The sequence below is a fragment of the Anser anser genome (assembly GCF_964211835.1).
Source record: "Anser anser genome assembly, chromosome: Z".
NCBI lineage: Eukaryota > Metazoa > Chordata > Aves > Anseriformes > Anatidae > Anser > Anser anser.
Window position 1 is genome coordinate 69,649,702 of NC_139723.1, and position 252,098 is coordinate 69,901,799.

At 37.8% G+C, this 252,098-nt stretch overlaps 1 protein-coding gene and 1 long non-coding RNA gene across 14 annotated transcripts; one reads left to right on the plus strand and one right to left on the minus strand.

The window, feature by feature from the left end:
- Positions 1 to 11,164: 11,164 nt before the first annotated feature.
- On the plus strand, positions 11,165 to 228,151 carry ARL15 (ARF like GTPase 15). Of its 13 annotated transcripts, none has more exons than XM_083818307.1 (10): positions 11,165 to 11,459; positions 20,802 to 20,817; positions 22,628 to 22,715; positions 23,355 to 23,411; positions 58,538 to 58,708; positions 90,530 to 90,674; positions 93,372 to 93,431; positions 100,149 to 100,357; positions 201,609 to 201,697; positions 224,285 to 228,151. In XM_083818307.1, the coding sequence occupies exons 4-10, from the start codon at positions 23,358 to 23,360 to the stop codon at positions 224,370 to 224,372; spliced, it is 816 nt and encodes a 271-aa protein (XP_083674433.1). In that variant the 5' UTR covers positions 11,165 to 11,459; positions 20,802 to 20,817; positions 22,628 to 22,715; positions 23,355 to 23,357; the 3' UTR covers positions 224,373 to 228,151. The 13 variants fall into 13 exon arrangements, with proteins under 13 accessions (XP_083674433.1, XP_083674440.1, XP_083674434.1 ...); XM_083818314.1 differs by lacking the exon at positions 20,802 to 20,817 and adding an exon at positions 57,521 to 57,621; XM_083818308.1 differs by lacking the exon at positions 20,802 to 20,817 and having other exon boundaries at positions 22,602 to 22,715.
- Positions 108,618 to 196,475, minus strand: LOC310889975. The gene is made up of 2 exons (XR_014576954.1): positions 170,419 to 196,475; positions 108,618 to 170,321 (listed from the first exon to the last, which is right to left on the minus strand). It is a non-coding gene; the product is annotated as an uncharacterized lncRNA (long non-coding RNA).
- Positions 228,152 to 252,098: the final 23,947 nt, after the last annotated feature.

Consider the following 252,098-nt stretch of genomic DNA (forward strand, 5'->3'; position numbering starts at 1 on the left):
TATGTCTTTGGATCAAATGGTCAAAAATTTACTACCTTGTCAGATTGCAATCTCTCTGAGGAGTATGCATAAAAAACCAGGTTCCTTCATACCTTCTTGTAACTTTCCAGGTTGCCCTGATGTTTTTCTGGGTAACGTGCAAGGGAGTGAAAAGAGCCGACTGGTACTACAAAATTTCCACACTCATTGAAGTCAAAACTCATATAATGTTTGCTTTGGCAGGCAATGGTGGCTCTGTAGCATTAGCTCCTAGACAGACGTTTTTGTACTCATCAGCACCTAAAGAGATTTGTGTTATATGATATCAGACCAGGTAAAGATAACAAAAGTGTATGAAACATTGAGATCCAAAATTTTAATTATTTTTTCTTAAAAAATCAAAACGTAGGTATTTGTATTTAAGGGCAACTTGATACAGAAAAATAGCCCTGAAACCAACTGTTAGCAAAATGCTTTCTTTGGTCAGTTTCTAACCAACAAACAAGCAAACAAACAAAAAGCAGAAGCACAACCATGGTAATTAAGTACAATTTAATTTATATCTGGTTTATAAGGAACTTTTAAACTAGGAGAGACAGTGACCACAATATGAAAAGTGTACAATAAAGTGTGTTTTATCCAGGATTACAGCAGGTATAGCTGACATAGAATCATAGAATCATAGACGTGTTTGGTTTGGAAGAGACTTTAAAGATCATCTAATTCCACCCCCCCTGCCATGGGCAGGGACACCTCCCACCAGACCAGGCTGCCCAAAGCCCCATCCAGCCTGGCCTTGAGCACCTCCAGGGATGGGGCACCCACAGCTCCTCTGGGCAGCCTGTGCCAGTGCCTCACCACCCTCACAGTGAAGAATTTCCTCCTAACATCTCATCTAAATCTCCCTTCTATTAGTTTAAAGCCATTCCCCCTTGTCCTGTCATTATCTGCCTGAGTAAAAAGTTGCTCTCCATCTTTTTTATAAGCCCTCTTTAAGTACTGAGAAGTTGCAGTAAGGTCTCCCTGGAGCCTTCTCTTTTCCAGGCTGAACATCCCCAGCTCTCTCAGCCTTTTTTTGTAGCAGAGGTGCTCCAGCCCTCTGATCATCTCTGTGGCCCTCCTCTGGACCTGCTCTAACAGCCCCACATCCTTCTTGTGCTGGGGGCCCCAGACCAGGACGCAGCACTCCAGGTGGGGCCTCACAAGGGCAGAGCAGAGGGGCACCATCCCCTCCCTCCACCTGCTGCCCACCCCTCTGTTGGTGCAGCCCAGGACGCAGTTGGCCTTCTGGGCTGCAGGCACACACTGCTGGGTCGTGTCGAGCTTTTTGTCCATCAGAACCCCCAGGTCCTTCTCTGCAGGGCTGCTCTCAAGGGGTTCTTCTCCCAGTCTGTGCTCATGTTTTGGATTGCCCCAACACAGGTGCAGCACCTTGCACTTGGACTTGTTGAACCTCATTAGGTTCACATGGGCCCACTTCTCCAGCTTGTCCAGGTCCCTCCGGGTGGCATCCCTGGCATCCCTTCCTTCTGGTGTATCTACTGCACCACTCAGCTTGGTGTCATCTGCAAGCTTGCTGAGGATGCACTCGATCCCACTGCCTGTGTCGTTGATGAAGATATTAAACAGCACCGGTCCCAGGACAGACCCCTGAGGGACACCACTAGTCACCGGCCTCCACCTGGACACAGAACCATTGACCACCACTCTCTGGGTGTGGCCTTCAAGATAATTCCTTATCCACTGAATGGCCCACCCATCAAATCCACATCTGTCCAATTTGGAGACCAGGATGCCGTGTGGGACCATGTCAAAGGTCTTGCAGAAGTCCATGCAGATGACTTTGATCAGTCTTGCCTTGTCAACTGATGCAGTCACTCCATCACAGAAGGCCACCAGATTGGTCAGGCTCGATTTGCCCTTGGTGCAGCCGTGCTGGCTGTATGGTATCACCTCTTTGTCTTGCATGTGCCTTGACATTGCTTCCAGGAGGGTCTTTTCCATGATCTTCCTAGGGTCAGAGGTGAGGCTCAAAACCTGTGATTTTATCTGCTAACTATATACTTGCAATTTCCTCTAAATAATAATATAGAATAGTAGATAATCATTTATGGTTTGTATAAAATAAACAGATTATAAAACAGATGATCATTCTCTCTATTCTTTGTTTGTAATTACATTTTACTATGAAGTCTATAAAATTGGTTTCATGCCTGAGTGTCTGCAAGTGTAAATGCATACTTAATGGTACAGACATACTGCAGAAAGCCTGTCAGAAAGGAGCATTACCCTGACACAAAAAAAAAAATCCCTAGTGAAAAAACTAGTTCCATGTTTCTACATCTCAAGTCCCAGAGCAGGTTAACAGAGCCTGAAAAGTAAAAGGCAGTGATGAGGAATGCTAAGAGATGCCTTGATTCAAGACAACTTGCTTGTGACCTCCAACAGAACAGCTTTTTTAGGATCCCCTGCTGATATTTAAAATCAGCTATTTGGCATTCCCTTTGCCCGTTTGAATCCCTCTGGTTGGAAAACATTAAATTAACTTACCCTTTAAGGTAGTAAGACACCATGATTTTAAATATGGTGCCTAATTGTAATTATATCAGATACAAGCAGTTAACACAGATCTGCCCTTGCCCATAGTAAGGACAAATTCACCATTTAGTATAATAGTCTGTTAACTTCTGTATTGGTTTGGCATGTCTTCCCAATACAAACAAGCCACTGACAGCAGAGCACACACTGCTCTTCCCAGACCGAATGCTTCCCTGACAGTGAACTGTTCTTTGGGGCAAAGAAATTGTTGTCCCTTTGAAAAATGGCAATAAGCCTTTGATCATGATTTCATATGAGGAATTAATTATATATGTTTTTACACCCTTAAAAAATCTAGATGTCATAGTTAATAAGCTACAGGGTTACAACTGGCTTTGCCTCTAGCTGTTTTCTACACCCAATTTTGGGCAGCATGCATATGCAGAATGAAATTGTTTGAATAGCATAATGCTGCCCAGCTGGTTCAGTCAATAATGTCCTTAACTCTTGCTACACCAGATTTTTTCCCAAAGGTTTGTATGTGGTTTACCCTAATTATAATTATGTCTCGCTTGAGAGGGGAAGAAAAATTTCTCAAAGATGTTGTTCTGCAGGGAGCAATAAAGAAGAACATAAACAATGTATATTGCTGTATGTTCTAGCGGCTGATGGAGGCATCTTAAAACTGCTGTACAAATACCACCAACATCTAAATAGTTTTGCAAAAAAAATGTGGTAATGAATGCTTCCTTGACCTTCCTTTAAACGCCCAAGGAAAAGGGAGTTTGATAAGAAATTATTAGTTTTACTCATTGAAATCAGATTAAATCAGTGGAAGCTTTCTCACTAATACCAGTGGCAATAGGCAAGTTTAACTCCTAGGCACAGCCAAAGTAAACAACAGTATGTGACCTTGCTACCTGTTTTGCAAGATCTCAGGGAACTGAATTTGCTAGGGGAGGCAGATGGAGTGTGTGAAGTGTGGGCTGTTTGTGTGAGAACAGGCAACAAGCTGCATGTTTATTTCTGGCCATCCCTTCCCTACCTGGTCTGTGCAGAACCAGGTAAATGCTTCTTGCGAGGGTGAAAGCAGACAAGCATTGAATTGGAGAAAGCAGAAGGAAGTTGCAAAGAAGCCTCTAGATCTTTAGACAGTGCATTGAGTGGATTATGGAAGGACAAGAGGCCACTGGGAAGTAGGAGAAGGCTTCCAGTTCCTCTTTCTCTGCTTTCAATCAGTTCTAAATAACAAGACCCTCAAATACACTTGCCAAGCACTTCTTTTCTTCACCACTGCAGAACTGGACATTGATTTTTTCATTTATTAGTGATCAATCTTAAGCTTCTGAGACTTCAGAAAATTTTTTTCCTGACTCCCTCTGGGTGCCTACTCTGACCTGAGAACTAAAATATTATTTATATTACTCCTGAAGTATTCTGTCAGTCAATGTATTAAACCAAGCATATTTTCCCCAATACCTACTTGTTGCCATATTCCTATGTATAAAAGATACGGGGTACCCCACTTGGTACTGTTATAATCTTGTCTCACTCTTGGATATTGGCTTCCAGTCATTCTGGAATAATATTAGTGGAAGGATCTTCTAGGTAACGAACAAGATATAGTACAGAGAGCTGTCAGAGTGACTGTTTCAGAGTCATCTTGTAATGTTAACTTAGCCTAAATCCAAAGGTTAAAATATGTACTCCAAAAATATGTAGGCTATATGGTCAGTGCAAAACATGTTTTTTGATTGGTCTGTTAGCTATGTGACACATGAATATGTCACCTCGGTTCATTTTGGCTGTTTAGTTTTGATTGGACCAACATACCTAAGCTACTTCACTTGTTTGCTTTGCATTTCCCCATTGGCCATGGATAATCTCTGTAACTATCAAGTGGTGCACATGCATGACGGAGCATGGCTAAGAGTACATGAATTCTGGACAGTCAGGAATTCAGGAACAGCATTTCTCTTTGGTGACAGTCTGCCTAGCTGTAAAAATGAGCATGTACGGCCTATAGAAAATCCAGTTCAATTACTGGGAAGACCTCTGAAGGAAATACAAAGGTCAGGTAGCCAATGTTGCTCCTATTGGGGGTAGAAGCAACGAAGCCATTGTTTTTATTGGGAATATGATTTGGGTGTTCAAGTCAAGTACCTGGACCTTTGCAAACAGGGGGATAGGCTTTTCTGCCTTTCCTGAGACAGAGGTTCCAGCCTTGCAATAAGAAGGATAAATGGAATATGTTTGTTCTCACTATTGCTATAATATACAAAGGCTATGATACGGATGCAAATATTGTTCATATTTTTAAGTGGGTTTCTGCATGGGATTTCAGAATGGGCACCCATTCTCATTTATGAAGATCACCCATTTTGCATGGGGATCCTTTCCCACTTGCACTCACACTATCAGAATAATTTCTTAAAACACTGTGATCCAAAACAAATAGTGAGAATCTGACCTGTGGGTTTTCAAAAGGAAAATCAATTGAGAAAAAAAAAAAAAAAAGAGAACCAACTTAACATTCTAATTCTACAAGCATTTGAACCAAGTCTCTACTTATTGGTAACTGAAGCACTTAAACAGGCATCTCTTCAATCAACTTCTATTATGCAGTATGTTTAACAGCCTGCTGCATTCAACATTAGTTACTCATCATAACTTTAGAAAAGACAATAGGAAAACTTGCTTCAACATAAAACATTCTACCTTTTGTTGGGCCTATCTACATAAGTGCACCCAATACTGAAACCACTCTATATAAAACATAGCTTTTGTAGAGTAGCCAGCAGTCAACCAAACTGCTTTATGGAAAAAACCAATGTAATTTGAACTGAATATCTCCAGTGTTATATTCCACAGGTATTAACCTTGCATGAGCAGTTCATGTGAAGGCGGAGGTAGTTATACGGGTATTTAATTGGAAGCTCTCAAACCTAGAAGGCATGGTGCTTAAAAACATTTGCATGACCTTCAATTCACATTATTTCTACAATGCAGATGCCGTTCAGATTTCTGTATGTGAGCTGGAAGTCAAAGAGACAGATACGTAATTTATAAATGTGATTTTTAAAAAGGCTACTTTTTCAATATCCCCAGTACAGAGATAATAGTGAAGCTGAAAAGGAAACAACACTTTCTGTTACTCACATTTGCTCTCCTGTTTAGTGGCATATTTTCTGGTGTAGCACTATCTCCTCAGTTTTTCAGTTTAAAATTACATCTGCTGTCCTACTAGGGAAGCATGAAGTTGATTTATCAGGATTCTTTTGGACTGTCACCACTTCAGACTTTGGTTACCTCGGGTGTATAGAACCTTACGTACAAAAACATCCCCAAATACCTTAGGAATAGTTACAACTGAAACAAACAAACAAAAAAAATTTGAGAGATATGATTCATTTCCAAGACTTCCTAATTAACTTGTCGAGTTCAGTTCACAGTATCTTCTTGCTTGCTACATCTGTTTTTTCCTCAAGAATTTGTACGTTGGCCCATATTTCCTGCTTTTAAAATAAATGGGAATCCTTTCAGATGATCTGCAGTTGATATAATCTCTTCTATATTCCTTGTCTTCAAAAAGTGGCTAAACTACAATCATTTTCATAAACACATCTGACCAACACAAAATTCTCCTTTTGGACTGATATGGTTCAAGACGTTTTATTTATTGAGGGTCTGATATCACAGTATCACAGTATCACAGATTTCTAGGTTGAAAGAGACCTCAAGATCATCAAGTCCAACCTCCGACCTAACACTAAGTACTCCACTAAACCATATCGCTAAGCTCTACATCTAAACGTCTTTTAAAGACCTCCAGGGATGGTGACTCAACCACCTCCCTGGGCAGCCCGTTCCAATGCTTAATTACCCTTTCGGTAAAGAAGTACTTCCTAACATCCAACCTAAAACTCCCCTGTCGCAACTTTCGCCCATTCCCCCTCGTCCTGTCACCAGGCACGTAGGAGAACAGACCAACCCCCACCTCTTTACAGCCTCCTTTAAGGTACCTGTAGAGAGCGATAAGGTCGCCCCTGAGCCTCCTCTTCTCCAGGCTGAACAAGCCCAGCTCCCTCAGCCGCTCCTCGTAAGACTTGTTCTCCACACCCCTCACCAGCTTGGTCGCCCTTCTCTGGACTCGCTCGAGCACGTCCATGTCCTTCCTGTAGCGAGGGGCCCAAAACTGAACACAGTACTCGAGGTGCGGCCTCACCAGAGCCGAGTACAGGGGCACAATCACTTCCCTCGACCTGCTGGCCACACTGCTTCTTATACAGGCCAGGATGCTGTTGGCCTTCTTGGCCACCTGAGCACACTGCTGGCTCATATTCAGCCGACTATCCACCAATACTCCCAGGTCCTTCTCGGCCAGGCAGCTTTCCAGCTACTCATCTCCCAGCCTGTAGCTCTGCTTGGGGTTGTTGCAGCCCAGGTGCAGGACCCAGCACTTGGCCTTGTTGAACTTCATACAGTTGGCCTCAGCCCATCGCTCCAGCCTATCCAGATCCTCCTGCAGAGCCTTCCTGTCCTTGAGCAGATCGACACACGCACTTAGCTTGGTGTCATCTGCAAACTTACTGAGGGTGCACTGGACGCCCTCATCCAGATCATCAATAAAGATATTAAAGAGGACCGGCCCCAGTACCGAGCCCTGGGGGACACCACTAGTGACCGGCCTCCAACCGGATTTGACTCCATTCACCACAACTCTCTGGGCCCGGCCATCCAGCCAGTTTTTAACCCAGCGAAGCGTACGCCAGTCCAAGCCCCGAGCAGCCAGTTTCTCGAGGAGAATGTTGTGGGGTACTGTGTCAAAAGCCTTACTGACGTCAAGGTAAACCACATCCACACAAAATTCTCCTTTTGGACTGATATGGTTCAAGACGTTTTATTTATTGAGGGTCTGATATCTATATCTCAGATTTGCTTCTAGACTCTGCTTTTTAATCCTATTTCAGTTGTATGTTGATATGTGTGCCTTATCACTAATAGCATACTTTAATTCACCAGAAATATGCAGTAAAGTGTTTAAAAACTTTAAATCAGTGGGACGTTAGGATGTGCTTTAAAGGGAAAAAAAAAAAAAAAAAAGAGCTCCTAAGGATATGCTACATGGCAAAATGCAGGTTTAATTATAACTTGTGTTCACATGTCTGCATAGCTTAAATTAGCTAACATGAATAAAATAATGAAAGAATTACTTCTGTGTGAACTTGTTACTGGAGTTCAAACTCTAAGGCGTGTGTTACTAAGTCAACATTTCTCTTCTAGCATATGTTACCTAGAGTAGGCTAAAACACTGTTGTATCTTCCTTTCTTCCATAAAGATACATCTATACCAACAAATTATTTCTTACTTACTTGATTTGCATTTAAGGTTCCAAAAAGATTTCAACCACTTAGCTTTGTATCTGATGTTCATTATTTCCAGGCAGAGATGAAATGGTCATTCCCACTGATAGGCGCAATGCTTTGCTGAGCATATTCTCAATATATGTTATAATTTGACTACAGAGAAAATTCAGTTGTACAGGTTTGTATTCACACTGATTAATCTGGAAGATGCGACTGTTAAGGAACATATAAAGCTAGAATATATTCAATAAGTTTACCTACCTTATATAACTATGACATACAAGGTCATAAGCAAAGTGCAATTACTTTTGTTTCTGAATCAGCTGTTCTTTCAATTGCTTTGACACTCCATATTTCTTCTCACCAATTCATATGTGCCATTATTGAATCTTGTTCTTTTGCAGTGAAGGGCTCTGTTCCAAGTCATTGTACAGCTTAAGTCAAAGGATTGCACTGCTATCCTTCAGACAGGCAGACCTACAGGATGGTCACTGTTATTACATATTATTACACCCACAGGTATTATGTACATTATAAAATGTATTGTCTTTTACTATTGTAATGGCATTTCTTCACACCTTCACAAGACTATGGTTTGAGAAGTTCTGACAAATATGATTTTTCCAACACCAAATGGAAAGATGAAAGGCTTTAACAACTGGATCCCAAAACAGCCCCCGTCATAGTTTGAGACACATAGAATATTTTCTCTCTAGGTGTTTTCTTCTTAGGGGTAAATCTGGAACATAACTGTAGTTCTGGCCTAACAGAATTCTCATCCTGTGGTCAAAGCCAAGGGAAAAGGCCACTGATGAAAACGTGTGTTTGAATGTAAATACTACAGTAAAGACCATTGTGTCATTGTATTGCTTCCTTTTATTTATTCATTACAAAAGGCAGAAACAATCTCAACATAAAGACAGAAATATTTGAATGCTTTGTAAACACTACTCGTACTAGAAAGATGTATTGCAAACCTTAATCAGAATTGTAATCCTCATAACATGTACCGCGCAGATATCGCAAAAGTCCAAATACTTAGCTCATCCAAGAAAGTCAGGTGGAATGGGACTGGAATTCTTAGTGTTTGCCTCCTCGTTGTTTTTCAACTGGGATGTGAAAGTACAACTTCTAATCCATCTCTTGAAGGTATTTACACAGTGGCCCAAGCAGTATCAGGTTTGAACTGCTATAAACCATGATTTTTGTTTTTTAACTTCAGAAGACCTTGCTATTGGAAAATGCTATTTTCTTCATCTCACAAAAAAAAAAAAAAAAGAAAAAAAGTGCAGAAGAGTCATTTGATTTGTTGAGTGTGTGTGAGAAGAAACTGAACAAAGTAGTAACTCTAGGGCTCCAAATTTCCACAGTTTCTTAAAGACAGAACCCCTGCTACCAAAGGGAGATTCCCTGTCTATGCTCATTTGGTCCTCAAACTCTGTTAATAATTCATAGGATGGGTGTCAGTTTAAGACTGGGACACTTAGCTATTTTTCTTCCTTGCTGTTGGACTGTTTCATGACCTTCCCTTGAAGAGTCATGAAATGAAAAATGAGTCCACAACACTAACAGCATAGGTAGCAGTGACTTAGAAAGGTAAGTGCCCGTCTGCTTAGCAATGTAATCTATTGACTAATCTATTCAAAAATTTTCATGCAAATCTTCTTGCATTGCTTTACCAACAGTAACATTTTTGTGGTACAAGGAAGACTAAATAATAATCTATATAAAATCAGCTGTAATATTGCAATTACTTTATATCCCACGGGCTAAAATTCTTCAGCCTTCATTGAAATTATCATACATTTGCATCAGTGTAACTGTAGTCGGAACCTGTTTTCTCCTTTTGACCTTTTTTCACCATTAGCCTTTCCTTTTATACTTCTTGTTGTTATTTTGCTAGTAATATTACCTGAAGGACCTACAAATATTTCAGAAAACAAGAAATGGGAGGGGAACAAGTGGAAAACCCTTTCCAAAATCTGCTTGCTTGCTTTCATAACTATGCATTCTTTTGTAGGAAAAACATCTAGCCTTGACAGACAGAGCGACCCTACTGCCAGAACGTAACAAAGCATTAGAGCACAGAAAAAGGAAGGGAAGATTTTTGATTGAGAGGTCTTGCTTCTCCCGTTGCAGTCATTCATCTTTGTTTGTAGTATCTCTGCACGTTGACATTTGTCAATATTTCAGATAAAGAGCTGCAAATTGCTTCAAGTTTTATTTACTCAGAGCAGTTTCTCCCTGCCCCTGGTAACAGTTACACGAGTTTGCTCAACAGCAGGCTCCAAGTTACCCACTGAGATCAGAGCTGCAAATACAGCTGCTGACTGTTCTTGGCTCCCCGTGCTCAAATTCTCCTCATGAAAAATCCATTCTGCCTCCAGTCCTTTTTCCATTTCCATACCCTTCTGGATCTTTCTAGGAAATAATTTTGGTGACGGTTAATACGTGGCCACGGATATTTATGGTTCAAGTTTATACTTTGAAGTCTATTATCGTCAGACCTTTTGCATTTTCTGTCAGTTTTCAACCTGCTGAACCTCAGAATTCCTCTAACTGGTCTCACTTCTTAGTTCTAGCTTCTTGTGTGTACCGCCAGTGAAGCAGGAGGCTGTTTTATTGCAGGGCGGGTCCTTTTGAACTGACTAGAATTTGTGTCTTGTAGGGCCTCTGATTCCAAACTGTCTATCCCCAATGAAGACATGTGGTAGCATTTTCATTGCCTCGGGGTCTTCATGCCAGAAAGTGCTCCGTATTTTTATGGGAACTTTTTTTTTTTTTTTTCAGACCCTATTCCCGAGTAAGGGTACGGCATTAGCAGGAGGCTGCGGACGCTGTAACGCGTGAGTAAGGTCGGCTTTCGGTGCGCTCACAGGCACTGGATGCTTGAGCGGCGCTTCTCAGCTTTTATTAGAAGCGTGATGCCCACCCAGCGACATTTATTTTCGCTGAGATCCCTGGGCACTGCAGGCCGGCACCGCTGAGGGCTGGACCCCGCCTCCCCCCCCGAGGCGCCCAGCCCTCTCCCGCCCTTCCCTTCCCTTCCCCTTCCCTCCCCTCCCGCCGCCGCCCCCTCCGCGCCTTCCCCTTTAAGCGCCCCCCCCCGGCGCCCCACGTGTGCGATCAGCTGACGCTGACGCCGCGCGGGGGGGGGGCGGGGCGGCGCCGCTCGGTGCCGCGGGGCCGGGGTTGGCTGCGCCGCTCCCGCCCCTCCCTCCCCGCTCCCCCCTCCCCTCCCTCCCCTCCCTCCCCGCTTCGCTCCCCCCCCCCCCCCCGCCCCTCCCGCGCCGCCCGCGCGCAGGCAGGGCCGGGCCGGGCCGGGCCGGTGCGGCGCGAGCAGCGGCGGCAGCAGCGGGAGCGGCGGTGACAGCGCCCGCGCAGCCCCCGCCCCGCTGCACCTTGCGGCGCCGCCAGCCCCGCTCCGCTCCCTTCCCTCCCCCTCCCCGCACGGCGGCGGCAGGAAGCGGAGCCGCCGCTCACCCCCCCCCCACCCCCCCACCCCACACACACACACACACACGGGGCGGCCCCGCGGAGCGCGGCGCGGCGCGGCTCGGTACATGGATTACCTGGTAGGTGCCGCGAGGCGGGCGGGCGCGTCCGGGCGGCTAATGAGGGCGGCCCGCGCCGTGACCCTGAACGGCGGCGGCGCGGGGCACGCTCCCCGCGGGGGATTTATCGCTCCGTAATGACGGCCGGCGCGGCGATGCTATCGCGGCGGCGACCGGGCGGCACGCACCCGCCGCACCTGCTCGGCCGGGCGCGGCCGTTGGGGTCCGCCTGCCCGCCGCCCCCCCCCCCCAGCCCCGCGGAGCGGTCCGGGGGCACCCTCGGCGCTCCCTCACGCCCCCCTCGGGGTGCCCCGCCGGTGCCAGCGCCTCCCCGGGCTTCCCTCCCCTGCGTGGCCGGCGGGCTGCGCCCAGGACCCGGGTAACGAAAGTTGCCGGCTGGCTTCGTGCGAGCCCCGAGCTGCTCCTCGCGTCTCTCTCCCGTAGGGGCTCGCCCCCCGGTGAGGCTGGGCTGCTGCGCGGAAGGCCGGCCAGGGGGAAGGAGGGCGACAAATTTAACAAGCCCCGGTAGCTGTGAGCACGCTTCTGTGGGGACTAAATACCTCTGCATCGCTTCTCCTACGCTTTTTGTCCAGTTCATCCTTTTACTTTTTTTTTTTTCTTCTTCCCGTTTTGCAGGCTTACACTAAAAATAAAATAAAAAATCTTCAGCGTAGCGATAACCCGAGTGACCGTGCAGTTCTTGCGTACCGTTCCTGTGGTATCAGGAGTATCTTTGATGACAGAATTTCTCCAGGCCTAATCTATCTCACCGGGCATGGTATAGTCCCGCATGAAACCTAGAGGATTCCTTTGCTGTAGAAGTTGCTACAGATCACCCAGGCTATTTTTTGTAGGTGGTGAAAGCCAGGGTCTGGGAATAATAGCTTAAGCAGGATGCTGATCCACTGAAGCTCTGGGACGATCCAAGATGCCTTCATCCATCGCTGACCACCCCTTGTCGCTAGGGTTAGCACCGCTTCCTCTGCAGCAGAAGGAATCCTTTGGATCTTTGGGATACTTGTAGCAACTGGCATCAACCCTTTGAACCAAAGGAGCGAAAATGTAGAAGGCCTTAATTTTTTGAGTCTGTGTTTCACTTGGAAGGAAAACAAATTCTGCTTGGTGGTTCAAATATTTTATCACGCATTTGTGCAGAGCCCCTTCCAACCCTCATCTCTGTTGCATGCAGGAGATCGGTCCTCCTTCCTCTTCCTCTGCTGAGGGTGGTAAATGGAGAGGCTTTTTGGTGCTGTGCAGGAGGTTCAGGCACCTCGGGAAGTCTGCTTGGGCGGGAAGAATTCGTGGAAGAGAGTTAGGCAAGCACTTTTCTGCAGCGCACTGTCAGCCTGGAGGACCAAGCTGTTGCTGCAGACTGCCCCAGCGTACCGACAGGCCTACGCTTTATTTATGCAAGACCTGCAGTTACAGTAAGATATTAATCTGCAGGTGTAGAAGCGCCATCTTTTTGTTACGTTCATAAAAGCAAGAGCTGCATATGTTCAGAAAGTTTTACACTCTCAAGCGTTATGCATTTATGTTGGTGTCTTTCACCTTCAGCACTTAAGCAGAAGGTCCCTTACTGATTCCTCATGCTGAGCAACTGCGTGAAAGCCTGGAGGCACAGGGGTTTTCTCCTCGGCCTTTAGTGTGAAGCACCCAGCAGGGCCAAGGATGCAGCTGTTTCTGACTGCAGCAGCCCCCTGACGGAGCACTGCACAAAGTTTTGGTTGGAGGTGGGGCGGAATGAAGGAGCTCGGTGGAAGGAGGCTCCAATAGCTGAGGTCAGGTTTGCTGCAGCGTGGACTCAGGAGCAGTAATTTCTTGACGCGGGGTCTGCCTTCAGCCTTGTCTTCCCAGGCTTGCACAGGAAGCATCTTTTCCTGATGTTCCTTGATGAGGCTGCCTTTGACAGAGACTTTGATCTCCTTTAAGGAGCTGAACCCAAAAAATACCAGATAAAGTTAGTATTAGGCAGGTATCTTCTGTGGTGCTCTGGTCTGGTTTTGTGTTGTAAGAGAACAGTGGGACTAGTCTCTATCTTAATAGCTAGTAGAGCTGTTGCCTGTTTCATTTTTGTATTGATATAATTACAGTGTTAGGAGTGGTTTGTTTTTTTTTTTTCTGTGTGTTTTTATTTTAATCAGCATAACTGAGCAAGGTTCAACCTCTAAAAGAAAATCCATCCTCACTCAGTTAAGGGCACCTTTTATGCATATGGTTTATTGTGCTTATATTGCAGTGAACTCCTTTAAAACAGACTGTGCTAACAGAGCTGCATCGATACGGAGTAGTATGGTTTTTGGGGCTACGTAATCCTCTAGTGTATCTGCAACCATCTTCTTCTTCGTTCTTGCTGCGTTGTGTCTGGAAGGATTATAGTGCATACAGAGACTTGTGTTGGCTGGCCTACGTTCAGTAGACTGTGCTTAATTTAAGAAATTATGGCATGATGCATCTTGTGAAAAGTATGGCTTGTGACCAACCTTACAATATTTGCTTGGAGAACCTGTGGGGAAACAATGGCAGTGCTTCAGTTTTCATAAGTGAGATTTGGAATGCAAATTTTAAGCTGCTGAGTAGACTTTCACAATACGCTTCTTCAGTGGCATCCTCTGCACTAGATAATGATCTTGGACTAAACAAGTGCATGTATCAGCCTGATCTGTGTACAGCCTTTAGAAGCTACTTCAGAGCATGATACAGAAATTTGAATGTGACTGAAACAACAACAAAAGAACTAGCCTTAGTATTTTTAATGTGAAAACTGAAATTGAGTCCTATACTACATAGTATCTCAATCACATACGTGAGAGTTCCTTGGGCAGATCATGAAGAGTCTTTTTCAGCCTGAGACTAAAGAGAACACTTCTTGCATGAACAATTGCTTCGAGTTCAGTGGCTTCTTCATCCTTAAAGTTAAGCATGAGTATTGAAAAAGGTACACACATTACTTTTAGCACAGCGCAGTCTTGTTGCTTTGATTGGGACTGTTTTCTTTCTCTGTTCTAACAGAGAACCAAAAGGACTTTTTTGGTTCTTTGTACATTTGCTAGCTATACTGATCAATTTTAATTCTGTATGTGTGCACAGATGGTTTTGCATAAATAGAACTAAATTTTAGATGAATAGGCCTTGAAGTAACTTCAGAATTTTTATTATTTTTTTAATGACTGGGGAAAGCAGCATATAAAGAACTGGTGTTTTAAAAAATGCTAGCAGGTAGACAGATTTGATTTGGAAAGTGGGAATACAGGATGGATTGTGACCTCTTAACAGTTCTGGGCAACTTCGTATCAGGTCTGACCATTGCTGTTACATCGTTTAGTACTGGCAGGCCTTGAGAAACATTTTTGTCTTTACTACAAATGCCTTAATGGAACCATCTGTTTGAAGGTCAGAGTGTTCATCCACTGAAACATTGTCAGCCAGTAGCTGCTGTTCTTTGAATAGGCCAAGATGGGGAAAGGTCCATGCTGTGTGCTCTGGGCCTTTCCTCCGAGGTACGTACAGGTGTTTTACATGTCACCTGCAGCATGAGCAGCAAAGGTCAGCGTGGCCTTGCCGCAACTCTTACCGTATGCTGAACTTCCCTCTCGTGATATGAATCCTGTCTTTTGTCATGTAGTTTTAAAGATTCTTGGTCTGTCTTCTGACTCCTCTATCAGGTATATCATCCTTGAAATTTCTACCCTCTGTAGAGCACAATGACTTGTATCGTAAGATATTATCCCTCCTTCAGTGTGTAAGGCTGATTGGGCACGACTATGAGGGGTCTGACCGTTTTTTCAAGATTAAGAAATCGCTTAATGCAGAAAAGAAGCCAACTACCATATAGAAGATCAACTAGCATACAGGGTGTGTTCAGCTGTGTTAGTGTTTGGATCATGTTTGAACTTTTGAAGTGAACCTTAGTCATCCCAACTTGGTGTACACAGGTTTGCATTGCAGAGTGATCACCGGTACCTGATTTTTTTTCAGATGAAACCGGATTGGAAGATGCACTCAACTAATAAGTTTTCAGTCCACGGGACCAGGTCAGAACTAGTCTGAAGTAAAATACCTGAAGTACTCAGTACTTGTCTTCAGTACAAGCTCTCGCTCTGCTGCATTACTCGCTATTATATACATAGCCCAGGTCACTTAATCTGGAAGTGAGGTTGCTGCTGCTTCTGATTGTTTTCTGCATCAGCATAGCAATATAGAAAGAAACCTCAAACAAATTTGGAGACCCTAACTCAAAGCAGTTGTTTTGGCTAGGTTCCCATTGGCATTTCAGCTCTGTGAAGCATAGCATTCAAATCTAAATCAACTGGGAGTGGCAAATGGAATTAATTCTGGTAGACAACCTTCCCTGAATGAGCATGCTTCTGATTTAACTAAGCTTGGAAGTTCAAGAACCTGATTTGGCTGACGACTTGGAAGAGGTGCTCTGGAAAAGCAAATCTTCCTCCTTGGTAGACTCTACATAGCCAGTATCACGAGCACTTTCTGCTGAATGAAAGATGTTGTCAGCTATATAGAAAGGGCAACAAAAATACTGGTGACTTAACTCAGCTGGATCACCTGGCTGAACACAGGTGAGTGAGCAGAAGAGGTGCAGGATTTCTTTGTAGAAGATGATAAAAGTGAAATGTTGCATTGGTTCTTCCTGCAGGAGGAAGCATTCCTCAGGTAAAGTTTTGATTCAAAGGTGGCTGTTACAAAAACTGAAACTTGACACAGCTACCTAGGGAACCCAAAAGAATGCTTTAACGTGTTTATAATTTTGACGGCAAGATGCTGTGAATTAATGGAGGTATTGCAGCTCAGAAATTTCATTCTCCTTAGATAACACATGCTGAACAAACAAGTGAATTGGAATGTTTAAAATCAAATTACTTTACCATTTTGCCTTTTCTGTGATGAGGATTACGTTCGAGCAGTAGGTGCTATTACATCCAAAAGTGTGTCTCAGTTTCTGAGAATGTGCTGGTCCATTTAGTACAAATAGCCCTATCCTGTCCTTGTGAATTTTTCCCAAGGTTCAATATGGGCTGGGCCCCATATTGTACTGCAGAATGCTGCTCCTAAATTCTTCAGTCAGAGCTCCTAGTTTGAGGCAGAATGGTGACGAATTTCACAAAAGGTTAGAAACGCAAGCTTTTAATAAGTGAGAAAAATCTGCATTTTAGCAAGGACAGAATATTCTTCATAATACCTCATGCTGATTACCATTTTTGGCTTGCTGTCAGTATCGTCAGTTCATATTTTTTAATACTGACAGCCTGTGATGTTTCTTCTCTTAAGGCCTGAGTTCTGAAGTTTTGTGATTATGTGAGGGTATCAGCTTTCCATCAACAAAGGAAACAATGTTTCAAACTTAAAAGCTTGAATGTGGGCCCATTCAACTGTAAAGCTATAAGGAAAAAAATATATGCAGTACTGAATCTTGTGATTGTTTCATTTACCTTATAGTATTTTGGAGTATGTTGGTTTTGCCTTTTTTTTTTCCACTTTTTGTGCAGCAAAGCTTTCTGAAGGGCAAGCTGTCTTACTGTCCAAAAGTTCCTGGGGACATAAATAGGGTATTTGCAATTGAATGACTGGCTCGTCTCATACTGGAGCTCTTCAGAGCACAGAACTTTTCTTTTGGCTGTCTGGCAGCCTGGTAAGGTGACTATTAGTTGCCAACATGAGGATGTAAGTAGCTTCCTGCTAGCTGAGGAAGAGGCACAAGGCAGGAAACCTAGCTGACAAGTCCTCTTGTGTTCAGACACGGTCCTGCCCTGTGGCTTTGTTGCTTACAAGGACAAACAACAGGAAGAACACGAATCTTTGTGCAGTGTTTTGTATTTATGATGCATGTTTTGGTGGAGTAGTAGAAGAAAAACTTATTCACAGGACCAAGTTTGCTTTTGGCATGGAAGAGTCAGAAGAAGCAAGGTGGCATCCAAGAGCTAGTAGGAATTTTTCATGTGTGAGAAGTGAGTTTGCAGATCTTGTTTTTTTTTTCCTCCTGGTTATGACTTGGAGCTTTTTGATGGAAGAAGCATCTGTTTTCTACATTCTTATTAGCTTTTACAGTAACTATTGCCTAGTTTTCCATTATATGGTTTTGCACCTAACAGAGATACAAAACTTTGAAGCAATTAAATGAAGTAATCGTTCTGTGCACTGTCAGTAATAAGTTTCATAAAAGAGAGTTAATGACGCTGTCCTGGCAGTGAGTAAGAGGGAGAGGAGAATGCAGGGGTTATAAGGGAATTTCGTGTTCATGTTAAGTTGTATGAACTGCATGTGCTTTGAATGGGTTGATGCAGAGGCAAATATTAGGCGTGCATATTGTATCTGGGAAAGGAAAAAAAACATACTGCTCCTTTTGCTATTGGTAATAAATTGGCATGTGAAATTTGGTGTAGATAAATGCAAAGTTATATATATTTATAGTAGAGGGAATAAATCTGACAATACAGATGAATGGGTAGGCTCTGAAATACCATCAGTGCTCAGGATGGGGAAAGAGGATCTTTCTTTAAAATGTCATTTCAAACCCTGACAGCTGTCAACAAATTAGCTATAGAATTAAGAAAGAAAAAGAAAGGAAATGCCATTTTGACACTACTTAAATGCAAGGTTTGCCATTGTCTTAAATGCTACATTTCTGGTTGCATCATATCAGAATATTGTAAAACCAAAGAGGATATGGAGAAGGATGACAGGGTACTGAAAAGAAAACAATTGCTACCATACAAAGAGGGATTATGTACTTATAGGCTTTCAGCCTGAAGAAGAGGCAGCTGGATGGTGTGGGGAAGCAATGCTATAGATGTCTCTGAAAACATAAAAGAGAGTCAATAAGCAATAAGTCATTTCTCCCAGTACAAGAACTTGATGACAATTATAATCCAGGAATTGCTTTTTCCCATGAGTATAGTTGAATTCTGGACCTCGCTTTGCAGTAGCGATAAAGAGACCAAAAAAATATGACTTTGTACAGTTTCTTGGAAGATGGATCCATTGGGGAATATTAAGCTTGAGGTTCAGGTGTGATGGTAGGCTTGTGGAGATCCTGAAGGTGTGTTTGCTGGATCCTGAGAAGGACGTATGAATGAAAGATGGTTCCCTGCGTGCTTACACTACATGCTAAACATCTCCATGTCCCCTCTCTGAGGGGAGAGCTAGATCTAGTTCCAGAATAGGAAATTGCTCTCAGAAAATGGAAATGTTCTGGATCGTGTCCAGGAATGCTCCCCAGTGTGAGCAGAGTTGTGCACAGGAGGTGAGACTTTTTATTGAGCAGGATTTATGAAGATACTTAATCTGCTCCAGGGACGTATAGCTAAAGGATTCCTTCTGCTTGGAGGTGCTGCTTTGACATACGAGCAGAGGCTGTTGGACTTCCAACATTTGTATCCGAGCCAATTTATGACTTTATATATAAAGGCCCACAATGCTGAGTGAACCTGAAACTGCCTGACAGCTTGTACAGAGTGCAGAGTGATGATGAACGCTAATGAGTGATCTCTTCCCTCAGTGCTTTATTCTTGCCTAGAAACTTACATAATTTCAGGTTTCAGCAAGACTGGAAAAAAGGTCCAGGATTCTTGAGAAATGTTTGTGCTGTTCTTGCAGCTATTAATTGTGTGTTGGCTAATCTGCATCTTTCACTGTCTGAACCGTTGCAGTCCTGGAAACAGTCATGGAAAACTGTTCTAGTGAGAATATTGCCTAAAAGAGGGGGGAGCATTGTTCTCTAGTTCATCCATTTGATTACTTTTTATGATGACAAGAGAGTTCTTGGAACCAATCCTACTTCCTGTTCACATATCACTGGCTTTCCATCAGCATCAGGTTTCTTCTAGTCCCTAAACTCAGATTTATCTAACGATTATATGCAAAAAGGTTGGTATTCCAGAAATCTATTTATGCAGCATTAAAGGAGAAAGTGAAAATATTTGGTGTCTTTTTTCCCCTATGAACAGTATTAAAAAATTGGGAGTTTAATTTGGAAATGTTATTGATGGAATGTGCTGAAGGGCTGTGTCATCTTGTGCAGAAAGGGAAGCCTTCAGGTTACTGCTTGGAGTTCAGTGCACAAGCTTAGCAAACAGCAGTTCTGGTCAAAGTTCCTGCCACCTGTACTGTAGCGTAGTTGTGTGTGCTTTTTGGTGTATACAAATTCTTTAAGGCACGTGAGCTCTGAGAATTTGTTTCAGGCTGCCTCCAGAGAGGTACCTTAAATTCTGGGTGTTGTTTACAGTTGTGTTGCTGACTTTCATATATCTTATTAACTGAAAAAGATACAGAGAGGAGTGGAGGGGGAAGAGCCTTTTACCTGGAAGGTCCAGTAATTACACGTGATTACTGTGTTAGATCATTTATTTGCAAATGAGCAAGTAGACATAGCAATCTTCATTTTAATAAAGAAACATATCACCAGAAAAACAAACAAACAAAAAACCAATACAACAACGTCACATTGCTTTCTGGTTTTCTGACCTTGGAACTACACTTGGTGCTGTAATTTATTAAGGATTATGGCAAAGCAAGCTGATGTCAAGTATTTCTGTTCGTTGGCAGAATGAGGATGACAGCTCCTGCAGTTAGGTGTTGAGCCTTTTGCTTCTTTTCCAAGAAGCTGGTTAGGGTCCCCCCTTGGCCCACCAAAGCTGCCGAAACAAGTGTTATGAATGCTTTCAACCCGGTTATTTCAGCTTCAGGTGATCAACCGTAAAACATACTCTAATTAGTCTCTTTAAAATTTGATGTCCTGTTAATAGAAGTAGAAGCTTCATTTTGTTTTTGGTGAAGATGTAGATATGAAATCAATGAATTCATTCAGTTGCAGATTAATGTGTGCATGTATTAGACTTCTACAAGTTTTTTGGTTTTAAACAACAAATACAGAAATTATTTTGTACTGTTACTTATACTGGTAGCTGAGTGTTTGGAAAAAAAAATGGGCAGAACACATGCTTGTGGTGAATGAAAGGTTGTATAGTTGCAAGGCAGATGTCTTTCTAAGTCATTTTGAAGAGTGACGTTTTTAGAACACATGATTAAACTAGCAAAGCTTTGGGAAAACATGTATTTGTTCTCTTAGCCATAAGTTGAGTTGCCAGCTGGAGAAATAATTTAATGTTTGTGAGATGACCCTTTTTCTAAGCAAAAGGGTGCATGTTGACAGAAGTGTGTTTATTTTATTTGACATACTCAACCTGAAGACTCATGTTCTTGCTTTAGACATGTTAAATGACTTCTGTTAAGAGTAAGTCCTTTCAGAGTTGTATCAAATAAGGTATCTTTCTTTGCAATATTTGTAGTTATATTTTAAAATTATTTTTTTTCTTTTACTTTCATGCTTACCATGTAAAATCCTTTCAGAAAGCAACAATAAACTGTAAGTAAACAAAATGCAAATTATCCAACAATTGTTTTGTTGCTCAATTGTATGGTGCAAAATGAGTTGCAAAACCAAAGTAATGAAACATTACAAGTATCAAGAATAAATTCCCCATTGTAGCAGTAGATTATCATATATATTGCAATGTTGTGATCTGAGTGATAGTCTGTAGTTCAGTATCACTAGATATCTGATTTTTCAAATTCATTTGAGTTATCTGGTGATTAAATGGAAATAATATTTGGAGGAGAATGTTGCTTTTCTGGGAGGGGGGAGGGATGAATATAAAAGTCTAAAAACAGCATTGGAATTAATGATTTTTTTTAATGCTATATGTTGCAGATCAGAAGTGTTATCTTGGAGGCTTGGGGAAGGGATTTGATTAATATTTAATAGGGGAAAGGTTCACTGGTACTGTACATGACAGTAGGAAGAGGAGATAATTTTAGAGTTCATAGCCTCTAATAGCTCGTTGATTTCTAAACATTCACAATAGCAAGCCCCGTGATAGACAGGTAAGGTAACTGGGATGTAGCCTTGTCTCTTCTGCTGAAGCTAGGGTCCACAGGCACTTGTGGGATTTGAGCTGCACCTTAATTCACCTAACAGTGTGAAGTCTGGAAGTACTGAACAAAAATAAAAAAGGAAAATAATTTGTAATACGGCACTTCTTTAGAAAAGAGCAATCTATATACACTGACAAGCTGCAATGTTATGCTGCTGCTGCACGTTTAGTTCCTTTGCAAACAGAAGCACACTTTTACGTCATGTGTAACAATGGGACTGCCATCGACATAGAGTCTGTCATGATACTGAGAAGAGAAATCAATATATACATCATCCTGTGTAGCAGTTTAAATTGCAGCAGACTCAGGTTAAACATTAAGAAACTTTCTAGCAGTGAGGATAATGAAGCACTGGACTAGATTGCTTGGGGAAATCATCACTGGAACCTTTACAGCAAGGTAGGTGGATTTTGTCAGGAGCGACCTGGGTACAGTTCATTCCCCCCCACAGTGTGTAACATGGGATCTCTCAAAATCAGTTCTACTGTTTTTCTATTATTTTTTTTTTCTATGGGAAACTCAGAGTGTGAGTAATAGAACTTCGTTTGTTCTGAAAGCCGAAAACGACAACAAAAGAGCATCCTGGCAATTTAAATAACATGTGGAAGCAGCATCCCTTGTCAGCAATAATACTGTAGCTTGAAATATAGAAAACAAAATCAACCATGCTGTTGATGTTTGCTTTCAGGTTGTGCCGCATGTTTTGACTTTCAGACAGTTTAATGAAATATTACTTGTTTAAAATTTAAATATAACAGTTATAGCAAAAGAAAAATGATGCTATGTATTTTTTTCTCATAATTCATGAGATGTTTATTTATAAATTTCACTCATAAATCTGATTAAATTGCTTATTCAGTTGTAGTTTGAAGGTGAGTTGAAAGCAGAGGCTGAATTTTTTTTTCACTGAAAATGTTTGTAATCTGTAGCATCCAGCACTTCACCTTCTACATGTTAAAATAAATGCGGATGGTGTGCGAAATTCGGAAACATCGAGTAAAAATGTTCTATGTGGTTGCTTTAATTTTTGCCTGCAGTGAGAAAAGATTTCATACCTAATATAAAGGAATTCCTCAATTACTGTTTTGAACAGATCATTGTAAGCCTGGTTTATTGTGCTTGGCCATCTATCAAAATGGCAAACCAACAATAGATTTTTGCTTTGGTGAGGGGAGAAGATGCATGTATTTTCTGTCTTTGTTATGCTTTTTACAGAAGGTGTTTTTCATCTGTTTTATCAGAAATTCATAGCCCATCAGCATCTCTGGGTGACTGCAGATGACATAGAATTGTGGCATCACAACAGGCTGGAAGTTGAGCAAGTGGAGGGTAAAAACTTTTAATGTGATTATTGACAGCGGTGACAGATTACATAAAATATTTATTCAAAACAGTAGAGAGTTCTATTTTAAACATGAAAATGTCAGAAAATTAAAGGAGTATGACTTTAAAAATATAGAAACTTAAAGGTATATACACTACTTTGGCATATGGAAGAAGAGGGTTTGAATGATGATACATTATCATGATCGATGATATCATGATGATACACTCTTACATACCACTAAAAATCTATAAAATGCATTACGCTGTTAAAACGTCTCCTGTAGGATCTTTTTAAGCCAGAACAGATAAAAATAAATGGGACTGGAAGCTTGCATGAAAATGTTAATGCTGTGTTTGAGCATTTGGGGAGCATTGGGTAATTTGAGGCCTATAATGAAATACCGAGTTAGTAAATGCAATAGTGTTGGCAGTTGCTGCTTTGTGAAAGGTAATAAGTGTTTGAATAATCTGATTTTTTTTATGGCATTTTTCTCAGTCTGTCTAGTACAGTCTTAGAGGAGAAACATCATGTAGTATACCATCAGATATTTCTTTCGGGGAGAGGGGAGAGATGTCAGAGAAAAAAAGATTAATTTTTAATAAATGGAATTCTTAGTAATGTCTTTATTTTAATTTCTTTAGACTATGTCTGAATGTATCCAGCTCTCATTTGCTGTTTGTAGAATTGGCATTTACACGGTAAGGCAATGTTCTAACTAAATAAATAACTTTTGTTAGTGTTAATGCCATTTTTTCTGAAAAGAAGTTACACAGTATTTTGGGATCAGGATTAAGTAATGCAGTTAGCAAAAGGGATTTGTCATATTAGTTTACATAAGCAGAATACAGCATGGTTTATCCTATCCAGCTTTATTAATACCAGGACAGAAAGTGTTCTCCACTTTAATTAAAAAGTAATAAAAAATCCAGCCAACCTCTTAAGGTAAGAAAATTTGGAATTCTCATGTGTGAGTTACTGAGAATTCACGCATAATATAACGGCTGAAGGGTTTGTATACATTTGCTTTTAAGTATCCATTATGCTTGAGTAATGTGTTGTATTAAAACATATTAGGTAAATGTACTTGTTGTTGTAAGCTTTGCCTGGAGTGACTTAATATTTTCCAAATACTGTTAAGTCTCCTGAACCTTAATTGAAAGAAACTTGAAAGAAATACGAGGTTTATTTCAAACATGAATGTCCCAAAGATGCTAAGAATTCTTTAAAATTTCACCTTCCTCCTAATTGCTGCCTGTATTAATGATGAGAACAGATAGAAATTCATTAAGTAAGCATGTTTCAAATCTTGGAGCTTTCAGAGTGGGGTTGCTCCTCCCACTGTTAGTGCTTTTCAGCAGGAAACCTGGCACACACCACTTTCCATTTTATTAGGCTCTACAGTCAAAGGGTATGTGCCTTGTGAACAGCTGTAATGAGGCCTGTGTAGCACCAGTGACCCTTACCTGGGGGACCAAATCGCAAAGCTTAAGATTTTTTTATTCCTAGAATTTAGTTCCAGTTATGGCTTCATGTCCGGATGACTGTGCTCCCCCCACCTCTGACGTTTGCCTGTGTTCGGTTTTCATAATCTAAAAGACTCTTTTCTAAATGGTAGAACGTAACAGATTTGGGTAATATGTACAAAATCCTCATGGAGGAAACTGCCACTTGCAGTTAAAAGCATGCTTTCCTGTGGTATTTAAGATCCTTAGCAAGACCTTCTTTCTCCAAATTCCTGTGTGATAAGAGAATGCTTATCTTGAAGGATCGGAGTGGGCTACGGTATGAGGTTTTAATGGCTGTGAAGTATGCAGACCATCTGCCAGCTCTTTAGAAGGCTGTATTAAGCTGTCCAAATTAATTGGAGAAGATGTCCAAGTATAATTTTGTGTGTATTGCAGAGTTGGGTATAAGCAGTTGTAATGTATAGCAGAATACACCCTCTGGTAATAACTGATTCTGTTTAGGTTTAGAATAGGTAAGTGCAGTGGGTCTGCTGCAGTTCACTGCTAAGTCGTGGTAGCTGCAGTTATAGTAGTAGTTGGATAAATGGTATTTTATTGTGAAATTTGATCAGCATAATTTTTAATTTCATCAAGTATTTTAAATTACAAAGATAGCTTTATTTAGGAAAATGCTGAGAGAAACTGATTTCCCTGACTGCTGGGACCTCAAACAAGGAGTGTGGTGAGTAGGCTTGAGAGCATCCAGAGATGCACTGCTGTGGCCACAGTATAAGAGCAAAGGCATGTCACATATAAAGTGTATGTGAAGGCTAAAACAGCTGTTTTAGGAAACTGCCAGGTGCCTGGAGTACTTGCTTGTACAGAATGCCTGTCATTGAAAGGTGAGTTTCAGATGATCTGCTTGGTGAGTGGGTTTGAACTGTTTTTGTGTCAGAGTTAAGGGAGAGACCTGCTGAAGTGAATGCTATGCGGAAATGAAGTGTGGTTGTTCCTCTCTCCACTCTTTGCCTTGTTCTTGCTCAGTCATGTAACTCAGTCTCTGGATTTGTTGCTCAGGTATGCAAGCAATCTGGCAGCTAGCAAGTATAGCGCTCTGTACAGATGGTCAAGAAGCAAAACACAAAACTCCAGTTCATATTTCCCATTTAATCAATTCATTATAACTTGTATTGTATGCTTTCTACTGCATGCTGTTTTGCAGATTTAATAGATCTTTTTTTTTAAAAAAAACAAGATTGATTATTACCCAAAAGCTAAGCAGTCTGTGAAGTGCCAGTCCTTAGCAGTGGCATGTGTTCAGTTTGTCCCGTATTTGAACACTTCCTGTTCTGCATGTCCTCGTTGTACAGCGCCATAAGTGTCTCGCAAAGACTTGTAGTCCTTTGGACTGCAGACATCTCAATTGTTAGTCTGTTATCAAGCTGCTTATCAGTAACACTCTTTGAGTGCCCATTACTTCAGCTGTACTACTGCATTAAATAGGCTTCCTGTTTTTCAGGCCTGCACAGATTATGAGAAGGAGGAAGGGTTTATATAGATATCTATAGCAAAAGAGTCTGTTTTGCCTTCAGTTGACATGATTAGGAGGATAAAGCTTTGTTCTCTCAAGCTAGAAAGAACATAGGTCCTTGCAAGAAAGATGTGACACTCATTTTGGGAGATTAAACCAGATGAGATTTAGAGGTATGCACCTAGTCCCAAGGGGGAAGTACAAAAGCAGAGGTGGTTAATATGAAAACTGCATAGATATTTGTAAGGAACTGAAGGTGAAAGATGCGTATCCTGAAATGAAAACATTATCATGTGCTTAAATGAAAACTTTTGGAATAGAAACCAACCAAAGTAAAACTCCATATCTTCTGTGTGCCTTACACAGCTAGTACCTTCTGGCAGAAATTCCAGCCTTTTCAGACTTCTTGTTTCTGCTTCTTCCACTGTGCTACTGGCTGAGACAGATATGTCAGTGGCAGCGTGGGAACAGGTAGATAAGTTACTTCTTGACTCTGTGGTTGTGGAGATTGTACGCGTATGACAGCTTGTAGCAAAGCTTGACAGAAATTTGTGTCATCATTGTTAATGTCTTTTCTGCTTCTATTTTATTTTTCTTAAGCAGGTGAAAATAGTATTGAAATAACTGTGGAGACCTCAACCTACATAAACTTAAGAGGGAAAATACATTGAATTTTGTTGTCTTTCTTGTAAGATAGTTTTTATGATGGTATGTTTGCTACCTTTATAGCTACCTAGGTCTCCACATGAGAAAGTGTGGAAACATGATTGTATGCCTATACATGAGCTCCAGAAGGTTCTCTGATATGCTTTACTGGGCTTTGAGGCTTTGTTCCCCTAAACTGTTTGTATATAATAGTAATCTCTTTTGAACATGGGTTATAGGATATTCTTCTCCCCTCTTACCCAGGTGACCTCAGGAATAAACAAAAAGACTACTAACATTCCTATTGCTTGTTGTTCTGGATGACAGAACAAGGAAAGAAACCTCTGCAGGGATGAGAACCATGCAGAAAAAAACTAAGGAAGCTTCATGGAAGTGTGATTCTTGGCTGATATGCATTAGGAATAAAGAGTGTAGAAAATAACATTTTATGTTCTTGGAAAATCAGAGTGTAAGAGTTTTCCCTGACTGCAGAATATGGCATCAGCAGATAAACAATTAGAAAACACTCACTTAAAACCAAAACAATATGGATAACAACAAGGCCTCTGTAGAGCTTTCTGGATCTCAGATGCTGGGTATGGCAAAACCAGTGCACTTTAGCAGCATTGCATCAATACTGGCAACTTCCTGAAAATGGTGAGCCATGGATATTTTGGTATTAGTAGACTCTTGACTTGAATTTGCGCAGTGAGATGTGGAAATAAATGATGCATTTATAAAGCTGTGCTTACTATAGTTTATGTATGGTAAGTGTAGTAAATGATTCCAATGTTGTGCTTTTTGTTCTCTAGTTTACTTTGGATTAATTTACATTTGTCTTTGTTTATAATGATAAATTCATGTCCTGAAAACGGTTTGACTAGAAACAGCTGGTATGTTAAAGAATTTTTCTGATGTTAAGACAAAACAGAATTAACATTTATTCATGAAGTGGTGGAGGGGAAGCTCTTAAGAGAAGCCAACTGTGGTGGTAACTAAAGGCAGTGGTGGAGTAGGAGGTAATCATGGGAGTATGTTTGGAACGGTTCATGAGCCAGCCTGTGACTTACAGTATAGAAGGCTTCCTCTGAGACTCCTTCCCTCCCTGATGAGGTTTCCCATTGAAAATGCAAAGTTAAAGTAATAACAGAGCTTATATAGCATATCCTGTCTACTCCTCCCTTTCCCATGTTGCGTCCTTGACATGAGCAGCAAAACAAAGGCACAAAAAGGGAGCAGGAAAAAATCCTTTTATGTTCTACCCTTTGGGAAATGCAGACAATTCCATTCACGTTCACTATTGATATTCTATGGGTAGACTGCTGGAAGGGAAAGGTATAAATATTTTCAACTTCCAGCCTTAAATAAAAGGTATTTACTATGACCAGAGTATTTATTGGCAGTGATTTGTGTTTGATGAGATGGTGTTGTGTTTGAGAGTATGTCCAGTTTGTTGTTGCAAATGTATAGTCAAGCTGCTTTAATCATGTTTGTTTATCTTCTGATAATTTTTTTCTTTGCTACCAATATAAATAGTATAAAGGGAGAATGATACGATGCATGTGTTATTCTGTACGTGTAAATGTTAGCTATATTAAGGATTTTTATTTTTTTGATAAAAGCTGTTAGACTTTTCCTTCTACTTTTCTCAAGTGAAGACAGAATTTTGACCTTTTTTTTTTTTTTTTTTAAATCAGATGGGGAAAGCTCAGACAGGTTGAATGGGAAATTACCCATGCTGGGCCAGGGGTGAGGATAAGAACACAGTTCTCTCTCCTTCCCCTATGCAGAGTTCATTTGTTAAATTAAATTTATTTGAATTGCTGAGTAGCTGCTCCTTGAGACCAGAGCTCATGTTATCTGTTCAAAGAGCTCAGCAGCTTGGTCCAACCAATGCTCGTGTGACAGCATTGCTTCCCTGAGATATTAACTGACACAGTCTGTATTTACAGCACTTTGACAACCTCTGACAACTAGTAATTGATTTGATTGGGAAATGCATGGTTTACCAAATTAGCCTGTTAATTTTTGTTGGAATTAGATGTCTGTTTGACAAACTTGCAGACTGGAATGGAGTTTTGTTCTGAACTAGAGAAATGATGAACTCAGATTGAACAGTAAGGGTCCATAAAAAGCAGACCATCTAGATGAAACCGTCTCCTTGCTTTAGGAAAAAAAAACAGATGTAGCACAGACAATTAACTTGAAGGAGGACTAGAAAAAAAGCCTAGATCCTTATTACAAGAGTCTCATATCTTTGCTATTGAGTCAAGTTGCCATTCAGTTTGTATGTATCAAAGCTATGTGGTTAGTTATCCTGTACATAAACACTGTTTTGCCTTCCTTTTGGAAATCAGGATTCCTGATCTGCAATGTTGCGCTCTTTCCAGAAAACAGTTGTGTAATATACTGGCAAAATGTCATGTTTTGCCTTCAGTAGCTGGTCCACATGGAATATAAACTATTCCTTTAGGCTCAAGTGGTTCAGGGATTTATTGTGTGAGCATGGAAATTTCCTGATGACTTCTGCTGAGCATCCCTTTATGGTGCAGTATGGTGTAGAATAGTGTTCTTAATTACAAAAATGAAAAATAACTATTTGAAATGATTAATAGATTTAAAGTAGAAATTGCAAATACATAGCAAAGTACACGTATTCAATATCCTGACAGACTCTTATTATCAATATCACATGCTTGAAATTCGAGTTTCCCTATGACTGTGGACTTGGAAAGACAGTAGTGGGGCATGTTGAATTACTAAGTGGCAAGTGTACAAATCCAGAAGTTAGCTGTGTCCTTTGGATTATTAAGGGGATATAAAGACAAGAAATGGCTTTTCAGTGAAAGTGAAGCTTTCCTTTCATGTTCTGTAATCTAAAAATAGGGATTGTGCATAGCCATGATTTTTGCAACAAAGCAGATTAATTTTCAGGGTGTCTGGAGTCTGTCTGTCTGGGCAGTTTGAAATTGTGGCAAAAGATTGCCTTATGAATATGCTAAAAATTGCATGCACTGATCTGTGTTTGCAGTCACATCCTCTACTTTGTACAGTTGCATAAATAAGAATCAAACAGGTGATTTGTAAATGGAAATGGTATTAGCAATATATATTATTCTTAGTAATAGCATACAGCTGTTGTTACTCTCAGTATTATTTTCTTGAAAGTGATGTAGATTGTTTCTGGTTTGTCTGCAATTTGCCTTTACTAGCAGCTGGACATCTACGCTGTATTAGAAATTACATTTCTTTTTGCAGGATAATTATCTTTTTCACAAGATGACATGTTACAGCAGAAGGGGGATCAGTCTGTTCATCGGGTCTTAGACTTGTTTCATTAGTGTTAGGTCAAAAGCTTGTCTGCTTTTCTTAGACTGGTAGAATATTGCTTTTGCCTATGAACACGCTTGCACTGTAGCCTGAGGGTATTACAGATATAACAGTGTTACTATTATGATTGCTATTGTAAATAGTTCGAGTCTGTTTTCTAAAGACATCCTCCATTTGTTTAAGAATAGGTATATTATAAGGGAAGAGGTCATACAAGCAGGTAGCAGATCAAATAAATTCAAGGAAATGCATCAAATGCCACAAAACTTGATCTGTTATGAGTTAGCTTTATGAGGGTGAAGGACCTTTATAATTCTCTCCATGACTATGTGTCTGTCTTTGTTTTTATGTTTCTCCGCACTGTAAAGTTGAAAATTTTTGCTCAGGTATTGAAGTTAAAGTGGCTTGCTGAATTCCACGCTGCTACAGCTTCTGTATAATTATAGGCTAGTGTTTTCAACATGCTTTGAGATTCTTTATTGATCTGCATAAAACTGTAGATGTTGGGAAAAGTTGTTCTATAGCATCCTGTACATCCTTTTATATAAATAGCCCTTTTTAGATCATTTTTATTTTATTGCAATGTTTGTATTTGTATCACTTTGATTATATTCCACACAAATCTTGAAACTATTTATATTCTGTAATATGTAGGCCTTTAAAGAATGCCACTTCATTTTTATTAGCAAGGATTTCTATAGCACAAAACTGAACTACATTTTAATGGTCTTATATGGCTAGGTCTTATGTTATCAAAGAGGAGAAATAACTGTAGTGTTTAAAAGATACTGTAACTTAGCACAATGGTACATTGGTATTAATGTGTATAAATTCACATATTTCTAAAGGTAGCTTTCAAGTAACTACATACATTAGTATCTTAAAAGCCATTCTGGGACAATATCTTTTAGGGATCATTACGATGTGAGAAATGTCTCAGATGCCTTGCATCCTGGAAAGTAGAGGTTACTTATAGTGTGTTGTAACTAAGATTTTAAAATTCTATTTCTTGTATTGTTGCAGCTGCCTGTGTGAGTGTTGGCAAATCTCTTGTACCTCTCTTTGCAGCAGTATTTATTCCAAGGCTTCCCAAACTTGCAACTTCCATTTCTTAGCTAGATTTAATACTGTCAGTTAAAGCTGCTGGCCCACTTTGTTTCATTCAATCCTTTTAATGTCCTCTTTCAGAGCACACAAAAACTAATTCAAATCATCACAACTTACCATGTAATTATTTTACTAAATGTTGTATTTCAGGTCAAAACATGACCTACCCTTTTCTTGTTACCTTATCTCTCTGAGGAGCAGTACTCCTGTCTGCTTTCAGTATTGTGGCTTCTTGTTGAAGGCAAGCTTGTAGTTCAGTGCTTGGGTCTTCCTAAGTCTAAGCTATGTGAAATATATCTGCATGTCCTTTTTGCGATAACTAGACATGGCAGAAGAGAGGTGCTTCACAGAACTGATTTCATTTGCAGCTGTTTCAGCTAGCACAGGGAGACAGCTGAAGGACAATATGGCCATTGGTCATGGCCAGCACAGGTTCATGAGGGGAAGGTCCTGCTTAACGAATTTAATTTCCTTTTATGACAAGGTTACCCACCTAATTTACTAAGGGAAGCCAGCTGATCTAATCTTTTTGGATTCCCCAAGCTTTCAATACAGTTTCTCACAGTATCCTTCTGAACAGAATGTCCATCACACAGCTTGACAAATACATAATGCAATGGTTGAACAATTGGCTGACAGGTTGGCTTCAAAGGGTTGTAGTAAATGGGGTTACATCAGGCTGGTGGCCAGTCACTAATGGAGTTCCATAGGTCTCCATTGTAGGGCCAGTTCTCTTCAATGTTTTCATAAATGACTTGGATGTAGGACTAGAAGGTGTTTTGAGAAAGTTTGCAGGTGACACTAAATTGGGAGGAGCTGTTAAATCCCTTGGGAGTAGAGAGGCCTTGCAGAGAGATCTTGACGAATTAGGGAGCTGGGCAATTCCCAGTAATAAGAAATTTAACAAGAGCAAGTGATGGATTCTGCATCTGGAACAGGGCAACCCTGGATATTTGTACAGAATGGAGGAACCCTGCGGAAATGGATCTGGGGGTTTTGGTTGATAGCAAGCTGAACATGAGCCAGCAGTGTGCCCTAGCAGCCAGGAGGGCCAACAGTACCCTGGGATGCATCAAGCACGGCATTGCTAGTCGGTCAAGGGAAGTGATTGTCCTGCTCTGCTCTGCGCTGGTGTGGCCTCACCTCGAGTACTGTGTGCAGTTCTGGGCACCACAGTACAAAAAGGACATTAAACTGTTGGAGAGTGTACAGAGGAGGGCGACGAAGATGGTGAAAGGTCTAGAGCAGAAGCTGTCTGAGGAGCAGCTGAGGTCCCTTGGTTTGTTCAGCCCAGAGCAGAGCAGGCCGAGGGGAGGCCTCATGGCGGCCTGCAGCTCCCTCACGAGGGGAGCGGAGGGGCAGGCGCTGAGCTCTGCTCTCTGGGGACAGCGACAGGACCCGAGGGAACGGCATGGAGCTGGGACAGGGGAGGGTCAGGCTGGGGGTTAGGGAAAGGTTCTGCACCCAGAGGGTAGTTGGGCACTGGGGCAGGCTCCCCAAGGCAGTGGTCACAGCAACAAGCTGTTGGAGTTCAAGATGCTGTTTTGGACACAGCTGGTTTGATTTTTGGGTGGTCCTATGTGGAGCCAGGAGTTGGACTTGATGATCCTTGCGGGTCCCTTCCATTGCAAGTTATTCTGTTGTTCTGTGATTCTATACACTCTTGCTCTAGCCACTGTGTGGCAGCATGTCTGTTCCCTCATTTGGAAAATTTCCATATGACTCCTGGCACCTCTTCAAAACTCTTCAACATCAACCAATTAGCGTGGTTCTGCATGTTAAATTTTTCTTCAGTTCAGCCATTTTTGGAATTGCCTTAATGTAAACTGCTACTCTTTATCACTGTTTTTTTGTCACTTTCTTTTTTTTATTTCCTGCTACAAAAAGGACAGGGATCTCCTGGAAAGAATCCAGCAGAGGGCCACAAAGATGATATGGGGCCTGGAGCATCCTCTCTATGAGGAAAGGCTGAGAGGTCTGGGTCTGTTCAGCCTTGAGAAAAGAAGACTGAGAGGGGATCTTATCGATGTTTACAAATGTCTTAAGTGTGGGAGACAGAGGGATTTGGCCAACCTCTTCTCAGTGGTTTGTCGGCACAGGACAAGGGGCAATGGCCACAAAGTAGAGCACGGGAAGTTCCGCACCAACATGTGAAAGAACTTCTTCTCAGGGAGGGTGATGGAGCACTGGGACAGGCTGCCCAGGGAGGTTGTGGAGTCTCCTTCTCTGGAGATATTCAAGGCCTGTCTGGATGCCTACCTGGGCAGCCTGCTCTAGGGAACCTGCTTTGGCAGGGGGGTTAGACCCGATGATCTCTTGAGGTCCCTTCCAACTCCTACAATTCTGTCATTCTGTGATTTCAGGATTCATTATTTATTATAAAATATAACTTATTCATTATTTTACCTATTTTCTGTGCTCCCTTAACTGTCAGATATGGTTTCCTCACCTCTCTGATGTCATTCTGCTTCATCCTGGCCATCTTAGTCACTTATGTCATGACAAAAATAATACTTTTTATTCTCCTCAGTTCACTTTCCTTTTACCTTGTACTTGTTTCTTACTGTTGCTTTGTTCATTTCCTCCAGTTTTAGCACAGAGTATTTTAACTTCTGTAGTTGTTTGTTGGGGTGGGTGTGGTAGTGGAAAAGTGCATGTGCACAGATAAAATGTTTTGAGGTAAGTTGTATGCTAGAATCTCTTTCTCTCAAATTCCCTTAGTAACTACTTTTTAAAGTACTGTTCACGCTGTAGTGACTTTTTATGTCAGCAAACATACGCTTCAGCTTACAAGTGATGATTTGCTGTTCCCTGGTAACCTGGCTGTTGTAGACTTGAATTCTTTCTCATTTTGTCCTACTGTGAATTTTTGTGAAGTATGTTAGTCTTGTAGCTTAAAAGTGTAGAAGGTTGGTAGCATATCACCACTGTTGGTAGTTTAGGATAGTTTGCCTTTATGGAACTCAGTTGTTCAGAGCATGGATCTTTCCCAGAATCCAGGGTGGATTGCTGGCAGAATTTTTGCCTTTTTTTTTTCCTTCCTTTTTTATCCATTCCTACCCCAGTAACTACTGCTTAAGAAGCCTAGAACTTTTTCGATTATGGACAAAAGTCAGTCTTTATAACTGCATGCATTTTCCAAATGTGGGAGGTTTTGTTTTTTAGCCAGGCCTGTGTTTTGTTAGAGTTCTCTTGATGATCTGCTTACTTCATTTTGTTGTCATCTTGGGTTATATGGAAGATACGCCAGTGCATTTGTCTGGATTATATAATCTTAAATAACCTCCATGGCATATGGTTGTACCTAGAGGCCTGACAGAAGGTGATAGTTCGATTCCTAGCGTAGTCTCTGCTATGACAATCAGACTACGTGCAGAAGGGGAATGTGTCAAACACAGCAGTGTTGTGGGAATCATTAAAGTTCTTTGCCATGTTCACTTCTTGTCTGTATGTGGGAAAACAAGATGGGATTTGTTGTGAAGGTGAATCAACAGAGACAGACGATCATGGAACAATGAAAGGAGAGTGGAATGAGAATATATAGAGTAAAAGTTGGCAAAACCTTTTGATAATTGATATCAAGATTTGTGTTTTAGATGTTTTGCCTTGCTGTTGTATCACAATTTTTTTTTTCTTGGTTATTTTCTCAAATTTATTGGCTATGGAAGACAACAGATATAGTAAGAAAGAGGGTCCTAGGTGCAGGTTGGATCAGTGCTTTTTGTAAGATGCTAGATGGAGGTGAGTCTTGGTTTCAAAAGTTCTTAAAGTGCTTTTTTACTCTAACATCTCTGAAGTTTGAACAGGAAGGTAACTCTGAAAGGAACCAAATGGGAAAATCCACATCTCTACACACCAGATCAAAAAGCAGAGCCTACGGTAGGATGAGAATCCTAAATTTCTGGCAGTGGCTGTTACAGGCTAGAATACTGTGAAGGTCATGAAAGGGAGTTCTAAACTAAACACCTCAAGAAAAAGAAAGTTAAAATGTGTCCCCAAAAGAAAAAGTTGCTCTGGACTGAGCTATGCTGAGGTAGTGGAAATGTGAAGCTCTGAGACTATCGGATAATGAGCAAGAAAACCACAATAAAAAAACTGAGGTTTTAGGTGTGTGCTCTACTGAAGCTGTAATGTAATGTGAATTAATTTTATATAAGCTTCTACCCACTAATAATAATCTAGTGGATGGTAAATCAGCTTCAGGTAGAGAAAAGGAGTAAAGCCCCTAGTAAGTATGAAAACTGAATGTATTTGGAAATGTCTTTGAATCTATTCGTCATAATGCTTGTATTATTCTGTCTGCTTAAGTTCCTGAATCTTGCAGCTAGTGGCTTAGTTTTCAAACTTTGTATCAGATGCAAGCTAATTTTTTTTTTAGCAGGGTAAACTGAGGTGTAAGACATACACACAGACACACAACTAACATTCCCTAGCAAGTTCTAGACAAGTAATCTAGTAGTTCTGAATCACGATGCCTTGCGTTGTGACCTGCTACATGCTCTCAACTCATTGACGTGTGCGTTTTAGTTATGACATTTAATTAGCCTTCTGCTATCTTTACTGTTGAAATTCTCTTTTCAAATTCTGTACTCCAGTGCAGGAAACTGTTCCCCAAAAAGGGAAGATGTCAGCAATTTGCTCTATTTCTTGAATAACATTGCAAAGAATGCTGTTTGTTTTCATGTTGTGACTATGTCACTTTTCTGACCTTCAAGCTTTCCTTTCAAGGGTTCTTTAGGTAAAGGCAGGTATGCCAAGTGAGCTGACACCTGTCCTCTCTTACCACACAGTTGTAACCATGGGATTCTGTATTTTTAATCTCCCATTCTCTCTGTGCTAGAATATTTTTGATAAAAACCACTTTGGTTATATTTCAGTTTGTGTATTGCCTACTTACTGTAACAACTACTGCTGAGAGGGTCTTCTGCTCTGAATAAGGAAAAAGAATTCAGTGCAGAACTGAAAAGGGAGAGTGCATAGCAAATGCTGTGCCAAAACTTGTATTTATGTATGAAAGTTGTATGTATGTTTTTTAGTTTTGTATACTCAGTATGTTGAACTACTACAGGCCTTTGTGTTGCTGTGTAGGCACCGGACACTGTAGTCCATAGCTCTTAAATGGACTTCAGTTACTTTTTGATGGTTAAATCATTGTTTTGAACTGAAAACAGATTAGTTATTTGAAGAATTATCCTTTGATTCTTGGTGGAGCTTTTCAAAAATTGGAGCTTTTCAAAAATTATTTGGGATACAAAAAAGAAGCATGTCTGTTAGAGGGCTTTTCAGGGACTGCTTAGGGTTTGTCCGTGTTTAAATACTACCTTTTTAAAGAAGGCATTAATTGAGAAAAGTGCTTTATCGACAGATGAATCAATGGATTAATGTGTTGCTTATGCAAGATTTCATGGCTCAGATTGGTAAGGTGTAAGAAGCCTCAGAAACATTCTGCCTTTCTGCACAAATGATTGTGGTTTTCATGTTCACATGACAGAATCATAGCAAATAGGGCTGAAAGGAGTGGGAGTCATCTAATGCATCCCTGGCTCAGAAGACGCAGGATGGGCTATGGCCAAACCAGCTCTGACCAGACTGGTTCTCAGAAAAAGCCTTAGCAGATTCCATAATCTTCTCCTTTAATCTCTTCCCTAGCTCAACTAGCCTTACTCTTCTACATGCTGTTTTTCTAAGATGTAGCCTAAATCTCCTGTTAATCTCTCTTGCTGCAGTTTAAGCTCTTCTTTGTTGCAAACAAGGACAAAAGTCTGTTCCTTTGTTGTTTGAAAGTAATCACATACTTTTTCAGCTTTCTGAAAAGTTAACAGATTGGTCATGCTGTACAGAATCCCAAAGTTACAAATAGAGTGAGGAGTTATGTCTTGTGGCAGTTTACAATTGAAAGATGCAGCCATGTAGCTCCCATTTCTTCTTTTGCTTTATTTGCGTCACTAAAACAGGGATCAGAGGCAGCTTATTAATTTCATGCTGAACATACTGAATTACTTGCTGAGGATCATTTACTGGGTATGCATTCTGCAGTCAAGGACACCTGGAAAAGACTCTTAGAAGATGAGTTAACCAAGCTTTTGCTTGGTTAAGCTCTATCTTATTGAAAAATAGAAACAACGTAGGTATACCATTATGTTCCTAAAGCAGCAGGAGAAACTATGAAACAGATGCAATGTTTTTTTTTTTCTTTTATCTTACCAGTTATGACTCAGCAACTCTTTCTTGGAAGATGCAATTTTTTCATGACAGGATTCTCTCCCCTGAAGATTAGTGTGCTTTGAACAAAAGAGGATTGTACAGGTTTCCATCATATGGTCTTTGGTTGACAATGAGCCTGAATTGCCAAGAAATCCACAGACTGTGAGAGATCTGAGACTTTAACTTTTTGTATTACTTTTAGAACAGCTAACTCCAGTGCAGCTGTTAGCTGTCTTCTTTTGTGCCACTGTACAACCCCAATATACAGATTTCCAGGTTTTAATGTGATTTTTATGGAATATGATGCTGTTTCTGTATATAGGTTTTTAAAAAAAAGGTAAATTTAAACAAATTGTAACTTGATTCATGTTTTGTTTGCATGCCACTGAAGGACAGCAGCTGTTAGCTCTAGGACTCTTGTCAGTTGATTGAGGACAACCTAGCTAGCTGGAAAGGTAGTCTAGTAGAAGTATTTCTTACTTGGTTGAGCTTTTAGGAAGAGGCAAGAACTGCGGGGTTTTCAGTGAAAGTATGCTTTGTTACTTCTTTTAGAGAAGTTAATTCACTTTCTGTGCAGAAGCATTAATACAGTTATGGTGATTAGACTGTAATACTAAATAATTGGTGTTTGTTCAAGTGTTTGCTGCTTCATATAAAATAAATACTTATTCACCTTGCTGTATTCAAGGGAGTAAACAAAGTACAGATTTCAAACCAATTAAGGTGGCTGCTTTTCTACTTACTGTTATTTGCAAGGTTCTGTTTAGACTAATCTGCAAGCTAAGAAGTTTCTCTTCTGTCTCAGTTGTTTGCTTTGGAGTTTATCCAAAATGCACTTGCTGAAGTAGTTTCTCATAGCTTTCAGAAATCTACGTTCTAGTTGAAAAAAAAATATATTAATTTGTTTATATTAATCTAGGTACGTCATTTGTAATAGAATTCTGTGCTCTGTCAATCTAGGTTCATGTAATAAGTGATGAATAATGTCTATTTTAAATTTTCACAGATGCCTTCAGTAACCATGGAATGTACAGTCAGAAACAGACACTGCTGTCAGAACACCAAAAAATACTGAGAAAACATATATTTCCAAGACACGGATTTTTCTTAAAGAACAAGAAGCTGCATAGTTCAAAGGACACGCTGAGTTAGATCATCCTCGGAACTCTGAATTATGCTCAGCTTCAGCTTTCAGTACATCTGTGTTCTAATAAGCTCTAATAAAGTTGAGGGGTGGCAGTCAAAAAGTGTGTTAGATAGACCAGCTAATAAAATGGATGTTGTAACACCTGTTGAACAGATAGCTCTGGGATACTTACAAGTTCATCATATTTTAAGTGATCTTATTGAAAAATAAGAAGTTGATGTCACACACAGGTTCTGATGGTGCTAGTAAAACTTTCAGCCATACATCACGGGTATATGCAAATGTAAAAGGTTTTCTACTGGAAGATCAAGCATTAATATTTAGGGGTCATTTCTTGTTGTCTTTCATAACTGAATGTTGGCATAATGTTAATTTACAAAATTATTAGCAGTTTTCTAGGTTTCTCTTTAAGTAAGACTGTTAAACTACAAGTTACCATCTGTGTTTAAATTAGTAGTTCAATAATCTATTTGAAGTTTAAATAGTAATTTTTTTGGAGGGCAGTTTCTTAATGTCTCACTGATTTTTGAATTGCCCCTGTGAGCTGAAGAGAATCAGATACTAATACTCATCAGAGAATATGATTTTCAGTGCTTTCCATTATAATGGAAAATCTGACTGAACCATCTGGATTTGAGCTGGATAGCTGTGTTTAGGAGACAAGAGATTGTGCAGCTGGATTTAGAATCTCCTGAAGTGGAAATGCCTATGTACAGCCTCTGAACAGCAGTTCCAAAATATTTTATGTGGTGGAATTAATGTCTGATTGCTGTATTTTTGCAGAGAAGTTAATGTTAATTCCCTTGTTTAAAAAAAAATAAAAATCCCAAATAAACAAGCAGAAGTGGAATGAAGTTCAGAGCAAAGAGAAACAGCAGCAATATGTTCACAAAGGGGAAGAAAATAATTCTTTTTTTTGCCTGCATCATGGAATTGTAGAATGTTCAGAACAGGGTAAAACCAAACTCAGAAAACTGAAAACCACATCAATGAACGCTAATTTCCAAATAATAAATTTGTTGGCATCTTTTTTGAACAGGTTTAGTAAATAACTTTTTTGGGGGTAGGAGGTTGTGGCTTCCTATACAGTAGAATTAAAATAGAGATTGATTGTATTGCTATGGATTCAGCTGTCTTTTATATTTAATTTTGAATGGCATCTTTATTTAAAATTAATACAGAGTATACAAGAGTCAGCTTCTTTTGTGTGGTGCCAGGTGAGAGGATTATGCAATCTGAGCAGATTGCTATATGAAGTTTTAGGCAGAACTACATCAGTAAATGTGGAAAAAAGTTAAATTTTTAGAACTCAGTGTCATAGAAAAGCTTTTTCATAAAGCCTGAAAGCAGAATGCAAATTTCAGAATGGTAGTTAAATAAAATGAAATACATTTTACAGTGATTATGCCATTGAAGTAATTTAAGAAAAAAAAACATTCTGTGTGCGCTGAGGAGTTAACTGTTTTGATTGTGTGCTCTTCAGATGGTTGGTTTTTTTTTTTCATTTTTATGAGTTGATATTTTTTTTCTTTAATTCCTTTTGCCCTGCCAGATAAGGCTTGTTCTGGTCTTATATATATAGTATATAATATATACTTATATAATAATATATATCTTATATAGTATGTAAGTTGTACTTCAAGTCATATTTATTGTGGTGAAATACAGGATTATTCTAGTGTCTGACCTTGTACTTGGTCGGCCAACGGTACTGATTAATGAAATTAAAAGCAGTAATATATGAGACTATAAAGATACCATGCTAGTAGGTAAATACAGTCTCTGTATGTGGTGAGTATCTGTGCCTGTAGTACCTGCCTTCTGTGCAATAAAAGTGCTTTAGGACTTTTAGGACCTGGCTTCTTAGGCAGGGTTTTCAGAATGTAATACGAAACAAAACTGGTTAGCTTTAATAGTTTGTCCTCAGGTTTCAGAAAATAGGAGTAAATCTGTACTGTTCCTTTGCTGACTAATTTATTTAATTGCTGGCCATTGTCTCTTGTGCTCACTTAGTGTGGATGAGGGGTTTCCACTGGTTCTTCTATCTCCTGCTCTGCTTTGCATGAACTGTGGCTGTTTCATTTTTGACAGCAACCCAACTGCCCTTGCATGCAGAAGGATGCAGATAAAGGGGAAAGCATGCAGTCTCATTAAAGAATAACTTGAGTTATTAGCTTGCTTCAAGCTCTAAAATACCTAATACCTAGTTTAGGGACACCACACACGTGTATGCTGGGACATCCTTGTAAGGCAGTGCGAGAAGGTGTACTTTCCTTGCAACGCTGGTTTGATGATTATGAGCACATCAATGTAAGCCATAACTTCTTGAAGCAGCCTGACCCCTTTTGCCAGTGTGTATAGGTGTCCAAAGTGCAACTAAAGTTCAATTATATGGCAATGCACTGCTGCTATGATTAAGCCAGAAAAGAGCACGGTTGTCTCTGTTGCCCAGTCCTATCTCCTTCAGAAGTTGAGTCGTAGAAACACACAGAAAGCCCTAAAAAGCACTTTTGCAGAGCTGTTGCTTGATGAACATAGCCTTCTCTGGCAAAGCTTGTTTTTGGCTTAGTCAAAATATTTTGATGAAGTTATGTAGAACTCTAAACAATAACATGGCTATTTTTTTCTATAGTTCAACATCCCTTTTATATTTCTTTGTTTAAAGCTTGAAACCAACCACTTCATGAGGAAATGATAAGGATGGCTTTATTTTTGCCGTGGAAATCCAGGTTGAAGGTTCTGATTTGCTGTACAGTGTGAATTGGAGGATATAAGTACTGGGGCCCTCCCTCTTTCAGCAGAATCCTTTTTAAAGCTTTACACAAAGGGGTCTACAGAACATGAACTAAACTTTTTTTCCTAAATGGCTAAACAGGATGTAGATATAAATAATAATTCAATACAAACTTATTTTGCTGGAGTTTTCTCACACACAACTTCTTGTATGTTGAGAAATGTAGTTTCCTTTTAGAAATAGTTCTTTCATTAGTTTCCGGACAGTGCTTAAGATAAATTCATAAAATTAATAAAATAAAGAAAAATTAAAATAATGTTCCAAGGTGGTATAATTTCTCTATGTCAGCAGTAGCATTTCAAGTTTTTAATAACAGTGAAGTACATGCTATGTTACATAAAATTAGATTTTCACCTTTGCCTTATGTAGTTTTTCTGAGGCAGTAATAGGCCATACTTTTCTAAACATGAAAACCAAAATCATCCCATGTGTCTGGATTTATGCATGATTTTGTAATCTGATGTGTTGAAAATGCATTATTCTTAATCAAAAATTAAGATTTTTCTTAACTCTGTCTGGAATATTCAGAATGGTTGAGCAAAGAGGTGATAATGTGCTTGAGTAGTGACTTCTTGCATATGTAGATTTAATAAAACAACTCTGTAGATTCTCTTTTTAGATCACTCCTATTCAACAGTTGGACACAAAACCGCTGACTGTGGTGTCCCCAAAATGTCATGCGTGTCTGTTTTGACAAATACCACTTTTTTGACCTGAAATCTATTTATTTTTGTTTCATTTAAATGTACCTGTTTAGTTTTACAGTGATTACAGTGATTTACAGTGTTACATACAGCCAGTTTCTCTTGCTGACCTGCACGTTCAAGGTAGCAACGGGGAAATACTTTTTGTAGCTACCACTGACAGAGTTTCAAGGGCAGTGGCAGAACGTGAAACCACAAATAATTCTTGGTTATAAGCTTGGCTCTTTGTTTAATCTTTATCTTGGAGAGGCTGTCCTACCTTGAGGGCAAGCCATGGTTGATAAAACCTTCTGAAGGAAACAGTAAAACCCAAGATTGGCTGTCACAGGACAGTTGGGAAATACCTTCATATGAAGGCAGGAAAGAAATCCTTGTTAATCTTGTTGATACTAGGTTATTGTTACCTCTTGTTCAGGCAGGCTGGCTCTGAATCACTGGTGTGTCTTCAGACTTAAAATACACTGGAAATGAACTTGAACTTGTTTTTTTCTAAATAGCCTTTGTAGTTAAGAACCTGCCTTTAAGTGTGTTGGTATAGAAATTTCTTTGACAAGTGGCAGTCCCGTTCAGCTATTTTATTCATACTGTTTCAAGTGTGAGCCTGTGTAAATCCCTTTTGTCAGTGGAGTAGTTTGTACTGTTTCTTGTTTTGAGTGGTGTTACAACACAATACGCTTTGTTTATTTTTATTCTTTTATATTCTTCCATAAATTCGTGTTCTCAAATTCTGTAAAGGTAACTAACTGCCTTTCCTTTGAAATGTTTCTTTTGCCACTTGTTTGCCTTTCCCAGGTAAAATTGAGATCATTCGCACAGCATTAGTATGCTTGGCTAGCCATATAGGTGTGCTAATTTCCTGTCTAATTCTTTCACCTGTGGACCATGTTATCTCAGCAGAATTGATTTCTGCATCTAGTTTGGACTAGTTTTTAGCACCTGTTTCTTTCATGTGAATATCTGAATCAGTGAGTGGTGGCAGGATCACCTTTTTTGTCAGTGCTGATAAGGGCTTTGTGCTTTGCCCTCTGTTTGCTTTGCTTGGTATAATAGATTGATCTATCTATTTACTTTTGCATGTCAAAGCTTTTGCTTCACTCAGTCTTTTGGTTTGATATATTTCAGCCTTCTACTTGTTGGACTGTGTCTAAATGGCAGGTGTGTTGTGATACTCAAGCTAAAGTGTTTTGTTTGTGGACCAAAATCATTGTGCGTTACTTCACCTCTGGCCCCAAAGGATGTATGCATGCAACATGCACCCTCCTTCCCCCCCCCCCCTTTGCCTTTTCTCGGATGGCTTCTTTTTAATTTTTGTGACTCTTGTGCTTGCTTTTTTTTTTTTTTAAAGTGCTTACCTTTTTTTCTTCTTTGAAGTCAGTTTCTTGTCCAGGCTCTGAATTGTGAGGCTATACCTTCTGCAAGCTACTGACTGCTAGAAGTTCTCTGTGGCTCTCTACCTGTTTTTTTTTTTTTTTTTTTTTTTCCTTCCATGTTTCTTGACTGTTTTGAGAAAGAAGTTGTTCATCAAAGAGTTGTTCTGGTATTGGCAAGCTCAAAACATTGGCAATTACTTCTTTTTATTTTCTGGACAAATGCTGTTTTTCTGTCTTTGGAATTTTAATACTGGCAATCTTTATTCTGTGATGGGGAACTGGGAGATGATTTGTAGTGCAGTGTTTGCCAAGGGATGGGAGAACACGAAGTGAATGTTCAGTTGTCCATCTCAAATCTTTATGTGGATATCTGCTATTGCAGAAGGTGGAAATTAGTGACTCACTAACTTAGTCCTGTGTTCCCAACGGAAAGTGGGAAGTGTCAACATGATGCTTAATCTTGAATTTACAAACAGTGTTTTTTACCTTGTTCTTAAGTTGTGCAGAATGTCTCTGAAGTTTCTGTCCTTACTCACAGCCTTTCAAATGTGCAATGTTGTTAGGTTTTCTTCCGTTAATACTGAGTAAAAACTTCTCTGAAGGGCTATGGCTCTCAGAAATTGGTCACTGAAGTTGTCAAGGAATGAATGCTGATATGCCTCATATCCATGAATGCTGATAATTGTTGTAGTTTATATATATACACACAAAATTACACAAAAGTAATTTAAATATATATATGTTTTAAGTAACTTTTGTGTTTTGGCATTTTATCTTGTCATCTGTAGGGTTTGGGGAAGAACACTCTTCTAAGCAATTGTGTTTGTTTTTTTTTTTTGTTATCCTTTTCTGACGTGCTGGGAGAAGAACACTGAGAATGGTGGACAATGATCTCTGTATTCTTGGATGCTTGTCTGGACTCTAGTTCATGTGGCTGGAACTGACTTGACTGGTAGATTTGAAATCAAGATGTTTTTTCTGAGGTCAGACTGTCAGGTACTTGTTACTTCTTCCATTCCCAGTATGCTGGGAAGTAATTTGCTTACTGGGTAGCATATTTCACCTACTTGGCTCCCTGAACATAGAGCTCAGGCACTGATGACACCCTGCACATTTTCATTTTGTGGTATTTGATCTCGTCTCCTGATGACTGAAGTATATTAGTCCAACTGAAGCCCTGGGATCTGCTTTATAGCCATGTTTGGGTAAAATTAATGGCCTACAGGTTAATGCACTGAATATTCTGGTGATCATTTCCATCTTGCAGCTACAGCATAATTGTACTTTGTTTGGAAAATTAGTACCAGAAGCAGTGACGATACTTGTAAGCAAATTACTCGGCTGAACATGATTCGTTTTTCTGCTTGAGCTCCAGTCATTATTTTGCCTAATGCTTGTGCATTGCTAATTTGACTGTTTCATACTGTGTATTGTTAAACCACTGTCTGCTTCAGTTGTCTTGCTGCTCACTGTCTGTGCTGCATGACTGGTCACAAAAAATGCATCCTGCAGAGCTTTTCCATGAAGATTGCATGCTTCTTTAACATGAAGATGTTGACTGATGGCTGTGTGACGCACTACGGTGGCAAAGCAGTCTTTGTTAAACCTCAGAAGAGACCGGCACTGGCAGTATGTGTGGTTTCGTGTAAAATTACTAAGAAAAATCCCATGAAATTTGGGAGCGATTATAAAGCACTAATTTTGTGCATGAGGAATGCTGATGATTGTGCTATCCCTTCCAGGAGCACGGGTTCGATATTGAGATATTGTGTGGTCCTTCTCTGCATTTGGTTTTCAACTGCACGTATAGCTATTAAATATTGGTAGTTTCTTTTTCCTAAGCCCTCCAGGCCTTTTCAGAAATTTATAGAGAACTTAGAGAGAGAAAAAAAAAAAAAGCATTACTTTTTCTCCTTAAACTTAGACCAGTGGTTCTCAAATTAAATAAAATTTGGATTCATTTGGTGTTCTGTATGACTGTATCTTTAAATAGTCCTATCTGTTCCCCACCTCTGTCTAATGAGAACTTACATTAGTGAGAAACAGCTGCAATTTCTGGATGTAGGTGTAAAAGTTCACTACCTTGTCATGAAGTGGCTGAGCTATCACCAGCAAATGTATTTGGTTAATTATTCCCTGGATAATGTAAGTACTTCAGTAAGCGTGTTTTAAGTTTTAAACTGTGTGTTTTAAGTCTTGTTTAATATTTTTGTTTCTGCTGACTGACAGACTCTGGACATAAAAATTAATACTAAAATGCTATTTCAACTTTCATGAGTTTAAATGAGTGGGTATACGGAAATTTGAAAGACTGTGACATATGCTATGATACCAATATAGTAATTGGAAGGTGTAATTCAGTGCAGGAGTTGGGCTTTTATTGATGACATTGAATTGAGTGTTATACGGAATATGTCAGACCATGCTTTTATATACAGATAAGTTTAGTTATTTAAACAGATCACAAATAGATTTTCTAGATACCAGTTCAATGCAGAAGGTTAATGAAGCCCATAGGTTGGATATGTTGCTATTAAAAATAGATTATCTGTATTCTAAAGGAGAAACATGCACCCACTCAAAAATTAAATCCTTTGGGCTTTAGTAAATTTTAAATAAATGACCACTGCAGCATGAATGCATGCTAAATAAAATGCCTCCAAGTGCAGGTCAGAACCATACTAGAGGGTGTGTGTTTTGTTGAGTTACACAAATATTTCAAGGATGTTAGCTTGACATGCAAACTGAGAACCTGCAAAGCTGTGACTGTTCAGAAAAACAGTCTTCTATCATTGGGCAAAGCTTCCTAGCCCTGTTTTTTAGCAGAAACCAGAGATGGAGGCAAAAAATGTAATAATGATGAAGTTAGATAAATAAGTGCTGTTCCTTTGTGTACAACTACTGCAAAATCTGGGACCCTTGTCTTAGAAGGGTGACATGAGAGAGGAAAAATAATAATTAGCTCAGAAGTGATAAATCAGATGCTCCTGGATGACCTTCTTTAAAGCCAAGGAGACATAACATTTCAGTTTATATATATTTTTCCTTTTAAGAAATGTTGCTTTTTCATAGTATGTAACTAAATTATGGGACATTTTTCTACAAAATAGTTGTGGAGTTAAGAAGTTAATAGCATTTGAAGGATTAATTTTTTTTAAGAGTAATATTGGCACCGAACAGCAAACATTTTCAGAGAAGACATTAAACCTCAGGTTTTAAAAGTATAACCTAGAAACAGTATTTCATATTCCTGTACGTGTATGATCATGTATAATTTACCTCTACTTTGTACATTTTCTCTTAGCAGCCACCATCAAACATTAGAAACTTCTATATAAATTAGCTTTTTGTTGCTCCTGTTAAAACAAAATCCCTAAATGCTATCCCTAAAAGCAATCAACTTTTGTGAAGTTGTAATCTACGTGTACTTACTCAGCCCCATTTAACATTTGCTACTCTCTCCTGAAGGTTTTGTCTTACAAAAGACCCCAGGATTGAAAAACAAAACAAAACAAACAAACAAAAAAAAATATAAATACATGTATTTTAATACATATAACATGTGTTATATAACATTCAATATAATGTATATATTATATGTGTATATATATATATAACATACGTTTATATGACACTTGATTCCTTCTTCAATAATACCTCTGTGTAGGGTCATATGAACTTCGGATCTGTCTGAAATGGATGGAGCAATGTACGGATGCCCAGCTTAGCTGCTAGAATGCAGTTTGAATGCTCCTTAATCTACTTCATACAAGGTCAGCCATTTTAGCATAAAGCACCATCTTTGATAGTTTAGCCAGTAGTCTCTTTCCAGTGAAGCAGGTGAGATTCTTGGCATATTCCATTCCATTGATTCTGATATGTGAATAACATCCTTCATAAGAAGACTCATGTATCAAGCTGTTCCAGGCCAGTGGAAACTTATCTAAGCCATTTTAGAGGCACAGGACCTTTACACAGATGTTAGAACTGTGGTGGCAAAGCCAAGCTGTCATAGATTGGGAATGTTACAAGCAAGTTAATCCTGCCTAATTTGCCTTCTGTGTTTCATGTGTGTTTTGGTGTAGTCTTTAATTACTTACATTGCTTTGTTTTCCTTCTTCCTTTTCCCCATAGGACCCATGAGTCATTCACTACACAGGATGGGTGGTGGTAATTTAATTAGCTTCTGTTAAGTATGTTTTTTTCCACAATTGTTAGATGTGTTTGCTTCATGTTCTTTTCTGCTATCTGAACGCTATTCTGAAGACAGAATTAGAACACAGAAATGGACATATTGGGTCAGACCAAATACATCCCTTGAACAGTGACCTGTTTTTTTACAATAAGCATAAACAAGTGTCTGTGAAGGAGTAAGGACAGGAAAAGCATGTGTGCTACTGTTACCTGACCTCTGACAAGTTTCTGACTTGTTCAGTGCAGGCAATTTCAGAGTTAGATGTGGTTTATGCTCTTACATCTGTGGATGTCAATGCTCTGAATGTTATCTGTTATGATGTTCTAGGTCTGGCTATTTCTAGTTTCTTTGTGAAGTCAGGCAGAATCCACAGTCACATTTGGCAATGAACTGGTGGTTTTTCAGGTCAACAACCAATGACATGTAAAAATACTTCTTGTTCTTTTGAAGCTGCCTCTGATTAACTCAATTCAATGGCACTTAATTCTTTCACTTGAAGAGACAGTGTATAGTTATTTGATATCACCACCGTGTAGAACCTACTCGCAACTTTTAAAATTTGTCACGTTGCTCCAAAGTTGTCTTTCCAGTCTGGAAAATCTAAGATTGCATAGATTGTGTCTTGAAGAGAAAGCTGTTTCATACTTGGTCATCTTTTTTGTCCTTTCAAGGAACCTTTTCCAGTTGCTTTACCCTTTCAGAGATAAAATGAAAATAAAAAATACAGTGATACATTTAAAGTGGCAACATGGATGTATACAATTACTCCATGGCATTTCCTTTCCACATTTCTAACACTTTATTTATTTTTTTGAGAACTATCTAGAAACAAGCTCCTGTTTTTATGGGGCTCTCAGAACTCAAAATCTCATTCCTGAGTAATATAATGGGGAGCTCAGATGCCATCAGCTTTTTAGGACTGCAGGCTTTTTCCCTTACCATGTAGATCAGTTTTTTGATTGTCACCTGCCATTCTGCTGTCTATTCAGTGAAAGCAGAATGTGCTCACTCATTGTGAGTGTCCCTCCATGTATCCTTAGTCTATACTGTTTTGAATAGCTAGATATTACCAGCAATTTCTGTCATCTCACAGCTCACCTTTTTCACAGCAGATCCATCACAGGTCCCTGAGATATTTCACAGGTGGCCTCCTTCCATTGCAGGAATTGATAATTTACTCTCATCCTCTGTTTCCCATTTCTTAACCAATTACTTGTCCATGCAAGGCTTTTCCCTCTTATGTCACGACTACTTGGTTGAGCGTGTTTTTAAAGTGCTTGAAGAACTTTGTAGAAAGCTTTCTGAAAATTCATTTTGACTATTCTTTTATGGGTCTTTCTGTGATGGTCAAGGCTGCTGCTATCTGGGCAGATCACAAATGCTGGATTTTATTTTACCGTGTGAGGTAATAACATTTCTTCAGTTATAGAACAGTGTGAAGAACTAACTGAAGCCTGAACTGTGTTCTAACTTAGTATTTGCTTCGACTCATTCCTTTTTTTTTTTTCAGAATACATTTTTTTTCCCCCAGAATTCTCAACCTCATAGAACATGCCGTCCACGCACTGTATGGTTCTATAGCAATGAGTAATTTTTCTCTAAATCATACTCCAGCTTAGCATGTTGAGTATCAAAAATAGCATCCGTCTTTTAAATATGTAAGTGTTACAACAGAGCCACTCCGTGGCAGATGCAGTCATAGAATTATATTTACCAAGCTGGCATTCGTCTGTTACTGATGAGAAAATCCCTTGCCTTGTTCAAATTTCTGCAACAAATGATGTTGCAGAGTCTACAGATTTGTACGACAGATGAATTTGCTGTGATTTGCCCTGTGTGAGTCAAGGATTGTTGCACTACCATTGTCTTTGCTGTCAAAAAACTTTAAAAGGACAAGTTTACATCATTACCATAGATGTTTCCTTGTCGCTTCAAATTTGAGGTTAGTGTTTATGACACCAGCGGGTTGTTTGGCACCATCCAGCAGAGTATGTTGTGTGAAGAGTTCAGCAAAGGACAAATGCACATATTGATCTAAGTAATCAAATAGCTGAAGTGTAGCAGTGTGACACTGAAGTGTTTTAAAATTTTATGCACTGACTGTGCTCTTTTACTTTGGCCAGGATTTGCGTAAAAACATCGGTGTGCTGTAAATTATTTGTGCTCTTGTATTATGAACTACACATGCTCTTCTGAGAGAATTTGAGAAAAATAAAGTTGAAATATTATGTTGACATTGCTGGAGAACAGAAAATAAAATAGAATGTATAATGGGAAATAACATGGCCAATTCTCATTTTCCCACTGTTTTAGTACAGTGGAAAAATGGCTTGGAAAGAGAGGTGTGGTATGCACGTGTTTTTTTTTTTTGTTTGTTTTTTTTTTAGATGCATATCCGGAGTAGAACTGAATTTGATGGCTGTGTCCTGACATCCTGAAGTGAGGTCTTCTGGTCCCCAGTGGTCTTTGGTAGCCAGCAAATGCTGGAGTGTGCACAGAAGGTCATGGTAGCCCAGCCAGTCAAAAGGTTTCTGCCTGATTCAATCTTGCAGCTATAGGAGTGCAGTAAATTAAGGCTGAATATACAGTATATAACTGTCAATAGATAATAAAATACAGTAGATAGATAGATATCTGATTTACTGCTTCTGTGCTGCAGCAGGGAGTAGGCATGGAACAAGGGAAAAGGAATGGGCAGAAGGAAGGAAGTAGGGAAACTGAGATTTCATCCATCATCCCTCATGCTTCTGCTCAGCGTGGCATTTATCCAGGGGGCGTCTAAAACAATTTGTAATATTTCTTTTAACATTGTAGAGTGTATTAAGACTTGTACTGTTCCAGTATTACCTTATGTAAAGCTGTTTTACCACATGCAGTGATGGTGTTCTTCACTGATATGTTTTGAATACTTGAAAACTTACTGTAATTAGCAAAGAGAACAGAAAAGCAAGAAAAGTAGAGGAGGTTAGGAAAGGGAAGAACTGATAGGTAAAAATCTGGAGAGCAAATGTGAATAGCCTGATTTGTAGGAATGATCACATTCGACCATGTACATATTTTTGTACAAATCTTTTTTTTTTCCATGTCTGTGGCAATGATTTTTGCCTTGGCAAGGGAGAACTTCCTATTAAGGGTGGCTTTTTAGGATCTTTTTAGTATAGGACAAATAACTGGCAGTACAATAGGAGAAGCAGAGAAGCGTAGACTTCGTGCAGCTGTAGAGGAAAGACAACCTTTTTGTTTGGTCTTAATGTGTTGACTTGTTGCAATTTTTTTATATGTAGTCATTAATTTGTCTGAGTGGAATTTTAAGTTCATGTGTGGATAGACTACATCTAAGTAAAGAACAGGAAGGTCAAACACTAAATCTTCCTTCCTCCCGTGGTCGTTCTCATTTTCACGGTAACATCCGTTTTTGCCCAGGCTGCGATGGATATATGTCAGATACTGTACCTTAGCTTGGATGAAGCGCAAGATGATGACTCACAAGTAGGGCTGATAAATGCAGTTACTATTGCTCTGCTTCTGGATCTTGGACACTCTGGAGTCTGGAGGCAGATAACCAGCAATAATTGATGCAAATGTTTGGAATCTGATGACTTCTATTGTAGTTTGAAAACATAATGTCCAATAAAAGGTAAATCTAAAAAAAAAAAAAACCTCTAATTATCAGGAATTATATTGATTTTGTGTTATTTGTTCCCCTTCGTAAGCCAGCCTCAAACTGTTGAGGACTTGTATGTTGTGGTAATGCTGGGTTGGAGTTTTCAAGGTTACTCTTAAGGATTGGTATTTATGCAGTCCCTTTCACTTTTCTTTAAAATAAAAGACTCCTGTAAATTGCAGCTGTCTCAGAGTCCTGCGAACTGTTTCTTACATCTTTTCATCTGACTGCTGTAGAGCTTGTTAGCTGACTGCACTCTCTCAACCTTCCCTCCCTCCTGAGGAGATTGGAGGATTAATGGCTCTTTCATATGCCACTTTTCATCCAGAGAACTTCATACACGCTACCAGGTCTTAATCAGTTTACTTGTACAAGAATCAAGTCCTCCATTTCTGAAGTTCAGTAATCTCTGGCACGAGGACTACACACAGCAAACCTTTTTAAAAGCAAACGTCATGGTTCTACTAATGAGTTGGGTGGTTTGAGGAAACTCTCTCAGGCCTGCATTGTTATTTAAGAGTTGTGATGTACCTCTCGCTGCTGCTGCTTGACAATTTAATTTTCTAATACAGGGGCTCTGTTATCACTCTACATGCCAGCAGCACATCTGCTTCCTGTTTTCTGTGATCTAGATGAATGTAGGCCTTTTCATTTATACTCCACCTGTGTTAAAGGTTCTGTGATCTATGGACTTACTGTTATTATTTTTAATTTTTTTGGCCATATATTTAAGAGATTGAGTCTAGGTTTAGATCCAAAAAGCGAATGTGTTTTGTGTCCAGTACAGATTTTATTTGTATTTTACACTGCCTTCAGGTGAAACAGAACTGAGCTCTGGAAGATGAACTCTGTAACTGAGCTCTGGTTTGTCTCGTTGTTACTCTATTATCTGCTTGAAGAGTCATGCAGTTCTCATCATACTTGTGGTGAGGATAAGTAACAGGCAGTGTGATGCTACTTATGAAGGCCTCTCTTCCCTCGTCTCAAAAAGAATGGAAGGTGATAGCATTCAGGCTTGTGGATCCAAATTAATAGGCTGATCAAACTTTCCTGTGTTTTATTTTCATGCCAATGGCTTTGCAAAAATACTGTCAACTTAGAAATCGTATTTGTTGTAGAATTTTTGTCACATATTGAATTAACAAGTAAGACTTCTGTAAATGAAATGTTCAAGAGGAGTTTGCTAGATTTGCAGTTTTGTCTTGAAGCTTGGCAGGTAGACTCAGTCACAGAACAGTTAAAGTTGGAGAGAATCATGGGGTTCTCTAGGCTGTCTTCACACAAAAAGCAATGAGGAGACCAGAAAGTGCAGTTTCTTTATGCAGTCTATCTTGAGAACCTTCAAGAATAGAGACCATACAGATCTTTTAGGCATCCTGCACCACTGTTGCCATGTGTGGGGCAGAAGGCTTCCCTTTATGTCTGGTCTGGACTTCTCTTGTTTCAGCTTATGCCTCACGTCTGTCATCCAGCCATCATGCATGGCTGTGGAGAGTGTGGCTCCATCTTCTCTGTGACTGTCCCATAGGCAGGGGAAGGCTGCTTGGAGGTGCCTCCAAACTCTACTTTTCTGCAGGCAGAAGCAGCCTTATCCTTCAGGCTCCCCTCACAGGGTAGGTGCTCCAGCCCCTTAGCATCTGGTGGGCCTCTGCTGGGCTGTCTCTGCCTTGACAAAGTCTCTCCTGGACTGGGGAGCCCAAACCAGAGGACTCAGTATCTAGGTGTGGTCTAAGAAGTGCTGAGTTGAGGCAGGATCATCACATCCCTCCATCTCTTGGTTGTGCCACATGCTGCTGGCCTTTGCTGCTGCTGGCCCCAGGTGGTTCCTGTGCACTTCGCTGTCCCCCAGGGCTCTGGAGACTTCTCCACAAAGCTGCTGCCCAGGCCTGCAGTGCCCAGCCTGGAAAACTGCCCGGGGCTCTGCCTTCCCAGGGGCAGGGCTTGGTGTTTCTGTGGGCTGAGCTGCACGAGTGCTATTCCTCCAGCCTGCCAAGCTCCCTCTGTGCTTGAGTAAATTAGCTGGTTCCCCCAGCTTGGGGTCACCTGTAGACATGACAGGAGTGCCTCCTCCTAGGTCACTGATGTTAAGCAGAACAGGTCACAGGTGGGATCCCTTTGGTACTCCACATTGTCACTGGGGTGCAGATAGCGTACAACCAAAACTGATGCTTCCAAGCCCAGTTGTGTAACCAGTTTTGCCCATTTAAGTTGTCTACTTGCCTGGACTGTAATGTTTTTCCTCGTTCATAGATCTTGCCCCATGACTTTCCCAGGAACCAAAATTAGACTTAATCAGCTTGCAGACATCTGGACAATCCTTTTGGCTTTCTCTGAAGATGGGCATGGCATTTGCATTTTTTCACTTGTCGGGGACCTCTTCCACCTCAGTCACCATCAAGATGAGCCAGCACCACCTTCAGGTGCAGCCCATCTGGTCCTGGGGGCTTCTGTGGTTAGTTTTCCTCACCTAACCCCCTGACTATGGTCTCGCGTGATGCTGCAAGTTCTCATGTATAGTCTGTGGGTAGTCATTTTGGCAGAGCAGTTGTTTTAGAATCATAGAATATCCCGAGTTGGAAGGGACCCATAAGGATCATCAAATCCAACTCCTGGCACCGCACAGGTCTACCCAAAAGTTTAGACCACGTGACTCAGTGCACAGTCCAATCGCTTCTTAAATTCAGACAGGCTTGGTGCAGTGTCTACTTCCCTGGGGAGCCTGTTCCAGTGTGCAACCACCCTTTCTGTGAAGAACCTCTTCCTGATGTGCAGCCTAAACCTCCCCTGCCTCAGCTTGACACTGTTCCCATGGGTCCTATCACTGGTGATAACGGAGAATAGGTCACCTGCCTCTCCACTGCCTCTTGTGAGGAAGTTGTAGACTGCGATGAGGTCCCCCCTCAGCCTCCTCTTCTCCAGGCTGAACAGGCCTGGTGACCTCAGCTACTCCTCATATGTCTTCCCCTCTAGGCCCTTCACCATCTTCGTCGCCCTCCTCTGTACACTCTCCAACAGTTTCATGTCCTTTTTGTACTGTGGTGCCCAGAACTGCACACAGTACTCGAGGTGAGGCCGCACCAGCGCAGAGCAGAGCGGGACAATCACCTCCCTCGACCGACTAGCAATGCCGTGCTTGATGCACCCCAGGATACGGTTGGCCCTCCTGGCTGCCAGAGCACACTGCTGGCTCATATTCAGCTTACTGTCAACCACAACCCTCAGATCCCTCTCTGCAGGGCTGCTCTCCAGCATCTCGTTGCCCAGTCTGTACGTATAGCCAGGGTTCCCCGTCCCAGGTGCAGGAAGGGAAAAGGGATTAAGTTTCTTAAATGTGCAGGGCAGCAGAAGAAACTAAGGCATAGCAAAGATGTGAACTTCAAGTAACTTCTATAACATAAACATTTCAAGTTTGTTTTCTGACTGCTTATCATATTCCCTTAACATTGTTGTAGTCTTTAAATTAAATAACATTCCTGAAATTCTAGAACACTAAATATAACTAAAGTTTATAACAGGTACAGATACTTAGGATACCTCATTGCTGGGTTTAAATATGTGAAAGCCAAGGTACTTATTTGATCATCCAGACTGCTTTCACTTCTTATTGTGAAGAAATCTTTAATCTGTGTCTTAACTTTTCTGTTGTCTGATACTGACAGGTGAGACCCAAGAGTTCAGTCAAGAATTTTTAGAAGCCACGTTAGTAAAAACTGCCTACTTTCTTTTTGTGTGACTGGAGTGCGAAGTGCTTCCAGTGGTATATATAGTATATTGCTTTGCATGCTCGTCTTGAGTTCACCTGGACATCCCACTAGGTTGAACTGACTTTCTGTAGTTGGCTTTACAATTCACTGTTTTGTATGGGACTTCAGTTATGGATCTGTACTGTTAGGAAGTGCTTAGGAAACAACAGCACTAAGAAACCACTTCAGAACTTAATTAGCAAACTTTTATTTTGTAAATTAAAATGTTGTACACGGGCAAATGCAACGGTACAAACAGTATTCATCAAGCAAATCACCTAAGTAGGCTGTGCGAACACCAGCTGCGTCTTCTAAAATGCCAGTTGCTTATCATTAGTAGGCCACTGAGGCTGCAGTTTGTAAATTTTCTCGGTTCAGTGTGTTTCTGGGGAGCTTGTATGAACCTGCAAATAAACAAAGAAAGGTTTTGCCTCCGAGCCCGAATTCCCGTCGCGTACCGTGTCTCGCAGGAAGAGCGGAGCCCGTGCCCCGCCCCAGCGCTGTAGCGGTACCGGGGGGGGGGGGTGCCTGTGCCCGGGGGTGCCGTGCTGCCGGGGGGGTCCCCAGCTGCCGGAGGTGCCGCCGCCTGCGCTCCCTGCCGGCTGCTGCGGGCCGTGCAGGCCGGCGCCGTTCTGCGGTGCGCCGCCAGAGGGTGCGTGCAGCCCGGCGTGGGGAGCGTGCCGCGGGCGTTCGGTGCCTTGGCGCAGGCTGCTCAAACCTTACGGTGAGCAGCCTCTTCAGTTCATCGAGGGAACCCACCGGCCTACGCAGCACGTACGGGTCTCTTAATTTACCGTAGGGACTCTTCTGTATGCCTGTGAAATGTAATTACGTGTGTATAGCCCAGCTACAGCTACACAGTGGTTTGAAAACGTGTAAAGGTGCAGGTGATGAGGATTCACGTTTCAATATAGACCTTATATGCCATCTTATTAAGAAATCACTGCTTGCAGACTTGCCAGCATCCAGAGCAGCTGCTGGGAGACTGTATAGCTTGATGTAGAGGAAGCAGGAAGGAAAAAGGAGTAAAATCTAGAAGTAAGAGTGTTCTTAAGCTAAAGAGAGCAAAGATGACCAGCAACTGTATGTACAAAAGAGCATGGAGGTTGGGGATAGGTCAAAATTGCAGAAAGCAAGAACTAACTTGGGTTATTTTTTAGTTCAGTTGGCTTTTTTGAAATGGTTTAGTATACCATGGAGATCAGGTAGTTTCTGAGCAGTGCAAATTTTGGGTGTGTGGCTGCTGCAGTCAGACATCTGGGATACATGATAGTAATGAAAAATTAACAGTTCATTACTATCATGGCAGAGGGACATAGAATCTAGGAACAGCAAGGCAACCTTTCTACTTGCAGTCCACAAAATTCCTAAGTTTTTGTCGTGTGGTAAGCCAAGAGAGCTACCCTCTACTGTGCTGTTGCTTATGACATCCTGCAACAGTCTTCCCCACTGTCAAAAACAGGATGAAAAAGGAGGAAGGAGAGTGCTAGGGAGAGTCTGTCATTCCTCCCAAAGTGATCTGTTCATTTGCTGTTGCTTTGCAAATCTGTACAGCTGTTAAGCTCTGTATGCTTTGACTTGGTTTTATTGTTTGTTTTTTTTCTAATATGATTTTTACAGAACTAAACTGCCTGTGTCATGTGGGTAATGCATAGTAGAGCTGTAATTCCCTGTAGCACTTACACAGGTGATAAGAACATAAAAACTGCCATGCTCTGAATTTGTCCAGCTGGGAGCATTGTCTCCAGCATTCAGTAAAAACAAACCAAAAAAACAAACAAAACAAAACAACAACAAAAAACAACAACACCAAAACCAACTCCTGTAGCGAACAAACATTGGAATAATCTGCTTGTTTATGAAGGATTTTATGTAATGCCTAATGGTTAAAGGTTGGTTTTAAACATTTTGTTTTCTTTGCAATCTGTTTCAGAGAGCTGCAACACTAGAAAGAATGTGCTTGCTGGTATGTAAATGCCTACAACCTGATTGATTCTGTCAAATTACTGCCCTCTAAAGTATCTGACAACAGATACTTTTGCTGTCTTAGTTATATTTTGCTGGGGAGGGACAGGACATTTTGTTTATTTTTTGAAGTAGCTACCTTTTATACCTACTTCAGTAATTGGTACTTCTGACTGTTTTCAGAACAGCATAATTTTGGGTTCATTGTGCAATTTTACTTAGAGAGTAACCTTATGCATCTTTTATTCTCTGATTATAGAGCATTTACAGGAGAGAGCAAAGTGGTCACTGTGACTTTTCAGGATAGGATTGTACTATCACAAGCACATAGCTAATTATTTGAAATAGGTACAGGATTTTTGAGATGAGAAAATGTTGACCATGACACATTTACTCCTTTGTTTGCCTTTCTGCCATTTCCATTGCCTTGACTGAGCTATTAGGCACTCCAGAAAAAGACATGCCAGGAAAAGATAGATTTGTCTGGTTTGGAAACAGGAGCAATGTAAATCCCTTCTGGTTAGAGTTGTGTCCTTGGGGGGGCCCAGTTCTGAATTGTCTCACCTTAGGTCTTGTATTGTGCAGTTCATGAAGATATGGTGCTGATGACTGCCAAGGACTACACAGGAGAAAGATCCCAGATATATTTGAAAACAAACGGGAAACCTCAGGATGCAAGCAAACAAATTAGGCCAGCACTGAAATCCAGCAGTGGCTCCAAATGAGATAGAATGGGTTTTATCTGAAAAAAAAATAAACAACTGAAAACCAGGAGTACTTTACTCTTACATTAACACTTTGTTGTTCAACAGTAAACATGTTTTCACACTTGTGGGAATGAGAATTAAGGGAAAAACATCTAGGCAGTTCTGGATAGAGCTTGGAGAGCTTCCTGATTCACTGAAACACCTATTTACTTCATGCTGTTACTGACGGCTGTCTCATGACTTTTTTTTTCTCTAGATAAATGTTCAAACCTGTAAAATGAAGGTTTGAATGAGGTTTCATGGGACAGCTGAGCTGACAGAACTTGTTGGCTGCTGAAAGGGGAGCCTTGCTCCAAGGTTTGTGATATCTCTTTCCCCTTGCCTTGGCATCACAGATGAAGTGTGCATGTATGGTGGTCATTTTCTTCATCACCTGTCAAGTCATACAATCACAGAGTCAGAGAATATTTGAGTTGGAAGGGACTCACAAGGATCATCAAGTCCAATTCCTGGGTTCCCAAAGGACCAACCAAAAATCAGACCATATGTCTGATGGAAGCATTGTTGTCCAAACACTTCTTGAACTCCAGCATCTTGGTGCCATGACCACTGCCTTGGGGAGCCTGTCCCAGTGCCCGACCACCCTCTGGGTGCAGAGCCTTTCCCTAACCCCCAGCCTGACCCTCCCCTGTCCCAGCTCCATGCCGTTCCCTCGGGTCCTGTCGCTGTCCCCAGAGAGCAGAGCTCAGCGCCTGCCCCTCCGCTCCCCTCATGAGGGAGCTGCAGGCCGCCATGAGGCCTCCCCTCGGCCTGCTCTGCTCTGGGCTGAGCAAACCAAGGGACCTCAGTAGCTGTTCATGTGTCTTCCCCTCTAGCCCATCTACCATCTTTATAGCCGTCCTTTGGACACTCTAACAGCTTTATGTCTTTCTTATACTGTGGCACCCAAAACTGCACAAAGTGCTGGAGGTGAGGCTGCACCTCCAGAGCAGAGCAGAACAACCCCTTCCCTCAACCGACTAGCCTGATGCACCCCTGGGTACGGTTGGCCATTTTGGCTGCCAGGGCACACTGCTGGCTCATGTTCACCTTGCTTTCAATCAAAACCCCTAGATTCTTTCCTGTGGGGCTTCTCTCCAGCATCTCATCCCCCAGTCTGTACATATAACCAGGGCTGCCCTGTACCAGGTGCAGAATCCATCACTTGTTCTTGTTAAACTTCATATTGTTGGGGATTGCCCAACTCTCTAATTTGTCCACATCTCTCTGCAAGGTCTCACCGCCCTCGACAGAGTCAACAGCTCCACCCAGTTTGGTATCATCTGCGAACTTGCTCAAGAAACCTTCAAGTCCTTCATCTAGATCGTTTATGAAAACATTGAAGAGGACTGGTCCTAAAATGGAGCCCTGGGGAATCCCCCTAGTGACAGCTCATCAACTTGATGTAATGCCATTTACAAATATCTGACCAATGACTGCATTGTCCTTTAGGTGTTTTCAGTAACTTCTAGAATAATCTTCTATATAATTTTACCAGACACTGAAGTGAGACTTAAAGTGTCTTAAAGTGATTTAAAGAGTCCTCTTAAAACTATTTGTATATTACTTTTTTTATGAAAGTGGGTCAGTCTTCATAAGGCTTTCATGAATGCTTTTGTATTCTGGCATTTTCCAAATACTTGTTGCCTATGTGTTGAAAGATTTTTCCTTGTTTGTGTGAGGTTGCTTCACTGTTGATATTAAACCTACAAGCATCTGGTCCAAATCAGGATGTTAACCAAAGCAGCATTCCAGTGCCAACTTTGCATCACCTGTTTCAGTATAAATTGCTAAGAAATTCTCATGGGCTTTTCTTTCATTCTTTTTGGTTTCACACTTAAAGGAGAAGCCTTGTCTCAAACTGGGCTGTTGTGTCTAGGAATCCTTTATAATCAGTCATCAAGGCACACATTTGGTAAGGAATATATGCCAATGTATGTTCTCAGATGTCTTTTATCATCTGTCTGGGCATTACTGTTTGGGTTTTTCCAGATCATGAATTAGTCTAGGTCTTTTCAGAGTAGTAAGTGACAAATGCCATACTCCAAACTGGAATTGTTTGCTACATATGGGAACTGAAGATCATCCCATGGGATTAATGTGTGCTAAATAATCCGTAAATACTGAAATAAAACAGAGCAAGGTAGAAGCATGCGTCTTCTTGTCTGCAAACTATTTCAAGTATGATAACTTGTATTTCAGCCTGATGATAAATTGTTCTAGGTAGCATGTTTAAGCTTTATTATGGAAAAAGTGTGGCTTCCACATTTATATGCAAATTCTTAAATGTGAAATGAATTTTCAGAGGGCATTTCCTTAGGATACTATGTTGTCCATCTCTCTCATTTTTTTATTTTACTACATAGAGCACTGACAACATCTGTGGTGTGGATCGCTGAGAGTTTCATGCCAGAGAGTTTTGTTGCTTTCTGCATTTATTTTTTTTTAATCCACATTGGTTCAACCTATAGTAGCCTCTGTAACCTCAGATTAATCTCATATTTAAAATTCTCTTTTGTTTATGCCTGTTTGGCTCATGAGAACGTCCCCCAAACTCCTGTTGTTCAGGATCATTCGAGGATTTTCTAACTAAACTGTTCTGAATTTGACCTGATTATCTTTACAAATGACTTTGTGTATTTTTCACTATTTTTCTATTCCCACACTATGCTTGGTACAAACTTGATATTAAATAGCATAACAAACTAGAAAGCTGTTGACATCTTATGTTTTCGTTGTTAGCAAGTATTGTTTGCATAAGATTTATCTCCTGAGAGGAGAAGGGATTGCTTTATAGAAATATGCTTGCCTTCACTAGTCTAACAATTGGTAATCTGTTCCAATGTGGGTGTGTATATGCACTCTTCTCTGAAATGTTTTCTCAATTGTGAGGTTTCCCTGTAATAAGTTCCCAGCTGGGAAAAGGAAATGTGTTTTCAGCAGGAACTGATCTTGTCATATTTCTGAATGACAGTTTGGTGACTCTTCTTCCTTGCATACTTACTGCATTTAAGGTAAATTTACTCTGCTGTGTTGGTTTGAATAAAAGCTTTCTAAACTGCTACCTAATAATGGTCACCTACAAACAGCTTTTCGTTTCAATTCCTGAGTTAGTGCAGGCCCTCTAGACCTGTTTGTGTGTGTGCATAGGCTATTTTTGGATCTAAACTACAAATTTATAGTTTAGTGCTTCTCTTCTGAGAATGGACTAGGTAAAAGCTTTTACTGTTTAAGACAAACTGCCTGCTCTCTATGTGTTTGTAGTTGGTTCTGCTTGCTTCCTGGACTAAAGTACTGCAATTGTTGGAGCTCTGTGCATTTCTGGGTGCTCCCAGGGCAGTTTACTGAACTCCAGTATAAGTTGGCCAAATCCATTAAAATCACAGGGATTTCATGCATGTGACCAGCAGGATAAGTTAGCCTGGAGAACCTTTTACTATTTGACATAAGAGGGGTGAACAGCACATCTTTACTCTTGGATCTGAAGTCCTTTGGAGTGATGCCTGCAAGTAATGCTGAATTTCTTCCACAGAAATCTGTATGCATTTTCTGTGTATTTGGTGAGATGTGGAAAATTTGGACAAAGAATTTCATTTTTATAAAAAGGTCTCTGCAGTGGACAGCTAGATGAAATACACTGAAGTCAGCGTGGTCTAGGCAGGCCTTTTCTGTCCTACAGGTTTATCCTATGTCCCACAGGAACAGAAGAACAAAATGCTTCCTCGCTTGTATTCAGCGGTGGGGATAAAGGAGCATGCTGTGGCTTCTAAGCAGCAGCAGGAGTAGCAAGCAAACATCTCACTCAAGACACCTGGAGATCTCTTTCCTTTCCTTAAACAGCTCCTGCTGCTGGCTTCATGGCTGGAGAAGGGAAAGAGAGGGAAAATTAAAAGCCAGTGTTCCTAACCCTCCCCCCCTTCTTTCTTGCTTCTTCCTCTTGCAGTAGTGATTACTGCTTCTGCATGTTTCGCAGTCCCTGTCACAGACCAGGTAAGCAGGAAGCTTTCTCTGCTGCTGTGTCCCTGAGGAAATCCCATCGCCTCTGTGGAAGATTTGTGTATCCTCATGGCAGACATGCATTGGTGTCCCGAAAGAGGTATTTCTCTCAGCGTTGAAAAGACTGGGCTGCTGTGTTGTAAATAGGAAATAGCGTATATTCTGTGCTGTTTGCTGTGTCTGAACGGCCTTAAGCACAAGGAGCCAAATGCAGTCTATAGTAGCTGCAATGTAGTGAACTCTGTATTATTTGAGTTAGAGTTACTTCTGCTCTGAATGTAAGTTGATCTCACGTCTGGGATGCTTCAGCATAATACAGAGCCACACCATGAGATGTTGAGCAGCATGCAGTGGCACTTGTGGAACCAAGCACAGGAAATACACATCTCGGGGACATCCTCTGACTTCTGTCAAATTTAGTAAAGCTGCATTTGTTGGTTACTCAGTATAAGTGAGTATATGTAAATCCAGAAGGTTTTGTTTTGATTACCTTGTCTGTCTTCATTCATGATAAAATTTAGAGGTATCTTCTAAGCTGTTTCAGAGGAGGGATCAGAACATCTATTTATGATCTGAATATTTTCAGTAGTAGAGACTCCACTACAATCTGGGAAGATGTTCTAATGTTTAATTCCATCCAATTTAATGGATGGCTATAGCATTTTTTATCCCATTCTGTATACTTCAAGGGAGTTTTTTGTTGCCTTTTTTTTTTTTTAATAAGATAAATATTAAAATTTTCTCAAGCCTTGGCATTATCAGAGTTTTTTTCTTCTGGTCCTTCACTCAATCTACTGACTCTTCGCTGATCTCTTTGATTCTATTTTTCTACACATTTGAACACTCTTCTTTGGGGACATCAGGACAGACAACAGTAGTGTAATGGGAATTATTCTTGTGTCAACTACAGACATCATAAAATCTTTCTTGTCCAACTTGGTAATTCCCTAATCTCCAAAGCAGACATCAGTCCTTTGAGGCTATGACTGATCCTCACAGATGCACCATGAAAATTTACCAACCATGCCCCAAAGCATTTTCACAGGCATTTTTTTTCCCTTGGGGTAGAAACCACCACCTTCTCTTTTGTAGCTAGGTGCAAATATGTATACCCTTGGGTGTCTTGTAATCACCACCATTACCTATGCTCAGTTTATTAAATCAAACCTCATGCCTGAATAGTCAACGTGGCCTCTAATTTGCTTTCTGCTCCCTTCTTTCCAGGAAACACTTTGCACATCCAGTCACTTGAAACAGTACTATTTTTCTGTAGATTTGAACAAGAATTTTTTCTTGTTCAGGGAGCATCTATTCCAAATTACATGGCTTTACTGGCAGTCACCCAGTAATATATCAGTGACTTTTTTCATTACTTATCAGTATTCTTTCACTGTTATTGATAATTTTGGGTTTCTTTGGGACAGGTACTGTTAAATGACAAATATCATGGGCAGTTCCCATGGGATGGTACTAGAAATGTATCACTGGATGAAAACTCCATATTTACATGTATATCCTGGAGCCCATAAATCAAATACATTTATACAGTCTTGGAATTACTTTACTGATACTGGATCGTTTTTATGGATTAAGCCAAGTATCCTACGCTGCAAAACAGTATCTTGCAGAAGACTGAGAATATTACATAAAATCGTACTTCTAAAACCCAGATTGAAAACTGTAAGTCTGTTGTATACAGATCTGTTGATTGGCATTCATTGTATAACTTAGATTAATTGTTCATAATCAAATCCCTCATCAGTTTTTCTACTACATAAAAATTATTTTTGCTTCGCAAAATCTATTTCAGGCTGACAGGCCTACAATTCTTTAGGGCATCTAATTTGCCTTTTGTAAATATTGACATAGCATTTGTGTTCTTTCTGTTCTTTTGAACTTTTCCAGTTCCATTTTTCCAAACCATAATGACGATAAGCATTACCAATCCAGCCGGTACCTATGCCATCTCTTTCAACATACTTGGATAGAAGTTATCCAACTTTGCTGATGTAAAAATGTCCAATTAGTAGCTGCTGTTTAACATCTTCTTAAGTTACTGTTGGAATGGAAACTATTTCATCATCATAATATGAATGTTATTTGCTTTTTCTCAGACAGATGTGTGTATTAAACTCCTCCTGCTTTTCTTTGTTACTCTCGCCAATCCTACAATTTCCATCCAATACTGGACATCTTTTTTAAAAATGACCTTTTTAGAGGTGTGGGGGATTTTGTCTAACAGCTCAAGCCACTCACTTGTGTCCAGGTCTGGGTTCCCCAGCACAAGAGGGACATGGAGCTACTGGGGCGAGTTCAGAGGAGGGCTACGAAGATGATGAGAGGACTGGAGCACTTGTCGTATGAGGACAGGCTGAGAGAGCTGGGCCTGTTTAGCCTGGAAAAGAGAAGACTGAGGGGAGACCTCATCAATGTGTATAAATATCTGAGGGGAGGGTGTTGAGAGGATGGAGCCAGTCTCTTTTCAGTTGTGCCCAGCAACAGGACGAGAGGCAACGGACACAAACTGAAGCACAGGAGGTTCTGGCTGAATATGAGGGGGCACTTCTTTACTGTGGGGGTGACAGGGCACTGGGACAGGTTGCTCAGAGAGGTTGTGGAGTCTCCTTCTCTGGAGATACTCAAAACCCACCTGGATGCCATCCTGTGCAATGTGCTCTAGGTGATCCCGCATGGCAGGGGGGTTGGACTTTGATGATCTTCAGAGGTCCCCTCCAACCTCAGCCATTCTGTGATTCGCTACCTGTTGTTTTGTAAGTTTTTTCTTTTCTTTTTTTTTTTTTTTATCCCCCCCCCCCCCCCCAGTAGTTCTCAATCAGAAATCGTAACCTGTTGAGGGGGCAACTGATAGCCTGCTAATGAAGAGAGATTTCTGTCAGGCTGCCATGGATGAATTCACATCTTTTGCCAAAGAAAAATGAAATACCCTATCTCACCTCATATAAGTATCCTGCTGACAACTGTTTCTGTACTGTAGTGGCTATATAGGTGGGATTGATTTCCACTAAATCTAAACATAGAAGAGGTAGAGCTGTGTCTTTAGCTGTCCATTGTAGAATGAGGGGAGTCTTGCTTTCATGCTGCCTGCCTATATTTACTGGCTCTAAAGGGCACCTAGGCAACCAGATTTCTGGTTCTTAGATGAGTTAGGGTAGGTGTACAGCTGATCAGCTGTCTGTAGACATTAAACCCCAAAAAGGGGGGTGGGAGGAGGGAACAATCAAGAGAAACATCATCAAGATTTCAGTTCCCAAATTTTGCTTTCTTTAAATCAAAATTCAAAAAGTACCTCCTTCCAGATAGTGTTTGCCTTGGCTATTGTTTATTGGTGATTACAAGTCAAAAACTGAATGTGTCATTTAAGAAGGCCACTAATTTATATATACCAACCTGACATCTGAAGTTAATTTCTTTGTTCCTGATGGATTCTGAAGGCTGAATTTGATAGTCTAGCTGCTTGCAAATTAAAACCTGTTCCTAGATCTGTTGTTCATGAGAGAGACTGATTAATGTGGTCAGCACTTTCTGATCAGAACTGTATAAAAATTGGTTCTTTTTTATTTTCCAATTCAGCTGTATTTTCATTTAACAGGTATAGAATATAGATAGAAAACTATAACTTTTGTGGGTTATACAAAGTAAGTTTTTACAAGTAAGAGGAATAGAGTGACTGCAGAGGTCTTCTTATCTTCTTATCTTCTTCTGTTAATCGCTGAAAGAGAAATATGCAAAAGAAGCTACAGGTTCAACAATAAAGGAAAAGAGAGGGAAAGATCTTAAGGTGATCTTTGCATTGTTTCACAAAGCCAGAATTAATGTTGATATTTTAGCTGTGTTTTGATAACAGATAGTTTTGTTTAAAAAGTTTCAAGACCACCATACCTATAACATCTCTGCAGATCTCTAGGTGAAAGCTGCACCTGTGCTTTCTGAAAGGTCATTCACATTTTGATAGTGTTTTTAAAAAAAAGACATAACAGAAACAAACAACCAAGAAAATCCTCTCAGTATGTAGCTTTACAATATTGCAATTATAGATTTCACACAGTCATTCTGACCTTATTAAAATTGTCTTCAACATCTGCCAGCTGTCACTGTCAACTGCAAATTACTACATATGGTAACAGGTAACCTGTTTTTATTGCCATGTAATCTGTGAGACGTAAATAGCTTTGTACTGTAATTACATGGCACTTACCTTATGGTTGAAGTAATTACATGGCTGCTTGTACCCTGTAAAATAGCGATAACTTTTTTGTTTTTCGTGTTGGAGTTGTTCAATTTGTCCTCTGCGCATTTACATATAAAGTTTCAGTAGTCTCAGCATTATGAATATAATGTACAATCCATTAACGAGACACTCATCCCTCTCTTTTTTTTAAAGTTGGTGCATGAATGGTTTCTAGGGGATCCAAGTTTGTTGTTAATTGTCAGAACACTTTTGGAGTGGAATTCTGAAATATAACCCTTAAAGCAAACAATCTTCTTTTATTTCTATGAGAAAGTCAGCAGCACAAATAAATACTTGTGCTTTTTTAAAAAACTAAATTCGTTCTCATATCAAAATTGTGATTGAAATGAATTAGGCATATCAGTAACTTGCTGGCAGCTCTTTGAGGCAGCAGAATGATGTATCTTTTTATTAGCTGACACATGGTTCTATCTGCCAGCTATATTTTAAATGGAGGTACAATTTCAGTCTGTAGCATTTGGTAGAAATAAATTTGCTATGCTAAAATCGGAAACATTAATGATTGTGCTTACAGCAGTGGGTATGTAATTTGGGTGGCCATGTAATGTTTGTATGTGGGGAAATGGATAGCTTCTCAGGATACAAACATTTATTGTTGACATACTTCAATGTCTATACCCTGAAAAGGACAGAAAAAATGGAAATGCTGCAAAGGACTGAAGCATGGAAGACTGCGTATCCAGACGGGGTACAGCAATGTTGTGGGAAAGCAGAAGAGGGCACTCTACAGCTGTCTGGTGACCCGGAGTGCTATGTGCCACTGGAAGAGCTGCTCGTGGGAGCAGTTACAGCTCTTTTAGCCCTGCTCTTCACTTCTGTTCTTCTGTGCATTACATTAAAAAACCCTTCCCTTTTATTCCTTTTTTTTTTTTTTTTGGTAGAATTATAGAATTACCCGAAGAGTTTACTGATGCGGGTGCATCTCTTGATATTGTCTTTTCAAGGTTCAGTCTTCGATCCTTCCCTGTCTCTTGTACTGGTTAGGAGAGGTGGTGTTTTCAAGACAGAGTACTTTGTAGGGTAGGTCAGATTGTGAAAGGCTTCTGGTGTGGCAGTGAACGGTAGATGGCAGTACTGTGCTGTTGCACCGCTTGAGTGTGTATCATCAGAAATGTTAAATCCTGTGTAACATACCCTTCACTACACGTCTGCTGTTGAAATATGAATAGTTAGGTTAAATATCACTCTATCTAGAAGTAGGTCAGTTCCCTAAAGACTATTATCCGTGTTGAAATTTGGAGCGAGGGGATGATGGTATAGGTATTTTATAAATAGATGCTAAGTGCATTTCTATTCTTTGGTTACCTGTTCTGGATGTAATTCATAGATGAAAAAAACTAATGTTAGTGTAACACCACTTAATGCCATTTCAAATGTAATCAGAAGCCACTGCAGTATATATGTTCCTAGCTTTTATTTTTTTTTCCTCTAGGGGAATTTGCTTTTTGCAGAAATAACTTGGTTAGTGATACATGGTGCATTCCCGTAAATTTCCCATTTCCCCATACTGAAACATCTCTACAGTCTGAAAACTTGATGACTCATAGTTTATCAGTCTTTTGAGTCTTAAATCGGAGCCAGTCCCTCTTGACTTTTCTAGTACCGGAAACTGGAGATTTTTTTGCTGTCTGCCCATGAGCACACTTTGAAGGGAAAGGCTAATTGATCAAATTTTTTGCCCTAAAGTCATCTGATTGAAAAAAATAAATAAATATAAATTCTTCCTGGAGTTAGTCCACTAGAGAAAAAAAAAAGTAGTATTTAATCCACATCATTAAAAAAAAAAAGTTATTAGAATTGGCCGTTCTGATAGCACATTAGCAGAAAGATCCTCAGTGTGTGTAATCTCTGTAAAAGTCCAAACTTATTTCTCTCCTGAAGTTTTTATTAAGAATCGTGTAGAGAACTTAGACCTTTAAATTTTAATTAATTTAATTTAATTTTTAATTTCCATGGAAGTACTGAATCAGAATATGTGAGGAATGTAGAGTGTACTTCTGCATAATTGTATTTGTGATGCACCAGAGTAGAACCGTTATTACTTAATAACTGTACTCAAAAAAGTATGTTTTTCAAGTTAGACTGAGTGTTTTATTAAATAATTTGTTTAGATGTTGTTTCTTTAACTTTTTTTTCTTCGTGCATGCGTGTGTAGACTTACAGGATCTTTGCAGGTTCTGTGAAGCAACTGGGGAGCTTATTTTTCTAGATTCATTTTATGAAACACTAGGAATGCAGTATTTTATAGCAAGCTGTTCTTGCTAATGTGTAACTTCTGTTTCTGCGAATATGGAAGTTGCTGGCATTAGACTGTAAACACTTAAAATGGAGTTTTAATAGTTTTTTAACTCGTATTGAACTGCTTATGATGGCAGAAATAAATTTTGCCAGTTGTTATTTTAAAATTTACAAATAAAAGTATTTGAGGAGGTACAATTGTGGTCTTGCCCTAATGTTTTCTATATGAAATACTTGCATATTAATATTTCGATTGCTTTGAAAAGATTAGAGAAAAGGGCTTTCAAATCATAGGTTGCAAATTTTTAAAGCTTGTATCAAACTTTTACCATAACCTGCCTTTGCTGATAGTGAAGATGATTAGGACGGAAAGCAAAACTAGCTTCATAATACAGTTTTTCCAAAATTCTTAAAGACTGCTTGCCATAAACTTTTACAAATTGATTTGTGAAAAAAAAAACGTGACAAAGTTAAATGAGAGATAGCACATACAGTTTCAATGGTCAAAAGGCTGCGAAGAAATTTTTACAGGAAGTTTAGTATTAGCAGATACTTTACGGGGTGGGGGGGGAGATGAAAAGGTGGATATTATTACAAAGCCAAATGTCTTGTGGGTTGTTTAATTTGTTACACAATGCATTACATTAAACAAAAATTAAAAGATCTCTTGACTGGCAGTACTTTAAAAGCACCCTGCAGAAATTCTTGGTTAGCTATAGAGGAAAAAAAAAATCGGTAGCTTTTTTTTCTTTTTGGAGTGGATGAAGTTTTGTCAATCTAAGTTTGCAGTATAGCTATATAGTACTTTCTCTACAGTTCTTAAGCTGTATCATGGGAAGCCATGTTTTATTTTTTGGAGGCAGAATTAAAATTGGCTTTACATTTAGTTTCTGCATAGCCAGACTTGCTCTTATTTTTGTAATATTTAGAGAAGTTCAATAGGGGGCCCTTGGTGCTTTGATCTAGTGCCACAGTGCAGTTTAATGAGAGGGGTTCTCAATATTGTCTGCAATATTAAAAATTCTGCTAGTTCTGTCTTCAATAATAAAATGCGAGATTTACACCTTGGAAACCTTCTTGTATTTCTGGGCACTCTTTCTGTTTGAAACAGGTAATTACAAAAACCTCCGGATCAATTTTTGTAAAGGGGCACCCTGATGGGTGCCATGACTGAAGTGTGACATGAGCCTTTTCCAATACAATGGGTGGCCTAACATTCCTCGGGAAGGCCAAGCTCATTAAATATTCTCTTCTTTTTTTCTACCCTCTCCCCCTCTTCATGCACTTAGCTTGAGTTGTGCTAAGTCTGAGGTTTCCTCACTGAGGACTTAGGAAAATTGCATAGAGTTCTCAGATTGAATTTTTTATGTGTATGACTTCATGATGGCATTAGCATGTGCTTTGATCCATGTGTGAATGGCACTGGGTCGGCTCTTATTGCCATATCCAGATGGTGTTACAGGGAACAAACAGTTGTGTTTTAGGATTTCTCAATAGACTGTCTAGACTGGTCTTGCAGCAGACAGATACAGCCACCCATCAAATTAGCGTTTGTCAGATTTATGGTAATGGTTCACCAAAGCCTTCCTGTCATTGACATTAAGATTTACGCCTCCGAAGTTATTTTGCCTTCCGCAGAGTGTAAAGTCTGATCGTGTGTATGTGTGTGATTATCTACATGTAGATGTATATTTGCATAAATAAATTTTTAACTAAAAGGAAAAAAAAAAGTAATTACTATGGTAAGAGGCAGAATTTTTAAAGTATTTTTTTAAGAGTCTGGTTCCTACAGCTGGATTGATTAAGGAAACTTTCCCTTTCCTGTCCATCCCCTCCCTTCAAATGATAATACGGATGTTCTGTTCCAGTCAGTGTCTCCCATATGCCCCTTTTGGAAAGAAAAACATGTATGTGGATCACTATGGCTAGATTTTGCACTTTCATGTTACACTGCAGTAATATGAGCTGCTCCCCGTACACAGTGGGAATAACCTTTTGACAGGCAGTATGTCCATTCTCAGTGGAAATGTTTTTCCAAGTCTGGCCAGGGCTCCTTTGATCATGCCACCTCAAATGTAGGGGTCATAGCTACTATGCAATGTAAGAACCACTGATGGTTGACCAGGGGAGAGATAATTTTGAGAAGAGCGTATTTAAAATAAGCCAAATGTGGTGTATTTTTTGTTTGCTTGTTTTGTTTTTTAATTATTTTTAAGGGCATTAAGAATTTGTGTTGTGGTGGCGAGGCTAAGCAGGAGTGTTGTGGAAGTTTGTAGAGGTAGCTGAACATGCATATACACTTGATGGTGGAAATGAGATTGTGGAAATTTCAAACAGCTGAACTGCAGTGGTGATCTGTGGGCTTGAACATGCCAGAGCATGTTCTGAAAATGTTTGCTTGTTATAAGGATATTTCAGAAATAGCAAAGGGAGTAATGGGCTGATGAAACAATCCAGATGTTATAGTAAACTGTATATTTGGGGAATGCTACCGCTTAATGAACAACCAATTTTACAAAACACTTGTATTGATTTGCAAGTCTCTCTATGGTACGTGCTTTGGAAAGTCTCTCCCCTATTTGCTATAAATGAGAATAATTACCACTGATCATGAATAAGAACAAGAATTTGATCAAATATAAAGCCGTTTTCTAGACAGCTTAATTCTCTGCTCTTGCTGTTTCCCTTGTTTGAAGGGAGCTTTGTGACAATGGAAGAAAGTAAATATGTCTGATACATTCATTGACAAGAGGCAGCTCCAGGAAGTCAGAGCCGGTTCTCCAGAAGGCAGTTCACGATCCTTGAGAAGCACACACGTGCTCCCTGTGCCATCTTTTTTAGGGGCTCACAACCTCCCTGTTACACAGCAGCAGCATTCCCCTGTATCTTGCAAAAATCAGCTAGTTTGTTCTTCACAAATCTGTGATCAGATTGTGATGGTGTAATCTTTGTTTATTGGATAGATTTCTGTGATTTATGTGTGCTGAACGTCTTTCGCTGTTACACAACTTTCCTCTGTGCAAGTATTTCAGTGAAAGGAACTCAAGATATCAGAGAAGTAAATCTTGAACAGCAGAATAAGAACTCATTTCCTTTATGAGGAGAGTGTGGAGAGCTGTTCTTGTTTTTTCTCTTTTTAAAAAATAAAAAATAAAAATCTTAGGGATGTTATCTGTGACTGCTGGGAAGAACAGTTTGTCAAACTTTGTCTCCACACAGTATCTTTTCTTACCTCAGCGGAGGGAGGATGCAGCATTGTTTTCTTTCTTTAGGTAGAGCAAGACAGACTTCTTTGGTTTTGATTTTTCTTCTTGTAGTTTGATTTTATCAGAATAAGCATATGATACACTGAGATATTTTAGTTGGTAAATTTTCTGTATACAGTTAAAATTAGCACAATACAGCATTTTAACAGTTGAGTAGGCATTTTAACTTCACTATAGTGCTGTTCTGGTTTTAACCAGACATTGTGAAATGTGTACCTATATACACTAGATACAGATGGTATTTCTTTCAAGACTGTTATACTTGGTTACTTTTTATTTCTTACTCAAGCAGCGTTAGAAAACCTTACCTGGCCTTGGAGGCTTTACATGAGATATTTTTCTTTGAAGTTTGAGAATTGAGACTTTCCTTTTAGCATACTTCTGGTTTTAGTTTGATACGGTGAAAACCTGGGATGAAGTCTTTCTTTCTTTATGCTATCTTAACTTGTCTCAATCAACTAAAAGATACTATATGGCCAGTTTTAAGTTTTTGAGAATCATTACTCCTCCAGGAGGACAATAGATTATTTATAGAAATATTACTACTTCAGTGGATATGACTTACTGATATGAACAAAACTTTCTTGCTTATTAGAAATGAATTTATAAGAGATGAGCTAAAAGGTGCATGTTTTATTTTCCTTATTTTCCTAAAGTACGTTTTTAGGGTAGCCTAAACTTACGGAAGGTAGTAGAGGGGCTAATAACACAGTTGGCCTAGCTAAGACCCAGATGAGGACTGTATGTTGCACTGTCTGCACCCATGTAAGTGCTGTAGGTTGGTGCGTTACAAAATATCATTAGTTCTGCGAGTGAAAGACCCATGGTGCCATGGTGGCAGAGGATCTGCACCATGAGCACGCAGCTGAAGCAGAGAGGAAAAGCTGAGGAGCTGCTGGCTGTGTGTTGTTGTAATGGCCAGAGGCGTGCAGCAGGATGAGGCTCTGTTGGGCATCTCCCTTACCGTGTGTTCTTTGGGACGGAGATGGCCACCAGCGTGGCCTGCCGCAGGAGGTGTGCAAGTAGCACACATTAGGATGGGCTTTGTGTCTGGGGGAGTCACTATCATCTGTTTGTCTTTTTGGGGGGAGATTTTGATGACAGGTGATGAGCTAAGAATGAACACGGTGTCATCTCCCCTTTCTTCCCAAAGCAAAGAGTGTAAGTCGTGACTTGGGAGGGGAAAACAATCTGTGGAAACTGCGTGAGGAATGGAGGCAGAGGAGTGTGGTAAGTGGTGAACTTACCACAGCTGAGGCAGGCAGCTGAGAGACGGATCTGATTTTTAAAAATCAGAACAGCCTGACCCTGCCAGCGCAAAGATGCTCACAGGACCTTGCCCTCTCTGGTCCTAGCAGGGAGCATGGAGCTGGGGCATCCCAGCCTTGGGCACTTCCACCACCACCTCTCTCGGCAGGCTGGCACTGCTGCCCCAGCCCCTTGCTGCTCTTCTCTGCCCTCACTCAGGGGAAAACAGGGTGAGAGGGACAGTGGAGCTGCCTGAGTGGATGCTGAATTGAAAGAAGAGTTCTCTAGTACCATGGCCTAATTCCCTTGTCAACGCACACAGCCCTCACACCCAAATTTACAAGTGTTTTAAATCCTAGCTAGCTGGCCCAGCTGGGAATATAAACTAGACCTCAGGTATTGTTTTAACTTGGGCTGGCAACCTGCCTACCCTGCAAACGAGGATACAGAATAAATCTGGCAATCCTTCAGAGCTGTCCCACAGCTCCCCCAGAAGCACAGACAGATGCTTGATGATTCCTTTCCAGTTAGTGTGGGAGGCTTCTCTTTCCCCCTTACCGTAAAAACAAAGAAGAAAAAAAAAAAAAAAAAAACACCATTGTGATACATCTCTAGAAATGCTTTCACTGGTAAAGGAACAGTAACTTGGGCAGTGGCTACTCACCCTGTGACTAAGCTGATGTGGGTGCTTAGGTTTGAGCACCTGGGCAAAACTGGCAGTGAATAAACATGCCTACACTGGAGCCAGTAGACTGTGGGAGTCTGCCCAAATCAATAAGCTGCTCAACCTTCTTTGATTTTATTTTATATTTTATTTTTCTCCAGCAATGGTAGCTTTGTAAGGACACTATCAATTACAAACTGTATTTGTTGGAAAATGTCACATAGATGTCTTGCATAGACGAAAGATCAGAGAAGAGAGCTCTGTAGAATTTGTACTGTGTTCACAGGACAGCTGAGGTTGGGAAGGGATCTTGGAAGATCTATAGCCCAGCCTCATGGTCAAAACAGTGGGGGTGTGTGTGTGTCAGCTTGAGGTCTGACCAGGTTGCTCAAGGTTTTATCCAGTTCAGTTCTGGTTTTGAAAACCGAGGGGAAGAAACCTCAAAAGATAAGGACTGCAGAGCCTCTGGGCAACATGTTCCACTGCTGGACTGTTTTTCCCTCGGGGAAGAAGTATTTTCTTATATTCAGTCTGAACCTCTCGGGTTTCAATTTGTCCATTGTTTCTTGTCCTCGCTGCATTTACAGCTGCAAGTATCTCTTCTGAAAGTTCCCACTACATTTATCCGGATATCTCAATAGCTTTAGATTGTCTGGAAGATTATTCTGTGTTTGTACTGCTGTGGTCTTGTTAGATTTTATAAATGAGATTTCTCTTAGCAGAGGGTGCAGCTTAGGCTGCAATATGATTTTTGAGAGTTGGCACTTTCTTTATGCCACATGCAGTATAAGTACAAAATACGTTTGAACAAACAGAAATATGTACTTTTGGCAATATTGTAGTCTGAAACATAAGGCGAAAGTGTGATGCCTGATGCATTTGCATTAACAAATGCCTGTTCTGAAAGCGGGGAATGGTAGTGCTTTTGTAAGTAACAAAGGGAAATCAAGATTATTTATTTTTTTTAATATGCTGCTGCACTTAGGGCTCTGAGTTGTGAGACTGACTGATCTTAATTTCACATTTCAAATAGGAAACTTCAGGGCATCAACAAAGACACTAAAAAGCCTACAGAACCAGAAGACAGCAACATGTTAGTATGCTGCTATCTTCACATAGCCGGGCAGCCTCAATTTCATGGTAAAATAATCAACTGTATGAAAATAGATGTCTTAATTCCTTCTGCTCTCCAGGTAGATTTTTCTCTAATTGCTATCAAGTGGATAAGTGGTGTTTTCAAGATCTTCATAGATTTCTGTTTTGTTTCCTTATGCTTTTTTTTTTTTTGGTAGTAAGTACGTGCTGATCTACAGCCTAGTCTGAGCACATGTTACAGCTTAATTAAAATTGATTTAAAAGCAGTTTAGGTAAATAAGCACTCAGTGAATTTTCAAACATAGGTTAGTTAATTTAGGCTGACTTGCATCACGCATTTGTGTAATGTATGGGAGTAGTAAGAATCCACTTCCTAATTCATATTTGCTTCTTTTTGTATGTTATTGAAAGGGCTCAAGTATCACTTGTTGTTAGTGTGTAGCTTGGCATTTTCAGTTAAGCTGTCTAGGCCCACTGTGGCTGTGTAATGTACATGACTTGTTTTATTTCTAAGACAGTAAAATCCAGCTTTTGAAAACGTACAACATTGCATTCTCTTCCTGTGCCTGGTCCAGATGCACTCGAGTTTTTGAAATATTGCACAGGATCTACGATGACTGTTTTCTAAAACCTGTGCAAGGTAATTGTTTTTCTGCAGTGGTACAACAGCGTTCTTCGTGCCTAGAGTTGCATATGAATTGCAAGTATTACAAATCTGGTATCAAGGCTGAAAAATAAATCTTAATACAAGACTTGATTAACAAAAGTGCAGATTAGTGAAGTGAGTAGCTTCTCTAATAAAGCAGAAAACTAGAACCAGCTGGAGTTGGGGGAGGTGAAGAGGGGTGAGGGGACATGGGGAATGTAAATTGTGGAATGGTCTCTGCTTTGATTTTTTTTTTTTTAACCTGTGTTGTATTAGCTACTTTCCAACCGGCAAATTGTAGAAATGGGCAAAAGAAATCTGTTACGGTTTTTTTGGCCCCTCCATGCTCTTCTATACAAGGAAGCATTTTTTGTGTGTTTCATAAGCTTTCTATACAACTTCTTAAATACCATTTTTCATTCAGACAAAAATGTTGCAGGCATACATGCTCAAAATATGCAGTAATGTGATACGAGTGCCTAGCGAAACTGGGTATAGTACTCTGAGATGGTGATTTCCATTCTTCTCTTTGTAGGCATTGAAACTATTCCTATAATCACAATGCTATCTCAAATGAAATTTTGCTGAACTAATAATTGTTTTGTGGTTGAGAGAACACCACAAGAATTTCATTGCTGAAGTCAGCTGCTGTGGAAATGAGACTCACTCCCCTGACTTGGCCCATACCAGTGATCTCTCAACTGCCATCATCACAGAAATTCATGGAGAAATGGATCCACTCCCATTCATTAGCATGAAATCAAGAAGCAGATCTTGGAAAGAATCTGGTAGTAGACCAGAAGCCAGCCTGGCGCGGATGAGCAATCTCCACGCGCTGTTTAGCCGAGTGCTCTGCCTGTTGATTCAGTTGAAACGTCTCATCCCCGGGGTGTAGCGCGTGGTGATACTCGGCCTGGAGGTGATGAATACATGGATAACTATGCTTCAATCCACATTCCTTGAGAAGGGGTGCAGTCTCTAGGACAGCCAAAGATGGCAAGGGTTTTTAGCTACTGTTACTATGTAAGCATCCAGGAGTACTACAAATAGTTCCCAATTAAACAAAACAAAACAAAAAAACCCTCCTCCGCTTTTCAGGGTGTGGCAGTCCTTTCAGTAGTCTGATCTGGAAGCCTCAGCGTACTGGTGTCTAAAATTGGCTATTGCGAAATAAAATTAAAAAAAAAGACCCTGGCAACAGCAAAGCAACACCACCACCACCGGCCCCCTGCCTGCCCAAAGGAATGAGGCTTCACCATAGGTAAGGGTTTCCTCTGCCTCACACGTACATTTGGTTTTGGTGGGCCCCATTTACGTGTAGGTGCTGAAAAGGAACACTTGGTCCTTACCATGCAGTACAGCTTAAAATGGCATAATGTGACTGCAGGATAACCACAACAGGGAAATAGCAGTCTTGCAATAGTGAAACATTTTTCTCGGGGTATTCAGATTGAAGCTTTGACTCAGGTGAAGGAAGCACAATTTCCCATGTTATTAGGCTATATATAAGTTTAGAAAAAATGGTGGGGACTTGCTGCAGTGTTTTAAATTTTTTTTTTTTTTTTTAAACAGAAATTAAAATTCTGTAATTGCCTCAGCTGGTAGAGAGAAAAGTATAATTTCTAGATTATGTTTTGAAAGCCCCTGAAGTAGTGTAGACCTCACCCTCATGATACTGAGTATTTCCTAAGCTTGCTCAGTTTTCCGAGTGAAACTTTACATCGTTCAACAGGTCCCTAGTTCCATGTGTTGAGGATGGGCAAAGTTACATGTCAAAGACTAAGATTCATGATGTGGAGAATGCCTAACCCAATGAGTACGAAATGCTAAAGGGTATGTCCAAAGCTTCTGCCACGTGATAAACAACGTAAAATAGCCCAAACCTGCAGGATTTTTCATGTTTTTAAAAGTTTCGACTTTTAATGGCAAAAACTAACTCAAGAAATTCTTTAAAAAGAAACCCATGCAGTCTGTATTTTGTTTTAACTGTCCTAAGATATCAGTAATGAAGACATTTTAATGAGCAGCTAATGAGTCTCTGAAATAGTTGCATTTGCTGAGATTCTTTCTGGGAAGATTGACTAAATCCCTCTATATTCTACAGTATCAAAGTAGATCTATAGTACATCCAACACAGGAAACGTTACAAGACAATCAGTCTTTTGCTTATGATGCTTCTTACAATGGAACTAATGAATATTGCAGAAATTTAAAATACAGAGTGAGACTACTATTAGTTTTTAAATCTGGTTAGCATTTGTGGAATTTTAAGTGTTGGAGATCTTGCTTGTTTTTTTGCTCTATTGTCACTGGCAAAGAATTTCTTTTAAAATTTTCTGGAGCTCTTACTGTGCTGACCAGAGATACAAAGCACACAAACCAAGCATATGGAGACAGTCTTACTCTGCTTTAGAAGGATTAATAGTTTCAAATTAAGATCAAAAGAATGTCCAGTATGTGTAACATGTAATGCATATTAATTTACCTTAAGCAAATACCACATTGTCCTTCACTTGGCATGCTAGCAATGCACAAAAAAAAAAAAAAAGGTGAAAGTTTAGATTGTGTCTGAGCTACAAGGTAGCGTTAATTCCAGTTAAAATAAGTCTTCTATAATAAGCACTTAGGGGAAATTCAAAGCTATTACCGAGGATGGCCTGCCAAAAATCTTAACTCATTGATGACAGTCAAATAATGTTAAATTCTTTGAACATGTGTAAAAATGGGAAAACGGGCAGGTCTAATTCCTGAAAATATGGGCAACACAGAATGAGCACGCTGATAAATGAGTTGCTCTGAAATTTTTAATTTAAATGGAGTGTTTAATTGTTGATGGATGGAAGTATAGTAGCTTCTCAAAGAAAGAATATGTCTTTATTTACCCTGAACAGAATTGTGTGTGTCACTTGCACGGTAAAGTTTTTGTCACTGCTTTTTTCTGGTCAGGTACCACTGAATGATTTTAACTAGAAAATAAAGAAAAGGACTCCACTCTTCTACAATTTCACTTATAAGTTGGCTTTTTTTTTTCAATTGAAACATACGTGATCATGTAGTAGTGCAATTCCATACTGCTTTTTGTGTATAGAGTTTTTCAGTTTATTTTATTACAGTCGGCCTTTCACACAGCATGACTTTTCTGCTCCTTCTGAATCAATTATTTAAAATTATGGAGTGAAATTCAAGTTGCATGCTTGGTAGAATTGAGTTTTGCTGAAATGCGTATGGTTTTACCCCGTCTTTTGTGCTGATGGGTTTACTAAGGAAATTCTTAATTTCTTGTTTCAGTATTATTTCAACTGGAATCTGTGGTATATCAAGCTGTCCCTGAAGGATTTTCTTCTCTATTTATCTGACAGAAGAAAATTTTTTCTAGGAAATACCACTGAATAGTATGGTTGATTGGAGTAGAAAATATGTTGCTATTAGGCTGGAATGTAAGTCTAAGCAGAAGAGAAAAGTGGTAGACAGCAGGAAGAAGACTCATGATACATTTGTCATTAAAATACTTAAGTTCGCCTGGAAGTCCAAGTAGCTTTTAGTGTTTATACTATGGACTTCATATGGATGCTTAGTGAAAAAATATTTACCTGGTTTCATACTGTTTAACACTTTGCTTGGTGCTGTCAATATGTTTTTTTCAGTGAATGTTTTCAAGTCAATTTACGGTCTCGTAGAACTTTATTTTCATTTTATTTGTAAAGGTTATTTTTCTAGGATTTTTAATGGGAGATGGCTTAACTGCTTTTACTGTTTAAGGGTGCAAAATGTCCCCAGCTGAAAAATCTTCAAATATTTAAACTGCAGCTAAATAGTACATTTTGATTCCTGCTTATGGATAAGAGTCAAATATGAGACTTCTCAGCTTAGTTGTGTACTTGAACAATAAGCTATTTTAAATGACTGTAGTTTATTTGTTCTAGATGAGACATCTCAGTCATGCTAGAAAACTAGCACTGAAATTATTATTATTAGACCATGTTGCTTTGCCAAGGAACTTCTTTTCTTTTGAACAAAGAAGGTTGAATCTGTACCAAAACCAAATTCCAGGTCTGAACAAAAAAATAATGATAAAAATGCTGTGTAGTTGTTACTTCTCTGTAGCTTATGGGACTTGGTCTTTGCTGCTTTGCTCACAGTGTGGTGTGGTTTGGATCACACTGCACTTCAGTGGTATTTCACTAGAAGTAATACATTAATAACAACTGTGTTTTTCCCTTTCCTGCACCTACTCCTATTATTTTTTTTCAGCTTTTGGCTGACATTTACATCCTATTCAGAATTACATTATCCTCAGCTTTGTGAGGATAGCTAGATGTAAAAATAGGTTTAATAAAATTTGCTGGCTTGTTTCTAAGAATAAAGTTTTTTTTTTTGTTTTTTTTTTGTTTTGTTTTGTTTTTTTTTGTTTTTTTTGTTTTGTTTTGTTTTTTAAAGCCAATTCATTGTAGTTTCTCAATTTAAAGAGCTGGGTAATGGCTCATTAATTTTGGAATGCACAGTTTGCGACATAATAATCAAAGGCCTTTCACGTTTTTTTAGGAAAATGTATTTAGATTTGTGAACTTCAGTAAACATATGCTCCCATGAATTACGTATGTTTTGCTGGATGTTGAAATGTCTGCCTGAGTATTCTGTTCTTTTCCATCAAAATATCAAAATGTTTAGAGAGTACACTTGATTGCTTAAAGGATCTGAGCTTTTTTAATTTCCTTTACTAAGGATCTTAGGAAGTTCAACAGGAAAACAGAAGCTGTTGAGGTAGAGTTTAAGATTTAAGCAGCATAGTTGGGAGTGGGAGGAGAATTTCTGCTTCAGCATTGTGCCTGACTGGATGAGGTTTGTGCAGTGGTCAGGCTTGCACTTTTTAAATGTATATATATATATTTTGCTCTATGTTTTTTAGTTTGATTTCCATGGCATTTTAAAGGTGAAGGTAGTGTTATGTAATAAGTTGCACGTACATCAGTTCTTCTGTTTCGGGAGACAGAAGTGACCAAGGCTCATACTTTACATCAGGCACCAGAAATTTTCTCTCTTGCCAGAGAACAGTGAACAGCATGCTTTTTCTTGTTTATTTCAGCTTTATAACTAACTGCAGAAAATGAGTAGGAAACAAGAACAAGTGAAGGTTCACCTGTGTGCACAATGATGCTACCTAGGTGTCAGGTGAGGATCTTGTACAGCCCACTAGGAAACAACGGTTAATGTCTCTTAATTTTATGAATGCTTTTGATAAGACATTTTTCCTGAAATATTTTTTTTTATGTCTTTCCCTACTTTTATAGCTTGTCATTTCGTCCTGATTAAGCACTGATCTCTATAGGGTGTAATTTGTGATTGTATGCTTTTGTAGCAATAAACTCAATGATGCAAGCTTAAAAATTTGTTGCAAGGATGAAAAAACGTAACTACTCAAATATTGATTCAAATAAAGAAGACTGTGTTATTATTATTTAGGAAGGTAAAATACTTCCGGTGTTTTTTATCAGTATTAGGATCTGTGTTTGATGTTTTACTGCAGTTTGTTTCTTTTTAAATCTTACACTTCTATATTTTATTACTGAATAACATAATCAGACTGTTCTGCACTCCTTGTGTAAAGTTGAATGATATGTTCTGTACCTTATCGTCTTTCTTGATTGTTATAAATTGCTTTGGAGAAATACTTCTGAGCTATAAATGCTTCCTCTTAAGTGAAAAATCCCTATGGCATGAGAAGAACTATGTGCATCTCTTCTCATACTCTGTATGCAATCCTTACATTTCAAAAATACTGATCTTATGATATGTAGGTGACTGGCCATTACCTAAGCCTCGCTGTAAAAGCTGTTGTATGTCATATGTTTGATATATGTGTATATCAAACTTCCTTTTAAAACAAACAAACAAACAAACAAAAATCACAAACCTCTTTAATTAGGGAAGCGAGTGTAAAAGAAAGGAAAAAAAAACAACTAACTTTAAACAAAAAAAGATAGAGTTAAATTCTGCTTTTACAACTGATCATATGTCTTAGTCTTAAAACCAACCATCTTCCATTTCTTAAGCCTGTTTTTATTCATTGTCTTAATCTGAATTATGCCACCAACTCCAGATTGTTTATGTTTCACTGATAGAATCTCATCATTATTGCAGTTCTCCCTGGTTGTTGGTGAAATTTTCTCTCTAGCCAGTGGAAGGAGGAGTTTCCCATCTTGGCAAGATTTACACTGATCTAGATTAAATGGTAAAATTTTTGTTCCAGTAAGCAGCAGTGAGTCAGTTTTTACTGAGGTGTCTGCAGGCTCCTTAAAATAAATATTAAATCTCTTACAGCTGTGCATTAAAGCAGACAAGGGACTGAGCACCCCAGAGCTGTGCTCAGTTATCTGAATTACATGTTGAGTTTATTTCTGGTTGGATTTATGATTATATTTCACCAACATGAGATATTCTTAAGCAGCAACCTGTTGCCTTTTTAACTTAAGAGAATTTTTACAGAAGTACTGTGTAATTGTTACCTGAAAAACAGACACCCAACAACTTGTCAGTAAAAGCAATAGCATTGCGAAAGTGGTGGCACAGGAATGTTTCAGGCTGGGGACATTTGCTGCTCCCTGTGAAAGTGCTTGCTATAATGCAAAGTACTTGCACCTACGCAAAGATGAAAGATTCTGAATCACCTCAGGAGATCTGCAGTAGCTCTGAGACTAAAAGCAGATTTTTTTCCACAAAAATAAAAATAAAAATCTGGCACAGTAATACGTTTGTGTGGCTTGAAGTATCTCATGCCTCTTAACTGATAAGGAGTGGATATAGTTACACTAGCAGAAACTTGTTGGTTTGGGTTGTCTGTGCTGCAAAGAGGGTATGCTGACGTACCTGTGAGTAGGCATAGATGTGTGGCAGGCTGTCTCGTGAGTAAGGCCTTGATAGTCTGTTTTTTGATGAAAAATAAACCTTTTTCTTGCCAGCTCCCATTTTTCTCCCCTGCAAAAGTTAAAATCTAGTTGTGGCCTCTGAGAGGCAGCTTAACCTTTAAAAGTGTCCAGAATTTATCTACAAAATATTCTTTACCCTTTTCTTTCTTTTCCTTTTTTTTTTTTTTTTAACCTGACTTAAATAGTTGAAGAGGTTTTGGTCAATATTTATTAAACAAATTCTTGTTTGAACAAGAATGGTATTTTTTGTTTGTTTTGTTTTTGTTTTAATGGTGCAAGCCTGTGAACACAGCATATATTTACGGTTGTCTTGCCTCCATATGGTCCATTCTCCTTCCTGTCAACTGAGAATCCCCATCTCAAATTATGTTCCCCAGATATTCAAGGACTACAAGCAGAGCTCCTGTTTGGTTTCTGTTTGAGGCAGTTTAAAGGCTGTAGTCCTTGATCCATGTATGATCAGGAGTGACAAATTGGACAGTTCTGATTTTACAGTACTAGAAGTACAAAACAACCAATAAATAGAGAGGTCTTCATTAGAAAACAGATTGGTGACAATTGAGAAACTTAGTGGGAGATAGAGATACTTAACCAAGAAAACAAAATAAAACAAAAACCAAAACCAACCAAGCAAAAACAACCCCAAAACCTTGCAGCTGGAGAGATTAAAAATGCAAAATGCCTGTGTAGGAGCATGAGATGTTCGAAATAGCTGAAGTTTTTCAAATCCAACTTCCTCAGAGTTTGGTCAAGGCAAAAACTTTTACATTCAAAGAAGCTGTCATTGATTAAAATTTGAAGAATTTTTAATGGTACTTCAGATTTGTATGCCTTCCTCCAATTGTATATTTTGGATTAATGGTTTTTGTTTAGGTTTGTCTTCTGTTTCCTCCCACAGTAGTAATGTGCTGTGCTAGCCAAGTAAAACTTCTGCTATAGAGGGGAGGAAGAGAGGTTCCTGTATATGTTACTACATATTTCCTATTCCCTAGGTCTTTTGGTCAAAATACATATCTTCTTAGAGGTTCTTATTTTTGTAAATATAGTATGCTGTGATAGTTGTATATTGCGACAGTAAATTGAAAAATGCATGTAAGAATGAAAGCATTCAAAGAGAGCCTAAAGAATAAGAGATACCCATTGCCTGTGACTATGTAGTACTTCAAATCCAAGTATGCCATGAATTGATAGTCGAGCATATCCCTTAGATCTCCCATTTGTGCCTCTGCCAACATCAGTGTAATTTTTACTTCATTTCGTAGAGTTGGAAGGCAGTCTGGTTTTAAATGTTCCAGGCAGCAGAATTCTTTGTTTGTAAAACTTGCGCCGCCTGCAAAATCAAGCTATCGTTATTCTCTGGTCCACTTCTTCCTTTTATCTAAATCCTCCCATTAATTCCTGTTAGACTGTATATACATTCGTAAAGCGTACTCCTTATATTTCAATGTTAACTGCATAGACTGTTTCTAATTTAGTAACTTTTTTTTTTTTTTTTACATCAGTCTTTACTAGTATCTTCCTTCCTTTGCCTTCTGTTAATTTTTAGAGCAACCAAACATTCATCAGTTTGCTAACTTCTTGATTGGTCAGTACCTAAATTTGTGTCCTGGTTTTGGCTGGTATAGTTACACTATATTTCTTTTATGATATGAGCAAAGAGAGAATTATTATCTGAGCAAATAGATTTAAAAATGACAGTAGAAACTATACTTTTATTTTTAACGTACTGTCACACTATCCCAATTCTGTTTAATTTTGCCCTCTGGTAGTTTCCTAAGTAATTATAGTATTCCTTATCAATGGGATATTTGGGTCCTTCTCCACTATTTTGTTCTGTACAGTTTTTCTTTGACTAGTATCCACAATCTCCTTTTACTTGCCTTTCTACCCAGCTATGTACATGTTCAGTAGGACTGGACTTCAGAGGAAATAGTCTGGTCTCTTGTCTCTAGAGATTTGTCCTCTTTGCTTTCAGATTTGATAGCAAATGTTAGTTTTGAATTCTTTCATAAGAAAGAACAAGACATATCCTGGGGATAAATCTCAGAGGAAACATTGCCTCAAGTAAACATGAAATATTTCTTCTTTTTCCCTCAAAACTCATTTGGAATTTCTTGAGGTTTTCTTTTTTAAAATTATGTATATATATATATTTATATATATACACTCAGAGACTCACACACAACCTGCGAGTTGTTTATTTTTAATTTTTGCTTATGATGCCCAACAATTCTGGAAGCGTGGGCTGAAGCTTGATAGAAAAAAAAATCTCTGGAGTTTGTCTATTTCTGTAATGTTACTGAAATTTCATATATTGTATTCTTTCGTATACCTCAGTATATGAAAATTCAGATCTTGTTACTTTTCTCAGGCATGTATTAAATGGTATCACCTATGCCTTCACTGAGACACTTCTCACTTGTCATCCTGGGTCATTTCTTGGCCATCTCCTTTTCTGCTTTTTCCAACTACATTTCAAATGAATTTATTTGTGTTTATTTTACCATACTTGAAATTTCTTCAGACCCTCTTGCTGCATAAATCCCAGTGTGATCCCATAAATCTCACTTCATGTATAATGAGGGAGCTCTTACCATGAGGACTGAGACTCCTATTGCAGTTTGAATTAGGGCAGCAGCAGGTTTGTTTTTTTTCTTTTGAATAAGTAATACAATGCAAGTTTTAATTTTTTGCACCTGAAGTATTTCTCTGATTTTTGTTTCTTTTAGGTTCCTATACCCATTTGGAAATGCGATTTGAATTGTACTATTACCATAAATTCTTTCTTATAGTATTACAGAAGTAATACCATGTCTAGTGTGTGTATAAAGTAAGGCCGTCTAGGGTCTTGGGTACCAAATATTTTTTCTGGGCGAAGAAAGAAAAAACAGTGTGCAGTTGACATTTAGTCAGCGTTAATTAGAGAAATTAAAAAATACCAGGTGGTCAATAAGATTTTTTCTGGATTTTGTGATCCAGTGTGGAACACAAATAATTCCTACTTTGCTGAACAAAAGAAAACACAGTTCTGTAACGCACCTTATAACATAAGTGAATCATGGAAAAGCTTTTTTTTTTTTTTCTTCCTGGGAACCTGTAAAGAGATGGCTTTTAGCAAGCCTGATACCTCTAGGCTAATTTTTTTTTTTTGGGGGTGGGGTGGGGTGTCTATGTATTTTTTATCTTTACTAGAAATTAGAAATGACGGATAGTGTTACATTCTTAACTTTGTCCATTTTTGTGGTGTTGCTACTGCCTTTTGTGCAATGATTTTTAGGGCTTTTTCAATATTTCCTTAGGTTGTGAAACTGTTTGCAAAGGCTTTTGTTCATCAGGCTTCTGTTCATCTTTTTTGTTACCTTTGTCTCTTGCTGTTAGATTTGAATGGACTGAAGGGTTGAAATGTGAGTTATTCCTGTGCAGGGAAATAAATGGAAAGCAAACTGTCAGAAAGGAGGAAACAACTTGAGCAATAGTTCTACACTTGATGAAACTTAGAAGTGTTGGAGAACCCCCTTGGAGCTTGATCTGTCACTGCCGTGAAGTCTCCTGTTCAGAGTAGCACCTGTGCCTATGTTCAGCTCTTTTGTTGACTCAGCATGACCTGTGCATATGCTGTTTTATTTTGGTAGGCTTTTACATCATACTTCTACAGTGAATATCTAAGCACATACAGAACCTGATGTTTGTTTTTCTCAGTGCTTTCTTAGAGGACAGTATGAATGGAGTGGAGAGTCGTAATTTTGTTCCTGCTCTTCTGTTATTTATGGGGAAGTGCCTGAGAGGTTAAGGTCAGAGAGTTACATTTTCCACTTTGAGCACGAGGTTTAGTGATTTGTTTTGGCTTATAGTTTCAAGGAGAAGGACTACCATTGCCTTACAGTTTTTTTTCCAGGATTATTATGTTTTTGTAGCACACAAACTTGACCGCATTCGAAGAATTTTCCTTGTAGCTAGAGCCCTGAACTTCTAGATGAAGCCTTTATCACGGAGCAGTCACTCTCACTGGAAGATAAGGGCAAAAGATCCTGTACCTTCTGCCCAAATGCAAAGATACTATCCTTCATGCTCGTGCAATGTGGCATTGAGGATCTTGATCGTAAAAAATAACTGACTTGAAACCTTTATTTTATCCTTAAGCAAGTGAGAACTTTATTTGCTTGAGAAATCAGTAAGTTCTATGTTTTGGACAGAATTCTACCATGATAGATGATTGTATCATCTTCACCCAAAGGAAGACTGCATCATGACCAGGAAGTCTTTGAAATGATGTACTCTGAATAGCACTGTCATATCTGGCTTCTCAGAAGCCATCCAGTTCATTTTTCTTGATCTTATTTGCTACAAGCCTCCTCTGCTGGTAGCAGAGTTGTCAAACATTTTGTAGAGCTACATCATTTGTTTGGTTTTGGTACTTAAGCCTTATGTCTAGTTCAGCAGGTGACTACATATAGATATTGAAAGTGTTTTGAAATGTGGTTGCTTTTTTTGAGAATCTAGGATTGTAGTTCCTCTGAAATACTGAGACGTGTTGGACAGTGGATGTTGAATAATTTCAGTGAATGAACCCAAATGTATTTCTTTCCTATTGGTCTGAGGGAAGAATTCGAGCTTCTCCTCCAAACAGTATGTTGCTATGTTATGGTCCTGCAACATTTCTGTAAGGTCGGATGTTACCAGGACTATGTTTGTTCTATAAAATTGCTGTCCTTTTTTGTTGAGAATTTGTCCTGGTTTATGGTAGCTCGTCCTTATTGCCATATATCTGTCCATCTTTCTGTGGCATAAGCCAATATAAAATTGAAATTGTGTTTAGGCCCTGAAGAGGGAGAGTGCCTTTGGGTTCAACCAGTGAGCTTACCACGTGCACATGAAGATTAGGCAGGTTAAACAAGAAGACTACTTTGTCAGTAGGCTTTGAGCTGAGGTCCCTCTACTGGATTTGGATCATTAGTCCATACTGTGATGGAGGAGCCTGAGCATAGTGGTCATTGTTAAGTCAGGTTGTGGTCTGTCAAAGAAGGCTACTGATTACAGTTTTAGTATTTTTATCTGTGCTGAAGGTCGCTTCTGGATGGCAGTGCCTATGTGAGCATTAATTTCTGCTGGTAGCCACAAATGAGTAGTGACCTGGTCGGTTTTGCCGTCATCATTGCTATGTAGATGAAGATGGGCCTTATCATCCTGTTGATTAGAAAACACAAAAGCATTTTCACTGTTTGCGTGCCTTAAAGGAGGTAGCTTTTTCCTCTTCCCATCATTTTTTTTCCAGTAGTTAATACCACCTGTGCAGCAGTATGGAAACTGAAGTGTGTACGGCTGTAACTGACACAGTCAAATGCACAGATCCCAGTGTACTGTTTTAACACCAAGGCATTCATAGAACCATTGAAGCAGTTAGGTTGGAAAAGGCCTCTAAGATCACTGAGTCCAATCTTTAACCTAGCACTGGTTAACTATGCATATATTCACACAGTGTAAATGTAGTTTATTATATATCCCTTTTTCCTCTCTCCTAGCTGTGCATAGCTTCATTCAAGTGCCTTGAATGTTTCATTATTTGCATTCAATTACTCTGCTGCTTTCTCCAGTTGTTTCCTATCTTTGGTATTGTAATTGTCCACTTTTTTTCTCCCTATCTTTTATATCATCTCTTGGTTTGAGATTCCTTTGTGCTTATGTGATCTTGTACAATACCAGAATTATGGAGCCTAATATGTGTAAGCTTTACTTTTTTTTTCTCCTTGGTATTTTGGTAGCAACTTCAGATGATTAACCAGTCCTCTGGATAGAAATGCATGCTGGGTACTAGAAGTCTATTTGTTCAACAACGTCTTAATTGAAAAATAAAAAGAGAAGGGAGGCTATATTCATAAATATAGGCAAGAGGAGGAGGGGAGCAGAGCAGAATTATGGTTGAGCTTTACAGCCTTAATTCTGGATTTCAAGAACCCTGGACGCTTGGTTTGTTAGCATTAGATGTTGCACTAACTTAGGGTATTTTTGCGTGAATGTGAGTGTGTTTAACCAACTAAGCATGAAATCCCTTGCTTCTGTTTGTCCCTATTAAATAGTGGCAACAAAAGAAACAGACAGGAGATGGGTCCAGAACAAAACAGAAATAATAGAGTATTTCACCCCAAAATGGAGAGTGAAACGAGAAGTACAATGAGTAGGCGAAGATAGACTCAATGACCGGAGGCAGTGTAATGTGTTGGAAAGAGTAGTAATTCAGGAATGTTCGCTGCCCAAAGCTTCAATCTCTGAGCGGCACATATGTCAGAAGGGTTTGGCCACCCCTGCTATAGATGCAATATTTAATGCTTTTCTCAGAAGAAACCTCTGTGGGGCTTTAAAGGGCCACAGTCTAGGATTGTCAGCTCAAATGCTGATGGACCTAAAACTGGAATAATCCGGTTGGGATAGAAATCCCTAAGCAAGAGGAAGACGGCTGACTTCTTCCCTTACCTCTTACATATCATTAAACTTGCGCGCGCAGCATGTGCACACACGCTAGTAAAATGAAAGTAACAGTGGGACTGAATATTGTACATTTTCCTGCAGACTGCAGCACCTAATTGCTCCCAGTTTCCTGGGTTAATAGATGCTTTTTTCCAAAACTGGCTAAACACATACATTTTTGCAAGATACTGTATTGTTCTATTTTAAGTACTTTCAAATCCACTCTTTCTTTTTTTTTCTTTTTTTTTTTTTCTCAAGAAACAATTAACTCTTACCTCTCTTTTCTTGTTTCTTCTCCCGTCCAGTAGCTATAGTTGTTGAACATATCAGGTTTGGGTATTTATGAAAGAGAACTGCAGTTCCTATACGAGAATTATCTGAAGACCAGTTAGGCTATTAATACGCGTTTCTCTTACATCCTTTGTATTGTTCAAATGGAGCACCGTGGTTTTGGAAACAACTGAGAGCTAATAGTGGATTGAACAACTCTAAATATTTTTTATATGTTTGTGCTTTGGGTTTTAGGAATGGCTTCTTTACACCTTACACGTTACTTGAAACTCTGTACCTTTCTGACTGTACTGTAATATATGATGACATCTTAAATAATAGTGTAGCTTTAGTCCATGCTTCATGAAATATCTCAGGATGCACTTTCTGTACATAAGCAAAAGTAGAATATAGGATGTAATTTTATTTCTTGGTCTGTGACCACTGAATTTTCTCCTCTTCCACAGTTCTTGTGGAAATGCTGGATGCACCTGCCAAAGTGCTTAAATATCCCTCGTTTGGGGCCATGCAACTTTAAGCTGCTGAGAAAACAGGACTGCAGTTACCGCTCTGTTTGTATAGTGATGTTTTGATGGTAGAGTTGTTCATTGAGCTTGAGCAGGAGGACTGTGAAACAAGTTTATAAAATTAAAATATATTATTAAAAGTATCCATTAAAATGTGACACGTTGCACATTAAGAATTCTCTTGAAAAAAAGCCTCAGTCATGCTGCTGATATAGCTACAATACATATATAATAATTTAACATCTGTGCAGAAGAAAACCAATAAAACTTCTGTAATCATAACGAACTATCTTTTCATAATCACGTTATCTTTAGATGACCTGCTTATGGTCCCAGAACCTGCTATTTGCTGCAGTGTCTTACTAATTTCTCTTCAGTTTCTTGTTTCCTGCAGTTGTCATCAGTGAAAGGGGATGGATAGTCACATAGACAAGTACTAGAATGTGTTTGTAAAGACTGGGCTTCTTTACCCAGTGCTGTGATTAGTTGTGGTTAAGATCATAAAAATGAATTAAATCTAGTAATCAGCTGCACCCTCAGCATAGTTGTGGAGACTCAGATATCTGTTGCTGGAGGTTCAAAAGCTAGGACTATGTAAAGACAAAAGGCATGAGAGAGAGGGGGAACGGCTCCACAAACACATTTTCTGGTACGTGTTATAGCAGATGTATTCTTACGTGAAGATAGCAGATATTGGGGAAAAGTACTTACGTATTTTGGGGTGGACAGGATATATTTTGGGCTTACACCTTAAATACAGAATTGCTAGCTATCCCACAATGGTATGATTTTAGTTTTTTATGTAGAAGTTTTCCATATAATGTATAAAGAAGTATATAATGAGCCTTACTAAGGGCTTAAGAGACCTGTTGGATGGGTCTGGCCTATTTTGGCAATATTATTTAAGAGACGTGAGCAGAACTCTAAAGTAGGCTTTGTGTAAGTGATTTATATTCTTTGTTCTGATTAATTCACTTCTCCAGGGAACAGTGAGAGATCTGCATTTTTATGGCCAGAACTATGTCCAGCAAAATATATTTCTCTCAAGCTATACTCTTTAACGGCTTAAATTGTTAGGTAGGACAAGTACTTTCCTCCTTCTACACACATGACAATGCAAGCCCAGGAAGGAAATCAGTAGAGCAATGCTCTCTGATTCTTTCTTGTGACAACAGGGTAAGCCTGGTCAGCAGTTGTTCAGAAGCTGCTTTGATGTTCACAGCAGGTACTGCATTAAGTTAGCACAGGAGTTTTCTACCAGTTTTCCTTCTGGAAGCAAACTCTTGAATACCCAACTGCAGAGTAAAGTAGAGCCCATACATTTCACTGTATGTGCACTGTTCATGCTATTCAAGAAATTCAAGTCACTTTCTTCAATCCAGCTCCATGAGGTTTAGGTGAAAAGTTAACAGGTATATTTAAATTTTGTTGTAAAGCTGTTCTAGATTTTACTTGAGCTGATCTCACTCTATTAACTGCTGATTTTGCCAATACAGTAAGTTAGAATAATATTTTGCTTCTGTCTAGCACCTTTCAACTTATAAATCTGATTTTAAAATCTTGTTGAATAAATATTTGCAAAAAAAAAGTAACTTCTTCCTCTTGTGTTTCCTCCTGGCAGTGTTTTAGAGCACTTTGCTGCAAGGGACCACCACCACCACGACCTGAATATGACTTGGTTTGCATAGGCCTTACTGGTTCCGGCAAGACAAGTCTTCTGTCACAGCTTTGCAGCGAAAGCCCAGAGAATATAGTGTCTACCACAGGTAGGATGCTGCCTTTATTCCATGGTGTGTACGTTTGGTGTTGCCAAAAGTTAACTTCTGAAACACAAGCAATGGCAGTAGAGAACTTCAGCTTAATCTTGCTTTTGAAGATAAATAATGTATTGTTTTGAAGCTAACCCAACTTTACTCTCCGTGTTTGGCTGTACATTGGGGAATATCCATGAAAGCATACAACTTGGAATATGTCAAAAGTCAGAGCAGACATTGTGGTCTAATAAAATAGAACCTTATGAAACAGACAATAGCAGTTTACTGGAGACAGACATTAAAAGGTTTCTTTCTTCTCTTTAGTTTTGGCTTTTGAGCAGTCTTGTTATACAATCAGAATAGAGAACATAATATAAATTAGAATGGGGTAGTGAAGCTCTGAAAATTACATCATACTTAATTTCTTATAATTGGTCAGTTCTTCTTTGTGGTATATGCTAGCATACAAAAGACTAACATAATGGGAATTATTTCTGGTGATAATCCTTCCTTTTAGATCAGCCAAGAGAGTTGTTTATGTAGTAAGAGCAGATTATTTACAAAAAGTTTGAGTGGTATTGAAAAGATGCATAGAAACAGGCACAACAACAGCTAAAAGGCATCTTAGCTGCAAAAATTTGAATATGAATGCTGATGTAAAAGAACCAGAAGGACTTAATATTGCAAAGGCAAAAAAAAAAGCCTAAGACAAAACAAACAAATAAAAACCCTTGTAGAATAGGAAAAAGGAATAAAAGGAATACCTGCCTGCCAAGTTCAGAAAGAAGACAGATTAGGACCACTGAGATGGAAGAAATCTGGATGTGTGGCTACAGGAGTTTATTAAGGTTGAATTGCAGAGGGAACAGATAGTGAGTGTTGTGCGAGTAACTTGTGTGTATAGTTAGTTTTATGGCTTTATACTGAAGCTGTGCTTCATGGACTTGAATTTTACATGACCATCCCTTAGCAACCCTAACTGGTTTTCAGTGTGTTTTTGCTTAAATTACAAGAACATAAGGTTATTTAATAAAACAGTAAGTAAACAAAGTAAAACAGGTACAAGAAAATACCTTTTTTTTTTTTCTTTGATGCATAATTAACCCATTATCTCGGTGTAATTAGAAATGCTGAAAAGATCTGACACCTCATTGTGTGGAGAAGATGTCAATGCCTAATTCAAAAGGTTAGAAGGAAATTGTTGAGCAATTTAGTCTTTTTTTCTCTTTATCTTTGGAGTTCACCTGAAATTAGTGCAAATTAAACTTTAACACTTTGGACCCTGAAAGAAATAGTCATAGCAATGTAAACAGCAATATAGATCTATCAAAGGAAATAATGAAAATACAACTCATTTTAAAATTAAGTTTCTTACATGTTTCTAGATAGTAGCATCAAAATTCTATCGTGTAGTTAGGCAACTTGAGAAATGCAAATGGACTCCAGAGAAAACTGGGTAGCATCCAAATCAAAATGATAATTAGCTAGGATACTCAGCTTATAATAAATGTATCTATTTGTAACCTTTGCTATATTAGAAAATATGATTGAGAATCAGTAAATAAGTGAGAGCTTCTCCATTTGGTTTTCAAACTATACCCTGTATTTTTGATTTTCTCATCAAGTCCACTCACGTCCATTCCAGCTTTTAGTTTTCTAGGAAGAGTTTAGGAATTATTTTAAGACAACAAACCATTACAAAATTATTCCCTTCAGAATTTCTTGCACTTTCCTGTACTGCACCTTACACTGATCAGGATTGGAGTTAGGGTACGAGAATAGCTTATTGGTCTGATCTGGGAGAACAAATTCCTTGTGTCTGTTAAATGATAGCTAATGAACCCAGGGTGACACACATTCTTCAAAACTGGTTAACTTAGTTCGTAGGTATGTAATCATCTTGAAACTGCTTGTGATAGATGGAAATAAATTCAATGTCTACCAATAGTTCATGCTGAAAGAACAGATATAGTTTTTCTTATATACACGTACATGTCCGTATGTATCTACAGTTTAGGATGTAGTACATTGATGGTTTGCCGCAAGCCTTGCTAATTCCCTTTCTTTTGGCTGTCTTCATTTCCAGGTAGAAGAAAACATCAATTACTATTTATTTTTTTAAGCATTTAACAGGCTAATAGAAGATTCATAGACACTAGAGTGTGCTTGGAACCACTTTAGTAAATACCACTCAGGTCTGCAAAAGGATCTTTCTGTTAATAATATTTATAGACAGGATTAATACTCTAAGTGTAACTAAAACCTGTGAAGTTCAAATGTAAGACAAAGTGATTTAAATAACACATTGTCTTCCAAGTTTCCTAATAAATTGTACAAGAGTCACTTCATATTATTGGTAATTTGAAATCTAAGCTTCAGTTACAGATGCATTAAAAGATTATTTTATAAAAATGTATTTCATTCCATCTACCTACCAAATGGTAGATGACCTGGGTGGAAATTTTGTGCTGTATTTAATGTATGCCAGCTATTAAATTGTATCTCTGTAAATGTCTTAGCTCTTGCTGATTTGTCTCCCTGCACCCTGCAACTGATATTTTTAAAACATCATATTTAAACAGAATTTCATATGCAAAATATTGTGGTTTTTATTTTTTTGGTGAAAAATGTAGTCTTTTCTAAATGTATGGAATTGATTTCAAATGGCCTCATTGATAAATCACATTTTAATCTCTTTTCTGTTTTCAGGTTTTAGCATAAAAGCAGTGCCATTCCAGAATGCCATTTTGAATGTAAAAGAACTTGGAGGTATAGCATTTATTCTTTTGATTATAAAAAGATACAGTGTCTAAATCTCATCATACCAAAATATTAGCTGTTTTAAATTTAAAAATGATAAATCATTGGGGCTGGAATTTAAAATCCGTTTTTCACAACAGTACATAAAGTTGAGAAAGATTGAAAAGAAAGTAAAAAGTAGTAGTTTCTGCCTTTGGTGTTATCAAAGAGAAATTTTTTTCTTATTCATTTGTTAAGGCATTGTTATCTAAGTTCCCTTTAGTTTAAAGGTCTAGTCCAGGCATTTGATCTTGGAAACCTGGAGGAAGACAGAGGGGCATCTGTTTCTAACAATCACTGTCCATTCTTGCATACTATTCAAAGTGTGAAATTCAATATAGTTTTAATTTTTGATACTCTATTTTAAAATTACCTTTTAGGTTTAGGTAACTGAAAATTGAAAGCTTCATATATGTTTGTACAGCAAAGTAGTAACAGCTAATATTTAAGGAACTTAGAGCAAAAGTCATACTGTTTAAGGTTCTTGTATTCAGCAGCCAAGAAGTTATGTGAAACAGATGGTGACTGTGTAGTATCCTTTTTGTTTGGCTGAACCAATATCCTTCCTCGAGGTCGAAAATGGTGCTAGTTTTGAGTGTGCTGGTTGACTGCTGGAGCTGCTAATGAAGCCAGATTTTGTTTCTTCATTTCTGTAGGGATTGTAAAACTTCATGCAAAGCATATAGAAAACAGTTGTCTTCTTTCATCTGTTATGGTTTGATTATTTCTTCATCGGTCTTCAAGGTTTGGGACATGGAACAAAGTTTGCTGTACTTTTTGCATTTTTTTTAAGAACATGGTACTAGAATATTAAAACAAAACAAAAATCCTAGTTTTGCTTTCTATTTATTTATTATTTATTTTTTTTAAGCTAGACTGCCTCCCTACCAGAAATCAGTGTTTTTATCCCATTCCATAAATATTAAATGCTTAATTTATAAACATTTGATTCCAATTTTCAAATCAAACTTAGGCCTGCTTGAATTACTTGAAAAAGAACTCTTCTTTTATTTGCTTGAATTATTTGAAAAAAATATCTTCCTTTAGTTACTGACCAAGCTGAACTTTCCATTCTGTAACTTTTTATTTTGATACACCACAATTCCTTCCTGCTTTTTGTGAAATTAAAGTACCACTTTCTTCCAAAAACTTTGTCCATAAAATACTGTCTGTAGTTTGAATTGCTGTGAAGATGTGGTATGCCCCAAACCATGTTCTTTCAGAATGCACTCTTACCGTGGTAACTTGAAACATCTCTCTGAATTACACAACTTAACTGAGTAATGGTGCAAAAAGAAATTACAGATGTGATGATTTTCTGCTATGGTGCAGTAATCTCTGGTGAAAACTCTGAATGAAATCGTGTTTGATGAACATAAGGAAGAATGGGGAAAGAATGGAAAAATAAAGCGTGCTAATGTATTGTTTGAAATTTTTTAACACTGTTTTAATAAAAGAAATTTGGGATACTGAATGCTGAAGTTTATTCTCAAGACAGATAATGAAGGTGCAAAGGCACTATGAAGCTTTTTTTTTTTTGGCTCTAAGGAGTTTGTTTCCAGCCTTAAGACCCAGCACCTGCAGCCACCATTTATTCAGTATGTTTATTCAGTCATTCACTGCTGTAATGCTGTCAGAGCAGAATATAAAATTAGGGCAGTTGTCATGACATGGATACTTAGGCCTATGTCAAGATTACAGGCCCAAACTGTAGGCCACCTAATAATTTACAGTTGTGGGTGTTTTTTTTTTGTTTGGTTGGTTTTGTTTGTTTGGTTTTGTTTGGTTTTGTTTTTTGAATAAGCCTATTTGAACCTGGTCAAATTTAAATGAATAATTTTGGACGAGAATAGCTCTTTTTATTCTTACTAATTCCAAAAAATACTAACAACATGTTATAGGATTTATTAACTTTCTCTGTTTTATGTACTAAGATGCATTGTCACGTGTTTGTGTTAGATTTTTGTAAGCTACCTAAAGGCTTTTTGCATGAGCATAGATAACCAACATGTTGTGTAATCATCTTTTAAATTCCATTTAAGACAAAACGTATTAACCAGTTAGCAAAAGTGGAGTGCTTAGTATCAGGGATGCTTGAAGTTCCATGCAGTTGAGCAAGCCCAGGATAAGAGAACTGTCCTCCCCACTGCTGTTTCTCCTTAAGCTTCATGACCAAAGTAATAAATTCACACCCTTAAACCAGCCAAATTAATTGTGTAGGTGAGAGCTCGAGAACCAATAACTTTTAAACAGGATTGGTTAAACAAAGCATGCGTATTTTGTCCTAATTTGGAAATAAAGAGCCAGAGAGAGAAGAGAGTAGGAGGGGTAGTCATACTGTCATGCAAACCATGTTGAATGGAAAATGTAAACACCTGGAGAAGATGGCAGTAGCTGTCAGGTAGTAAAGAAAAAGATGAGGTAGGAGGGGAGTATGTTGACCTGTTAATTAGCATTTAATTTTTAAATAGGTATGGGCAAACCACCTTCCTTTGTTCTGTGGAGAAAGGGGGGAAGGCTGAACGCTCTTTTAACATAGGCTGGTAGAGCAGCTAAATTTCATCTATTTAGTCATCAGAAAACTGATCCCACAAGTAAATGCCAGCCTAAGTAATCCTAACAGGGACATATTAAAACAAAGCAATAAAATCTCATTACTGTATTTGACTAAAAGGCAGTTGACACCTCTACAAAATCTGGTCATGGAGTGTATGTAATGCCATCTGTGACATATCTGCATCTAACAGTTTACAGAACATCTTAGCAGATGACATTTTTAGATGACCCTGATGAGCTGTCCAAGCTGTGAGTTGCACAGAGATGTTCAGCTTCTGAAAGCATTAAAGATGGATCTGTTTGCTATCAATCATACTCAAGACTTCTGTTCAAATGGTGCCTAAGCTCTTCCACATAGTTTCCTCATTTCATAGATAAGAATCATTTACACCTGTTTACTGACTTTGTTAACTTGAGTCCTGATGCAATTCAGACAAGGATTGAGCAGTAGTGATCTTTCCACTGTTCTGGGAAAATATTCTTCTACAATTAGCTTTTTACAGTGTGAATAGAAATTTACTATTTAACTCAAAGCAAATTGGAGTCATGTAAGCACTGCCTGCCTATCTACAATAGGATAAGCAAAAAAACCCCACAAATTTTCTAGTTTCACTTTCTGCAGAGTAGGGGCTGTTTATTATTGAGTAGGATTTTTGTGAAAAGTAGAAATTTCTTGGTTTGCTTAAAAACAAAACAAACAAACAAAAAACCTCTGTCTCCTGATGGATTTGCTACTTGGTTTTCTTCAGGCTGAATCAAAGGGTGGAGTACAGATAGCATCCTAGTTTATCACCATAAACTACACCTACATTTTACGAACAGTGCCCGCCCACCCCTTCAACCCCCCCCCCAAAAAAAAAAAAAATTTGAGTTTTTGATTCTAGCCAGAAACAGCTTTGAAAGGCTAAAGCTGATTCAAAGTTTTGTGAGCCAGTCAGCAGAAGGGCTAGACAGACAGAAATAACACAGCTGTGGTAGACTTCCTGCATTCTTTATATGCTTGCTGGTGTCAAGTGCCGTAGAGACAGATGCATAAAGAGCTTTCCGTAGGAGATTGTCTGTGCTGTAGCTGAAGGTGTGACTCCAGTTAAGATGAGGTTGCATCTGAGACGCTGGGCACTGGTAGCACTCTTCAGTCTGGGAAGTTGTGTTGCTTCATCTGTGATCCCAGCTGCTGTGGGCGTCTACAGGACAGCTGGAGGGAGAGTAGATACGGCATAGTGGGTAGAGAAGAAACTGGTGGATGCTTTTCTAGTTGCCAACCATTCTTTCCTTGCTCTAGAGGACTTACTGTGTGTTTAGATAGAGGGGAAAAAAGGGGGGGGGGGGAGAGGGAAGGCTGTGAACAATTGTCATCTATAAAGTCCAGTTTACTGTGGTGTGTCACCTACTGCAGGCTATTAAAGCTTAAGGCTTTAATAAATGTTAGAGCATATTGCAGGACACATGTTTTCTTTTCGTCCTTTCCTCTGACTAGAGCGGGAAATTTTTATTTTAAATTCCACATTTTAAGATGGCAGTATAACATACCTAAGGAGATGCTTAAGGAGATCGAACTGCCTCTTCACAGACAAGTGTATATATGGTGTTTTTAAAACTTGCACGTGCTTGCAACCTAAATGTTGTTCTAACAGTTTTAAATATCAGAATAGCTGGAAATTCAAAGCTGGAGACGGCACCTGTGTTAGCTAATAGGGAAAATACTGAAGGCCTGACTTCTCAGTGGGGAAGCATGGAAGGCAGAGAAGAGGTGAGAGAGATGTTTTTCATAAACTTGAGTTTAACAGAAGCATTCATGCACAGGCTAGATTATCTTGATGCAAAGGCTGTGTGGCATTTATGCTATCAATGCAGACTTGCTGCAAGTTTGACAGCTAACAAATTTGACACCTTCAAGTTCTTTTCAGTGAAATTCTTCTGTGATACTATGTTCTGTTCTCTTACAAGCACTGAAAAGGAGGGAAATAAAGGTAGCCTCATATTGCCATGAATGAAGCACAGCGTTTTTTTTTCCTTAGAAATAGTCAGTAATCTTACTAAGATAATACTCTGGGTTTGGCAGCAACATGTGGTTGAAAAGAAGCTGGCTGAATCTTAGGGTAGGTGAGAGTTGTTATATTATTATGACAAAAAAAAAAAAGGCACAAAAAACACTTTCGAAGAACTGGTCATGTTGTTGGCCTTTTAGTTCCCTGAAAATTATAATCTTTTTTTTTTTTTTTTTTTCAAGTAATGTGATACTCAAATGACTGTGGCTGACACTGCTGTGCATTGCTGTGTTAAGTAGAGTCTCTCAGGCTGAAAACTCCTGTGGCCGCTAGTTCTCCTTGGTTCTGTTACAGTGAGTTGTTTGGAAGGACTGGTGTGTATATAATAGGTGCTATGAAATTCTTTCATTTCTGTACAAATACAATTGATAGATATTACAGTGGTAAGGAAACACAATTAACTTCCAGTGCAATCCCTCTCCTGTATAAGTAATGTTGATCTTCAGAAGTTGACAATAAAGTAAAAGAAATACATGTCCTGTTTGTACATCATTACTTCATGAGCCTGGTTAAATTAGTAAAGAAATTAAGCAAGGTCTTGACTAAATCCCATGACTGTCAAGTAACCAATCCTTTAGGTCTTTTGCATAAAACCAGCGTTCAGATCTGAATCCAGTATTCTCTGTAGGAAAAAGTGTGTATTCACGATGTTAATTAGCTACCTAGATTGTGCTGGGTGCAAGACAGAGACTGAGTGCTTCAGGTTCCAGTGTCATCAGAACAGTGAAGGGAGTAACTCCATGGAGTGAGATTTGAATACTCAGTGTTGGATGCGTAAAGCAAAATGGTGCGAATTCCTTCTTAAATTTTGATTTCTTCACCTGTTTTTTAGTGTCTCTTTTCAGTTGTACAATGCACAAATTAAGTTAATATTTTAAGTGTCATAGCAAAGTTATAGTAATAGTATTGCATTAAATTCTCATTTTATGACTACATGTTGGTCAAAAACTTCGTAGTCAGTTGTTTTGTTCCATCGGAAAATGGAGTTTTCTTATTATCAGAACTTGGTATCCATCTCAACATTAAAGTTCACTTTTCCCTATATCAACGTAAGAATAGTGTATGTAAAGTGTATGTATCCAAAAAAATTCAGCACATTTCTTCAAATCACTGTCTTGCAGACATGTCAAGTTTTCTCCTACCGTATTGCTGTTGCTGTTCACTTTTTAATGATAGTCCCCATGAGTGTAGTGCCAGATTCAGACATTCAAAGAATAGCCCGTGTCCAAATTGTTGTTTAGATAGTTTGACAGCTGTCAAATAATTTTTTTTTCCTACCTCAGTGTTACAACATATGCTGCTCTCCAGGGGAGACAAAGGCTTTCTATAGATAACCTTATTGCTTGGCTTCTGTTGAGTTGGCTGAGTGCCACTGAACTGTGTCCTAAAATTTACTGTGGCACATAAGCCTGTACAGTCAGTCACGTACGTGTCTAGTGTTGGGCTCTTCCAGAATCTGTCATGTGGCTGAGATAGTAAAAGTAGTTGAAATTAATACCTTTGCAAACTGTCACCCTATCGCCTCATTCCCTGTTCAACTCACTATTGTATCACGATTTTCCTCATTAAATGTGTAATTGCAACTTTAGTACGTTTTCCTGACACCTCTTTTCACTGATTATGAAATATATGATGGTTTGGAGGTAAACTGAAAGACCTTACCATACTTAATAATGAACAACTGACATAACAGGAACCACAGGTTAAGCTACATGGCTAAGGAAAAAAGAATGGGCAAAGGATGTCCTGTCTACTTGTTATTATCAGGATATTTCAGTGAGAAAGTATGGGATTAGCCTAGCCAACATTGAAAGTGTAGTAGTTCTGCCAGTAATTGTTTATGGAGCAGAAACTTTCAATGCCTTGAGTCACATTCTTTCCTTATTTAAACGATGTTAGTTTCTATGTTTGTGTTTGTGTACGTGTGTCCCGGATTTATGGTTGCTTTTTTTAATGTGCGTTTATGAGAGAAAATTTAGTAGATTGCTTTGATTGTTCTAAGTAGAAGGATTATTTTTGGTTATAAGTGTTAAGACTGTTCAATTATATTTATTTTAATTAGCTCTTATTATTGTCTTGAAAGGGGCTGACAATATCAGGAAATACTGGAGTCGTTACTACCAAGGATCCCAAGGGGTAATATTTGTATTAGACAGTGCCTCCTCTGAAGATGACCTAGAAACTGCTAGGAATGAACTGCATTCAGCTCTCCAGCACCCCCAGTTATGTACTTTGCCGTTTTTAATACTGGCCAATCATCAAGACAAGCCAGCAGCTCGCTCCGTACAAGAGGTATGTTAACGTGGCAGCATCTTGCCTGTTTGTATTTACTGTCTGCACACCACTGACCCATTATTACTTATTACCCAGACATCCTAGTTATGAACTGGCCTCAGTTAGCCTTTGTTGTAAGTACACAGACCAAGAACAGCCCCTGCCCCTAAGAATTTAGTCCAATGCACTCTATACAGGCTTAGTTGCTCTGGAAAACAAACAAGTGATACTTGGATACAAACACAGTTCTGCTTTTTCGCTGTATTTTGCTGAAGGGAGAAAAGACATTTTAACTACTCTTATCAAAAGCTGCTGGGACGGTGTTTTTTGTTGTTGTTTTGCTTTTTTTTTTTTCTATTACTTTTAATCTTCTAGTATCCCATTATTCTATGCAACTGCTTAAAGCAATAGATTGTTTGCAGCCATGGGTAGCCTTTATATAAAAGCTTTTTTTCTGAAGTTTTATGTAATGAAGTGAGGGCAGAGTTGCAATTCCTGTTGTGAAGTTCTTGAGCTGTTCTGATTTTCTTCTTTTAAGCAGTAATGTTTTTGTCTAATTTCTAGCTATCACATGGTAAATTACATAATTCTTCTTTTCAGTGTACTGAAACGTGCTCTTAAGTTTCTTAAGTTTACAGTGCTCTTAAGTTTCTGAAAAATTCTTTTCTCACACATTCTAATGAAATTGAGGAAATGCTGAAAGTTACTTACTCTTCTTGAAAAACTTTTCTTCTGAAGTTGTAGGAAGAAATTAAAATCCTGTTGTGTCATTCTGTTCATAACTGTCATTTAAAGAACTCTTCATATTAAAGATTATACGTGAAATCTTGTTTGTTCTGTGAGTGGTGTTTTTCATACATCAGAGTCAAAACTGTTTCAGCACTTTACTGTGTTGCTGATTGGTATTTGAAATTCTTCCTTTCTTAGGTGTATATCTTTGTCTAAAATATGATATTTATGAAGAATGCATATTTGATTCAATGCAAAACTTAATCATCTGTAGGATAACTGCTATTTGTGCAGTATATTTGCATGTACTTTCTCTGCTGCTTTATGCTTTCTATGCCAAAAGAGACAATATAGTTAAGTTTATTATGTGTTAAGTAGGAGAAATGTAAATAGTGATGTTTTTAATATGAGGAAGAAAGTAAGTGAAAATTGTGTAAATTGAAATGTAAAAATCTGTATTAAATCGCTGATCCTTTCCTCCAAGATTCTGTGTTTAAAAGAGAAAAAGAAAAAAAAAATTGGATTTGGATTTTAAGTTGCATAAAAAAGTAAGCTGAAATGATGCAGGGATTGAATCTACAATTCTAGGTCTTGTTCACCTAAAAATGGATGTAGGAAGAAGTAATGAATATTTGGAGGAAATGTAATGTGTATTTTAATATATCAAGCTATTAATTTATTCTAGTTTATTGTGCAAGGTAAAAACAAACCATATATTCCTCAGCCTTTCACTTGAAAACTGACATTATCCGAATACATGACTGGTTTCATTTAGTTCTTCAAATATGCCCAAGGTATTTTGATTTTACCCTTTTTTTTCATAGAGTAATACAGATTAGTTTCCATCAATGGATTTTTTTTTCATGATTTAACTATTTTCAAGCATTTATTGTTTTACTATTTTTTTCCTTTTTGAAATGGCCATATTGGGTTTAACGTTAATTGAAAGTTTAGTTATAAGTCTTGTTTAAGAAATGTTCTTTCTCTGGTTTCATATGAAAAGTGAATATAGGAGAGGAATGATGTCTTTGTGCCATGTGCTATATGCCAGTTGGTTTGCTCCATGGCAAGTTATAGATGTAACTCTTCATTTTGCAGTTGAGCCCATTTGGGTAGACTTCTGGGCATATACCAAATCCTTTGTGTATTTAGAGGTAATGTTTCTTCTCTTTTATTGACAGTACCCTCTTTCTCTCTTTATCCCTCCACATCATTACCAATTGTTTGATATCTCAGTGGAGTAACAGATCTTTATATGCTTACAGCAGTATTTAAATACATTTCTACTGAATGCTTTTAAAAAAATCTTGGTTTATACTTGTAGCAAACAAGTCTTGATTGCTACTTTGAGTCTGTATGAAATGCTGAATACAATAATTTTGTTGAATGCACACAGCTAATGCATATCTTCAGAACAAAAATTCTGTATCGTGGGGTGTATGTCTGTGAATTTTTTACTTAAGAATAGTCGAGAAAAAAAAAAAGTATTTTGAACTGAAGGGGGCTGTCACAAAGTTATTCCTGGTATTTCATCCCTGAAAAAAGTGATGTCATGTGCTTGCTGTGAATGCAAAGTGGGAGTCTTACTCAATTTTCCAGATGTTGAAATAGAAATTTCTTGGTTTCTTAGAGGTTTTGCTGTGCTTTTGTCCTCATTAGTGAGGTCTGACATGAAAGGAAAATGCTGACTCATCACATCACCATTTCTTATTCCTAAAAAGAGCATTTTTAAAAATTTAATAAAGAAAATCTGTTAAGCATTGGCAGTTTTGTTAGACTTTTTTTGCAGAACTACATGAAGTTTAGATAGTTCCATGCTTTTTTTTGTGTCATAAGATAAATGAAACACAGTTGAAATTTAAAATTATGTATGTCTTCTTTTAGACAACAAGTTGCCTTTCTTTAATGGATATGATAGGACCCCTTGGAGTATAATTAAAGAAAATGTCTGAGTTGAGTTGTGTGTAATAGGAATTGTAGAAAAATATTTATCTACAACAAAAATCCTTCACAAAACTGTAAAACTGCCAAGCACTTTCTGCAACAGATGTTAGTTATATTTATTGTTGGGAAGTGCAGTTGCTTTAGCTTTTCAGAATTTTATATTTTATTTTAAGTCTTTTTTTCTATGCATTGCATAGGTTAAAACAATATCATAGAAGCTATATACTTTAAGTATTAAACAATATCATGAATAGCTCAATTCAAAATTACAATAGCTTTTTTGGAGAATATCCAGTCAGTTTGTTTAATCATGAAATGTAATTGAACATTTTCAGGCATGATTGGAGAATATACTTCATGTTACTGAAGTGATCAGGAAAACTTACAGGAGAAACTAAACTGAAATACTGATCAGAAATGTGATCTTATCTTCCTCTATTCAGTTGCTGGTTGGGTTTCCTTTATTTATTTATTTTTTTATTTTTTAAATCATAGAATCACAGAATAGTTTGGGTTGGAAGGAACCTTAAAGATCATCCAGTTTCAATCCCTTGCCATGGGCAGGGACACTTCCCACTAGAAGGACAGTAAACCAAAAAAGGTACATTTGACATTTTATTCTAGAAGCTGGGAATGAAGATGTACCTCTTAATTCTGTTATATCAACTTGCATGGTATTTATTTCATCTTCCCGTATTAAAGATATTTGTAAGTTGTTTTGATGTTTGTTGTAGCACTAGCGCATACTTAAATGATTTCAAATAGCTGCTAAGTGCATTAACTGGAGCATAAAACTGAGGCAATAATATTTAAGTTAATAGGTATATTGCAAAATAACCTTATTTTAGTTTAAAATTACAGTAATGAAGAATTAATCATGTGGAAGTCTGTTCTTACTGCTATATTGGAACCCTCCTGTATTAAAAAATTTAGAGTTGCAAACAAAACAAAAATTAGTTACTCAACAGATGGGGAAGATCGTGTGAGAGTGGCATAGCAGTTTGGCCACTGTTTCCAAAATACTGGGTGCAATTCTAGAACAGTGTACCTAATTATATATGTGTATATTACATAAATGCATAAAATTAAATAAATTATATATATATAAACCATAATATATAGATAGATAGATATTTTTCTGATGGAGTGTATTTCTGGTGTTCCATCAAAAGTTGCTTTTGGTTATAGACAAGTGTTTTTGATTAGTCAAATTTCTTTAAAGGCTTAAAATATAACAGGAGGTTTTTGGTGTTAAGAGTATTGTAAATTGCTTTGCAAGTGAACCTGTTCACTTGTTGATTTTTATTTTGGAATCTGTGTTGCTTTGTGTGCTAATACTGGAAGCTGGATTTTTCAGTACATTCCTATGATTTGAACCAGTATGCAAACTGTGAGTCACTTACCTCCAAAGTCGCAAAAATATTTAGGAGTGACAGGTAGGATGAGTTGGAAGCTGTTCGCGGCCATTGTGCTTCAGGAACAGGCAAACACTTACCTGAATGTATTGAAGAATTGTAGAAGCCCCATCAGGCTGATGAAAGCAGAAACTGAATTGGACTGTGAAGCTTTGCCAGTTCAGTAGTGAAGCTACATATTTGGTGGTGGAATGTTGATTTTGGGGAGTTTCTGGTTTTCGGTTTCGTGGTGTTTTATTTGTTTTGTTTTGTTTGTTTGTTTTAAGATACAAGGCTGCTTGCAAGATCACATATGTGAAGACATCCATAGAGTTTAATTTTTGTTGTGTTTTCTTTTGCTTATCCAAAAGTGCAAATAATTAACACATTTCTTTCATATCTTTAGATTTTTGACCACTTGTTCCAGTGGAAATCATTGAAGAAGTCTTCTAAATTTCCTTTTTTAGACGTGCCAGCACATTTAATATGCAATGAGACTAGCAGACAGTCTTCTCAGTCTGTTTTAAGATTATCTTTCTTTGTTATCTTTCTAAATATTGTCAGGAAAAAAGGTGAAAAAATATTATGTGAGCTGATCACACGTGCTTTTTTCTCTTGTGTAGGAGGTCTTGCTTTAAAGTTGAAGTACTGATGGGTGTGTGAAACTCCTGAGGAAAGTCTTCCCAATTTTCTTTTTTCTTCATTAGAGCATGATTAAAAATGTCATTGAATTACAAACAGTATTTTCAAAATCAAATGTGAAAGATTGGTCCCTTGATTGCATGAATTGTGGTGTTTTTATTTATTTGACAGTATTTTAAGGTGTTTGGGTTTTCAGTTGTGGATGGTGTCCAGTTTGGTTTTCTGCTAGCGGAAAAGCAGAGGGTGGCTCTCCTTGCTAAGTGAACCACTACAGTGATGTAGGGACTGTTACACCACAAGCTTTTCCTCTCTTGTTTAAGTCTGGAATTAATTGTGTAGATAAACAATGTTGTCTTGATGCCTTAAGTTTCTTGAAACTAAATTGTTGCAGTACAATGGCCAGGTTTATCAGGGGCTGTGCAGGGGATCTGGAGAGCTATGGAAACTGTTCTTTCTGGGCCTGACGCTTTATAGTCCAAGCTGGCTGCACATGACATGCTTAATTCCAGGACTTAATTACTTCTTCTTATTGTGTGTAAGGTAGATCAGTGTCCTTGTGCTATTTTGCCATAGTTTGTCTTGTATTTTCTGTTGGTTAGGTAAAAATAATTTCTTTTTGGAAAACCTTTCAACTTTCCAATGTGTGAATATTATTATAGATGTCACTACTAACAATCTGAAAAATGGCATTGATAAGTTGGTAAGAGGTTAAGTTTCAGAGAGAGTTCAGTATCTCAGCTAAAAGCTTTGAAAAGATTGTACCTCCAGAAGCAGAAAATAATAATAAAATAAAAAAAAACAAACAAAAAAACCAGCCTGAAGCCAAGAGCAAAAATGGAAGTATACTGGCTGCACTCAGTCCCATTCTTGCCCTGCTCAAACCTTGCAAATCAGTTCACCTACCCGAACTCTTAAAGACCAGCTGTTGCAAATCTGTGTACTTTGACCGGGACGACATCTATACCAAAGTTAAATTGCGGGCAGATTTTTAGTTCCTCAAAAAGCTATTTGCGAAATAATTTATCTTCAAATTACTGCAGCAAATAGCCAAAATATGGATTCCTACCCTGTTTTGAGATCATAGTGACCTAAATGACCTTAATATTTGCAATCCCTTCACAGCAAATACTTCTCGTCCAAGGTGTATCCCCTGATATTTGAAGATTGTTTTGGAACTGGACTCTGCTATTTTAAGTATTGGCTGTTTCCTTCACAACTGTGGCCTCTGCAAGAACTGTGGAGTTATTTGTCAGGCTTCAGTTATGAATACATTTACAGGAGAGGACAACATTTATAAACTGATGTTTAGGAAATACTGATTTTGCCATGCTTAGAACAATGTTGAAATGATTCCTATTTACACATCTCATAGGAAATCTCCCTTTCTGATAAAAGAATTTCTTCAGAACAGTTAGAGCACTTACGTATAAAAAGATCCTAAAATAAAGTAATATAAACAAAATATAATACAGGAATATAAAAATCAGTATAAAATAATCTGTAAGTAGATCCATGCCCTAGTTGGATGTGAACAACAAAACAGGTTTATAGGGTTGCAAGTCTGTGTCCAATGTAAATATTTAGGAGGTAGAGTATGCTTTAATCATTGCATTGTTAGAATAATTATACTAATAGCAAGTTGGGTAGTAAATATTTACTGCTGCAAAATGCAAGTGACCTTTTAAAGAAATTAAAATAAGAAATTGCAAATCTGGAATAATCTGTATTTTTTCTGTTCTCTTTGAATCACTAGCACGGTAGGAAATAATGGTGAGCAAAGAAAAAATTAAGATGAGCCGAAAAGGAATTGTAAAGGCTGTTTAAGGATTTGTAAATAAATAAATCTGTCCAGAAGGTCTCTTTTTATGAAAATCCCTTTATAAAAAGGTGAAGAATGACATGGAGGATCCAAACAGTAAACACCCTTTTCTTTAGATGGATTTGTTTCAATTACTGTTTTATAATAAATGAGGCCATGGCAGATACCTCCTACTCCCCTCTTCCCCTCCCACCATATTTTCATAAGATCAGATGGTAATTTGGAGTTGTTGGTAATAGGTGAATAATATAGCTTACAAGTAACCAAACTGTACAAATGTGCGTGTCCATTTTAACAAAGAATTATAAATCTCTGAGTGGTAAATTCCTTGACGAATACATCTGCAAGAAACTGAGCTGCTTTCACATACAAAAAACATTTGCTAAAAGATGAATACAGATTTTTATATATATTTGTATACTTCCGAATGCTTATGTGGTATTCATTAAGTAAGGACTGTGGGAGCTGAGAAAAGCACAGCTTCTTGGAGTTCTGTCTGAAACCTTTTTTGTTTGGTCAAAAGTTGCTGAGATTTAGTTGAGAATTATTAAATGAAATCCTGAGGCCCGTTGGATACAAATCTGACTACATGATCATAATGATCCTTTTGGGCCTCTAAGTCTGTGAAACTGCTCTTCAGAGGAATTCGTGAGTGCTCAGAAATTTAATTACTGTTTGAGACATCTTGCATGAGCAAGAGAAGTTGTATTTCCTTCAGAATAAATAACTATTTCAAATGGAACTCACTAGTGGCTGTATAAATGATCTCTAAAAAGAACTCTACATGTTTTCTAAAAAAAAAAAAAAAAAAGGAAAAAAGAAAGATTCCCGATCAGATGAAAAAAACGGAAAAGTATTTAGTAGTGCACTGGATCAAGTTTGTGAAAGCTCTGCAATTGTGTAAGTGATTTAGGATGTGTTTTCCTTTCAGACATCCTTATTTTTAGTAGAATTAATTCTTAAGCACAACAATATAAGCTTCTGCTGCTTAAAAGATGAAGACATGCCCTTCCTCCCTTAATGCCTTTTTTTTTTCTTTTTTAAGTGAAAGTAATAAAATGTCTTTAGTACTAAAATATGTTTGGTAATAAAATATATCATCCATCTTTTATTTACTGCATAGTTAAACTCTTTTCTGTATCATTTATATTTGGTACTCAGTGTAACAGAAGAATTTAAAAAAAAGCTTGATTATGATCACATAATAATTGTTTTATTTGAATAGGTACACAGTGTATGAAATGAATTTCTGGTCTCTTTGCATTCCATGAAAATTAGATGCTTACCCTTCATGGAGGATCGTGATGTGAGCATCTTTATTGGTCATTCCAGAATGGGAAGGAGGTTGAGTATGGGATTCTTTTGATGCCTCTGAACGCTCAGCATTTCTTAAGACGCTTGATGGGGGTTACTCCTGAGAATAAGGGGTACGTACCGTAAGGGAAAGAAGAACTGAAAATTGATGCACCATTGCCCATCAGAGTTGAAGTGCATTAAGTGGGCAAGCATAAAATTCCTATGATTATGAGAGGGAAAGAACCATGCTGCTCTGGAAGTGGAGATAGTAGCATATGTTTGAGACATCGCAAAGCAATGGCGTGTTCCAAGTGACAGGGTGGGGAAAGGATTTTATATCAGCATTCTGGATGCATATGACTGGGACAACAGTGCATTTGTCAAGGACCAAGAAAGAATGATGTATCATTATAAAGCGAGATTAGATCCTTTCCTATTCCTTAATGTTGCTGAATTCTTTTTTTTTTTTTTTTTTTTTTAATTTCTCTTCCTGGGTTGTCTTCAAGCCATTGTGCTTCTGGAAAAAAATCTGAGATGTTCAGGGGGTATGAGTTAAACCAAAATCAGAGATTGTTGCCAAGTTATGAGCTTGCATGTCAGACAGGATATTGTGGCTTTTGAAAATGAAATAATCCAGAGAGAAGGGATAGCAGGAAGAATAGAAAGAGGGACCACTGTCAAATTTTGTGCACCTCCCTCTCCTCCATTCCCATAAACTTTGCTGGCATTAAAGCAAAAGAGATGAGCAGAGAGCAGCTGGAGATGAAACAGAAAGGAAGAATGGAAGGGAGTTCAGCAGCTTCAAAAGTGGTTAAGTGACAGGTCAAGGAGGCTGAGGATGGAATACCGTGGTGTTTTTGGTTTTCCCTGGAGGCATGCTTCTACAGGGATGTATATTGAGAACAGTGTCCATTACTTCTTCAGAATCTGTCCAATATATAATGACATTTGATTCAAAAAGTGGACCCATTCTCCCATCCCCTTCTTCCAGTGACTCAGCAGACATACCCTGGAAGAAAGATGAATTATCCACTCTCTAGCATCTGGGAACAATCTTCTTCATAAGACTAGAAGCAGAGTTTTGAATATAATGACATTATTCTAATGATGATTTGTTGATACTACATCATATCATTAGTCATGCTGGAATCTTTAGAATCATAGATGTTTTCTCAAAATAGTTTAGAAAATCTGAAGCAGTCTGACATGAAACAGTAACTTGTTCCACTGGAATCTGTACAGCTCAAAATTTTGAGTTAGTATAGTGAAGGATCTTATTAGAATCTTATTCTTCATTTATTAGTGAAGAATAAACTAGAAGACATTAAAATACATGATGAAATTATTTTTTCTTGAAAACTTATTAGTGCATTATTTAGATTTAGTCAGGTAATCCTTGAAATTGTCCACCCCCTACGTGCTGGTTAGAAAAATAGAATACTACCAGTGCACAGAATACTTAATGACAATGCACGCACACAATTTCTCAACATCTTTACTTTTCCCGTGTTTTCTGTTGTCTTTGATTGTTGAAAATCTGCTCACATATAGAGTTGAAAGGGTCAGAAATACTGTCTTAAAAATAAAACCTCAATGTACATGCACATACGCCTTTTCAAAGTTAATGCAGGCTGAAGTTCTGTATTCAATATGCACTGTAAGGCATCTAGGAAACTTAAAAACAAAAAAAATTGCATTAGTTGATGAGCTTTTCTTATGAAGACCATCATCTCATACACATGTATGTAAAGAGGAGGATAATTGGGATTACTGCATATATTATTAAATACTTGCTACAGTTACATTATTTACTTAAAATTAAGTTGTACCATCTGTCTCTGTCAATGCAAGCTTGTTCTCTAATCTTTTTCCAAGACTTGTTCATAATGTATTATCATGCCATTTGTATTGTCATTTTTGTTTTTGTTATTGTGGTAATAATGGCTAGGTAATAAAGGCTAATACATTTTTATTGACATTATATGAAACATTCAAATATTTATAGGATTTGTATTTCCTTTGCCTCCCTATTGCTTTGTTGTATTGCAGCAAGACCTTCGGAGCAGACCATATCGTAACTAAAAATATAACATAGATTCTATTCCAAATTAGATACCTTCGTGCCTCTATCCTAATTCTGCCTTTACTTGCAGCAGAGGATAAAGGAAATAAGAGTGAAATTTTAGTTACTCTTTAGGACAGAAAACTAAAGCACTAAAGCTCTTCAGAGCTGTAAATGAAAAGACGTTCTGTCACCGATATTGCAGGAAACATTGGGATCCCTTTAGCTGCAGCACTGTCTTCATTCATGGCACAATGTATGTGTGTCGTTTGTGAAAACACATAGTTCATTTTGATTAAGCACAATTATCTGTGATTTTTAAATACACTGTCTAGATTCTTTTTTGTTTTTCATTCATCTGGGGGTAAGTAAAGACTATCCAAAGTTGTTTTCAAAAATGTGTGTGCACAGAACTTTATTATACAGCCAATACTCTTTGAGTAATTTCATCTGTTCTGTGTATACAGACTCATTAGTTACAGATAAAATTGTTGTTATTTCATTGTAAGATTATTTTCTTTGTTTCTTACTTTATGGTGGTTTTCTTAGTTGTCCATACTGAATTGCTGTATGTTCTTTAAAGCGGAACAGAGGCTATAGAAATGGTGCTACACATTCTTCAAGTATTTGGTATGGCTGTACGTCTGTCATGTAATAGAATCGTTGTAATGTAATTATTAATGTAATGTAACTGTGTAATTCTGGTTGACTACTTTTTCTGCTGATGTACCACCTATATCATTTTTCATGAAGTTCAGAATGTATCAGTTGTTTAAATTAAAATCATAGTTGAGTTTAAATCGATTTAAATTACATTTTTGAATAATTAAATATATAATGAAGGGGAAATCCTTAACATTTTCCACAATTATTTCTCTTGTTAATTTTATTAAGGTAATTTTGAGTTTTATTGAAATCTCGGTTGTAATACTTAAAAATAATCTTATATTTAGAAAATCTTTTGAAAATCAAGGTATTCTATTTTAAAGTGAAAATAGGGTGTTGTTAAGGGAGAGAAAAAGCTTAGTATCTTTGTATTCTGATTTATTATATGGAAGGCTGTTTTTAACAAAAAAAAAAGGGCTTTTTTTTTTTTTTTTTCTTTTTTTCCCCTCCACTATTCTCAGTCTCTTTTGATCATTGATCTGGGTGACCCCACGCTCAGGGGTTTTTTCTTCATTTGACATGGACAGATTTTTGAAGTATAGCTCTCCTTTGGGAACCTCGGGCAGTTCCACTTGACTAACCTGTGATCTAATGAGCAGTAATGCAGGGTTACAGTGACCATTTTGTTTGCTTTGAGGGAGGATGGCTAGACAGAGAGTGGGAGAGAGGCGTTGTCTGCGGAGAAAAAAGATGCAGGGTGATCGAACAGTGTGAAAAAGACTTGTTAGCCCACATTAGTGTGCCTGATTTACTTCACAACAGGTCAGGAAAGGCCAAAGGCAGGGTTGTCATTAAATTGCAAAGTTGAAAATCCCAGTATTCTAAAGCATTCAGATTTCTGAAAGTTGTAAATTAGAAAGTTTGTGGTTCATGATGAATTTGCCAGGAAGATATACAGGAGTACCAGCTTCTTTTAAACATTATAAGGTACCTTACGTACTCATGCTGTAAATATTAAAAGAAAACCAGCTTTTTAAAGTACTTTCATGGTTGACTGTTTTACAATGAGACTGGGTGCCAAAGAAAGGCCAAACACTAACAAGGTCGTTGCACTTTCTTTATGAGCCCTGGGGACCCCTTAATTATGTGCCCGTGCTGCTTATTTTGAGATCTGTGGAGAGTATGTATGCGTGTGTTTGCATAATATATAATTTTTATTTGAATTTATTGTTTATATACATACATAGACATAGATATATTAAAAAAAAAATCTAGCACCAGTTGCCCGGGAATGTAGATTTCTAGTATTCTGCAGCACATTATGATTCTTTTCTCCTGTCATTTATTGTTTCTCTTAGAGTGAACATTAAACACAAATCATGCCATTGGTGACCAAATGAATATAATTTTATCTTTAATTTACGTTTAATGTTGCAGGGACCAAAAGAACCTGTTGTCTTTATGTTCCAAAGAATTGTTTCTCCTAGTGGTAAATGGTGCTTTTTGACACTTGAATTGGACTTGACAGCCTGTCTTAAAGACAGGCTAATATCTTTCATCTTCTTTGGCTAATATTTGCAAATGTTTTATGGCTGCTTTGCAATTTCAAAAATAAAAAGTTGGAACTGCGTATTTCTGAATTTGTGTTTGCCCTTTTGTTTTATTTGCTTATTGCTAATTGGCAATGGCCTGGATCTCTGTGATTTGAAGGGTACAGCTATCAGGCAGAATGTCCTTTCACACTGTTCTATTGACAGTCTTTAACTCATAGCAAACTCTTGTTTTCGTTTTCTCATCTGTCTGGCTTTAGTAAAAATCAAAATTCAGCCTTTTAGTTATATTATCATTGTGCATTGAAGCAGTGGATAATAAAACAAATGGGTGGTCTTAGTGGTAAGGTACTTTTTCTCTGTCTGCTACCAGAAGTTTCGCTAATTGATTCTTACTCCTGCTGGCTGTCAAAAATCAGTTTTCCACAATTGGCATACAACTGTGTTAACTTTTAGGTTGTGCTGCAGGGACGGTTTTTGTTGTCTCGATCTTGTTGAATCTTATTACAGCTAGTAAATATACAAAATTTTATGTTTGAAAACAGCTGACCATAATTAAGAGAATTTTTATTATCTGACTTTAGGAACTGTGCTCCCCTTGATCATTCAGATGATTCTGATGTTAAGGGGGTGTCTTGGTTAAAAGTAACAGAAAACAATAGGATGTCAGGCTAATCATGCTGAACACTAGCTTTTGTTTTTTACTTGCATTGGATTAATACATGGTGCCAGATTATTTTAGTTTATCTTAGTCCTTTTTTTGTTGGCAGTGAACGTATGGTGTACTTTTACATCCTTATAAACTGAAGTTGAATATGGGAAACAAAGTACATTTTTTTATATACAATGCTGCATTTCACAGTGACTTTCTCAATGTCAGTCCTGTTTTTACCACATTGTAAAATTTGCTCAAGATGAGAATTTTGATATTGAAATAATTCATTTCCAAGCAGTGCAGTGTCCAAAGGTGCTTAGGGATTTCTGCAAACTAGACTGGAAGAATTTCACCCAGGTATATTTTCATTTTACAGGTTATTTTAACATATGTTTAGTTGCAGCAACTTGGTAGAGATGCAGTCTAAGAAACTCTGCACTTGACTAGCTTTTTCTGTAGCTTTAGGTCATGTTAGTCAATGGAAACTTATTAGGGCATAAAATGATGGGAAAATGCTAAATAAATCAGAATGCTGAATCAAAATACACTTAAGCTTTGCAACTATTCTCTTTCCATTGACTTTATCCATTGCCTAAATAACATTGTCTGTGCAGTCTGTACGCACTCTTTATTAGCTCTTCTGTTTGATTTAATTATTCAGTTACTCAGTGTGTCTGAATTAAGTCATCTCTGCCAATCTGCTTATTACAAAGTGTTTGGTCAGTGAGTAGAGACTAATGCCATCTCACTGGATTAATTTTTGAAGGTGTTTGTTTAGGAAGCAAGACATTGGAACACCATTTCAAAATTGGCCTATAAATAAGTCAGCCAAGACCCTGCCAATCACAGGCAGTGAAAGGGCAAGCTTTACTTAACCATCTGAAGAACATGATAAATTTTCACTTATTCTTGTTGGCTGCCTTTAAATCGTGAGTAGATTTTGCAGCTTGGTTTCTGGACATTCTGTTTAAAACCAACCAACCAAATAAAAACCACCACCACCAGCAATAAAACAGACACAAAAAAAAATACAAAAAGTTTGCTGCCATGTAAGTTGTTTTTACATAAACTTTCTATGTATTTTATGAAAAAAAAAACATTAATACTTTTGTGATGGTAATGTTGGTGGTTTGTTCAGGAGACGACTTCAAAAATGGGGGGTTACTGCCAAATACAGGCTTTTGGAAAACTATACTTCCACTTCATAATTGCCTCTTTAATAAAGCATTTATTTTAAGATAGGGATGTTTAACTTTTTATATAGGTATTAAACTGCAACTTAAAAGATTTTACTGTTTATCTGTCTGTTGTGATATATAACCTACAGCAAAACTTTATACTCTGCTTCAGGTTAAGATATCATTCCTGTAAGTTACCTGCTATAAAACCCCTAATGGTGTAACATTATAATTCAATCCACATCACGGACAGGATGCAACCAGTAATGTTTAGCAAAATAGGAGAAACAAAATATAAAATTATTGGCAGGTGCTCTTTTGCTAAAGAAAATGGGTGTGTCTTTTTGCAATTCTCTTAAGTAATATTTTGTGTCTTCAGGCTATATTTGAGAAATATACCTCTAAAAATGTTCTAAACTGGGAACGCGGTAGCTAATACCTTACATAAAAATAAATGTCTTGCTATGCCAATGGACTCTGACAATTCAGATTTCAGTAACTGTAAAATGGGCTTAAAACGCTCCCCAGATGTATCTGGCCTTTTGGAAATCATTCTTTCTGTGCAATAGGAAAAAATTCTTGCTTAACTAAGAAAATGAATTCAATAATGCCACCCTTCCCCTGCACAAATAAGAAGGTGGGGGTGGTAATACTATGTCTGGGAAAGGAAGCAAAAATGTATGCTTAGATATCCCATTGCCTGCTGTTATAGGGGTTGTGCTTGCCAGCAGTTTCTGGCAAGCGCGTTCCTTCCAAACCCTCTCCAAACTCTCCAGGCATATAAAAAGTCTTGTGCCTGTGTTAGTCAACTTTCACTTACTTGTAGTGTAGAAGGAATGTTTATTGACTGACAAACTGCCTGTTTTGAAATTAGGAAACTTGAATTAAGTTTTTGTTTTGGTACATGTTAGTTTGTTGTTGTTTAATTGACAATGCAATTGAGTTAGGAAGATGGCTGCTAGTGTCCAAACTGGGTGAGAGCTTATAGAGTCCGCTCTTGTGGGCAATAAGGCCTGGGATTTGGCTGATGTTTTTCTGGATACAGAAAGCAGCAGATCATCAAGTCTCTGGCCAACGTGCAGGAGTTTGGATGCTCCAATTGTAATCTATGTTCAAAGGGTAGGTCAGCAAAGTGACATCTTCATTTTTGGTGGAACCTAGCCATAAATCCATTTAAAAGTCTAGTGTGTCTGACAGTGGGGCACCATGCAGGGGTTTAGACTGGAGAGCTAAGGACAGTGCCATAGAATGGAGTTGTCTTCGACAACAGTAGTACCATTACAGGTACTAGTTAAGTAGTAGGAGGAGGAACTGAACTATGTCCTAGAAAGAACCATGACTGAAGGGAGACTAGAAATCTAGCTCATTGAATACAACATAGTTTTGTACAACTGTCTTTCTCAGGAAAGTTCAAACTCATGTTCTTTCCACTCTTTTGTTCTCGAACACATAAAAACTAAATTTAAAAGATGCCTTGATAATAAACTGTCATCCAACAGACAGCTGGAGTTACATCTGGGCACTGACGCTTCCTGGTTTTTAGGCAGAAGGCTGTCTGGATCTTTTCATGTGTCTTGCTCCCAGTACTTGTGTCTTTAACTGAAATAGCTACCGTTGTAGTATTAGAACATACCAGTCTTTTGATGTATTTGCTGGTCACCTTTGAGATAAAGAAAGAGTCTCATATTCAGTGTACAGGATTTAAGAATAGGCAGACTATCATCTACAACCTCAAAGATAATGGCCATCTAATTATTGGTGATTCCAATGAGAGTGTGAATTTAAAGCAGGAATTAGAGCTTAACAGAAGAGGAAAAAAGGCTGTTGTCTCCCAACTGGTGTTATCAGCTTTCTCACTGAGTATTTCCATTTTTCTCCTTTTCCAAGATGCCTCTGATTCAGTCAACCTTACAGTGCTTTTATATGCATAGACCCTGCCATACTCAATTTAAAGAAGTGTGATACCAATCCTAACAATTGTGGTCATTAGGCATCCTGCTCTTGTACATACGTTACTGCTACTGTGTTGTGGTATTGACTTAGCTGACTGGAGAAGTTACACAAATCATTTTATCAGTAAACTAGGATGGCAGTTTTCTAGTTCTTGGCCTTCACAATTATTTCAACCTCTGTATTCTGAAAAGTACAATTTTAAGTATCTTTAGAGTCTGCAAACAGTTAAAAATTCTTCAGAATACAATATGTGTTATCTGAGCATTGTGATCACACAGTGAAAGAAGGATGATTTACACTGCTCAGGATTATCATTCAGGGACTGACTATGTTATGAGGTGACTAAAATATGTCAAATGCTAGAATGTGTCAAAGCTGCCCATGGACAACATTAGTTTGGTGTGACTGGAAAATAATTTTGATTTTTGAATTAAGATTAGAATTACATTTTGAAGATATATAACCTGTCAGTTTGTAACCTGTTTCACAACAATAGCTGCAAATTATTTTAAAGGGGTGGAGTTGCTTTGACACTTGAGCATTGTGTAATTCCAAACCTTTTTTGACCCTTTGAAAAAGACTTTGATATCACAGAATCACAGAATCGTCTAGGTTGGAAGAGACCTCCAAGATCACCCAGTCCAACCTCTGACCTAACACTAACAAGTCCTCCACTAAACCATCTCACTAAGCTCTACATCTGAACGTCTTTTAAAGACCTCCAGGGATGGTGACTCAACCACCTCCCTGGGCAGCCCATTCCAATGCCTAACAACCCTTTCAGTAAAGAAGTTCTTCCTAATATCCAGCCTAAACCTCCCCTGGTGCAACTTTAGCCCATTCCCCCTCATCCTGTCACCAGGCACGTGGGAGAATAGACCAACCCCCACCTTGCTACAGCCTCCTTTAAGGTACCTATAGAGAGTTTGCGTTCAGTTTGCGTTCTCTTATATTATGATAATTGGAAATAAATACAGCACTTCAAGTTCTGAAATGGCATTCCAGAGCTATCTAATATATAGATAATATACATTAATTCTTAGTTATTTGCTATAAATATATATGTATGCACATATACATGTATATATGTTCTGCATCCTGCATCCATTTCCATAAGTAGCATGAGTTTTATTATTATCTTTCTCTGGCTGTCTGATCCAGAAACAGCTGAGTCTTTCTCAGATTTGTGTGATTTTGAGATTCATGGTGATTTAACATTGTCTTTGTGTGATTGTTCTTCCCCTGTAACTCAGTGAGGAAGTATGAGCATTCTTAAAAAAAATAATTTAAACCCTAAAAACTTCTTGCACTGAGATGTCAGGGTAATATACTACTTTGTTCTCTTAATATTCATAATATTTTATGTTAATCCACATATGGTGTTAAGTAATGCAGAAATAGTATTGCTATAAGGTATATTTTTAAGTATGTTAAGAGCCCATTCTGAAGTGGTTATTTTGTTAGTATACCCACTGAAGACCATAATTTTTTCTATCTTGCAGGATTAAAATTCTTTTACTGTTTAGATTATTTCAGTTGCTTTAAATTTCTTTTTCTTGATTGCATTCTCCTAATAGAATTTTAATTAATCTTTTTTTATGCAAAAATGTTTCTCTTTAGAAGTATAATTCAGACTTAAGTCAGAATATAGATGTTGACATAACATTCAGAGTATGTGTTAATATTTTGAACCTAAGTGCTAAGAGATAAATATTCATTAAGTTTGTATTAAAAGTGATCTTGGCTAGTTTGCATAGTGGAATTGTTTGCAAGCTTTGATACAATTCTGCATTTTTCCAGAGATGAAAAAAAAGCTTTAAATCTGATTCCCCATTCTTTTATTAGACCTTAATTGTTGCTTCATCGGTAATTTCTTTCTCAATTTAAACCAATGAGGCTCTTCAGAATTCAAGTTTATAGGAGTTTTGTGAAGATTGTTATAAAGTACTACTGCTGAAAAGTGTGGCAGTCCTGTACCTATTAAAGGAATTTGCAGCTTGAGCTCCACAAAAGGCTCAGCAAGAAATCGATGTAGTTCTATAGAAATGCAGGAAAACTCTGCCAGAAATCCTGCAAAACACCACAGGATTCCACAAATTTAGCATTTTTCAGCTGACTGCATTCTGGACAACTGCCCTCCCTGTACAACAGAGACAGATCTAGGCTGGATCATCAGTCTCACAACCTCTATCAAACTGTTCTCTGTTGCATCTTGAGACTGCTTAGATGGCTGCTTTGTGCGGTGGTTGGAAATAGAGAAATGTTTTCTTATCTGCAGGTTTTGTTGCTGGGACAGATGCAAACAGTTACTCATCACCGTAATAATGAGAAGGGAAGAGTTATACATACCACCATTATAGTCTTCCTGTTCAGGAGCTTTGAGGTGCCAGGAATAATTTTCAACATAGAGCTTCGGTTCACATTATTTTGTCTTTTAGTTGTGGGTCAGTACCAGAAACCTTCCAACAACCCCATTCTATTTCTCCTTTAAATTCTGTGCTGCAAGCACGTTTTGCATCTTGCAAACTTTTGCTGTGCTATGGTACAATATTTTAGGGCTATATCAGCTCTTTAGTATTTCATAGTACTAGGGAAACATTATTTACACATAGTATCTGAAGTTTTGGCTTGGAAGGGCCAAGCCACATGTTTCTTGTACTCCGTCTCTGAGGCTGGCAGGCTATTGTTAGAAAAGACAAGGTTTGTTTTTGTCATGCAGTAATAATCTGCTGCTTGTCTTTGCAGACCTGCATATTTCATCTTAAATTTTACAGGCAAACAATAAGGGAGAAGAGATGAAGAGAAGAAAAGCAAACTAGAGTCCTAGAAAATTCCTTTTCTTTTTTGTCCATGAAACTTGTTCCGCAGCGAAAGGAGTGCTTACAGACAGGGTGTGCCAGCTGATGTCACCCAGCATTGAGTGGGGAAGTAGAATGCTAAAAAGCAAAAAATGAGAGTTGTACTTGCCTGTTTGCTCCCCAAAAAGAATTTAAATTCAGTGTTTGCTACTTGTCAGATGCCCAGAGCCTCACCTGTCTTCGGTGCTTGCAAATCTGCTCCAGTGATCATTGCCCCTCACAAATGTCTGCCTGAGAGCAATTAAAATTTTACCAAAGAATACTGGGGGAAAAAAAAAAAAGTACATGTGTGTCATGTAGTTACTGAATTCTTTAAAGATAAAAACAAAGGCCATCACAGAAGCAAATTAAAGCCCCTGGGAGCTGACATGGTTATTGAAAGCTTTAACAGAGCTGCCCTACCATAGAAACCTGCTTTCTATTGTCGTTCATTTTGGTCTTTGAAAAGGAATTTATGATCAAAGTTTTGTTTGAGCGCAACACAATGGCACTGTTAAACATTCTGCTTATATTTTGGCAAAGTTAGTCCAAGATTTGGGCTTTTTTTTATTTTTTATTTTTTTAACATGGCACTCATTCTGCATCAAGAAAAGCATTTTACTGGTTATAATGTTTACCTCTCAAAATAGCAAGCTTTACTTGGGTTGGGTGTTTAAGGATGCTTTTAATCTTAGCTCCATTAAAAAAAAAAAAAAACGCTTTAAAAATGTATTGATCTTTAATTATACTGGATCTGTATTTCTTGTTTTATATCTGTTCCTACTGTTTTGTGATAAACACTGATCTAGAGCACTTTTGTGGGTGACATCTCACAAAATGAATGAAAGAAAATCTGTGTAGTTAAAATATTTAAGATCGTAAGCTGCTTTTATACCTAAAGTTTCCAACTTGATGACCATCAAGCGAAATCATTGAAGACTACTATCCAATATTTCAATTGCTGTCTACAGAAAGAAGTTAGGTCTTTGTCAATTAATATACCATAATATGATTCTTTTCCATCTTAAAAGCTAATTATCAGTTACTTCATTTGACGACACATACAGCCTGCTTTAATCCAAGGGAGGGGAGGAGGGAGGATAGGGTTGGAAATAAATGATACTTACAGTTGAAGAAGTAATTACAGTTATTTAGATGTTGGAAAATATGGGTTTATTTCTTGTCTTTGCTGTGGACTTGCTGCACAGGTCCTCAGCTAGCTTTGTGGAAGTCAGGTATTTCTGCTCTTCATTTTACGTCCATAGAGAAAAGTCTTGTAAATGCTCTAGGGTTGTAATGGCAATCTGTAGTTTTGAGTACTTGGAGACCTAAGTGCAGCTGGAAAAAAAAAACACATTGATCTCTGTGATAGACAAACAAAGCTCCAAAGACTGTGATGGTGAAATGGATTATATAAACTGATAAGAGGTCATTTAAATTAATGGTGAAGAAAAATCTATGTATGCACCGTTCCCTTAACATACAGTTTTGCAGGTATACGTCGGACTTCTGGAAGCAGCTTTAGAAATGCTGCCTTGTGGTGTGATCTTGATGTGATCAAAGCAAAATGAACAGTCGGCCAATTTAAGTTTTCCATCTTTAATGTCTGTGGGAAATAGACGTATTTGCTTAGTCCTATATATGAGGTTTGTAAGAAGAATGCATTGAAGTTAACTAATGGGTTTAGAAGAGTTTCCTTCGAGTGGGTTGAAAGAAAGATATCACAATAGAGGTCCCCCTCTGCTGGTGGAGAGTTTAATGTTCGTCTTGAACATTGAAATGTATCTGGACACCAGTGTAAAGTCAATTGACTCCGAATGTATTTATGCAATAAAAAACCACTGTTACACAATGAAAACTATAACGAATCTACTGAAAACATTTTAAAGTGAAATACCATACCACTGCAGTTATCAAGTTCCCTGTCTACTCATCTTAGCTCTGAAAGACAATTCATGTCGTGTCCAATAGAAAGTGTATGCTGTATTGTCAGTTTGTATTATACCTAGCCTTTGGCACTGTTAAGCTTGTTGTTTAACCCTTTCCAGAACTGTTTAAGAATTTTGTGCTGGTAAGCAACAGATTCCACTTCTCATTTTTAAGAGATTTCTTTTTACTGAGTTTAATAAACTGCTTCAAATATGTTTGTATGCATACCTGTCAGGAGAATTTGTCTTCTTTGGTAGGAAGTGTATGTACCGAATTTTGCATGTATACTAAGTGTTCATAAAGAAGAGTGAAAATTGTAGGGCTACGAGAATTGTTTACAGTGATCCACTAAGAAATGAACCAGCAGGAAAATACAAATGAACAAACAAAAAGCCATCCTAAGTAAATGTCTAGAGAAGACTACTTTGAATTCCTTCAGCCTAGTGTGTTTGTCCAGTGCAACTTCTGTTTTCCTGATTGCTGCAGGGCGGTACTTTTTCTTGTAACAGAGAAGATTGCCCATCAGGATGGAAAATAATTCTGCTGTCTCTTTGCTTGCTTCTTCCATCTTTTCTCTTTCATGTTTGACCAGATGGGTTAAAACTCACTCATAGCTGCGGATTTAGTGTTCAGTAAGATGGTGAATTAATTCCTTATTTTAAAATCTAGAACATTGTGGCTGGTTATTTACTTGTATGTTTGTGTGTGTGTGAAATAAAATGTAAGTGGTGACTGCTTTTATAAAACAGATGCAAATGGAAAAGGGTTCTAAAATGTATTACAGAATTGTTTAATTTCAGTATGGTAAATATTAAAGTAACTTGGATTAAACACTTGAAATAAATACTGTAATCTATTTCAAGTAGTTTCCATTTCTTATGAATATAAATAAGGATCTATTAACAACTGTAAATCAAAACCTTTCTATATTTCATGAATTCATATAAAAATACAAGGGTGTGAGAACGAGTGTTCTCACTGTATGATGCGTACAAAACACAATGACTTTTTTATGATGTTGGGATTTTTATTTTAGGCTTAGAAGTACTTACAGGGGCATAATGTTTTCTCTCTGTATATCTAGCTAGTGTAAATGAAACAGAATAAGAGAATGAAGTTTTCTTCTCATTGGAAATGTAAATCACAAGAGGAGCGTGAATGAGTTTAGTATGATCATTCAGTTAAACCTGAATGGAATTTCCTATAGCAAAGAAACAGCACCATAAGCCAAAGGGGTTTTCACCTTCTCTTAAGCAACAGGAATTTTTGGCATTCTAACAAATTCTTTTTGTAGATTTCATTAAATGATAGGCAATGCTAATGCTGTCCCTCTGCTTCCCCTGACCCCCTCCATTTTCAGTATGAGTTGAATAATTTTAATATCTAAAAAAAAAAAAAAAAGCAAATAGTCTTTCTGCCACAAAATCTTTTTTTTTTTTTTTTCAATACTTAGGGATTTATAAAGGTCTTTTTGGTCATACTGTTGTTTTGAGAAAAATAGCTCTGGCTTTTTAATCACTTGGTTCAATTTTATAAAAGTTGGTGTTGGCTATGTCTATCCATACCTATAGATATAGTCTGTATATAGTCTATATATCTATAGACTAGATATAGTCTGTTGTTTACTTGTATTAGATTTAAATTCAGAGCAAGCATGACTTCTCAACTGACAGCTTTATGCTTACCTTTTAAGATAGTGTAAGCCGTGTCAGGCACTAATCTGTTGTTTTGTTTTGGCCTAAAAAGTTAGATATGAGGTCGTATAGTTTCTCATTAAACTATCACTAAAAATAAACAACTACAGTAAACAAATTAGGTTGTAATTGCAACTTTTCTGATGATTTCATTTTGTTTTGTTTTCTTGGAATTACCACGTTGTTTTAACAACTTGTAGTTAAGTTTTGAAGCTGGCCTTGTCGGTATACTAGATTTTAGTATAAACTAATGAAAAATAGAGTTGACTTGAAAAATTTGGCTACTCTTATATGCATGGTGAGTTCAAAATTATCCCTGTTTATACAGCCTGTGGCAATTTAAGCAATGTGTTTTGTCACCTGCTTTGCTGTCTCATGAAGCGCTGGAACATTTATGAAGAAATAGAAAATATGACTTTGAATCCTTGACGTCTTTTAAATAAATGCACATATTGATAGTGACAGATTGCTAAACTTGGCTTTAGACACTTAGCTGTGTTTCTTGCCAAAAGTAATCCAGATGTGCATAATTTATCCGCCTGCCATATGTGCACTGACATGTCTTTCTATAATCAACTGTCTGTTGAGTATTGTTAAACAGTTAAATGTTCTTTATCAACTATATCTTTTTGAATAATGCTAATAAGTTCTTTAAGGAGTTAAGGAGCAGCAAGACCATAAAAACAACTTTTATAAACTGAAGAAACCATCTTCGGATTTTTAATTGTCGAGAAGGCATGCATATTTAGGAAAAAAAAAAGCATTGGTAAAAGAAGCTTATGTAAAGACCATCTTAAGTGGTGTTATACAACTAAGGAGGATGCATATTTTATGTAATCTCATTAGAATGGGACAGATCTTTGTTGTGGCAATGTAAAGGAAGTTGCTATGGAATAATAACATTAATTAATAAGGATATTTTTTGTATGAGCTGCTTGTTGAAAGGAGAAAATGAATTTAACTTGACAAGCAGTAACCAAACGTCCTGGCATTAAGTTCAGAAAGAGTTGTAGGAGGACATTTGTGTCATTTGGAGTATTTCCTCACATCATCACAAGAAACAACCCCATTATACAGTGTCTGTTGCACTGGGTATTTGTGCTTCAGCTGTCCTCAGAAAGTTATTTCTTGATTTGTATTATTGCATTACCTGGAAAAAATCCTGTTTTAAAAAGTGTTCTGTCCAAGGAGTTTGCTATCAACAAATTCTGTTTTCAAAGGAAACAGCAATCCATAGAAATATTCCATTTGTTTCCTCTATGCCTTTCCTTTCACCCCATAGACACAAAGTTATCAGAATATTAACATGGATAATCTGGCTTTCATTGATCTGTGAGGTATATATTGATCTTTGAGGTGTGTGGTGGTCATTAGACCAAAATGCAGTGTCTCATGGCTCTGAGTTTTCCCTGAGGAGAAGGGTGTCTGGCTCTGTCTGATGTTCCTGTGTATACAGGTAAGTATTTATCCCTACAGTTATATAGATATCTATCTGTTGTACATAGGCCTGTCTTTGTAGCAATCTGCTTTTGTTTTTGAACTCCCCCCTAGCAGTTGCATAACTTGTGGCATGATTAGTAGCTCTTCATCATCCTGGGAGGTCTCAGTCATGACCTCTCCAACTGCTGATCTTTCTCATTAAGATGAGAATAGGTGTACATAAGCTGTTGAGAGCACCAACTCTATGATGCTTATTTCCATCAGGTCATTCAGATTTGAGCAACTTATTTTGGTTTATACAAGGGATGACATAGAACTCCAATATAATGTGCTGAAATAAGGTTACAGTGGGAGACACAGTAATGCAGCAAACAGTCCTTACTACCTACCATCCTGTTAGAACCCATCATTGCTGGAATGGTAGAAAGATGCTGCATGCTCCTAGTTTCTAGACTTTGATGTTTAAAATTTAAGATTTCATCTTGTCTCTCTGACCAACACATGATCTAAATGGTTAGCAGTGTTCCAAGATGTTATACTGCTGTAGTTATCAAAGTTAGTGGCTGTGTGGGTATGGTCTCATGGATATGTGAGTACCCTCACACAAACCCTGGCAGAAAGTTGGGAGGTTTCTTAAGGAAAGTGGGTTGATTGTTGGTGAATTGCCTAGAGTTGCTAGGGTCGATCATGGATCAACAGTGATCCATGCTACTTGAACTTCTGTGCTTGCTGAACCGTGCTGCAGCTACTGTATTAGGATCTCTGCTCTTTCAAAACAAACTAACCCCCAAAATCAAAGGTCTGTGGTGGTGTGAGTTTAGCTGCTTTTGGGAACCGATCATACTGTTTCCTGAAGTACACAAATCACCTTTCTCTCTCTCTTTCTCTCTCTCTCTCTCTCCCTCTCTTGAGTCACTTAATGTTTACTTGTCTAATTCAAAACTAGTTGCATGCAAAATATGGGGAAGCATGTTTTCTGAAGACTTTCTTCTTGATGAACACACAGTTTCTTGCATGTGAGAACAACTATGGAATCTCAGTATTCCATAACCAACCAGAAATTTGCTCCACTCTCTGCCCACGTTGGGAAACCCAAACTTACTTCAACAATTACTCCTTGTAATGTAAGTTTTCTTAAATAGAGTAAATACGTATTGTTGAAAACATAGAGATTTTGTAGGTCTTCTGATGATCTCAGAATTTTCAGCACATTTTTTCGTCATTGATTCTTTGTGTTTTGCCTTCCCTTAGTCATTAGTAAAACAATGGGTGTAATTTTTCTCCTTACTTTAAAAACAAAACATAAAAACTACCAAATCTCATTATAATTTGTGATACTCCTTCAGGCAACATATTTTACAGATTTATTCACTCTTGTTAATCTATGTTCAGCATAGTATTCTACCTCTTGTTTATAACAATTTAATAAGATACGTTATTAGATTACTTCAGTTACTAAGAGAATAGCATCTTTGTAAGAATTTCAGGTGAGAAAGTCCATTTTTTCATTTTAGTCAGATGCTATGTGAATCTTAAAATATACACTGTTGCTTGAGCTTTGTGAAATACTGTAATATTTTTCATTACTCATTTCTTAGTTGAATTTATAAGTCTCTAAGAAGCTTTCAGCCTCCACAAGCTATTGACATAACATGGCTTTTATGAAGAACCTTTTATGCTCTGATTACTTGTATCCGGAGTTTATTAGGGCTGTCATTGTTTGCCACAGAATTATGCTTCAGAATCTTGGCTTTTAATTTTCTTTCTTAAACTGTTTTTGTCTCAGTTCTGGAAGTCATAAACTCTTATAAAGTACAAATGGAGTTTAATAAATGTTACTACATTACTACATTACATGACCTTCTGAAAATAAAGGGTTGTAGCAATTTCAAACTCTGTCACCGATCGTTTCATCAATATCAGTGACATCTTGGCCAATTGTAACATAGCAGTTTTGTCATTCCAGATGTTTTCTGGTGGGCAGATGAAAACTGGGAGAGGAGAGGGGAGAGGTGATTCAAAATTAACCTGGATGTGTGCATGCATGCTTGCATACATCCTACAGACAGTGCTGCAGTGAATATCAACTGAAATACGGTGTATCTGTATACTGTCCTTTTCCTGCCCAGAAGCATTTAGTTATTTTTGTTTCTCCTGTTACATTTACGAAAAGACTAATTAACATAATAGAAAAGTGTTTTGGCCAAAGAAGAGCTAGTCTGACAACTGAACTCTCTCATTACATTTCCATCTATCTATCTTGCTAGAGTAGACAGGACCCTGGATTAACTACAATTTGAAAGGTTAGTTGGAAAGATTAAAGGTGACTTGTAAATGGAAAATGGCAACTTTGCTCTTTTGGATTCTAAGCACATCTGGTCTAGTGTTCCTCATGTTGAGTGGTAGGTTTGCCAAGACTTGTTGCAGACTTTGTAGAGTAGTAATAATAAACCTGTTCAGAGAGTTTAAAAGAACTTGGCATGCCATATGACAGGTTCTCGAGTAGTTCCGTCAGGAGCCAAGTGTACTGTAATAGACCCCTTTTAAATTGTTGGCTTACACGAAAACTGGAGATGTCTGCATTTTCTCCTTTTCTCCTCCCTTCCCCTGAAGTACAAAAGGCAGATGAATTTATTAAAATGCTTCTTTAGTGTATGTTATTGAGCTGCGAAAGAGACCAATAGATAAACATTATTGTAAGTTTGCAGATGTGCTCTCATTTATGCCTGTAGGCAAGATAAATTTATCTACTTATGTAAGAGGAGCCTTTAATCAGATAATCTGTTATTGCAAGTAGTTTAGATCATGAGGTGAGTAGTTTTTAAACAGGCCTTTTCAGTGTGTGTTGACTTTACTGGTCCTGTTCTTCATCATGAGAAACATAAAAACACAATCAGGTATAAAGAAAATAAGCTGTATCCTTTTCTCTCTTATCTTCAATATAGTGTATGTAACTGCAGACATATGCAATATTTCTATATGAATATACAGCCCATAAAATATTGCTCATTAGATTATAGAGAAAAGAACAGATCCAGATGTTTAGATAACAGCATCCTTCAAGACAAGTGAAGAAGTGGCAGAAGGATTGAAATATATATAAATAACATGGTATGAAAAATCTGTCCTCCTATACGTAGGGGTAAAAGAAATAGAGATTATAATGGAGGCCTAAGCTTGTTATGTCCAGCATGACTTTTCATGCCCTGTAAAAATCTATGCTTTTATGAACAGCAAGACTTCAATGTATGTTTTTGTGTTGCTCTTCAGGTCTGGTCTTTATACTACTCTTAGAGAACTTCTACTTCATATGAGAAAATGTATTGTTTAATATGGAAACATTGACCACCTTTGACATTGACATCCTCTACTGCTGTACTAGAAAGGGTCTGCTTTTCTGAAAGCATCTTCATCTTATTCAAGACATGACAGGAAGTGACTGACATACATAGATGCATTAAGTGGTTGGGTACAAATTAACTTTGAGAAGAAATCCTGTGTTCCTGCCTCTTCCTTGCATACAGGCCAAGCATTTAATGGGTTGCAGTGCAGGGTTGTATAGTTGAGCCAAAAACGTCAGGGGCCGAATCACTTCAGTCTCATACTGATTCATCTTGCGTTTGATCTTGTCTGCTTTCCTTTCTGAGTGAGGGAGAGGTCACTAACGAGGGGATAGCTCAGAAGTCATCAGAGAAATCCCAGACCTCATTTATCTCCGAGAATCAGTATTGTATTTTTTTTCACTTTATTTGCAGTGGTTACTGCTTACAGTAAACTTAACTATCTTAATTTTCCCAATATTTTCAAATCGTGTTGCATTCAACCAAGTGATATCACCGTAATGCTTCCAAGAAAGTATTTAGTGGTGTTTTTTTGGGGGCGGCTGGGGTGGGTATTGGGTTATTTGTTTGTTTTGCATATGGTTTTTTTTTTCTTTAAAGCCACTGGAAACTCAACTATTGACAGGAAAAATACCATTGTCATCCCAATAATGATTGTTTAACATAATGGTGTCTTGAAGGAAACTGCCTACTAGCTTGGCACAGAAGGAGGACAAGACAGCTCGTAAAGGAGAGAGGATTTGAAAAGCATAGGAGACTTTAGAGGATTAAGAGAATGCTCGAGGACTGATCAGCTAATCAGCTCTTCCCAGATAATATAAAAGGGAAAACAAGAGGAGACCTAGCAGGAGTACTGTTTTACAGCAATTCCGTTTAAGGGAAAAACTATTCATGTGTCCCTTCTCAGAGACTTCCAGTGATCTAGTAATTAATAGTGATTTTAATTACAGTAGAAAAAAAAATCTACAATCGGTTTCCCTTTGGTCACCTAGAAGAACTCTCTTATTGAAATATTTGGGAAAAGGAAGACCATTTAACAGTCCGTGCATCTCTGCAACCCCAAAGCCTCAGAATCCTCATCACCTCAGTGAAATGTAGAGTACAGCGGACTTTGGGCAAAAGAGCAAGATTTAGCACAAAGGCAGAACTGATGGATGTGAATGATGAAAGCTCAGTCATGAGTTCCAAGCTGGTGAATGGAGTGCACTCCATTCAAGAAATTTTTAGAGTAAGATGAAATACTTCTTGCAGTACAGATTGCACCTGAATTACAATAGTATTACGTTCTCTTAACATTACTCAGAATGGAAATCTGCTTTTTTAAGAAAGGTTTTCAGAAACATTCTAAAGGTTCTGAAACTGAAGTAAAATACACAAGTCTTTGCCTCAGGGTGTAGAAAATGGTGGGGAGAAAAGTTGTGTGTTTTGCAGGGATCAGTCAATCACATTTGTTGCAGCTATAGAGCTGTTTTGCTTCCGTGCTCTGCCAGGTGCTGATGAGAAGAGAAACATCTGACTGGATGTGAGAAGGTGTCTCTGCATCAGTTCCCTTGCAAGAGTGAGAATAGGATGCAAAACTGGTGGATTTAGGTCCAGTGATCAAGACCCAGAACAAATGTTTCAGGAAACTAATAGTTTAATTGCTGTGTATCTTTGACTTCACTCATAGTGCAGCTGAATTGAAAAAGCCTTCAAAAATAGTCTTTTTATTCCGACTTCTATTTAGTAGTGTGTGTGTGATGGTACATAGACAGGAAGCAGGATTTTCTGGCTGTGTTTCTGACCCTGTGGTTCTTTACCCAGATTCATATTCCTTCTCTTTTCTCCCTCATCCTATTAATCATATCCCCATTTCATTGTTTTTTACTCGGTATTCTTTATTTTCAGGAGGAGTAATCTGTGTTCAGTGAAGGTCAGCATCAGCACCAAAGTAGTACCACTTTTCCAAGAAGAAGTTTTGCTTAGTAGCCTGGTTATTTTCTTCTGACTACCTCCTTGTACAAGAACCTGTTACAGTGCTGCTTTGACTGGTTTTATGGAGATGCACTGTGTCAAAGCAGGGAGTGGGCAGAGTTGTTTCTGAGCTACAGAGCACAGGCTTGTCATGTGCTAAATACAAACACTTTAGTGAATCTTACAAATTCTTCATATTTATAAAGAACTTTACAAATGTCATGCAATCTTCGTTATTGTAAAAGCAGGTGTTTGTAATTAGTATTTTCTTGCTTCAGCTGTATCATTGTGAAAAGTAAGCTATGAAAGTGGACTGTGAAGAAAATGCTACTGTAAGCTACTAAACTCTCCAAAGAGTATTAAGAAACAGTCTAGTTTCCCTACCCTCATGAAGCTGGTGGTCTATTTTTAGAGCTTGTTAAGGTGCCATGTTTAATTGAAATTACTCCTTTCAGAAGCCATGCATATGCGGTTACTGTGACTTGAAGTATCTTAGGTCATTTTCAGAGAGATCGAGGTGGCATTTAAAGCACAGAGATAGCTTCCTTTCAGTATGATGTAATACTGAGAAAATAAAAAGCAGTCAAACTTCTCATATGGTAGCCAGTTAGGTCCTTCCAGTCCTTTTCAGGGAGGTGCAGGCAGACTCTGGGTGCAGAAGTTACAGAGTCATGTTAGTGTCACGCTGAGCTCGGGGTGTCCTGGCACTCTGCACAATACTGCAGGCACCCTCCTCTTGGACTGAAGTCATGACTCAGCTCCATGTGGTTGAGGTCCAGGCGAAGGAAGGTCAGGTCTGCCTTCAAGAAAAAATTTTGGATATACCTATAATAGTGATCACTGTGATGTATTGGCACAAAATACATAGTAATAAAAATAATTTGGGATTGTATTTCTGTGCATATTCTCATGGTGCAGAATTGAGATCAAATTAATTTAGGTATCTCCTGGTTCAACTGAAAGATGGAGCCAGTGGATTCATTAACGTCATTAGTTTTTTACATACTGTGTAGAGACTTTTTCTGCTAGTGGTTGCTGAGCCTGTAATTAATAGAGAACAGAAGATTACACTGTATTCAAAGAAACAAGTGTTCTGCAAAGTATAGAACTGGCAGATGAATGGCAGCGCTGCCTCAGCACTTACAGTGCAATCACTTGCAAAGTGAAACTCTTCTATGGTCTGAATGCAGTTTGGTACTGTGCCCACTATTGCTGCCCAGCCTGGTTTCAAGATGAAGATGTGTTTTAGAGAGAGGTTGCAAGATAATTGTGGAGTGAAAACATCAATTATTTTATTATTTACTTCTCCTAAATGCCTTCTGGAGGGGAGTAAAAAAAAAAAAAAAGAAAGGGAAAAGAAAAGGTAGCTGTGTAGGAAGCTTGATCATTAGTTAAAAGAACACTAAGGAGTTTTTTTTTTTTTCTTTTTTTTTTTAATTTGTCATTAGAACTAGAAAATAATTTTTAAAAGTACTTCCTATTTTTTAAGAGCTTTAAAGTTGCTTGGCTTTTACTGGGTTTAGCAGCCTTGAAAATATTTGCCTAGAGGTGACCAAAATCTGGAGGTAAAGGGAAGAAACTTAGTCTTGTGTTATATTAATCAATCTAGTTTTCTGTCATGCAGCATCATTGCAAACGGAGATGCCTTGTGATGTGATGGGCAGCCTACAAATAGCTAATTGAGCCTGATCTCTGTTAATTAGTGCAAGCAAATCTTGTAATGAAGCTTTGAAGAGATCGTCTGAACCAGATGAAAGCTGAGGCTTTACTCAGTGTCAGGGCCTTGATGTTAATTATTGAGTCCTGTGACCCAGCAAAAGGAAGATTCACTGATAAAGTAGTCTTATAGAAAGTTTTATTATTCTAGTATTTATGTGAATTTTATCATCGGCTCTGTTTCACCATACCTGTACTTCAACACACAATATAAAATAATTAAAACCTGAGGAATGGGACTTGTATTTTATACTTAAGTCACAGTTTAAGTACATAAATCAGCTTTTCTAGCATAAAGAAAAATTAAAATCTTAGAATAGTGTATTTATATTAAAATAGCATATTTTGAACACACACACAAAAATTAGTCTTCTGTTACTGAAAACGCCCTTGTCTTCTTTTCCTTTAAGATTTCAGATGAGTCTCTAACAGTCAGGCAGTAGACAGATCATATTTTCATTTTATCAGCCTAACCTTCTAGGTATAGATAGTTATACTTTGTGAGCTAAGGTCTCAGGTAATTTTCATTCTTTTTCTTGCTATATAATTTGCTTATTCTATAAAAGTACACATTCCAAGTTTTATAAATGAGTAACATTTTTATTTTTTTTTAATTGCTATAAGCTGTTTTCAGGTGTCAGATTTCAGTGATCAGAATGGTTAAAATGAAAGTGGAACACTCTCAATCCCAAATAGTCATTGTGATGGAAAACATTCATATGCTTTGAATCTAAAGGGGTTAGATATTTCCCAGAAATATCAAGTAGTAAGGCTGAGAAAGACTAAGCATTATAATACAAACGGGAAAGACTGCAGGTCATCTTTCCTGGAAACTCCTGATGATATGTTGTTTGCTCTCTGCAACCTGGTGATTTGAAGCGGGAATTTTTTTTTTTATCTAGCTATGTCTTCTTTATAAGGGCTTAACTGGTGCATGCTAGACAGCAAAAGATTAGTCTTGCATCTCTGAAGTTGAACACTTTTTGATAGTGTCTGTCTGATCAGGCTTGTTGCATTCTTTCACTTAAATAGACTGACTTTGTTAAATTGGAGGTGGCCAGATGAGATACTTTTGGAATTTTATTTTATTTTTTTCAGGATTTTATATTCACTGCAGATGTCAAAGAAGAAAGTTGTTCCACAAGAGTTAGGGAGTAAGAACAATTTTAATGGACTCTGATTTTTGAAAGCTGGTTTTGAAAACTTTTTTTTTTAAATCTATTTAGAGTAATATCATGATGTAAATTATTAAGTTGCATTTCTGTGTAGAAATGGCCTATGCAAATAAGTTCTCAATGCTCATTCATAGGAGCTGGGGTAAAGAACCCAGCTGACAGCTAAGGAATTGGTCCTAATTTTCAGGTGTAATAAAACGTGAACTGCTAATATTGTTAGTCTGGGAAAAATGCCGTAAAATCAATGTTTGCATCAAGATAACTTTAATATACAGAAGTCGTTTATTCATCTAGGACCTACAGAAGATAAGGGTTTTATTTTCCAAATAACTATTATAAACAATTTTACTGTAATATATATACGATATAGATATACTATAATATATGTGTGTGTTTTTATGTTTATTAATGAGCATTAGCTCCTAGTAGTAAGGTGGCTGGCCATAGCAGAGCACCTGGATAGAATAATTTATAAATAAGTATTGGTAGTTAGAATGCTTTTTCCACACTATAATTTCTAGCAATTGTCATAGCAAAAGGACACAACTGTAAGAGATTCTTATATTTTAACAAAATCTAGAGAAATCTGCCTTACAAACATACAAAATACGCTAAAGGAAACTGAGTTTAAAGTTAGTGTGTATAAAATAGATTATAACCAATGGCAAAGCAGGGATTTCCCAGATTACAGCAGTGGAATTTCAGAGTATAGTAGAAAAGAGGCTGGAAACTCTGGTGTGTATTCTGCTCAGTCATAAACTGGATTATATGTGAGAATAGTGCAACCTTAAAGAATGTTGTAGAATGTGACTGAAATAGCATTCCACAGCTAGATGCAGAAAGACAGAGAAATGTGCCTGGCAAAAATATGTTTTCATGAAACGTGTACTTTATATGATTGAGACATGGTTTTGAGTATTTCCTGTTACTGTTAGCACAAGGAGTTGAGATGCACCATTCGCTGAGGCTGTGGTTTGGTCAGATCTAGGAGCTCACATGGTGAAGGTCATGCTTGTTTCCTAATTGTTCCTGACTGGTTAATCTGGCATCACTTGTCCTTGGCTTGTTCCTGACACCTGTTTGCCAGGCTGAGGGAACAGGGGATGATGGCACAACTCCCCCTTCAGTTGGATAAGTATGTTATCTTAGTACATCAAATGACAAGAATAGGGTCATTTTTCTGTCTCTGTGCTTTAGATGGAAAATTACCAGTTTTTAACCAGGTAGTTGTCTCCTGGCTATGGCTTACGACGGCTACATGTCTAATTTGTGCTTTTCCTATCCTCAGAGATATGGACAGTTTTTAATATGCTATGCCTTACCTGCCTTCTTACCACAATAACAAAGTAGTATCTGTTTCCTCAGCTTTGGTCTCCAGTTTTGCCTGGTTTGAATTAACATGGCATTGAACTATTTCCCCCTGTACCAGCTGAAGATGGCTTGATGGGTTACAGTTTCTCTCTGTGTGGATGCTGGCTGGACTTGGAAACTTTTTGCATTTCCTTAGCTGTGTCCAAGCTAAAAGTTCTACAGAAAAATGTCCTGATTAACTTGATGCCAAAACCAGTGAGCTAATTCCTGGACACTGTTTGGTAGTCAGTGTTCCAGAGATCATTCCCCAAAGGCAGTTTCTCTGAGGCCACTCTGTTTTGCAGACTAGGGAAGTTTACCAACCTAGACATGTGTCATTTTGTACCAGTTGGCCTCAGTTCCCCAGAATACTCATGAACAAATTTAATTCCCTGCTACAGAAGGAATTATGATTTGAAACTCATCTACACTTGGTGTTAGTGAACAGGTAGTCTCTAGTAATTTCATCTAGTTACTCTATAAACAGCATGGATGAAACTGCTCATGTATACAGAACTGCATATATGGGGTGGCTTTTCTAACCTACATGATGCTTGCATTAATATTATTGTTCCCTTCATTTTATTTTCTTCTTCTTTTGGAAGTCAAAATGTCTGTTGTGTTTTCCTTTGCTCATTTCAGTTCAAATTTTACCCTCTTGATTTCAGCTGGTTATCAGAATTCATGCATCCCGATTCAAGTCAGCATAGAAATACCAGTTTCTAACAAAACTTCATACAAATGTTTGCATTTTAATTAAGCAATGAAAGATCTATATCAGATATTTTGACTTCAGGTATAAATATTATTAAAAAAAACACACTCTAAGGTGATTTAAAAAAAATAATTAAACTTCTGACCATTCTAAACAGCTTCTAAAGCAAAAAGAGTGGACATGCATAGACATTTGCTTGTTTCTTCTTTACAGGAATACAAGTAGCACTAGCGCTTGATCTCCTCTGTACTTTTGTATGAAAGCTAGAGTTCTGTCCAAATATTTTCACTGACTTGGCTGTAGAAGGAAATGCTGGCTTGGACTCTAAACTCTAAATAGGACCACTGTGAGTAAATTGGTCTTGTGCACATTTTATATACGCAAGAGTTAAATCTTTGGTGTAATATAGCACCAGTTATAAGTAAACAGGCTATGATTTCAGTGCTAGACACTGCCTTAAGGCAGAAGAAATTACACTGTCATGCAGAGGATATGTAGCTGCTGCTATTTTGGTGTTTGATTTCTTCACTGTCACATAGTTGAAAGCTCTCCAGGAGAGGAAAAAGTATAAACCCTTAAGGGAAGAAAATGACCATCTTAGAGAGGATATAGAAGTGAGGAATAGCATATATACTTTAGTACTTGTAACTTACTTCTATATATCTATTAATTCTTAGTGAAAGCATTTGCTCCCAAGCACAATATGCTTCCAAAACCTGCAGATATACTGATTAAATATTTTAATCAATTACAGGGCTAGTTATCATCTGACCAATGGAAGTGCTCTTCACGCTCTTAAAAATGCACGTTTTAATCATAGGTATGGCTTTTAATGTACAAATATAGTTGTCGCAAGTTTTGAAGAAAATTCCTGGAAGTAGCCAGTGTTGAAAAATGTTTGTAATAGCATATGAAAATATATAAACATCACCTGTGTCATTGTATATTTCTCCAAAAGAGTTAGGGGTTTTAGTCCTAAATTTATAAGTTGGAGATGTGAGTTACTAGGTTGTTTTAAATATAGTGCTGCTACTAATGAGTGAATGAATCACTAACAAACTTCTGGGAAAATATCCTTAAAAAGTTCTAAAACACCTGGGAGGTACAAGGCATATGTAACAGAAGCCTTCAGAAAGTATTACAGAATCTAGAGTTAGCTGCCAGTAAATCTCACTCAGGAACTAAAAGATCTCTGACCTACCTGAGGATGAAGTATAATTGTAAGCAACAATACCCAAGATCACTTTGCATGTCTTGCCCAGCCACTTTCAAACATCTTGGTGCCAGAATGATAACTGCCTGCATTCTTGCATAGAAATTGACCCCACTTTGGAGAGGATGCTGGGACCAATTTGTGAGGAATGAGTAACAGGGCTTAATATATACAGTTTAGCTGCGTGTAGACTAAGAAGGAAACAGCTGTCTGTAAATATTTGAAGAATATTAAGAAAGGAAAAGGGACTGTTCTGATATGTATCGTGATTGAAATGAATATTGATGACATTAAACAAAAGGAAGATGTTCGTGTATGGGATATTGTAACTATTCTGATGGATTCTTCTCTCAAATACTAAGGAATCTCAAGAGAAATGTTATAAAGCCCGGGAATTATAAACTTTAAAATTAGAGCAGGAAAAGTATTAGAGTTTTATTGTAAGAAGTTGTCTAGCATTAGGAAGGTGACAAAAAAAAATGTTCCTCAAAATACTTTGCTACATTTTTATTGCCTTTTCTTCAGTGTTTCCAGAATACAGATAGGAATGACTCCCAGTAGCTTTGAAAGGGAACTGAAAACTCTTCTTTTTAAAATGGGGTGGAAAGCTAAGAAGCTGACTGGGGGAAGAGGAAGAAGAGATGTGCCGACAAACTTCTGAAATTTTGTTTTCACATGGAAACAAGAGGTTTCCTAACACAAACAAGTTGTTCAGAATCAATGGTAACTGCTGGTGGAAAAACACCTGTGCTGCTTCCACAATATATTCAACTATATAGGGAGTGAAATATTGAGATAAACATAGTTTTCCATCACCCTGTAGTGTTTGATTTTTATATTACCAGGAAACCTTGTTATCAGCAATGAGAATGTATTCCTAAAAAGTAGATTTCAGCATCTGATTTCTTTAAGGGAATTTTTTTTGGAACAAAGTATTTTGTTGAATTTAAAGGAACTGGACTGAGCAAATCCATTCTGTCTGGAGAAGTAGTGTTAAAACTAGAGCAAAAGAAATCTGCAGAAAATCTTGCTTGGGCAAAAATAGCTAAATAGATGAATATATCTGTTGGGTATGCCTGACACTTTCCATTTTTAATTGTAATATCACATAAAACTGTTTGGGAATGTGGGAAATTGCAGAGTATGTGCTTTGTAGTCTTTCAAAATTATGACAGGAAGAGTATTACTTTATGACAAGGGATATGCAGAGTGCCACAGAACACATCTAAATGCTTTTTCTCTGAATTAACAAATTAATCCCAATACTTTAATTTTGGAGTGTACTTGGTGGTCGTCTTGGTAGAATAAAGTCCAACCGCCTGATGAGTTCAGGGCTAACCAAAAAATTAACTATATTACTGAGGGCATTATCCAAATGCCCCTTGAACACAGACAGGCATGGGGCATCAGGCACCTCTCTAGGAAGCCTGTCCCAGTGTTTGACCACCCTCACAGTAAAGAAATTTTTTCACAATATGCACTCTGAACCTCCCCCGGTGCTGCTTTGTGCTGTTCCCTCACGTCTGTGATCAGGAAGTTGCAGAGAGCAGTGAGGCTGCCTCTGAGCCTCCTTTTCTCCACTATACACAGTACACTATAAATTTCCATCAGTAGAAAGAATTAGGGGAAAAAATGCAATCGGAAGTATGTTTTGTGTGGAGGCTTAAATTTTCACTGTAGTTGCTGGGACCAGTTAGTTGCAGGGAATAAATAGTAAGGGTTCTGTTCTCAGTTCTCCCTCATCAGTTGTAACTTGGGTTATTAGCTTAGCCTTGTCCAAAACCTTTTCATTCACTTAGTCGTATCACAGGCTTACATTCCCCACTTCCTTGCCACTTTGTTTCTACCATCTTTTTGTCATAATATATCTTAAGAGTGATAGACAGATATCTCATGTAATGAAAAAGGTTTAGCCTAAATGAATGAATCCTGCTCTAGTATTTTCAGTGACTGTATTTTTTAATACAACAAAAACAGTTCTATATTTGTCTTTTAAATCTCGTGCTAATTTCAGATGGGGTAAAGGTATCTCCTTCTGCATTGTGAATGACAGACATGTTGTATCATTCTGATAATTTTACAAAGGATGCTAAATTCCTTCACTGTGGCTCAGAAGATACTTTGCAGCAAACTGATGTGATTCTGATCTTCTGTTGTATGGTTATTGTTTTTAAGCCACAGAAAGAATGGATTTTATCTTCCAGTCATGCCAATGTATCCTCTAACTCCCCAGCTCTCTGGAAAGAGGAAAAATTGAAGATGGCTTCCTTATCCTGTCAGATTTGGACCATGTTTCTTTGTTATTTCACTTTTCCATCTTGTGCTGTCTGTTGAACTGACAGAATGTTTTTATCCACAGTTTGATCACAATTTCATGAAGAAGTAAATGTTGTATAGAATAACGTTTTCTCCCCAATGTTTTTCTAATATTTAGAAATAACTTGTTTCTATATAGTTATATTTCTATTTAACCAAAATTTTAATGAGGCAGTATATTTCTGCTATAGAAGAATGAACTCTGAAATATTTATTGACTCATCTGGAAAAAGTGTGTGCATATCTGAGTTGTGTGTGTGTACATGTATATATACACTTTTTAAAATCACAGTTAAAGTCATCAACATGAACTTGAAACAGATTATATCAGTCTAGCTATTAGCATTGTCAAGAACTATCCTTCATAATAATGTAATATACATCTCAGGATACTGGTGATATATCCAGGCTAATGTTTTTCTCCTCTATTTTCCATCATTATTCTGTCATTTAAATGAAGTCAGCATTTCATATGTAACTTTGAGCTGACAAATCCAGACTTTAAGCTTTAGCTTGAAGCAAAAATTAATAAATACTTCTGTACCAAATTGTGTTCCTTATGTGTATCGAAGTGTCACTGAGCTGCATTCAGTTCGCTAAAAAAGGGAAGGCAAAGAGAAGATGATAGACAGATTTTGTAACAGATAAATAAATAGGTGCATAGTGTTATGGTGTATTTAGGTTATGCCAAGCTTTGTGGAGTAGATTGGATTAGCCCATTTTCTTTCCAAACAAAAGCATGTGTGAAAGTTGTATGGATACCTGTTTTAATGCCCTTGTTTCTTCACAAATGGAGATACACTGTTGCAGATGTACTCTTTGTTCCAGCAGCTGCTGTTTTAGGCTGAGAAACCGTGCTAGAGCAACAGAGTTGCTGAGATAACCACTCAATTGCTGACCTGTATTTTTCAAACCTATTTACAGTTTCAGACTGACATTTAAATAAGACAAGTACTTCTAGTGTTACTAGAAAAACTAAAGTCTTCCTATGTGTTAGTATGAAATAGCATTGGGAAATTCCTCAGCTTGTACAGAATACGCTGTACAAATTCTCAGGCCTCTCCATCAGCCCCCATTTTACAGACAACTTGAAAGTATTTTTCACTTGGCGTAATTATTAGGGTGGAGTCCTTTTAAAATGCATTCAGCTGTTGTTTTGGGAATTTAGTGATCGGTCTGTTTCAGCATCCAGAAATGGAACAACCTATATAATGACTGAGTGAAACTATTTCTTTTGCAATGCTGAGGTGAGGTCTGAGTTCTCAATTTCAGTCAGGATGTGTCGAGGGAACTGTCAGGGCGGGGGGGGAGGGGGAAAGCTTTGAATAAGGACATGTTGTTTTAAGTAAATTTCAGGACAAATTGAACTTGAACAATCCACTCAGATCTGAATCCATAAGAGAATGAAGCATTTCAGATTAAAAGTCAATTCTCCCAGAGTAAAATTTCTCTTATATGAAACTTCGTGGAGTTTATAGATTTCAAGATCCAAGGTAAGGGTTGTATCTACTCCTGTATCTGTGTTCTATAACGATCACACTTTAGGAGGATAGTTGATGATATGACACATTTATAGTACCTTGAGAAAACTATAAGGTGTCTGCAAAACATAGTCAAATAACAATATTTCTGGCCCATACTGGGTGGAAGAAGGGCTTTCAGTGTGTCTCAAGATGCATATTCTCGCCATATGTGTTGTTTACAGGTACTGTTAAAATACAAGTTCCTCAGTAGTACTGAAAGATCTGTCAAAGTTGATTATTTCACTGTTTTTCAGTACTAGTTTAGAGGATTGCAAGCTTTTTTTGTTGCATTGTCTTATTGAGATTTGTTTCTTTTTATGTATGCGGAACCAAATGTGTAACAGACGTCTGGGTCACTGTGCTGTTATAACTTTGTGCTGCTCTACACATTACATGAAAGAAGCAAGACCTTTCTATATATGTAGGTAAACAGTGTCTTTAAAAGAAGTATAATCATGTTGGTACTTAGTTTTTTAGCTCTTCCATAGAAATATCCAGCCAGCAGTATTCTGGTGTCATATCTGGAGGTTACAGAGAAAACTACCGCTCTTCTCCAATGTTTTCAGTCATCCTAGGAAAAACTACTGGAAGGAAGACCATGCAGCTCCCCACCACATCCCTTTTTTCCCCCACTATGTTTTGTATTAAAGATGATAGCTAACACCTTTACTGTCACAAGTAGTGTCTATTTTAAGATAAATGCAAATTGATAAGAAGGGGCGAAGTTCTGGGGAAAAAAAAAAAAAAAGGAAGTAAAAGATCTTAGATTTTATGTCTCTGAGTAGGATTTTGCCTGGAATATGTTTGCATGAACCTGAGAAGACTGTGTGTAGTATCAGGATGGCCAGGTACAATGCTGTTGTTATCGAGGTAAAAGCAAATGAATTGAGGAGTCTGCAGTCTGTGCACGGGCTGCTGTTGGCATGTGACAAAATCACTTGTCAGTATACATCCCTCTTACCTGTGGTTAGTTTGAGCTTTTATTTGAACCTGAACTCTTAAAACCATTTGGCTAGTTTATGCTGAAGATCCTGATGGCAGTATCTGAGAGATAATTAAGCTCCTGCATGTGTAGAAATAGGTGGCTGGGTGGAGATGAGCCTACGAAGTGTCCTAGACAAGGGAACAATGCAGCATGGATGCCAGTGGTCATAGCTGTACAGAAAGTCTCAGCCTGTGCCCAGGAGAGATGCTTCAGAAAATCTGGCCTTGTGTCAGTGATGTGGGTTTAATTTTTTTTCTTAAATAACTCTCACACAGATACCCTATTGACTTGGTTGTTTAAGGATGGTTTGAAATGCACATACACACACACCCCTCTGAATTCATCCCCTAAAAAGTAGCTTGTTCCAGCTTGTTTTCCTGTCTTTATTTCCACATCAAGCATATTTGGCCTGGTCTTATAGTTAAAAATGAAAAAAAAAATACAAAAAAAAAAAAAAAAAAACAAAACAGGACAGTCTCTCTAAAAGCCTGGATTGTTGCTCCTATTGACCTTGGCAAAAAGAAGGTGCTTTGAACTTAGTAACATGAGTTTTTTTTATTAACCTTTTAATTGCACATTACATGTGTTCTCAGATGCAGCGTGTGAAGTACCTGGTACACAAGCAATGACAATCTGTATAACAGGAGGGCGCTGTGCTCCCCAGATACCTGTCTGGGTGGGCAGTGTCAGGTCAGCTGCCTGGCTGTGTCTCTCCCTTTAATTTTGGGGCTTGCCTGCCTTTTTCAAAAGTCCCTTACTCCTGTTGATTTCTTCACAGTTTTAATAAACTGTGGCATGCTACAGGAATTAATCCCAAATACTCATTGTTTGTTGTTGTACAAGTCTACATCTAAAACAACTTGTGGAAACCTAAGCTTGATCTTGGCAAATGTGAGGAGGTTTCCTCAGGAAAAACAAAGATGAAAACTTAAATATTGTAATTAAAATGAACTGGGTAAAAGGTGAAAACAGTCTATAAAAAAAATTCTCAGTCTCGCATTAAAACAAAGGAGTAAATACAAAGACTCCATATACAATCTTTCTTGGCTTTGCAGGTTGCTTATAGAAGTTTGAAGGTCATCCAGTGAAAAGTGGTTGATTTTGGATTTAACTTATTACTTTATTGTGCAATTACTTTTACTGGCTCTACTGCTTGGACTGTACTGGTTGGTTGGTGTCTGCTGCTTCCAATTTGCAAAAGGCAATGGAGGTATTTCCAAGGTTTGCAGGTTTTTTCACTGCAAGCTGGGACATACTGTAGCTGTCACAGTGAGAATAGATGCAAAATTAAAGCACATTTAACACAGGAATTGGGTGACGAAAGCTTCCTCTGTGCGTGCTTAAAAATGAAATGTAGTATGTTCTAATAGCCATTTGACAATTTGATTTATTACCAATTTATAAGTTCTAAAAGGATTTGGCTATTAGAATAACATCTGTATATTTCGTGTTACATTATCCTGAAGAATTTGATGTTCATGGATTATGTTAACTGTTTCTGGACCTTCTCCTGGAGGAGGCCAGGGATCAGTTATTTTCTTCATCTGGTCACCCCATCAGTCATTACAGGTGCCTTTCTCTGTAGTTATAGTGTTGAAGCAGAATCATATTGTTAGCCTTTTACTCACCCTCGTAGTTCCTTTTTCAACTTGGGTAAACAGTGAGCAGGTTCTTGCTTTTTGATCTATATAAAGCCTCCCCTCTTAGACCTTGACAGTTAGGCTATAAAATTAGCACAGGAGCTGGGAAAAATGCTGCTGTTAGCAGTTTGTTTGTTCATATATACAAGTGAGAGGTGAGACAACTCTATAGAGATTAAATATTACTTTGTTTTTTCCTCCTGACCCCTTATCTATCTGTTTTCATGTGGATTCACATCACAGGGTGCTTCGGAATAACACTTTTTCCCATTAGCTAAATGAAAGGACATGAATTTTATTGCTACCTGTTCTTTATCAAATACAGTTCTGAATTGATCAATTGATACATTATATTGAAATGCCATTATTAGCACCAGGTCACTGTGAGTCGTACAGTCATGACGGTCTATAGGAAGGCAAGGTTTGTAGAGAGAGATCAACTTTGGGTGGATCAGGAATACAGAGGCTCTTCTCCATGTTAATAATACTGTAAGTTTTAGAATACGTCAGTTATTGCTTCAGTCAGGCTTCCCTGCAAACGTAGTCTGTGTAATAGGAAATATTCAAAATACAGACTTTTAGTAGAATTATAAATGTAGATGTAGCACATAACTTGTAGCTTTCCTCTACCTAAAGGACTTTTGTTTAAACTACATTTCAATGTCAAATTAGATTTTCTACATCAAGACCAGTACATCGAAGTTATTTTATCTTCTCTCTTCATCTGTGGCTTTTTCTGTTCTATTCATTTAAGACAATCCTCCACCACTACCTCCTTCACAGTGGTGCATCTTAGAATCAGGTAAGTGGATTTAATTTGGAGTATTTAAGAAAGAATAATAAACATACTAAGGTGATGAAAGAAGTGAAGACTACGTTTCATTTTGTCGGTAAATGAAAGCTTAAGAATGTATAGGTTGAGCTAATGTAATATATAGGTTGAACATTTTCAACACTGATTCTTCTGTGTTTTGTTTTTTTATTTTTCCCTACAATTTTAAACCTTTTTAAAAGGGTATGTAGAGGAATACAGAGTGGGACTACAGTGATTTCTTTATCTCAGGCAGTTACGTTACTGATTAGTTGCATTTAGGTTTGCATTAGGTTTTACAGTGCCTGGGTAAGAAAACAGTAAGCTGAATAAGAGAACCTGGAAAAGCTCTAGGTTGTAGGTATTCAGAGATCATGTACCTTTTTTCTTGGCATTGAGTTTCCATGCAGAAACAGCTGCCTTAACTGATTCTGTAGATGTCTTGTTTGTACTTTTTGTCAGTCAGTTTGTAACTTTCTCTCTAAAGAATGACTTTTTTACTTTAACTGTAATATTTCAATATTTTTAGGATTTCAGAAGTGTGAAAGTGAAACATCAGCTATTTTTGAGGCTATTTGTCTGAAATGTGCAGCACAGGTATAACATGTTCCCGAAACCAAAGAAGGGAAGGGCTACTCTTAGTAACATCCATTCAGAGCATTACATTTAAAGCTATTCCTCCATTATTTTCCTGTAGTCAATATTTGTACTTTTACTTTTGTTACTTACACACATGCTCTGGCTAGCAACAAATAGCAGTCTCAGACCCCATGGACTACTAGAATGCTCTGAGTACTGCATACGTTATGGTCCCAAGTGGGAGAGGATGGATTGACAGGCTGAAATTATTAAAAAAGAAAAAAAAAAAAGTGAAAACAAGCTACTGGGAAATACGTGTTGCTCAAGAGATAAAGGGCAGTTATGCCTCTCTGCTTCATACCTAACCTAGGCTGCATGAAAAATATTGAAGGAACATAACCTTACCAAAATGGTATTCCTGGATAAGGCTTTCTCTTCAGGAAAAGGAAGAAGGAGAGAGCAAATTGAGCCAAATGTTGGTTGGGCTCCATTGTGTGCTGGTGGAAAACCTCTATGGATCACACCACAGACTGTGTTGTGGCAATACTGGAGAAGAATCAAGCCTTTTGCTTCCCATAAGTATGTATCTTCTTTATCAGTGAGTTGATCAGAGGGGTTTATGCTTCACATTTGCTATAGATGATCTTAGAAAACTTTTGATACATCAAGGATAGAACAGAGCAAGAGCGGGTGTTCATACTGTAATCGACCTTACTAAAATTCACACTAATGAAACTGAAGTCTTTCTAATCTTAAATACATTTCCCAATGTATTTTATAAATTGTTTATATTTTCTTCCTTGGTGAATTTTAAGTTGAGTGTATTTTTTTAAATGTGTTTTAAATAGTGGCTCTAGACTTGTTGGTATTCATAGTAGACACATCTAAACATAATAAATCCCCTTTTGGCAAATACCATATTCTGTAGTTGAGCTAAAGATACTCTTTGCTATAGAGCCTTAGGGATTACACCTGAATTTCATTAAGGAAGTCTAAGTAATATCCAGAGGAATCTCCCCATGTAGAATTGCTTCGGACTGGTTAGGACAAGATGGGATGCAGCTACCAGCACCGCCCCGCACCCCCCCCCCCCCCCAAGGATTTGTGTTGTTTGCTTTTGGTAAGAATAAAAATTGTATTGAGATGAGCAGGATATTGTCTGTGAATAATTCGGAGAGTGAAGACAGATCTATTGTGCTGGAGTCACATTTTCAAGGAACCATATGTTTTATACATATTTTTGGAAATAAAACGGTCAGATTTTAACTGAATACAAAGAGTTGATGTACAATACAGGATATTGGGAAATAGGTTTGCTATAAGAACACCAGTTAAGCTCAGTCTGTGTAGGAGAGTGAAAATTCGGGAACTTTATTCATTGATCATATTATGGTCCATTTATCTCCAGAAGTGTTGATGCTAGAGGCTGTTCCCCATAGATTATTTGTTTACTCTGTGAATGCTCAGGAAGGGTCCCTGGTTATTTCATCATCTGTTTCCCTTTTCGGGAAAAAGATGCAAAAATGATTAAGGCCTTTATTCTATGATTTTGTTTTGTTTATTTATTTAGGAAGTCCTACTCATGGTAGCCTTAGGTGGAGAAAGGAAAAAGGGAAGACTAATTTACCTGCTGCTATGCATAACAGAGCCCACTTTTAGAACTGAATTATGTACGACAGGTGTTAAGGGTATTGCCTGTGCTTAATCTCCTGCCAATTTAGAAACATGAGAGGAAATTTTCATCTTGTCTGAAACAAAATGCTTGACACGGAGTTCGAGATACTCATTATTAATCTTATGTGCTGAGTTTTCACTGTGCACCATATATAATCTCTATCCTGGGATTTTACATGTTAAATCTGGAGAGCTGTTGAAGACCAATAGATCAGTCTATTGGACTCTGTTGGAGATCAGTCCAAAGCTTGAAGTCTCTTGATGCTTCCTTTCTCACAACCTCCTTTTGCATGCTGTAGAAAAATTCTTTGTCACAGTTTTCTGTAGAGAATTTAGTTCTGAAACTGAACATTCAACTACCTGGATTGGAAATTTATAAACAGATTTCTTTTCTGGGAACACTTACTTTCAATGTTTGTCAATTTTTTATAGCTTGGACTAGACACAACTCTGTGATGATGATATCGGTTGTGCAAATGTATTCCTGCAGGGAAGACCTTTAAAAGTTTACAGAAGAATTCTGTACAGAAGGTCTGTTTAAGATTCTAACTAGGTCAAATCAAGGCTTATAGACAGAAAACTTTTTTTTTTTTTGGGGGGGGGTAGTGGTGGGGACTCTTCATTTTCTGCTTGTTTGGCCAACAATTCCAGGTTGTCATGCAATAATGAATTGCCTCTCATCAAGCTGATTGCTTCTGTAACTAAATAGATATGTTTTTCTCCATCTGAGAAAATGCATTGCAAAAGTATAAAGTGGCAAGTAATGAAAGTTAATGCAATTAATAACTCTATTGTATATAAAGTTGGATAGTGATAATGTGCTGAAGACTCAGGTAAGCCCTGTTTATTCTACATGATATTTCATAGTTAATGAACAGCTCTATTTAATTAGTTGTTAGAAGTTGTAATCTTAATAGATTTATTACCTCTAAATCGCGTTCACATTTGAAGTCCTTTGTGTTTAAACAACTTATGGCGTTTTTACAAATGTATCATCAGAACCATAGATTTGGTTGTGTAGCAAGATGAAGATTCATGAGAAAAATGACCCTGAGAAGTCACGGTTTGCTGTTTTATCATGAAGATGATTTCCAGCTTTTCAGGAAGACGCACAGATTTGCTGTACTTCTGGTAATCAATGGTAGTGCTTTCTGCTTTGAAAAGCTCTTGGTTACTTCCAGTTACTTCTATTTACTTCCTTTTCATCAAAAGAAAGGTAGAAAGTAGGAGGGAATCTTTTGCTGGCCCCTTCAAAAGTTTTGGAGATTTGAGCAAGTTATAAGCTGTTGAAAATTGTCATAGTCTGTCTAGCTTTTCTTTTGTACAGTGTGTTCCTGGCTTGCTGCCAAAATCACTAAGCATTATTAGCACAACACTTGAACCATCTTAGTGCCTTGCGTCAGTATGACACACAAAATTTAAACTCCAGACAGAACGCAGATAAAATAGTGGTGGCTACGACTGCAGCTGCTTTCCTCCTTCTAAATACCCTTTGGCCCAGACAAAGGTGTCCTGGGGCAGGTAATCAGAAAAGCATGAGATCAAGTGTCATGTCTGCTGACTGATGTTAATAATCTGTGCTTTCATAATCACTTGTTACTGAGAAAGGAATTCTGACCTACCCAAGGCTGTTCTGCTCACCCTGCTGTAAATCCTGCTCCTCTTCCTCTGAAGGTACCTAAACACCTTTCAAAGCCTAGCCCATAAACTGGGAATAAAGCCCTAGGGAGGGGTTTTGCCGAGCATCTAGCATTGTTCCCACTGAAGTCAGATGCGTTCTTGTAATTGTGAATTTTAGTGTAGGATAATTAAACTAACACTGAGAACTTCACGCTTTCTAGGTGGTTGACAGAAAAGAAGATCCCTGCTGGTTAGCCACGGAGTGTCAGGCAAATTACATGATTAGACTTTCTTAATTTGGTCTAGCCTGTACATATAAACAAAGAAATCATTCTTTGCCAGAGGCTGGCCAGTTGCATGGAATGAAGGAGACAACTTTACAGAAAATAGTGTTTGATGTATATTGTTTTACTATCTTATTGGCAATTAGGAAAGCAAAATGCAGATTGCATAAGCAGCTGTCATTTTTGTCACTTTGAGTCCTCGTTTCTACAACCTTGCTGAAATTTCAGGAGATGATAACTGGTACAGAGTCTTCAGGTCAATTTGTGGGGAGATCTAACTGCTGATTCTTGCAGACTTGCTTTTAGAGAAAGACCTTTATATTTGTTTCAAACGGTGAGACAGATGCAGGATTTTGGCAACTGGTTTGATCCACATTCAATAATTTTTATTAAAATATGAATGGCAAAAGAATGATGTTAAAGCCGGCTTGAACCGAGATGCAGCAAAAGGCTTTTTGGAAATACTTGTTAGGTTAGATAAAGAAGGAGTGAACCTGACAATGCCGCTTCTGATTCTGACGTGTTGCATTCATTCATGGAGCATGTGCCAGTTTACTAGTTTGAGTTTGTGGCTTTGTGTTATACTTTTTTTTTCTTATGTCTACAAATTCATAGAAATCTTGTAGGCCAGATGAAATCATTTAGTGGGGTAGGTGTGACCAACAGGCTGGATGCTTTCCATACCTGCTTTAGAAGAGAAATCTTCAATGATCACGCCTGGGAGTTAGGACTGCTCTGGTCATATTTCCATTTTAACAATCAGGTTGTATCTTACGGAAAACAACCATTAGAAAAAAACTAGAAGCCTTTTAAGAATATGGCATGGAACGAAGGAAACAGGAGACTAGAGTGTAAAATATCTAGATGTCAAATTTATCTATTTATCACAAAATGTAGATGAGAGGATGAAGATGAAGAGAATGAATAAACAGCAGATGGAAATCATGTGGACTGGAGCAGGCTAGGAAAATAATTATTTTCTCATTAAGTATGACTCCTTGCATTTTTTTTCAAGATTCCCCATGCCTTTTTGAGCATCTTCTCTAACCAGGTCATGAAGAGCCTCATGATGATGTCCAGAACATGTCTTTTGTTTTCTGCAGTGCCCCATTTCTTGTCATGTTGGGAACATTTTTCTAATAAATGGTTTTAGTATTTTCGCCTTACCATCCTCTGGGAGTGAATAATTCATTTCCAGCAGACCTGCTTTTTGTGTGCTCAAACTTAGGTTAACATGTGCCAAAATAACAATGATTTGCCAATGTCTCTTGAATTTGTTTATGAGCAAAGAGAAACATTGGCTGTGATGCTTTTTTTTTTAAGTGTATGTGGCAATATATTTCATAGTATATCTGAAACGTAAGTAAACATTGCAATTCCAGGTTAACAGTTTCAAACTTATAATTAAGTAAAATAAGTTCATTTTAATGTAATGATAATGCTGGCAGATAAGATACAGTTTTCTATGACAAATTAGGTCTTTTCACTGATATGTTCTGTTACTTTCGCTGAAGTTGGCTGCCTGGACAAATTTTTTCCCCTTTTGAAAAGGGAGAGACATCTTGCTTACCTATTCTCCAGTTCACCATTTGATAAAGTATGTTATTACAGTTTGTGGTATTTTTTCTTCCCTGTAAGTCTAGAATTTGCTGTTCTCAATCTAAAAATTATTGGATACCTTTCTCCTGATGGATGTGTCTGTGCTGTTGCACATGGTTTGTGTCATCATAGACTAGATTTAATGCACAGAGTTAAGTTTTGGATTAGCAATGTAACTACCACATCAAAATCAATAATTTCCTTTTATAGAGGTGAGGAAGAATAATAATTGCAAGTCAAGGCCTAAGTTTATGCAAATGCCTCTGAAATTCTAAACACATCATGTCCTAAATCAAAGTAGTGAGTTTATTCTGATAGTTGTCTTAAAAAACAAACACACACACACACACAAAAGACTTGGAAATTTCCTTTTTAATCTGAGTGGAAAATTTCCTTGTATGAAAGAAAGATAATAGGGAAAACCTTCCGAATAGGACAGGAATGGTCAGTTTTCCCATTTCGTGTTCAAATGCTTGATGAAAACCCACGTGCATACACCAGACCTTCTATAAATTAAAAATGTAGAAGAGTTTAAAGGCTCTAGAATGCAGAATACCTGGATCTACCCACAAAGTTGTTTCCAAATGACAGTGAAGCATCATGGTGGATGATGTAACTTTAGGAAGTATGCCAGTAAAGCTATCATTTAAGGCTTGTCTACATAGAGAAATAACCCAAAATAGATACCAAGGAATAGCTCTTCTACAGTAGCTCTCTGAAAAGATGTCAAGAGTGCTTTTTTTAGTCCACTTTGAAAGTGGATTAAGCTAAACTACAGAAAGACTTTTAGTAGGATTGTCTGTGGGGGAGTTAGAGTGGAATAGCTGTGGTACTTCCATGTTTTTACAATCACTTCCCCACCTACACAAGTCTGCAGAACAGTTTTGAACATTTTATACCTGTTCTTATTTGAATTTGTCATTTTAGTACTTAGTAGAATTTTTCTTTTGAGTTTGTGACAATGTACTACTTCCAAAAACGTTTCAACTGTATTTATGAAGTAATTAAGAGGCATATGAAGACTCTGAGTGGATACTATTCTAATTTAATGCTGGTCATTAGTAGTTAAGTAAGCCACATAAAAACATTGATTCTAAATTTCTACCTCATATCTGACAGCAGAATACAGGGAACCCAATTCAACATGTATAATTTTCAGAATGTTAATAAAGCCCCTGTATTCTTGGCACAGAGGAAGACAAAAACTTTACAAATAAGCCATGAGTCGGGTTCTGAACTTCTTCATCCTTAAGGCTGAATCCATGTAGCAAAGCAAAATACGTATCGTGAACATGGGTTCAGGAACAGCAGCCTAATACATTTTAACACCAGCCTAAGAAAAGTATCATTGCGTATTTAATGGACAAACAGAAGGAAAAAAGATGATGCTCAGCAGCATCACACTAGAAGAACTGAAACTGTGAACAGGATGCAACTCAGTTTGTCATCCTTGTGGTTAAAATCCCAAGAGATCCTCCCGATACTCAAAAGTGTAATTTTGTAAGTGCATCAAAAATTACCATTTCCATCAAAGATGCCTTGTAGGTGGATATATTATTCTAATGTATCATTTTGCATGTTCTCAATAAGATTAACTTGCTTCATAGTAAAAATGCCATGTTCAAAAGCTTTCAACTGTACATATTATATTAGGGTTCAAAAGATGATTCGTAAACAGAAGAGAGCCTATTTCATAATGAATCCTTTTCAAAAAGTGGATTAAATATGTTCTTCTGTGCATAAAGGAAATTCCTTGTTATTCCAGTAACACTTTCTCATATTGTCCTTCAAATTGGATGCTTCAACCTCTTCAGCAGAAAAGATCTCATGTGCCAGTAAGTGTTCAGGACAAACAGAATCTAAATAACACTAGAAAGGCACATCATCCCACTGGGAAACTACAAACTGTTTTCTGTGTTCCTTGGCAAAGACACAGGCCCCAACCCATAAGTCGGGTACTGTGTGAAAAATACTGGTGGAGACTCAGCAATGGGGAAGATGCCCATAAAATTCCTAGATGGGTCCCATCTAGGAATGAGACTTTTAAACCTGGACAAATGTTGGCTGCATTGTTCTTATGCTGCCAAATTCCAAAACCTTTGGTGCAAAGGCGCTCCAAGCCCTGGTTGAGAACTGACAGATTTTGGTGTTTGCAGCTTTGGACCTGCACTGACCACAGCAGCCTGCTGCAGCCAGGGCTCTGCAGTGATCCGAGTGCACAAGGCGACATGGCTGCAGGGTCTTTCAGGCTTTCCCTCCATGAAAACCCCATTGCTGTACAGTTCTTCCTGACGTTCTTTTTACATGGTAAAATCTTCATCCTTCATTTTTGTTTGCAAAATAATTCTGCAAAATACATCATTTGTATATAACAGGCAGTCTCAGTCTTAGTGATAGGATACAAATGGCTATTAATGATGAGGAAATTGTCAAAGAACAAAGTTTAGTAAAGCCAAAATAGTAAAGAAATTGATCCTACTCTATTGCCAGTTTAGTCTGCACATATTATCTGAATGTGATGCCGTTCATAGTCAAAACAACACAGGCAGCTATAATAGATTAAAACTGCTTTTCCTCTTTTTCTTCTTGAAAGACCAAACTTTTACTGTGTTTGTTACTTTGCTTCAAGAACATAGGGGTAGACTTTACGGTTTGTTTAGCCATGAAGGGATGACAGACTAGGGGGGTGGTAAGGGGAGCTTAGTTTTGGAATGTAAATACATGTAGAGCTCTTCTCCTTTTGTTTAGCATCTCTTTAAACTAAGACAAAAAAAATCAGTGAATGAATGAATAGCAGCATGGTGAAATACCTAAATGTTTGAGTTAAAATTTTTGGATGTTTGAAATCCTATTTGGATCCTTTTCCCAGATCGCAGTGCATTCATATGCACTCAGCAGGAAACTTCATGGAGATGCACATTTAGGCAGAAGGTCTTTGGCGGTGCCTTTTTCTTAACTTGTGTCTTTTCTTCTTTTGAAGAAAGTAATGGCTTAAGTCTGACTGAAGAACAATCTTTTTTTGTATGTTCCTTATAAGAATTTACTTATGGTTCACAGATTTTACCCACCGTCTATGTCTGCAATCCTTTGGATTTAAAACAGCATATATCCCACTGCAGACAACAGGAAACGCCAAATTAAAGACTTAATGACATACTGCTGAAAGAAGACAAAAGGTGACAAATTATAAAACAGCCAGCTAAACTTTTAAAGAAAACGCTGAAAAAACCCTACATTCCAACAGCTTGAAAAGGATAAGGATATTGTTACACTTGCAGATATATTAACAAAAATTAGAATGAACCATGCTGAATATAAATTTAAGCATTTTTTTTGAAAAAGTTAATGTGTTTCATTAAAAATAGTAAGAGTAAAATAAAAATAGTAATTTCCTAGGATAGTGAAAACAGAGTTCTGAGCTTAAAAAAAAGAAAGAAAGAAAGAAAAAGAAAAAACCTGAATATATTTTAACCTTGTTCTTATTGGCTACTAAATCACAGACTTCATTTTTGTCATTGTGAAACCAGTGAATGTGTGACTTCTACCCTTTAGAAATGATTAACCTCTGCTGCTGCTGCAACTGCAGTAGTGTCAGCTTTCTCCGTGATGGCACGGTGGCTGTGTACTCTGGCCTTCCAGCCTCTGGCTTGATTTACAATGGGTGGTGCGTTCTTTGATCTGTTGGAGTTGTGCAGAGATGGTGGAAGAGGAGGAGTGAAATGAGTGGCAAAGAGAAAAGAGGGGTCATATACAGATGAAAAAGCAAGGTGGCAGACCTTTCCAATCCCAGTGATGGTCTTGATCCTGTCATTTATTTAACCACTTAAATATTTGCACTCTGATGATAGATACTCTGTATTAATATCCTCGATGTCATTAATTTAATTTCGGACCATAGCACTTTGTTGGTAGCTTGGGATGTACTGCTTCTGTTTGGGAAACGGCAAGAGGAGTTCAGCTAGTAGTTATGAGAACAGCAGTGTTGCATTTGCTTTAGATACTGCTCCCAGTTCACTGTAAGGGTTCATACTCAGAGGTTACCTGCTCAGCAGTTTATCAGCACTACTCTGAAATCAGATCAGAGGGAATCTGTCACGATCTTCAGCATGAACTATAATCATGGTAGGATTATGGTGAATCTTCTTATTCATATGCTCCAAAAATTATTTGTATATTCCCATCACTGCGGCTGACATATTTAGAAATGCACAGCACCCGTTTAGTTGATAAACACTATTGATGTTTTACTTCGGAGATTTTTCTTACCTTTTGGAAAAACAGAGGAATGATTACTTGGGGTGGGGGTTTGCTAGTGGAATCAAATTACATACTAGAGGAACAGCTCTGTATTCATGATCCCATTTCTCATGAAGTGTTTAAATAGGAACACTTGCAGGCCTTTGTGAAGTGTAGTATTTACCTAGTTCAACTAGTGATGCTAAATTTCATTGCTCACATAATAATAAAACAAGCTTTTTTGTCCTCCATGTATGCCTCTAGACTCAAAAAGAACTTGCCATGTACATATATAAACATATGTATAAACACCTATCTATATTTATAAACAGTCATCTGTCAACATGCTGGGAATACTCTGACCAGTTTTATCTCCTTTTATGTATTGTCTGCATCTATCTGGTGCTTGTGTTCTTAGGTGCATTGTAAGCTTGGGGCTGGGCCGTCTTGTATAGGCAGCACCTACTGCAACGGATGCAAGTCAACAGCTGCACATGGGGCAACGCACTAAAACAAAATAATGAGTGACTGACTGGTTGTGTCAGACAAACCACTGTCACTGTGAGTGTGCAGCACTGACTGAGAAATATCAGCACTGCGCACTGATGGGATGAGTGAAATAGAGAAGAGCTATTGAATTATTTTATTTGGCGCTGCTCTGGATAATATGAGACGCCAATTTTATTTCTTTGGTTTAAAGCTGGACTGAAACTTTTACCTCCTCCTATATGGAAAAAAAGTTTGCCATTGCAAAATTGCTGCTTTTTGACTGCTGCTATTAAGCAGCTTGGTTTTTCAGTAAGGCTTGGTTTTATAAAGTGTCAAAGTCCATTCGATGTTCTTGTTTTAACATAGCGTTCCTCATACTTTTTAAGCCAAAGTGCTACTAGTCTTTTTAATAAATACATGGATAGTCGAACTCAAAAGTATAGACGTTGCTCGGCGGTCTGTGTTCTCAAGGCTGTTATGCAGGCTAGTTCTGAAGAACTGAACAGCCACTCTGTATTTATGTGCATCGTAAGAGAAACATGGATTTTTGAGCTCTCATGGGGTGGAGCTGAGTTCTTAAGAGTTGTCTGTACAGTGTACCATACAGTGGGGCCCCAGCCTTTAGTGGGGTTTGTAAATTCTGTCATGATAAAAATTAATAAAAGAGAATATTGTTGAAAAGATAATTTAGCCTTAGAGTATTGCCTTTTAGTGCATATATATATATATGCACATATATATATATAAAATAAACCCAGCTATTTAGCTATTAGTTCAGCCAAATTTTTTGTTTTAATACATATAGAACCATTTATTTGTCATTGAAAATAAAGGAAATGTTCAAATTGAGAAAAATATTCCAAATTTAATTTACAAAAAGTGAAAAGCAAAGATGAAGCATGGGAACTGATTATGAAAAAAAGTTTGTTTCTCTTATTCATATGACAAAAATTATTAATCAGAGTATTCCCTAATGATTTGCAGCATCTGGTAGAAATGGAACAGCAGCTAAAGCCTGCAATATGATAATCTTGTGGAAGAAATGAGTAACCATGAACAGTATTTAGCAAGAGAATTTAAGTTTAAAAATATAGGCTTTCTTCTTGTGTAGTTCTGCCAGAAAGCAAAAACAAACAAAAAAATCAGTAATCTGAGACAGTAGCTACAGTGAAGGAAGCTTCCTCATGATGAGCACATCTTGCAGCAGCGAGGAAAGGGGCAGTAATGCCTTTAGAGGGAGACAGTGAATGTAATTGGGTTTGAGGTGGTTGGCTTGGAGTGGTAGAAGGGGAAAAGAGATGCAGAGGAACAGGAGTAACAAGATTAGGGCCCTTTCTTCTTTAGGACTTTCCACCTTTCCATTTGTGGTTGGAGGAAGATGAGAGCTGGCTGTTGTCTCACCTGGGTTTTGGGAGCCAGAGGCTCCTAAAATTAAACTTCATGGGTGTGGAGAACATTTGTTGTTGTTGTTACATTTATGTACTAGTAAAAATAAATAGTTTGTAGGTTCTGCTGAAATGCAAATAATAGTTACACCCAGAGCTAATTTTGTGTTAAAGGAAGGTATATACTTTCTGAGCAAGTTCAGGTACAATATTCCAACCATACTTGCATAAAAATAGCCCTGTTTACACCTATAGTTTCAGTTGATGCAAATATTGTTTTAAACTTAGGTTAGAGTCTGTGGAGGGTGCACGGTGGTTAGTCCTAAAAACTGTCTTTTGTTTATGCCCAGAAGTTGTCCAGTGCAGGCAGCATTCAGTACAGGCTTCCTTCTGTTGGCTGCCCAGCGTGTTACAGGCATGACTTCAAAAGCCAATCTGCAGGAGGGAGGAACTTTTTATTCCTGTGTCACCTCAGCCTTGGGTCTGAACTGTGAGGCTGCAAAAATTGCTGCTGATCATGGTAGTGTGAATCAGGGTTTTGCTTTCTGTATTACTGAGAATACCAGCTAATCCAGAAATTAAGCAAGACCCTTGATTAAATTTGAATGGGCTATCAAACTATCATCAAATGGCATCAACTTTTAGTAAGATAGGGTCAGAATTATCTTCTGCAGTGAAATCCCTACAGGCATCGAAGGAATGGTGCCATGAAGAACAGACCTGCCACTGGCAACTCTCCAGTCCTGCAGATGTGAGGCGGAGGAGGTTCTGCAGGATTAGGGGAGTGGAGAATAAGCTGTGTTCAGCTCGATAACTCTACCCTGGTTTAAAATCTTAGATTGCACAATGTGGGTGGAAGGTGGCAGAAGTTAAGAATGTTTCATAAAAATGTTTATGCAAAAAGTGAAAGCAAAAGATGAAAAACAAAACAAAAGTTGAACCATGTTTGCAGTAATGTAGAAAGTAATCATATGTTTAGTTGACATACAAAAGGGCTTGTGATTTCTCAAAAATGCTTAAATAAATTTTAAACATGTCCATGATCTCGGCTGACCACATGAAAACTGCCAAATTTGTTTTAAATGAGCGATTTTAATGGTTAGTTTGCCATATCTTTTTGATGTTAAAACCAACTCTCTTGCAGTGTAATGGACATTTTAAAGTGGTATTATCACTGTTATCTTGGCTACCAGTGCTATACTATGCTGAGCCGCTGGGACCCTTCACTGCTACACTGAAGTTTTCTAGCCACCAAAATGCAGAGTAACACAAAGCCTAACCAAACATAAAATAAATTACCATAAGCATTTCTCAAAAAGTAGAGCCGGGGTCCTTACTGCCTTGTCTGAATCTTCAAAGCCATAAGTGATTTTTTGCTTTTGTTTTGTCTAGGTGTTGCTTCAATGGCATCCTAAATGCAGCAAAGTAAACATTAAAAAAGAAGAAAAAAAAAAGGCAGCAAACACACACACACACAAAAACAAACAAACAAAAAAACAAACAAAAAAAAACAGCACCACCACAACAAAGATTTTTATTAACTAGAAAATGCAAGGTGTGTATTTTGAAATTAAGACTTGCATATCTTGTTTTGTAATTAAGAAGCTCTCACCTCGCTTTTAACCAGATTGCTTGCTCTCACATATGAGACTTACTGCATTTTCTTACAGTACCTTTGCCCTGTGATGGCCTCTTGTTTAGTGATATTCAATTCGGCTGCCGTTCGCTGGAAGTTCACCCCCTGGTCCCAGACTGTTGGTTCTTGAAATTTGCCAGCTATGCAGATAGAGACATAAAGTAGCCATTTGTTACTTGGCTGGTGTCTACTTCCTCTCTTTTCCTCCCGCATGAGATGTTTTCCTCTTGTGTTTTCACTCTTTAATATGTTTGTGTAGCACTTATCAAAACAGACCCAAACAATGTAATGGGTGTTATGTGTCAATGATAATCAAAGCCATGGTGCTTAAACCACTTTACAAAGGTTTAGGTTTCATCAGTATTCTGAGGTGTATTTGGAAACAATTAGGTCTGTTCTTAGAAAAGACATCCTTCTGACTCTGAACAGTTTTTCTTACTCCAGGCAGAAAAATTCCAAAAAAAACAAGTCTTCTCTTGAGTGGTTTAAATAGTTCTGGGAATGACAATCTAGATTAATTTTATATACTCCAAGTTTGCTGCAAAATCATGTGAAAGATACTGTACCTCAACACTAATTAAATGTGTAATATTAGACTCCTCAGACAAATGCTGAGTTTTATAGGCAAGTTTGTATCTTCATCATGTCTCTACCAGGACACAGGTTTCAATCAGGGTTTGGAGATGTGGGGGGAGTCTTGTCATGTGTAGTATGTATGTTTTGCTGAAATCATTTGCAAATAACCACATCTGTTAGCTATTGGTGTCCTTGCTTAATAGGCAAGTTTAAAATAACTGCTTATACTTGTGTGCTTCTGATTCTTTCTTTTGCAAAACAGATGAACCTCTGTATTCCAAGAATTGTTCCAAATCATATTTTCTGGCACTGTTCTTACTTTTAGTCATTGTATGAATTAAAATATGCTTTCCAGCTCTTGCCTAAGTTGTCAAAAAAAGTCTCTATAGAATTAACATGCATACAGTTTTTGCAATCTTTTTTTTTTTTTTTTTTAAGCAATGTTAAATTTGCTTGAGCAACATTTCTTGTTTTGACTAGTGGGAGATCTAAAAATACGCTACTGTATTGACTGAACTAATTACATTTCAGTTCTAGCCACTACCATCTGGATCTCTGTCTTTCTGGTTACATTTTCATTGCACAGATTGCACACGAATGATTAGCACCAAGAGCTGATTGTCCAAATTTTGTTCTGGGTATTAGCAGCAGCTCTGCAGAACCACATTCAAGTTACTGTGCCCTTCATTTTCCTCTGTGGGTGCTGTGGTCCGGTCTGGGGGTCGCCAGTTCAGCAGGGATGTGGAGAAGGTGGGGACAGTCCAGTAGCAAGCTGCCGAGTTGGCCAGAGGCCTGTAGCCACCTGGCTTACCAAGAGAGGCTTTGAGGGAGCTTTGAGGGACTTCTCTAGTCTGGCAAAGAGAGGGCTAAAATGCAATCAAAATAGATGCTTACTTGAAGAGCACTTAGTCAACCTCTTCTTGGTCAGGAGACATGACATAAGGAGTAGCCAGAAGTAGTAGCTTGGATGGCTCATGCTGGACATCAGGAAGGAAATCTTGTGAATTAGAGGCAGAATTTTCTGCTCGAGTCAAGTGATCTACCAGGCCATGGGTTTCAGAGTTGGTAAAAAGCGAGTATGTGATCGATACTTTCTTCCTCAAACTTTTCATTCCATGGATCAACTAAATCGAGAATTTTTTGTGCCTTGCTTTAGTATAGCAAAGGAGTATGCTACCTGAAGGAAGAAGAGCTGAAGCTATCAAGTTGAGTTCAGGCTGAAGGCACTCCTGGGCATGGTGAAAAGTTCACTCGGGTGGATGTAGATCAGGCAGCAGGGCTTGCATAAGTCTTAGGTTAACACTCCACAACACCCTGTGCTTTCTCTGTTCGTTGAGCTGCTCCTAAGGTCTTCTGTGCCATCTCCCTCTGGCATGATGGTATGTTTTATCCTGGAGTATGATCAGTTTTACCTAGTCTTCATTGTCTCAGCGTTGTAGCACATAATTTTCTACTGTTAGCAGAATATCTCAGGGAATAGCTTATTGATAAAACATTGAGAGAAAGTGGAATGTCATGACAGTGAAAAGCAAAGGGCTTTTATTTAGGTGCCTAATAAGGATTTAGGTAGCAAGCTTTGCCTCTGAAAGGTCTATTGAAAGCTTTCAAAACACAGGAGAAGATTAAATTGTACCAAACCAAGTCACAGAATTAGATGTAGTAAGTGTTCGAAAAGCAGCAAAAGAGTATTTTAAGATCCAAGATATTGCTGATCATCGCTGTTAGTATAAATGATGGCATTCTCCCAAGTAACTTGTAGAAAAAAGATTGACATTATGACCTAGGACTCTGTCTGTTCTATAATACAAACTAATTCTTTCAAAGACATCTCAACATACAAGCTTATCTAATCATAGTGTTTGGACAGCCGTCTTTCCTCCTCTTAACTCTTCTTTTAAGTTCCCACCTGATTTTAGAGACTAACTTCTCAGATATGGATGCTGTCACATACATAAAGTTTGTCCAGTTTATTCAGCCTTATTGACTGTCTTTTGTTCATATGTTCATGTACACTATACTGGTACTGTATTTGATACTATGGTACAGATAATAGGAATGGTCATATTCACTGCAGAAATCTTGGTGGGGTTTTCTTGGTGTTTTTTTTTTGTTTGTTTGTTTGTTTGTTTGTTTTTCTTAACCAGCCAGTAATTTAGAAATGAGTACATTTTAGGGGAGGCTGTCAACAGCAAATAAGGTATGAAGCAGTGCTCATCAACTGGGAACTATGTACTACTGCGAGGAGTGAAAAATGCTCCAACAATTTCAGTGTCACATAGTTTGAAAAGCTTGACAGAGAAAGTTTCAGTTACCTAATGGATTTAATAAGTTAACTTGATTTTTATTCTTTATTTCAATTTCTGTCCCCCCCCTCCCCCCTCTGCCCTCCCTGTCCTTGATAGCTGTTTCCTCACTCCATAACTGAAAGTTTGCGTTCCCAGTATCTGTATTAACACTGCAGAATTTTCAGTAATTCTGTTTACAGCACCTTTTGGTGTGCTCTCCTCTCTTTTCAGGGAGAGGTGTTTGTTCTAGGGTGCCACTATGATCCATTTTACAGTGCAGCCACACAGCATCGTCACACAGGAAGGTTGGGAACTTCTTCCAGTTGCTGCTGCAGAAATTGGCAAGTTGGATACCTCCTGAGAAGTGAAAATTTTAGTTCTGCTTCCACATTGTAAGCTGTGTTCTGTCTCATTATACTACCCAGCTGTTTGCCAGGCAATACTGCATTAACATTTAATACTCTTTTTTCCATCTGATTATTTTTTTTTTGTTTACAAAGGAGGACTAAAGCTTTTTTTTTTTTTTTCTCATTTGTATAGGTCTGTTTTCTGTAGCTAGTCATTGGACCAAAGCAGCTTCTCTTCAAGAGGGATAAAAAACAGTTTGTCAGTGATAGCACAAGGTTTATGACCTGTTCCATGGGGCATAATTAAAAATGGAATTCAGCCCCTTTTTGCAGAATAACTTTGACACATCTGGTTTAAACAGTTTTAGTGCAGAGAGGAGATAAATAGAAGTTTCTTTACACAGTAGATTAGTTTCAGATGAGATATAGGATTCCCTAAAACTCAGGTTCATATAAAAAGTACACCAATGGGACAGCCACCCATGAAATGTGCGTAGTCATCCACTGAATATGTGAAAATAAATGGTAGACTTTATAGCACTAAATAAATAAATAATAATAATAAAAAAATCTTGTCACAGCCCCAGAAGAAAATGTAAGGTAATCACGCAGAAAAGGAGGAGGACCAGGGCTGAATTCCTTTACAAAATCCCTATTCTTTCCCTGCTCTCTCTGCCAGAGCACCTCTGATCCAGTTTTATTCCAAGTTCCCCATCAGAATGTTCATGTTTTTACAGATATAGCACATTTTATGACACCCACTAAAGTTATCTGCTGTGAAATTCAATTGTTTAAATACTTTGTCCTTTTGTTACCCTTTTCTAATGGATTGCCAATACATATTGCTTTCTCATCAGATGCTGATAGTCCCTTTAGTAGACATTACTATTCTGTGAAATGGTGATGAACACACAATACTGGCTTATAGATAGTGAAGTACAAAGTAGTTGTTTCAGCACTTTGCTCTTGAATAGAAAAATACAGTCTGTGTCTGTTTAATATTCACTAGGATACCCTGGTTTTTAAGGAATGTTGCTGGTAGATACCTCTCTAAACATTCAGGTATATTGTTGCTGTATGCATTTTAGTAAATTATTTTTATGCATTTTGAGAGAATTAAGATATGGAGGAGAGGTTTAGTCATATACACTTAAATTAAGGCATTTGTGAAGGCCGTATAAAGTTTTAACAAGAAGTGTGCTTTGCTGCATTGACAGGTAGGAGACCTGATCTGAATTGGGAGCTAGATTACTGGCTTAAATAAAGGACAGCACATGATGGTGCAGTTTAATTTTGATGTAAATTATTTCTAACTTACAACAGGGCATCAATTAATTAGTAAAATGTATGTTTTCTCAAAGTAGTGTGGTTGTGAATCTGAGATACCAGGTTTTAATGTCTTCAGAATATCCCAAGAATTATCTCACTTCTACCACAGACTGCAGCAATACAGTAGTTCTTGACCAATTTGCATGGGGAAATTGAAATGATATAAAATAACAGTTGAAAGAATACAAGTATTTTTAACTTTAGCTGGAAGTACATACAGTTTAAGTCACTGTAGGTGGTCTCAGCAAAGCCATTTCAGATGCAGAAAAGGGGTAGTGTTTTCATTCCCTTGTGTTATATGTACATTATCATGGTTCAAGTTAAACTATTTCCAAAATAATTGGAACATGAGGAAATTGGTTACTAGCAAAGTTAATTCAACCCACCTCCTGCTGTAAACCTTTTACTCTCTAGAGAGGATACATTTTGTTGGGAAGAAAAGAGAGAGAGAGAGAAGTAGAAATGTGTTGCTCTATCATGTAATTAAGTAACTGACATCTTTTTATGATAATACATTTGGGTGGTCTGTTCTTGAAACACTTGATTTGTTAGGAAACATAACCATTTCCGCAAGTAATCTCTAAGTCCTAAATATTTTGAAAAAAATTTGCATTGCGGTATTGCATCAGTGCATTACTCACCAGTTAAACTCTCTAAACTGCTGTCGCTTGGCATTGGAGAGGGCTTCCAGGTTTTTTTATATCAGCAAAAACTTCTGTAAATTATAATATTGTTTGGCAGAGCATGAGGAGTAAATACTGGAAAACTAGATGATTTAAGAGAAAACAAATGGAGAAAGTTGAATCTCATTTTGCTTTTCCTTGGGAAAAAAAAAATAAAAATCCTAGTAGTTTACAAAACATAGAAAGTTTGAAATTGACTTCAGTCACAGTGTTTGTTTAGGTGTTGTGACCCTTTTGTATCCTTGTTGTAGTTTCCTCTCAATCAGCACAATTCTGATTGTCCCCACTGGACACTTTGGAGATTTAGAGACTTGCTTGCTGCAGTGAACCTCAATGATTTTGAGGTTAGGCATGCTGCCACCGAGTCTAGGATCATTTTAACTGCCAGTGGTAATGAGCTGCTGAGTTTTTCAGATTAAAAGAAAAGCACCTTGAATACATTTAAATATTATGCTAATATACATAAACACTAATATGTTGAATAAAGTTCCTGTAACCAGAGCAATCTACCCCAAACTAATTTTTGTAGACTCAGCTGACTGTCAGGTTAGTGATTCCATGCACAAATGTTTAAACTTTAGGTACCAGCAGGAAATAGCTAATGCACTCTATAGTTTACAGTTGGTGAAGGGTCAATATGAAAATATTTCTGTGTTGCAGTTGGTGAATAGAGTCTATGATGGTTTTTCCCAAGCCTGGTTTGAAACACTATTGCTTTTCTAAAATCATAAGCATCTAGAATCACCTTTTGAAAAAGCAAATGTACTTATGGAAACCCAACTGACCTTTTTAAAAATGTGAGAGAAACACAAATAAAAATAAAATCAAGTTATACCTATTTGGTTAAAGATTTTAAAGATAACATTCTTCTCAGTTTATTTTCCATGTGGTTCCACAGCTATTAACTTGCAGATTTTTGTTGTAAAACAAAAATGACAATTTGAATTGAAGTAATCTGATGCTTGAGTTATTAGGAAATATGGGACACTATTAGCTTTCCTTCTTAAGGACATTCAGGAACCATTATGTTGTTATTCCCTTGTTCAGAATAAGAGCAAAGGTAGGACGTGAAACTAGAACCCTCTGCTTCCCTCTCTTGTGCTCTGCGCATGCTGCTGTAACAGCAGCCAAACTACGGGCCCTGAGTAGTTAAATGCTGTGGCCATGCCTTCGGAATAGGGATTTGGTCGCTCACAGGCAGGGCCATAGCTCGCACAGTAGGTAGGACCTGTCAAGAGAGCTTAGGAGGTTGTGGAGTGATTATGCGTTTTGTTCACAGGTGGGAACTCTGCTCAAGAGAGGAGTCTCTCTAGGGAAAGAGCAAAATCCTCTCTTGTCATGGCTCAGAGGCATGCTGATGCCTCCTGCTAATGCTCAAGTTTCTGCTGACTGTCTAGACAGTTCCCATTCTGTAACTCTTCTTTTGTTTCTTACGATGCTCTGTGTCTGCAAAGACCACGCTCATCTCTGACAAGAACATTCTCTATGGCTTGATTAAGTCAAAGTGATCAAAATCTGTAGAGGCAGATTTTCCCTGTAAGGTTTGTCTCAAATCCTTAGTCATATGCCTTTGGCAAGCTGTTTGTCATTCTCCAAGTTAGGAATAAATGTTTAGATTTAAATAAGAAGATCAGACAGTGCACAGTTCCTACTATTCTGCAGTAATTTTGCCTCTTCTGAGGGGAAAAATGCCAGTGCTGGAAACTCTTAACTATATTATTTCTCAAGCCAGTAGAATTTAAGTGTGTCTACTATGTGTACACTTACTACTATAGAGCCTGACTTATGGTGACTATACAACAGAAAACCACTGCACGTTCTGAATGATACTTGACAGGTATCTCTGTAAGCTGTTAATACCAGCAGTTCAAGAAGGTATAATTCTGTATCAGAGGTGGGAAAAAATAGAAAGTATTCATGCATTTTGATACAAAGTTTTTGCTTTAGTTTCTAGGCTTGAGCTACAGACTCTTAACTGTACTTTTCTAAAATCCTAGACTCAGAAGATTCCTGATACAGATGCTGATTAGAACCTCCTTTGGGAGTGGTACTGGTCATTTTCCTTTGAAAGACTGAATTTCTGACAATAGCAGCTGTATCTTCATAGCTTTGTCTGCTAATACCAAGAATATAAAATACTGGGCTTTCTGTAGCAAAAGTGGGCCATCTTTCTTACTGTCTACAATTGTAAATATAATTGTAACAACCAAAAGGAAAATGGGGCCAAATCAGATTCTGTGTGGAACAGCCACAAGCTGTTTCAGAAGTTGCCCCACAAAACATTTATGGCTGGCCCTGAGCAGAGGTGGCATAGCCAGCAATACAAGTTCACCTCATTGTTATCTGAGCCAAGTACAATGTGTTAGTGAAACCTATGGGTGAAGACAGTTTAAACTAACCTTTTCTTTGAGCTAGAAAGTACTGGAGCTTGCACAATTAACTATTCCATCTTGCTCAAAGTTTGTGTAGGGGGGAATGACAGTGGAAACATCTGCAGCACAGTAACTTCATATCCTGCTACAGCTGTTAAGCAAGAAGATATCTCATTCCCCTTGGATCCATTTATATCTGAGATTTTAAAGAAGGAAGCCACTTGTAACTACATCAAATGCTATGTAAGATTTGGGATGTGCCACATTCAAGCATTATGATGCTGCATGCTTCAAAGGCAGCTTGAATGCAATGCATCTTGCACAGCAAGACTGTTTAATCTTGCTGTGGTATTTTGCTCTGTATAAAATAAAGTCACTTGTGCAAAAACAGGATCCCTTGTCCTGTTTTGTATCATGTGAAGTAATTTACTTTTTTAATTCTAAAAGGAGGATTATTATTTTAAGTATGCTTGAATTCATTCATATGTTTTAGTGATAATTCATGTAATTACACCTGAAATACTCTATAAATACCATTTTCTTTCTGTGCACTAGGTGTTTTCTCAGAATATGCAGCTAAAGAGAATTTTTGAAATTCAGTCTCCTCATTGGGTCACTTACATTCATACCGCATAGAAGTACTTATATTTGGATCAGATAGTTTTCATGTTTTCACAGAAATGTCTAAACAGGAATAGGTGCAGAACAAAGCTGTCCCCTGCATCTCTGAACCTTATGGGCAGTGTTGCTTCCTCAATGGGTGGTTTTGCAACGTGCCGAGCTGGAGCAGCGACAGCTCTGGTGACCTGAACGTGTACAATAACGTATAGCAGATATCTGCAATGCTGAAGCTCAGCATCCATTTTTACTCAGCACTTCTTTGGCTCTGTCAGTCACTAGGATTGCTTGAGCCAGGAAAACAGCCCTCCATATAAGCACTGCCCAGCTTGTGGATGTGTGAGCACTGCTGGGGAGCTTGCTAGGCTGAGGGTCTGCAGAAACAGCACGGGGAGATTCACCACTAACTGGAAATGCATTGCAGCTGCAATGTCGTACTCTCCCTCCCTCTGACAACTTTTCAAAGTGAAATACTGAACAGAGGGGAAGAAATGGGGCCTCTTGTGTCCTTAGACCAGAATGTCTTCAAGTCCACATGCTTACTGACGGACTGCTTGGAAATTGGGTTGAGTCATGCTGTATGCAGCCCATATATATCAGCAAGGAGGCAAGCATATCAAACGTACAATTAGTAATGTTTTGTTTGCTTCCCTACCCCCACCCACCATAACTCAAATGAAATGCAGTTTCAGACAAATTTTGTTTACTTACTTTGAACTTAGCTTATTGCAATAAGCACTGACCCGCTTTTCTTTATTACTTAGAGAGTGTGCTCTTAAGGCTTTGTCAGATAGTTCAGTGAATGTTTGCCTTTTTTTTTTTCCTTTTTCCAGAAAATGATGGAAAAATTACTTTTATTTGGGTTGAAATATGTTCATCAATTGTAAAACTCCGACTCTACGCTAGTTTCTGGATACAGTACGTGAAACAAGGCTGTCCTGTATCTCTTAAGGATAGCATGTATACCCAGGCATGCAGCAGAGGATTAAACAGACATGCAGCTAAATCTCTCCCATAAAAAAGATATTGTGTTATATTGTATATGACCTGTAGCCCAAGACACTTTTATGAACTGCTTATCCACTGCCATCCCAACCCCTACTCCCCTATCTGGTACCAGCACTCATTATAAATCATCAGTGTTTCTCTCTTTCTCTTAATATCTTCCTGCTCAAGTTGCATTCTATTTTTTTTATAATCCTTGAGATTAACATTTAGAAAAAAGATTTAAAAAATATTTTGCTGGGTTTTGCCTTTAGGTTATGCTTTGTCCAAGTGATTACCCTAATTTTAAGCATAGCCAGGGTAAGAGAACTGCTGCAAGAACCATCTGTCTGGACTTACTAAATGACCGAGAGGGTGTCTGTCTGGGTGATCTGCATTTAAATTGTATCATCTTATCCTCATTATCTTTTTGTGTGATTGTCTGGGGATTTTTCTGAAAGATTCCTTTAGCATAAATCACAATGTATGATTTCTGATACCTCATTTTTGTCTGTGTGGTTTAAACCAGAAATATATTAAATTTGGTCCTTAGAGTCCTCTTGGTCATTCTTTTTTGTGCCTTTATGAATTAAATCCCTTTCTCCTTTTTTTTTTTTTTTTTTCTTCCAATCCCTGGGTTATTGTTTGTCCACTGGAAATAGCTGATGTCTGAAATTTGCAGGGTGTGTGTGTTCCACAAGCTTTCAGTGTATATTTGCGTACAGCTTGTTTTAACATGTTAATGTGTTTTTTTTTTCTCATATAATCTAATGGTGGTGGCATTTTAATCAGTTCTGAAGGACCACTCTGAAATAGCCTGTGAAATCTGAAAAATACTCCAAAAGGAGCTGACTACGTCTGAGATACTCATTAACAAACATCCATAAATTCATAATTGCAGACTTACTTCCTTGTTTACCATTTTTCTTTCATAACGACGATGAGACATGACAGCTAGTCCCAGGGGATTCCTGCACTTCTCGGCTGGTTGATGTCACACTGCCTTTAGACCTGCATCTCACGAAGTAACCAAGGGACTCACTGGTCTCCCATAAATGTGCTACCTGTCACATCTGATTGTCTTAAAACAGACGCATCTTAGTACTGAAATGGAGAAATATTTGTGCATAAGGGTTTGAACTCTTCTTACAAAGACTGCCTCATTTTCTGCAATAGATCCAAAACTGGGATATGGTTTAAATTGAGAACATAGTAAAAACATTTTGGTTGTAATTGTAAAGATTTTGTTTGTGGATCAGTGTACCTTTGTTTTGGTGTCGGGGAAAAAAACAACAGTGACTTTCAAATAGATTGAGGTCTTTCACTGTATGAAAAGTATTCTAATTACATGTTTGATACTGAATTTCTACTCAGAATTACAGTTCTCTTGTTCAGTTGGTAATTTCTCAAGGTGCAGAGAAAGCTCAGTTCCAGGCTTTTTCTAGTTTAACTGTCAGCTGCAGAATTTGGTCAGAATTCTATATCTTGGTAAATAGAATGTCTTTTTTGGGCCTTTATATTAACATGCTTTTGTACATTTATTATGATTATTAAGTAAATGCTGTTTTTGTGTTATAAATTCTTTGGACTGATCTAGATGTCCCAGGATACTTCTCTGTTGGCTGCTGTGCTCTGGATTCTGGACTGAATTTTAAACTGGTGTTTGGATCTGCTCAACTGTGCCGCTTAAACTCTAATTGTCATATTTGGACTAAAAGAGCAAGCAAAATTTTTCCCTGAAGGTTTGGATGTGTTCATCATTCAGCCTTAAAACTGTTAAGCTTGCAAACAATTTGAACTTGATTGCTCTTCTGCAGAGTTGCATCCTGCTCCAAACAAAATTAACAGCAAGAACACTTTTGAAATTTCCTGGGAACAGAATTGGGCTCTGACAACCTTGTCCAATGTGCTCGTCTTGCCTAAATTTTCTCAGAATTGGTATGACCAGTGTATTTGCACTGATGCTTCGGCTTCCATGCCCAGTGGCTGCTGAGTCCATCAGTTTGGCTGTATCATATTAATCAGTCCTACTGCATTTGATCTCAGTGCCACTTGCCGTCATATCATGGTCTCTCTTGCTCTCTGGAGCTCCCATCAGGCTGAACATGGTTGTTTGGTCAATGGTTTAATTTCCTTGTCAGCTCTGTTGGCACGTGGGACTGTGATACCAGTACAGTGTGGAAGCACAGCTTGGGGTGGGGGGTGTTGTGTCACCCCAGGGCTCTGTGTCTGGGGACACTGCTGGGGCATGGTGTCCCGCACCAAGCCCGTCTGCACCCCTTCCTGCCTGGGCGGGCTTCACCAGACACATCCCTTCTTGCAGGGACGTGACTGTCACTGGCTCCTGTCAATCAGCTGTTCCTGCCAGAAGCACCCAGTATGGTCTTTTTCCCCCTCACCAAATACGAAATGTTGGGTGACTTAAATAGAAGTAAAAACGCTACACCTTATCGCTCTAACAAGAGGTAATAGTTTGTGAGTAGTTTCCAAATATTTACCTTTATTATTAAATTTTCCAGACACACAGCATGCATTCTAGTTTGACACCTCTCAAAACTGAGCGCCGTTTTTAAGGGAAGACCGTAACTTTTGCCTGGAAAAGTGATGTAGTGAGCCATTCTAGCCACATCTATAATTATGTAAAGCTGGCATCTAAGATGACAACATGTAATTGCAGAAAGAAACAAAATATCTACATAATTACCAGTTTCATAAAGTACTAGAAAATGATGAGAGAGAGCATATTGCAAATCTCCAAAAATAAATAGTTTTTAAAGTCATAATCATTATAAAACAGATTTACTTGTGAAGACAGTATTACACATGTTGTAGGTGACAGACTACCCTTAACGTGTAGCACATATGTGGCTTGAAAAAAATGTCAATGTGAGCTGTATTAATAATGAATTTTATTTCTCTTCTATCATCTTAATGGATGTAAGTGCACTGATTGTGAAAATTAGGAAAGAATGGATATTCTTTTTTTAAAAAAAAAAAATTGATTTGATTTTAAAAACATTTTTTGAAATGAAAGCCTGGGTTTTGAAAACATGGCCTTACATGTATTTGGTGAAGCCAAAGCAAAAGAATCCCCTTCATTAGTAGATAAGCTCTCATTTTGACCACTCCATCAATTATTTTCTTTTTCTTTCCCTTTTTCTCTTTTCTTTCCCTTTTCCTTTGTTCTTTCCCTTTTCCTCTTTTCTTTCCCTTTTCCTCTTTCCTTTTTCTTTCCCTCTTTTTCTTTTCTTCTTCTTCTTTTTTCTTTATTCTGTTGCTGGCTATCTTGGAAAACTAGTAAAATACTATCATTTTCCAGATAATGTTCTTAACTTCTTGGCATATGTTCCTCCTTTCAAACCCCTCAGGATAATCCACAGCTCCACAAAAACATGAGTCAAATACATTACAAAGTTCCCTCAGAGAATCAACATCTTTTCCAGCTGTTTGGATACTCTGTCTAAAACCTGACCAGACCTCTCATCTCCCAGTATTGTTTTGAGCTTTTATTTTTCAACTTTGATTTGTTCAATGTTATAATTTCTAAACTGAGCCAATAATTTTGAGTCTCTTCGGTTTTCTTTACAATACTTACACTGGACAATAAAATGATCTATTATCCAAAGAAGATTGCATTGTTTTCAACTATTTCTATTCACTAGTGCAAAATTTCTTACCCATGTCAACAAAACCCTTTTTAAAATCCTCCCTAGGCAGTTTCATATATTATTTATGGATTAAAGTGTCTCCCAACCATATTCCTAAATAGACTTCTAGTTGTTTTGATTGGTTTCGGATAGGTGTACAGCAATTATGGGGGCCATATAAAACTCTTGGTAGATGTTCTTATTTTAAATATAGTTCTGGCAACTGGATAAGTTACATTTTTATTTATTTATTTATTTATTTTTAAAGAATGCATTTGTGATCATTCCAGTTAATTCCTTGTGTATTTTGTCTGGCAAAGTAGTATAAATCTAGTTGTAACAGCTTTAAAGATTGGCAAGTTACCTAGTAAGCAGCCTAAGGTGGGAATTGGGCCTCAAAAGTTTTCCATCTCAATTAGCAAAAATAAGCTTATCCCCTGCACTATCTACATAGAACCATTTATTTTCTTCTAACCTTTAATAAACCTGCATTGACTATGGAGAGAGAGAGCGTTATGTTAAGAGAATCCAGTGCTGGACCTCTTAATATCCGTGAACAGTATGATCTCCCGCTCTATTTTTCATTTGTTGCCTGCAAAGGGAACAAAGCAGAGGAGCCTATAACCATAGTAACACAACGTCCCAAATCTCACAATATATTAGATCATACTTTTAAAATAAAGTGCTCTATAAAATATTATAGCCAGAGATTGTGAAAGTGTTTGTCACTAGAGTTGCCCGGGTGCAGCAGAGGTGCTAATTGTGTGTTTCTGTGCTTGCTGGTGGAACTTTGTAGCTGAAGGTGCAGGGGAATGTGATGAAGGCACTTTGACATGATCATCTGCGAGCTCTTCTGATGCTCAGCAAGCTGGCAGGTGGCTTGTAGCTCTGGGATGTGGTGCTGCTCCACTGGCACCCCAAATGAAGATCCCAGTCCTGTGCCTGGCCCAGTGTGGATGATCCTGAGCAGTCGTGCCAGCAGTCAGTCCGGGGATTCTGTGCTCGTCGGCTTCAGCCTCCACCTTCCCTCCTCTTCCTCCCTTCTCTCTCTGGCTGCTGACCCTCTTCTGTATCAGCTGAGTGGGAGGCTTGCATGCTATCCACAGCTCCATCCTTGCCTCCCTGTACCTGATGCAGCTCACCAGCATGGCATGACCCAGTTCAGTCTGTAAGCTTAAAAAGAATAAAAATAATAATTAAGAAAAAGAATCCTACTGATGTTGAAGCTATCCCAGATCATTCTAACTGAACTAAGTTAGCAAACAATTACACAAGCAGTTATGCCAGCAGATTGTGGGGAGAGGAAACCTCTGGCACGCTGAGGGAAGGAGCTGACAGGCAGTGATGACAGCAGGGCTAAGGAATCAGTCATCTTCTCACAGCGCTCAGCTGCAGGCAGCACCGGCCCCGTGGTCACCGGGCTGCCTCCCGCAGCTGGCCGTCCCTCCCTCCCTCCCTCACCCTGGCAGGGACACGGCGCTCGCCGGCAGCTGAGGACACCCTGCAGCCCTGCACCGCAGTGTTCGACCGCAATTTGCCACGCTTGCAAGTTCAGCAGCTTCCAGTTTTGCTGCTGTCTTCCAGCAATGTTTAAAAAGTTGGCACCTGTGCACTCGCCTCAAAAAAAAAAAAAAACCAAAGGCAACAAAACATTCTGGAGAAAAAAAAAATTGGCTAACTGTAGTGAATCCTTTCCCTTGCCTCCCTCATCTGCACATAATCACACTTGCTTCTGCATCACCTGTGGGCGACTCAGCAAAATCTGGGAGAGCGAGTTTAAGAGCCATCCAGATGACTCTCTGTAGTGCCTAGCTTCTCTGAGATAGTGTACATACTATATCTTAAATGTGCTACGCGTTGGGCTTTTGTATATGTATAAATGAGCAGAGAGAGTTCTTCAGAGGAGAGCTTTTTGCTTTGCTAGTGAGTTTGAGATGAGCAGTGAGAAGGCCCAAGCGCACTCCACATATCTGCATTAATACTTGCCAGTTGCTAAAATGCAATGTGCAAATATTGTCATGACAACGTTTGAGTGTAGGTAGAATTAAGTGTGGATCTGATGTAGTGTGTGTGTGTTTCTAAAATGTAATAAATAATGGGTTTTCCATGTAGTAAAAGTTTGAACCTCCTTGTCAATCTAGACACCCTGAATTGTGTCAGTGACTATATCGTGAATTTAGGAGGCCCAATAAAATTTTACTTAGTGCTATTCATTTGGGAATTAAGGCTTTACTGTTATTTATGGTGTCCTTTAAAAATAGTCTTAGTTGGTGGTGTTTCAAAGGAGTGCAAAAATCCTTAGGGCTCAAGGTCCTGCAGTCGGGAGATGATTTGGTTAAGCTGAAGAGGTTGTAGTATTGACCTATTAGTAAGAAAGTGAACACTTGCTATTTGATCAGACTTCAAATTAGGAAAAAAAGAAAAAAGAGGTTTTATGGAATAGGTATTCTCTGGCTTTTAGGAATGTGAGTGGCTATTTGATAAAGGCTTTAGCATTTGTGACTCTGATTGAGGAAACTTCCTAATTTCATGAATCTAGATGATTTAGTTTGGCAAAACTTAATATTAATCTCTCTCATTATAAAGACTGTGTTTAGCTTCTGACAGTGTGCAGAAGTCATTATTGTCACATGGTTCTAATTTCTGAAAATTAATCTTTTAAAGATAAACACAGAAAGAAAAAACTCTGGACACTTCATTAACAGGAAAGTAGTTGAAGTTCTGCCATAAACGCTTATGAAAAACGGTATAATACTGTTTGGCCCCATATAATTTCCTGGGGAATTGAAATCCTTGAACAAGTAATAGTAGTTTTATAATATTCTGTGACAGACAGAGCATGCTTGTTATGTAAACATAGTTACTAAAGATACTAGGATACATGTGTTTAATACTATAAATTGAGATTACTTGAGCATGAGTGACTGAAGTCCTTTCGAATATTTTCTAATACACCTAATTCTTATGCCAAAAGTGCAGAATTTATCTGAATCCTTGACCTTTGTTAAGCCATTGTCATGAGTATACAGTTCTAAGCTTAGTGTCTCAAGTTGCAAACTGCTTGCTTTAGAAAATCAGCCCACAAACTTTTCCTAATGTGTAATTGAATCTCATTTCCTATGCAGAAGAAAAATAATACTAGGTGAGCATTAAGATACTAAACATTTTAGTTGGTTCCTCTTCCTATGTTGTCTTATAAGAAACATGAATTCTCTCACATTTTTGCTCTGAGTTCCTTGGATTTATAAAATATGTGTGTGAAGCATGTTCTGAAAGAATTTGCTGATATGACCAACTGCACTTGCCATGAGGAGAAAGAAAAATTAAAGCTGAGACTACACAGTCAAACCTCCAATAAAATTATTCATGTTAGTCTAGCTCACACTGGTAAGTGACACCCTCCTCTCCTCTGTTAGTAGGATGGTGATGCTGTCTAGGGGTCAATGTCATTTTCTCATTTTTTTCCCCCAGATTTCGGATTGTGATTTCTGGATAGTTCTTTTATTTGTTTCTGTATTTTGGAGTTTCTTATTACTACAGTAGTAGTAATTGAGCTTGCCTCTGTTTATGTAGATGCATCCTCTTGTCTTATGGCTGTTATCCTTACCAATAGCAGCTGACTGATTTTTTTTTTTTTTAAGACAAAAAATAAATATCTAAAATTTTTGATTCTAGCACTTTTTTTTTTTTAAATTTTTTTGAGGTAGAAGGGAATAGATTAAACCTTAAACAATACTAAATATTTCCAGTTATTAATAATTACAATCAATGACAATCTGTATTTTAGCAGTCTTAATGTGATACTTTCATGTGTTAACTATTTTGTTGTTGACACTTTTTAAAAGATTAATTGGGCAACTATAGTGAACCTCGCCTAAACATGTCACTGTCTGCTCCAAGAACTGTGTCTGCTGCTTCTGGATTCATAGCAGTTGTAACCATGCTACTGGCAGATGTGTTTTTAGTTAGGATGTTGTACCTACTGCGTACTGTTTCTTCTTCCATCATTACCTCCGTATGGGGTTTTGGTGGTCAAGAAACTTGGACTACTTTGGTGTTGGATTAAGTTGATAAAGTCACCCAAATAATTATGTTGGAATAGTTCTTTGTTTAAAAAAACAAACAAACAAAACTTTTGCAGTTATGAGTTGTGGAAACCGGTGCAGCTACTGAAAACTTGATATTTTGTTTTATTTTATTTTCATAGAATCATGGAATCATAGAATATCCCGAGTTGGAAGGGACCCATAAGGATCATCAAGTCCAACTCCAAATATTGGAAAGATTGTTCTAGTGTTCTCTACAGTAAGATAATATTGAAGATGAAACAAAGCTATTCAAGCAGTAGTTGAAATGTTACATTTTGAAACCTAAAACCAATGCTAGCATTTTTTTCAAAACAGCTGGGAATGAGAATTTTGTGGCAGAGACTACCACAATCTCAGTTCTTGAATTATCTTTTATTAAATTTCCAAGTATTGGAGTTAAGTCAAGAAAGAAGTAGTTCTAGCTCTTGATTATAGTATTGTGAGCTCTTCATATTCCTACAGTTGTCCAGTAAATAAAACGTGATCATTATGGTGTAAAGTATATTCAGTGATTGATACAATTTTGCTTTCCTCTGTGCACCTGAAGGTCACCATATGACTGAAGATTTAATTACAGGATGTTTGATAAGGGAGTTCTCAGATTCTGTAAAGAATTATTTCAATCAGTTAATTAACAGAGGGCCAGGAAGAACCTTTTTGTTTGTTTGTTTGTGTAAAACTTCTGTTTCTCCACGTAATCCTTTGTAACTGAGTGCAGAGAGGAGATGGGACTCCTCTCTGCAATTTTGGGACTTGGGTTCTGGGATACCAAAAGAATTAGGAATTTTAATGATTCCTCTATTTCTGAAATTAAATACTTCAGGCCCCAGAAAATCAGAAAAAGTTCTTTTGTTTTTGGTTTTTACTTCAAATTTACTAATCCCTAAAATTTGCTTTTAGATTTTTGTCCCAGGAATCTGGTAGGAACTTGTTATTAAAGAAATAACTCTTGTTATGAAAGAAGTACAGAAGTGGTATTTCTTTATCATTATGTTTTAAAATAAGTATCCTTTGAGGAATTGTTTTTAAACATGGTTTCCTAAGAAAACAAAGCTCATGTAATCATGCTTTCTGCATGTGTATGCTTGTCTGAGTGCCCTGCTAACAATGACCTCTGAAACTTTCAACATTGCTAAACTCTCCTGAAAAAACTTCTAGCATCTGCTAGAAATTCTGTAAATTTAGCAAGGACCTTGATAATGCAATGACTGTGGCAGAAGAGGATGCACAAATTCACCCTATGCTAGATACCAACAAATCAGTGCAAAGTACAAATCTGTATTTTGCAGAAAAACGAGTTTTACTCATTCAGCAGCTTATGGAACCACTTGATTCTTGTAAAGCATATGGATTTAATTTGTTTCACTTCCAAGTTGGGAAAGACTATTCTTTTTAAACCAGTTTTTGCGTGACTTTGTATTGGTCCAGGCTGGATAGTTTAGGTAGTGAGTTGTGAGATGACAGATACAGTTCTCATACAGGTGTGTAAGCCAGGAGATCTGGCTTTTTTTATATATAGACTTTGTGTTACTGATATTCCAAATTTTCCTACACAATACTTTCTGAAAGTGTGGATGCTTGTCTGATATTAATGACTATATCACCTCTTCTTCGGTCTTTTGATTTTAAAAATATATTTTAGATTTTCTGTAATCAGTTTTAAGATGTGTTGATATCATGAGCATGATTCACAAGCTGTTGATCTATACATCCTTGCAAGCCCTACCTATTCAGTTATATCTGCTTTGGAGTTTCAACTGAAAACTAAGGGAGGAGACTTACATTTCTCCTTTCAATCACATTTACGTTCCACTTTTAAATCCAGTGTACCACCCACATTGGTCCTGAGGAAGCTAAGGGAGTTCTGCCGCTCTCTGGTTATTCTACATAATTGCTACTTACTGTTTTTGTCTCCTTTTTGTAACAGTTTTACCCCAGACATTCTGTTCTTCCATCCCCGTAAGGGTAATATTTTCCATTTGCCTTTGCCTTCCCAGAAAGGCTGCGTGCAGCGGGCATGCAGCCGGGGAGGCGGGCACACTGCCTCTAGCGTGGGGGCACTGCTTCTCCCCATTGCACTTTTATAACCTATATTTTGTGTGTTTTTTTGCTGCAGCCAATGGACTTTCCTTAAAAAGGAATCACTTGTGTCATTATGTGGACTGTATTTTAATCCACTACCTAAAATATAAAGACATGATTGTTTGAAGTTGTTTTTTTTAGTCTTCCCAAAAATAAGTTGTCTGTCTTTGAAAACCAAAGAATATTTCTTTAATTAAAAATACATAGTTTTAAAATTTGTTACACTGCTATTGTGTGTCAATAAAAATAGGACTTTTAAACTACATCTGGTAGTGTTGTGAAACTGTTATTCAACAAATTATCGAATAGTAGATCTCCCTCTCTCTCTCTCTCTTTTTTTTTTTTTTTTTTAATTAAAATACCATAACATGGAAACTATCACTATCTGTGAGGACAGGTAACATTTCTTTCTTACTACTCATACTGCAGTAATGCAAAGAGCTCATCAGGTACTTTTGTCCCTAGGGACACAGTTTTTGCTTCTGTACATTTAATTTGTAATTAGCTAATGTTTTTGAGTTATCCACTGTCTTAAGAAGATGTGCTTTCTAATAAAATTTTACCATTTGACTATAATTTTGAGGAAGTGTTTCCAAAATACTATTGTTCAGAGGAAAGTATGCTCTTTTAAATGCTGTCCTCTTACAGTTGAGACTCTCAGTCAAGTCTGTGCTGAGTACCTTGATCTCAGGCTTGTTCTGTTTTGTTTGGTTTTGTTAATTTTCCGCCACAGTTACAATGCCAATGTTTTGTCTAGTAGGAAGAGTGCTATGAGCTCCTGCATGGAAAAGTATGTCTTATTTTATTTATGCAGAGAGGTTTCATGGATTATTTCCTTCTTTATCTACCATCTGTTGTTCACTCTCATTCTTTCTGGAGGTTCTTCCCCTCCACCCCTTCCAAGTATTTCCTTTTTTAGCAAATCCATCCTGCAGCTCTTTTTTTGTGTGACCCTGATGAATCTTCGGTAGTTTGTTCAATATATTTGCCACTTGGTTAAAAAAAATGTTTGAATAACAATGACCGGAGTTTTCAAAATTAAGTGCATTGCTTTAGAAACCTGGCCAATAGAAATAAAATTTATGAGTGCCTAATATCTTCTGCTGAAACTGAAAATATTTTTTGTTTTCAAGAATCAAAATAAGGTGTCCATGGAGGCAGGTGGGACGTATCTTGTATTCATTAAGAAGAGGCAAGTTGCTGATACGTAAACTCACTTTTGAGATCCATAAAATCAGGTCTTAATTCATCTACCTTTATTTATTTAACTTAATGTATAAGCTACATATTTTGAAGGCAGAAGTATAAATTAGAAAAAGTAAGGAATCTGCATGGCATGACCATTTCAGGTTTTTATTTCCCTGCTTTTTGCATTCTGTCATATAAAATTGGTGTATTTTTATGTAGTGTAGTATTAAGCATAAATCAATATAATTAGTTCATGCTATTGCAAAAAAATGTAATTTTGAGAAGTAATCTGTTGTTAAGGAAAACTAAGTTGACCATTTGAATGTCAATTCATTATAACGTGTTGCATTAAAACACAAAAAACACACCCAAATGTTGTTTGTGGTGAACATTTTCTCGTATTGGTAGGTCTGGCATAACCAGGAGTAGAATATATCTGAAACCTAAGTTTTTAATTCTTGTATCTGGGATCTCTTATTTTGTTACAGGTATATTGTTTGCAGTAATGTTAGTACAATAGTAATAAATGTATTGATTTGCATGAGGATTAAATACTGCTCTTGGGATAAATACAGTACAAGTTACATTTGACATTACATTTCAACAGTAGAGAGGTTGAGTGTGGCTTCAGTTACTCTTAACACTAAGTGATGAGTGACCATATTCTTGGTCAAAGGAGTGTAATTATCAGAGAAATGAGTCTTAAATTGTGATGGTGAAGTAGTTTCATCAAATTACAATCAACCAATGTAACAGACGATTGTTTTGTGAATTGACAGTGTTGTCCTCTAACACCTATGGCAAGACATATGATGGATCAAAAACCATTTTGATCTGCTGTCTTTATCAGAGAAGAGTGGATTTCTCTGTGAGGCTTTGTAATTGATTTCAATTAAATTATAGCTCTGGTGACAAAATTCTTCATTTTAGTGCTTTTAGGTCAGATGAGTGTGTGCCTTTGAATGCTGGAATGATGCAGAAAGCATTGTGCCCAAGTAACTGAGACTCGTGTCCAAATTGGCAGGAAATTTTCAAATATCATGCAAAAGTCAGTGCAGAATTAAGTTGCCATCAGTGTACAGAGCTGAACTCAGAGGTCTGACATTTGTTCAGTGGTTAATGGGCATCTGCGAATCCATCTTTTGGGAGTGTGCTGGTGGACAAGTGCCTGGTCTGGGGTGGTTGCTCCTTTGAGCAGGTTCAAGAACCAAATGTGCCCAGTGCTGGTCATAACACCAGGGTGGTCTTACCACCGTCCCGCCACTATGCCAGAGCTGTGGCATGTGCATCCACACTCATCAAATACTGCAGTTTGCCAAAAACATTTAAACTGGCCTGCAAAAAATGAACCCCAGATCAGTAAAGGCAAGCAGCAACTAAGAATACAAGGAATCTGAATGGGTGTGTAACATTACAGGAATTTCTCTTATTTTTAAGCTGCACTATGATGTTTTGAGTGCTCAGGTGTTTAAAAATAGCAGTCCAGAGAGCTTTGCTACTCTTAACAGGCCAGAGTAAACAACTTTTTTATGATTAACACTTCATTTGTTGGCATATTATCTTTTCAACTTGCTAGTTCAGTGTCTACAATTACTAAGGATTGTTTGGGGGAATTTTCTGTTTCTTACAGAAATGAAGGTGTGTAAACATGGCTAGCCAATTTGGACCAACTACTAGTTGTTTTGCATCCCCTTCGGCCTTCCAGTGAAAACAAACAAACAAACAACAAAACAGTCCATGGACTACCACTTCATTTTGTCCGTGTGTCTTCGATCAGGTTTAGACAAGCTTAATCATTTATTTCCCCTCATATTCACTCTTCTAGTGAGGCAAGCAGAGGCAAGCAGAATTACTGAGTTGGAGGACTCTTAAACTGTCTTTGCAAGATACACCCTACTTACTGAAAGAGTTTAATTAAAATAAATTAATTCCTTTCACATAATGGAAAAGTTATTAAAAATAGCAGGACCCTCCTCCTCTCCCCACAGAAAATCATTAAAACAGATTAAGCAGGTGTAATCAATCAGTGGTGATTGTCCAAAAGTCCAGACTAGGCAGGTGTTTTGTTTTTTTTTTTACTTTTCCTGTGAAAACTGGGGCAATTCCCTTAAAGCAACAAAAGAATTTGCATTGATTCTTTCAGACAGTTGCTACAGAAGAGATATTGGAAAAAATGTGCAAATCAAAGTCATTAGAGAAGATCAGAAGCATCTGACCATACTTCAGAGAAAATATTCAGATAGCAGAGATGTGGCACAATGAGACCTCAGAGAAAAGAATACGTTTCTTTAGCATCATTCCCTTTATATTAGGAGCAGTTAAACACTCAGTGAGTGTATTTGTACTTATTTTTGCAAAAGAGCTTGCTACTGTGGTAGCAGATTAGAAGTCACACCCAAACAAATGATAGGAGTTAGACAAAGAGCTGCTCTTTCTAGAAGTGATGTTAATCATTCAGTTGTCCTGAAGTGACTGTTACAGCTGTAAAATCTTAAAAGCATTTCCCCAAAACTTTCCATTAACTCTTCTCTTTCATTCTCTCCTGATGAGTCTTACATCAGTTTGGTATTTTATCAGTTATCAAAAAGTAATCCAAATAAGCAAAAGAGGCCTGCTTGGAAACTAGCATGTCTTTAGAAGCAACATTGTAAAATTTGTTGTTTAGTGTTATATGAACCTCCATGGTTTATTGCTGTGGGACCTACAGAAGTAGCTGTAAAACAGTAGCTGAGCTGGGAGCTCCACAATTCAGGAATTCCCAGAATTTTTGATGCTGAGCTAAGTACAATAATTTAAAGTTAGCATGAACACCGCTTTTAGGTAGTTAGGTGGCAGGGTATGCTGTTGCAGAACTATGTCTATTGTTAGGTTTATTTAAGGGCCCACCAACTATTCCCATCCTATGGCTTGCTTTCTTGATTTCTTTTTTAAATTATTTTCATTTATTTATTTATTTAAAGATACTATATAATACAGTGGTCAGATAACACAAATGAAATTTCCTAAGGGATGTCTAATTGCTTGTTAGGGTAACATAGAGGTCTAGCACTGAAACAAACAGGCAAGCTTTTGTGCCTGAAGCCCACTTTGTCAAGAAATGAGAAATCGTAGTGCTTCCCCAGATGAGTATGCAGCTTTGGTTCCCTGATTAGTATATCCAAATCTGACGTACTGGTCTTATTCTTTTGCTCGATTACGCTCATGTCATTAACATATTACTAAATAGGGTAGCTGGAAAGAACTTCAGACTAGCAGTCATCAAATATTTTGCATTACATAATTTTATTATATATAATGATATTTGAAGATGACATATTTTTCAAACATAACTTCTTCTATTAAAGAATAATGTGGCACATGATATTCTATTAGTTTTACAGTGTGACCATATAAACCCTGTGCGTTAAATGAACACTAACACTTCCACCTAACACTTTGTCTGCAAGTTAGGCAGTTGTTTTTCTAAGGTACGATATGGGAAGAGGTGTCTGCTTCAGTATTTTGCCTTATTGCTTAATGTCTTTGCTTTTATAGGCTTAAACCAAACCCTTTATATTGCTTTAATGTATTTTTTGCATGTATTAAAACACACCCACACATGCATCAGTTCAACATTCCAGCAAGGCAGCTGATTTAAAAAAAATGTTGTTAAACAAGCTGAAACTGGTTGGCACATATCTAAAGACAGAAATCAAATAAAACTGGCAACTAAAGAGAAAGGGAAGTTGATATTGGCACTTCATCACAGAGGTCTCTAGGTAAAACATATGCAAAAGCCCTTAAAATGTAGTTCTACTTTGAAAAGTGACTATGTAAAAATGTCACCTTACTCAACAAATCTATTCCATATATGTACTCAGTGTTGCATCTGCTTGCCCCTGTGATAAAATACACAGCTTTTCTTTGTTTGCTTCTCCTGTTAACTGTACAGGATCAACACAAATCTGACTTCCATTTTGACATTTGTACTACCAAAGGTCAGTCACTTGACAAAGATTGCCACAGATCTTAGGGAATATGACTGATGGATAGCAAGAAAAAATAATACTGAAGCTGTTAAATTCCAGCCTCAGTTGGAATTCCTGTTACCTTAAACTTAATGTCTCCTTCTTTACCTTTTTGAATTGAAGTAACCGCAGCTGCTGTTAGAGTAATGCTCAGACTGAATTTTCAGCTTCAGTTTTTCATGACATAGCATAGAGAATGAATCCTTGGAATTTAAGCTCATGATTGCAAACTGAATAAATTGGATCTAGAGAGCATGGTAAAGAAACAAGGACCTTCTCTCAGCTATTTCTAGAATTACTTTATACAGCATGAAAATACTTTAAGGTACAACTTGTACAGATCTTGCTCAAATTACATGCACTGTTACTGGTTTGGGTTTTTAAACGTTTGGTAATATAGTATTGAGAGTAAATCTTCAGTCTCTTTTCCTTAAGTACAAAGTTTTTCCGAACAGTTTTTTATTACTAGTTATCATTTTGAAGAATTAGTTTTGTTAAGGTAAGTTTTTTTATCCTTTATCATGATAGACACTTTGTTAGGCATGCTGGAAATATGATTATGTTTGGTCACATATTTCTTACACCCCTGAACTGATCTTGCCATTGCATGGATATTCATTTGTGTATCCACTTAACCTGTCTGTATGCTGACTTAAGTTTATTACCCTTATACCATATGTAAAGTAAGACTGGAACATGCAAATAAATGAAAGGTATCTAACTAGATTAGTCAGCACTATTAAAATCTAATTATCAGTGTTTGTAAATAAGATTGCCTGTCTTCCAGTGTCTTTGTATCATAGTGCTTCCCTTTTCAATTACATGAAAAAAAAAAAACAAAAAACTGTCCAGAACTGTCTTTGAATGAATTAATTAAAAAAGTAATAATACTGACAAAACAAAGTAAAGAATTTCGTGCTGGACAATTGACAATATAGTTATTACAGCACTTCTATAAGTTTTAACTACAAAACTTGAGGTTATAGTAATGCATAAGTACAAACGTTGTTTTCAGTTCTTTTTTGGAAGTGAGATGTTCCAGGAATTTTGAATTATCTGAAATGAGCAAATAAGGCAAAGATAGGTAAGTTAAGTGCTTGTTTGGGGTATCTTTTCACAGAGAAAAATTTCTGAGTAGTGTTAGGTTCTCTAGACATTGACATATCAGCTAGCGCAGTGCAAACACTCCTAGACGATGCTTTTGCTCCTGATGGGAACATAAAAGGGCTCAAAATTGCCTGTAGAGTGTTAGAAAAGGCTTTAAAAATGTTTTATGGTATTGTTAAAAAAAAAAAAAAAAGAACAAAAAAAAACATAGAACATAACCAAAATGACTATTTTTCTCTTGTCATTTTAAATATAGAAGTTAGGGTGGTGTGAAAAACACTTCTGTTCATGTCTGTCTTTAATGTTGTGACCCTGGAAGTCATCCCTTGTATATGGCTCCTCAGGTGTGATCTAATGAGCTAAAAAGCCGTGCACTTTCACAGTTTGAGAAACACTGCAGTGAAGCAATTGTATGCTTGTAGAGAACGTTGGCCTAGGCACCTTTACTTCTTTTCTTTTACTGACATGCTCATAGTCAACAGTTGACTGCTGATAAAAGCCATCACTTTGGTTCATGGAGGGGAACCACATACATGCAGAATGCTTTTCTCAGCTATGCCTTTTGTCCTGGTCCATTTTTCTTACAGCACTAGGAAGGTTTTCTAGGTGATGAATGTGCTCTGAAAGAGGCCCCTATGTGCTCATATCTTTCTTTTCTACACTTATGAAACAATAGCAGTTTGTTTGTGAAACTAAACAGCAATTTTTAAGGGTCAGGCAAAGTACTTTGGGATAAAGATTTGGATTATTCATATACAAATATACACAGCCCAAACTTTAAACACGTTTTCTGACCTGGCTTTCTGTTTATGTGATATAGAGAGTACACCAGGGAATTCGTGACAGTCATGATTTTTTTTTTTTTCAAACAAAAAACTAAATCTGGTGAAAATTTCTTAATCTGGTGCCCGTTACCATGGCAACCTAAAATATGGCTGTGTGTGTGTTTGTACAATAAGCTGACATGAAATGCTAACGTTACTGAAAGTATGTTAAATTACTTTGCTTCCGTTCTCCCTGCTGTTTCTCTTCCAGCCTTCCTATGCCTAACACTTACTTTTGGATAGTATCCGATTGTACCTCTGAGAAATAGAAGTGTTGCACGTATCTTCTACCGTCAGTTTTCTGAATCCTAGGAGGATGTGGTCCATGATTTACCAGTTACAAGTATGTTGTGCACATTGTGAAATCAGACAATCTGATGATCCCACTGAATCTTAAATCTTTGGTCTGTAATCTTACTAGACCTTTCAAGACTTTGAGGTTTTTAATGCATTCAATTCAGTAATACTGAAAATCTGAGATGTCGTATCTTTGACACACTGGACTTTTATTGGTCTCAAAAAGAAAATGTCACACACGGTTTTTGGGGGATTTTTTTTCATTGTAATGTGGGATCTGTCATGGCTATGCCAAAAATCTGTTGATGCAGTTTCTGTTGCCAGTGCTTTGAGTCAAGGAGGGGGAAAAACTCAAAATAAAAACATATGTCATAGAATTTAGGATTTAGATCTAAATGCCAGCTTCTCATGATGTCCATATAGACATTATCTGTCTGTAGAAAAAAATCTACGCCCACCAACTTGAGTTATTGTGACGTGCATATTTTTCAAACAAGATACAGTTTTAGCAGATGAAGGGGCATTGTCTAATTCTATTGTCCACTTTAGAGCCACAGAAAGACACTTTGCAAAACAGTCCCCTATGAAGACTGAAGAGTGATGTTTATGTTCTTTCTGTTCATAATAAATGCATTGTAGTGTTTTCCTAGCTACTTACAGCTCTTCAGAAACAACCAAAACTGATAGCAGTTAGTTTTCTTGAGCTGCACTAAAGTAATTCTAATAATAATTACTGCAGATCATTTTCTTCTTGTTTGATATTTGGCAACCGTTTTCTTCTGTAGCTTTAAATTGAAATTGGCTTGAGGAGAAAGAGAGTTCTGCATTGGGTCCAAGTGTGTAGAAATTTAAGGAAAATGTACAAAGGTCTAAAGTAATTGCCAGGTTGTTCAATTGGAAAATACCCATTAGATGCCTAAAAATACAGGTATGTAGTACTCCGCAGCTCCTGAAAACAGGCACAATTCTGAAGTATTTGTCTTTTCTATTAGTGCTGGTGTTGATGGCATAAGATTTTCTTCTTTCTAGTTTATTTCTGCCCATTATTTTCACCATGATAATCAGTAATAGTTTGTTACCATTCAAGACTAACTCCAAAAGCACCTGGAGAAAGTCAGTTACCCATTTAGATTCTATCTGTATTTCCATATGGTAGAGAGCCCAGATGATGAACTGACTAGTATACTTGGCAATTTTTCCTTGGGGGACTTCAGATGCCTTAAAAAATACATGAAAATTATCTAAACTAAATAAAGCTTTGAATCTTGAACAGCAGCCACTGGGAGTCACCCCCTAATTCAAAGGAAATTCAAAGTATGGTAGCAATATTCAGAGCTACAAGGACTTGCATGCCAGCCATGTTTTATGTCCTGAAACTGCTTTTGATTGATATTATAGGCAGGCAAGCTCTTTCAATGTCTGAACACTCTTATTTATGCTTATTTATCTGCAGCTTCCTTCCTTCACTGTATTCCCAGTTGGTTCCCTTTAAACCATGGGAACTTGACATCTCACTGCCAGCTGTGTTAACATACAGGGCTCTTTGCTCCATTCTTGCTTAAGTGCCCTCATAGAGCTGCAGATGAGGGATCTCAGGTTTTATACTTGTTGCTCACATAAGTAATCTCCACATACATTGATCCCACCATTTGTTTTTGTTTTGTTTTGTTTTGTTTTGTTTTCTTCTAGAATCAGGCAACAAATTTCATATTTGTCATGTATTAAATGGCTTATTTTTTAGAGAGAAATTAGGAGTACTGTTGTAGTTTCACTTTGCAACTTCAGATTTGAAAACCCAGTATTCCTTATGGAAGAAATTATTCTTATAAAGGGCTGTGCTTTTGTAGACACATCAAATTCTGTGAACAGAACTGGTATTGAATATAGTCCTGTTTTCTAGTATGATGTTGGTAAATCTTCTTCTTGCAATGTTTTAATTTAAATGATTATTCACTATAGTCTGAGATAAATACTGTGGTTCTCCGCTACTTTCAGTTATTTTTCTATAGTCCTAATTATTACAAAAATATATTAAAAAATCACATTGAGTTTTGTAGTCCATATTTTGTTGACTACTTTACCAATACTGCTGTGGTGGGACTTTGAACATTTTTCCAGTTTTTCTTCTCATCACATCCTTTACAATTCAAATACCTTTGCAGTTTTGATCAAATGTATGTTTTTATAGAAGGTTAGAGACTTAGTGTTTTGCATGCCACTACTTCATCTCCTGTCTTCTTTGTGTTGATAGGAGACATTTTGGTTTTGTTTGTTTATTCTGTGTGTGTTTGTTTGTGCAGTTTATTTTTTAAACTGACTTCATAAAGATTGACTCTGAAAGTAAGTGGTAAACTTCTAGAAATTTGAGGATAATTATGTATGAGGATAACATAAAACTTGAGGGCTTCTTTTCCTATATTTATACTCAGATGTTACTATTGACTGAGTGTAAATAATTTAGGTTTTCTTATGGATTTCAGTTGATTGTGTTCAGAAATTTGCTCAGATTTACACCTCTGCCTTCATTATTTGAGCATGGATATTTGTAGACACTATTTTTTAAAATACCTCGTCACCCCATTCACCTCACTAGAATAATTTGTATCTTGGATACAGTATTGGATTGAGGTTGAGCTTTTTTTTCTTAACAGGAATGGGACATGTCTTGTTAGTTTTATTTACTGGTAGTGTCTGAATTTTTAGCTGAAAAAGTTAGTAAGGAGAACATGTGAAATGTAAAGAGGAAATAACTCTACGCAGAGGCCCAAGAAAGAAGAAAGAGATGACTAAAACTGAAGGGAGGAGGATTGCACAATTAACATGTGGTAAGCTTGTACTTTTAAGTAAGTAGAAATAACAATGTCATGAAAGTGAGTAATCCCTTTACAGGCTGTCCAAAAGATGTTGACAATATATGGAGATAACGGAAGAGTGGGAAGGATCAAATAGAAAGAATAATCTGGAAGAAAAAAATGATGGGCTCTCTGGGACATGTACAGATAGATTTTAAATCTGGTAAATGTAATTGGGAAGTATGAAAATGTAGATAAAACAGAAGTCTGAACTTGTGGGGAGTTTGGGGGAGAAGGATATAAAGAGATCTGGCAGATATCATCAAAAGGATAAAACAAGCAGAAAGAAAACTGATTATAAACTTGATTGAGGTTTTACTGCTTAGTGATGGAAGGAGAGACATACAGAAGGGTAACTGGCTTCATGGATACACAAATCATAGAAAATAAACTTTCGAATTGTTCAACAGTATAGATAGGCAGACAGAAAGGATGGAAATAAAAAAGGTGATGAGCAATCCTCAGATGCTACATTAACATTGAGAAGATGAGACAGACTCTGGAAGGAAGTGTTCCATAAGGTACGGACTTCTAATGGAGTTGAGTCTTACAGTTGATCTGAGGATTATCTGAGGCTTTTCCGTAGCTAAAGCGTGTACACTGTTACATTCCTCTGTGGGTTCTCCAGTTACTAATGAGGATTGGATCTGGGCTGCATTCTTTTAGAGCGTGGGTCCATTAATGGGATTACGATCCTCTGCACACTCGTTCATTTTCATGAAACTCAGAGGTTTAATATGTTGGAGACATGTCTCCTCTGCCAAATTACTTGGGGGATAGAGTCAGACAGATGAAGTCTCTTTTCAGCTGGAGAGAGAGAGAGGGAAAAGGAGGGAGGGAGACAACTAATTTGCCTTAGATCTTTATCACAGAATCTTTTTTAAGTGTTCAGGGATTGGCATTTCAAAGTAACTATTGGTTGATGTAAATTGTGAAATGAGGCCGTGAGAATGTTGGATTATATACCCCAAGCCACAAGTACACAGTCCAAGTCCATTTCATGTGTTAGAAGGTGGGAAAATATATGAAGTTTTTTAGGAACTATGGTAAAAAGGTGTGTTTTGACAGAGAAAGTCAACATGTATGATAATGGGTGTTACAAAACTACCAAGTTCTTAGACATCTAGGTTAAATGTTTATTTATGTTCATGCAACAGAGAACTGACTCTAAAAAGTAAATATACACATTGTAAAATGTCCAGCCGTGACAGTGCATGGAAAAGTTAAGATGAAACATGCAGAAATTTTCTACTCTTATACCATGGAGTCATACACACATAGTAAGCAAAAAATATGATGCGAGAGAGGAAGGAAGGTGTGTATATTTCATTGTACTAAAGCAAATGTACACAATGATATAATTAATATCATGGAAGGACATAAAATATGCCTTGTAAGTGAAATAAAAGAAGATACACACACACAAAAAAAAATGTAATTGTTGGCAAAACAGATGTATATTTATGGTAAATATAGTAGTCAGATAATTCTTGGATAGAATAAAAGGTAGGCAATTAAAACAAGTAGAACAGGATATACATTAAAGACAAACTTAGACAGCAATGCGAATAACTGCTCATATAAAGCTTCGGGACCAAAAATTTGGGCAGCATGCTTTGAGCTAGTGAAGGATTACATTCTTAGTTCAATGGTCTAGACAGCTGGAGGCCATCCTAGACATCAGCCAATTAAACAAATTAAGTATGAGACATAGGATGCAAAGATTACAGTTAATTATGAAAAGAAATGGATGAAGCAGATTGTATAGACAGAACTTCATTGCATCTCATTCGCTGAGCCTTGTAACATGGTTGTTACTTCCAGGAAGCCATTCTGTGGTTATTTTGCTTAAATGGCACATCTAGTTTGATCTGTCATCTGACAGATACAGGCTGCCCTTCTCAAGTGTCTGGAAAGCAGCTACTACATTGAAGGTGTGAAGCGGATGCGTAAATATTAGCAGTGTGCAGAATAGGATCCAGCCTTGCACAGCTAGTTTGTGTATTATTATAGAAATGCACAGGTTTACTTTCCTTCCAAGGAGCTGTCTTTGAGAAAATCTGCCAGGTATCTTTTCAGCAGTTCTGGTAATTACATAGGTGAAGCGTCTATAGCAGAAGCTGAGAGAGCAAATTATGTTCTACATCTAACCAGAACAACAATATTGACTAGAGTAACTTAAGAAGAAGAAAAGGATCACAAAATAATATCCCAAAGCAATCGCTCTAAATATTCTACAACCTTACATATTAACTTTCTTGATCAGATGTGGCAGTGTCTTAAGATCTTATCCTATCACACAGTACTTTATATACAGAGTATTGTAAAGGATATACTCATTTTTCCTGTCTTTATTTGCCACATCAAGGACTTTTATTATATGTCTGAACAGCCTGTTTTAATTGAAAGTTTAATTTAAAATATAATGTGATATTGTCATTTAAATGAAATATAGCAATTGAGGATTAGTGTTAGATGAAAGGGAATTTCAAGGGAAAGAATCTAACTGGATGTAATTCAAACATTTTAAAAGGAAAAAGTTAATTAGGGACAACCAACATGAATTTGTGTGAAGGCCAGCCTGCTTAGGATGTTGAGATGGCAAACAAAGAAAATTGAGTAGATGTTTATTTTGACTTCCAAAAGAATGTTAGAAATTAATCACATCCAATACCATTGGCTAAGGTAAGAAATCTTGTTGCCAATGTAATACAGTTTGTTAAATAGAAAACTGGCTTGCAATATTAAGCAAATCACAGCAATAGAATATAACAATTATTTGAATAGTCAGAAATTACTAGTGCTTACTGTAGGGAACGATTGTGGGTCATCTAACTTATAAACACAGAAAAGTTTCCATTATTGCATCACTGTGGTTATGAATTCAGGAAATGAAAACGATATGATTTATAAAGTAAAGTTACTTGGCTGCGCTGTACTTCATGTGTTTCTTACAGTGTTCGAACAGACTTTTTAACTGTTGATTCAGTGGACAAATCTGACTTTAAATGTTCCTTTCCTGCAAAACATTCCCCCAGGGAGTTTAAAGAAGTTCTTCTTCCTTAGGGGAACTCTTCTGGCATCAAAAATCCATCAGGAATAGAGAGCTACAGGCTTGTTGCTGTCAGAATCCTATCAACATGAGGTTTTTTTTGAGATGGTCTGAGCAGTCTGTCACTATATTTTTGAGGGCTGGTTGATGCACAAAAGTAAGTTGTCTGGCAGAAGCTCAGTCAAAAGAAAAGAAAGAAAATAGTGGTTCTAGTTTGAGGAAAACTACCAGAAAATTTGGTGAAGTATTCATGAGTTAAGAATCCTGCTAGATTCCTTGCTGTTGGCAATGATCAAGTAGCAGCAATGGCCAAAAAACATTTTTCCATCTGTATTTTTGTAGGAGACTGAGAGTTGAACACTGTTTAGTGCAGATCTCTTTTGTCTACTTGTGGTTAGATATCTGTATCATGCGTTGTATTGATGTGAATTTTAATACCTTTCATAACCCAAAGCTGTTAAGGAACATGGTAGCCTGATTATTTAGCTGGCTGCATCTCCAACAGCCCTTTTCATTTAATATAACAGGTGAGTTTTTCTTGTCATTGCATGACTCTGGAAACTGGGGTGTGAAAAAAATAATCTTGAGACTCATGATAAAATCGTAAGTTAATAACACAGTTGGTGTTTTTTTGCAGCAATACTTAAAATATTGTCTTTGGCCTGTAGAACACCTGAAGGATTCGAACTTGTCTAGGCAGTTTATTCTAGCAGTGAGCAACAGGGGAGCTTGAACAACTTAAAGGAGAGGAGCTACTGGCAATGTTCCATCAATATTGCATTTCAGTTTTCTCATTGTCCCTATTTTTATCTTCCTGAATTTATTGCTGGAATGAGAAGAACTTGTAGAGATTGTGTGGACCTCAGTTTTTTTGTTTGTTTGTTTGTTTTTCTTACAACAAAACTGAGAATTGTACACCGTTAACAATCCTGAATCTGCCTTCTTGTCAGATCTGCAGAGTGTTTCTACCTGCAAACTTTTAATACTTATTTGCTCATATTCATGGTTTGTCATAGATTTATTTTGCAAATAAAATTAAGGATCTTAACTTTAGTCCAGGTAGCAGTAAAAATGTTTTTTCTTTAATGCATTTTGGTGAACTACAGGGAACACTGGGTGTTGAATGTAACCGTAGCTCAGGAGCTTCATGCTTATTACTAAGCTGTATAATTAGTATTTAATAATACACCTAATGAGAAGCATTTGAACTCTCAAACGTCATTCTTGATTTCAGATCAAAAATAATATCCATTACCTGATAGAACTTTCAGAAAGGACAAGAAAACTAATAGTTTAAAAATATAATCTCTTGCTGTGTTATAGCTGAGACACACCTACAACTTTGAAAGAAATTATCAAAAATAATTACCTTTAGTTATAAATAGTCCCAATTTATGTGGATAGCTGACATTGCACTTCCCTCATAGACTCTTTTGGACAGAAAGAGGTGCATAACGATTGATAAATCCTCTCAAAGACATAGTATGTGTCATCCAAGCCCTGCATCCACATTCTTAGGTATGTTCTGCAAGTCTTTGAGATCTGAAAAGTCCTTTCACCCATGTATCAGAGGAGGGTACTGACTTCAGGCCCAAAAAATGGTGTGTGAAAGAGAAAAGCCAAATTGATTAGCCTTGGTCATGCTGTGTCACCAAGTATACTACAAAATTGCTAATAATAAACAACTGTAGATTTAGCAAACAAGAAACAGTTCAACTGTATTATGACAAATGATCTAGATGTCCAGGCCAGTGTAAAGAAATTGCAGCTTCATTAGACATTCATTATGTAAAGGCTTGCAGCGTAAAGCAAAAGAGCTGTAAGGTGTGGTTAAGTTACACTTAAAGGGTACAGGCTTGTTTGTGGTGGTATTTAATCTGCCGACTGCTCATAGTCAAATAGAATTTTGCTTATTGCTTCTACTTGGCAATAAATTAAATATTGAAATCAACAACTTGTTACTACTTATCTCTCTCATGAGCAGCTATCTAAGTGACAAGCAGACTTTGCTTCTGGGTGAGAGTGGGAGGACGGAAAATAGCTCACTGTTGCAGTATGTGGAAAAGGAATCCAAAAGAGATTTGAAGGTCTACTATATGCCAGCAACACTTTTTCTTTTTTTTTTTCTTTCTTTTTTTTTCCCCCTAACAGAGAAGTTAGATAGAAAATGAAGAATACCACTTAAGCTTATAATGTCACTTGATATGCAATCACGGTAAGATGAAACATAGCACAGAAAAAGTGAGATGAGTTTTGTAACTTTGGCATATTTATCTTCTCTCTGACAATTCGGCTTTGCCTTAAGACAGCAGACTTCCTTGGGCAATGACGACAGCAGGGCTTACTTTGAATACCAAAGCTTGTACTGCCATTCTTATTTCAGCTAAAGAAAGCGTTGTCTTCTTAGGTCCAAATACTTTCTAGTGTTTTTTGTCCCCATTTCTAACAGATCTTTAGCCAGCTTTTTAGAGTCAAGTGTTAGAGTAACTGATTTGAGGTATAGTAAAATCCCTAGATATTAAGTAAGATAAGAAGCTGTCTCTTGCTTAGTCAAATAAAACATCTAGAAGTGACTGTACTGTCATCTGTAAGTACATGGAAGATTTTGAATAGAAGAGGAATCTTCAACATGATGGTGAGGGTGTTAATGACAGATATAATTTCCCATGCTCCAGTTAGGGCTTGGGAAAAAATCAAGTGGCAATGGAATAGGAACTTACTACATGTCAGTTCATTCATGCTGATAGTCCATGCCCACTTAGCCTTTAGCAAACACAAAGTAATTTGAATGAGCTTAGTTCTCAGAGGATGTAAACTATCTTGAATTTGTCATGGGCCAGGATAAGTGCACGGATTGTCGGCATGATGCTCTGATGCATAGTAACTCTTTGTTCCAGTGTAACTTGTTCTCATGTCAAAGCTTCTGCAATTTTAAAAACTAGACCAGATATCTTGCTTAAAGTTTGGTCCTAATTCAAACAGTAATAGATGAGATTTGTACAGAAACTCTGTGGATTATGTGTAAGACCTGAGAATGTTATAATTGACGTAACTGTCAGTCTGTCAAATCAGTGATTGACATAACTGTCCTTTCTAGCTCAGTTACTTTTCCTGCAGAAAGGATTTTAAGGCCAAATCTAGTTAACATTCTAAGTGGAAGTTTTTTATGTGATTTTATTGTGGACTATGCAAGACATATTCACTCCACATATGTTTACATTATAAATATGAGCTTCATTATATACCCTTTCTCTGGGTATTGATTTGTAAATATGTCCCTTTTCAAACATAGAGCTAGATATTAGAAAAAAAACAACCAATTCATTTGTAAGAAATTAATTTCTGCATAATTACATGTCCCAGTGTTTTTAACCCTGAAGCAATACAAATTTTTAAATTGAAATTGAAGCAGTAAATCTTTCCTTAGAAAGATGCATATTGTACTCTGAGCATCATTACTGAAACCATTTTACTTTGAAGCACAGAAGGAACACTTAATTTTTATTTACTATTATGAAGGAAACCCTTTGATTACAGGAAAAAAAACTGACAAATATGAAAATATGACTGTGATTTGGGCAAAGTTCCAGAGATGGGAGAGAGTGATGCTTTTATCTTCAGAGGGTCTTTGACTGCTGCATTTATTCCATTAATAGCTCTAGTATGGCTAATGTCATACTTTGTGCATTTGCCTCTGTGTCTGGCCTTTGTATAAACTGCAAGGGAAGGTGTTTTGATGTTCAGCTCTGCTGGGAAATATGGTGGAAGAATATGCTGTTTCTTATTTTCCTGGATTGCATGGAACACCATAGTAAAGTTTGTTTTCAGAAAAATAAGTTTGCTTCAAATTTTATTCTTCCCAATTTGAATATTAAAGCCAATACATTAAGAAAATAATTGAACAAAATGCATTGCAAGTTATGTATACTTATGAATACATTCAAAGCGTCACACGAAAAGGCTGTAGTGAAATTATTTGACCAGACATACTTAAACAGTGCTGGCCAGTCTGAAGGAAAGGACAGATCCTACCCTTATATAGAGAGGGAACTGAGGAATGAAAGCACGTAACTGTGAGCTTCAGTAAAGCCTATGCGCTTTAAAATCAAATATGCCCTCATTCTATTCTCATTCAGTATTTATTATGTACAGTTTTGCCTGCTGAACACAGAGATTTAATAAGCAAATGCACTATAGTTCCTATTCAGCTGTTTCCTGTCTTAATTTCTGCCAAATATATGAGTGGAGAATGTCTATGGATGTACATACAGATTTAATGCTGAATAAAATCATAATAACTTGTAAATTAATTTTAAAAAACAGGTGAAGAAAAAAATCTGTCAGCTAAAGTTATTTTCCATTATATACTCTAGTTCAAGTGACAGGATTCCATCTACGCATACTAATTTATGTGTACTGGAGGAGGATAAATCACAAGACCTGGAACTTATATGTCATTGGCTATGCCAGGATTTTGGAATGCTCTGCAGATGTTACTATGAAAATATAGCCTACCTAACCTTGTCTTCCAAAATCAACGATCAATGAGATCACTGTATAACTCAATGAACTTCAGTCTGATCTCATTGCATTGAGTCTTAGCCATATGCTTCATGGTGATACAAAGGCTTTAGAAAGTGTATTGCTGAAACATGCCACCATCTCTTCCAAGTACCTGAAAAGCTATTCTGCTTAGCTGAAGACTAAATATTTAGTATTTTGTTATACCATACCGCTTTCATCAAAGGTGTGTTTTTCAAAAGTTTTAATAAGGTTGTTTTGGATGCTTTCAATTTTAAGTCTTTTGCTGAAAGTAGGGTAACCATACCTCTGAAAGGTAGGTCAAAATAAGCATTATTTATGCATTACAGACAGGCAAATAGTATTTCCATTCCTCTTTGCTGGGGATTGGATAACCAAGCAAAATGAATTCATCCAAAATAATTCACGGTGGCACAAGAAGGGTTAGTGCTACAGAACTAATAATCAGTCTTTTTTAAATACAGAGTACTCACTAATTCCATATCCTGAAGGGTGCTCCTGAAAAAGGTGGTCATTTCTAGTGATTCCCTTCTGAGCTTTTCAATTCAAAATTGTATTTTGTAAAAGTATCTCTTCATGATGTGATTTGGAAAAGTCATTCTGGACAGGTAAAAAAATAATCAAAAAACAACTTGTAAATCACAAAATCTATGTTGTGAAACTGTGCTGAAATAGCCATGTGAGGATTATGGGGAATGGGTTAAAAAACATAAAAATACATGAGAGAAAATACATCGACTATTAACACCATTTTAATCATCCCTAAACGTCTCTGGCAGCCATGGATTTTCAGTCTTAATTTTTTCATATTTTTTTCTGCCCATGCACCAACCACAATGAGAAAAAAATCAGAATGTGGGGGACATATGGCCAAGGAATGTCGTGAACAAATCCACATCATGTTCTGGTGATGATACCTCCAGCAAAGCAATCCTTTGCAGCAAAGCAAAACATTTGCTCCTTACAGAGATCCGAAGATCACATGGACTTATTTTATACCTTAATATTTCTAATCTGTTTGATTCCCAAGCCTGTTGTTGGTGAAAACAATGTAAGATTTAGTCTCACTTCATATATAATGCTTTACATAAATTCAGTTTAGTTCTGTTATCCATCATATGAAAATAATCTCCATATAACTGACCCAGGGCTGACTGCTAAGAAAGCCGGTCTGTAAATTTGAAACATTTTCCTTTGTTTTCCTTTTTTTCCTTATACCCAAAGTGAGGGAAAAAACAACCAGGAAGTTTGGCAGGTCTGAGCTTTGTTTGCTGCAAAGGGTGTGCTGTGTATGTGAGTTCTTCCACTTTGGTTTGTATCTCAGTGTGGATATCCTTTGGTACCCCTGCATGATGCTTAAACTATTTATGACCACTCACACTGTGTTGAGTAGCCTGCATTCAGAAATCCTCTGAAAGTCACGTCCAACAGCCAGCTAGCTGAAGTACGAGTTTAAAGCACATATTACTATTGTTTTTAAGCAATGTAACATTAATAATATGAGGCGGAATGGTATGTAATAGAAACCTAGAAGCTGCCATGCTTGTCATATAGCAACCTAGTTACTGATGTTTTATACCTGAAGAATGTTCCCTTCTTCCATGCAAGGGCACTCTAACTACACCCTGTCACAATATCATTTATTCAGGCTCAATATCACCATCTTCCTCTGAAGCACAGGGATTTATACCCCTTAATGTTTTAACCTACCAGTCCTGCTTTTTATAATTTATTTGTGTTGGTAGAAACCTGCACTTGGCTTCCAGAGATTAATATTTTCCCTAGTGATTTTTAATCTTGTTTAATTTTTATTTCATAACATCATGTAGTTGGTTTGCTTCCTCGTTCAAAAAGAAAAAGGAAAACTTTGAATATCATTCAATTCTTTCAGGTTCTACCTTATTTTTCCCCTTAAGAGGTTGAAAACCAACATCATAAGTTCTGATTCTTAGCTCTGCTTCATTACAATGATTTCAGTTCTTAGTGCATGAGAGGAGTGGAGCCCCACGCGAACATTTGGTATGAGTTGTTGGTTTGATTGCGTTTTTGCTCTTTTAAAATAATTACATTTTAATGATAATCAAAACTGTACTCCATTCCTATCATTTAGTGTAATCTTCTTGTTCAGAAATAATTGGATTTTTTGAATCTGATTTTATAAGGGTTGCTTTTTATTTATATTCAAATACTACTTAGGAAATGATAGCTCTATTTTCTTTCTTATGGGAGATGATGCCTGATGCAGTTGTGTAATTGGAATTACTCATACTCCAAGGTGCTCTGTTCTCTGACAATTTTTGTGTATTGCCATGTTCAGAGACTTCCTTCCTTCCTGTGATCATCTCAGATATTTCTGCATCACTTCCTGTACTCAGGAAGAATGAGGAATTTTTGTATTTATAAAATGTCTCATTATGGACTTGCATTGTGGCCAAGATGACTTTTAATTATTAAAAGGACCTTATAAATAATTCTAAAAAAAAAAAAATGTTTTGGAAGATAATTAACATTATTACATTTTATGAATATGAGTACAGAATGGGCATTTTGATATGCAAAACAATATAATGTGTTTAATGGGGGGGTGGCATTTGTTTAAAGTCTTGTTTGTTGATAAGAATTTAGACCAACTTTCTTAATTTTGTAATATTCTTCCTAGTAAACTTCCATTAACTCATGTTTAGTTTCACCCAGATCTTATTTGTAGTCCTATACTGTATTAGTATAGGTGCAGTTTGTAGGTGAACAATACCTTACACAGAGTTGTTAGTGGTGAAGCTACACAGAGTGACTGTGAGGTTCATTCAGTCATTTGAATAGTGGCTTCACTACTTTTTTCATCATTCTAATTAGCATTATATTTCAGCTAATGTATAAGATACAATATGTAACATACATAAATATGTATGATGTACAAGTTAAAATGGCATAAAGTGCATTACATCTCAGATATAAACTTTAATTTGGAACTGAAAGACTAGAAATGTCATTCACATGAGGAACCTAAGAGCTGCTGCACTGGGCTTATTTTCCAAGGGCTTATTTTCCCAGTGTCCCATTTCTGACAATGGTTTTGGACCCAACATATGAGTGTAAGAACATGCTAGGTATGCAGTGGTGCTTCACCTGTTATCCTCTCCCAGCATCCAGTACTCTTCAGGGATTTCCTGAGTATGAAGGTTACATTCATAACTTTCTGTCTAGTAGGATGTTTCTTCCATGGACTTGCCAAATTAATTAGTGAATATGTTTATGCATCTGGCATTGATAATATTCTGTGGCACTGAGTTTCACAGGTTGATTTTACTTTGGGGGGGGGGGGGGGGGGGGACGACACTACACTTCCTTTAAAGAACAGATATTCATGGATAGGTAGATAATTTGACCGAGGGAAACCTAGACACTGAAAGCCTTAGCTGGAAAAAAAAAAATGTTTACAGCATGAAGTCTGATTTTTCTAGATCAGTCTGATGTGTCTGTATTTGTTTTTAGATATCTAATTTTCCTTCACTGAGCTTTGGTCATTTTGACATATTATTTACTCTTTGTGTAAGAGAAAACAGATGTGGTGAAAAACACTGAAAATTTACTTCACTCCAAAACTCTGTATTTTAAAGTGCGTTTTGTCTTCAAAAAAAGGTTTGTTAATTCCAGTTACAAATAAGAATCAAGAAATAATGCTAGGCACCAAAAATTCATCATATTACATTTTTTTTGGCAGATGGAAGGGAAGCAAATGTTCAAGTATGTGGGCTATCCTAAAATTGGCAATTTATTAGAAATATTGCAAACATTCCAGGTGTCTTCTGATACAACAGTATATGAAGTCATTTATTTCTCTATAGATGTGTGTAAATTGGTATTATGTATAATGTGACATTTGAATTGTGGGAGGGAGAAAATTTTCCCTCTTAACTCCATGAGAAGCTGTTTTTATGCAGATAGATGTGTATATCTGTATAAAGGATTAAAAATAATAATCTAATCTAAAGTAATAGTTTATCTTTTGAGTATGTAGATAAATGCATAGAAAAAACATGGGAAAACATACATACATTAGCTCCATTAATACTGTTTTTAAGGGGGGATTTTTCTCACCTCTATTACCTATCATTCAGCTGCCACGTAATGTGATTACAGATTCACCCTGATATTGCATTAGGAACAGATGATTGTTGGTGGATGATTTTTGATGGTCAGTATTGCCACGTTAAGAATAGTTTTCCTGTTCCATAGACATTCATTCTACAGCTACTGATTGTTCAATAAATTAATTTCAAAAATAGTTGATTTGCTTTTTGGAACCTGTGCTAAGGTTCTGCCCTGTGTACGTGGCTTCCAGGAGTATACTAGATAGGATCTTGCTGGTATGTGGGAGAGAGGGCTTACGCTTCTGGCGAATTTCTATCAGTCATGGTCTGCTTCTCTGCTAATGTTTTGCATCAACGCAAATGACAGTGACTAGTTGTAGTGAAGTCTTGCGTGGACATGTGTCTAGGGGGGTTCTGTATAATCATGTTTTGTAGTTACAGCCATTGCTCTTACGTTATCAGTTGGTAGCATGTAGGATGGTGTAGTCTCCCTTTCAAGCATGCTATGGTTTGTGTTCACTGTAAGCTGCATTCTTTTTGCTCTTTGTAATAGATAACACTTACGTTAGTTGGATGCATAATTCCTGTTTTATTTTTAGTTTTTGTGTGGATGCATTTCATCTCTGGGGTGATTTGGCCATCTATGGAAATGTTTTCTTTGTCTGAATGATTTACAATCATATTTCCAAAAAAACTCAATTGAGAGAGGAAAAAATTATTCAAAATCGTGTACAACAAAGAATGTCAGTACTTTTTTTTCTGTTTTCCATGTTGAAAATTAACTGTATCCAAGATCAACAAAATACTTTTGAAAGTAGCTTTCTAGATACTGAAATTTGGTTTCAGGTAGATACAGTGTTGGGGCAGTGTACTGCTATAAAATGGGAAGTCGATGCATCGTTTTGGATACTCCTGTTAGCCATTCCATTGGAATAAAGTACTCACATATGAATTTTATTATCATAAAAATATTAAAACAAAGCATTTGTCGGTCTAGCCTAAAGTTATGTTACATAATTTATATTTAGGCACTTTAACAAATGGCGTGATGTTTCAGTGATGTTGAAGTCCTGAAACCCTAATCTTTGCAAGTTCTCAACACCTCTGAAAACTGGCCAGTGCTCAAGGATCTGGTTTAGGAACCTAACTGTAGGGATCTCATTTGAATAAACTGGCCTAAATTCATTGCTGATAATTTTTGGCATTACATATTTGTGAAATGTATCAATCATGACATTGTGCTTTTGACATTCCAGGATATCACCTTCCTTCTGCAGCTTCTTCTGCAGTGTCTGTGAAAGACATTCTTCATGGAACTTAATACCAAACATGGAGGGCAAAAAATGGGCTGTCAGGAGGCCAGTGCATGCAGATACTTGTGGGACAAGGGAAAAGAGCAAGATTCAATAAGGATTCTTTCAGGAAGCAGCAGTTTATATTTCTTAAGGCATGTCCTGTGAGGAGATGCCTTAAATGGATGATGATTCTTCCTTCCATTTTAAGTTTGATACAATAAAGCTCTTTTTAGAAATGATAATGGTCCCATAAATGATAATGGTCCTACCTCTGTTCCGTAAAGCTCTTCAACGTGTTTTTAAACACTCAATAGTTAGTAATTTGATCTCCTTCTGTGATAAGGTCACCCTCTTGGTGGATGAAGGGAAGGTGGTGGACGTAATCCTTCTGAGTTTTAGTAAGGCCTTTGATACTGTCCCTCACAGCATTCTTCTGGACAACCATGAGATAAGCAGGTTTACTCTATGCTGGGTGATAAACTGGTTCAACAGCAGAGCTCAAAGAGTTGTAGTGAGTGGGGCTACATCTGGTTGGTGGCCCATCACTGTCAGTGTTGCCCAGGCTCAATTCTAGGGCCAGTCCTGTTCATTTTTATCGATAATCTGGATGCAGCAACTGAATACATCATCATCAGTTTTGGTGATGGTACTAAACTAGGAAGTGCTGTTGGCTGTCTGGAGGGATGAGAGATCCATTGTAGAGGGACATAGATACCCTGAATGTCGGACACAGGCACAATGTGGGAGACAAGTGGCTGGGGAGCAGCTCAGCGGAAAGGGATCCGCAGGTACTGGTCAACAGCAGGCTCCATGTGAGCCAGCAGCATGCCCTGGCAGACAAGGGGGGCAAATTGCATTTTGGGGTTCGTTAACCACAGTATAGCCCGCCGGTCAGAAGAGGTGATCCTCCCAGTGTATTTGGTGCTGGCGTGGCCTCACTTTGAATATGGTGTGCAGCTCTGGGCTCCACAATATAGTGAGGATGACAGGGTCCTTGAAAGCATCCAGGGGAGGGCAACAAACGCGTTAACAGGGCTGGAAGGCATGTCCTGTGAGGAGAGGCTGAGGACACTTGGGTTGTCCAGTATGGAGAAGAGGAAGCTCAGTAACAGCCTCATTGCTCGCTGCGACTTCCTGAGGAGGGGAGGTGGAGAGGGAGGTGCTGGTCTCTGCTCCCTGGGAACTGATGGCAGGATGCTACAGAATGGCACAAAGCTACACCAGGAGAGGTGCAGACTGGATATTATGAAAAATTTCTTTACTGTGAGGGTGGTCAAACACTGGAACAGGCTTCCAAGAGAGGTGGCTGATGCCCCATGCCTGTCAGTGTTCAAGGGGCACCAATATGCTTTAACTTCTAGATAGCCCTGAAGTGGTCAGGAGGTCAGACTTGATGATTTTTATAGGACTTTTTCAGCTGAACTCTTCTATAGGACTGTTTAAATACTTGAAATTCAGTATGTGCTTAGAAGTCATACTGAATGTGGGAATTTTACATAGTGTTTTATTTAATCCTGGTCTTTGCTGATGCTCCTTGGTGTAATGGGAAATGTAAGATCTTTGGAGGAAGGAGAAGCAAGGATGTGTGAGGCAGAGCACAAAGAATATGGTTAAAGTGAACTAATGCTTCTCTATTTGAGTGTTTTGCTGTAGAATCTTTGTTTAATGCTTAATAAATCTGTGAAATCTGATGTTTTGTTTTGCTTTTGTGGTTCTTTATTCTGTGTTTTTCCAGTTCTCTTTTCTTGATACCCAACTGGAGAGAACTTTTTCATGTTAAATGTTGCCAATCAAAGACTCCATATAGGCACTTTGTTTGAATCTGGAAAGTGCTATAAAATGCTAACAACTTTGACAAATCAGACAATTAATGTCTGGAGCTCGGCATAAGTATGAAATTTTGGCTTTCATGTCTGTAGCACAGTTTTTTAAGATAGTTGCTTTGTTCATTTCACAGGTGGTACTCTTTCCATAGTTTCTTTGTATGTTTATCTGTTTCTTTTCCATACAAAACAAACAAACAAACCAAAAAAAACAACCAAACAAGGAAACAAACAAACAAAAAATACAAGTTAACTGAACTCTTAATAAAAAAAAAAAAAGTCTCACATAATGAGATTTGGGAGAGTTTCCATCGGGATATTCCCATCAGAAAATCCCAGTCTTTTCAGGTAGACATTTCTTTCTTTTCATGTGAAAGCTCTCCCTCCTCAGCTAGGAGCTCTTGCACTCAGCCATTTTGTCATTGCACAAGGAGTTTGTAAGCAAGCCTAACCCGGCAGAGCTTCCTGAATGAATGGTTGCAGTGGAACTTGCAGCTGCTCTCAGAGGGAGAAAGGGAGGACGCAGTCTGTGAAAAACTCTTCCTTCATTTTTACAGCAACTTATGGTAGCTGATGTGAAAAAGAGAAAAAGAACAAGTGAAGAAGAGTGAAAGAGACTCAGTACTCTTTTTTTTGGAGTTTTTACTTCGGGCCTTCAAAAGAGAAAATAAACTCCTCTGAGCATGAGTTATGTGACTGCAGAAAGTCATGGAAGGCCAATATGCGGAAATAGTTGCTTGGGCACCACAGTCACTGTCCAGTTTCATTCTGCTGGCTGTGTTGTACTCTTCCTTCCTGTGTTCCTCAGTAGTCCTAGGGTGGACAAGGACCCTTATCCCTAGCAGGAGAAACAGGAATAGCCACTGGTTGCAGCCAACAGATTAGTAACACTAATGTCTTGCTTGGCGCCCATTACCTGAAAGTTTCTCACTTTGTGACCTGTGCTGTTTATCTCATTTGTAAATGCAGTTATTAAACTTCTGTCACCGTTAGCACCAAAGCATTTTTACCTTTGAAATAGGAAGACTGCTGTAGTTCGACAGCCAGGTACCTTGCAGTGTTAAAGGAAAAACAATCCTCTACATCGGAGCAAGAACTTTGTTCTCTGAGATATGACCTCCACTGTACCAGACAAAGAGTTTTTCCCATATTTCCTGACCTCATGTTCAGGTCAGCTAGCAATGCTTCAAGTCTTCATCTTGTTTTTCTTAGTTTACAGATCAGCTTTATGGTATTGCTTTTAAGGAAACACCTGTCAACAGCAAAAGACTGACTAACAGCCAGCAACTTTCAGAGTTTCTGTAAGTACTTCTGTGTTTGGCAATGCTGGAATCCCGTTTAAGAGTTAAAAAGCACCGCTAACAGTAATTTGTCATTTGCTATGGAGTTGTACAGTGTCTTCCCAGACTCTTATTGATTGTTTTTCCTTGATGCAACTGGTCACTTTCCTTCAGTCATTTAGCAGACTTTGCTAACTCTCAAGGAAATAGTGCCCTTGTTTGTTTGTTTGTTTGTTTTTCTAGCCTTCTTTTTCTGATTCTACAGTTAACATCAGTGATGTTTTATTGAAATAAATTTGGTTGTTGCTGCCTTGCTCTGGTGTTCCAAAATTTCTTACTGGCTTTTAAAATAGTTTTGAAAGTAGAGCAACAAAACATTTTTATGCTCCTGTACTTCAATGCATGTATCTCCAACTTGTCTTAATATATGAACTGTAATACAATTAAAGTTTTAATGCAACTGTTGGTCATATTTTTAATTGCAAAAATAAACCATGTTTGTGAGACTACTTACATGTTCATGGTATTGCTTTATATCAGATGCTCTGGATGCATTTTCGATACTCCCATGGTTAGAACAGTAGCAGATGGAGGCTGTGGTGAACCTCTTAAGTTATAGAACATAAAGAACACCAAAGAGAAAGGCACAGTTATTTTACTCGCTTCTTACAGCTGTCTTTCTATGTGAATATTTCATATCTAAGTTCCTTCTGTGTAAAATATCAATAGCAAAGTATCTCTGTCAACTTCAGCTGGTACCTAGCTCTTTTTCAAGAAAATGGTTTTGAAAATATTTGGGGAGTTGTTAGGCTTTTTTTACTGTTCGGTTGATTTCAGTGTTGTCTTTATGTGTGTATTTAGGTAGAGGATGAGGAGAGCATAAGGGAAGTTCAGTATATAGGCATCTTTTTTGCAATATTCTTTTGCTAGTTGTCAATAATTTCTACTACATAGTAAGTAGGAAACAAAAAGGAAGCATACGTTGTAATTTCATTTAAGTTCTTCTGCTTTGGAGTCTATTCATTTTCATTATTTAAAGATGTTGTCTAGCAGTTACCACTCCTGTTATCTGTATCATTCTTATTATCTGCTTGTGAGGTCAACATAAATATGTGGATGCTTTTCTGACCTAGAATTACTTGATCAACTTGCTAAATAATCAATGCTTTAGCACAGCAAGGTGCTAGAACTCCAGGTTTTGGAAATATATTTGTTTTAAGAAGTACTCAAGAAATGCAAAGAAAATATGTTTATGTGATACGACTGGTTTGTTTAGTGTAGCTTGATGAAGCATCATTTAAAGAAACATTAACAGAAAACATTACTCTTTCCCAGTTGTCCATAGTTAAACTGAATTAACATCTGTTTTCATTGAACATCCCAAAGTTTCATTTTGGGCTGCTAAAAAGCATTTGTTTTTCATAGCTGCCTATCAGAACATACTTAAATGCTTTGAAAGTAGGATTTGCAGAGTGGCCTGAAGATGGGTGCATTGATTCTGTGTATGAAAGAAGCAGGTTGGCCCGGCTGACTTCTTTTGACCCATAAGGATCCTGAGTCACCACAATCTGTTCTGTGGGAGATGGAAGGCAGTATGACCTGGCTCTTGGACACGTTTTCAGCAGTCGTGAAAAAACAGCCTGTGGGCTAAGTGATGCTATGGTTCTCCATGCTATTCCTGTTCTTGTGGGCTGCAGTGCTGCAGCAGATGGTTCTTGTCCAGTTGGGTGGATTTGAAAGATCAGAGCAAGGTAAGCACAGGACAGGCACTTGGTTGAGGGGGAGAGGAAAGGGATGAAGAGGGGTAAACAGGCCATGTTTATTTTCTCATTTTTCTTTGATTTTTTGCCTTTCTATCTTTAAATTCTGTATAAGTATATATAAATATCTTAACAAGTAAACAGTAAGACCACTTTGGTGGGGGAGGTGGACAACAAAAACTTAGTGTCAATGTTTCCAATACTCAACGAATGTTCTGACATTCTGTTTGTATTTATTTGGAGAATTTTCAGCTATTTTCATAAACTCTTTGTCTACGAGCTTCTCAAATGCATTAATAGCTAAAATGAATTAATATTAGCTTTTTAATATCACAAAAGGTAAATGGGAAAGCCAGAAAAAGAGCCTGGACCTAAAACATCCTTGATTTTTTCCCGTATTTAAATACAAGATTTTCTACATCCATAAAATCTGACTTCTCAGTACTGAAGTGTTTGAGGAAGTATAAAACTTACAAGATACTCTATACTCATTTTATAACATGTTATGAAAAAAGTAGTAATTTTATTCCTGAAACTTGCTATAATATTCTTGACTAATGGTCCAGACATACTTAGAAGTATTACTTTTCGCAGCCACTGACATAGCTTACAGAGTCATAGCTCTCACTTACAGCATTCATCTCGTGGACAGGGCAAATTTCTATGCAAGGAACAGCTATTTTTACCTTGTTTAGACAGAGTCTGGGGAGGGTCGGGGGTTGCGTTTTGAGCTTTGTAGATAGTTTGGGACTTGAGAATTCCAGTTTCCCAGTAGCGTTTGCTATTTAATTATTGTCATTGATAGCCTGGAAGCATTCTGCAATGTTTTGATTCCTTTAGAAAATCTCCAGATTTCAGAGAATATCAACTTGGGAAGTACAGAGAAAAACTATGTTAAGTCTAGTCAGGTTCTTTTTTTTTTTTTTTTTTTTTATTAGCTATAAATACTTGACTGTCTGCAGACTTTTTCACCGCTATGCATCTGACACGAGTCAGTTATATTGTTGTACACATTTAAATGGTCTATTACTAGTCTGCTGCCAGGCACTAATAAAAATATATTAACCCTCTGATCAAATTTTATTATTTTTCTCATTTTCTTTGTAGACAGTTTATGGTTCCACAGGATTCTTTAATTCACAGTCATGATGCACTGTTAATAGGTTTTAGTATCTTGTCTTCCTGGCCCTGTGCCAAGGAGAAGTTTCAGCTATGCTTTGAATAGCTATTGGTGTGGCAAATAAATAGCAATGTGACTCCTAACACAGCTGTAAATGTGGGGTAATAGGACAAAATTTGTTCACCACATTGCAGTTCTTTATATTAAACTTACCCATGAGAATAAGAAATATATTTGCCAACAAAACATCATTTGTATAAATTTGGTCTTACTCTATTTTAACTCCCTTGAAATTTCCATATTCAATCTGATCTGGAAGAGAAAAGAAAATTATCACTCTGTATGTCACAGAGGTGTGAAGAAGTTGAGAGACATAGATAAGAAGGAGTATTTTGTTTATAACTGATATAATTCAATATATATCGGGGAAAAGAGTCAAAAATTCTAAATTTCCATAATTCCAAATTATTGTAATTTAATGCTTCCCACTATTTGATCTAAAGAGAGACAGGTTATGTTTGTCTTAGGAACAAGCCAGCCTTCTACATCCTTTTTCTGTTGTTACCTCCCTTGTCAGTCTAACTTGGCAAGTTAACTGAGTCTGGATGTATTCACTCCTTTACAAGGAATTTACTGAATAGCTAGATGATAAGCCCTTATAATTCCCGATATTTTCCCAAAAAAAGGCATAAAGAAAGCCAAGAAATAGTCACAGGTCCTTACCAACTCAGCTATCTCATTCCTTTTCTGGTGTCACAAGATGTGGCAGATACAGGTGCTGCCAGGGTCAATTCATAACTGAATCTATTTTAGGTTCTTTATGGAGGAGATTATTTCTGTGTAGAAATGACAAGTTTCCTGAACTTCTCCAAGGCACAGACTCAGAAAACAAGAACAAGTCTGAGCTGGTGTCAGTTCCTAAAAAGAAGTTTTGTTTCTCTTATGGCTAGCCATTGCCTAGCTTATTTCAAAAGGCTTGGAATGAGGATGGGAGGGAAGAACTGGAAAAAATGCATTGCAGTCAGAAGTATGCACTCACCTGAGTGGGACTGCTCACAGCTGACAATCAAACACTTGGTGAAGCAACTTGCCAATTTGAAGATGTTAATCTTAAACTTCAGTTTTCCTTCTGTGAAACTGGGAAAATACTTTTTAGTTCATACGGATATATGATGTTTCTTTCATTGCTCTCTCTAATGTCAAATGGGATTCTTTCAAAAGCCTTGTAGAATCCAACAGTTCTGTTTGAGAATGCTCTTGTGTCTCTATCATAATTTGTATCATTCCTGAGATGATTTATGCCTGCTTAAGTGCAGTCTGAAATATGAAAGGAAGATAGGCCCTTAAATACCAAAGGAAGCAATGTAGCAGCAAATAAACCAATTTTGCTGAACTCATAGTGCTTTCTGCTTATGTTTTTGTTTGTTTGTTTGTTTAAAAAAAAAAAAGAAAGAAAGAAAGAAAGAAAGAAAGAAATTCCAAGATCTGAAATTTAATGTCAGTGAAGCCATGCCTTGAATGTTTTACCTTCTTTTTGATTATGGTATATGATTATAGATATGCTGTTGGCTGAATATTAGATCCTGTAATTGGGTATGACAATGGTAAATGTTGCTATATGGTTTTATTAGCCATGTTTTCAAGGCCTGTCATGATGTTGATTTGCAATTGGTAGTGGTATTATTGAAGTAGCATGAATAATATAGTGATTTGCAATTGGTAGCAGCATTCTTGATCTAGCATGAATAATGTCTCTGCTCACTTTAAAGCCTTTTTTAGGCTAAGGTGGATCTGAAATAATAGTATGGTATTATTTTAACACCTTGGTACAATTTGCAAAAAATATTTTTTTTTGCAGGTCTGGCTTGTGTCTCAAAACAGGCTTTAGGGAATGAGACCTTTCAGGTGACTTCTGAAATGACTAGGAAGCAGCAGAGATGCAAAAGTAGCTCTAAGGGAAGCTTCAGATACAACAGCACCTGCTATCAACCTTTTGCAACTAGCAGTAAAAACAAAACTAATAATGATTGAAACTCTTTCTACTTTTAAGTTCTGTGTCTTTCTGTCTATCTTGGTATGTTCCTAATGGAGCATTTATTTATTTATTTATTTATTTATTTTTACTGCTCATTGCCTTTGTCCTTCACTGTTTTTTTCTCCTGTTCGTGCCACCTGTGGTCTCTATTTTAGAGACTTTATTTTTTTCAGATTTTTTTTTGTTTACCATGTTATTTTCTTCTGAATTAGGTGAAGAGAAAAATTAAAAGACAAATAAAAACACAACTGTGTAGTCCCCTTAGCCCTTTTTCCTTACATTTCATCTATCCATATCTGACTTCTTTTTGATATATGCAACTGGTTCTCCAGGCACCATGAGTTGTGATGGCTTAGTCCTGCAGTGTTCACCTTTCTCCAAGAGCCATGTGGATGATTCTACTGGTGCAGTAAAGTCTGCATAGCAAATGAAGCTGACTAAGCTTATAGACAGCGAATGTTAAAAAAAATAAAATAAAATTGCCCCCTTTACTCCAGCTGGACAGTCACAGTAAAGCAGGTGATCCTTTATCTTTGACTTTGAACTTAAATCAGGAGGGAAGCAACAAGGCTTTCTGGGAAAACCTGATCAAGAAACTGGGCATAACTGTACAGATGCAAGACAGCAATTGTCTGCATGCTATTTAATTATCATATGTAGCAACAACATCTCTGTGCATTTTTTTTTTTGTTCTTTGAAAGCTAATGTTGAAAAATTGGTCTCTTGGTCACTAGGACAGAACAAATCAGACTTTCAAAAAGCCAGAATATAGCAGCATTATTTCAAAATTAATTGTCACATCATTACATGTGGGGTGCTTTTGCACTGCAGACAAGTCTGAAAAATGGAGCACTCCTAAAGATGCAGATGCACAGTCACACTAGCGCTCTGTCAAGCATCTGAGATATACATGACTAAAGTATGAGTTTCAGAAGCACAGGCTCCACTCGGGTGCCTGGTTCCTGTTGCAGGTTGACAGTAATTATCAGCTGGCCTAACTGCTAACCTGCCGTTACGATCTATGCCTTCATTGTTAATTTTGAATGAAGTCAATAAAAGCGGAGGTTTGTCTGATCACCTCAGCACCTGAGTCCACTGAGAAGGTTGGTTGGGTCTGCCAGGTAATACTCTGCCCTTAGCAGTAGTAACATAGAGTACTTAATGAACTGCAGTGTCCTAAACGTCATGGGAGAGCACTGCTGTCCAGAATCTTTCCCATCTGTTAACTTGGAAATCAGTTGTAGAGAACAACCCACTGCTAGTTGGTCCAGAGGGACCAATTTCTTGTCTACGGTTCTATAGTTTCAAAAAACATTCTATTTGTGCTGGCCTAATGAATTTGATAAATTGTCTCTATTACATGGATTTTTAATAGCAAATTTGCTCTAATAATTTTTTGATCAGTTGATGAAAATTAAATGATCAATTTGAGATTGATTTTATTTTGGTAAACAGACTGTTTGCTAACCAGAAATTCAGCATATTCCTAATACAGGTAGGTATATGATGAATTTCTTATGCTTTTTGCTTTGTTTTCAAATGTATTAATTTTAAATTCTTTTTCTACATGGTGGTATCAGGATTATGCTGATGAAGTGATTGTTGGAAGTAATAAAAATCTGACTAACCTCTAACCATCAGCAAAACCACAATTTAATCATATAATGGTGAAAAGCTGTTATGACTATGGTAAAAAATAAAAATAAAAAATGAAGCAGTGGCATTTCAGAATGCATGCTATCATGCTATTACCACTGAAGTTTAGTAGATAATTCTGATATTGTTGTGCTGTAAATCATCTGCTCTGTGAAGGTTGCTCAGGGACAGAGATAGTCTATGTTGTTTTGAAACAGTTATTTACCCCCATAATTACTGTAATTGGAAGCAGTACTTAGGAAGCAGCTTAAGCATAAAGCTGTAGGTTAGTTTTCCAAAGCAAGTCTCGTCTTTCTCCTTTGAACTGTGTTTTTTAGAATTAGTGGAAACCTCCTTGCCAACACTGAATTAACACACTCGTGCAAAATGCTTGTTCCATATCTTTTTAACTGTGGTCCTGCCTTCAGGAGTAGATATGTTTTAATTGCCTTACTTGTATACGGAAACACAGTAGTTCAGGATTTTTTTAATGTACAACTGATATTAGAACTCTGTGAAATTGAGTAGCTTACGGTGGGTTGTAATCTCTTTTATAGTACAAGGTTAGCAGCAAATACCCTTTTATTGTAAACAGTGACAATGGATTTTAGTTTTCAGTTTGCCACCTTGTTGATTCTGTTTGCTTTCACCCTGACTTTTCTGCTGTTAGTAGTTGGCTGTCAGCATGGTTCTACGTTGCTGATGGTTTTCAAATCATCTGAGGAAAAACAGCATGTTTTGCTTCATTTAGATGTGAGGAATCATAGTATATGCACATTGACAATGAATTCAAGATATTAAAGTCTGTATGACAAATACAAAGCTTTTCGCCTGTGCAGAAAGTTACCTGCTGTCAGGTAGGACAGACATGTAAAAAACATTCAAATATGACCAACCTGGCTAAACCATTGACAGAGAATTTAAAGTGTTTTCTGAAATTAACTGTTGTACTGGATAGCCAGTGAGCTTGAGGCATCCCCAGGTGGACTTGGAAGCATCCAAACCAAATATGAAAAGGAGAGTTAGTTTCCAAAATAAATTATTAAGAGTAGACATTTGTAGTAGACAAAGCCAAATATGTTTTCCCTCTTCTGCTTTTATATCAAGAGATGATGGAAGTTACTTAGTTTATACTGAAAATATTGGAATGTGATAGTCGGGCAGAGTTGTCACACCTGTGTTATGCTTTCCTGGTAGTCTAGACATTCCAGCCTCTGTTCATTCCTGTGGATCTGAATCCATCACCTGTGCTTAATACTTACGTCTGTTGAAAAAAGTAAATACTCCTCCAAACGGTGTGTCATGTACATACTCTTCTAACTTCAAACAGGCCCTTAATTCTCTTGTGTTATATGAAGTATATTGGTGTCAAGATAGAAAGATTACTTACAAGGACCCAGGTGTTCATTTTCTGAGATTTTTTTTTAGACCTACCCTTACCTCTCCTGCTGTTTTCGCTATACTGGAGTGAGGAAGTGTGTATTTGTAACTATGGTACTGCAACCTGTTTGAACATACCTGCAAAAGATGCTATTCAACTTGCTTTAATGAACGTCCATTTTTATGTCCTTGCTTGTTGCAATATGATTTGGAATAGCTGACTCAGTTTTCTTCTCTTGAAAATGGATCTCAACATCATTTTCAGAATGATAAATGTATTCTTTGTACTGGAGATACTGTTACCATAGTCCACTCCTCTTTTCAGTACCTCAGTCATCTGTCATCTTTCCAAAGCTTCAAATCCCTCAAGATAGTACAATTCTCATTGGATGTGAGAAGAGTGCAGTCTCACTGAGATTGACCTGATCAGGAAAACTCCTGTCTTCTTTTCTTCTCCTCCCCTTTCACCCAAAATGACTCCTTCAGGAAACATCCAATCCTTCTGTAGCCCAGTGGATCAAAGTGCTGTATTGTTGGATCTTAATCACATATGAATGGTTCCAGAAGGGATCAGAGCTCTCTTTGTTCATTAGAGGCTTCTAGGCCAAAACCAGTGCCAGCAGCCATAAAGGAAATATGTAAACCTCTATTCGGTCATTCAGTGAACCATGTCACTCTAGGCTTGACCTCCACTTCTTTGCAAAAACTTCCTCCTGCAGGAAGGTGGCCTAGATCATGCTCCTAAAATATATTAATGCTAGCAATTGTATGGGAAGGCAATTTTTTTTCCTTCTGTTTGATGTCCCTCTACTAATTTTTCTCCCCACAGTTTCCTGATTCAGAATATCTCCAGCTGGAAGTACAAACTAGGACTCGAAATGTTCCAGGTTTATCTGTATCAGGAACAGTCATTGCCTGTATCACTGCAGTACCACACAGTCTTGCAATTTGTAGTGTTTAAATAAAATAAAATTAATCCCATAAACTGTTGTTAGCTGGGAGATGTGGCGTCACCCTCTTCTCTCCCTTCTGGTTTTGGAAGAGTGCCTGTTGTGAAGTTAGTAGTGTGTAGCCAAGCCCAGTCCACTACAGGGATATCTGAACAGTAGCTATTTCTACCAGTAAAAAAAAAAAAAAAAAAAAGCCTTAAAATATATTTGAATGGGCAATGAGTACTAAAGTATTACTGTTCACCCACAAAGAATACTTAGTACTTATTTAGAAAGACTCTAAAATCTTTTTGAATCATGCACTTCCCAAACAATTTTATTATTTCTAGCAGACAGCTCCTGATTTACTCTCTCTCCCTTATCCTTAATTTTCCATGCAATTGTTCACTTGTACTTATTGTTCAGATTGTACAAGTGATTACAAATGTACCTGAGTCTTCTACACACAAGTATGTGCCAATATCAAAGTATAAGACCCCAGATATTTTTATCTTCCTTTAAAATGAGTTTCTGTTGAACTGGATGCATATGTATCTCCACTAATTGGGATCAGTGATAGGAAGGTGAACTGTTTGTGATTTGAAATTTATTTGATCGAGTGTTTTTACTTCTTTATAGCCCGTCAAGTTGTTGGGAGTGCTTAATGAGGCTAAGCAATACTGGAAATTACATTAACAAGACATGACTCTGTATTTCTCCTTCAGCTGGACATTTTTGTGCAGCCATTTTAATGATAATGTCCCTTTTTCTTTCTATATGATATAAATTGAGATGTTCTTCTAGCCTGTATATTTACATGGGTAGTTAGATGTATCCAGTATAGCCGAAGTGCAATTCTGCATCTTTCTCATACTTTTGTATCAAGCATGTGTGAAATGCGTAATTGATATTAAACTTACTGCTATCTCTGGTAGTAGTGAAAGGAACATAAAGAATGAGAAGTTCACATGTTAACCTCTGATATAAATGGAATATACAAATCCTACTGGAAATGTTAAGGTGTTGCATGTGTTTTGTATAAAATAAGCAGAAGTGTTCTTGCTTCCCCAAGAAAAGCTGTAGATCCAATTAGACCCCTAACCTCTGGAGTTTTTGGTAGGATCCAGTTGTACTTGTTTGTCCTGCATTTGCCTTTAATCTAAACACAGTTGATACCTTATGTTTACTGATAGCCTGTTAATGCATAATAACTCTTTTCAAGGGAACAAATGAGCCATTTTTTGTTTCCTGAGATGAATGTCCCTGTTTCACCTTGATTTTCTGACTGTTGTCATCTCAAGTCAACTTGCAGATTTCTAGCTGGCAAATATCAATTTGATACACTAGCAGTTGGATTGGTTTGTTTGTTTGTTTGTTTTTCTTTTAATAAAATCATTTTTATTGTGATGCTTCAGACATCCATAGAAACAGGATGTCTTATTTCATGTAAGCCATCTGAAGCCATTTTATGAGGTTGATGTCTTCACACCTCTCTTTATTTCACCTCTCCAATTCCTTCCACACTGCTTGTGGCCTGACTGACATGTTGATGACACTGTCCTTTCTATTAATCTGTCTACAACTGGGTTTATAAAACAGCATGGCGGGTGGCACTCTTTGCTGGATATTGAGTAAACTGCTGTATGATGTGCAAATACTTTATTCAGTCTGAGAATTTGATTCTTCTCCAAAACTGCTGTTCAGTAGGCAGCATAGTATCTTTTCCAGTTTTTCTGGGCCAGTGTATAAAACACTACATTTGTTGTACTGATTTTCAAAAAACTATTTTTACCGTTTTGTCTCATAACAAGGTCATTTCTTGTTTTGAGAGGACAATTGGAAATGTTCCATTAGCAAGATTTCAAATTTTAACTAGTACCAAGTAGACTTTCCTTTTTGGTTTTAAGTGACCAAGCATCTGTGAACTATTAGCAACATACCATTGGCACATTGATTCATAATAAAACAATAGTAACCTTTTTTGGTTATGGGAGCAAACATAAGACACTACTTTGCAAACTCTAATCTGTTCAGTAACCCTGGCTTGCTATGTCTGTATTTATATGGCCATGCTAAATATTCAGATCTAAAAAATGTTATTGAAGAACATATTGCTAGCAGTGTTTTTTTATTTGTCTGTTTATACATATAAATATATATATGTGTTTATATACATATATATATATATATATTCAGCTCCAGGACCTTCTTCCAGTGGTTAGTTCTTTTTCTTTGAAGTCTGGATCACTGAAAAGTTAAGCAGCTGAGTGCCTGAGCTGGAGATTGAGGAATATTCAGTGGTCTGTTGCTAGTTATCCACTTTTTATGCCACCAGCTGCCAAAAGGCATAACAGAATTGTAATACTAAAACCAGTTGTAAAACCACAATATAGTACTACTTTCAGAAAAATAGCAATTCAGATGTATTTTTGGTGCTTATAGCTGAAAGATGTTCTATCTGTTGTGGGATAACACTAGATACTGTACCATACATCTTAGCATTGAAATGGCAGAATAGTTTAATTGCATTAAACCTTTCAATTACCTCCCTACAAATGACTGTTTGTTCTTGATGAGTTTCTCATTCAAGTGACACTCAACCTCATAAAGTAGTAAACTCATACTAAAACATATGCTTTATAATGGTAGATTTTTCCCCTTTTTCAGTTCACACAGTTAACTTGTATCAAGTTTAAAAATAATGCTTTAAAAGAATCAATTTCATGGTGAATGCATCTAGTCAAACAAGTCATTTAAACAACATCTTACTCGTGTGTAGCAGACCGTTTTACAAGTAACTGAGAGTTTTACAAGCCTGTGTTTCAGACAGGATAATTGGTTGTTTCTTATATGTGAGTTTAGCATTTAAACTCATTAACTTAAATATACAGAACCTTTCTCGGTTGGTATGGAAGTGCTTCGCTACATTCTTTTTAGCTGTATTCATATCAATAGTTCATTATTAGGAAGTGGTGAAATGGTGCAAATTTCAAGTACGTTCTCAAAAAGCCAATAATGCATTATGAGCTTTTGCATTGCTGCTAGTGGTCAGCAATCATCATATGGTGATATCTAATGTAAAGGAAACTCAGTAATTGTAAACATGCAGGATTGAGACTTTCAGTGAGCACCAACTCCCCCAAATTTAAAAAATTGATTATACCTTCATTAGACAACAGTTTTGAATAGGTAAGGTATTTTGTCAGGGGAATGGAAGGGAGAGTGCTTAGAAAAATCTGTTGCTTGAAAATATTTTAATCAACTGGCATTAATCTTCCCATCTGCTTAAAAATTTATGTCATCCGTATATTTGCTTTATACAATTTTGTTTACAGTGAGAAACTTACCCAAGGTGTAATGCTAGGACCTGTTGACAAAACTGGACATCAAATTCAGACGCAGAGGGAAGAAGCTGACTTGTCAGCCCACAGAATCCATGCTTTCCTCCTCTTTTCCCACTCTGCTGGAATCACTTGACATGTGCCTGCTTTTTTTTTGCTTTTTTTTTTTGCTTTTTTTTTTTGTATCTTTTATACTATCATGAAAATTGAGGCATCACCATGACATAATCTTCCGGCCTTCAGATGCTTTTCTTTGGAAGAAACTTGGCTGTTTAGTGACACTACAGAGGAAACTTCATAGTCACAGGCATACAAGGGCAATCCTTAATTCATTTCATCACAATAACAATAGCTTTATTGATCCCATTTTAAGTATCATCAATATTATTATCAGTAGCCATCATTCAAGAAGGCCATAAGTTTTATATATGTTGTGTGTCTGCCCTAGAATTTGAGCATTCATTGGAGAGCAATGTGGTTATGTAGTTTCTCTGGGTATGTTTTTTTGTTGCTGCTTTGTTTGTTTGTTTTTAATGTAAAGGTTGATACTCTGCCTGAGATATCAATGTATCTTTCTTTTATGTATATGAAAATCTTGATCTACTGCCTATTATTTCTTCTTTTTCCTTGAAGTGTGGGTCAGGATAAGGTAGGGCAAGTGGTGTCTTGATGCACTTAGTGAAGAATATTAATTACTCTTTTTCTTGTCCCTTCCCATGGGACCTTTTCACCAATAGACTTCTCAAACAGGTAGAACTCCCTACTACAACCTACGATAATGGAAGGAGAGATTACCTGTCACCTTAAAGTTTGAAAGCCAGAAGGAAGCTGGAGACCCATACAGTTCTTCAGCATCTCTTTGAAAATTCACTCATTTTCTCAAATGCTTTTGGTCATCCCTAGCTTTTCCAGTATCATCTGCAGACCTCCACAGTTGTTCAGTGTTATTGCCTCCCAACACTGGAAACAGCTCCATTATGTGGTTAAAAAAATCCTCTCTCAGTGTAAAGTGCTCCTTTTTTGTCCTATCTGTAATTCTTTGTGCACTTACTAACATTTTAGAGGTAGTGGCAAATTGGTTGTGCACATGGGTGTTCTCTATATCCCTGTGTACAGGACTGTTTCTGAATCGAGTCGTGTAATCTTACTCTTTATATCCCTGTGCTTTATGCAGGGATCTGAAAGCTGTGAAAGGCTTTACTCAAGCAAGGCATGAAGTCAGAGCGTGAGAGGGTTTTGCCATATTCCTAAATGGAGAGTCATTTAATATCAAGAAAGGGAGATGAGTCTGGAGCAGCTGGAATACCTGGTTTAGAGCAGTGACTTCATTCCAAAATGGATTTATTTTGCATTTTCTGCTTTTGGACCAGAAATGGTTAGATGCAGGTAGTTATAAGCGTGTTAAAACACATGGCACTGTGCAGACTGCATAATAGACACTCTCACCAGCAAAGGACCTGAAAGGAGCTTGAAACTATTCTGCATTTATCCAGTCTGCTCTATAACTGAGAAAGAACAAGTGAAATAGGCAGGACCACTGTCTGAACCTATGTGCATGAGTACATATTGTAGAACCACAACCACTGCTGAATAAATGGTTTTTCTTTGTGTTCCCACTGGTTGTTGGCTTGGAATGGTTTCAGCAGTGTGAATGTGGGGAACCAACCACAGAGCCCTTAGAAACTCTGTTCTTTGCTGTTGATACAAGAATACATGTCCATACAGTGTTTTGGTGCTTTGCAGACATGGGCACAGAATACAGATGTTATTTATTCAAGTACTAGATGTATATACATGTTCAGGCAGACGCAGATGAATCATCACATATGTATCTCTCCAGAAAATACTGCTTAACTGTTATCTGAACAGAAAACATGCCATTTGCAGAAGGGATGTCATAATAAGGACTGATCGTTGGACTTCTGATTATTCTAAAGGGTTTTTTTGACATTCAATGACACAGGTAAACTTTTTCTTTGGGCAGAGGGAGGGCGTAAAAACTCAGCGCTTGAGTGCCTGTGGCTCAGGTTTTGTTACTAGTTGAAGCCACAGTCTGTATTTAAAACTAGTATATTTTGCTGCTGAAATCACCACGCTCTGTTGTTAGTGTTATTGTCTGAAGTGAACCGTGAATATCTACAGTCTATTCAAAACAAAATTAAACAAATTCTATAAAATCTGTGAAAGGCTAACAGATATGTGGTTAAAGGTCTTGAGTGTTGAATTTCTACTAGCTATTTGTGTTTCTAGAGTTATTTAACTGACGATGTAATAAAGCTGTGAAGTTAGAGGGGAGATGAGTTGTGATATAGTAAAAGCTTTTAATATGTTTCTTTTAAAATTATCTTTGGATATGTTCTGTGTTTTTTAACAGATTTGGGCAGTGTTCTCAATTTAAACCAATTATTTTAAATTTTAATTGATCTTAAATGCAATCAGTTATTTCAGAATATCTTAAGAAAGTGTTAGGATATGCTAAGAATACACTTGTGTAGAAAATTGTCCATATATATAGAAAATCAACATTTCAGTCACTGTGTAATATGTGAAAATATATATATATATATGTGAATTTTAGATGTCCTCCAAAGATCTGACTTTAACCAGGGCTAATTTACAGCCTTACTCTTTCAGATTTTATATTCTAACACTTTAACTGAGACTTCTTGGTGACAAAAGAACTAATGCTGCGTCTCCATTAATGCTAGGCATTGTACAAGCACATAGCTCCCAGTATCTGTTGCAACCCAAAGTACCCAGTGGGTAGTTGACAAAGTAATAGGATCAGTGACCTACAGGATTAGTTGTGAGGCAAAAACATGCAGTCCAATACAGAGAAATTACACATTAATAGTGTGTCTGAAAATCTGGTACTTGATGTCCCCTTTTCTCCTCATTAAGTCTTTGCAATAAATTAAATCATTTTAGCTGTAGATAATAAAGTAAAATGTTGTTCTACTGTGCTTTCAATGCACTTTTTTTTTTTTTGTACAATCCTTTCTTCTCTGTTCTCATTGTTTCACTCATCACTCAAGAATGGATGTTGTGGTTTGAGTTTGGATGTTGTGTGCCCCATTCTTGGTTGCAATCGCAGTACTGTTTGTATGAATCTTCATCTAGAATAGTCTGGTTTTCTCGACAGAGATGTGCTGCTCCTATTCTCATGTTATCTGTGTGTCTCCCAGTTGTAGGAAAAGTAGAGGCTTAGATAAACAGAATATGTTGGGTAAATAAAACATGGAAGGCCAAAGTATGGGTGTATCTTTTTGCTGTTTACCTAGTTCTTTCTATTCCTTTTGAACAAATTAATAAAATGTAACCAAAGAAATCTAATAAGCCATTGTGTGTTGTTGCATGGTAAAGAATTGCATGAAAAGATGCAGACACTGGTAGCTCCTTAAAGCCTATCTTTGCTTTCATCCAAACAAAGTTTCTCATGCAAACCTCAGTAGTGCCTTTGCACCCTCAGCAGTTTTCTGTCCTCATTCTCATCTGCCCTATTGTCATCAACCCATCATACCACGGTTATATGCATCTGTATAAAAAACACCTACACATTTAAAAATAAGCTGCCACTCTCTACATCCTGATACATTACACAATATTTTATTTTATTTTTTTCAGTAAGCACCCCACTGTATTCTTCCAGCTTTCAAACTCACTCCCCTTTCCTTGTCTGACACTTGCATTTGCCAGTACTGCATGCTCTGTTTGGAACAACATGTCTGTGCTGATTTGCCAGGCATCATATTTCTTCATTCAGAACAGTTAGGAATCTTTTTTTAAAATACATTTTTTTAAGCAATTGTTTGCAATCTGAAAAGGGTAGTGTCTTGTGGACACTAAATATAACAAGGATGGAAAAGAGCATCTGTTCCACAAGCCACTGTGTAAAGTATTTTGTGGAATATGTGTAGAAGTGACTGTATTCCTCTCTGTAAAGACTTAGCAGCCAAAATGTCAGCCATGTCTATTAAAAAGCTAAGTACAAGGCACAGCTGGAAGTGTTTCAGGTAGTATTTCGTAAAACAAAATAATAATAATGATAATAATAATAGTTTGGAAAGCTGTACAAATCAGAAATACTAATTTCTAAAGCATCTTCCACTACCCATGAGGATTTGAACAAAAAGTCTTTTGCTGGTTTTGAAATCAAGTCTAGAGAAATTGCTTGCCTTGCCATCACACAGACATGCTGAAGAAGCCAGTCTTGGGTTTTCTTGCGTTGTTGCTTCAGCAGGTCATACTTTAAAAACAAACAAACAAAAAAACAAAAAATAAAACAACACATTAAAAAAAAAAAAACAGTTGCAGAGTGCTGGTTATCATAATACACATTTAATTGATTCATTGCAAATTTTTGACATTGTACTTACAGACTTTGGATCCAGTGGCACATACAGCTCAGCTGACAATAAGATATTTAACTTCAAAGAACTAGAATTTAAGAGCATTTTGATGGCTGATAGTGTTGTTCAATGTCAAACTGGCATTCCTAGAAATAACCCCATGCACAGGTTGCTGAGCAGGTCTGTTTTAGATCCCAGCAGCATTGCCACCGCTTCCCATCAGCTGAGGCACTTTCATTCCCATCCCCACTGGGTTAGAGGTGCTCCATATGGAGTCCATAAAGATGAGCTACAGGTGTTTTATGAGGAGTGCTCACTAGACACGGGTGCATTACACAGACCCTTCTAGACGTGGATGAGGTCACTGTTCTGAAGAAGCATACAGCCAGGCACACGTGAAGTATCATTACATGAGAATATGAAGTGTCTCTATAGAAAGAATAAACATTATGAAACTTCTGCTGACAGTTGTGCAGGTTCAAGGAGCTGTTCTGGTCAGACAAGGGGTTGTTGTTTGCCAAATGAGGTGTCAGATAAAAAGGTTACCAGCAGATTTTTAGGGAAAAGCATGCAAGTGTTCACTTGTACAACACTGGATTGAGCTGGTTGATTTAAGATGAAGTGGCTAAAGATCCTTCTACCCACTCTTATAAATCATTGTATTCACAACAGGATCAGCGAGAAAGCATGTATAGCTGCTCAAGAGGCTGTGCAGTTGCAGTCCAGCACACTAACATAAGCTAGAGTGGATTTCAATTTACTTTTTAGCATCAGTGGTGATTTAAGCAACGGGTTGCACTCTATGGTTAGGAGGTCAACATTTGTGGTTTCTATTTAATTTGCCAGAATTTCCTTTCTTTTGTTTTCTGTTTTCCTTCTTTAGACATGACTTCTTTTACCTCTAATACCATCCTTTTCCTTATTGCAACTGTTGAAAGCTTTTTTTGTTTCTTTTAAAGTCTTCTGTAGTGATATAAATATACTCTGAGCCTCTAATTATGGTATTTTTTTCTATGCCACCTGCAAGCATTTACCTTTTTAGCTGCACAGTTAATTTTCTTTAAGTTACTCATTTTATGTAGTTTCCCTTTTTAAAACTTAATGCTATGTGATGGGCTTTTTTGGCCTTTTCTCTTCTCCAAAGGTATTGAATTTGAACACGTTTGGTCACTGTTACAGGCAGCTCTTCTGTTGTTCGTGGACCCAGCTCTCAAATTTACGTCTCTCTTGTGGGTTTTTCTAAACAGTTGCTCTAAAAGGCAGGCTTTTGTGATGTCTGAAAATGTAACCTCAGCATCACAGCCCAATGAAATATTTACAGTGTCAGTATGGGGAGCTCCATGTCCTACTACTGCTACAGTTCTTGTCCATGCAGATTTGAGATGAATGAACCATTCCTTGTGGCTAATATATGGATTCAGCAAGTTAGGTAATTTTAGTTTAATTCCTACCTCCACCAGTTGTAGGAATGCTTGCTTAATCCTGTAAAAGTCTGAAAAGTTCAGACTAGTGGGGTCACTGACATGACTCTGTAGCTTTTGATTAGTTATAATGTACATACATTATTACAATTCATTATTCCCAGTACAATTGTTCAATAAAGCAGCAATGGATGAAAAAAAAATTATTAAATTCTCCAAATACAGCCTGATAAGTATAAGTGAATGGCTGCATCTTGCATTTGTTTACAACAGATTAGAGTGGGTTGGAAGGCTTTTTGTACTGATGAACTTCAGAATTAAAGTGGGGAATTCAGACGAAAAATAATGCTTTCAAGCAGCTTTTTTCTTCTTCAGTAATAGATACAAATGACTCTGTATTCATATAGTCATACAGTATCTAAGTTTCCCTGGATGTCTTGTGTTGTGAACTGGCTAGATGAGGTTCAGTAATAGAACATATAAAAGCTTTCAGCAGGGACTGGTTAGGCAGCTTACGTAGATCAATTTAGTAACATCAGTTCCACGCTGCTGTGCTAATTTACCCCAGCTGAGGTTCTGGGCATCAATCCTTTTATTGTGTCTTGACTTTTCCAGCACATAGGTTAAGCAACATTTGATAACCATATGCTTAGCGTATTGTGCCAGCAGAATAGGACTTAGAAGGTGGAGTGTGGGAAGAGTGGGAATAATTGCAAACGTGTATTGTTAGATTTTATTGACTTCAGTATGTGGCATAAATACAATGTCAGCTTCTCTATAAAACAAGGCCCCATGTGGAGTCAAGACACACAGTGAAATCCTGTAAAATAGTAGTAAAGGAGTCTTGAAATGATGTGGATTTAATTGATTGTATTTTCTTCTAAGGTTATGTCTTAAAAATTTAGCAGTCCCAAAGTAAACACTTAAAAATGCAAAGCCAGTATGTAAATGCATGTCTGATGTGTCAGACATCTGAAGCGTGTCTGAGTCTTAATGTTTTGCTTCGGCATCCACGAGTAGGCAGAAAGCTTTTCATCAGTTATGCAAGAGAGCAAGACAAAAAGCTTCTCTTAATAACTGCCCCCTTTTGTACTTGTGCTCTTGGAGGAGCTGTAAAATAGTTACTGCTGCTTATCTGGTTATGCAGGGGCTACTGAGATGAGTAGTCAGAAAATTTTAACTTCCTTCAGACATTTTGATGATTAGCATGCATCCTCCTAGGAAATCTGGTAGGGAACAAGTGTGAATGATGGCCATCCAGGCAAAAAGCAGCTACAGAGAGAGGACCAAAAGAAAAGTGGATTGCGAGCTGAGAGCGTGCCGGTGGAAAACCCGACGGTGTAAACAGTGTCGGGCATCCGATTGTGCTGGTCTATTTTTGTGTAGTTTTATCTCTTACATGTAACAAAGGGTTCCTTTTCAAGTCTGAAAACAACTTGTTTTTAGAACTGAATGACATCTTCTGAGTGGGGGGAGAAATCGCAGTACATTGCAGGGAAAAATATTTGTGCCTGCAAACTTCTTCCTGGGAGTTTCAAGATAATAGAGCCTGTTTGCAGAGCTCTGTGCTTTAGTAAAAGTTTAAAGGAAGAAATACAGTAACATACCGCAAAATGTCCCTTGGCTTGTGGAAGATCCTTCTGTGCTACTTTCTGGTTTAGTTACTATTTGTAAGCTGATTGGTGTTATTTTTCCATATTTGCATGAGGGACAAGTCACCTAGCAAATCTTTTGTCTCTGTAGGTGTGAAAAAATAGGTGTTACTTATGAATATAAGCAGTTGTGCCTTTATGCCAATATCAAAATTTCTCATTTCAAAAGCCACCACTTACTAAGCATTTTAATTTAAGCATTCGTTCAGGATGTGTTAATGCAGAGACTCCGAACTGGTCCTAAGGGGTGGAAAATGATGACAACACATCACTGATTTTGTTACATCTTGATTACACACCAAGAAATGGTAAAAAAATAGATTTTAGTCAACAGTGGTCATCCAAATCAAAAATGTCTCTTCAAAAATTGTTTTACTAAATCAGTTCCTGCTGTTTTACTACTGCAATAGAAATTATATCTTGGAGTCTGCAGGCACGGAAATATAGCTTGAAGTCATTGTGGTTTTGTTGGCTAGAAGCTGCCTTGGTAAGCAGTGTTGTATTTGCTCATGAACACACAAGATTCAGTGCAAGTCTGCTTACTGCCATCATTTCCTTTTGTACGCATTCCTAGATGCTTTAATGCTTTTAAACCCAAGTACTCTCATTAAAATGTAATTACCTTTTCCTCATCATTTCCTCACATGGCACAGCATTAATTCAAGAGGATATGTAAATAAGATTGCGGACAGACTTCATTGAACTCAAGGGACTGATGGCAATAGTCTTCCAGTAGAGGGGGTGTGGTGGACATCCTCTGGGTTATGGGTCTGAAATATCTCAAGTTACTCAGCCATATTTGTCAGCTTAACACCAGCGAGCTGCTCCATCAGCTAGCCGCGCTGACACCTTGCTTTGTTATGTTTCTGTGCCTCTTTTACTTTCTCCTCTTGTTCAGCAGTCAAAGAGGCTGTTACTGAGAGGAGCAAGAGCGCTTTCTTACCCTGCTCCCCCAATACTGTGATTGGTGACATTCACTTAATTTATTAATGAGGGTAAATTCAATTTGGTGTCACTTCACATGCAGGAAGCATTGCAGTTTATCCCTTATAGAGATTACTATTTATATTCTGATCACATGCAACCATGCTAACATATCAGTTATTAATATGGCACTATGACAGCAATGCTAAAAAGTTGGTGTTAAAATACTGGTTTTTGCAGACTTGTGTTTTTTTCTGAAATATGTTTGATGTGAAGTAAATGTCTACTACTGTGCTTTCTTTTCTACATGTTTGCAGGTTGTTACTGATACAATTTTGCTTTGTTAGAAATAGATTTTTTAAGTTTTTACCTATATCTTAGCTGGAGGAAGCAGAAGTTCTGCTCTCAAAATCAGATCACTCTTTCTGATATTTGTTACTAGAAGCTCTGCTCTAAAATCCTTACTAGAAAATGAGAAACCTTCCTGACACATTGTCACAGTTGAATTCTGATTTATGTGAGTTGATACAACCACACTCAGTTTCTTCTGTTAGAATGCATTATTGATAAATAAAACTGTTGTGTAGACACTGTACAGAGCTGTATAGAGATGTTGCAGGGTTTTATTCCCCTGCACACGGAGCCTCTCACAGTTTGGCTCCAGTTGCCTGTCTAGGGCCTCAACTGCCTACCAGAATACAAGTAACTGTTCCTGTTGTTGTGCATACTTGTGGCTCAGTCTGTGATAGAAGAGAATTAAGAATATTTGGCAAGAATTATACAGAACAAGAATGTGCAAACTAAGTCAGGACTAAATATTTCTGCTGGTATGTTGACAATAGCAAGTATTGATGGATATGATTTTGGATTTAAAAACTATTTTGACAAGTCAGAAATGAGTAGACTTTTGGATCAAATACTATTAAAGACTGAAAGTCTGATGAGAACAGCTTAAGGTTAATATATTGACCAACATGACCTTCAAGCTGCTGTCTTTTTCTAACAGGCATTAATAGGATCAAAAATATGTTTTGATACACTACTTGCTGATTTGAAAAGCGAGTAGAGAATACTACTAAATTCAAATATTTTATTCGACAGTCTTCCTGTGGGTCTGTGTTTCTAACTTGATATTCAGTGTAATTAGTGTCAGTAACAACTGGTCTTTCCAAGAATCTGCACCTTCCCCAGTACATTTTGTCAAGGCTTGTAATGACCCTAAAAGCTGCAGTTCTATATTGCATCGTAGGCTGCCTCCTTGATGCATGGTTGCTGCAGAAATAAAAATTGAATTAGTTTAATTTAAAGCCTTCCTTCTTTATAGGCATTATTATGTATTGTTCGTAAGCAGCTGAAGGCTGATGGAACGTGCTGGATTTTGAATGAAGACCATCACAAAAAAACATCGTGTCCCACATTTATTATTATTATTCTAATCACATTAGTATGCTAGTAGTCCATGTTGAAGATGTTGAAATTAAATGTTGAATTTTTAAAAACTAACTGATTTTGGAAGAATTTTTATTTTTCTGAAAGTCATTAAGAAACACTCTTTAGCTTACCTTGAATACAGTGTTTAAATTTTGTATATTTTTAACAGTTCGTTTGTGTTGTTATAGTAATTTAATAAAAAAATCTGCATTTTAAGTGTTTACTAATAATGTTCTGACAGAACCTACAGCTTTAGCATTAAAGTTTGAATGTAAACTAGAATTTCTTTATGTTATGTTGGCTGTTTGGACACTTAGTTCATGTGCTTTACTCTTTGCCTTAAGTACATATAATTCTTCCCCAGACCTCCCATGCTGTTAAATGTATGGGTGGAATGGTAGCTTCCAAGCAGGTCACTCACCCCTAAAGAAAACACTTTCAGGTCACAACATATAACCTGTATTATAAGAACAGCTGTGGATACGATTCTAAAAATTAGCGTCCTGATTTTTCACGTCGTTTTTCAGATGGTTTTGAATTTATTTACTTACTTATTTTTAGTTGAGAGGTAGAGTCAGTTTTCATAGTATTAATACATTTGTCTCTCTCTCTTTTTTTTTTTTCTTCATAGATCAAAAAATACTTTGAACTTGAGCCACTTGCACGTGGAAAGCGCTGGATTCTTAAACCCTGCTCCTTGGATGATATGGAGGCAGTAAAAGACAGCTTCTCCCTTCTAATAAACTTGTTGGAGGAGAGAGACTTCGAACCTTCAAGAATGTGAAACGCAAGAGAGAAGAGTGGTTCTCCAGGCATCACTGTACCTGTTCATTCTGCTCACAGCTTAATTATGGTGTGGCATCAAGGCAATGCTGTGATATGTTGTTCATACATAGTTAGTGCAGAATGTACTTTTGTTAAAATAAATACTCTGTGAACCAGGTACATGACTATATCCAGTAAAGTTGTCTACACTACTGAAATAGGGAGTTCCTCTTTGTTTACCACTAGTTCTGCATACTGCTTGTTGCTTTCTTGTGTTGCCGTCATCCTTGACAGGAAATTTTGCACACACAAGAATAACATAGTCTGTAAAAGAGGAATTCTACCTGCTACTTATTTTTTAAAAATAACTCATGTCTTAAGGATTTGTGAGACTAATTTGTATTAGCTTGTTTACTGACTCCACATTCTGGAAAACACAGCCACTGAGAACCTAAATATGATACTTTAAAACAAGTAGTTTCATATTAATGCAAAGGTTACTCTGAAGTTTTACTAAGTGATAATACAATCGACATGTTAGTTGATTCCTCTCCTAAAGTCACTGCATAACCTTGTCTAAGGCAGAACCATTACCTTGCTGGAAGTTCCCTGAAAGAGAAATTTTCACACAGATGTGTGCGGGTAACAGTATTTGAGAAGAATAGGTGACATAAAAATGTTGGCCTAAGTAACCCTATTCTTAGGAAACATACAGACAGAAGTTGGGTAAAGTAATAATTCTCACTGAAAGCATTTTTTTCACCAGAGAAGCAAAGCAAATGTCTGTTAATTCAGCTTTGGAGGCTTTACTGCTAGTTAGAATTGTAACTGATTTTAAATAAGGATTGCCTCCTTTATCACTCGCTCATTGCATGCTACTGTTATCGAAACAGTGCCAAGAAGGCATCTATACCAAAATGAAGGGCCTTCCAGTGTTTGTACTATAAGCTTCTCTTTTCAAGGGATTATAACTTGTTCTTTCAAACTTCCTCTGGGCTGCATGTTACTTAGAAGACAAAAAAGTATTCATTGGAAACAACATTTGTAATACATTTGGAAATATCCCATTTGGTTCCAGTAACATAGTGCATATTTCCTCTTTCCAAGTTTTCCCCATTGTGGGTTTGCAGTTTTTTTGGCTGCCTTTTGTTGACTTTTAAAACTGATTTTATCTGTTAAAGAAACATGCCAGGTTGCTGGTTCACCATGAAGTCAGTCACAACAGGGTATGTGCAGATCAGTCACTTGACTGGTGCACACCTTGAATGTTGTGCCTTGTGCGTGAGTGTCTGCAAACATAAACTGTAGTGATGTGTCAGTGGTTCCTCATCTATTCTGCCTATGTTTTGAAACTCTTAGCTTCTTTTTCAGGGCTTTAAGCAACATATCTTTCCACTCTGAGCATTTATTTTTTAAGTTTAAAGTTTATTGTAGTTTTTCACTAGTTTATTTGAGAATAAGAAAATAGCAAGGATCAGCTTTTAAGGCTTATAAAAACCATTTCTCTATTGCAATTATACTCTTTGTTAAACAAAATGTTTTTACAGTTTTTGTTTACTTTTCTATTTCCATGGATTTCTTGCATTGCTCCCTCAGAACTGTTTCTGCTCAAATGCATGGCCTAATGATCACTGTTTTAACTCACTTCCTATTATCAGAATGAAGCTGGGAAAACTGGTAAGCTACTTGTTTTATGTTGTGACAGAATAGGCAGAAAGCTTTGCTCATAAGCCTGAAGGACATCGTGTGTTGTTTTTCTCTTTCATGCCAGGCCAATTGTCTCACTCCTCCTACTGTTGGAAAAACCCAAGAACTGGAACTGTTCATTTCAAAATACAAAGGGGATCCCAATGACGGTGCCAGCTCTCTCCCCCCATTGAAGTGACCCAGTATCCCATCAGTTTGTTGTGTGTAGGCAACAGAGTCTCCTTTCCCTGAATTTCTAGAGGAATGAGATCTGATGTGCAGTTCCACTCTCTCTCTTAGCTTATGTGAGTTTAGAGGTTACAGAGTCCCCAGATTTCCACAAGGTCTCCAGATTTCTTTCCTGGTCAGGCACAATGAAAAAATAAGAGATGGTGAAGAGGAGCAAGAGATTATTTCCCAGAGAAGGTAGACAGTTTGGGGAGGCAAAAAGAGGGATTCAGAGCTTTTACTGTTTTTTCATTGAGCATTAGCAGATGAGAAATTAAATCTTGTTACTGTTTCCCCCCTTCTTTCCCATATTAAAGATATGGACCAAAAAGTACAAAAAGTTAAAATAATCTCAACTGTATTGCATTCTTGGAACTGTACTTATTCATACTATCAGTGTTTCTGGTCCAAAGACTTTAGAAGTCCTGACTTATATTTTGGTCATGATTTCCCAGCTATGCACTGTTGGAAGGTGCTACACAAGTAACATCCAAAAGGACCAACTAGTCAATGAGAACATGGCTTTGGCATGTGCCAAGGTGCAGTCAGACTAGGACCTTTTGATGCTTAATGCATTTTCTTTAGGAAAATACCAGCTGCACAGGAGCAGTGATTTATTTTTCACAATGATTTTGAATATGTTTTTTCTTACTAATACAGTGATCATTCCTCACCACAGGTTGAAACAATACCTCATAATTGCTTAAGGCTAAGACCAACACTTAACTTTACTTTGAATGTAGTTCTTCTGTGGTTTTGTGTTGTGGATGGACTTAATGGATATGTACCTTTTTAATGTCTATAAACCCCTTCACATTTTTATGGAGGGATTAAAAATGCTCATAGTGGCTCACAACATCACACTTCCTTGTCTAAAGTGTTTTTGAATACTCTGGTTATGGTAGAATATGTAAGCACCATGCAATTTTTATTCGGATGACCAATTTTTTTTTTTATTATTTTTTTTTAAATCTTCTCACATGTGTTCATCATTTAGATGAAATAAACTTGGGCACTAGGCTCTACTTTCCATGCAAGTTCATTAAGGAGTGAACATTGTCTTTTTAAAAAAGATACTGTGCTTTAATGTTCTTTAGACATCTGTTAAATTACTTTGTATGTGTATGTGTGTGTACGTGTATGTGCCCACATTGGGCTTCTTCTCAGACCTGTGGCTGTCTGCAGCGTCTCAGCCGTCAGAATGAAAACATTATCAATCAGTATCCAACAACAGCTGGTTTTGACAAGCCTCTGTCTGCTGCCTAATGCTTTACGACCTGTCAATAAGACTTCTTTGTCTATCCACTCTGAGCTGGTAATCTTACTGCTTCCATGTTGTGTCCTGTACTTGTACTTCTAGCATTTGTATTGGGAAAAAAAAAAAAGTTAGAACTTAGTGCGTTTTGATATTATTTCTTGCTATATAATGTTCCATGTGTATCTTAGCTTGCCTCTGTACAAAAATCTGTGATGTATTATTTCATTTAACTTCTTGCATTTCATTATATTTATAGAGTTGCAGATTTTTGTACCGTATTAGTTAATACAGTTGCCTTTTTGTAATGGCAATTAATTTATATTACAAAAGTTTGTATCTTTACTGTAGTTGAGAGTATTAGTTAACTGCCATATTATCTTGACTTTATACTAAAAATACAATGTCTTTACACAAAAGTTGACCCGTTCAGGTGGGCAACTGATAGACATGAGGAACCTGTACTGTTTGTGATTTATACATGATTTCCACTATCCAAAAAAAAAAAAAAAGTATGAAAGAAAAAAGAAAGAAAAAAAGAAAATAAACACTGTGTAGAATTGAGTTGCTAAGTTTGGATTTCTTGAGTAGTAATCAAGTCTAGGAACATGGTGTATTACCTCAGTATTGAATCGTCAAAGTAATTTATTTACTCTTAGATGAAAACAAATGATTACTGCATAATCATTGCTAAGTTATACATACCTACACATTTCTGTGCATATAAAAAATTGAAACTCCTGAAAGCTGGCTGATTTATTTCCAAAGCAAGATGGTGTTACCTGGGAAATATACCTGAAAGATATTGCAGATTTTTTTGCTGGAACAGAAACTGGAATAATATTTATGCAATTATTCCATAATGGTAAACCAAGGAACATGTTTATGTGACTAGAAAATGGTTTTAAATAAAATGGCATGGCATAGTACATATTAAAAAAAGATGCTGCAGAAGTTGAGCGAAGTAAAATACTACAGGAAAAACAAAAAGTTGCTGAGAAAACTCTATGCTATGCTATCACTGTTTGAGAAGAAAAAACACAGCACAAGTCGTAACACAGCACTGCTGAGCCGGACTGAAGATTTCTGATTCAGCTCCTGAGGTATGCTTTTTTTTTCATTTTATTATTTTAAAATCTGCCTCTTAACCTGACACCGGGACGGAAATGAAAGATTTGTAAACTCAGAATATTTTCTTCATTCTTTTTTGTTATATAAATAGGAACTGAAAATCTGCTAATCATGCCTCATTTGATAGCTCTTTAAAGAATTTTCATTAGCTCATTAGCCCTTTGACCTAATAGTTCAAACAAATAAAAACATCTGTTTCTGTCAGCTGTAGGGTTAGTCATCCAGGGCCTAGGTTAACACAAAGATGAGAGAGTCCCATATCCTACATGAAAACAGAAACCATTCCCTTTTCAGTATCTGCAGTTGAAAAAGAGCCCTGAAATCAAGTAAGGTTGCTGAGATCTGTTAGGGAAAGACACTGAAAAAAATCATTACCTTGCTCAGCTCTCATGGGTGAACTGACTAACGTTATTGTGTGGGTTGGACTGAAGATTGAGGCTAATGGAACTAGTTATGAGACATTTATGCTTAATGCTAGCTGCTTTTAATATATTTTAGCTTTTATCACAGCTGTATTTATAGAAGCCAAAATATGTTGTCTATACTGCTTGTTCATTCACCAGATTTCATGGGAAAATGGGTTCTAGTGGGTTTTGATGAAATATATTCAGGACAGCCTCATTTGTGGAGTGAGTGTTTGTATATCAAACATGCTGAGCACTTCCATTTATGATGTCTCAAATATGCTTTCATTTTTGAATCACTGAAACTGTCTAGAAAAGGCAGACGTTCCAACGTGAATACTGGTCTTAACAGTAGTCTATGCAGCTCTGATTATCTGTGGCAATAAGGTGGACAGAACAGAAGGAACAGATTTTAATCTTCTGTTTGTCTGGTTTACAGTAAACCCAACAAGACTGCTTAGTGAATGGTCCTATGCTGGTTTGGGATTACTACAGAAAAAGAAGTAGGAACGGAAGGTGTGAAAAGGAAGGATGAGTGGTAATCCATGCTCAGCCATTCTAGTATTATGGGAATGGAGGGGCTCACTGCCTGAAAATAGCATGGTTTTGGTAAGGAGAATATTTGTGATGGAAAGCTGATATATAGTTAACTTCTAAATACAGAAACATTTCTTCTCGTATGAAAACTCTATACATGTGTTTGAGAACCTGCCCAAATGCTAGTAAGATAGATGCATGTTGTATCTTTCTATTACACTTGTGTGCAACATGAAGAAAGCAAATCACAATTAATTTTCTCAATTCTCACTATTAGGTTGTGAACTAAAACTGAGAAAAAATAAAACCGGGAATCACAGCACTCTTTTTATATCTGTCACCTTGAAACAGCGAAATGCTGTTGTTCGTTTTTATTACTATGCCATGTAACTATAATATATTGCATTTCAGTGTGCCCTGGAAGGAATTTGCATGTATTAAGTAAAACAAGATAAAAATAAATCCTTTTGTGGTTTGGCAGCTTCCATACATGAAGAACTGCCCTCTTTCTAAGGAGACATTTACTGTTGGAGTACAGAAGTCTCATATTATAGCTTTGTTATAAATTATTGCTAACTGAAATGCTAAATCATGGCAATCCCAAACAAAAGATCCAGTACTGGATGCTATTAATATCTTGCACAGTCCCAAAGATACTGTGGAGGAGAGAGCAAAATCATGACTTGCATATACGTGCTGCAAAACCAAACCAAGTTTAATGGCCAATCACACAGCAAAGTATTTGGTATTTTAACAATGTGACAGTCTTGGATTTGGAAGGTTGATAGATTTTTCAAGATCAAAAGGGCATTTCGTAAAAAGTTTAATTTTATGGTAGGTTACATTTTGGGCTTGTCAACTTTGACACAGTCCCTTTAAAGCAACAATTCCTGCTGTGTGTTAAGGCTGTCAATTTAAAAAATTTCTATTATAGAAATGAATACGTTCTGCACTCTGTTAGCACATGCTAAAACAGAATTTCCTTTCCAGTGTCACCCTATCTCATTTCCACATTTCACATACCTATTTTCCACTAATACACAGCTTGCTATTTTTTGAAACAAAAGGTCAACATACATCTCATAAAAGACTGTGTGCTACAATGTTTGATAGCATATCCTCAGAGAAGATTATGCTCCAAATTATGAGTAGATTCCATTTTTAAACTTCTATGTATTACTATTTTATAACATTCGTAGACTACATTTCTGTCAGTATCAAAATCATGTAGTTTTAATGCTTCTAACAACAAATGTCTATTAGCAGAACTATGTCAGAATTATTTTATTATAGCATTCACATGTGTGGTGTCTTAGGAAGATGTAGAGATTCAGGATGTAAATGAGATTATATCATTTAGAATTAACACTGATTAAATGGCAGTATCTTGGAAATTGCTTTTTTGTTTAACAGTGAAGTGAACAATGCAGCCTCATCATTGCCTCAGTATTTATCTTCCCACAGAAAAGAAATGAGCTCTTAATAATGTAAATTATAACAGCTTTAGTCTATCTTTACTAAATTGCTTTCTTGCCAATGAGATAGTTTGAATCCTCCATGGTTTATTTGTATGTCGGTTGAAGTTGAAAGCCTGAAAGCTTTCCTTCAAGTATATGAAACTAACATTAATAAACAAGCAAAACAAACAAACCTATAAAAATCCCAAAATTCTAATTGCCTTTTCTAAAACTTTTTGTTATTCTTATGCATGATTTGCAGGAGTGTGACTGATGTAGAAAAGTTCATTGTTTATCGTTAAAATAAAGAGCATGACCTTTTGGTTACAGTAAATACAGTACTGCAAGTCTGGTAAAGTCATCACACATACTAAAGGTATTGAGACCATTTACCTCACATTCCTCTCTATTAGCTTCCACAATTAACATGATCCACAGCTGAAAAAATAATTCTAGTTGTCAGTGATAAATGGGGTGAAGTCGTCAATCACTGTGGTTGACAGGTTTTTTTTGTTTTTTTTTTTTTTTTTAAGATATTGCAAACAAATGTTTACCCAAAGATAGCAGCAGTATGTTGTTGAGATTTTGTTCCCTGGGGTTCCCTCATTTCATTTACATGGCAAGCTGACTTTAGTGTTCACTTTCAGACTAAAGAAGGTTGGTGGCTGTTGTTGTTTGCTTGTTTTTTCCTTTTTTCCTGTAGAGTCAAGAGTACCTATCATTCAAACACCAAAGTCTTTTGCAGAACCAGGAACATTCCTGGTAGCCCTAGCTCTGAGATCTGAAACAGAACCTTAGCTTTTTGTTTGTTTGTTTTCCTTTCTTATTTTGTTGTTTGGACCTGAGATTTTGGTTCATCCCTGCCTCCACTGAGAGGTGCTAGTAATATAGCGTTCTCCTACTGTGGGCTTTATAAATACATTGGTTATTTTTAGCACTTGCTTTTGATCTCCAAATAATTTTAATATCAAGGTCAAATGCTGTATGATATTTTCATATGTTGATATATTGGTGACAGACATTAAAGAAATGGAAACTGTAGAAAATAATTTTTTTTTTTTCCTTCTCAACGTTGAGAAATCTTCCATAAAACTGCCTTGGAATCATGAATCTTGTTCTGGTTGATTGTGAGTGATTCAGCAGGCAGTTTTGCCTTCAGATTTGGGTCAAATTAAATGGAAGAAAACTGTTTCCTCTTCTAAGTTTGGCATTTTATAATATCAATACTGGTGATTTGCATGTTCTCAAACAGATCATATGTGGGCACCACTTCATGTCTAACCTGTTTAAGACCTGAAGGAGGTGGTTAAGCTCACTACTAATCGATGTTTCCAGTTGCTGGTTTGAACCTTAAATTCCTGTCTGCATGTAACATTTAAAAAAATACACTTGATATTAAAAGACTTGTTTTTAAATAGGTATTAAATATACCCTTGATACACCCTTGATATAAATATGCCCTTGATATTAAAATACCTGTTTACGCAATTCCCTTCTGTGTCATGTAAGTGTGCCTTCAAAGGGGTAGTTGAGGCAAACATAGAGTTCCCATTGCACTCAAAAGAATCAGTTATCTCCAGATGAGCCACAGTATTGTGGCCTCTCTCCATCTGAGAGTGCACGAAGACACATTTCTCACCATCTTTTTTTTCTGTATTTGCATTTTTTGTTTGAATCTGTCTACTTTTAAGACAGTGAAGAACTCTAATTCATTCAATAACTTATCTGTGATGATGGGTTCACCTTTTTGTAATGCAGGAATTGGGATTAAAACTACAGTTTACAACGCAAATAGTAACTAGAATATGTTACAATTAGTGGACTGGCTATCATATGAACTAAAGTGATCAGATATGCTTGAACCCAGCTGACTGATGCTGAAAATTGATTCTCATTTGCTAATATTGGGATTAAACCAGAAAAAGTTGGCTGTACAAGTAACGCAGATAGGAAAGGTGGTTCTACCCCCCAAAATTACTTGACAATTCATTCCATTTTCCATATAGACAAGTGCCACAAATAGACATAGGCTAGTTGAGCAAGAGGGGTGCAGAAGGTTAGCCCAGTGTAACTGGAGACACTGACCACAACCAGGCACTGACTTCTCTGGCTCTCTGGTGGGAAGTGGGGATAACCATCTGCCTGAGCCTACAACCTGTAGACCATACTGTTTTTACTATGTGCATCCCAGCACTGATGGCAAACGCCGGTTTGAGGAGATACTGGTAGTGGTTCCACCTCCCCCGGTCATACTGACAAGCTCTTCCTCCAGAGAGGGGCTCCAAAGTCTATGCTGCTCACCGGCAGCATGCCTCTGCCGCAGAAGCCACTCGTAAATTGTTGTGAACCTGTGGGGTTCAAGAGCCTCAAGCCAGCCATGCTGGCTTCCTGAGATGAGCCCTTTTCAAAACGATGAAAGAAATACCGAATTGGGAAAAACGGTAACGGTTGCATGCCTCCACACCTGTCACGCTGTGTTACAATTTCAGTCTTTGACTGTTGGTCCCATAAAGGTGTCGTTTTTTTCATGTTATTAAAGCAATTACAGTTATTATACTAAATTTGTCCTTTCTGAAGGGAGCAAGAACAAATGAGGGAGGATTTGCATACAAATTGAGCCTGGGTGTGGGGGGAACTCACAGCAGGCCTGCTCAGCAGACAGGCGAGGCGGTGAGGAAGTATTACAGAGGAGCGGGGCCTGGGGCCACTCTCCCTCATGGCCCTTTGCTGGTGACCCTTTGAGGAATGTTTCCCAGCTGTCTGGTGGATTCATCTGAAGGAGAGGCGGTCTGGTGTACTGTCATCCCATGCAGATCAAAGCCTGTTCCTCTGTCAGAGGAGACGGGAAGACCTTGTGCTGCCCCAGGGGCAAATCCTGTCCTCTGATGGGTGACTCAGGCTTCGGCACTGCTTCTGACAGAGAAGTTCCACCCTGTATCAGGATTACTGGTACATAACTGTCCCCCTATGTTCTGGGGAGTACCGGCTCACCTCAGTTATGAGAACAGCCGTGTTTGAGCACACAGTGCACCCCAGCGAGTTGCCAAGCCAGGCAGGTCTTCAACATGCATTGCCTCCTGGGAATTGTGTCAGGAAGGGCGTCAGATCACCCGTGTGAGTGTCTGTGGTTGTGAAGTGATGCTTCAAAGCTGTTTTAAATGGAAATGAGTTGGCTTTTGGGCATGGGAAACCATTTGGGATGTCCTGGTTTCCTGCTGTGCTTACCCTTGTGACAGGAGGAGGGTGCTACTAACTCACCCAAATGTTAATGAAAACTTAGGAAACATTTTTATTTTATCCGGGGATGAAGTTTTATACGTCAAGTCACTGTTACACAAAGTGTGCTGCCATTAAGATCAGTGGAGCAAATGTAATGCAAGCGCTTGGTCCCCTGCAATGAATTGGTGATCTCAGAGACATGCCGTGAGCATTGTCGCCTACAGCCTTTCTGTTGCTGGAAGGTCCCTGCTTCCTTGACTTGAAAAGCAAGCATTGATAAGGGGGGCGAAATACAGATGTGAATGACATTTTTCAAATATTAGTGCTGTCTCCAGCCATTTCTATAATACTGAATTGCTGCTGCTTTGAACATAGGTAAGGTGCATTAACTTTTGTGAAGTGCTCAAATAGACTAGAATGGGATTTTCTGGTGGCTATGGGCTCATGCATTTATTAGCGTGTAGAGAGATATGCTATACACTTTGTGCTGGCCATCTCCCACCCAGAGTTGGAGAAGTTTTTAAGTACTTTGGATATTCCACAGCTGCTTCTTTACAAGAGCAACAGCTGTGTAACACAGAAACTAAAAGTTTTGCCACTTCAAGCAATTTTTTTTTTTCTTCTGGAAAAGTTTTTGATCTGGTTTAAATTGAACCCATTGTTAGATTTTTACTGTTTTCAGCACAACAGGCCTGGTAGTAACTAATTGGTCTGTAAATTAGCTTTCTGATACCACCAGTAACTGAATAATGTATCTGCAAAATACATAACGTGCAAATAAACCTCTGGATCATGAGGTTTTTCACACTGACACTGCTTGCTGTTTAATGACATACTGTTGTGTTTTAAATAATGTCATTTGGTGCTGAATGAGATGCTTTGACTTCCTATAGATGTAAAAATTGCAGCCTTTCTTTCTTTCTTTCTCTCTCTCTTTCTTTCTCTCTCTCTCTCTATTTCTCTTTCTCTCTTTCTTTTTCTTTCTTTTTTTTTTCTTCTTAGGAAAAAATGTTTTACAGGGTTTTTTTGTTTGTTTGTTTGTTTTTAAGTGGAAGAAAGTTGTGTCTTTGTTGGTCAGCATTTTCAGCTATGTTATAGGGCAAGAAACAAGTTGCTTTTCTGTCTTAATTTTTACAACCCTTAGAATGCCAAAACTGCTAAAGGTATGTTGCATTTATTATTAAAATTAAACTTGCAAAAGTCCATCTGCTAGAAGGTACATACTACTTTTTAAAAAGTATTTAACAGTAATAAATGTAGCAAACACCCTAAATTAAGAACATGCAGGTGATGTCGGATCATCTCCTTAACTATTTTGAAGAGTTCTCTGTGTTTCAATGCTAGATCTGTTTCAGAAATAAGAGTAACTGGTTAGAGTAGGAGTTAAGAGTCATGGCTGTTGCTGAGTACCTGCTCCTTAACCATGATGACTGTTCTGCCTTGCAGTTGTGGTTCAGGATTGACCCAGAGATACTTATTTCCATAAATATATAAATTAATACAGGTTTAGTTAAAGTAAAACCAATAGTATAGAAGTTACTGGCTGAGCATTCAAATGCAGGATTTTTAATATGGGGATACCAGTTTTTTACTGAGTTACCTTCCTCCATAGTGAAAGAAAAGAAGAAAGGAAGGAAGAAAGGAAGAAAGAGAGTAAGTAAGAAAGAAAGAGTACGAAAGAAAGAAAGAGTAAGAAAGGAAGAAAAAAAAATCCTTCTCTTCACTATGTTACTCACATTTGAGAAAAATAACTAAAAGGGTAAAGAGCCAGGAAAGCTAACTTTCCTCTTTCAGGCAATGAAAAGAAAACAGTTGGCAGGTAAGACATCCTTCTTGAGAAATCTTGTTGGACTCATTGATTTACAAAGATCTATTCAGTTCTCACTATGACTAAACTAGAGGTATTAAGATTTGAAGGCCATTACCAATTGGTCTTAGTCACAGTGCAAGTTATCAGATTTCTCCAACAAACAAACCTTTACTTCTGACCACTCCATGAGTCAGTGACCTAATAATTAAGAAAAAGCTGAGGCTTCTGAATCTCAGAGATGTTTGTGAATATATTTTTCCTTATACAGTATTTGATCTTCTAAGAATGCAGGCATATTTTTCTCTTTTTTGATCAATATTTAAAAATGTTTTACTTGCTATATTCACTGCTAATTTTGCCCAGATAAGAATTTTTTCATAGATCATTCCCATAAAGAGCAACAATGCTAATTTTTGGATTGTAACTGTATGAACATGTTTGGGAAGCATTTTATGCCATGACCTGTTCCATCAGAAATCTATTTTGTTTCTTTTGTCTACATCTGTTGCCCAGTACTAACCCTTATATTATGCCCACTTAAGTATTCCCCCTCTATACAAGGTTCCACAATGCAAAAAATACTTTGAACTATATTCCTGCATTCCTAGTGAAAAAAACATATCTCAGGATGTTCAAATAACATGCAGTATGTTTTCATTTAATGCAAAGAGTGCGATAGAAGGAACAAAAAAAAAAACAAAACATGTTGACCTCTCTCCAGTAAGTTTTCTCAAGAACATTGCAAAATACGTGTGAACTCCCTTGGCCTATTCAACCTTTCCAGATGCATCGTTCTCCTGGGTAGCTAGACAGATGCAGAGTTAAGTGGGAGTGCAGATAAGCATGTTGGATACCACCACTGTACTGAGACACATAGGCCTCCATATGGTAAGGTAAATGCCATCATTTTTTTCTCAATTGTAGTATCCTTTGATAAAAGTTTGCTGTTTAGCCATACCTGTGTTTACAAAATAAATGAATTTTTTTCTATATGCATTTTATGAAATAACTCTTTCATTTAATCATTTATGTGATATTATAGCTGGAATATATAAAATATTACAATACTTATTTATCCTTCAGATTTTTTTTCCTCTTCCATGGAAATTATTTGTTCTCACAGAGCAGTGTCTAACCTACATGTCCATATTCTGTGGTTACTTAACACTACAATATATCATATTCAGTTTCTTAAACTAGTAATTATATGAAATTCAGAGAAAAAAAAAATATTACCAGAATATCTTCATTAAAGAATTTTGTAGGGAAGACCAATGTGGAAACTCAAAACGGCACTTGGAGAAAATGTTGTGTTGGAAAACAAAAAATATTGCATTGAAGTTTCAGAGGATAAAATTGTGTGATTCTGTATTATCAGAACTGCTTTTGTGTCAGATATACTTACCTACAGTCAATTTTATTTTGAAACTTTGTCATCTATCCTCATTTCTCTATCTGCCTTTGTAATACGTCTTTCCCAAACAGTGCCTGGTCGGGATTTCATTCTCAGCGCAATTCTCCATCCTGCTGTAGTTATCCCCAGTGTCAGAGTTAGGACATAGATGGCCCACTGTCATGCTGAAGTGGTTGATGGCCCTCTTATGGGGACTCACAGCTCTTGTTTTTCAGAGCTATGGGGATTGTGGTGCTGATGGTCTCAAAAAACATTGGGATTGCACCTTTTCCTCTCCATCTCTGAATTCTATTTGTCTGCAGCATTTACTGCAGCATGTAATGAGTCTCCAGTGACTTTCAATGGATGAAAAGACAGAGTAGAAATATTTGGAGCAAGGGATCATTTCCGCAGCAGGGAGACAGAGTGTGGGGTGAACTTGGCAAATCCATACAAACTGACTAGAGGGGATGATGGGTTTCACCTTCCCTCACTTAGGGCAGATCTGTTTCATAAACAGAGAATTGGTTTCTCGTTCCAGCACTTGCAAAACAACCCTCTGATCCTTGGTCATGGTATCCTGGGCTTGTTTCTTGAACCCAAATAGAAGGGGTGAAGTTCTCTCATTGCTGGGCCAGATCTTGCCTCCATTCCCCTGAGCAGACAGTTCTACTTTTTTTTTTTTTTTTTTTTTTTTTCCAGCTTGAGGCCATTATGCAGTGCCCATCCAGAAACTTGGACAGGTTCAGAACGCTGATCCTCATCTCATCTGTTCAGCTGAAAATGTAGAAATCCAATAAACTAACTTCTTCCCTCCTTCCTGGATGCCCTGGCATCCAAAGGACCTTACCCCCTTATCATACAGCCCCAGCAGCTCCGAGGGCTGGGAATGCCTTGAGCAGTGACCTCTGGGTGGCTGCAGGCAGCAAGTTCTGAATGCGGGGTGTCATCTGTGGCACGGTTCAGTGCAAGGGCTGACTAACTTCACAGTTTAACGCGCTCCTTTAACAGCATGGCACAATGCCAGCAGCTCTGATCAGACCACTGCTGACAACGTCTCAAAATCATTTGGGGAAATGTTAACTCTGTTGGCTGCTTATCTCAGTTTCTCTCTCCCCCTTTCAAGCAATCAGAAAATCTTTCTGGGAAAAAAAAGGGCATTTTTTGAGAATTTGACATCAAACTCAGTATTGGGAGTGTTAATGAAGTGTTGTTGTCTTACAAGGGTGTCAGTTATGTCTGGAGCTTCCACAGAATCTCCATTGCCTGTCTGATAGGAGCCGAGACCCATCACGCTGCTGACATCCAGGCTATCATCACATGAACAATTGTTTACAGGCATATTAACACATTGAAGTATGCATGTTTTTAGAGGGTGACTGCTACATGACCTGTAGCTAAAATATTTTGCCATCCAGACAGAACAATGGTTAAAAAGAGATGAAACCATGTCAATATTTCTCTGTTTTTATCTAGGTTTTATGCAGTGCCCTTGAATGTGCTGTCTGGGCAGTACAAGCTGCTAGCTGTCTGGGGAAGAGGTTTTGTCTGATAGTTAATCTATTCTGGTAGTTAATCTATTTCTAGCACTTCTCCTCACATCAATACTTAATCAATTATGCCACAGTTTTGTGTGGTTGGAACATCCTGACTTATCATAATTCTCCCACAGCTCTTTCTCCTTTGTTATCCAAATAGCTTTACAAGCTCACCAAATTAAGCCTCACAAAATTCTCTCCTCAATTGAAGACTTCTTTTCCATTCCAATTTGCAGAGATGGAGTTCAAATGCACAGAAATGTTGACTTGAAGTTCATCCAGACTCTGAAGCAAAGCTAGTGTTTGAACATTGACTCTCACTGTAGTGCTTCCCCTTTGCAACTAAGGCCTTCCAAAGATGAGACCACCAAATCAAGGCTGTAATCCTTTAATATTAAGCTTCCCAAAGCACTTTCACTTTGGTAACCCAGGCAAATTCATCTGGTAACAAGGGGCTCGATTTCACTAATCTCAAGTAGCACATGGTTTTGTGGTACCTTGTAAACAGTTACAGCTCTCTTCTGCAGCAGTTTCAGAGGAGACCTGGTGGAGTCCCGGCATGGCCTGGATTTTATTTTTCTCAGAGACTCCTTTGGGATAAAGGCTGAATTTTGCATCATAGTACTACGGTTTTATGAAGAAAATGTGTGTACAATAGAGTAATTTTACCTGATACAGGAATTGTACACTTACGTCTTGGCTCATACTAAGAAGATGATTGAACAATTGCTTTCATGAAAGACTAATTTTAAAGAGTCTTTTGTCTAAGCATTTCATAGATTTTGGCATTGTCTTTTTGATGTATTCTATACAAGAAAGGATCTATTGGATGTAGTTCGTTTCTTTCAGCTGTAGCTAAACATTCACAACTATCTTTTGAACAATGTGAACCCAAACCCAGACAGCCACAAAGAAAGGATATCTGTTCACAGTTTAGAGTCTGTTCTACTACATATTTCAAACTCTTGCTATCGGATTAAATTATATTACCAGCTATTTCAGATTTATTGGCAGTTCATGTTGTTATTTAAATGTATTATTCATCTTTACTATAATTCACATCAATTAGTTTCTATTTTCAGACAATCTGAAGTTCAGATTAGATAAGCTGAGTTGTGTAATTGCATGCTGTAGTTTTCAAAGTTCATATTGATTCTATTTAAACCAAATGGGTCCATGTGGCTATTTCAGCCTCAAATACTTTGTACTGTGTTAAATTTATTTAGTCTTAGTGAAAAATTAGTGACAGGGATTACAAGTTTCTTTAACAGTAAGTTATTTAAGACAAAGTAACTTATTTTTAAATGAAAATATACTTGCAAATGAGCCATGCTGCCGTTCTATGTCTCTTCTGAATGTGATATATCCATCTGTACAGTTATCCCTGACTCACTAGAGCTGAATAGCAATTGAGCAGTGGTAAGACCAGACAGTGAATCACCAGTGCCACTTCTTGCAAACCATACTTGGTTTTTCATTAGATCTCTCTCTACCTATTGGTCTTCATAATATGAAAGATCTGAAAGGCCAGCATTCAAATGCTTGATTTAGGAAAACATGAGGAGTGTATAAGCCTAGTTTCTTTCTGGTTTCCTTCTGGATTCACTTTCTGCATACTACTTCATACAAGATTAATTTCCATCTGTCATATTTTCCCTGTCCTAATCCTTTCCAGTGTAATGTTTTGGGATGACTAACACCCAGGTGAACCTTCATGCTCCATCTGGCTTCTTTGATAGGGGCTTACAGGAAGATGTGTATTCCTCCCATATTGCCTTTCCTCATTTCATCTTCAGACCTTGGTGTTTGTACCCATGCTGCAGTTCCCACTTGGTTTCTGCTGTGGCGATGGGGAGCAGTACCAGGAAACAACATTAATTTTGAGTAGTGTATTCCTTTCTCAGAGCAACTCACTCTAAATAACCTACCACACTCTGACGTTTTATAAACTTTTGTCCTTCTTCACAGTTTTCAAGCCAAAATAAACTGGTTGACTGATTAAGTGTAGCTTTATTGTAAATCTTCTAACAGTCATCTGTCTTCTACAGCCTGCACAAACCAGGGCAACAGAGCTTCGCCAAAAGCAGATATGTTTGCTGCAGATTCTAAACATATGACACAATTTTTGTGCTGTATCATTTCAATTTTGTGCTGTTATCCTTTCAGTTAAGAGACTGCTGTTTCTTTTGTTCCTGGGGACAAAAGGAGAAAAAGCCAACACATAACAGACAGTCTCTGGTCTGCAGTACTGAAACAGATGAAGCATGTTTCGCTATCTTGACTGTATCACTGCACTCAAGCTGGATAAACGAACTGAAGAGGCCTATGACCCTATATAATGGTGTTAAAAATGCCTTCTTGAGTTATACTGAATAAGAACTGGCTCTATTTTTAAGAGGTTGTATCTACTCTCTCTGTCTCTCTGTGTTCAGTCCTGTCTCTCCCCCCTACCCTCCCACCCCGCCCGCTGCCTTTCCTTCTTAATTCATTTAAAGAGGGTTTCTTTCAGTTCAATTTGCATTCAAATGACTGTCAGGGGAATTTATGGAAATAATATAAGTGCTTTTATCATTGTGTATTTAGTCACATGTGCTAATTTTCAAAAGACGAACTTGTCTAGCATCTTAGCCAAAAAGCAAAAAAGAGAGTCATGCACCATCCTTGTCATGGCTACAGAGCCAACAATGCCCAGATCAGCACAGTTTAAAATTAAAAATAAAACCAGAAAGCCCAACAAATGATTTCTTGCCTCTGATGATGCATCTTTGTCTGTTTTTAACTTTGTCTGATGTTTGGCCCATCCCATCTATGGCCTGGGAGATCTTTTCTGATTCTTCCTCCTCATTAGCTGCAAGAGCTACCCATCACTAGGCCCACAATACAATGAGTACTCATCTTTGTCTTCAGTAGTGAAACATAAATTTTACGATTTTTAGAAATTTCACTATGCTTTTTTTTTTTTCCTTAATTGGTGTCATGGCAATGGTTTTCTCTTAATTAGCAGAAACTCCACAAAGACCATCATGAAATGCCAGTAGTTACCTGTGTGTCACTGAGTCTCTGAACGCTGACTCTGTCCTCTTTTATTCTCAAAGTGGCAATCAGCAGGCTTCCCAGCCCTCACTACATTTGGTAACATCTTCAGCAGTTTCACAGCCAAGATGAACTTGATTTGACCAACCTGGCAGCAATGGCTTGTCAACTTGAGTATTTTGCTTAGGCAACATGAGGGACTTTTTGCTCTGGCTCATTTCAAACCAAAGTAACTTTGCCTGTTCTTTTTGGCACTTGAGGACAAATATTTTCTTCTTCCTTTTCATGAAAACTGCAGAAACTAGGACAAAATAAGACTTGCATGAAGCATTTAAGTCCTTAATAAAAATAACTGGTCGCAGGAGAGTGGTGGTTTCTCAGAAAATAGCCAGAGATTTCTTTTTTAAGATGTTTTACTGATCTGCCATCCTGGTACAAGGATGGCAAATTGTCGAGAATACTTTTATATATTTTCTAAAAGAAAGTGAGAAATTATGCAGTGTAAGTATGAAAATGAAAACATTTCAAGCCTTTCAACCTAGTGACCTGATTTAGATTATGTGTTACCCTGCACTGCCTATTTAATATTAAACAACTATTATATAATTTTAAAAGAGAGCAATTAATTATGGGAGTGCCAGCTAATGATTTATTTGTGAAGTTCGTAAAAGGGAGGAGGGGTCAAAGGGGGAGCCACAAATGCTATTGAATCCACAGATCAAGAAAAATAATGCTATGTCCAAATATATTTAGTGAATGATAAGGCAAACCACAGGAAAATACAGAGAAGAGGAGAAAATACATTCCCTGGCTCAAGCTGGGAATTTATTGAATGCTTAGAGCCAGAGAAACAATAATTTAGAGGGGAGTATTTCCCTGGATTCTCCACTACTAATAAATCATTGCTGGTCATGCAATTTTTAGTGGTCCCAACAATGATTACTTCTTGTATACATTGGTCACACTTAGAAACTACATATTTTTCTTTGTTCTACTCTCTGTATCACTAATGCTTTGTGTGCTTTCAGACACTGAGGAAAAATGTTTTCCATATACAAAGAAAGACGTGTGTGTTTGTCTTTATGCACGTATGTTCACACCACCCCTCAGGTCTAAGAAAAATATTATATATGATAATTTTTTTTTCTGAATTATTATCATAAAACGTTATCAAATGTCATCTATTGGGTAGAAGTCCTAAAATTTAAATGAAATTTTATCTATGAGCATATATCCCCTGTAAAGAGGACAAGAAGCAACTATTACAAAACCTGCCAATCTACCTCAGCTGGTGAGAAAATGGGTTGCTTTGTGTTCACAAATACATTAAGATTCTTAGGAGAAAGGCAGTTAACAAACAAAAAGTATTATAACATTAGACTTGTGATATATGAAGCCTTTCCCTTAAGCAATTGTGATTCCTTGGGGTGTCAATGTTGGTAAAGAAAGTGCTGTAGGAAAATGGGGGGAGCAGCTTCCAGAGGAGGTAGGTTACAGCTGGTATATTTCTCTGGTATATTACCAGCTGTAAGAGCACAAAGCCTACAAAGTGATGGAGGAAAGAATGAGAGTATCTCACTTATTCTCATTAGGGGTGAGGGTAAATGTAATATAGGCGAGAAACAACTACAAAGCTATATACATCTTCCAAGTCTCTGGGAGAGCTATCAATAATGCAGTTATGGATGAAGTCATGAAAGGTTGTAATTATTGTTTGTTGGGTCAGAAAACCTTTCTTCCAGAAAGGACAAAATGTAAAACTACCCAGTACCTAATCAGGTCAAGAATGGAGGAAGTCACAAGAGATTGGGTAGTAGAAAGTTTTAAAAACATCCTTATGAACATCTGTGAAGGACACCAAGTACTTTCTGGAAGGCAGAGGTGTTCCTTCTTCCCTGGGGAGCTGGTGGAAGGACAGCCCAGAGACTGCAGATGAAAATCCTGGCACCAAGTGGTGAGACCGCCATTCAAAGAGAACCTGCCGAGAGGAACAGCAAACCTGCAGCCAAGCCCCAGCAGTGAAGGAGAAAAATTTCTGCAGATTATAGAAGACTGCCAGGTGTGCTGCTACTAGGGAAGCCACTGGATTGACTGGAACAAAGCCTGGAAGCAAGATTTGATCTTCCTTTGAAAATTCACCAAGATGAAAAGTCAAGTCATTTGTACTCTAAAACTGTATCTGACTTAGGTGTTGCCACGGTGTTGAAGAAGTGTCATTGATTTAAGTTCCAGCAGAGCAGGTCACAAATTAAAGGAAAAAATATTTTTTCTTAAGTTTGTCTGGTAAGTGGCTCACTAATTTGCTTAAAACGTAGACACAGATGAGCGATCTTTTAGAGCTTCTTCCAGTATTAGACTGAAGAGGTATAATATCTATTGACAAGGGGAAAAAAAAGGCTAGAGATAGTAAAAGTCTAGTAGTCTCCAAGCTGAATTGACTAGGTGCAAATCACTAAAGAGCTGAGGAATCATAAATGATCTTTTAAGTCAGAACTGCCTGAGTATAGGGAAATTTCAGTGCCTTTGACTGAAATGTCCAGTTTCCAGGTTTCTGTGGAACGGCTAAACTGGACTGAAGATTACTCCAACCCACAATCACCATATTTGCACCTTTCCCAGACACATGGAAGAGCAATCAGGTCCTATGCTTGGATCCTGTTTTATTAAAATGGGTAGCCTCATGCAGTTAGTTGAAATGAACTGACAAACGTGTTCTGCTGAATATCAAAATGCTTTTCCTTATAGAAGAAACCCTTAGCTAGGCCAGCTAATAAAGCCAAGTGGAAGATGTATCGTATTTGGGCATCTTGGTGTTAACTAGCTCCCTTGACAACACCCATTTCAGAAATACTGAAGTATTTAGTGTCTCTGAACATCTGGACTTTCTACTTGTTTCATAAGTCTCTAACAAAAAATATCTACACATCATCCATCAATCCATGGCCACATTCTTTTCTCACCCTATCATGATTAGATTCCTAGGGAGGTTTTAGGTAAATTCTTTTTTTTTCTTCTTTTTCTTCTTTTTTTTTTCCTAATGCTTTCTCCCAGTTTTTCTGGGACATCTTTGTATTATTAATGGGCTCGATATGTGCTCACTTTGAGCCATTAGGAATTAAGTTAGTGTTTTTAGTAGTCATTATATAAGCTGGAAAGAGTGGGGACATTTATCATAGAATGGAATTATCATCATTTGGGGCCCTGACCTCCTTACTTATCAGCCACACCTGACCATTCTGGCAAAACTGAGACAAATCTCATTCACTTTTTGAGGAAAGCCCCCCCCTCCTCTGGCGATGTGGAGAGCAGTGGTGCCGTGTCTTGTCCAAGGCAATTTTTTTGATAGGAACGTCCAGGTCAGATGCTGTGTTGCTAGGGCTGCTCTGCAATTCCTGAACTCCTTCAGAACTCCTAAATGGTATATTTACTCTCTGAGCAAGTGGCTAGCTGCTTGCTGTAGACCAAAGTCCTCACAGTCCAAGGACTGGAAAAGGAGCTGCTAAGGACAGCTGGACCTTTCTTTCCTTACCACATGAGTGGACTGGGGGGCATGGCAAGGAGAGATCCGTGGAAGAAACTCAGTTCTGCCAGACATTTGTGACCTGCAGTGCAACAGAGATCTCCTGCATTCAGCCTGGTGTGGGCCTGGTCTCAAGGAACTTTAGGTTGGATATTAGGAAGAACTTCTTTACTGAAAGGGTTTTTAGGCATTGGAATGGGCTGCCCAGGGAGGTGGTTGAGTCACCATCCCTGGAGGTCTTTAAAAGAAGTTTAGATTTAGAGCTTAGTGATTTAGTTTAGTGGGGGACTTGTTAGTGTTAGGTCAGAGGTTGGTGATCTTCTGGTCTCTTCCAACCTAGAAGATTCTGTGATTCTGTGAAATCCTCCTGTACAGCCAGCTGTTGGTAAGACCTGAGCCACCGCTCTTGCCCTGCTGCAGCACTCCGTGGAAGTCTGCCCCATCCACATGGGTGTCCCTGGGCAGCGTCTCCAGCAGGAACAGGAGGGCAGCCAGGCAGTCAGGTGGCTTTGTGCAGATGCTAGGCCCTGCAGGCCAGTGCACCTTCCTCCCCAGTGTATGCTGATGGGCACTCCACCTCCCTCCACCGCCTGCCCACTGATGCCAATGTCTCCTTTTTCCAAGAGAGTTTTCAGCTGGATTAGTTCTCTGACCCATCTCAGTAAGTAATTGCTTGAGTATGATCGGTGCAAGGTAGCTGTAAAATTAGTTAGCTGTAAAATTCCTGAATGGGGAGCAGGAGGGAAGGTGGGGGCAGAGCAATCCAGACTGAGACCACCCGGGGCTGCTGTGGCAGGGTTTCTCATACCCTGAGCAACCCCTTGGAGCTGGCCAGTTTGCTGCCAGGTAACGTGAGGAGCGGGCTGATAGCAGAGTGTTGTGTGGGGATTGTTTCATCTGTCAGGCTGCCAGTGGATACAAAACAATTGCAATTTCCACCACTCCTCCCTGCCACAAAGATTAAGGGAGTTAGTCATGTGGAGCTGGGCTGGGAGACTGTTAAGAGAGATGATAACAATGCGCAAACATTGGACTGGTGTAAACAGAAGGAGAAAAAGAATGGTTCAAGGATGTGTGTAGTTGAGAATAATAGGTTGAAGAAAGCTTTTTTTTTTTTGTTGTTTTTCATATGTGTCTATTTTTATACAACCTCTGTCTGGAACTCAGCAAATAAAACTAAAGAGGAATACACAGTCTCTTCAAACACTATTGCAAAGTGAGACCTTGCTCCTGAAAATAAATCAGTGTGCCAGACTTCAGCTCATTGATTTTATTTGTCTGAATCTCAGGCTAATTAAGAAAAAACAGTCTGAAGAGCAGACCCTGCTTTCTGATCAGCCTGTGAAATAGTCCTGTAGGGGGAAATTGAGAGATGTTTTGTATGGTTAAAAACCCTAGAAACCCTGTTGTGAGTATCAGATATTTTGTCTATGTTCAGTAATAATCTTCATAATAAAAGTGATCTGAAAAATAGGGTATGTCTGACAAACAGAGAGAACAATGTGAAATGGTATTTTCCCTTCTGACCTTTTTTAATGCTAGGCAAGAAATTTCAGAAAAAAACATCGGCAACAATATCTGGGGAAAAAAAAAAAAAAAGCTTTTTATTTTACTATTAATCAGAAACACCTTGTAAGAGCCCAGACCACAGGATGAGAACCTTGCACCTCTCCCTGACCCCAGCCTGGAAGGTAAGAATGGACCCTTTCCATGTGACAGAAGTAAAAGAGGGGAAGATATTGTGGACTGAGGAGGACAAAGGTATCCTAGGAGTGGCTGATGAGCCCCAGTGATCCATCCAGGAGCTCTTAACTCATGATGCTCTCTGTTAGCACTCACCACTGGAAAGCCAGGCCAGCTCTTTAATGAGACACTTGCCTGGGCTCCTGTTTTGTTGGGCACCAGGATGGTGATGTCGCCAGACACGTGAAATCCAAACGTGTGATGCTCCCCACATGTGATAGCTCTTGGAGATCTGGAAAAGGGATGTAGGGTCTGAGACATTCTCTGAGGATGTAGGTCAGGGCACAAGGTGTGGAAAAGACAGGAAAAGGAAACAGAGAAGAGGAGGAAAGGTGAAAGAAATGTGGAGGGCATTGAGAGCAGTGGCAGTGTGTTAGCAAGTGAAAAAGGAGAAGGGTGGACAAAGACAGAAACACATTTTGCCAACACCACACTTCAGATGTGAAGTCATATGAGATACTTTCATCCATGCTTTCTACACCATATAACTGCTCCTAAGTGCCTTTACCCACCAAACACTGCAAAACAGTCAGCTCTGCATGCACTGGGCTCGTATTGCACCAAGGCAGCTGCAGCTACCCATCCAGCCCGCACTGGAAACTCAGGAGAAGGGAAAAAAATAAAAAGAAGTTGAATTCTGCAAGATGGGATGTTCCAAGAACTTGAGCCAGAAAATAGGTAAGTGTAATAGAGATTTAATATCTTGTCAACACTAATTAAAGCCATGCCTTTGCCAGCAAAACCATTACAGACCACCTTTTCAGACACATAGAACTTGGCCATAATAACTTGTTCTGGGAACAACAAATTTTCTTTAGTTATAGAATAAAAAGTCATTGTGGGACTGTTGAAACAATGGAAGCTGGGAAGGATAAAATGTGAGCATTAGTGGGGGAAGATGGCAAGGTGCAGGAAGAGGAATAGTCCCTTCTCACAACACCTTTAAGATACTGAATACTAAGTAGAGCAGAGATAAAAAGTTAGGCTCAAACTTAGGCAACTACCTTAAACTGATAACTCTAAGGATTGCAGTAAGATTTAGTTAAAAGATGGTATAAACAAATATGATTTTCACTGTCTTATGAAACCTGATAACCACATGATAACCACAAGGCTTTGGCACATTGCCAGAAGAACCAGTCTCATCAGTGGGGAGCCCAGAACTGCTTTGCTTCTACTTCTGAAAGATAAAACACCATGAGCTTGAAGAAAAATGAATGCAGCAGATTGTGGAAGCTGTGCAATGAGATATAGGAAAAGGGCCTTCCATCAGGTAGGTGACTCTAGGATTGCTCAGTGATTGAGAAATGAATCGTCAATACCTTTTATTGCACCACAAAACTACAATAGCAAAGGGTTGAGCAAAGGGTTTTCCTCTGCTTCAGGTTAAGTGTTCTTAAACCAAGGTTTATGAGTGAGAACAGGGAGCTTATCCTTCCAGATTTGTGGAATAGCAGGTATTAAGCATAAAACTCATTAACTTTACTCTGCCCTACATCCCCCCTCAGGTAGGGTAATATATCACCTGCTTTCACACTACTGAAAAGAGTCCCATTAAAAATCATACGCTCCAGTTGCAACCTGACACTGAAGTCTATCTAACCTCTGACTTAATGCTACCTCCTTCTTTGGGAAGGTGCTCTTTAACAGTAGGAGCCTCGTTTTACGCTGGATAAGACAGACAAGTGACTTGCCACAGAGCAACTGAGAACCAACCAATGTGCAGCAGTAGTAGCTGTTTGTCTCAGGGATCACTAAGTAAGAACAAAGTCATATATTGATCATCCATCTAATTCAATGTGGGACACTTCAGAACACTTCTGTCATATTAGTTATGCCACAGTATATGAAATTCATGCTAGCTTTATGCTTGCTGCAGAAGGTAATATATACTTCATGTGGCACAAAGCCTGTGGTTACAGCAGTAGCACAGTAATGAGTTTCCATGAGTTTCCACTGCATCACAGCTTTGCAGCATGTGGCATTTCTGGTCCAGTATGAGAAGTACCACAGCTGGATCTAGCTGGGCCATGGTCTGATCTATCAGCAAAGCTCATCTAATGCTGAAGAAATACACCAGCATAACAAATATATGTATGCATAATATATATATATATATACAGGCAGAGAGAGAAAGAGGTTAATGAGTTAAGGATTTTAAAATTAGGCAAGATGTGAATCACTGGCAGATGGCCTTAGTAAAGTGGCCAGCCTAATTGTATTATACTGTATCATCAATAATCCATTAGGAGAGTGGCAATATTTTAAATGCAGCAACAGTTTGCTAAGAGAGTTCCATGTATTTCATAGCAATGGAATTCGTGATTATGTTCAGAGGGGAAAACAAACAAACAACCCTTTTAGTTTTGAAGGAAAAATTTAAAAATGCATGGTGTAATCCAGTGCACTGTCATGTGCTTCACTCCAATGAGAATCTGAAACAGTATCCCTGACTTGCATGAACTGTTCCAAATAATCTTAGTCTTGGTCCCCAGACTCAGGCCCTGCGTTCAGCAAGTAGCATTACAAGTGGCTATGTAATTTGGCATTTCATCAGGATGCCACCAAATTCAGCATTCCCTTGTGGAATTCCCTATTTTGCTGCAGGCAGTTGCTCAATCTTTTATTTTCTGTCTCCTGACCTGCCCCTTGCCTTCTCTCCTTTCCCCATGGGGAGGAGGTAATAGGATTACAACGCACGTTCCCTCCACTCCTCCGTGGAGGCAGGCAGCAGGGGGTTGGAAAGCAACCATCCAAGCCGAGCCTGTGGCCACAGAGCAAAGAGCCAAGTGTATAGGATGGCACATTGGGCCTTGCGGGGTGCTGAGCAGCCGTGGGGAGCTGGGGAAGGGCTCCTGAAACTGGCTGCAGATCCCTGCTTCCCTGGCACACACGAGAAAAGAAGTTTGAGTTAGGTTTCCAAGACAACGTCATGGGAACTGAGACCTGGGGTATAGGCTGGGGCCATCAAAAGCACGATGGAAAAAATCCCACCCTTGGGAGTAATGGGGGTGAGGAGGGAGGGGATTTTGAAAAATAATCAAGTGTTGCCAAATCCTAAACCTAGTCATCCGCCCCCTCCTCCCAAATCTTGACACAGAATATGATATTTTAGGACGCTTACGTTGTTGTTTCTTTTTCCACATTTCTTTATCTTTAGAATAGACATGTATATGTTTGTGTGTGTGGCAACCCATTAATTGTCTCACAGCTCTCCTGCATGTATGGAGCCAAGTGATTTTTTTGGCTTGTGTTGTGAAAAACTTCAGGGCTGCCTGGTAATGCAGAGCCTCAGCCTCCTCCCTTTCAGGTTTTCACTCGTTCCTCCAGCAGACACACACTTGTCCATCCTCCAACTTAACAATTAAAAAAATCCACAGCAACTGTTCTCCCCTCACCCCAGCTCCTCCAGTGCTGCCCGCCTGGCTCCATGTGGTGTCGTGTCTTGACTCCAACATCCATCTTCAGCTGGGGCTGCATTGTTCCTCCTGGTCTTGTAACATTAGCCTTCACTTTTACATCAGGGAACAGCACTCTGCTTTGGAAATCCCAAAAACAGCTAGCACATTTTACACTACTTAGTGGATATAAACATTACTGAGTTTGTGTGAGGATGGAGTACAAGGAAAAAGAATACTTCAGGGTCCTGAAAAGTGTCTAGAGACTGGTAAAATGGAATTTAGTCCCATTTTGCCAAAGGAAGGCTTTTTCTTCTGGAATTCTTGCAACGAAGCCATTCTGAGAAAGAAATTATGATTAGCTTCTACATTGTCATAGCTTTGTGAAACACCATGCTATGAATAGGCTCTTTATGCTCATGACTGTACATTCATATTAGGAAAAAAAAAAAAAGTAGTTCTTGCACCACAGTCATTTTCTCTCCTTCTCATTTCACTATGACCTAATAAAATTGGAATTGAAGGAACAGGATGGCATCCTGAGGGTCTTCTCAGTTCTGCTTCTTCAAGCTCAGGTTAATGACAGGTATTTGCAACAGTACAAGTTTCACCTTTAGATTTACCAGCCATGGGGAGTTTGAAATCAGATTTTAACAGATAGGTTTCAAAATAAATTTCTTAATAGAACAACTGGGTTGAAAAAAATGCATATATATATATTATACAGTAACTGCCTATTGTCAGAATGTTGTGTCTCTGCAGGACAGTGGGCTGAGGATGTACAGGGGCTGTGAGGTGAGTGTGGATGGTCTAACAAACAGCTCTGTTGTTTTTGGCTGTGTAGCTGTGAAGTCCAACTCAACCTTGAAAGTCTCTTGTTTTTCTGTAGTGATATAAAAGACTAAACAGTTCAAACTTTGTTTTGTCTGACACTATAACTTACCACCAGTGTTGTTCATCTAAGCATTCTTGGTTTGTGATTACATTTTCATAAGGAATAGCAGCATTTACAGCTTGCAGAAGAAAACAAAACTCTCTGGGTTTTGTTTTATGCATGTATTTGTGTGGATGTTTGCAGACATGAATGGCTATTAGTAGGGTATTGACTGCTAACAAGATCCTAGCATGGTCAAGGCACAGTAAGCACAAATGTCACACCTAAGTATCAGGAAAGAGGACTCATAGGGAGTGTGAGTTGTGAGAGTGTGTTGTGTTAGTGAGCTATGATTTCAGGTGCTTTGAACTGGGCTGCAAATCAGTTCTTGCAATATGTTGCACAAAGCATCCCCAGATAAGAAATTCCCTTTAGTATCCTAATGCAACAGCAA

Excerpts from the sequence above, each read along its gene's own strand:
- ARL15 (XM_083818307.1), top strand. The coding sequence starts at position 23,358 with ATGTCTGAATGTATCCAGCTCTCATTTGCTGTTTGTAGAATTGGCATT. Across the intron at positions 90,675-93,371 it reads GAATATAGTGTCTACCACAG|GTTTTAGCATAAAAGCAGTG; the intron begins GTAGGATGCTGC and ends TTCTGTTTTCAG. Across the intron at positions 93,432-100,148 it reads GAATGTAAAAGAACTTGGAG|GGGCTGACAATATCAGGAAA; the intron begins GTATAGCATTTA and ends TTGTCTTGAAAG.